This window comes from Brugia malayi, assembly GCF_000002995.4.
Source record: "Brugia malayi strain FR3 genome assembly, contig: Bm_v4_Chr3_scaffold_001, whole genome shotgun sequence".
NCBI lineage: Eukaryota > Metazoa > Nematoda > Chromadorea > Rhabditida > Onchocercidae > Brugia > Brugia malayi.
The window spans coordinates 6,606,428-6,876,127 of record NW_025062477.1 but is presented as its reverse complement, the minus strand read 5'-3'; the positions used below and the strand labels follow the sequence as shown (position 1 = coordinate 6,876,127).

General features: G+C 32.6%; 39 protein-coding genes across 47 annotated transcripts in view; 16 read left to right on the top strand and 23 right to left on the bottom strand.

Annotated features, from left to right (window-relative positions):
* The window catches only part of Bm1017 (Uncharacterized protein), a gene marked incomplete at both ends in the record, with an annotated part of 2,377 nt that extends 759 nt beyond the window's left edge, over positions 1-1,618 (bottom strand). Inside the window, 2 exons of the mRNA XM_043080228.1 lie at positions 471-620; positions 1,605-1,618. Coding sequence (XP_042936162.1) covers positions 471-620; positions 1,605-1,618 — 164 coding nt within the window. The remainder of the gene's footprint in view (positions 1-470; positions 621-1,604) is intronic.
* Positions 1,619-5,895: 4,277 nt separating this feature from the next.
* Bm17643 (Uncharacterized protein) lies at positions 5,896-6,466 on the top strand (the record flags this gene model as incomplete). The annotated part of the gene is made up of 2 exons (XM_043080227.1): positions 5,896-5,937; positions 6,347-6,466. The coding sequence occupies 2 exons, from the start codon at positions 5,896-5,898 to the stop codon at positions 6,464-6,466; spliced, it is 162 nt and encodes a 53-aa protein (XP_042936161.1).
* A 2,791-nt stretch (positions 6,467-9,257) lies between these two features.
* Positions 9,258-18,203, bottom strand: Bma-ptr-12 (Uncharacterized protein; the record flags this gene model as incomplete). The annotated part of the gene is made up of 19 exons (XM_043080226.1): positions 9,258-9,413; positions 9,681-9,823; positions 10,011-10,136; positions 10,329-10,513; positions 10,822-10,935; positions 11,349-11,454; positions 11,776-12,001; positions 12,276-12,344; positions 12,519-12,656; positions 12,920-13,051; positions 13,485-13,631; positions 13,750-13,853; positions 14,035-14,164; positions 14,421-14,604; positions 15,952-16,166; positions 16,484-16,594; positions 17,146-17,265; positions 17,489-17,663; positions 18,025-18,203. 19 exons carry the CDS (start codon positions 18,201-18,203, stop codon positions 9,258-9,260), a joined length of 2,760 nt encoding a protein of 919 aa, XP_042936160.1.
* Positions 18,204-26,674: 8,471 nt separating this feature from the next.
* Bm12830 (Uncharacterized protein) lies at positions 26,675-32,544 on the top strand (the record flags this gene model as incomplete). Its single annotated transcript, XM_001900995.2, has 12 exons — positions 26,675-26,773; positions 26,857-27,034; positions 27,640-27,768; positions 27,947-28,008; positions 28,361-28,591; positions 29,111-29,758; positions 30,821-30,943; positions 31,229-31,372; positions 31,776-31,865; positions 31,993-32,116; positions 32,303-32,370; positions 32,470-32,544. The coding sequence occupies 12 exons, from the start codon at positions 26,675-26,677 to the stop codon at positions 32,542-32,544; spliced, it is 1,971 nt and encodes a 656-aa protein (XP_001901030.2).
* A 1,961-nt stretch (positions 32,545-34,505) lies between these two features.
* Bm12829 (Uncharacterized protein) lies at positions 34,506-39,007 on the top strand (the record flags this gene model as incomplete). Its single annotated transcript, XM_043080225.1, has 12 exons — positions 34,506-34,594; positions 34,692-34,782; positions 34,863-34,913; positions 35,041-35,250; positions 35,771-35,894; positions 36,189-36,268; positions 36,403-36,602; positions 36,928-37,096; positions 37,399-37,592; positions 37,794-37,877; positions 38,223-38,340; positions 38,804-39,007. 12 exons carry the CDS (start codon positions 34,506-34,508, stop codon positions 39,005-39,007), a joined length of 1,614 nt encoding a protein of 537 aa, XP_042936159.1.
* Positions 39,008-39,024: 17 nt separating this feature from the next.
* Positions 39,025-45,152, bottom strand: Bm7053 (Uncharacterized protein; the record flags this gene model as incomplete). The annotated part of the gene is made up of 12 exons (XM_043080224.1): positions 39,025-39,033; positions 39,535-39,592; positions 39,661-39,854; positions 40,129-40,175; positions 40,419-40,610; positions 40,720-40,900; positions 41,046-41,180; positions 41,417-41,517; positions 41,583-41,724; positions 41,988-42,113; positions 42,310-42,434; positions 44,987-45,152. 12 exons carry the CDS (start codon positions 45,150-45,152, stop codon positions 39,025-39,027), a joined length of 1,476 nt encoding a protein of 491 aa, XP_042936158.1.
* A 177-nt stretch (positions 45,153-45,329) lies between these two features.
* On the top strand, positions 45,330-48,957 carry Bm7062 (Uncharacterized protein; the record flags this gene model as incomplete). Its single annotated transcript, XM_043080223.1, has 8 exons — positions 45,330-45,443; positions 46,071-46,151; positions 46,334-46,447; positions 46,855-46,962; positions 47,191-47,370; positions 47,668-47,796; positions 48,154-48,404; positions 48,723-48,957. The coding sequence occupies 8 exons, from the start codon at positions 45,330-45,332 to the stop codon at positions 48,955-48,957; spliced, it is 1,212 nt and encodes a 403-aa protein (XP_042936157.1).
* A 295-nt stretch (positions 48,958-49,252) lies between these two features.
* Positions 49,253-51,673, bottom strand: Bma-ddx-27 (Uncharacterized protein; the record flags this gene model as incomplete). The annotated part of the gene is made up of 6 exons (XM_001900990.2): positions 49,253-49,336; positions 49,582-49,800; positions 50,045-50,187; positions 50,413-50,565; positions 51,036-51,126; positions 51,599-51,673. The coding sequence occupies 6 exons, from the start codon at positions 51,671-51,673 to the stop codon at positions 49,253-49,255; spliced, it is 765 nt and encodes a 254-aa protein (XP_001901025.2).
* Positions 51,674-52,407: 734 nt separating this feature from the next.
* On the bottom strand, positions 52,408-92,433 carry Bma-dys-1 (Uncharacterized protein; the record flags this gene model as incomplete). Its single annotated transcript, XM_043080222.1, has 64 exons — positions 52,408-52,647; positions 52,932-53,045; positions 53,117-53,291; positions 53,394-53,570; positions 53,784-53,977; positions 54,093-54,248; positions 54,617-54,817; positions 55,069-55,145; positions 55,336-55,421; positions 56,084-56,288; positions 56,433-56,569; positions 56,684-56,842; positions 58,325-58,721; positions 59,072-59,207; positions 59,526-59,682; positions 60,152-60,324; positions 60,650-60,839; positions 61,217-61,441; positions 61,624-61,853; positions 62,162-62,433; positions 62,641-62,743; positions 63,152-63,308; positions 63,624-63,748; positions 64,074-64,223; positions 64,469-64,553; positions 65,296-65,477; positions 66,075-66,282; positions 66,721-66,851; positions 68,646-68,855; positions 69,023-69,343; positions 70,165-70,308; positions 70,530-70,676; positions 70,849-71,067; positions 71,276-71,395; positions 71,672-71,773; positions 72,204-72,351; positions 72,422-72,612; positions 72,891-73,028; positions 73,231-73,422; positions 74,256-74,378; positions 74,693-74,722; positions 75,826-76,029; positions 76,219-76,305; positions 76,380-76,480; positions 77,017-77,245; positions 77,654-77,881; positions 78,071-78,229; positions 78,747-78,943; positions 79,225-79,432; positions 79,613-79,816; positions 80,032-80,160; positions 80,436-80,696; positions 82,388-82,511; positions 82,827-82,927; positions 85,019-85,145; positions 85,695-85,865; positions 86,214-86,305; positions 86,528-86,704; positions 88,154-88,500; positions 88,847-88,962; positions 89,316-89,468; positions 89,871-90,028; positions 90,357-90,496; positions 92,364-92,433. 64 exons carry the CDS (start codon positions 92,431-92,433, stop codon positions 52,408-52,410), a joined length of 10,710 nt encoding a protein of 3,569 aa, XP_042936156.1.
* A 3,550-nt stretch (positions 92,434-95,983) lies between these two features.
* On the bottom strand, positions 95,984-97,815 carry Bm6247 (Uncharacterized protein; the record flags this gene model as incomplete). Its single annotated transcript, XM_001900985.2, has 4 exons — positions 95,984-96,328; positions 96,686-96,829; positions 97,149-97,286; positions 97,558-97,815. The coding sequence occupies 4 exons, from the start codon at positions 97,813-97,815 to the stop codon at positions 95,984-95,986; spliced, it is 885 nt and encodes a 294-aa protein (XP_001901020.2).
* Positions 97,816-100,181: 2,366 nt separating this feature from the next.
* On the bottom strand, positions 100,182-107,715 carry Bm12828 (Uncharacterized protein; the record flags this gene model as incomplete). Its single annotated transcript, XM_043080220.1, has 12 exons — positions 100,182-100,388; positions 102,754-102,958; positions 103,851-104,012; positions 104,294-104,412; positions 104,538-104,651; positions 104,938-105,230; positions 105,533-105,632; positions 105,915-106,045; positions 106,440-106,581; positions 106,869-107,106; positions 107,371-107,521; positions 107,670-107,715. 12 exons carry the CDS (start codon positions 107,713-107,715, stop codon positions 100,182-100,184), a joined length of 1,908 nt encoding a protein of 635 aa, XP_042936154.1.
* Positions 100,582-102,757, top strand: Bm14359 (Uncharacterized protein; the record flags this gene model as incomplete). Its single annotated transcript, XM_043080221.1, has 3 exons — positions 100,582-100,606; positions 101,983-102,058; positions 102,667-102,757. The coding sequence occupies 3 exons, from the start codon at positions 100,582-100,584 to the stop codon at positions 102,755-102,757; spliced, it is 192 nt and encodes a 63-aa protein (XP_042936155.1).
* A 477-nt stretch (positions 107,716-108,192) lies between the features above and the next one.
* Bma-rpl-13 (Uncharacterized protein) lies at positions 108,193-109,099 on the top strand (the record flags this gene model as incomplete). The annotated part of the gene is made up of 3 exons (XM_001900981.2): positions 108,193-108,525; positions 108,708-108,794; positions 108,881-109,099. The coding sequence occupies 3 exons, from the start codon at positions 108,193-108,195 to the stop codon at positions 109,097-109,099; spliced, it is 639 nt and encodes a 212-aa protein (XP_001901016.1).
* A 1,214-nt stretch (positions 109,100-110,313) lies between these two features.
* Positions 110,314-112,194, bottom strand: Bma-tppp-1 (Uncharacterized protein; the record flags this gene model as incomplete). The annotated part of the gene is made up of 4 exons (XM_001900980.1): positions 110,314-110,574; positions 110,905-110,995; positions 111,444-111,590; positions 112,139-112,194. 4 exons carry the CDS (start codon positions 112,192-112,194, stop codon positions 110,314-110,316), a joined length of 555 nt encoding a protein of 184 aa, XP_001901015.1.
* Positions 112,195-119,239: 7,045 nt separating this feature from the next.
* On the bottom strand, positions 119,240-121,708 carry Bm2513 (Uncharacterized protein; the record flags this gene model as incomplete). Of its 2 annotated transcripts, XM_001900979.2 has the most annotated exons (7): positions 119,240-119,372; positions 119,548-119,795; positions 120,066-120,273; positions 120,436-120,520; positions 121,061-121,177; positions 121,334-121,472; positions 121,640-121,708. In XM_001900979.2, the coding sequence occupies 7 exons, from the start codon at positions 121,706-121,708 to the stop codon at positions 119,240-119,242; spliced, it is 999 nt and encodes a 332-aa protein (XP_001901014.2). The 2 variants fall into 2 exon arrangements, with proteins under 2 accessions (XP_001901014.2, XP_042936153.1); XM_043080219.1 differs by lacking the exon at positions 121,061-121,177.
* A 1,206-nt stretch (positions 121,709-122,914) lies between these two features.
* Positions 122,915-127,033, top strand: Bma-ric-19 (Uncharacterized protein; the record flags this gene model as incomplete). Its single annotated transcript, XM_001900978.2, has 11 exons — positions 122,915-122,949; positions 123,141-123,252; positions 123,352-123,475; positions 123,694-123,817; positions 124,092-124,248; positions 124,503-124,652; positions 125,608-125,724; positions 125,880-125,956; positions 126,035-126,300; positions 126,592-126,839; positions 126,962-127,033. 11 exons carry the CDS (start codon positions 122,915-122,917, stop codon positions 127,031-127,033), a joined length of 1,482 nt encoding a protein of 493 aa, XP_001901013.2.
* A 294-nt stretch (positions 127,034-127,327) lies between these two features.
* Bm1016 (Uncharacterized protein) lies at positions 127,328-128,211 on the bottom strand (the record flags this gene model as incomplete). Of its 2 annotated transcripts, XM_043080217.1 has the most annotated exons (3): positions 127,328-127,417; positions 127,810-127,890; positions 128,155-128,211. In XM_043080217.1, the coding sequence occupies 3 exons, from the start codon at positions 128,209-128,211 to the stop codon at positions 127,328-127,330; spliced, it is 228 nt and encodes a 75-aa protein (XP_042936151.1). The 2 variants fall into 2 exon arrangements, with proteins under 2 accessions (XP_042936151.1, XP_042936152.1); XM_043080218.1 differs by lacking the exon at positions 128,155-128,211 and having other exon boundaries at positions 127,810-127,842.
* A 1,970-nt stretch (positions 128,212-130,181) lies between these two features.
* Bm1015 (Uncharacterized protein) lies at positions 130,182-130,903 on the top strand (the record flags this gene model as incomplete). Its single annotated transcript, XM_043080216.1, has 2 exons — positions 130,182-130,330; positions 130,876-130,903. 2 exons carry the CDS (start codon positions 130,182-130,184, stop codon positions 130,901-130,903), a joined length of 177 nt encoding a protein of 58 aa, XP_042936150.1.
* Positions 130,904-136,118: 5,215 nt separating this feature from the next.
* Bm5097 (Uncharacterized protein) lies at positions 136,119-140,278 on the top strand (the record flags this gene model as incomplete). Its single annotated transcript, XM_043080215.1, has 9 exons — positions 136,119-136,184; positions 136,464-136,599; positions 137,062-137,261; positions 137,909-138,034; positions 138,272-138,533; positions 138,875-139,101; positions 139,382-139,547; positions 139,859-139,996; positions 140,094-140,278. 9 exons carry the CDS (start codon positions 136,119-136,121, stop codon positions 140,276-140,278), a joined length of 1,506 nt encoding a protein of 501 aa, XP_042936149.1.
* A 1,251-nt stretch (positions 140,279-141,529) lies between these two features.
* Bma-slc-25A10 (Uncharacterized protein) lies at positions 141,530-143,815 on the bottom strand (the record flags this gene model as incomplete). Its single annotated transcript, XM_001900975.2, has 8 exons — positions 141,530-141,643; positions 141,716-141,772; positions 141,965-142,045; positions 142,150-142,380; positions 142,734-142,852; positions 143,155-143,215; positions 143,502-143,621; positions 143,681-143,815. The coding sequence occupies 8 exons, from the start codon at positions 143,813-143,815 to the stop codon at positions 141,530-141,532; spliced, it is 918 nt and encodes a 305-aa protein (XP_001901010.1).
* Positions 143,816-145,299: 1,484 nt separating this feature from the next.
* On the top strand, positions 145,300-147,064 carry Bm2345 (Uncharacterized protein; the record flags this gene model as incomplete). Its single annotated transcript, XM_043080214.1, has 8 exons — positions 145,300-145,305; positions 145,345-145,372; positions 145,741-145,748; positions 145,886-145,891; positions 145,988-146,186; positions 146,276-146,407; positions 146,561-146,652; positions 146,876-147,064. 8 exons carry the CDS (start codon positions 145,300-145,302, stop codon positions 147,062-147,064), a joined length of 660 nt encoding a protein of 219 aa, XP_042936148.1.
* A 455-nt stretch (positions 147,065-147,519) lies between these two features.
* On the bottom strand, positions 147,520-149,054 carry Bm3683 (Uncharacterized protein; the record flags this gene model as incomplete). Of its 2 annotated transcripts, XM_001900973.1 has the most annotated exons (5): positions 147,520-147,640; positions 147,729-147,901; positions 148,172-148,393; positions 148,510-148,731; positions 148,842-149,054. In XM_001900973.1, the coding sequence occupies 5 exons, from the start codon at positions 149,052-149,054 to the stop codon at positions 147,520-147,522; spliced, it is 951 nt and encodes a 316-aa protein (XP_001901008.1). The 2 variants fall into 2 exon arrangements, with proteins under 2 accessions (XP_001901008.1, XP_042936147.1); XM_043080213.1 differs by lacking the exons at positions 147,520-147,640; positions 147,729-147,901 and adding an exon at positions 147,723-147,728.
* A 12,284-nt stretch (positions 149,055-161,338) lies between these two features.
* Positions 161,339-163,145, top strand: Bm2806 (Uncharacterized protein; the record flags this gene model as incomplete). Its single annotated transcript, XM_001900971.2, has 5 exons — positions 161,339-161,463; positions 161,635-161,847; positions 162,347-162,456; positions 162,799-162,897; positions 163,039-163,145. The coding sequence occupies 5 exons, from the start codon at positions 161,339-161,341 to the stop codon at positions 163,143-163,145; spliced, it is 654 nt and encodes a 217-aa protein (XP_001901006.2).
* Positions 163,146-164,060: 915 nt separating this feature from the next.
* Bm7229 (Uncharacterized protein) lies at positions 164,061-169,434 on the bottom strand (the record flags this gene model as incomplete). Its single annotated transcript, XM_043080212.1, has 4 exons — positions 164,061-164,414; positions 165,471-165,545; positions 165,762-165,947; positions 169,390-169,434. 4 exons carry the CDS (start codon positions 169,432-169,434, stop codon positions 164,061-164,063), a joined length of 660 nt encoding a protein of 219 aa, XP_042936146.1.
* Positions 169,435-171,146: 1,712 nt separating this feature from the next.
* On the bottom strand, positions 171,147-173,883 carry Bma-mrpl-38 (Uncharacterized protein; the record flags this gene model as incomplete). Of its 2 annotated transcripts, XM_001900969.1 has the most annotated exons (8): positions 171,147-171,369; positions 171,449-171,539; positions 171,805-171,938; positions 172,140-172,410; positions 172,604-172,777; positions 173,073-173,180; positions 173,335-173,450; positions 173,744-173,883. In XM_001900969.1, the coding sequence occupies 8 exons, from the start codon at positions 173,881-173,883 to the stop codon at positions 171,147-171,149; spliced, it is 1,257 nt and encodes a 418-aa protein (XP_001901004.1). The 2 variants fall into 2 exon arrangements, with proteins under 2 accessions (XP_001901004.1, XP_042936145.1); XM_043080211.1 differs by lacking the exon at positions 173,744-173,883 and having other exon boundaries at positions 173,335-173,389.
* Positions 173,884-174,499: 616 nt separating this feature from the next.
* Positions 174,500-176,036, top strand: Bm3712 (Uncharacterized protein; the record flags this gene model as incomplete). Of its 2 annotated transcripts, none has more annotated exons than XM_001900968.2 (3): positions 174,500-174,793; positions 174,995-175,227; positions 175,868-176,036. In XM_001900968.2, 3 exons carry the CDS (start codon positions 174,500-174,502, stop codon positions 176,034-176,036), a joined length of 696 nt encoding a protein of 231 aa, XP_001901003.2. The 2 variants fall into 2 exon arrangements, with proteins under 2 accessions (XP_001901003.2, XP_042936144.1); XM_043080210.1 differs by lacking the exon at positions 175,868-176,036 and adding an exon at positions 175,790-175,847.
* Positions 176,037-178,810: 2,774 nt separating this feature from the next.
* On the top strand, positions 178,811-183,432 carry Bma-taf-5 (Uncharacterized protein; the record flags this gene model as incomplete). Its single annotated transcript, XM_001900967.1, has 13 exons — positions 178,811-178,894; positions 179,094-179,173; positions 179,418-179,563; positions 179,683-179,806; positions 179,959-180,071; positions 180,368-180,442; positions 180,686-180,839; positions 180,954-181,125; positions 181,456-181,590; positions 181,865-182,011; positions 182,129-182,386; positions 182,848-183,095; positions 183,318-183,432. 13 exons carry the CDS (start codon positions 178,811-178,813, stop codon positions 183,430-183,432), a joined length of 1,851 nt encoding a protein of 616 aa, XP_001901002.1.
* Positions 183,433-184,299: 867 nt separating this feature from the next.
* Positions 184,300-186,326, bottom strand: Bma-timm-23.3 (Uncharacterized protein; the record flags this gene model as incomplete). Its single annotated transcript, XM_043080209.1, has 7 exons — positions 184,300-184,478; positions 184,571-184,721; positions 184,919-185,023; positions 185,318-185,352; positions 185,462-185,614; positions 186,122-186,183; positions 186,271-186,326. 7 exons carry the CDS (start codon positions 186,324-186,326, stop codon positions 184,300-184,302), a joined length of 741 nt encoding a protein of 246 aa, XP_042936143.1.
* Positions 186,327-187,656: 1,330 nt separating this feature from the next.
* Positions 187,657-189,517, bottom strand: Bma-cids-2.1 (Uncharacterized protein; the record flags this gene model as incomplete). Its single annotated transcript, XM_043080208.1, has 3 exons — positions 187,657-188,874; positions 189,179-189,255; positions 189,433-189,517. 3 exons carry the CDS (start codon positions 189,515-189,517, stop codon positions 187,657-187,659), a joined length of 1,380 nt encoding a protein of 459 aa, XP_042936142.1.
* Positions 189,518-195,900: 6,383 nt separating this feature from the next.
* Bm5180 (Uncharacterized protein) lies at positions 195,901-197,848 on the bottom strand (the record flags this gene model as incomplete). The annotated part of the gene is made up of 7 exons (XM_001900961.2): positions 195,901-195,934; positions 196,144-196,364; positions 196,522-196,680; positions 196,826-196,942; positions 197,018-197,104; positions 197,381-197,459; positions 197,700-197,848. The coding sequence occupies 7 exons, from the start codon at positions 197,846-197,848 to the stop codon at positions 195,901-195,903; spliced, it is 846 nt and encodes a 281-aa protein (XP_001900996.2).
* Positions 197,849-198,851: 1,003 nt separating this feature from the next.
* Bm2905 (Uncharacterized protein) lies at positions 198,852-202,110 on the bottom strand (the record flags this gene model as incomplete). The annotated part of the gene is made up of 10 exons (XM_001900960.1): positions 198,852-199,131; positions 199,349-199,466; positions 199,570-199,674; positions 199,814-199,928; positions 200,154-200,354; positions 200,502-200,634; positions 200,833-200,940; positions 201,053-201,264; positions 201,436-201,547; positions 202,025-202,110. The coding sequence occupies 10 exons, from the start codon at positions 202,108-202,110 to the stop codon at positions 198,852-198,854; spliced, it is 1,470 nt and encodes a 489-aa protein (XP_001900995.1).
* A 610-nt stretch (positions 202,111-202,720) lies between these two features.
* On the bottom strand, positions 202,721-205,583 carry Bma-pars-2 (Uncharacterized protein; the record flags this gene model as incomplete). Its single annotated transcript, XM_043080207.1, has 7 exons — positions 202,721-202,878; positions 203,181-203,426; positions 203,524-203,706; positions 204,032-204,185; positions 204,413-204,588; positions 205,112-205,334; positions 205,548-205,583. 7 exons carry the CDS (start codon positions 205,581-205,583, stop codon positions 202,721-202,723), a joined length of 1,176 nt encoding a protein of 391 aa, XP_042936141.1.
* A 1,312-nt stretch (positions 205,584-206,895) lies between these two features.
* Bma-ace-2 (Uncharacterized protein) lies at positions 206,896-212,100 on the bottom strand (the record flags this gene model as incomplete). Its single annotated transcript, XM_043080206.1, has 13 exons — positions 206,896-207,017; positions 207,393-207,547; positions 207,716-207,889; positions 208,137-208,288; positions 208,405-208,495; positions 208,706-208,887; positions 209,206-209,292; positions 209,638-209,802; positions 209,881-209,976; positions 210,078-210,210; positions 210,490-210,665; positions 211,130-211,333; positions 211,966-212,100. The coding sequence occupies 13 exons, from the start codon at positions 212,098-212,100 to the stop codon at positions 206,896-206,898; spliced, it is 1,872 nt and encodes a 623-aa protein (XP_042936140.1).
* A 12,648-nt stretch (positions 212,101-224,748) lies between these two features.
* On the top strand, positions 224,749-229,510 carry Bma-unc-122 (Uncharacterized protein; the record flags this gene model as incomplete). The annotated part of the gene is made up of 12 exons (XM_043080205.1): positions 224,749-224,850; positions 225,154-225,315; positions 225,433-225,556; positions 225,751-225,831; positions 226,086-226,207; positions 226,460-226,655; positions 226,918-227,010; positions 227,289-227,487; positions 227,883-228,066; positions 228,451-228,591; positions 228,933-229,078; positions 229,336-229,510. The coding sequence occupies 12 exons, from the start codon at positions 224,749-224,751 to the stop codon at positions 229,508-229,510; spliced, it is 1,725 nt and encodes a 574-aa protein (XP_042936139.1).
* Positions 229,511-233,031: 3,521 nt separating this feature from the next.
* Positions 233,032-237,000, top strand: Bma-sqv-4 (Uncharacterized protein; the record flags this gene model as incomplete). Of its 2 annotated transcripts, XM_043080203.1 has the most annotated exons (11): positions 233,032-233,040; positions 233,487-233,639; positions 233,784-233,921; positions 234,175-234,345; positions 234,561-234,762; positions 235,049-235,192; positions 235,278-235,372; positions 235,586-235,716; positions 235,991-236,118; positions 236,402-236,493; positions 236,842-237,000. In XM_043080203.1, the coding sequence occupies 11 exons, from the start codon at positions 233,032-233,034 to the stop codon at positions 236,998-237,000; spliced, it is 1,422 nt and encodes a 473-aa protein (XP_042936137.1). The 2 variants fall into 2 exon arrangements, with proteins under 2 accessions (XP_042936137.1, XP_042936138.1); XM_043080204.1 differs by lacking the exon at positions 233,032-233,040 and having other exon boundaries at positions 233,541-233,639.
* Positions 237,001-239,288: 2,288 nt separating this feature from the next.
* Positions 239,289-241,320, bottom strand: Bm12822 (Uncharacterized protein; the record flags this gene model as incomplete). Its single annotated transcript, XM_043080202.1, has 7 exons — positions 239,289-239,455; positions 239,628-239,784; positions 239,924-240,049; positions 240,167-240,250; positions 240,558-240,632; positions 240,761-240,871; positions 241,204-241,320. 7 exons carry the CDS (start codon positions 241,318-241,320, stop codon positions 239,289-239,291), a joined length of 837 nt encoding a protein of 278 aa, XP_042936136.1.
* Positions 241,321-242,129: 809 nt separating this feature from the next.
* Bma-ubc-14 (Uncharacterized protein) lies at positions 242,130-243,344 on the bottom strand (the record flags this gene model as incomplete). Its single annotated transcript, XM_001900952.2, has 4 exons — positions 242,130-242,260; positions 242,400-242,598; positions 242,968-243,110; positions 243,302-243,344. 4 exons carry the CDS (start codon positions 243,342-243,344, stop codon positions 242,130-242,132), a joined length of 516 nt encoding a protein of 171 aa, XP_001900987.1.
* A 1,326-nt stretch (positions 243,345-244,670) lies between these two features.
* Positions 244,671-252,096, bottom strand: Bma-gpi-1 (Uncharacterized protein; the record flags this gene model as incomplete). The annotated part of the gene is made up of 20 exons (XM_043080201.1): positions 244,671-244,803; positions 245,027-245,169; positions 245,572-245,700; positions 245,891-245,967; positions 246,130-246,224; positions 246,316-246,467; positions 246,688-246,930; positions 247,118-247,237; positions 247,312-247,404; positions 247,478-247,612; positions 248,002-248,139; positions 248,326-248,416; positions 248,496-248,637; positions 249,551-249,705; positions 249,856-249,975; positions 250,490-250,617; positions 250,723-250,826; positions 250,950-251,014; positions 251,293-251,392; positions 251,838-252,096. 20 exons carry the CDS (start codon positions 252,094-252,096, stop codon positions 244,671-244,673), a joined length of 2,622 nt encoding a protein of 873 aa, XP_042936135.1.
* Positions 252,097-259,814: 7,718 nt separating this feature from the next.
* Bma-pop-1 (Uncharacterized protein) lies at positions 259,815-268,316 on the top strand (the record flags this gene model as incomplete). Of its 3 annotated transcripts, none has more annotated exons than XM_043080199.1 (10): positions 259,815-259,864; positions 261,214-261,329; positions 263,610-263,722; positions 266,078-266,257; positions 266,593-266,712; positions 266,930-267,043; positions 267,137-267,302; positions 267,408-267,511; positions 267,931-268,110; positions 268,275-268,316. In XM_043080199.1, the coding sequence occupies 10 exons, from the start codon at positions 259,815-259,817 to the stop codon at positions 268,314-268,316; spliced, it is 1,185 nt and encodes a 394-aa protein (XP_042936133.1). The 3 variants fall into 3 exon arrangements, with proteins under 3 accessions (XP_042936133.1, XP_042936132.1, XP_042936134.1); XM_043080198.1 differs by having other exon boundaries at positions 266,452-266,712; XM_043080200.1 differs by lacking the exons at positions 259,815-259,864; positions 261,214-261,329; positions 263,610-263,722 and having other exon boundaries at positions 266,111-266,257.
* Between the last annotated feature and the right edge of the window lie 1,384 nt (positions 268,317-269,700).

Genomic DNA, 269,700 nt, shown 5'->3' with positions numbered 1-269,700 from the left:
GTCTGAAAATCTGCAAATTAAGAATGTGAGAGACATTACTATCAGACACTGGCATGATTACCTAAAAACAATTAGACAAAGCACTAATTTGACCTTAATTGGACTTCGATACTCCAGATCCGGGATCTATGTCATATATATGGTTCAGATTTACACTTTGATATTAATAACTGAGTAGCTTCAAACAAACCTAGAAGCCCTATATATTTGTTAATTTCTTTTCAGTTCTCATAGAGTTCCAAAAATATATTCCACTGTACTCCGATATTATCTAGTTGAATGCACACCCATTCCATAACCACATACTACACTTAATGCCGAATTTTTGTGTAAGATTCCATTCTTTCCATAACAACTATTACTTATTGAAAGTTAACTTTTGGTGACAAAATTAAGAGCTAAATTTTGGTGCAACAAAATTTTAGAACTTATAAAATAAAATGAAGTGGTTCGAAATTTAACACCCGCACTTTTTTCTTTTCTTCACCAATGAAATAACATAGGAGTCTGACAGCAGCAAAAGATGTAAGCACGGCAATCGGTATCGACAACTGCTTCTTGGTCGGGTCTTTCTTCCGTCCAAATCAGCAAGCTTCTCGTTAATGCTTTGTTCCTGTTTCCTGTAAACATAATTGCTTTCTTTTAAATCAGAGAAATCAAATTTCCGGTGACTTTCATACGTTAGAATATTTCAGACAAAATATAATAATCAACGGAAAAACTTTATAGGTATTTTATTTCTTGTCATATGTTTCTTGCCACAAAAGTAAAATTCTAAACATGGTTAATGAATGAATGAACAGAGTGATGGAAAACATTGTGAGTCCAGAAAAAATAAGGACAAAGAATCCTTAATATGCATCATCAAGTGAACAAAAATCATAAACTGAAACGTAATATATTTCAACCAACTAAAAATACCTGCACCAAATGGTTATGTAAAACTAAAAAATTCACACACAATCCGTTCCAAACCGTTAAAACTATACAAATGCATGACTTATCAACAATATGGTCAGGGCCATGCACCAAAAGTATTAATAAATTAAAGGTAATTTCATAATAGTAAGACGCTTTACATTTTAGAAAAGATGAGAAAACAGATTAGTCTTAATAAATAAAACGATCGCTACACGCCCCTTCTTCCACTTATTTAGCATCGTCAGATAGAGATAAATATGAGTGATGAAAACGAAAGTATAATGTTCTAAGAGCAAAGCGTATCTGGAGCAAAATCTGGCACAATTTTTTCCTTCGTTAATAAAGTTGAAATGTCTTATTAATTACTTATATAAAAAGTGCCATCGATCAACGAAAAAGTAGCTACATGATCTTCTATATTCTACTATATAGTCAATTGCATGAATGAAATGTCCTCCTTTATCGAATATAAGTTAGAAGATTTTAGAATTAAATCATTAGAACAACTTTTTTTTTTTGTCCGGTGAAATTGCCAAAAAACGTTTTGAAAGAATTTCACCAGAGTTGAACTGCTTCGTTAGCTTCTTGGTAGTAGCAACAGAATGCAACGTTAAAGAAAATTACGTAGAATAGAAGTTAAGGGTATGGAAAAAATAACTGGAAATTTATAAAAGTAAATAAACCTTGGTGGAGGCATAAAGTGAGAAATCCGCTTGTTCAGTAACCAAGAATGATACTAATCGTTTCTAAAAATACACTGTCTTAATAAAATGAAAGCAGAAGAAGGACATTTAACATGCGAAGATAATGGAGCAATTTGAAAAACACTAAAACGAGATATGAGATAGGAGATTTATTTTAAGCAATATGTAACCACTCTTAAAATACATCAACGGTGAAATCAAACAGTGATAAAAATTATTGAGAAATGATAGGATTTAAACGAATGCAACCTCAATTAATAGTATATAAAAACAAAGTGCAGGATAACAAATTCTGATTCTAATGAAATACCATTCGATATGAAAGGAAAGAAAACTACATGGAACGATGGAGTCTCGTTATTCGATCTATACACACTGATCAGTGATGTTATCAATATCAGCTTTGAAATTTGTTTTATATATGGATTGAAAGGAAGTTAGAATTCATACAGGGAATATAAATTATACCCATAAGAAAATATGATGAAGTAATGATTTGTTTATAAGTCGCTTGTAATTTATATCATATAAAATTGAAAAATCATGGTGCATGCAGTGAAAAAAACAAATTTCGTCGTAGTTGATAATGCCTAAGTCACCGATGTTCAACCCCAAATATTAAAAGTTTCACCAAATTTGGAAAACTCATATGGTAATTATTGCTAAGAAATGATCTGTATAAATTAACCTAATAAAAACTCATATGAAAAGAAACCATAGCTTAAGTATAACTAAATTCAAGAAAAATTTTTTTGAATTTGTAAGAACAGAAATTTTCAAACGTCTGAACTGAAGTGCTTAGTTCAGTAATTAATCAGTATGAAATGTTTTATATATGTTGACTGGAAAATGCGATCAACCTTTACTCCCACTACACTCCCTTTTACTCCTAAAAAAATTTATTACATCCCTCCAAGAAAGTTTTGGCCACTCATATTAAGTAGCATTAAAATGAGGTATGACATGTTCACTTAAAAAGCATTATCAAAACACATCATTATTCATCAGGTGATAATCAGCAATGCTAAAATAATTAATAACTAAAGATTATTACCCAAAACATGCTATGCAAAGTATAAAATGTATTATATATGTTTTTTTTCGATAGTCGAAATACCTAAATTAATACTGATGTTTGAAAGCGTTAGCTAATTTGAGTATTTGGTGTAAACCGCTGCATAAGACTGAATACGCGAAAGAAATGACCTTGTCTTACATACTAACTCATTAGTCTATCTTTCAATTTAAAACCCGTAAAAAACTACACAAACGCTTATCTGTGCCAGAAACAGCATCATCAAACACATGAACGCAATTAACAGACAACATCTCATATTATCCATTCAAATAATTTATTAGAAATACTCTGAAATCCAGCACAAACCCAGCAGAACTATCCTTCCCTACAAACAAATAGAAGATGGATCTCCCTTAAAACTAACAGCGTTGCGATCTACTTAGCTGACTCTGTCTTGTCAAAGATTATTACGTAAATTGTTATGACTAGGTTGAAGACATAATTTTAAATCATTTGTATCATGAACAGATAATATAAAAGTACTTTTAAAAAATTAATCCGAAAGCAAGACTTCATCTGCCGTATCGTAATCAGTTCATCATTTTTAATAAATTAGAAAAGATATCAGAAAAAAACAAAACAAAATTCAGGCATCTATCTAATAATAAATGACAAGTGGCACTTATCAACACTTACGCTTCCGGCGCACTCCATTTCAGGAAAACAATCCATTATTGCAAACAATCATGAGCAAGAAAACTGTTACTCATGATCAGCTTAGTGCAGGACCAATGGACAAGCCTTTCGCACAGTTCCGTTGCCTACTGATTAATATTTGCGTTTCCAATTAGTTTGGGCGAGAAAACTTATTCGATAAGTTTTCGAGTTTCTTCAAGAATAATGTGAACGATTTTCGTGCTGTAGTAGATATATACTTCTGATGACCGTTATTATTAAATTATAAATCGACGAACTACTGTGAGATTAAATTATAAATGAATATTCCAACAACTCCCTTATATAAGCCATGAAAATCGTGGTGCTCCGAGGATAATTTGATTGGTTTATAAACGCCCAAAATCAATGACCATCCGAGCAGCTAGCTGATAAAAATAATGATTTAAACAGCGCTAAAGCATCCTTAAAAGATTTGCAAAAAAAAAGAAAAAAGAAAAGAAAAAAAAACGAAACTTTGTTAAAAGGAATTTCTAGAGACATAGTAAAGGAAATTTTTCTTATGTTCCTAGAAAAAATACTGCAAATCCTATTATTAATATTTAGTTTTGAAGTTACATCTTGAAACTGCTATACCAATCTCCAAACCAATCATATTCAGTTTTTTCTTCTATATTATTCTCGCGCTTTCCAGCCAGAAACTAAAGAATAAAAATCTAGCCTAGTATTTTGACAGTGTGGCTCAAGCTAAATCAGCTGATAATTTCATGAGACAGCCTATCTCGTTGATTATGATCGTAATCCAGTTCGCTACAATGTCTTCTCAACCTCTTGGAATTCCTAAGGATACTTGCTTCGCTCTGCTCGAACACTCTTTATTGCCAGTTCTTTTATGCGGAATTGAATGTTTCTAGCAGAAATGAACGTCGAGAGTCGGGAAAATGTAATATATAATACGATGAAAGAAACGGTCGGAAGAAACCGCAAAATAGTTCCTTCTGTTGATGAAGTTTATTTCAAATACAACCACTTTTGAATACCTATCTGGTACATTGAAGCAGTTCAATATGATCATGATTCAGAGCTTCAAAAATTGCAATTTGATCCGGAGCTGCGATATCTACAACAACAAAAATGAAAATGGGAATAACTGCGGCCAAATACTATTTCCCCCTCTACCTCTGAGCACTCATTTGTAGCTTGCAAGGGAAAGAAATTAAAGTAAAAGCTACTGCGAACTTATAAAAAGCATTTAATTTTAAAAGATAATTGCAATAAATCAAATTTTTTAATTTTTCAGATACCGCAGAGAAGGAATGAGGTAGTTGCTTTGAAAGATGTTTTAGTGGGTTGAAGTTCACATGCCAATAAAGCTATTATAAGTTTTCAATTCCTTATCAACTTAATGCATTTAAAATAAATAAAAAAAAAAAAAAACAGAAGTCAAAGTCCATCAGTTCTCAGAAAATAAAACAAGTACTTGAAAAAAGGAAAAACAGTTTTTGGAAGTAAGTTTTTTGCTTAAAAAACATCAAAATGCATAACTTATGTAAAATTGGTTGAACCAGTGATGACATTTAGAAAATTATGATTTCACCGCTAAAACGATTTATCTTGGTATTAGTAGTTACCCGATGTGCTCTGAAATTCCAAAATTTATTTTTCTCTGTCGTCAAGGAGACTCGATTGCGGCTATAGGAATCAGTAATTAGTAACATATCAAAAAGTACGTAACAAGCGAGTACAAGTTCGAGACGGAAAGAGGAAGTGTGAGTTTGACAATCGAAAATTTGACCGAAAATTTCAATATATTCACATTTCAAATAAACATGAGAAGTGTTAATGACAGTAAAAACATTCCTTAGGTTAAATTAAGACAAACCGAAACAACTAATATTCACTTAATTGAAGGTAAATAAAAAGATGTTGAAGTACAGTGGTATTGAAGTGAGAGACCTGAAGTCAATACATATCAAAAATGAAAATAATGGTTTTTCCAATGTAAAATTTTGAGTACTAGCAGAAAAGAGAGGAATGAGCAATGATTGACAGTTAATAATTTCTATTCTAACTCGCAGTATGATAAGTGAACAATTAACAACTGTTCATTGTTGACATTTCCAAGAATAACGATAACCAGAAACAAAAAATGTAAAATTTGAAGAAATTGCGACATGGTATGAACATCTGGAAAAAAGTGCATGTCTGCATGCAAACTTCTCCTCAACTTGTCTTGTTCACCTGAGAAGGGATGAACACAAACAAAAAACTGCACATCTAAGAGGGATAATTGCCAAAACAACCAACACTAACGCACTGCGCTACTATCTACAGGCAAACGTTCGGGTCGTCATTGTGCAAAAATCAGTATCTCACATTGAGGAGATGTGCTCGGAAATTTCGTGAGACGTTGGGGGGGATGGTTTTTTTGTTTTCGTTTATATTAAGAATAGGTGGTTTAATTGTTTTTAGAAGTAGTATTATTTTAATTCTGAAGCACTAAATGTTTTTGTTTTGAGAGTTGGATAACTTGGTAGAAAAAAATATGTAAGTGGACTTTTTAGATTTTATCAAAACATGAACTTGTACAAACAATCTGATGTAACCGGACACTGGTATGTTTCAACGGGATAAACAGAAGAATTAGCCTTTGCTTTTGCACCGTTTCTATCCTTTGTTTAAAAGGAAAAAAAAAGATTTTAATAATGTTCTTACCGACCAAACACTACATGTTTTAGTTTAGTTATTGACAAGAACTGCATTTTCTTTTAACCTGATCAGTAGAGCTACTTAATGTTCAAGGGACATGCTATCATCTAAAATATCCTTGACATTCTGGAAAACTTCAATACCAACTGAATATGTCTAGCATCTTCTAAGCTTGAAGCTTCTCAAATCGACTTGTCATCAATTCAGGCCATTTTTTATTGCTCGCTCAATTTATGATTTATAGTAATTTAAAATTTAAATTTAAGTGGTGTGCTTTACTAAAATCTGATCTGTCAACATTTCATGTAACGTCTTTCAGACATGTTTGAAGCTTTTTGTTCGTCCATTCCTTCGAGATCTGATATCCGGTTGGTTTGCTGCAGTAATACATGTTGCTCGAATTTTCCATTTGATGTGCATTCATAAGTTTGTCTACTAAACATAAGGAAACATAAGGGAAACGTTCATTAAAAAAACTATGAAAAGGTAATAGTACTATGACAAAAAAGAAATTCTCGCAATATTCTTTCATTAAACTGTAAAATAATGAGATGGAGGATTGTTTTCAAAATTTGTTTGCAGACTTTTGCTACTTTTTACATCAGTTTTCATTCAGATGCTACCTGATTTTATGTCACAGTTTAGCCACAGGGAATCAGTGAATAATCTGAACACTAACATCAACAACTATCAGCAGATAAAAGAGGTTTTTAGATCTTTTGATGCAGATTTGTGACGAATTTAAATATCAAGTCTGTGTGAACTATTACATGCAAGTATTTTAACATCTAATTAGCTTAATTATATACTAAAGAAGTGAAAGTTGTGCATTACTTATTGCATTACTTTATTATTATTTAAAAAAGAATTTTCTATTGCAAAGTAATTATATATGTATATGTATTAGCAAATATGCAAATTAATCTTAACTTTAATTTTTAATGATACCAATAGGCTAAGCTATTTTCCAAAGATTTTCATAAAAAAATTTCTTTGTTTCCTTGTTGATTGAGACATTAATAAGAAGAAAATGAGTTTTTGTGACAGATAAGAGTTGCAAATCTTTCAAGCAAATCAGTAGTACACATAAGGGAGTAGTTTTGATAAACTGGTGATGCTACTTATGAATGATCTAGAATGTAATGCTTGCTTACGAATCCCAATCAATTGGTTAAATCGAATCTTATCTCTGAATTAATGGTTATGGTCAGCTCAGCAATGATTCGCTGTCTCCTTTCTTTGCGATAATTAATTATGTGTGAAGATTTGGTGATATTAGGAAAATGGTGAGTAATTATTGTCAATGAAAAAAGAAAGTGAAATTGTTCCTGAAGGATTCACCGTGCACTTCCATTTTTATCTAACGCATAAGTTAACTACCGACTTATTTGATCTAGTATCACTAAAATAAGTAATATTTTTTCATCCGAATGTTTTCAAGCCTACATAAAAGAAATCTAAATCTGACCATTTTAACAAGAATAAGCAAATATCAGACAAAGTTATATTGCTGTACTCGCACTCATCCAGTCTTGCAATATTTCCATCAGTGATTTAAAGCCCTCTCAATTCAAAAAATCCTTTAAAAAAGTAATCTAATGAATGAAGCCAGCAAGTCTTTCACTCAAATGAATTACCGTAGGAAAAACACTCCAACATTTCATCTTATTATACTGTAACAGGTAGTTCAAAACAAATTGGTGCCATCACAAGCTTTGATTTAAGTAAGAATTGATATAACAACTGAATGCTGAAGTGTCCATGACATTTATCTATATAATAATACAAACAAATTACAGCAAAAGCATGATTTCATCAAAATTTCAACAGGCAATGTTAATGTTCCCGACGCCGAAATGATTTTGACAGTAGTTGTCTTGATGTTAAAGCAGATTATTATTAATTTTCTGCCTAGTATCGGCCTAGTATCGTCCTTCTAACACACAACAAAAAAGATTTAAAGTTATTCTTAAACGATAATCATCTAGTACTCTTCACATAAATAACTAACAATAACAAGAACGCCACTCATATTTGCGATTCAAGTTTAATAAAATACTCGTTTATATAAATTTGCATGATGGTAGATCTATTTATCTGGAATTACAGCAAATTCATCTTTCAGCCAATGTATAAAGCTTTTTTGAAGTAGCAGTAATTATACATAGTGATGATTTTTATCTCATTTGTTTCAAATAAATAACTTTTCAATCATTTATTATAAATTAACTTTAAGAAATTTGTAGAACTTCGAAATCATTAGAAATAATGTATAAAACTAGATAATCATTCCCCTGATAGAAAAGCACATTTCACCCTTCAACCACATGTCATATTTCACCATTTAGAAGAAATCGCAATAACAGAGAATCCATCTTCCTGAGGATCGCTACTACATATTTTTTATTAAAATCGCTCTGCATAAGAAAAATTTCCCATTACTCATATATTCATTTGCTTTCCAAACTAACAACACCACAAAGATTACGTGTAAGCATTTTATTTCTACAAAGAAAAGACAAAATTTTGAAAAATCTAATAATTTATATCGTATTTTTATTCTAATACTAGCAGTCATTTCACGTATCTCATAAAAAATATACATTTATGTGCCCTTCGTTGCAACATTTGTTTTTTAAATCAGTGATTTCTAATTGAAATTAAATTGATTTTAGGTTTCCTGAATAGAAAAGTCTATGCCATTAAGACAAATATAACTTCTGCCAATCAACATTTAAAAAACTATTAAATTTTATGGAATGCTGTAACAACATACTCGGCACTTTTGCCGAAGAAATATTACAACTAGCTAGTTCAGTTAAGTTTAATCTGATTAAATCCAGTAGAACTTCTGGATCTATTCCACAGAACATCATGTGAAAATAAATGTTTCCCATTATTTTTTTTTGGATTTCTTTTTATATACGATTCAGAAAATTAACTGAACAAATCTTATTAATTTAAAAAAGAAAAAAACAACTGAAATATTTTTTATATAATTTGGTATGATGATGGTTGTAAAATCTCTCTTTCATGATTATCTTGATTGATAAACATTTATACTTGAAATATTTGTAGTATTATTTATAACACTATAAATATTCAGAGTTTAAGGTTTTTTGCAATCTATAGATCCTGTAAGTTAATTAAAAAAACATTTAATTTCAAACTCATTAGAGAAGCAAATGTTTATCTCAAGTAATTTTCTTTTAAATATTTAAAATTTGATATTATGAGGAGAAAACAGCAGGGGAGATTATTTCATGTCTTCGCAACCTTCTACAAAACTGCATTACTAGATCAGTAAGTACAAGCATACATGGAATGATAAGCAAACCGTGAAAAACGCATAGAAAAATGCACAGCAACATCGTTTTCACAAACACCTGAAATTAGAACAATATTACATTTCAAGTGTATTAGGCGACTTTTAAGGGTTAAACTGTAAAAAGTTTTCAGTATCGGCTTGTACGATACATTGACTGAAAAATTAAATCAAGAGAAATATTGATATTTTGTTTCTAAAGAATAATTATCAGAACTATCTGTTCATTTTTTTAAAAAAAAAAGTATCTCAATAAATTGAAATGTCATTGTCCACTTAAATCAAAAACTCATGAAGAAAAAAAAAAAGAAAGAAAGAGAAAACACACCTGTGCTATATACAGCTCTTTAAAGAAAAGACCAAACAAGCACAAACTTGTGCTTATCGATGCTTGCAATGCAGGAAGTGCAACTGATGCAAAACATATCCGCAACTTGTCCTTTACTGCTAGTTGTCGATTGGTGGTTATTCCTGAGAAAAGTTTACTATCAACACTCTAAATAAAATTAAAACTCCCGAGAAATTAAGAAATTTTGGTCTTCCTTCGTTTTGCTAATCCCATTCATTTATTGTCTAAGCCTTAGTCCATCTTGCGTCCAATCATGCAATATTTTATGCGATAGAGTGAAGCTATCGTAATAACATAGCAAAGTCTTACCGTTGCTGTTATAGTGATAAGCCACATGAGCTGGTATATCAACACTAAAACCCATTGAAATTAACATCGCAGCCATCATGATTGGTTCCAGATTAAGACCCATTAGAGTTAGTATTCCAACTATGCCTTTAAAAGAAAACTTTTCTGCTAATTTGACAACTGCGCAAAACTTACTGACAAATATCGCATATATAACCTACTCAATTAAGTAAAATAACGAGTTGTTTTGAAGTTTTTAAAAGTCAAATAAGAAAAAGTGGAATTTTTGTTAAGTTTTAAATTTATATAAATTTAGAAACTTTTCGATTAATAACAGACCAGTCATAATGGAAACGATAGCAACAGATACAACAGCCACTGTGAATATATCGTATAAAAAGATGAAAGAAATGAATGCCATACAAAGTAATATGCCAAGCGCTGATTGCCATGCATCTGTTGTCATATTATCAATCAAATCTAAGAATATTGCATCGTCCATGAAAACAGTTACGTTGAATTCCCTGGAAGATGAAACTTCTTCATTCATTGCATTGTTTTATTTCATTATCATAGTATTCTTATTATTACTATCACTTCTTGTTACCACATAGTTTTATCATTATAAAGATAATCAATTGTCAGTTGTCTTTTAAGCTGGTCACCAAATAGCCTTATCAAGATCAAGAAATCGTCAAGAATATTTTAACCATACAATTTTAATCAGGAATTGCTCCATTTCTTCATAACTTGGATTAAATACGACAGATTTCAAATCTCATCAAGTATAGGAACGACATCTGTTCCTCAGTTTTTGAGTATCGCTACAAACCTGTACTTATCTATAATATCGCGCCATTTATTCAGCAGGACACCCCTTTGCGGCCAGTCCTTCAAATTTTCGCCATAATACGCGGTTGTAAAGAAGAATCTTAACAGGTGACCACTGTAAATAAGTTTCAAATTAAGCATAATAGCTTGAAATTCATTCTATTTTAGAAAAACCAATGCTGAATTTGGCCAATTTCATTTTTTTGCCATGACTCAGGCATAGAACGTATTTTGTTTTTGAAAGTGAAGTACGCTGAGGTACAATGAAAGGAACACAATAAACAACAGTCTGACTTCGGAATAAGGTCATCTTCGCAACTAATGTCCAACAAGACTTTTCATACATTATGTAATGAAATGATTAACAAATTATGTAAAAAGTTTTGAATACATAAAAAATTTTGGAAATTCTACATTAGATTCGGGTTTGTCTGAAAACCAACTAAAAAATTAAAGAAACAGTTACAAACTATGCCTAAATAAAATAAGCTTATTAAAAATTAAAAGTGAAATTTAAAGAGAAATTACGTTGTTTCGTCGAGAATCAAAAAACCGCGCCATCTCTGATATTCGGGCCAGTCTAAAAATATCGGCAAATCATCTTCTCTCAGTAAAATGGAACCATTTAATGAATCTGAAATCTTATGTCCAAATGAATAAAGCTTAAAATTTAAGATTATACACCAAAAAACGATTCTGTTGTTGAAAATGAAATATGCTAATGTACACTAAAAATCACAGTACATAAGAGTCTGATAATAATGTGCGGATGCTGCAGAAATTTCACTCACTGTTCGCATGTGGACAACTGCGCGGCATGGAAATGGTGCGCACTCACACGTACACACTGCACACACACATACATGCAGGATTGCATCTCGTTTGCTGTTACAGGAGAGAATCAATCCTGACATAATATAACTGCACCTCATTGATCATTGATGATGGAACAAACCATTGTTGTAATCTGCTTCATTCCATTGTTTCTCGAAATCAATGAAATCGCGAATGAAATAATTGGTACTCTGTGCGCCCCACGAACCATTCATGTGTTCCAATTCATAAATCATCTGATTAAGACGTTGAAAACGATACATATTTGATAGATTTCCAGGGTTGTTTACATAAAATTGTGGCATAGTATGCTCAGGTATCTGATACCATTGCAAAAGATCGTTCAACTGAACAAAAAGCGTTGAATTTTTCAAATTAACGCAGTCACTTGCCATTTCAACAGACGTGCATGCATGCAGTGACACAAATCTACGTTTTGCGTGAGCAGTCAATATGATGCACTGCTGGTTGCGGAACAGTTTTCCAAGTGTAATTAACTTGACTACTGGCGGTCACCATGTAATTTATTTGTATTAGAACTGAAGCTGCTATTTTACGATTGATAAATTCATAGTCTTTTGAATGCTCAGTCTTTTTACAAATTTCGGATTGAAAAGAAACCTCAATAAGTGGTGAATCCAATGGAAATAGTTTTTCAGATGTTAATTCAATTTTTATTTGAGTTATTCCCTGAAAAATAAAAAATTAAAAAGTATTTTATAAATTGAACAATGTTTCGTTACATATTTGTGCGGTAAAAGTTTAATTAAATTTCGCTAGCAGAAAAGGAAAACAAAAAGATTCAAAGCAAAATTGTTCATCTTTGTCGAAAAAGGTCCTCATAACTGAATATTTAAAACATACAAAAATTGAGATTATGATGAGAAGAACCCATGAACAAAATACACCGACAGCAAAAACTTTGTTAGTGACCAATGTGACGTAATCATCAAGTATAAAAGTACAAATGTTCTTTGCGCGTTCACGGAAATCTTGTGAGTTCTAAAAAAACACTTTCAACATACAGTGAACGGTCATTTTTTCAAAAGAGTAAGTTTGGAAGTGTTTTTCCAATGTTTCTATTTTGTGACAGGAAAAAGAAGTAGAAAAAGTAAGTGGATAGGTTAAGCGGTGCAAAAGTTGTTAAAGTTAACACAACATATTATGCTAATTCTAATCAACCTCTGACCTCCTTGTGACCTTTACCTCCACTCTTCTTATTCCGTATTCAAATAGATGTATGTGATCGATGGCGAAAACTTCACCTTTGTGTCATAATTTATTATTGTGCCTTTTTTCTCGTTGTCAATTTTGATTAAATGAGTATTTTGTTGTTCCGCTGCCATTTTCATTTCAAAATGTCCCGCAACACACATTATTGCCGAATAAAATGTTAACTGGAAAAATCAGAGAATACTCACTGCAGAAAATTTTGGTTATTTATCAAATATATTATGAGCTATTGTTAAATGAGTTTTGCTCGGCAAATTCCAACCTAAATTGTTTACAATTTAAGGAAGGGTGCGGTAATGTATATTGAATAAAAGATTTTATAGAATTAATTAGAAGTCCTCAATAGTTTCCAATTTTTCCTTTGTCACAAATAATCTTTTCCCTGTATTCCTTACACAAACAAAATTATTACCACTTTGAAAGCAATATATAAATTCAAAGAATAAACAAACAAATGAGCGGTTAGCTTTCATAAATAAAAAGAAGCTGTGGAAACGAAAATAAAATCAAAAATACCATAGTAAAATGAAATTCTTGGAGATTTCTTTAATATGTGCTATCTCTGATAAATCACAGTGAAAAGCAAAGTGAACTGACCTGATAAACATAATCCATGAAAATGGATGACATATTGCCAAAGCATAATACCGTAATGGAAGGTGAACCACTAACAGAACCAACTACATCAGCCAGAATATTCGTCAAGGCTGATATTAAGATAGCAGGCCCCGTTTCTTCTAATACCTGAAATATTTGATATATTTACCTAGAATTAATGAACAGGTAATCTTCTTTGCATTTCATGATATTTCCTCTATTCAAAAAAGGTCAGCCAACTGCTCTATAAAAGATTGTTGGTAACCAGTGCAAGACGATATGGAACGCAATCGTCCTTGACAGGATGTAAAATACATTCTCTCGTGACACGTTGCCATGCGTGTATCATCAAATAGGCATCGTCAACACCTGCAAAATAAACTTCCGGCAAAAGAATTCAATCATTGCATTTGAATTTTTAAATTTAAAAAAAATGTAAATAAATAAATGAAACAGAATTACACAGATGATATACTCTATGGAATAACTGCGCTGAATTAAGACATTTCCGCTACTTCAGAACAATAAATATTCGAAAGCGTGATCTTACCAATAGCAAGCGTAAGAAGTGGTGTTACAGATAGGATAGCATCATACCGTACTCCGACGGTTAATAGTAATCCGATTGCTGTTGCATTGGCCATCAGAGGACAAATACAGGCAAAGAGAGCTAAATAGATCTAAAAAACTAAACAAGTGGTAAGCATGCCTTCCAGTACTATATGGAAAATCCTGATTCTTGTTCACACTGGGTTCTTTTAATATATTGGAGTCATTTCCTCAATCAAATCGCTGTATTAAAGTGCTTTTCCTTAAAATCCCTTATCTTTTACTCATGATTGATAAGTTCTATCAAGACTGATAAGGATTTTATTACTATATTCACTACACCTACTATATATCCATACATTTGGAAAATTTCTTCTATTACCAAACCTTATAAATGCTCATTTGTTGCATATATATGGCGCTGACTGTTGTTGATATTGCTGAGCAAATGAACATAATACAAAAACCAACAACCAAATACGGTAATATACTTAGACCAGCACGAGATATCTCATAATCAATGTAATCAAACGATACCATCAATACACGAATGTGCTTTGGCTTATAATCACTAAAATTAAATAACTTTTTTTATATCATAACTTTCAAAAAGTTATTCCTTCCCATTAATTCAAATGATATTTCTTTGCCTCTTAATATATTGTGGCAACAACTTTGTTTCAATGTCAATTTAATAATGATTTACATGTTTTTTTTACAGTCTCTAGAAGATGACAATTTGCAGTGGATGTTAAATGAAGGAACTCTGAATGACATCTTTTGAAAAAATGACATTAGTATTGTGACCTTTGACTTTTCTATTGCTACTAGGATCTTTAAAATATTGAGGCCAATTCAATGAAGGCCACTAAAAATTAAGCCAAGTGTCTTGCTTCAGTAAAATGAGCAGCGGAAATTGCAAATCGAAATATTTGTAGTTTTTTAGTTGAAATGAAATCTGTTGCTGGATATATCCAATTGAAAAAAATTTTTTATTCAGCAAATTTGATTCGTAATGCATAAAGCACGCGTGCTGCTTTGACCAACATAAAATCTGTGTTCAGTTTTGCACGAAAGATGCGCAAGCCAATTTCAAATTTGTTAACATCTCTGTTTACTATGAAAACTTACTTTGACATTGCTGCCAATGGTATTAGCTTGACATTCAATGCTTCTTCGTCTTTTTGAAGAAAAAAGCTGCATGTATTTCGTATATCGCTAATAAGTTTTTCGCTTAATGAAAGGCTTTGCAGTAGTATGTAGTGTAGATGGCAATATTTCAATTAAACTTTTCAGCAGTTATTATGCGTGTAACTCAGACTAAAAAAAGTGATAAATATAGCTTAGCTTATTTGGACTACTTGAGAATGATATTATTATCACTATTGATATTTTTTCATAGTTCAACTTGTTGTAGAAGTTCAAGTTCAAATAATTATTTTAATCAGTTTCACTTTTTCTAATTTTTTCTGTCAAGAAGCAGAGTTATATTTACGTTTTTTGTTTAGGTCTTTTTTTTTGGTATAAGTCTGGAGAAAATATTACGGGGCCAACAATATAATTCGAAAAAAAAGTTTGTGTAGACAAATGTATAGGAATTGATAAGGTGACACGAGATCAAAACTTGAAAAAGACACATTTCTAGGACTTCAAATGTCTGTCAGATGTTCTGAATACATAAAATATTGTGGTGCACATCAGTCGGTTGATTGCCGTGGAATGAAACACAATCAGCTTGGTCACTCTATAATGATTATATAGCTGTCCAGGTGAAAGAAATTGAAGTAGCTAAGGTTGACGCAATAGATACGGTCTTTGTATTTACTTACTACTTCGTCTCCATATTTCCTGAGCATCTCATCCGCTGTGATTTTTCTACAATAGTGTTAGACAGGGATGATCAAAGGAGCAAACTTACTGTTGGAAGTAACGAACGATGCCCAATTCATACTGTCGGGTTTGCTTTACTGTCCAATCACCCACTCGTTCCCCGCGATACACAAGTTTGATCATCTTTGCCGATACCATATTTGTGATGAAAGGAGCATAATTCGTAGTTTCCGTAACTGAACTATTTATCTTATTATCCATTATTAGCGTGTCGTTTTTTAATTCTATTCCATTAAAATTCATCTGGAATGGTAATCATCTGAAAAGATCCAAAATTCTAAAATGTTGGTTTATAATCAAAATCATCCGCTTATTCACTGATATTACATAAACTCTTTTAAATAACCTAGTGGTGCAATCTTCCCAATGAATTTATTAAATAATCAGATTTTCGAATCGTATAATTTCAATGGTTAAAAAATAATAACGTTTTCCTGATTTGAAATACATTTTCTGTGTATTCCAACATAACCCAGTAGTTACCACTTCTACACTATAATCAGATATCTAATTCAGAATTAAAGGTTATATATATATATATATATATATATATTCAGTACCTGTATGTTAAAAGCATGCCCGTACATTTTGGAAATGGGATAATTCAAAGAAATTCGGTCGTTTAATGGTTGATGAGCTCGGAATCGTTCCAGCTGTACTTCAAAACCATTCTATAAAGCATCACTGTTTTTTTCTAGAACTTTATTTCAGTAGCTATATCGAGTATATCGAGTAAGCTATATCGAGTTTCATTCCGATATAGTTAAACTGGTATAATTTAAAAAAGTCCACTCACTGGATTTAAAGCCTCAGATTTTATAATATTTCTTATCATCGTCTTTCACATTAGTTCCATTCAAAATCCAAAGATTAATTATCTTTCAAAATTTGATGTAGTGGCTTAGCTAAAAATCAGGAAAAAGCTATAATCAGTCCAGTATTATCAAACTGGAATAAAGATAAAAGAGATCTAGCGACAAGGATTGTCATATTTTTCCATTAAACAGTTCAAATCCAACATATAGATTAAATGGTTTTTAAATGCATGAAAACAAAAAACTCTAATTTAGGGATGTCGATTGCTAGTTCAATTATTATTGTTATAGGAATGCTTAATAGATATAAATTTAATCTTCTATCCTAGCGGAAAAAAAAAACAGAAATATTGTTTTGGATCAGTAATTTCCAAAATTATATTCACAATTTAAAAAAAAAATGTTACATAAAATTGTTGCAGCGGAAGATTGAACAAACAGAAATTACGACAAAATTCATTGAAAGACTCTGCTCTACCAAGAATATGATTGTATATTGTAAAATTATTCGAAATCAATTCATCCACCTGAAAATGACATTTCCAACGACTGACTAGTTTCTTCGATGATGTAAAGGAAAAGTGCCAAAGTCTTCTTCTAGAAGTACAGTAATTTAATACAATCCGATGAAAATAAAAAAAGCATTGGCAGGTGTCTGAAATTCAAAATTCTATGATGGTAGGAAGGTCTCCTGTCGTTATTGCGATTTTGCGTAATTTGATTTACGTTCATAACTTTCTTTGCTCTTACTTCAACAGCTTCTTTCAGTATTTCCGCTTTCAGCGTTGAGCCACTATCTTTGGCAACGATAAGAGCCATCAAAAGGATTCCTTTACCGCTATGATTAGTGAATTCTTCTTGTACTGCGTATTCTTCACGTGAGCGTGCCCCGTATGGTATGAAACCCATTAGATCATTTTTAAAACTGCAATTTTGAGGAATACCTTCAAAAATTTATTTTATGATCTTAGTGAATTGCAAACTATTGAGCAAAATATCATTCTCTTTCAATTGAAATACTTCAAAATATACTCAAATTTTAATGTAACATTCTTGAATATAGCAAAACTAATTATCCTTAAGACTTTTCTTTTTTCTTAAGATATTTATATTCAAAATGCATTAACGTTGTTTCAACTTTTTGTTATCTATCACTATCGAAGAATAAAACAGAAGCAGAATAAGCTAAATTTAACTGAACACTTAAAAGTAATTATTAATTAATAAGAGATTTAAATTTAAGACTCAATTATTTGTATCCGAAATTAACAAAGAAAAAAACTAACGGCGTAGTGACAACTTTGGTGGCACATACAATAGATACCAAAACTGAAATAATAATTGCGCCACTGACATGATCTGCTATGAAGTACGACCAACGTCTATGTAGAAGATTAACAAATTGAACAAGACGTGTTTGACTTCCAGGTTCAGTAGAAAATGAATAAAAAGAGGATAAATGCATTGGTTAATTATAAAAGTAAGCAAGTGCTAATTTTGTCTCCAATCTGAAGGATGGATCAAATAAATTGATCAGTATTCCTCTGTTGCTCTTTTAATGAATTTCTTATTGGTCCAAAATTTTTTTCAATCTGGAATAAGAAAAAAGGAAAATCTTCAGAAAATGTGATTCTTCTCCATATGTGAATGAAGACAAAGGATGAAAGAAATGAAATCTATGATTGCTCTACAGCATCAAACATTTTACTTATCCATTGTTTTGTTCGACGACAGTAATCTTTCTATTGTTGTAACAAAAAAAGATAAGAAACGATTATATAAGTGAAAGAGGAAGAAAAGTTATTAATTAATTGTACCGTTCAAATTATAAAATAACAATCTACTTATAAATGATAACACAATTGTACGATATGATCGTTTAGGATATCTACTTGACAGTGAGTGTTTTAAAACCCTGAAGAAATGCTTTAAAAAAATTAAATATGGTAATTTTCCAAGAAGTTATCTATATGTAAAGAAGTGGATTACACATTCGTATTATTCATTCTAGAATAAATTGTGCTTATGAAAGACTAAAGAAGAATTGTAGTTTGGAAATCTATTTTCAAGAACCAATAATTATTCTTTTATCTCATTTCTTTCCGTCCATGAACTTTTTAATAATAATAATAAAAAATAAGAAAAAAAAGCAAAAAAACCAAAAAGAAAAAGGAAAAATTAAGAGTTGATTAATGGATAATAATTTCAAGATGAAGCATATTCAAAATAAAAAAAAATGAAGAAATAATGTAGCGTGTGATTTTTAACAGAACGACATTGATTCATAGTGACTAATTGCACTTTATAGATGGGATGGTAATACTGTCAACATTAGTCAACGTTAAACTTTTATATAACAAATTAAAGGTTTTACATAATTTACTAAGGTTATTTTCATTTTTCATGGTCATCCTTTGAACATTTATTAACATATTTTCTTTCTCTCACTTCGACAACTTTCAACAAATTCCACGCCACATAACATCAATCTTACGATCAAGAAATGATGCTGAGTAGTGTTGAATATTAAGCTATTACTGTTTACTATTTTCTTTTTCAAGCACTAAGGTTTCTCAGGTATAGTGCAGATGTCAAAGAACGAAGATGTGTAAAAGTGGTTGAAAACATGAGAAATAGAACATTCTTTTTCAATGTTAAACCGACCATGGCTAGTTCAGAACTGAACCGTTAGAATATATTTTCTGTTCATCGCTTCAAATCATTATTTCACCAATAGAAATATCGCATTTTGCAATACTGGGTTTATCAAATTTCTTCAAGGACAGGTTTGTTTACATATTTTTAAGTGACTCTGCCTTCTTTTTGTGGATTTTATTACAAAATATAGAAGTGATTAGAAAAGATAAAAGTCTATAAAGTATGTTTCCTTTCCTTTTTTAAAAACTATCTCCATTTCTATCGTTTGCATTATATTATAAATTCATGCGTTTTTCGAGAACAGAATTAAATAAAACGCTAGCATTTTGATGAGGCGAAATTCGTAATATTTTCAATGATCTTTGCTGATAACACGTATTGAAATATAAAGTGATAATTGGTGTAGCATTATTCATTGTTAAAGGTGACTAATGATGAAATAAAGAAAACAAATATATTTCGCACTTTCAAAATTAGTAACTCATGCATATTAACTATTTCGAATGTCTATGACATTTGAAATTTTTGACAGAACTGACAGGGCGGTTGTGGTGCACCGAACAGGAGGAAATGACGCATAATTCTACACCTCATTGATTTTACTATTCAGCAGAGAAAAACATTGAAGTATGGGATAGGAATAAAAAAAAAATTCAAAGGTCTAACATTTAAGACTTCGAAAAAAGTGAAAATGTCATAGTTTCGGTTCGAAATTAAAAAAGCGAAAAGAACAGTGACACGTTTTCGATATTCTGAAGACATATCACATTAAGATTGATTTTATAAATGTATTGAAACATCAAACCACCGGTGGCGCAAACCATTCTTTAATGATGGGAACAAATCTTATTCGCTTTGTTGGCTGCTAACCTTAACTTTTGAATACTATTAAATTAAAAAAAAAAAATTTCATTAGCTTACAAAAGTATCGTCCCTAATAAACAAGATTATATGAGTTAATGAATATCTCCTCAGATTAAAGCTCATTTTTTCCTTTTACAATCACAATTTTGTCATACAAATTATTCGTCTTAAAATTCACTGCACAAAATAGAAAAAAAAATTGAAAAATTTGATAATTTCTTCTGTTCTTAATTACATCTTCTCCTTTAATTTTGAAATACACAACAAAGTAATTTTCTCTTAAAAATAGCAATTCGAAAACAAAGCAAAAGTTTTCTTTTTTGATGAGCACAATTTTTAAAATGAGTCATTTCATATTTGAAGTAACCATTTCTTTCCTTTATGAGTGTTTGTCTATTCGAAACAAGTTTTTATTTAAGCTCACAGTAAACTCGATTGTTGGTGTTTCTAGAAGAAAAAGGAGACAAAAAGTGATGGAAAATAATTGTGAAAGGATTAATTTAATGGATTTTATATTAATTACTTCTAAAATCATTAAGCGTTAGAAAATATTAGCAATACTATTTCATCATCATTCAGAAATTTCTTATCGTACCAAAAAGTTTTCCTCCTCATTCACTGTGTGTAAGTATTAATGAATTTGAGCGAAGTGAACAATAAGACAAGGAAAATGTAACAAGCTTCAAAACTTGTTTTAGAAGCGCCTGGAAAGAAAAATGCCTAAATAAGCATTGTAATAGGTTAAAATTGATTATAATTGCGAAAACACAACTTAAATAACAAATTAAGATTCCACTATAAAAAAGTATTCCAGTGTTTTCTGATTTGGAAGGAAAACATTTGAAAATGAAGTCGTACATTTGAAATACATTTGAAATTTGCAGGATTAATTTCAAACAAAGGCTAATTTGAAAAAAATAAAAAAAAAAAAAAAAACTAGGAAAAACAAGAGAAAAACAAAAAATTGACCTAAAAAAATAAGGAATATACGTATTCTTTCAAAAAAAAAATTATTCTTCCATTGTTATAGATTAGCAGGTTAGTCAAATGCAGTTTAATTATTTAATTTTCATCTTTCCTAGTGATAACATAGCATTTTGAATTTTTACGATAACTGATCAATTGATAAAATCACTCATTTATAGTGTATGTAAATGATTGCAGTTCGACAACAAAACGACTTAATAAATGACCGATTCAAGGAATAATAATGTGCAAAATAGCATAATTATTGGTTTATTTGATAGGTGGCTGCTAAAAATGCAAGAAATAAAGCCACTAAGCATGTTAGATATAGGAAAAGAAAAGAAAAGGAAAATGAACTTAGTGAAATTTTTTCTCCTAAAGTGGGGAACAATGGAAAGAAAAAACGATGTGCTATTCCTAATTTTCGTGTTCATATGATTAACAAGCAATCAAGAGAATTAAAATATTTCATATTTTAATAAAAGAAACGAACTGTGAGGAAAAATTGCAAATAATAGCAAAAAAATAGGTGTTGATGTTAGGAAATATAGCAGAAATATAAATAATAGAAATAGTTACAGAAGACAGATTCAGTCAGATATAAAATTACGAGAAAATATTAAGAAATAAGCAATAAAAACATAAACGAACAATAAAATCAACTGTTATCTTTCCACCTCTCCAATTTTTTTTTATTTCACTTTTTTATTTCGCTAATTCCTGCAATCATTACCACTTACTTGTGTGTTTACAGCTTAATCAAGGTCAGAAGTAAACTGGTAGTATCGAATCCTATGGAAAAACTCATCTAAATCAAAAAATCTTAAGATGCTACTAAGGCAGATTACAATCTGATAGACGGCGCTCAAGATCTAAGATTCATATCACAGAGGTCATTTCTCATCCTTTGTTGTTTTTTTTTTTTTTTTTTTTTTTTTTTCATTGTAAAGAAAATAACTAGGAGTCGGTTAAGTTTAAATTAATTTACGATTTAAAATAATGAATAGAAGTTCTTGATCATTTACAACAAATCCTGTAGAAATATTGCAGAAGTTGTTTTAAAAGTGACGAAAATACTTTTTTGTTTATGCAGCTTTTAGGAAGGAAGTTTTGAAGTGATCAATATTATTCAGAACTAAAACGATCATCCTCATGTTACAGCAGTGTCAAGCCTATGTATCATTTTCATTTTCAGTTGGAATAGATCGTTAATTTCTTAATGCGGCTCACCTGAAAACTAGTTTTTCTCTCTCTTTTCTTTTCTGTTCGGTGTTATTTCATCACATCTGATAACATACATAATCAATGACAACGCCATGTTTACTCAATTATCACAATGATAATGCGTGGCCAGCAGGGAAAATCAATGTGTTTCCGTTTGCAATTATTGCTTACTGCAATCATTTGGAATATATTGTAATTTTAAAACAGTCAATCAATAACTTCTGGTGAATTCATTTAATGAATCAAAATTTATATCGCAGTGCGCATAAACTATTCCAGCAAACAAAATATGTTTAATCATTCGATCTCTCATTGAGACTGTTCGGAATGGTTCACATTGCTGTAACATGAAATATCTTCTCCATGGGTTAATTAATGTGCCAAATATGTATCAGGTAGTGATAGTTTAGTCATTGGCTGATAAATAAATGGTCGAAAAGAATGGGTCCCTTTGATGGCTGAACGCTATTTTGTGGAATTTGATTGCAAATAATTCATTTATCGGTACTCCTTTACAAATTGGAATTGTTCAACAATAGGACTTTATATTGGCAAATAACTGAATGATTCCTTAAATTAGTTTCAAATTCAACTTGTCAGGTACAATAGGAGGTAGGAATTGAAATAGGAACTTAACTGAATCAAATCGATTATTTCGTTACTTGGGAAAATCTCATTATGAAGAAGTTATAAACAGAATGCCTTGAACCGTTTCTAGGGAATATCAATGTGTTTCCGTTTGCAACCAGTGCTTACTGCAATAGTTGCATTTATTCACATTCTTAGAAGATAAGTTATTCAATTTTAACTGTGTTCATTATCGTTTTATTGTGTATGTGTGTGTGTGTATATATGCGTTATACGTGTATGTATGCGTATGTGTGCGTGTGTCACTTAAGGATTTAACCGCTCGCTTAATTTTACAATTGGTTTTGCAGTTAGATGTAATTTGCGCTTTCTTCGCTCTCAATTATTCATTAACTACTGAAATTGAAACAAGTTGATTAGAAATTACAGGAAGTGATAACAAGTCGAGAATGGTTTCCCTTTTCTCTTTCTCTCTCTTTTTAGTCAAAAGAGAACCAAAAGTTTACTTTTCCCAATCAAACTGTGTTTTAGAATCTACCGGGTAAGTTCAAGACTATTTATTCACGTCAAATGAAACCTCAATGAAACATCGGATGAAATATAGCAACGCAGGGAGAATTAACGAAGACATATGTTGATCGATGTAGCAGCAGTAGCAGAGTTATCGTCAACAAGAGGAAAGGAAAGGGATTGTCAGACAAGGGAATCAATCGAGCGCATTCCTTCACGGTTATGGCTTCACCACACATCTTGCAAACGATTCATCTTGCTCGTGTATGGCGGCTTTAGACTGTACCATTTACGCCTGCCTCAGCACAACCAGGATAATACTACAAATAGTCATGTGATAACCATCGATTTTGTCGTATTTTTTATTCTCCTTCTCTTCCTTTCTCTCTCTTTCATGCTCTTTCTCCCTGTTTCTCTTTCTGCTACACTCTTTTATCACAATTTTGACGAAGGAAAGTTCATCAAAACAAGTATGTATATGAGATGATAGGTGAACTAACCAGTACTGTACAGTATCGTTAGATAAAGGAAGAGCTGGAAGGTCAAAGGTCAAATGAAGGTGAGAGTTCCAATGCTTTTGAATGACCCAACTTGCCATATGTTTCATCTAGTATTTCCCTTTCTGGTCTGTCTCTCTTCTTCCTTCTCTCTGTCCGTTTCTCTGCTTCTTACTGGCATAACTGATCAAGTCAGGTTCATTAGAAAATTCGTAACATTAAACAAATATATTTCCATAAAAGAGGTTTCCAAATCTCTCTACTCTCTCATCACTTCCCATTTGTTGTTTTGTTCTTCAGAGAATCATTTTATGATATTCAAATTGTAAATGCATCTTTAATTTTTATCATAGCTTGTTCTTATTTCAGTGGAAGATTTTCAGTTATAGTTTAATGATTACTTCGACACAATAATTTTTTTAATGAAAATTTAAAGAAGCCAAAATTAGGTTATTTAGACTTCCCTTCGTTTAATTCTTGAGTAATTAACATTCACTAATATCTTTTTTATAGTGCCTGTGATGCAGATGTTACGCTGCGGAAGAATTGCTGGTTGAATGCTTTAACTGAATTTTTATTTCCAAAATCTCCTGATCATTCGCTTACTTCGTTGATATGTATACTAACAGAAATGTGGAATTGTACTCGAGACAAACTTGTCTGCAGTACATAAACCAAACAGTTGCCTTGGTTATAAGCAGAAAAAATAAAAGTCCAATAAGTACTGATGGCATTACCAAATAATCAGAGAAAGAGTACAGTTCCATAGGTAACGAGATAGACAGCTAGATAACGATTACGAGTCGGAATTAAAAGCGGAATATCGTTATCACAATAACGTCATCTGTGTTGAAATCCTTTGTAAAATTTATCATTCCTAATTGTACAGTGTTCTCTAATGTTTTTTATAATTTGTTTTACAGTACGTAGGTATATATTTTCGATTCAGATTATATGGTGCAAATTGTGATGTCAATCCACAATGTGTTTTAAAACAGTTCACTGTTTTAGAGTTTTTGGTTGTGAAACGAAATCACCTAAGGTAGTTTAGTGTGTTGTCATTTCTTTCTATTGAAACTCTATTCTGCACTCTTATAACCTTTCTTTGGCTTAAATATTAACTAAAGAGCTTGGAGTGTCTTCAAGAAGTGTTTTTTTTTTTTTTTAATTTAAGAGAAGAGATTGATTTTATTGTTTTCATTAGAACTTTTGTTCACTTTTTCTTGTGTACATGGAGGATTGTCAGCTGTCTTCCTGATATTGAACCAGTTAACTAAATGAATAACAGATATGCAGGAAATTCCGGAAAATCATTTATAGTTGCAAGCATTCTTGCATCATAGTTTTTTTTTTTTTTTTTTCAATGTGCAGGAAAAAAGGGAAAGGCATTGTTATTTCCGTGCCGTGGATTGATTTTATAGCTATAAAATTTGCAGGTTGATTTTGTTCGGCGGGTTACATATATTCGTTAACAAAGAGCATCTGTCATCTCTTGTTCTAACTTATCTAAATAAATTTTCCTTTACCAAAATTTTTAAATTCCATATCATGATCATATCGTTATTGAAATCTTAATTTACTGTTAAGTGGGGATGTGATGCTTAATGAAATCAAAGGTTTTCATTCGTCAGAGGTCCATTCCTATCACTTTTAAAACTATTCTATTGTTACTGATAAAGTATGAATCAGTGTTTATGGGAAGTTAGCAATGTGTTTGAATATAAATATAAGGATGATACATTAGAACGTAAAAGTAAAGTAAGCCAACCATATGAGCCATACAATCTCCGATTTGAATTCTCCAATCGGTTAGTGGTGATGAGAGATGTCTTCTATGAAACAGTCATTATTTTCATTCATATTTATCGCAGTTATTACTTTATTTGCATTGCTTACTGCTTTAGCCATTTCATTACATTCTTCTCCAAATTATTTGTCATCAACCAATCCTACATACAGTCGTCTAATAAACGTTTTTTCCCTCTCTCTCTCTCTTCCTCCGTCTCTCGTTATTTGTTCACTTGACTTACTCTTCTTTCCTATCGTATCATCATTTTTTTGCAACACAAGTGCAAAAAAGCAGTTTTTTAGCGGAACTAAGGGAAGCGTTGTTATTATGTGTGAAGAAGAGGCTGTGGTTAAGGATCGGACCGATGCTATGGAACCCTGCAGTCGGTCGTTCTTCTTGTTTTCGATATGTGTAGCACCGAGAAATATTTGCTGTCACATGAGTTATTGAGAGAATGAATTTGATTTGCTTGTGTAGATATATAGTTTAATTACCTTTTTTTATATGATTTAATAACACAAAGGTTACAAAAAACATTTGATAGTCTTGCTTAGAATTAAAGTGGAAGTATAGACAAAGGAAGGAAAAAGAGAAAGAGGAGGTGAAACTCTCTCTGGAAATTATAAACTGATATTCAACTTGTGTTTTTAAGGATGGTTGAATTTCTGTTAAACGATTGTCATCTCTTATCATTGCTATCATCTAATGGATAACCTTTTATTATGTATTAAACGATTTATTCGCTTTCTTTAATATCAAAGTTTTATTCAAAAGGGAACATTTAAAAGGCATTCGTTAAATGTTATTCGTCATTTGTCATTAACTACTTTTGTTTATAGGATGGATGATCGTTTGACACGTTCACCATCTATTTCGAGCTTCGATACCAATCATTCATCATGGAGTTTTGTTGGGGAGGATGATTTCGATCTATTAGATGTAAGTTTCTTCTTTTATTGAGTAAGCTGTTTGAAATTTTATCCATATTATAGTTGTTACTGTGATAATATCCGAAATTCCAGCAAGATGAAGATGACTCGGCATCGGAAGTCGGGGTGAGTGAGGTGGAAGAAGAGGATGAGCAGATCGAAGAAGAGGATGATGGCGATATTTCTATGATTACTGAAGACATGCTGAATGATTCTTATGCGCTTACGTGCACTGACTTTGTCAAAGTGTCCGAACAACTGGACGAGCTATGTAAACTTATTTCTGACTACTACTTATAGCAAATTTCAATGCTTTTTAAGATAGTGGATCTAGACTAATTCAGTGTGTTTATTATATTTTAGGAAATACACATGTCTTTCTTCGTTACGTCCTCTTTCTAGTTGCTGTAATGCTTTATATCTCATTAAACTGATTAGGTTCCCATTTCGACACTAGCTTATTTTCTTATCGTCAAATAAAAAAAAATCATTCCTTCAACTTTAAAATTTCAGATCAGTGAAAACCTACTGATACAATCGTTTGAAAGGGACTTGCTTTTAGATATCACTGTTTTTTATTTGGATTCATTTTTTAACTTTGTTTTACCATTACCCTGGCTGTAATGGAAAGGCAATAAACTTTAAAATAACAGAGTTAAGATGTGTAAACGTAGCGTGCAGGGCAGTTTCCATGCCGTTCACTTCAATTAAAATATGTACATAATGATATTATTGGTATATATGCACATTGAATGATTTTGAACAGTTTTAACTTTCACAATGGATCGGAATTTTTAACATTTTATCACGCAAATAAGGAAATGTGTTTAATGGTTGAAAAAAAAAAGAAGTTGAAATATTGCTTTTTTTTTTCAGCGAAATGCTTTGATTCACCATTTGCCCATATCTTGGAGGACTTTGCTTTGGGACGAAATTTGAAGTTTACAGCAGCTTACGGCATTTCAGCTACTGCTGTCGCTATCATCATATTCTACTATGCATTCGGTATCTTCTTTTACAAACTGGAACGACTTATCACTGTTCCTTCTTATCACTGGCACTTGGTTTAAATTTCAGTTTTATGCTGCTAAATTTATCCCTATTTTCTGAATTTTTTTTCCATATAAATTCAGACTATTTGTAGTGGTCCGCTAAATTTATTGTTTTTCTCAAAAATTTCCAGGCATTGGGAAGCCAGAGTCTTTGTCATTTACGTCAGCGGAAAATGTTTGTTTCGTTAATGAGGTTGGTTTTATGACGCTTATATATTTTTTTAATAGATTCGAGTGTTTTGCATAGTATTCCGACATTATCCACCTAGTCGAGAAATGTCACAGCTTAAACAGTGGGGTCATTCATTAATGGAAGACATATCTAAGTAACACAAAAGATAAAGTGAGCACTGGTTCTACATCACTTCTTTACTTTTTGGAATATATGATTAGTCAGAAGTTAAGAGAAGGCAAACTCAATAAATTACGTTGAGACATATTGATTTTTTTGTACAGAGTTAATGAATTATGAATTTCTTTCTGTTTTCTGTGTAATATCTGAGTGATTAACGTGCTTTCCTACAAAAAATTTTCATCATTTTCAGGACCACCTTTTCGGTCTGCAGTACCGAATCGCTGCTCCCTTCTTTTTACGTCCATTTTTTGAAATTCTTTTGAAGTTATCGATTCCGGCTTGGTCTTTTTTTCCATTCAGTATCCCTAAACCACATGCGATTGAACCGTTTCCTTGGATACTTAATTCCGAAAGCATTAGTGCATCACAAGACGAGCATGGATATTTCGCTACAAATCAATGCGAATATGTTTCAGTTGAAGTAAGTCGGTATAATGCTATTTTTACAGTTATTTTCGAGATGGCTAGTTATATCTCTTGATGAATCAATTCGAGAGTGCTCGGGAATGTAGTCAGATATTTCAGGTTTCAAAAAAAAAAAAAAATTAAGATTTATTTCAGCTTTCAAAAAAGACAGTTATCACACAGAGACGGAGGACATTAGTAATCCATGGTTAAATATAATTGCATTTCTTAAAAAATTTTATAATGACATATATGTTACTATTTCTTAGTCTTTCAGAGTTAGGGAGTCCAGTCGAATCAATGTAGGTATATATTATAAAGTAGTAATAGCTTGCATCACGGTCAGTAGCAGAAGGCTTTTTTTTTCCAAAATCCATTTGTAGCGATGTTAATCTTGCATTCATATCACTATTGAAGGCGGATAGTCTATGAAAGCTAAACAGCCAAGGTCTGTCTGATATTTTTCCTTCTTTAGGTGTTTAGTGTTAGTTTTTTAGTCTTGCTTTAGGTGTTAAAGTTAGATGTTTTTTTCTAGTATCGGCTCAATGCAGTGAGTGAGACCGTTCGACGATATTTAAGACATACGAAGAAACTGAAGGAACCATACAGATATGAGTCACCAGTTTTTGGTAAAACAAAACATTGGTTGAAAAAAAGAAACACGAACAAAATACTGGTTGAAAAAAAAAGCAATCACGATGGAAGACTGCAGATGGATTTGCATTTGGTATTAAGTAATTCTTCGGAGAATTGGAATTCAACAAAAACTGAATCGTCAGGACATTTAGAATCCATAAAAATGGAAGTTGCAAAATTCCAGAATTCTCCATCAATCCCGAAACTAATCCTACCTTTCCTTCGATTTTCGGCCCATCGTTTTTTGATTGAACCGAAACTTGGATTACTAGCACCAGTTCCATTACCAGAATTGTCAATGCAAAGGGAAATAACATCTATTTCGAGAAGTATTGCGGATTTGGTGCATACTGAGAAAAAGTGCTTTAAAGCTATATCAGATATAAAAAGCATTAAGTCGTTGGGAAAGAAAAGAAATAAACTACCATATAGTGCAGACTTAAGTTCATCATTCGTGGCTGTGAAGTTACGAGAATCGGAAAAGCTGCGGAGAAGTAATTCGAAAAAAGAAGTACGCCAACCAAAGAGAGTCACGAGTGAAGTTTTGGTGGGTCTTTTTTTTTTCTTGTAGAATTTAACATTAGCTGAAGATTTTTTTTTTTTTTTCAAATTTAATATGATTATTTTTTTTTTCATTTATATGAATAGTTTTAAGTTTATTATTTTTCATGTGTAGTTTTCGACTTCGATGAATCTTAAGCGTAATATTATCTTCCATTTTACTGTAGTGTAAATGAACTGTGCATTAGAATACGTTTACTGCAGCATTAATTGATTTTTTCCTGGAAAAGATATATTACAAAAGTACATTAAATAGAGCTTCGATTTCCGGCTAATCTTCAAGTCTGTTTTTTCTTAAAATTTCTAAAAATTTTTCAAAGCAATTTCTTACGACTTTATGAAAATTTCCTATAAAAAACATTTCATAAGAATATGTCCATCATGTCTCTTTACCAGAGCAACTCTCATTTCTTGAATGTTCGTTGCATTTCCGAATAAAAGCAACTACTGATATTGAAACTACTGCATTGATTTTTCTAATGATATTCTAATGATTTTTCAAATCAAATTTCAGCACGCAGTCAAATTATAAGACCGACTGTTGAGATCTTGATGAATAAGGATTTGTTCGTAGATTGTGGTTTGAAAAATTACATTCACTACAGATTGCAAGAAGTGAAAAAATATGATAAAATTTATCACAGAGTTTTGGTAATAAGAAATTTAACCCTAGTAGAAAACTGGAACAGTAAAATCAAGTATTTTTTTATGATTTCTCGCGTTTACCGTTTTCATGGTTTTAATCGGTTTTAAATGATACATTACAAAAATATACTGTACTGATAATATGCATGAATGAAGTAAATCTGAATAAATTTTGTCGATGAATCAATTTCTTTTTTTGAAAAGCGGGTGCAAAAAAGTTGTAAAATATCTTCTGTAAAATATATAAAAAAAAGAGATAATATGTGTCTTTCATGCTATCATATTTGATTCAACCTTCATGTTCATATCAAGTTGGCTATTTGAAGAGTAGATATAAAGATTGAATTAGTAAAGTTAATCAATTTTGTCGATGAAACGATAGCAAATATACTTAATTTTACAGCTAATTTCTTCGATGAAGAAAGTGATTTCAAGAACTGTTGAACGAGCCAAGGTGCATCGTGATAAACTTTTGAAACAGTTCAAAAGAGTTGCAGACAACATCGTGCGAAAGAATCGACCGAAAGTTTGAATTTATTTTAATTTCAGTAAATATTATTTTCTTTTTTACTTCAAAACTAAAGCGCACAAGTTTTAGCCTGTAAAACTTTTGCGAGCTAAAACAGTAATGAGAACCAGTTCAAACATGTTAAATTTTGCATCCTTCAATTCTTTCACTCTTGTTATTCAGGATTTTTCATCAGCTCTTAAATGGATACGAGAAATTGATTGGAATGAGTTAGCATGATAGTGTGAAAAAAGTTTGAAATTTTTCAGTTAAAATTTTGATTTTTTCATATGTTTGTTCCAGACTTTTCGGATGGGTGAGAAAACAAGTATTAGCAAGGAGCGATGCATGGTAAATTCTACTTGTAACGTTTTAGCTAGTCTTGCACGGACTTTGGCGGGTATCACTCTTTTCCCTGCAATCGTTGGTCAAATAAATGCTGCTAAGGTTTCTTTTTTTTTTTTTCGCTGCCATGTTTAAATGCATTCTGATTTTTGAACTCTGATGTTCTAAATGAATATATGTATGGTTGCGAACGGCATTACTAAACTGGTGGGTTTAATGGTTTGCTAATGTTTTTCATATTGAAATTCAATCTGCGAATTGGTGTGTTGGCTTTTTTAAAAATGTGATTGAATTTCAAACAAGATCTTTTAACCATCTTTGTGATTGTGGATTTAATGATCGAGTTTATTTTTGTCCTTATTTTGTTGTTTTTCATCGGATTTTATCATTACTACTGAACATCATTTGACCGTTGTAGTTTTAATTCCTTAAATGTTGGAGAAAATGTTGCTTCATTAAAATACTAATTTTTAATATTTTCATCTTTAACGAGTTTCATTTTCAGTACATTAATTCTCTGTTGGATCTCTCAACTTGTAACGGTCTACGTTTAGTTTGTGAAAAGTGTTGGTGGACTAGAGAATGCTGTCCAAAGGTTTTTTTTTTTTTTTTCCATTACAATTATCTCGAGATGGCTGAGCTTTGTATTGTTACATTTTCAATCTTTTATGAAAAAACTGAAGGAATGCTTTAAAATACGAAGACGATCGTTACAGTTATAGGAGATATGTGCTTTTCTTCCATGGCAGCGACATTTTAATACGAAACGTTTTTTGGCCTCGCAAGGTCACAAAATGTTTGAAGCGTTTGAAGAACTCGGTTGGTCAATGTCTCGAAAGCGTAAAGGTATGAATTAATATTTGCGTTAAGTGTGTGAGTGGGAATTTTGGGGAGCACGAGAATAAAAGGTTTTCATAAAACTGTGTGGGGTTTTAAAACTGTATGCTGTTCGAATTTTGCGAAAGTGACTATTTGAAGTAGCCATTAAGAATTTTGAATTGAAATAGTTCATAAGGATTTTGAAATTTTCAGATGGTGACGCTAAACCAAATTTCAAACTCAACCATCCGAATTGTTTCGCTTGTTCGGAAAAAGAATTGGTACATGCTTTAGATTTCTATCTCACTGATTTTTTTAAATATATTTGAATCCGAAATTCAAGAAAGTGTCGATGTTGTAAAGTATTCCTAATTTTGCAGCGTTTCGGATATGACAAGAAAAACTCGATGGAACGTCATTCCAGGAAAAGTGATATCCAAGATCGCATACATTGAATACATTGATAAAAGCTAGCGAGAAAGATCTTTTTCATTTTTTCAGCAAAACTTGACAACTACCTCCTCTGCCAGAAGCAACAGTACAGTAGGATTCTTTAGTTGTAAGACGATTGTATGGATTTTTTTTAGTTTCTTTTATAGAATTATTTCATTTAATCCTTCTAGTAAATCTTTGCAAATCAATTTGAAAGAAAATTCTGATAACTGAATTGCTGGAAAGCTGAGGAGGCGAATATGATCATCAGCTAAAGCATGACCCGAAGTTCAGTTTCAGAATATCGAAGCACACTGGATGTCATTGTGAACTTAATCTGTAAATGTTTCAGTATAACTTTTGTATGTATGAAATCATTGCTGTTAAAACTTGCTTTGTGTATATTCAAAACTCTTCGAGATTTTTATTTTATATTTTAGAAATTGCTTACTCAGTTTTTTTTCTTCGTTCTCCCTGTTTTTCAATGGAAAGAGAATTAAAAGATTCTTATTTTCTTCTTGGAGATAGTTCTTAAAGGAACAAACTGTTTATTTGAAAAAATATCTTCTAAAATTTGTCCATATCAGATAGTCATTAAATGCAGTTAAAAATTCCCGCTTCTGCTCGCTTGACAACACAACAATTCCCAACGCAACCTCGACAATACAACCATTTCTAATACAACTTTTTTTCATCGTTTATCTATTCTAACATTGTACATTTATCTTTCCTGCTATTGAAAAATAGTTTCATAAATGCATATGCAAATAAAAGGAATTTCTGAATTTGAACCAATATGAAAATCATAAGAATTCGGTTTGAACGTAAATGTGAGAGTAAAAACTGCAATAAACTGCGAACACTTTCCGTCGTCCATTGAAAAGTTTGCTTGCACAGGAGAGGAAATATACACTTTCTGAGAAAACCTGGTATAGTAGTACAGCAGTACCTCACTGCACTTTCTCTGAAAGGAATTCTTCCGGTTGGCATGGTGAAATTGTGGTTCACTTTGCTGTACTCCGCCACTCGCTTGTGAAGTGTAATTGCCACCAGGCACTATAGCAAGATTCATCTTCGGTACTTGTCTCATACGAGTCGAAATTTTCATTCAACGTTACTTTTACCACATTCTCAATCTGAGGACACATCGATACAGTAATTGTCACTTGCCGAACTTAGGAGATGTGCTGTTGAAGAACGCGAAATGCACAACAGTAACTGAAATTCCTCTCTGCACCTTTCCTTCCGGCGTAGCACCGGGAGTACAGTACCCGCATTTCGTCTCAGGAACCAATTCATTTAAAATTCGTGAGCTGACAGGAAGAATCAGAGAGGGATGGAATATTTTGGATAGTGCGGGGGCGTATGAGTGCATTGTTCAGCTACTCCTGTCACCTGTCATCCTGATGTGCTACTTCCAGTTCTCGTTTTAGGTACCACAATTGAGTTCATTTGTGAGAGCAAATAGGCATATCGCTAATGTTTAGCTAAGCAACAAGCAGATTAATTCATTTAAGTTTTAATCAGTCTTCTTTGCTCAGTCTTCTATACACATACCTTCCTCTTTAGATACGCTAAACAGGAAGGAACGGTATGATGATGGTACTTAGTAGTAATTTAGTATTTGTTAATATTGCGATAGTCATGTATGCTTCTGACTCACTAATTTTTACTAAAAAATTCTATCTCTTCCATCGTGGATTTAAATCTTTTCCTTTTAGGGTTACACAGCTGTTTCCGTCTTAGCACATTGCTTTGTGTGGGTTCTTGAGCGGTTCGTTTTTTTCACTCATATCTTCGTTATAATTTATTCAACTGCGAAGTAAGTGAAAAAAAGAAACTGAAGTGTATATTGGGATATACATATAATTCGTTTTTACCGTGGCTCTTCAGTGGTTGCCCTAAGGTAACAAAGATGTTTGAAAGTGACATACAAAATGATCTGTCGTTCTTGAGAATGTTTTAATTAGGTATCATTTGCAGAATGGATGCATTCACAGAATCGCCAGGGCAATATCGGCCACTGTCGCGTAAATACGACAGAATTGACAGAAGATATAAATTTTTCAAAGCGTAATTTTCCATTTTATTACAAAAACAACATGTGGAATCTAGACCATAAGATTGACTCTGTTAATACCATATATCCTTTCGAAGTTTTTGATTTCAGGAAAAGTGCTGCCTGCTTACAGATGCATTATCCACTGCTGAAAGATGAAATGGGAAGACACATTTGTCAAGTAGTCTCTTTTCACCGCCAGGTAATTCCATATGATTGATTTAACTTTCTCTGTGGTATTGTAATGCTGATCCAAAGAAAAATAATTCTCGTTTTTTTTAGATTTCAAAAGGAAGAAAAAAAGAATATCTTCAAAATTTTGGAAACGAGCAGGTACTTTTAATTCTGAACATATATTTTATGAAAAAAAATGTGTACTAATTATTTGAGAGCTCATTTATCTTTTGGAAAAATTTCTTAAAAAACTCTTTCGAGAAACAAGCGCCAATAACTCATTCAGGGAGTACTTACTACAATAAACGATTTGCCGGATGATATACTGCTGATGATATTTGGTTACTGTCATCCGATCGATTTGATTAATTGTTTTTCCTTGGTATCTCGCCGTTGGAATAATTTAGCAAATAGCTCTACTCTCTTGAACGAAGTTAGAGTTCTGGTTACCTACCGTACACTGGCATACAAAAGTGTCAAAGAATTTTTTGCTAAGGTTGATGTTGTTTAATTCTGTCAAATTTTTAGCAATTTATTAAAATAATGTAGAAGTTGCTTGGGAATGTTTGTACTTTTCGGACTTTATAGATTACTAATACATCTCTCTACAGCTATAAACGTCTGAGTATAGAATGGAACAAAAATTGAGTGTTTTTCAATTCAGTGACTTTTCAAAACAGAATTAAGTTTTTCAGAATAGAATTTAGGTTTTCGTATCATTTATGACATCCAGATGCTTGTTTTCTGATCAGCACCTCTATTCGGGGTGATAAATAGAAATAATGAGCGAAAGCACAGTTAGGAAGAAGTGTGAAGCTGCTAGAAAGTTATTTTAAAAAGTTTCGATTAGCAATCGTCAGCATGTTGTATTCAAGACATGATATGAAATCCTGAATTCTAAAAATTCCAACAGGATGCTTAAGCGTAGACAAGAATTGGGACTAGATTTACATTTAATTTCACTTTCCTCGTCAATATTTGTGTTTTTGGAATTATGCTTGTGAATATATTCATAGAATTCTCACCATCTTCGCAAACTCTGCATCGATTGTACAGTGGTATTGCCATCCACTCAAGTTAGCAACTTATTCGATATATACATGCCCAACGTCACCCATCTCGATATCAGTTCTTTTGACGGTTATCGTTTACTTTCCTTTAGGACATTTGAATTAAAATTGCTTAAAAACTTCTTCCTTCTTAAACAACTTCTCTTAAAATTAATTCATATAGTGTAGTGACAATTGTTGTTTTGTAAAATTTTTAAGCATTCCTGTGCACTGAAAGATAAGTCTTTAAAGCGAGACACCTTTAGGAATAGAATCCATGTAAATTTGAAACACCTTGTATGGGTTTTGTAATATTTACTTCTTTTAATATTTTTCTTTAGCTTATGATATTTAATGTGTTAGAATTTCAGTTAGGCTTTTACAGAAATGAATGCAGCATTGCTGAAGAAATTATCTGATTGTTTTCCCAATCTTGATACGTTACATATGGAAGGTGTCAAGCGTGTATGATTTATATTGAAAATTATCTGGAAACCCCTTGCTATTCTTGTTCAATTTTTTCTCTTTAGTGTCCTGCAAAGTTTGAAAAAGCCACTGGTTTATAAGGATTTTGGTGATTTCAAATACCAACATTGCAGTGTTCCTCTCGTGTTCAGTGTTCAGGAGAGTGGAATGAAATGTTGAGGCTGTTATTTGAGAATGAGAATACCTTCCCGAAAATCGAAAATTTTTTTATTGGTGATATGAATGAATATTGGGATGGGGCTGACATGAAACTATTGTCTTGGAAACGACAACTGAAAGTATTGCATATTGAAAATGGGGCAGCCAAAATTAAGTAAATTTTTTTCCAAAAATTATTTTGTCCGTTGCTGTTAACTTGATACGTCTTAAATAACCGAAAATTTCGAAAATTGAAACGACCCATTAGTATTATTCATAGTAGAAACGACTTAAGCGATTCGCTTTTTCCCGAAAACTTCTAGACTATTTAAATCCTCCTTTGAGATGTATGTGATTCATAACCTTTATTACTGAACAAAATTTCCATTAAGATTTGTACCCAATATAGTTGTTAGAAAGCTAAGAAGGTGAAGCGGTTTTCTCAATGGTCTCAATCGACTTATAAAAATGTAAGGCAACCTGTAATTGTTATTTATTAGCTTCTATGGGATCAGGATTTCTCCATGGCGATTAACACTTACCGAACTTTATCTTGGGTATTTCATTACAAATCACGATTTTCGCTACATTGGTCTTTTGCATAATTTGAAACTTTTGTCTTTGGATATGTGTCTTTACACCGATGATGAGGATATTTTGCATTTGAAGGTAAGTGAAATTTGTCCATAAAATTCTATTTAATCAATTTGATTGCTATACTGAGTGACAATAATTGAAAGAGGATAATGGATTTTTTCATACGCTTCAAATTAAGATTGCGATGTTGCGTGTTGATTACTAATTACTGTATTTCGCAGAATGTCCTTTTTTTTTTTTTTTTTTTTTTTTTTTAAAGTTTAAATTTCTCACTTCTAACCGGTTTTTAATGTGGGAAAATTTATTGACCACAAGTTTTATTACACTAAAATATAGCTACACTGTTATCAAATTTGTTGCATTCTGATTTGCAGAATTTATGCAATCTGGAGGAGTTTCGTTTAGCGTGTGGTGATCAATACTGTAACCTTACTACAGAAGGAATGATTAATTTATTTACTTTACCAGATAAAGAACCGGAAAAATCATTCCCGTATAGACTTAGAAATTTAGCTCTTACCGAATTCCAGATGTGCAGTGCGGAACTTGTAAAGGTCATTGCTAAAAAGTATGTTATGTCACTGTTATTCAAGAGTCTCAGCAGTTTTGGTAGAGTTGAAAAGAGATCTTGTAAAACTGCAATAAACTAGTAACAATATTTGGAAAAAAAGATTATATTTGATTTGTTCAAATTGGTGATATTTGCTAATAAATTTACAACATAATCATTCAAAAATTCCCTAGCTTATGTAATAAATACCAAATTTAGTTGCCCAAAACTGCGAACGCTCAATTTGCAACGCAATGAGTTTATGGGCAACAATATCGTTCAGTTCGTTACCAAAAATTTCAAGTAATTTCTTAGCTTTCTCTATTTCATATCCAATTTTTATACTTGCTACGCCCTGTTATTTATTAATGTACCCGAATATCTTATTTTACTTAGTACAAACTTTATCTCTTGCTTCACTTAGTTGTCTTTAAAAAAATTTAAAAATGGAGTTTTCGCGTTCAGAGCGATTGCTAACGGATTTCCACAAAATTCGGTGTAATAATAAATGTAGAGTTCGGGAACCTAATGATTTTTATTTACTTCAATACATTTGTTAGTTTTGAACGGCTTTGAAGAGAAACATTACCATTACTTGTACAGCTATTCTTTAGGGTAAATGTCTTTTTTTGAAGGGTCTCATTTTAGTGATCTGGTCTTGCTAGATTTAAGTAAAATCGGTAATTCCTATGAAAATAAAGCTTGGGACAATCTGTGTGATGAAAATTTGCCGAAATTACGATTCCTGAGACTTCATGACAATAAGGTATAGCTTTATTACTAATGAAAAAATTCTGTGGAATCGTTATCCAAATGAAATAAATAAATAAATAACCCTACATTTAACAGTTACTGAACTTCAAATTTTCACTTTTTATTACATGAAATTGTTGAAAACCTACAAATTTGAAATCTCATAGCGGGAACTGCTAGTTCAAAATCAATATCTGAACTGTCGGAAGAAACTGTTAGTAGGGTCACTGGATGGGTAGAAAGAGACTAGTGTTTGGATTGCATTGCTTGGCTGCACTCATATTCATTATCCAAAGTAAACAAGCACAGACACAAAAAAATTTTAAAAGTTTCTGGATAACGAGATATGAACGTGACTCCTTGTCGTGTTATAGGGATAAAACTGCGATGACTCGTGAAAATTATTGTATAAATTTTCTGTAAGCTTTTGCAACTGAAAAAATCCTTTTTTTTAGGCGGATATTAACATATTGCAGCGTCTGAACCTGAAACGCCCTAAACTGATGATTACAGTTAGAATGAATCACTTTATTAATTGGACAGAAACAGAAAGTGGTTGCGTTTTTCATGACACATACGATGGCGATATCAACGCGGTTGTGAATGATTTATCTCAAATAGATGGGTTCGGTTGTTGTGGCACAGTAATTCATTTTCCATCAGCATTCATTTCGGCTTGAATTTCCGGTTTGTTTTTTTAAGTGACCTATAGCAAATGCTCTTAAATAAAGCACTTTAATGTTATGTTTGTTTTTTCATTCTTTACCATGTTTATCCATTTTTTTCTTTATGTGTTGATGGCAGCCTTTTTTATTGGAAATATCACTGTTATCATCCGTTAAATTTTACTCGAAGATATCAACAATGTTTGAAACTATTCCAGACTATCCACTACAGCTTAGAACGATGATTAAAATAGTATGAATTTGCTTTAGAAACACAGCATATTTCTTGGTCAAATTATTTTATAAAAGTTTGCGTCATCTGAATTCCAACCAAATAGTGATACGATTTAAAATATATAAGTTTTTTTTTTTTTTTTTTACCAATGAATGAGTCATTCTTTGGTAGGCATAATTCAATGAATTATTGAGACCTACTCTGACTTATAATGTAAAAACTAAATGTTACAAATTCAACTTTTATTGAAAAAGCAAAAAACTTTAAAACATTTTTAAATTTTAAAATTCGATAGTCTTCAACTTACGGTTCTTCGTGCTTTTTTCTTTTTCATCTTTACTGCTTTGAAATCTGAATCTTCAGGCCTGCAACCAGGAAATCAAGAGAGTTCCAACGATTAGTAATAGTTGCTCACAATTTCAAGTTTGCTTACCCATATCTAAATCGTTTTACGGCCTTCTTTCTCACATCTGTTAATTCGCTTGTGAACGATCTCAATTTTCGCTTCTTCCCCTCATTCGAACGGCGATCATTGTTTTCGCAAAATGCTTGTAATTTTTTCCCTTTCCTTGCCCGTTTCGCTGAACGCACTTGAAATTCAGCTAATCGTCGAGCTCGTAATTCTTCCTACACAGGAATAATCCCAAAGAATTAAATTATTTGGCAACTAGGAACAGGTAAGCTTCAATAATAAAGTAGGCTGCACAACAGCAAGAAACAGAGGTACAGAGGCTGAGCATATTGCATTACTAACATTGAAAGGCCATAATGGATCATTGTCAAAGTAACGGAAGATACTACCCATATGAAACATTTCAACTTCGTAAGTTGAAAATACTAAAGCTTGTATAAAATCTAGCCGCTACTGTAATACTTCACAGCTTTAAAGAAAAAACTCTACCTCACTTCCATCATCGCTAGTGTTATGATTCTTACTTTTCTTCGCATCTTGAAATGAGAAAGAGGTTATACAGAATATCGTGAAAACTTTCATTATCCATACCCAATGTATATCTATTCCCATTTTTTTAACTCTGTGAACACATTTGATCTCAAGTAGACTAACATTTAGATTGCAGAATTGAAAGTTTCTATATCAGCTCTGTTAGACGATACAAATATTTCGTTTTAGAATATTATTATGAAGCTGACAGGCATATTTTGCAAGAGCTCAAATGTAATATATTTTACCTTTCTCATTAAGCAATGGTTTCTGCATCTTCATCCAGTGTCTTTTCTCCGTACTTCCTTCCAGTCTTGTCTTACCTCTTTGTAACTCCTCCTGCGCAAGTCGCAGAGTTCTTTCTACTTCTTCCTCTTCTTTAATCTTTTCAATACTCTCTTTTAAACTTTCAATTCTATTCTTATAAGCATCGATCACATCTGTAATGAGGAAAAGTTTTATCTCTTACTTACGAATTAAAATAAGAACTATATTATTATAAAATTCAACGGACCAATTCTGTATAAAGCAAAAGACTGAAAAACTGACTAGCACTTATGAGTCGCTGCTTCAAGGAACCTTCTTTATTTGAAGCTACAATTTCCTTTAGAATTTTTCGTTCACTTTCACCCACCAAAGAAATAGATCGTCCTACACGTCCTGCCCGAGCAGTTCGACCAACACGATGAATGTATTGCTTCAGCGTAGTAGGCATATCCATATTAATGACCTATTTGCAAAAACACTGTATGAATATTAGCGGCTCAATCAATAACGAAATAATCAATGGGTTCCTTTCTTCCAAATCTTCGATCTTATTGAACTTCGAAAGAACGTATAGTTACCTACCTTCCGATTTTGTAAACAGAACTTACTGTCTTGACTCCTTCCACGTCAAGTCCTCTAGCTGCGAGATCCGTCGAAACTAGCACATCAAGTTCAGCTTTTTTAAATCGAAACAGCGCCTCAACACGTTGTCTTTGTGTTAAACCGCTGTGGAGTTGACCAACCTTAAAAAATTAATATGATGAATCATCTTACGTTTTGAACATTGTAGTTTCATCCAACTAGTAATAGTTTAGTTAAGCATTCAGAATAAAAAGCAGTATTCAAAACGGATTGCGTACAAATTCAAATGACCGGACTTCTTTTAGACTTTCAGTTAATACTTGCCATTACAAAACATTCAGCTGAATTTGAATAAAAAAAAAAATTTACTTAAACGAAAAAATTCCAAACAACTTACCTTAGCTCCCAAAAGACCCAATACAATATGGAGTCGCCGACAAGTTTTCTTCGTCTTCACGAATATTATTGTGTGGTCAGGAAAATTCCGTGTAACTAGACCTAAAAAAATGACAAAATGACATGATAAAGAATTTCTGGAATAATCAAAAAAAAAACTGTGTTACCTGCTACAATACATTCCCGGTCGGCTTCATGATTCTCCCGTATACGTACAAATTCCTGCCGAAGATTTAAAGCTGTTTCCGTATTACCACTGATGAATAATTTTACCGGATTTTTTAAAGAAACAGCTGCTAACTCTTCGATCTCAAAATATTGCTCAGTTGACACCAATGAATTAAACTGTACATCAGAATTGTAATATTAAAGAAAACTTTTACATTGTAATGGTAAAGACTTCTGAGTTATCTGCCAAGAGCTGGATTTCACATCCTCACCATTATTTGCCTTAGTATACTTATCACCCTTAAGTGCTTATATTATATAATGCATATTAATGCAGTTGAGCACAAGATAATTTGTTATAAACTAAATAAATAGAAAAAATAAGGAATTCGAAACATATATACCTGATCTGTCATAGTAGCCGAAAATAGCATCGTCTGCCTATTTCGCGCACATAAATGCATAATTTCTTTCATTTGAATGGAGAAAGCTTCATCTAACATTCGATCTGCCTCATCCAGAACCAAAATCTTAAAAAAGTAAAGATTTCCAAGATACAAGGTCTAAGAAATCAAACAGTCGAAAATCCACCATACTTCCATCCGTTTCACACATTACTCCACAAAGTGATACAGAAATAAACGAAACTATCCTATAATAACTATCTCAAAACTATTCTCACATTTTGGAAATTAAATTAATTAAAAAACAGTACTGAAAAAATACCTCAACATCAGCAAGTGAGAAATTAGGCGCATTATGCAGATGATCAATCAGCCTTCCCGGTGTAGCGATTACAATGTCGGGTCGTTGTCGCAATGCCGCTTCCTGGGTTTTCAAATCCAAACCACCTTTAATGTATATATTTTAAATGAAAGTTTCTCCAATTCATTATTAATCATATTGATAATCCGATATGCTTTCCAAAAACAAGTATTTTATAATTCAAAATATGACAATATATGATTATGATTAGTCCAGTCCCTCCTTCTTTTTTCCAGCTGAGTTTATTTGTTTTGTAAAAGAAGGACGGAAAATATTTTCATCATTCCCACTGTTAGAATGCAACCATTAGCTAGTAACATTGGTCTTTTACTAGCAATGGGATTTATTTCCTCTAAATCACACATATTATTCGCTATGAACAAAACATCTCAAATTATGAAGGATGCTACAATAAGGTCTAGAAAGAATTATCTACGGAACAGTGATGAAATGCTGAGCCTAAACCTGATTATCAACGTACTGTTAAAAGTGGGGAAGCATTTCATGCAAACATTAGTAGGAAGACCGTATTAAATTAGCGGTATTAAAAGAGTCTGATATCATGAAGAATTGATATCTCAATAATCAGAGATCGTAAATTCAAATAGTGTTAATTAGCAATAACTCAACTCTTTCATCTGAGTTCATTATATTCACTTTACCATTCCAATTGAGTGGAAAAACAAGAAAGTTTGTTGATAATTTTTTGAAATTCAATTGAAAACTGTTAAACTTATAGACAGCTTTACCTCTCCATAGCTTGCCTTAGATGTTTCGTATATACTGAATGGGAGGATGACATATTTAAGTCAAGCTATATAAAAGGCATTCCAGTAAGCAAGGAAATTTTTGGTATACAGTTGGTTTGTTGTAGAATCCTTAAAAAAGGAATTTTTTTTTACATATTATTAAATCAGTATCTAAAAATAACCACAATTCATACTATCTACTAATCTACTATTATTTCTACTTAATCGCTCACTTCCGAAATACAACTAGGATTGATTCTATCGAATGTAAAACACTGCAAAAAAGAAATTTTGTGCCGACATTCTAACAAATTCCATTATATAACTTTGAAAAAAAAAAAAGCAGAGAAAACGACTAATCAGACACAATTTCCTGACTTAAGTTTTGTGAAATCACTAGCGCGATAGTAATTACCATCATAATTTACTAAAAAGAATCTTTAAAAATGGAGACAAACTAATCCAACTTGTAATATTTGTTCACATGACAGTACCGATGGATATGATGATATTATTGATGAAAATGGAAATAATTGAATAATCAGAGCTGAATACATTTATAGACATCGAATTAAGCCATGAAAGATTGATGAATTGCTTAGGATATTAAGGCTTATTTCATAATCGGGTGCACTTTGATTGCTAAAGATAAAAGTTTTTATTTTTTTATTTTGCGTATAAGCTAAATAAGATATATATGTTCTTTTCCTTCAAATTATTTACGAAAACTTTGATAGCAATTGAATTACTATTTCTAAAAATTTTTGAACAAACACCTAAAACTGAAAGAAATAAACATGGGTGACTAACCCATTAAATCGTCAGTCGAAACTAAAACTTGTGTGGAATATTTCTAATGGGCTCTTTGTAAAAAACAGAAATTTTCGCAATGTATGTAAAAGATCAAGGCGCGGAGAATTGTGAAATGAGCTTCAGTACCTCAAGCATTCAACAAAAGAACTTGGAAGAGTAAAGAAAACTTTGGAAATTGAAAATCATTTATGCTACAACAGTTTAATAATAGTTAGTAATAATAATCAATAATAATAACAATAATTAATAATAATAATAGGTAGTAATAATAAATAATGATTGATAATAATCAATAATAATAAATGGTGATAATAATGATTAATAATAATAATAACAATGATTAATAATAATAGTAATAATAATAATAATTAGTAACAATAATAGCAATAATTTAATAATAATAATGATACCACTCATCATTTTATTAGATACAACGAAAGTGTAAGTACCAAAAAGTAAAAAAAAATTGACAAAAATTAAATAGTGCACTACATTAACTATGTCTTATTTGTAGGGATATCTTCCATTAAAATAACTGTAGGGCTGATAAGAATCGAAATTTTCAAATAAAATACAGGATAAAGATATACAAATTGTTTTCGAACATAAAAAAAAAAAGAATTCGGGGAGGAAACATAATTAAAATATGATATGAGACGATTTAAAGATATGACTAAAACTCATATAATTCCTTGTAATTTCATTAAAGCCTTCAAACAGTATCTGCAATTTGTTGAATTCTAACGGACTTTAGATCTTCTCTATCCACCTTAAGTAGTCTTCTTCTCAACTTATAGCGGAAAAACTCCTGTTTTCTTCATCTTCTAATCGATGCCAAATTAGTTGAACGCCCACACTTCCCAACTGCCCCAATTTGAATAAAAACCTGTTTCATTACACTCCTCGCCACTCGACCCGTATTCCCTATCATTGCTTTGATGGCATTCTTTTCATAACTCTTGTTCCTGCTTCATCTCAGACCCTTTCTCCAGTACTTTGTAAACTTCTCTTCGATACTTACTCATCCGTACCTGTCACTACAACAAAATTTCATTCTTGAACACAATCAACGCCACCTTCTTGCCCACCCATTTCAACAATACTACCGCACCATTTCAGTGAAATACAGCTGCACAGCAGGCCAGAAAAACGGTCTATTCCGCACATCATTACAATCTTTTTGTTCCGGTCATCCCGAATATCTTGTCCAATCCGGTCTGTGACCCTTTTCTTACCAAACATCGAAAACACCTATATAATTTCACCCGAACGATCGTCTATCTCATCTCATTTCAGTAGCCCAACCATCCCTCCCTCTTTATGCGTCTCCATTCTTCTCTTCTATAGAATAAAATTTACTCCAAAGAAAAGAGAAATTTTGCATCTGATCTCATAAAGGACTCGTCAGTGACAACTGTAATGAAAAGAAACCAACGAATTTTGCTGGTACTCTGTATTATTTATGGATTATGGAATATTGGTACTCAGTGGACAACAACATTACTTTCATTTCTGCAATGGGATACTATTTACGTTAGTTTGATAAACTGCAGAATATTACTTTTTCAAAATTTTATTACAGAAATCAGTATAAGCTTGGGAAGACATAATTACATTCCAAGAATTGTCAAAAATAAATAGATGTTGGCAATTATTTCCCAAAAATTATGCTGACAAAAGATAAAAGACACTGAAAGATTACTCAATCGGTACAATGTAAACTATTATAAAACAGTACTAACTGTTTCTGCTATGCAAGAAAATCGTTAAATTTGATTTAATTTTCGTTTCATTTTTCCAAGACAAAAACGCTTTTCCTTGTTACGAAAGGATCATTTTCGAAGTGATTAAAACGAAAACTGTTCGACCAAAAATCAGTCCCCAACTAATTTCTTGCTTAATTTGAAAGTATGAATAACAAAATTTGGTAGCTTTTAATTAAAAACTACCTACTTTTCCCTACAAAAAAAATTTTTTTTTGGAAACCTATGTGAAATTTCGGAATTAAATGTAACTCAAATACAGAATTTAGATATTTTCGTAAAATTCTGAACTAGAAAAGTTCTTCTCCCTTGCTGAATAAAGGAAAAGTTTTTGAAGTTTGAAAAAGATAAAAAAGTTTATGATATTTGATAAATTACGTGAAAAAACAAATTTCAGGTGATGACAATTGTGGACATTGGTTATATCCAATCATTTGGAAGTTTTTGTAATGCTATCGGTGCCCTTATAGTCGGGCAGGTAAATATTCATATTTTAATAAAAAGTTCATCAAAACTTATTTTTTGATGAACTTTTTAATAAAAAAAAAACTTCCTTTTCTTTTAATAAAAAGAAAACTTATTTTTTGATGAATTTTTGATATTTAAAAACTGATAAAAGCAACCGCTGAAAAAAAATATGCTATTAAAGAAGTTGTTTAGATTGCTGACTCAACTGGACCAAAAACGATGTTTCTGTTTTCATCGGTCATTATATCGATCTACTACTCAGCACTAGCCTTTGCCAAGTGTTGGTATTCATTCTTTTTTCTGCAGGTAATTTAAAAAGCAAAAAGCATATCTGTTCTGACTTGAATGACAATTTTTGAAACCAATTCACTACACCCCTCCTAATTATCCATTCGGATGGTCCTAACGTGGTTTTTCTCCACGACAGCGAGAGATTGTTCCATGATGTATAAAGTAGTGTTTAAAAATTAGTTTTCCTATTTCAATAATCCTGTGAGAAAACTCTTTTTAATGATTATAATAAAAAAGAAGCATTCAACCCTACCTACTTAGCAGAAAATATAAAAAATGAAAAATATATAGGTCAAAATATGTCCAAAAGACTATTAATAGTAAAGCGTTGTCGTTCGTTAACGCAAGAACGAATAAAGTTAACCAATTCGAATGCAAATTGTGAGAATGAGAACTATATTAAAAACTTACTTTCTATTAAGTTGCTAAGAATGGGTTATCAACTGGATGCAACTGCTGAAATGTATTTAGCAACTATTACAACGGAACGTGAAAGAACAAGTGCTCTAATGCGACTCACTGTACCACAGGTAGCTCAAAAAACTCTTTTTGTCACCTAAATTAAGATATAACTTAGTGATTAAATTAGACTGGCAGATACAAATTCGAAAACTTGAGATAATCACGAAAGGTAGAATAGAAACGGCTCGAAATATTTTGTACCTATGAATAGCTCAGTAATAAATTCATTTCATTCCTATATTTTTGCTTTCCTTAAATTCTACCTCAGCACTTCATATATACATATATATATGCAGGCCTTGGCAATGTTACTGGGTCCAATGTTTGCATCACAACTGGCGATTAAGACCAGCCTTCGTGCATCACAGTTCATTTGTGGTATTGCCTTAACTGTAACATTAACTCCATTTATCTACTATGTTCTACCACAAACACACAATGTACCAAAGCTTGCTACTGCCCGACTACGTCCGCAGGTAGCAGTTACGTTAATAACAAAGATCAACTGAACAAGATAAATTTGAATTAAATCGGTTGCATGATTTTACATTTAATAAGTAAATGTACTGATTTCATTAAAATTATTTTCTTCCAAAATTCTCATGTGCATTAACTTTGCTTATCCTTTAATGTGAGACTGAGAGCTCCTTAAATCTGTAGCGTGAACAAAATTCTATGAAACAAATATGGTCGAAGTTTTTATCTTTAACAATTACCTTCCCTTGAATGAGCAAAAATAAATCTAGAATATTACACATAATAATCATATTCAGGATTATCTGCCAATGATAAAGCATAACGTTGCTCTTCGAGAAGGTATTTTTTTGCGAGGACTGCTTATAGCTGCCTATATTTGCTACGAATTAATATCCAGGAATTTCCTTCTGCGTTCCTTTATGCAGGTTATTTTTGTCACCATTTTAAAATTGTGAAGACATGATTCCTTCAAAAGCTAATTTTCATATGAACTATAGAACTTATAATTAAGAGAAATATGTTACTGAACTATATTAGCCCACAGTAAAGAAGATTCACCTGTCAAGATATTACCAAAACGGTGGTCGAAAGGAAAGCATCATCTATAACACACTGAACAAAAACAAATAAATGAAGACAGATTAATAAGAAATCAGAAAGAAACTTTTCAAGAGTCGGTATTAAACATAAACTAATTCAAAAATAAAATTCAGACTTAATCTTCGAAATTTGTAAACCATGGAATTAATGCGATGAAAGAGTTTGATTCTTAAAGACTTCAGGGCCCAAATGACTCGGCTAAAGTACTTACTGTAATGGGAGCATCATTACTAGTGGTACAGTTCCTCCTACTACCCTACCTGCAACGACGTTTCTATCCGCGAACAGTACTAATTATTTCACTGATTGGTCTTTCCTGTGCTTATTCACTAATCAATTTCACCACAGATTTCAATCAGCTACTTGTTGTCATTGCCCTTCAGACAGCATGCTACGCTATTGCATATGCCGAAAGCTATACGCAGATCACGAGGTATGTTGTTGCATTTAAAATCAGAAGCAACAAGACATCAGTCTATAAGGAAAATCACTAAAAAATCGTGATTAGTACAGTAACCAAAAGAAAAATTTTGTGCTAAATGAGTCTCCAATTCCATTTCCCCATAATTGCAAAAAGGTAAAAACTGTATTTAAAACATTATACTGATACTAAGTCGGAAATCTGAAGCTGAATGGTAGCATATGTTCTCGCTTTTTCCTTAGTAATCATATAATCATGTAGTTTTTTCAACCATATTTTAAAATAGCCCCGTAAATCAGTATTTTTTTTCTTTCATATTTTTGGTTACAGTGCAGTAGACATTACCGATCTGGGAAAAGCAACAGGACTAGCGTCGGCCGCTCAATGGATAACACATTTCATAGTTCCAATTTATACATCACATGTAGTACAGTCATGGCACTACACCTATGCATTCTACACCAGTGCTCTGCTCTCTGTTGGAGCTCTCTGTTATGTTATTCTACTCGCCAAACATTCAAATGCCCGTGTACGCTCCCTATTACCATCGATTAGTCTAGCATAATTTATTCTATAATCTTCTAAGATGAATTATGGTTATTGTTTTTATGCAGTGTTACAGCAAAAAAAAAGTTTCTCCACGTCCACTACGAAAAAAAAAAAAAACTAGTCTTGAATTTTAAATAAGGAAGCCTCACTGAATCTTCGCCTTTAATATTTAACACTGAAAACCGGCAGACCCATTTTGCAGTTCTTCTGAATCAATTACTAGTACTACTACTTTTTAGTATTTATTATTTAGAAAACATTTCTTCACTTAAATAAATGCAAGGAAAAGTTTGTAAACTAACATACTCTTCCTATGTTTGTGAAAAAGACGAACCTGCACACAAACATATATCGATGCTCATAAACTTCGATAGCTGATGACTAACTTGAAATGTCTGCAAATAATTAAATTAAAATAAAGAAATGCAGATAGTGTTTGATTTTCACTCCAGTTCTGGGAAAACATTCAAAAAAAAAAACACTCCAGAAACATCATGCAAGATTAAAGATTTCTGTACTCCGTGTAGATAAGCTATCAATATGTAGCAAGTGTTAGCTGAATATACTCGGTAACACATCAATTCTTTTGATCGTCAGGTTTTTCAATAAAAAGTTTGTTCAACCACAAGAACAGTCAAACCTGTATGGCTAATTCTCTTGTTGGCGTTAGTACAATCACTCTAGTCACTGATTTTTGCTGCGGTCGATACAATAAACGCTCTAAAATTGGTAACATGAAAGCGACTGTTTTACCAGTTCCTGTTGCAGAACATGCACACAGATCACGCCCTGCAAGTGCAAGGGGTATGCATGTACTTTGTATTCGAGTAGGTTCAGCAAAACCGCATGCTGTTATGGCCTAAAAAAGAGGATAAGTAAATTCCCAAATGATGAAAAATTTCGAAAACCAAATATTATAACTTAAATGTGATAAATTTATATTTTAGAAGATGTAGTTGAAGAAAAAAAAAAAAAACGAAGAAAAAACGAAGCAAAAAAACTCTAATTTCAAGAAAAAACGAGGCAAAAAATGAATTGCACTTAATACGAAAGAATGAAGCATTCAATGAGATTCGACAAAACCCATTCAATATGCAAGTTACCTTTAGAAGCGCCCTGGAGAGATTCATTTGATCAAAACCAATAGCTATTTCTGCGTTTAGCGCTTTACTACTTGTGACATCATCAAAAAAACTATCTGTTGCATAACATCGCTTTTTCTTTCGCTGCTTTACACGAACATTATCTGAGAATTCAAGCAACTGATAGATATTTAAATGAGGAATTAACAGTTTTCTTTCTGAATGTTCGTCGATTATTAAACGCATGTTACTAGTAGAACTATTTCTCAGAAAGTGTTTTTAAAAATTTTTAAGCTTGTTTTTTAATACTTCTTGCTTACTTCATTGTTTCCAAAAGAATGTTAAAATGCTGCTAGGAACTTTTCGCAAAACCAAAGATCCAAAAGTACCGGAAATGTTTTCCATTTCCTGCACAAGTTCAGGAATCTTCTCCAGTGATTCGGAGCCAAGAAGTTTTGCGCGTTCTCGTTCAATTTTTTCTTCCAACGTACTGCTGGTTCCTTTTTTCACATACGACTGCAGGCATTTCAATATATCAACTTCTGTAAAAGCACAAAGTACTCAAAAGTTTTAGATTCAAAACTCCAAAGCCACCATATTCTGTAAGACCTGGAACAAAGAAATTATTATCTACATTATTTTTGTTTCTGTGGATATAATAAGAGAATGCATCATCAAAAACAAGTTAAAACAATTCCTTACAAAGCTTATCCAACAAATAATAGGGTTTCAAACCCTTCAAACCATCCGAATAATTTCGTATTTATTTTGATCGTTTTCGAAATATTATTAGAGCTCCTTTCTATTACTTTCATAAAGGAGTCGTTTGTTGGTATGAGGTGATGTTTTTTGCGTACAATTACAAATTGATGGCTTCACGATTAAGTGGGGAATTGGCAACAGTTCGTTCTTATGACCCCTCTGGCCAGGAGGGATGACTTTAGAAGAGAGAGATGATATCACTTAACGAAGAAACTAAGCTAAAATGAAACTTCGAATCAGCCTCAGCAACCTTTGTCTTCTCCACTGACACAATCGAATACGAATCCATCAGTAAAATGTTCGCTTATCCCTTTCTGCCACTTTTTCTTCACTTCTAATCCCTGCAACGAGCATTTCCTTGTTTTCTCAGCAAAAGGAGAATAAAGAAAAATTAAGACTTCACCTACATGAAAAGAAAGTGTTTAAAAGTGAGAGAAAATCTGGTACGGAAATGAGAAAATAATAAAGAATTTTTTACGAAAATAATGCTTCAAGTATAAAGATTTTTTTAAGATGCATTTCTTGTACTATTGGGAAGGTACTGACAGGAAGTCTTCTGATTATTCCTAAGCACTCTGAGAAAGCTCAGCTTTTTTATTGTATGAAAATGAAAAATAAATTGTTCCAAATAACCGATGCTACTGTCAAAGATTAGATCAATGGAACTGTTATCGGAACCGATTTTATAAACTTTTTGGAACATCACGTGGAAATTAAATGAGAGTACTGTACAACAATTCAGCAAAATGAACAATAGCTCAGAAGAGGGTGATATGTTGCAAGGATCTAATGGAAAATGAAAAAAGCACTAGCCTCATCAACTTCATCATCTGTTGATTCTAGCACATCTACAACCTCATCGTCCGCAATAGTTGGAGGATACAACATTGTCTGCAAATTCTTCCTGATATGATAATGATGGTAACTTATTCTGTAGCACTTTATCTACGTAGACAAACATCATCACACTCGGTACTTAAACAACGCTATATGCCAAAATGCAAGACGACACAACACCCCTAACTGAGCAATACAATATCATCTGAACTCCATCCTAACATGCCTAAATTATACGGTTTCTTTATGCACGAAGTCATCCCAACTGATTCACTTAGTCACAACATAAATTTTCCCACGCACAACATTTCTCTGTCGCTTTCATCCGCGAACATGCTCAGATTCCCAACGATAGCGATGCAAGGAAATAAGAATAATGACGTTTCACTAGTAATATTCCACTTTGCTACTTTTTTTCTTGGAGCACTAATAGATACAAATAACAAATTTATGCATTTATCATTATGTTCAGTATAACTTCCATACATACTCTACTAGTGAATAGTCTATATATATATATATATATATATATATATATATATAATCGATTTGTGCAACAGTGATACTTAAATGTATTATATTAGTAACAGCAGAAAAATGACATCATTTACTGTACATAACAGCAATTACATTCAGAAATATTTTAATCAGAAAAACTTCCTCGGATTTTGATTTCTAAATAACAGTGAAATCTGGAATTATCTTTAAATTTCAAATTCTTCAAGTATTGGATAAGATTTGAGCTTGAGGAAAAAATAGCATATATAATTGCTTAAGAAGTTAATTCAGTAAATTCCAGTGATAGTCACTTCATCTTCATCTTCGTTTGTTTCATCACCGTCGTTGACAACCGAAACGACAAATGATTGCATTGCACGACCGAGCTGATCCACGGAAGCGATGAGAGAATTCATGCGATTCGGTCTTGTATCGTACTCAATACCTTCATCTTCTTCAGCCGAAGCCTCACTAGATTCAGGTTCTTCCGGACCACTTTCCTTATTTTCGCTTCCAGCATTTTGTTGCTGAAATTGCATTTGTAAATATAATTTCTCGAAAGTTCTACTGAAAATTACTCGGTACTTTTAATAAAATGAATGAAACATCGGTTTTTCTTGAGATTCACAAAAATTTTACAATAGTTGAACTATCCGTTACCTCATAGGCCTTTTGAAAATGAATGCCATGTCAATCGAATCTTATGATTGACTGAATAACACTGCGATTTGCTGAACCTATTTTGAGAGTAGAGACATCTTAGCTCCTATATATCACAAAAAAAAAAAAAAAAAAAAACTGGGTGACTCACTTGAGCAATAACTGTTCGTAACCTTGCAAGTTGTGTTTCAAGTTGACGATTTTGTTCTTCTAATATCCGGCTTCGTTGTTCCAGCCGTTCCTTATGCTGTCGCAACAGGTACGCCTAAACAGGCGATGGATGGTAGAAAGACTGATGGAAGAAAGCAACGGAATGACAAAAGTGTAGAAGTTAACCTCTCTCAATAGCTGATCGTCGCCAGAACTAGAAAGTGAGGGAACAGATCGTCCAGTTCCCATGTTATCAGTAACACTTCGAGACATTGCTGCATTACTTCCTCGCGTTAGATTCGGCGTTGAGCCCACAGCATTACCAAGCTTCCTCCGTCTTTCAATTTCTTTCTTTAGTTCTCTGAATTTATGTATTCGTCTAATAGCTAGGCTTTAGTGCTTACCATTTTCATTAAAACTAATTAGTTTATTTCAAAAATTCAAGAAATTGAATTCTAAATACCTATTTTCGTGCTGCAACTTGTGCAGTACTTGATCCAACTCCTCCTTGTGCATTTGTTCAACCTGGGACAAAAGCTGTAAAGGTGACTTCAACTCTGTCATGCTCATTCTCATTTCCTCTCCAGTGTCGTTTGAAGCAGGGATCGGTGTACCATTTTCACCTTGCGCCCTCCATAATCTAAAATGACTGGTACTTGTAATCAAAATTTAAACTTTTATGTTTGCTAGAACTGGACAGCTGTTGAATATATCAACTGGAAAAATGATGATATATGTCAATATCGGAAAAGAAAATCGGCTTTTCGAATTTAAGAAACATTTGGGGAAAAAGAAGTTAGAAACATTAATAACTATCATACGGAAAAGCATGAGTAAATTAAGCTACAGTGACCTTCGAGCACAAAGCTGTATTCGATTGTGGACTGGTTCGGTGAATGGATTAGCAGGAGTAACATTACCGGTTTCCAACGGAGGTCCCTCATCTACCGTTTGTACTGGTAGATAACCGATTCGTGTCTTACTCTTTGATCGCAATTTGTTTCTTACTATTAGGCCAAAATCACGCACATCTTCACCTGATGTCGTCTAAAACTATGCTTTGATTTTGAAAAAGTTTTAAATAAAAATAAAAGGCAAAGAGGATAGAATGAGAAAATAAATAATTTTAGAAATTAGCCGGAAAGAACGATATCAAACCTACTGGTAAGCAATATTCCTGTATCGGATGTGATAATTTATGATTTTTAGCAAGTCTTTGACTAAAGAAACAGTTTTGACAAACATCAACATTGAAACATCGTAAACAGCGGTAACGTAATCCAATAATTGGAAACATCTTGCAGACATTACATTTCGCCTATAAATTTTTGAATAAGTGATTTCATGAAATAGTAAGGAAAAAGCAGAAAATGAAGTTCTGAAAATGAAATTATTACTTCATACAGTTGTATAAGTTTTCTTCACTGTAGCATCTGTCAAGAATCTAGACTGGACTATGTATTAGTAATTCATTATAATGTAAGATAGATTATCACAAAACTTAAATTATAAATTATTGTTAAAAAAATGCCTCATGAATGGTCTCTAAAGGAAATAACCTATCTTACATTATAATAAATTACTGATGCAGAAATTTTCATCAAGAAAAATTTTTTTTAATTTTTATCGGCACATTAGGAAGTGAAGTAGGGTACTGGAATTTGCCTTCTTTGATTTAAACTTTACCTGATGTTTAGCAAATTCGGCACTAGCTAGTCGATGCATAACGGGTAACCAAACAATACTTTGTGGTTCCTTTTTTAACCAATTCAAAAATTCATCAACTGAAATCAATCGTGGGTATTTTGCTGTTTCGAAACATGATCGCACCGATGGTTCCACATTCGAGCCACCAAATGCTGCTGCTTCGCCAAAAAATCTTGGAATCTGAAAAAAAAATTAGGTTTTTGAAGAAAGAAAAACTTTTCGCATCATTACTGGTAGGAGTACTTCGGAGAAGTATTTTGGAGTACTTTTTATCCTATACTGCTAGCAATTAGTTGTTGAGATTCAATTCTTTAATTTCGAGTACAATTATTAGTTTAGAGATTCGTCAGTCAAATCTGAACTGTTTTTCAATATAGTTCAGTTAAAACAAAAGTAAAATTTTTGACAAAAATTGGAAACGTCAAAGTTACATGGATGATATCATATAAGAGAAGGGCAAGTTTCTTCTGATCAACACCTTCGTTGTTTGCAATAAGTTGATACAAGTCTGAAATGACTACTTGTGAAGATTTCTAAGACTAAGTTTTATCTCCATCACAAGTTTATTAAATCATCAAAACTGAATAAAACTGCTCGATACAAAAGGATACCAAAAAGAGGGAGTGCCGAGGCACTTGATTAGTCATATTAATATTTAAGTTAACCAGAAGGAGATATTTGAAACTGTAACTGTTTACATCTATATTTATCTTCCAGATTTGAATTGCATAATGTTGCGAGAAGCACACGAAACGAAAATATCCGCATGATACAATCACGTGCCCTGAAAAAATCCGTTGCAGTTTGGAGGTTGCTTCTAAATTAAAAGCAGTGTAGTTAGAGCAGTATTCGAAGTCAGACTTTGTCAATTTTTTGTAATTGGTGATGGATCGGCAGATGCAATTATGCATATCAGTTTCTTAATAATGCTAGTGATGCTATCCGATGCATTTCAAAAGATAATCTACTCAGAAGTAGGAGAAGGAAACAATAGTTTCCATGTACAGCTTACCCGAAGTAGTCTCTTGTAAAGTTGTAAGTATTGCTACTGACAATTAAGGAGTACCTATGGAAAGGAAGTGAAAGTTAACTCTGCTCATCAACCCATCAAGAAGTAAGCATAGTTTATATAAATTTTCTATTACTGACTAATCTAACCTCTATTTGACCAAAACTAACTCTTTTTTACAAAACAAAAATGTTCCACTTCCACTTCAGTATATGAAAGGCTTCCCTAAAAAGAAAATACAATTTGTAAAAGTCTTTGGTAAAGGGTGATTAGGGTTACTGTACAATCGGACCTAATTATTCTACTAATAGATAAGAAGAATGATTTATGCTCCTTGTTATAATGTAAAATGATGCTGGAATGAGAGGAATAGGCATGCATATCTTCTGCATCTAACTGAATTCAATTTCCTTATTTAAAAAATGTTTAGAACTCACGGGTCGTACACATTCAAAACAAAATTGAGCAGTAAATCAACAGCCAGTGGTATGGAGTGTATCAATTTGGGATACTTTTCTTGTGCTGTCTCAAACAAAGGCACCAAACACATTACTGCATCTTTCATCGATAAGCACTGCTCACCTAGCATTGAATTGAGAGCTTGCAGACTCAAGTCTATATCTTCCAGAGTTAGTAAATCCACTAAAATACATCACTTTAAGATATGAAAAAAGTTTTCTGTAAGAAATATAACACATTTTTCAAATTCAACACAGTAAGCATACATTTTCACGAAGCGCAAACATCATTAGTATTGCAGCAATAATTGCAGTCTAGTGAACTTACAACACAGACGCTTCTGGATTGCTCGCAATTTCATCGCTGTTCGATAAGCACTAAATTTGACCTGATTGAAAGTGGTGAGTTCCTCCATAATCTCAACCATTGCTGGATGATCCCACTGAGTCACTTCCGTTTCGTGACTACAATTTACAACGATCATGTGTAGACTCAAATGTAGTGATGACTGTTTTCTATAAAATTTCAGTATGTTTTACCGCAGTAAACACTACGCTTCAAAAAAATTAGCGATTTACTTGATATAATAAGGTAATTGATTAGAAGTAGAAACAGCTCGTTGCCAGGGTGCCTGAACACTGTCTCTTAAGAAATGTTGACTCGATGGACCAAAATCGGTCATAGCTCGTTCCAAAGCCGCGGTACGAATTCGTAAATCTGATTTCAACTTTGTTATCCTAAAAAACAGAACAATTGGGAATGAATGGGGATGAACAAACTTAACAAATAACTCAACATTAATGTGTCCTCAATGTAGAGCCAAGTTCGGGAAAAGATTTAACAATTACTATCAATATTTAGAAACATCTTGACAAGATTATGTATACTTTGACGAAGTAATGAGATATACTCTTTAGCTTTCTATTTTGTTCAGAAATCAAATCTTAAAAACACTATCAGATGACACGTTATCTTCTAAAATTCATTAATTAATAATAGTGAAAAGTGTTCATTAAATTTTCTTACTTAAAGAGATCTTAATAAAGAGAGAAGTTATTCCTGAGATTTTCCTACAGTAAAGTTAAGATCCACTCCTAAATGCAAAAGAAAAGGAGCTTGTCACTAAAAGTATTGACTTTCATTGGACTAGATCGAATCAATTTAAGAGCAATAATTTATAAATTTTAGAGTAAATAAAAAGTGAAAGCAGTTAAAATAATTTTCCATAAAAAATGAATGACCACAGAGGAAACAAATCAATTATTTTCCCCGAATTTCCTTTTCATATTATTCTATTATCCTTTTTTACTTTCTATACAAGATCATAAATTTAAATTTCCTGATGACAACATGAAACTTCTATCTACTTCTCAATATAATATATTGCAAAATGTATAACAAGCTCATTCAATTAATCCCCCCGCAAAGAAAAATACTATCATTGTTGGAGATCACTAAGACACATTCTTTTTACTAAAATTTTCAGAAAAAAGAAATCAATGATTGAAACATATTCCTCCATGAAAAATGTTTTTACATGAATTTTTTTTAAAATTAACATCATACCCGGCAAACCACTGAGAGAAAAAACGATTAAAGCACAATAACATATTTCAGCTCGATTGAAAAAAATTCAGTGACGAAGGCAATTTTTTTAATCTTAACTAAGCTTCAGCAATTTCACTAATTCAGGACAATTCCACTTATTAATTAAAAATGAGAGATTATTGGATGAAAAAATTAAACCGTCAAAAAATCTTTCCTTGTTGAAGAGAAGGAACTTACCATTATTATTTAAAATTGTTACCACATAAAAAGCTAGAGTAATAAAAAAAAGTGCTGCTCAAGTCACACATCAAATGCAAAAGTTAGTACATCATTTTCGGCAAACAGAAGTTTTGCAAAATTATCTCTGATAGTAATCAAATTAATCTACAGTATATATATCTGTAGTAATCAGATTAATCTACAGTATACATATAACCTATAGTATGTGTTTGCTTTTCTTCCAGAAGATTACTTATTATTAATGAAAATACTTGACAAAAGATCTTTTGCTAAGAAATGTTTCTGTAAGCACCAATGACAGCAGTTATTAATGGACTGCGCAAATGTCAATATGGCTATTCCAAGCTTTGCGATGAAAAATACATTAAGCATAAACAGTGATTATTATAGTGATGCATTATATAACTTTTAATTCAAAGTATAAAACAGACCTATCATTGATTGACTTCAATTGCGCACTTGGCTCAGATGACAGTTCGATATCCGATGCTAACAGCTGCCCACTCCAGTCATTTGCATCATCGACATATATTCGTGTTCGAGCTAAATACTCCTTCAATTGTTCACTTTCATCAACTGCTGCTGTTAACTCTTCTAATCTTAATTCTTCTATGGGTCGAAGTTGTTCCATTCGTTCTTCCATATTTGAAAGTGCCAACTGACATTCTGCTATAGCTGATGCTAATTTTTCCATCTTTGCATTTGCATCATGAATGATATATGCCCAGGCATTCAGCTGTTCTCGCAATTCATTCCATTCCTGTACCAAACGGTCACTATCAGATTTAATTTGAATACCGACACGTCTTAGTTCCGCATTCTCATCATCTGAAACGATAAAATGCTTGGCTTAAATAAATATCAGTCATTTCAAAATAAACCATCCGTACAGTTGCTAATATTCTAAGTTAAATAAATATTTGCATTTTTCTATTCAAATATCTATCAGAAGATACATGAGTCACTAAGTGTTTCCACTTTTCTACTTTCAAACTATTCTAAAATTTTAATGATTGCTTATAGAAGGAAAAATTATTTCTGACATATGCTCCTTTATTATTTCGAAGATTGCGGTAAACAGGCACTTTTTACAAGATGTGTTTATGTGAAGTCTGGCGTTACAATATGCCACTGCAAAGTCTTTCAAATTTATTTCATGAACGGACAAAAATACTGGCCATTTTCTTTATCTGGCGACAAAACGCTGGTACTTCTCGTTCGGGGTCGTAGGTCATGCTGCATAAGATAACTATGGGCCAATGTTATACATTCGTCAACATCACGCTGACGAAGCTTCATTTCATGTTCAAGTTTCTAAAAAAAGACTTCTTCCACTTTTCAAAACTAAAATAAAAAACGATTGAAAACGTTTTCGGTGATATGCGAAAATAAAATTTGAAATTAATTCCTACGAAGAATAGATTACACTCTTCAAAATAAATTTACTTACTATTAAAAGCGCATCAAACCAGAGCCTATGAAAGTTATTTAATTAATTCAAAATAACTAGTTCTACTAAAGGCAAAGCATCATATGCCCAATTTCCTGGACATGGAAGAATAATGATTCCTAATTTATGTGTTTTTTTTTGTTTATAAAGTCATGAATGAAAACAGATAAGTGAAATAATACCTGGACGAAACTGGTTTGTTCTTGTACCCGAGCCAGCGAACCACCCACTGGTTGTTCTTCAAGTAATGCTTTACTTTGTGCTTCAGCCCAAAACAAATTTTCAGCCAACTGCGTGAATAATTTTTCCCATTCTTCCTGAGCATTCATTAGACGGGTTCTGGAAGCGAACTATTAGGAAGGAATAAAAGTGGGGGATGGATTTATTGATGTAACTTCTTGTCAGAAGAAAAAAATGCTACTGACTTTCTTCATCTTATTAATATTTTAAAGGTTAAACAACATTCACTCACTTTGTGTCCTATAAATGTGATTATTACAAGCATTCTGGATGAGTTAATACTTTCGAATACTAGGAAGGCAAGTATAAGTACTATATGGGTCAGAAATGAAGATTAATGTCGATAATATATGCAATCAAAATTACTTGCGCACAAAACAAAATTTACGAATAATTTGGGATCAAAACGAATAATAAATAATTTCATCACAGCAAAGTAGCATCAATTTATATATTAACAATGACATTGTTATGGAAAAGAGATTTTGAATTTTGCACATATTACTAAAGCGCTTTTATAAATTTTTTTGGATCATATAAAATAAAATTATGAACGAAAAAAAACCACCTGATAGCATCAGCTAATCCGACCAGATGTCGCCATCTGATATCGATATGACTTAACCGCTCTTTGAGATGTTCACGTTCTTTAAGATCTTCCACTCGACATGTCAGTTGAGCACCCATATCTTCCACTGATCCGATAACATCCTTATGAGCATTCATATCAGCTCGTATACTCTGTAATTTTATTAACTTATTACTGCTTTTCCTGACTGTAGTTAACAAATATTTTCCATTGCATCTCAATATCCCGACATACCGGCACTGACAACTGAAGAGTCTCTTCTCTATAATCTATAACAGAGAAACAACGCAGTTCAAATTAAAAAAAAAAATTCCTTTTTATCATTGCTTAACTTTGCAAATCAATGAAGTTTTAACTTAACTTCTTTACTGCTTTCAAAAAGAATTTCTTCTTGCTTAAAATTCTTCCTATAAATCAAAAAAACTGAAAGAATACTCAGTGTAGTTAATAATTTTTAAAAGTAGTATGAACTTTCACCTTCTCATCTTCGATCCATTTCTTTCTTTTAACAGAATCTTTAAGCATTTGTGTATTTATTGTCATTTCATTGAGCTCTACCAAAGACATCTCAACACTATTCATCCATTCTTCCAGTTGTTCTAGAGAGGAATAGAAATCACTTCTAGCTCGAAGAGCTGCCTCTAGCACCGCCCGACGAATACGAACACTGCAATTAACTTATCATCCATCAATTCATTTCCTTTCATTTTTCAACTACCTGAACTATGGGATAAATTAGCAATCTCCTTACCACTTTGGTCGCCCTTATGTATCCAAATTCAGGAAATTCCAAGAGTCAACTTAGCAAATTAAAAAACCATAAGGAAATTTATAGAAAAAATTTAGTGCTTCCTTTTTGCTTGTTACATTCGTGAACAAAGACTTATGTTTGACTTTCATAAGATAGACAAAAAATTAACTTTCAAATTAAATCCTTTATCCACTAGTTGGATAGTTTCAAACAAAAGCATTTAAATTTCATATGTAGTATAGGTCAAAAGGATGTAATATAAGAGTCTAAACTTGAAAATAGCAAATTCTTACTTATCGTTAAATTTACTCCATAAAGCATTCAGCCTTGAGATTGTGTGAGATAAGTTATGTCCTTCATCAGCGCGGTAATTATCCAGTAAAGCGTTGCTACACTCATTCAGTTCATCCATCTTGAATTTCATTTCTCCCGCTATTTCAGCTATTCCTTGAATCTCGCTAAGCTCTTGCTTGAGTGTTTGTAGGTCAGCTGCATCCACCTTACTGCCATCAGCTACTCTGTAAAAACACTCTTCTTATTTCCAATTATTTATTGCTTTATTAGAAGCAACAAAATTAAGAAAAATGATGAATTCTAAAGTTATCAAAGCAATGGCAAGAGAATAACGTAAAGTCAAATTTCGTGATTGGAAATTTGTCCCCTAATTTCTCACTTTCTTAAACATTTCCGGAAAACAAACCTTTCTTGAACATTAGCAAGCCATGTACTCAAAGATTTTCTTAATTTATCCCAAGCTCGACTTTCTTCCAGCATTTTAGTTAATGTCATTTTTCGCCTCTGACATTCACCCAATATCCTATTACACTCCACAGTCATTACCTCACTCCTTTCCCGTACTACCTTATTTTGACTTTCATCCAAAATTCGGATTAAATCCAGATAGCGCATTTTTAACTGATCAATAAAAGCCTAAAAAGAAAAGCACTTTTTTGAAACACTAGCCAATTGTAGTGATTTCTTTTAATTCATATAATTTTTTTCCAATGAAAATATTAATTTCAGTAAAGTCTTAAATTATATAAGAAGCATGATAAAACAATTAACATTGCTTTACATTAAGCTTCGTACTTATTAAGTAGAATCTTTTAGTTTTTTTCAGGCCAAGAAATATTATCTGAATCCTGTTCTGTTATAAAAATGAACAATCATTCATATTTCGTGTTTATAAATTAGTTTTCTTAAAAAAAAAAAGAACAATAACTATTCAAAAAACAAACCTGCATTTGAATGACTGCATTTCTTATGCTTTCCGAATCGGCCAAATCGACGGTCAAAGATGCGTCACGTTCCGTTTCCGTTAACCAGTGTCCCATATGTACTATGGTGTCCATTAGAAGCCGCTCTTTGGGTGACAGATTTGATGCAATAGATTCAAGCGCCACAGATTCATTTAAAGTTCCATACTCACTTGTGTGAGATTCTTTTTCTTCAGCAATACTCGATAAAGTAGTTCGTACTTCATTGGTCAGTTCCTCTTCGCCAACGGCTTCTGAAATAAATTTGTTTGTTAAATAAATTTCCTTTAGAATTCAGATACGAAGAATAAATACAAACCTTTTCTAAACTCTTTCTTAAATCATTAAAATTAAAAAAGAAACAAAATTTCTTATACAGGCCTTGTTGGTATGCCCGATATTTCATGAATTCAAAACATTATAAAACATTCTGTTTAAATGAGATGAAACCGAAAACTTACCTGAGGTTACTGAGGATGAATCGTGTTCTAAAGTTGGCAAGCAAGCAGTGACAGCCAGTTTTTCCTTATCACTTATCCATTTACGTAAGGTATCTTGTACGACCTGCAAATACTTCCAAAAGGATGTAAAATTTCAATATACAATCTTAGCATATAAAGTTACGCTTAGATCAAAAAACTCTCTAACTTCTTTTAATGTTTCTTTTCACAAGCGAATTCACAACAAAAGTATAAAGCATTCAATTAAAATATGAAACTCTTTTTAAAGTTCGAGTGTCTTTCCACATATTCAGATTGGAAATCCAATTATTTTCGTAGACCGGTCGTTATCAATATATTATAATAAGTTGTGATAAGCCTAGACTACATACGCCTCTGTTTTTTTGGTTGGTAACATCATTACCTCTTTTTTAATTTGATATTATGAGTGATATCTCAAAATTGAGTGAAGGTATTCATTAATTACTTTCCATTATACTGTCAAATTTTCTAAAATATTATCAAAACTAACAATTCCAAACTGTTCATCGATCACTGCTTCACCTAATGAAGAAACATCTTTCCATTGCTTTTCCAGTCTGATAGCAATTTCGTCAGTTTCACGCTCGTGCGAACGGACGTAATCCAAATCAGTACCGGATGGTACGAAAATTGTCGCACTTTCTACTCTAAAACATTTCTTAAAATAAAAATGAATACTTTTTTTCGATTTGTTGATAGAATTTGATTTGTTTTGTCTACCATCTAATTTTGTAGGCTTATGAACTGAAATAAAATATTTCCAAAATGTTTAAGTGATATGTTTTCAACTTTTCCAGCAAAATGAGCTATTTAAGCGAAGAATAAATGGTACATAAGACATTTCTAAATGCAAAAACTAGAAATAAAAGCGAACAAGCAAAAAAAAAAAAAAAATCGATTGACCATGATAACGATTATTCTAGCACTAATCTTTTGATAATGATCTTTTTAAATAGACTTACAACTGAATCGCTTTTTCCGTTCGCTCACAAAAGTTCTGCAATTTTTTCAGATCATCTTGGAAATTTTCCGCAGCATTCACGGCATTGTCAAGTTCTGATTTTCGGTCACGCAGAAGATTTCGAATCTGAAAGCACTACTTTTTTTCTAGTAAAAAACAAGAAAACATGTTTAGATTTAAAAGAAAATGCCCACTGCCTTTCAGCATATTAGCATTGTTGTCTTTACTATGAGAAATTTTTACTTGACAAATTTGAAGGAAAAAATCAAAAATATTTGGAAGAGTTTAAAAAAAGAGCGAACAATTTAGAAACGATTTCAGCATAAAAAGAAGATTTGGACAGATGGGAAATTTGCTGCAGATGAAATTTCACCAACGTTATTAATTATTATGAAGCTTTTTCTATAAAATAATGTTTCTATCATAAAATACCATATGGAAAATAATGTACCGAGCTAAGACGCTTCCCAATTTCTGATACGGCTCGCCGTATTCGATGTTTGCTGCTTGGATCCGTCAATTGCGCACTAATTAGATGATCTTTCAAACGCTCAATGGCTTGCAAATTTGCACGCTTCATTTCGTAGCTGTGTAAGCGTTCCTGTAACTAATTTATAGAGGAAAAGAGAAATATTTTGATTTTTTAGCCGAATGTTTTATTGTTGATATTATCACCAACTTTTTTTAAAATTCTATTTTTCTCTTGGGAATTGCAAATAGCCTAATTAGAAAGCAGACTAAATGCTAACTGACACTCGGTCTTTGCTATTACGATAAGACGTTAATGGGAAATTCTAAAAAGCATAACTTTGAGATAAAGTAACATGTGACAAAAAGAAATTTTACCTCCAATTTCAATACGAGTTCTTTTAAAGCAGGCAAATTCAATGGACTAATAATGATGGCACATTCCGTTTCTGTTTCATCACACCTTCAATCATAGTCGGAAGTAATTTGATAGTTCAAATACTTTTTGGCAATATGAAAAAATTAAAATGAAACTATTTAAAAGAAAAAGAATCGGGTTCAAATCTTTCTGTATTTCTCTCTTTACCAATTAGAAATAACCCATTTATAGCTTATAATTGATAAGTTCTGATCATTTCAAAAAGTCTACTCAATTAACAGAAAAATATTTCAAATATTCGACTAATTACAGTACCCAGTAGAGTAATTGGGTCTTCAACCAAAGCTTGTCAACTTTTCGCAAGTCATGCTTTTCAGTATCCTGGTGTTTTATTTTACTTTGCTTAATGGATGTTCCTGTTTATTTATTACGTTCAGGTATTTTTGAAACTATTCAAAAGAAAAAGAATCGAGTTTAAATCTTTTTATGTTTATTATTTAGGATGGCAGTTATGTTTTTGTTGGGTTTTTGTGCTAGGAGTTATTTTTATGCCTATTTATTTGCATTTTTGTTATTCAATAAGGGTTTCTTTTAGTTTTTTTTTATTCTAGTAGAAACTGCCGTTAAAGCAAATTAAACCAATCAAAAGAAAGAATATCAAATAGTATCATCATAATTAATTGACTTTTAAGAAAATTTGCATATCACTAATTAAATATTCAGAAATCTAAGTTGTTAATTTCATTCAAAACTTTGAAACAGCATTCGACACATTATACCTAAATCATATTTAACTGACTATTTTTAAAATATTCTACTTACACACCAAAACTGGAGTAATTCCACTTCGTTGTTCAGTTCCGATTCATCCGCAAAACGTTCATCCAATCTACGTCTCTTTTCCCGAATGAGATTTTCATACTCTTTCCACTGTTCACCGATTCTTTGTAACCTATCACGAAGTTGACTGGCTTCTTCTTCATTTACATGTGTTAGTATTGGTTCTGCCTAAACATTCATCTGTTTATTTCAAAGTAAAGATACCAAATTTCAAATTATTTAGGACTTTATCTAATTTCTATGAGATATCGCTTTCACTAAATCATTGACAGCTTAGCCAAAAGATGAGTAGTCGAACTTAATTCTGCTTCTCATTGACTTCTTTTCGGCACATTTCAACTGCACCTGTTTGTATCATATGTAGCAGAGGAAAAGTGTTACTTTTCGCTAAATCAAGATTCGTTTCAATCAAAGGCATGAGTATAATACATCTAAAATTATTTACAATGTTTACTGGGTAGAGGTTGCTAAATTGGAATTGGGAGAAGTACCATTTGATTCACGGTACAATTTAAAGTATGCACTGCACTAAATAAAATCGGTAGCATAGATGAAAGAACGATTTGTTGAAAGCTTCTTCATGTCAAATATCATCTTCTAACTGACACTATCACAGTTTTAAATTTCTGTTTACAGTAATTCCTGGCAGTAGACTACTAGGAAAGAGATTATCATAAGAATATGATATTTAAGAAATGAATAACTGATTTCCTTCTTTTCTCTTTTTGCACCTTAATTTTTACTGGAAAAATTGAGAAAGATAACCTTTAGTGAAGTGTGTTGTATTTGTGCTAAGACCCGTTGTAATCGATCCTCTAAAGAAAATGCAAAATGCTCTAGTTCTTCCAACTCCGGTGATTTTTCGCGGTTATCTATTTCAGCTAGTGCTTTACCAATTTCATCTAGTAGTTTCTGGCTGATTCTCATGTTTTCCTCCAGGCTACTTTCGGCTTTAATCAGTTTATTTATTTCACTAAAAAAATTATAGGATTAGACGTGACATCGCTAGAATTTATTCACATAGAAGATGGTCGAAGCATGAATCATTTTACCATTTTCAGTAAATTAAATCCATGCATCAAAAGACATTTCTCTCCCTTTTTTCCAACAACAATACATGCATATTTACTCCTATTTTGATTGGATTTCTGAAATTGTTGAAGTTGGCTAAATTAAACAAAGATATTAACAATCAAAAGAGCTTCAGCAACAAGTAAGCTACTCACACAATTATCCATCCTATTCTTCCAGCAGTCTGTGACCTTTCCGATGCTCACAAAATTAAGTTAGGATCAATGCTTATGATGAAGATGCCGAAAAAGTCGAAACCGAATTCAAGAAATTTTACTTTTAAATTAATGAACATGGGAATACCTAAAATGTCAGAAAAGCATGTATGAAGATTGCTTACTTCGTGCGGCGATCCTTCCAATCTCGAAGTGACTTAAGTCGCTCATGTGCCGCTTCATTTTCTACCAAATCCATTGTCATCTGTGAATCATCAATTGCACGTTCAACCTTTTTGAAACTTTCATTCATTTCCTAAAAACTGGGTAATAAATTGGTTCAAATAGAGTAAAGCTTTACCTGCCTGCCCCTAGGGAAGTTAGGACGAAAGAGTTGAAAAAACTTTAAAATTATCGAATTTTTTACTTTACTAAAACAAAAACAAATTCTGCATTGAAAAACAAGAAGCTAAAGATAAAGATCAAAGGAACGAGAAATGGAAGTTTAATGAAATGAATTGCAAATTATTCCAGATAAGTAAAGACTGGTATGAACAAAGACGAATCAACTTAGACAGTGATTCTGACCGGAAGAATGAAGTTAAAATAAAAATGTATTGATGCTGACATAGAAATTTATGCAAGAAAAAAAAAATGTCTGAATTTCGAATTTCCAGGTTAAATTTATGCCTGGTTATGTAAATCATATAAATTCAAATTATTGCAATTTTACTAATTTTGATTAATTTTTGACCACTCATTCCGATCGACAACTGGTACCAATAAGGAAATTGGAATAAGCGATTTCAGAAATGACTTATTAGTATAAATAAAGTAATTAAATAGGAAATAAATAGTAGCTGAGGCATTCATAACTGCATAACTGCATTGATAAATGAAATGACAACGATACAATAGACTAATTAATTGTTGGAGCTTACTGAAGAATAGCTGTTAGTTTAGTACAAATGCGAACCAACTAGTGTCTTCCCTTCCTACAAACAAAGAAACAAAATTTTCAACATTTCCTTCGAAAAGACACCCTTTCTTCTCTTCTCTCTTCAGCTGAACAAAGAAATCTTTCAAATAGAATTAAAGATTCTCTTTTGGTATAAAAAAAAAAATTCGCTATGAATCACTATGAATCTTTTTGAATATTGCGAGATTTCCAATAAGAAATAAAGTTAAATCAGAATAGTAACTATTAAGAACGAATAGAATGGTCTTTTTTGAATGGATGAAAATTGAATGGTTGCTAAAACAATCTAAAATCCAATCAAAAAAAAAAAATGTCATAAAAGCCAGAACGAAACAAATTTCATAGTTATTTTTTAATTGTAAAGTTTCTTCCTTTTATCAGATGCAATGAATCCATCTTAAAAGTTCTAATCTTAAAGGGACATATCAGAAAAATTTAAACATCTTTTGGCAGATTAATTTTCAACCAATCTTCAAGCACTTATAGTTAAACCGAATAAATATGTTTTATATACAATTATCCAGGTTTAAATCTTTTATAGTGAATCAAACTGAACTAAATATCGCTTCAATGACTTGTTTGATGAAATCCGTTTAAAGAAATATAATTTAAAAATAAGCAAGTGGTATTTAGTAACGACATAATTCCCCGTTATTCTTTCTTCTTATGAAACTATTGAATGATGGATAAAGTGAAATAATTAACCTGAATAGAGGGAAACTCACCTAAGAGAAAGACAGAGAAGAGTAGTGGGTATGATATGTCAATAAGAAGCACTGTTGCCAGCTAACAAAACTGAAGAAAGAGTGGAAAATGAATCATATCACTGCATGATATATGCAAATGCAAAAGGTTAGTGTTCTAATCACACTATTATTAGTTATCCTAGGAAAAGTGGTGCACAACAGGAAGACTAACAAAAACAGGAATTTCAATAACGAATCGTACAGAAAGCAAGAATCCAGCCAAAAATATTGATGAATTGCTTCGAAGGTTATGCTGGGGTCATTCATTCAAACGAGAGCGGAAAAGGATTGCGATGACTATGGTCACACGTATAGCACAATCTGTTATTATGAAAAGAAGTAGGAAATGAATGACTAGAATCAGAATGTTCCTTCATTCACAAACCTCCAGTTTCTGCATCTTCAGATGTAAATCTTTGAAAGGTAATGGATCATCTCGACTTAATTCTTTCTCAATTTCATCCATTTCGATGAACAAAGACATGAGCGATTCAGATGCTTCGATAACGTTAACTTTCATTGCCATTACCAAAGGTTCAGAACTATTTGATTCCGTTTTCTTTAATTCCGCTCTTGATTGGTCATCTTCTGCTTCCTGAGATATCGACGTAGCAAAAATATATTTTTCCAGAATTGGAATTTTTTGGAAAGTTAAAGATAATTTATACGAGCAATTTGAACATAGAAGTTCACTATAAAGATTAGTGCTCTATTTCTTCCATTAAAATTAATGTGTAGCAAAATAAGCGAATACAATCCTACCTGTACTTCAAGGGTAAGTGATTGTCCACCTGTACTAGTAGTTGAAATTATATCCACTTCTTGTTGCTCCGTAAGTGATTGTCCACCTGTACTAGTTATTACTTCTGATGGCTTATCTGTTTGTACTTTTATATTCTGCTTACTTTTCCTGATTGATGCATTTATTTTCTCTTCTATATCATGAATTTTATCATGAACTTTATCCATTATTGTATTTGGTTGATTTCCGGAAGTTCCAGGTAGACAACTGTGCAAATCATCACTTCGTCGTTGCAAGTAATCTAGCTGCGTTTGTTGATCCAGTAAATCACGTTGAGTAGTCTAGAATTTCAAAAAATTATTTGATTTTCAAGTTAGAGAAAGAGATTTGTATTATCAGCAACTGAATGCAACCCCGACTTCCTTAACATTTCATTCTTCTCTGAAGTTTAGCTCTAGCAAGATTCTCGTTTTAGAATCCTCTTTATGCTTTGGTGGACATCAAGAGTTTTCGATTATATGCTGACACCCGAGAATGCTTATCCTTCAAAGCATTGGCGTTGATTAAATCGTTAACGATGGGGGACTCTATCCTTGCAAACTGATAACCGATAATGTCATCTGAGCACAGTCACTATTTTGAAGGTATTCTTTCCTAACTGAAAGTCTCTTCCGTAACGACCTCATGTCGAGACAAATGGAATAAAGCATTATCAAAAAAAAAAAAAAAAAAAAATGAAAATACAATATTCAGTATTCAAAACTTAATAAATGAACAAATATTTTTTGTTGATCTGTTCAAAAGTTTCAAGTTTCAAGAATTTTGACTGAGAATGAAAATCATTCCCACTGGATGGAAGTTTGAATTCATATTCATATAGTATGACTGGCTTGATAGAATAACTCGGAATGTTACTTCTGAGGAAAACTAAAAAACAATTGAAATAGCTCAAAGCTGCTGCAGCACTTTCTTGATTTTTGCCCTCAGTTGAATTTTTTCGCTTCTATTGTAACTTTTTACAGATACGTGTGCTAATTTTTTGGAGATTACAATTTTCAATTTCAAAATTTATGTCTTGAAAAACTAAATGTTAAAAATTTAGCCAAAATGTTCGCTTTCTTCCTCCACCTATTTCTAAATTTACACAAATTAATTGTCTGACATTTGCAACAGCCGATTCCGATAAATCGCGGGATGAAAACTTGTCCAGTATATCCCATATTGCGCTGATGTCTCGTTCTAAAGTTTCCGCTTTAGTTCGTATAGGAAATAAATTTGTTTTGTTTTCCTTCAAGGCTCCTTCTATCTAAATTGGTTAGGACATTAAATGAAACAAAATTCAGAAAAAAAAGCCTTTCTTAAGATATTTATATACGATAGTGCAAATTTTAAAGAATTTTTAATATTATTTTTGATAAGGATTTTCGTGACAACTAAAATAAAACTCAATTTCGAGAGCTTTGAAAAATCTCTTTACTTAAAAATTTTAAATTCGAATTTTCATCAAGAAAAAAGTAGTTACAGCACCTGATTTGCTAAATCAACAACTCCATCCAGACTGCCTAGGGCATCGTGAACATCAAGCTCCATACGACCGCCACTCGCCAAACGACGCCCTTCCTCAACCACTTCCTTCAATCTTTCCGTGTAATCAAGAAGCCACTCGTCAACATCCTAAAGTAACAACTGCGCCATAACGTTTACTGTTTATTTAAGCGAGAAAAAGAAGATTAAAGTGGCATCATTTAATGCAGCACAATATTCATTGCTGACTGAAGTATTTTCAAAGTAAACAGGTCATGTTATGAACATTATTCGGAAGTTTCTTAAGAGTATTTTCCCAAACCTGAACACGTTTCGACCATTCATTTACGGAGGAAACCGGAAAGCGTTCAAAATCCAGATAATCATTAGCAACTTTGTATAAATCATGTAATAAATTGATCTGATCCCGAAAATCTCCTTGGATAGTATCACGACGCAGTTGGGGAGGTGCTGATCCAGTAGGTGAACTGCTTCGCGCTTTTTGACATTTCTTCTCCATCTCATTCCAGCGCTTTTCGATCTGTGAAATAAATCTACTCAGTTTTTGATTTACATTTCATTGATTGAGATATCCGCTCCACGCTGAATATAAAATGCAAAGCAATCATAAATAAAAAAAATATAAACGACCCTTCATTTTATAATCTTCAAATCGATTTAGGTTCACTCTAATGATATTTTGCTTCCAGATATATCCTAAACACTTAAATGTTTTGGCAAAAACTAACTTCCGAAAGGACCACTGAAAATTTTGTTTCTGCTTCCGGATCTGATCTTAATAATCGACGATACCGTCCTATGAAAACATTCTTATCCGATCTGCACCTGTCTAGTGCAGCTAGCAACACCTAGAAGAAAAGTAAATTACAATAGAAAAATAATAGATATAATAAATAAGAAAAAGAAAAATAAATAAAACCTGGTAACTTACAATGTTTTTTTTTCTTTTTTTTTTTTGATTTTTAGATAAAAATAAAGGAGTTTACAAAGTGAAATTTTTAACTGACAACCAAGCTAAGGTGTTAAACGCTCGTTCAGCAAACTTCCTCAAAAAAATTGATCGAAGTGAGAATAGACTGCTGATGGAAATACGGTAAATAAACAAATAAATTAAAAACTCTAACCTCGGTATTTTCAATTTGTTCCATTTCTGCCAAAGATTCTTTCAGTTGACTATGCAAAGTTTCGAACTTTTGTAACAGTGCTGTCTTGTCCTCACTGACACACTGAAAATAACAAGAAACTGTGATATCAGCGTATCGTGAAATCGTGAAGTGCGGTGCAGATTGCGTCTGCTTCATATATGTCCCAAAATACATTGGAAATTTCATCAGTAAACGTTTTGATTAAAAAAATTTGTTGAAAGTTGGAGACATTAATCAAAGGACTAATTATTGTTTAGATAAGCCTGAGACAATGGAAATCAGAAGCAAAATAAATCATAGGTAAAATTTCATAACGATCAACCAAAATTTTTGAATTTATAAATTCTTATTTTCGTTTTATTACAGTTTTTTTTTTTTTTTTTTTTTCTATTATAAAGTGACAATAAATAGTAGTAGAACTTCTAACCCTCGACCTTATATTTTAACTTTATAAATTCAAAAAAATTAATGATGAAATTAATGACACATGAGGAAAGATTGAAAATTTTACTTTAATAGCATCAATCCAGGATCGTAAATCGCCTTGCAAGCGTACAGCTCGACGTTTCCGCTGCTCTATTATGCTTTCATCAACTTTGAATGAGTCCATTGTCAATCGTTGCATGACATTTTCAGCTTTCGACAACAGTAACGTACCTCTACATTTAGAGAATAAATAAGATGACTTGAGCACAAAGATTAGGTAATTCTTTTGTCAAAATTCCTTACTTATTGAGGTCTTCCACTAATTCTTCCAAGGTTGCTCGATCCGCATCTACCGTTTCTATGTTTTCTGACCGAACGAAAGCATTCAGTCTCGATTCTACACTCTCGAATACGGCATCTAATTTTTTCATGTCATTGTTTAGAACGTCCAATGATATTACACAGTTTTCCATACGTTCTGCCATTTCGGTATTCTTTAAAAGTTTCAAATCTAATGAAAAAAATAAATGCATAATTTTTGCTTCTTTTAAATTTTTTTCTCTGAAATTTAAAGAAACGAGAGAATATGCAAAATTAAGGATGATATTTCACCTTTTAATAAGAATTACCGATCGATTAGAATGTTAATATCATGAAATGGCCGTATTGCAGGATATAACAAAATAATAATCGGGGACATATTCGGGACCGAGATACGGGAAGAATACTAATTGTTCAGGCAAAAACGTTTCAGTCCATCATTAAAACAAACCCTTGCACTTAAATTCTTCAGCTTCTCATCCAATTTGCTAATTTTCTTGTCTAAAATTTGCGCAGCAGTTGCAGTTAAAATCTGTTCTTTGGCAAACATTTTTCCGGATTCAGTTAGTTCATCCAAATGTATTCTTGCCTGAACAAAATATATTCAAACAATGTTTGTAGAGATATTTGTCATTTTCTCAGAATCATAACGAAACAAAATTTTATAAATGAAAAAATATGTTATATGGTAATTGCCTTCTTAAAAATCAATTTCTCACTAGTGATTATAAATGATAATAAGCAATCACTTAGTTCCGTTCTTACATAGTTCATTTAGGGAAAAACTAAACCATAGCAAGTCTTCTAGTGATTTCACTGGTGTGATCCAGAGCTTGTTTACAACTCTCCGCTTGCACACCCGTCAATTCGTCAACACTATTTTCCATATCTGATATTTCTCGTGATAATCTTTCTGCTCGTTCTTCTAAACCAATTGGTTGCTTGAACTCAGCAAATCTCGCCATCAAATCTTCGAATTGATTCTATGAAAGAAAAATCATTTTTCAAGAACTTGTGAACAAAATTGTGTAAGTAGAATAAACCTTAGTAAAAAATGATACAATTAGATATAATAAGGCTTAACACGAAGTTATTTTTAAAATACGAACGATTTATTTTGTCATATTTGGAAGAAATGAATAACTGCAATTTCGTAAAAGTTACTGACAATCCAACGCTGAACTGACAGTACAAATGATAGTAAAGAATAAATACTAAAATTAGATTTGAACATACAATAATCTCATGAATTATCCAATGAATAACATAGCATTCCATCGGGCTAATTCGGATCTAATCGGTTTTGATACAAAAAGCATAAGTAAAATGAAATTAGAGAACTTATCAGCAGTGCCGGCTAGAAGAAAGCAAAAGAGAAAGAGGAGTAAACAAGCAGTGATTTGTGGTTGAATAAAAAATAAAACAAGTGTCTTTTGGAATTTTCACTTGTTTTTAATAAATTATCGTAATAGGTCTTATTTATGCCACTTTTTGATCACTCAAATTAAAATAGGGTGCGCTTCATTCCACATTTCAGGTTACTCTTCAGGTTTTTTTCTGCCCTTGTAAGTGCGGAAATAGTCTGAGTTAAAAGAAACAAACTGCAAGAAGTGGAAATATCTAATCCATTATTTAGTGTTAATATGCTTTCACTTGATTTTGTGATAATAGCACTGAAAAGTTACTGGGAAGTAGCAGATAAAGATTAATTGGTAATTAGCAAAGTGCTAAAACGTATGACTAAACATATTTCAAACGTGGAAATTGTGTCATGAGGCCAGAATCATTTTAAAAAAATATTAATTCTAGAACTTACAGTAATATGATCCAGCTGTAATTGCAAACGATTTGGTGTACCCCAGTCACTGGTATTTTTAACAACGAATTCTCGTAAATCACTAATGCAGTATTCGAAATCATTGAATTCCTTTTGGAGTTGCTGAAATTTGGGAAGGATAAAAATGTTTGCATAAAATGAATTGCACTTTTTTTAAATAAGAGAAAAAATCATTGGCCAGAATGAATAATTTTGTTGAACTTTTCTTTCCTCATTCCTCAAAGTCCATCCCTTGACAATAGCGCATTTCTCCTTCCTTTTAACAATATGCATGCAAATAAATTCGCGATATTTTTTAATTTTAGAATTAGGACGAACACAAATATGCAATAAAGCAAAAAGAAAAATGACCCAACAGACCGTTGAAAAAAGCGAGAAAGAATGAAATTCCTAAAGAGAAGTGCTTTTGAACTCACCGCAATAAGCGTTCCGTCGGAAAAAGCATTCTGAAATGAGAACTTTTAACTAGTGCTGAAAGGTTGATGATAGTGTGGCAGAAAAATTGGAATAAAATTCTTACAACGATAAAAGAAACAAATAGAAGCAAAGATCATCATAAAAAGTGACAGTAGCAAAGCAATCAGGAATTTTTCAAGCATTTTTGAATTTTTTTCTTTAAATTTTAATATCATGCCACTGTTTGGCGCTTCATTTTGTTTAGCATTTATACTAGTTGTAATGGAATAGTTCGGGCTATCGATAACATCACATAAAACGATTTGATTATTGAAACTGTGTCAGCTAAGATGAGGCCAAGTATGGATGATTACACTAATCATCGAGGACTGCTGATGAAATGATTTCAAAAATTTGAAGAAATTAAAGAAATATTTTTTAATCTCGAAATCTAAAATATTAATCTGATGCAATATATAAGTGACATCAACATTATTTCGCGCATTGTGATCAAAAAAGTGAAAGTTAAAACGACAAGACAAGGAAACATTATATTAAGCATAAGCTTAAGTTTTTAAAGCACAACTAAAATGCGATAGATGATAACTGTTGAAAATAAACTGCAAACGAAGAATCAATCGATTCTGTCAACCATTTGAAGTCAGTTTCAGAATAAGTACATTCTCCCCGCCCGCTATATCATGCTCACTATATCCATAGAAATATTCAGTGCTATGCCATAGCTTCTTAATCATCCTCAGTTCATCTACTTATTCTCATCTCAAATCGTTAATAGTCTAAACATCATTTTCAGTTATTTGTATGCTATTTGGCGCGCAATTCATCATATTCTTTAGTATTTAAAAAAAAAAAATCATATTTAAGTTTTATGGTTAGTTCAAATCCACGTATAAAAATTTATTTCAATCAACAGTTAGTAATTGTTGATTACTTATTTGAAGTTAATTTTAAAGCGTCACGTAATACATTCAAAATAAATGATAAAATTTTTGGTATTTCTATAACAAATACGTAAACAGATCCGTGTATTACGTAAAGCATTTCGTATAAATTGCGACGAAAAGAATGAGTGTGACTAGCCTCTCATACCTTCACCAGCAGTAATCAGCCAAGCAGCTAAATTAATATTTACCTTGTATTCATGAGGTACGTCCAATGCAGAAATGTCATTTGCAACTCGGCATGATAAGATCAGCTGCACATGATTACACCAGGCTTGGCATTCGGTTAAGGAACTGTCAAACTGTTCACAGTTATGAATAGCTGCCTCAAGTTGTTCGATACGTTCCTTTGCCTGCACCAATACTTCATGACGCTGTTCACGTACATGATTAAGCTACAAACAGACTTTCATCAGTTTGAATAAACTCTACAACTTTATAATATTTCATTTTAATAGCTATGAGAATCAATCCTTTCTCTTCATATCTTTTTGCATCTGATCGTTAGCTAAATTTAAGTAAGATTTGTCTCTTCAATTTGCTCCTCCTTTCAGTTTTTTAAAAATGAATTAGAAGAAACTAACATCTTTCGCCATTCGTTCATTTATTCCAGATAAATTCTCTAATTCTTTGTCGGCCGTTTCCATTGTTTCACATAAATGTTCCAAATTCTAAAATGAGAAAATAAAAGAATCTCATAACAAAGAACATTTTTCTTCATTACAGTAAAATTGGTAATAATGACATATAAATATTCGCTGAATTCTTCTGCATCTGTTGCATCACGACTTGCATGGATGGCACGTCGAAGCTCATCCATATTTCGTTGAAATTCTCGTACCGCACCTATAAATAAAAGAATTTAATTTATAGTTATAATTAAAATTAATTAATCAGAAAAATCATTCAATTATCCCTCCCGAAATGTAAACTTCTTCAGGAAAAAGTTTTAATTCAAATCTGACGTTGGTTATTCGTTTATTAGTATTAGCGCTTTATTTAGAAATGTGATTCCACGAAGCACACTTCGTGAATTAAAGATGAAGCACGTGAGACATACACTTGTAAGTAATTGTTGACACTGTTTAAAACCAAACAAATCGAGAATGTAATCGAAAGACTAGATTGAAACAAACTATTTATTGCCCCAAAAATTATGGATTGTTAATGTAAGATACGGTGATAATTACTAGCGAGAGCAAAACCGCACCTCTGGCTATTCATATCTTGTTTTCTAATTTTTTTTTCTATCACAGTGATTTCATTTTATACCGCTAAATGATTTGTTAACAAGGTAGAAGTCATTATAACTCAAATATCTAACTCAGGCATTCTTTCAAATTGTTCCAACTTTATTTTGGACAGACAAATTTGGAGCATACTTTGCTGAAAACGCTTATTTTCCTTTTCCAATAATGCTATATTTTCATCGATATCATCTTCTAAGGTACTCCAACCAGCAACAGTTAGCTGCATCCGATTTTTCAACTTTTGGAAGATTCGATCACGACTGGTCGATGAGCTACTCAATGTTATCAACATTATTTCTTCATTTAGAATTACCGATTCCTTCTGAATTGCCAAGCCTTTTTGAATATCTTTTTGTAGTTCCTAAAAAATATATTGTGCAAAAACCAGAAATTTTTGAAATAATCGATACTGGAAAATAAAAAAAGACACAAGACAAAATGACCCATCGTCATTCAGTTTTGACCTATCATTAGCAAAATGACCCATCATTACTCAATTTTAGTCTTAACAATTTCAATAAATATAACTTCTGAAGAACCAGAATGCAGTTTTTATTTAATAATTAATCGCTACTACACAAAATAAATTTTTTAATTTTCTTAGATAAGGTAAGAGTGAATATTGGAAAATTTTAATTCTATTTATTTAAATGAGGAACATGAGCACCTTTTATTTATTACAGTAATTGATTAAAGACTAACTTGTTTTATACTCACTCACTACTTCTATCATTTATGTCTTTAGAAATTGAAGGCATAAGCGACAAACCATGAACTGTTTATACAGCTCAGGTACTTCTAGTTTTGCACTTTTTAAAGCTGCAAAACGATCCGTCAACAAAGAAAGCATATTTTCAGATGCCGATGTCTTTTCATCATTTCGCTGACTCCTTGCTAAGTAATCCGCCAGGCTATCACGTTTTGCCTTTCCTAATTTCTCCAGCTGCTCCACTTTTGGATCCTTTAGCTTTAAATGTTTCAAGTCTTTCAGTAAATCCTAAACAAATCAACTTTGTCACTTTTAAATATTTTATATTGAAAATTTAACAATTATATTCGGTTGATCTTTGGATTAGATTAAGAAAAAACAATTACTATTATTTGGATCAGTTTAAAATTAAAAATAACTCTTAAAATAGAAAAGAGAAAAATGAGGTGACTAAAAACAATTTCAAACAGTACTCACGTCACAACGTTCAAGTTCAATGCTTAGCGTATTGATGTCGCCAGCACATGGAAAAGTAGAACGTAAGTAATTTTCGAAACGTTCAATAATTGGATCTTTTTCTATCAATTTATCTACCGATTGTTTCAATTCCACCAGATGTTTCTTCAAGTCTCCAATCTCAAATAGAAAGAATGCACTGCCTTCTTAATGGATATTGTAATAATCCTTAAAAATAAACGCTATAAGTTTAATTAAAAACAATCGTATATCCATTCAAAATTTTATTCTTTAAAGAATAGTCTCAACAAACTTTTCGATTTTTTTAAGAATTAAAAATAAGCAGGCTTTTTGAGACACCTGCATATTAAAACTTCAAAAAGTATAAACATTGGAAGGTAATCACCTAAAAAAAAAAAAAACAAAAACGTCACTTTTAAAGGTGAATTAATAGTGAATCAAATAAGATGATTTGAGAGTTGCCATAAGAAGGCTTTCTGAGTGCCTCAGAATTAAAACAGGTATATGCAACCGTTATTCAATAAAACTTAATTCGTGCTGCAGCTCTTCTCATAGACCCAAATGAACTTTGTTTTTTTTTTCGGTAAAATTGAAAAAGTTTTCATTATACGTCCAATTCTCATTAGTTTGATAAAACAGACTGGAAAGAAATAGGAAAAATTAAAAAACTACTCACTTGTTCTTTGTTAGGATAGTTAACTTCTAGAAATCTAATATGTTTATCTTGTTCTTGCAATTGCTTCTGTAATTTAATTACACGTTCTTCCCGTTCACTTAGTGGTATTTGAGCGCAATTCGAAACTACATTCTTGGATTTTTCAAAAAATTCATTTAATTGACTTGCTATTCGTTCCAATTCTTCATCGTTTTCAGCTGGAGAAAAAGAAAAATGAAAAAAAAAAAAAAAAATCAATTTTATTTCAAAAGTTTCAATCTGCCAACTTGTAGGAAAGTGACTTCTTCGAGTTTAAGATTTCTTTCTTCTGACTTCAGATTGCTTTATATTTATCTATATCTACACACTACTTTCCTCTATTTGGAACACATCAGACTAGCTGCTCTTCAATAAATGCCTTGTTGATTCAATAATCTGATAGACTGCTACGAATGAAGAAGTCAGAATTATGTAAAGCATCACGAATAATGTTCACTACCTCCAATCAAGGTACCATGCGCTGACAAGGAATTCAGTGCATCAGATATTCTGGTAACAATATCAGACCATATCTGAGTAAAGTTCTGGAATGAATCATTTGCAAGTTGTAGTTGAGGAGTAGAAATATCGAGATTGTGAATTCGATCCAATTCTGCATGCAGTCCACTTACTTCTACTTCCTTTTCTTTAATTTCCTTCAGCTTGTCCTATAAAAAAAGCTTGCTATGCATTTAAGACTTTATTTACAAATGATGTCACATTTACTGCAGATTGTAGGAGAAGTTATTTTCATCTTAAGATTCTTTATTTAAAATGAGAAATTGTGGTCATAAACGCAGCATAAGTTTATTTTTTGCTACATACAAGTTTTCAAAAAGCTGAGATACTTGTACGATATTTTGGAATTCATCCGGATTTCGAGTAATTTTAAATTGATGTGTCCATTCACGTAATGGTTGCAATTCATCAGTAACACGGCTCACATTCGCAATGAAAACATCTACTGGTGAAATTACTGTGCTAACAGAAAGAGTTGATGAGGAAGAAATCATCGGATCAGTTGTTTCATGTGAAGTAAACTGAATTGTAGACTGAAAAAAGGATATTTCAAGGAAAGGATGCAATCAATAACCTAATCTACACTTGGCTCAATTATCGCGTTCATTCAACACCCATTTTATTAAACTTAAAACTTGTCGCGATGATCTGATAGATGTAACTTTTCTCATAACATTGATAGTTAATAATCAGTTTCACATTTCTCATTTCATTCCATAGCAGCTCAGTCTGCACCGATTTAACTTACCAAAGGCTCACTTTCCAACTGACTGTCCACTTCCAAACAGTGATGTTCACTCGTCTTCTTGGTGATATAATCTTCTTCACTACTATCAGGTCGAAGTTGTCGTGCTTCTGCTTTTCCACTCCTTACTAACTAAATGAAATGGTACTTCTCAAACATAAATTTTTCTTTTCTAATGGATTTTCACATTTCTGAGAAATTAAAATTGAAAATTTTTTTGGGAAATGATTCGAGAATTTTCTGGAAAAATCGGAAATTTTCAGGAGAAATACATTACTTCTAATTTAAATACTTGAAAATGGCATAGTTTTAGCAATAATAATAATAACTTAAGGATTAGAATTTAAATTTAACTAAAGTAAATTTGGGTTTTCTACCTTTCTTGGAAAAGTTGAGAAGAAACGAACCATACGGGAATGGTCATCAATTCGAGCAACAATGTTATCCCAACGTTGGGTAACTGTTTCAATTTGTCGCCGAATTTGATTGGTATCTGTTCCATTAGTACTGTCAAGTTTATCGATTAATTCAACGGCAAGTTGTGAAAGGTGAACAAAATCAGGATGACCCTGCTGTAGAGCAGATTCGAATTTCTGTATTAGATACACCTGATCAACTATTTCATTTTCCTCCTTCAATTCATCCACAGCCCGTAAACTTCCCATATCCTATAGCATATGTTATGACCATGAAAAGCAATGAATAATGCGAATTATTTAATAAGAAATCAATTTCGGTTATGCTAAAAATGCTAACGTATAAAGCATGATTAACAGGATTGACTAAAACTGGAATGAGAATCAGAAAGATGAAGATGATGTAGAAACTAGACTTTGGAGGTGGGATATTTCAGAATAATCAATAAAACGATATTTGTAACAAATTATTAGTTTAGGATTACCATATATTCAATTATGGAGATGCCAACTGTGCCTCTGAGTTATCAAAACGATAATTTTTGATTGGTCAAGAATGAAGAAAAATGCTAACATATATATTTTTGTAACATTCCGAATCTCTAAATTAGTTTTAAACACAATGAACATTTTAAGAGAAAACAATTGAATACTCTAATTTTATTCTTAAATGAAGAGAAACAAGATGTTTACAAAGTTTAAATGAATGAATATCTTTTTCTTGGAAGTATCCATCTGTGTAACTGCATGGATTTCTAGATATTTTTTTCATGCTCAGATTATTCACAGCTGATCTTATCAAATGGACCTTAAGTATGCGATATTTTCCAAATAACAGAACCTTAGCGCATTTTCTCTTCATCTCAACTTATTTCTTGGTGGTAATAAGTGCATTTTCTAAGAGGATGTCTTATGTAAATTAAATGGTAGAGACAGCTATTTACGTAATGTTTATGTAACGAAGAATGGATAAGATATAAATGAAACTGCTGGAAAATAGTGTAACTGTTGTTAGTGGAAATTAAATGTATATTGTGGGATATTATAATAAGAAATGAAAATGCAAATTATGAATAAAACAGACGGAAAGACTTTGAAAAAAAGTAAAGGAAATTAAAAAGAAAATAGTTGGAAATTTCAAGGGGAATATTCAGAAATTGTAAAATGATGATTTATTCTTTTTATCAATGCTCTGATTCGGTAGTAATTTTACAAAAGCAGTAATTCCACCAATCCTGGTTAACATTCTTGTATGTTCTCATTTTCGGGTTCATATTATTTAACGGTTTGTTTGAGTAAGAGATAGATAAACGTAAACCAAAATGTTTATGTACGCATTAACCAACTATCATGACAAAATAAAACTTAATTTGCAAAAACCAGATACTTTCAGTTGTTTGCTTTATTATTGCTCAGTCCTTAAAATGTCACCGATAGAACACACAAGGTGTAATACCTGCGAAATAACACGTAGTTTAGGAGAGCCGATGAACTTTAAATGTTTAAAAAGAAGAATGAAACATTAAATGAAAAAGATATGCAAAGATGCAACAAGTCATTAAACACATCAATCATTGAAATATGTTTTTTGAAACTATTTAACTTCCATTCTTCCTCCAAATTAATTTCATTTATTTAATGTCAATTGAATAGTGAACGATGACTTGTTGAGATAAAAATAAAAAATGAAAGAAACGTTTTTTCTGGATGTTAATGGCAGAAGATTCTAGCACGGACGCGGAAAGACTGAAGAGTTGATAAGTTTATAATGAAATGAAAAATATCTTTAAATTATCAGAATTGAAATTCTTCCATCCCTCATTTTACTTTACCAACAATTTCATTAGGATATCATGCTTGCCTCCTTGACCTCTTATTCGAAAAAATTTGCTAATGTTGGCTTTGTTAGAAAACGTAGAAAAATAGAATTCGTTCAAGCTTACTTCTTCCCAATTATTAAGCCATTCTAAAATCTTTCCATAAGCCGAGTTGTATTGAGCGATCAGTTCCGATAAACCATTTAATTGTTGCGCGCGCATTTCAGCCCACTCACAGACACTCATCCACCTACAAAATTTATTTGAGAAAGTGAAAATTTGCTAAACATAATGTCCCAAATCTGCAAAGACGCAAAAATTCATTAGGATATCATGCTTGCTCTTATAATTTAAGAAAAGAATTTCAAAAATTTCAACTGTGAAGACTTCTTCCCAAAAAAACATTTCTAACTTTAATAATTTCTTGTCCCATTACTTCAATTCCTAAAACTTCAAGAAATGGAAAGTTCATTTATCGAAATGGATATTTGAAATACTAAGAAAGCTTCACTGGACGAATTAAAAACGAAAAAAGCAATCTGAAGAAAGATAAGAGAAAAATAACCTTTGTCCAACGGACTGCAACAATTTTTCCAAATTTTCGTATGAGAAATGACAGTCTGATTCGTCTATCACAGCTACAAATGTTGATAAGCCTCGTACGATCTGTAATTATTTTTTATTTCAAACAATTAATTTAAAAAAAGAAAAAATGGGACAATATAGTAACCTATCTTTCACATCTCTTGTTTCGAGTAAGTTAATTTATCTGGAATTCTCGATATTGAACAATTAATTTAGTGAATTTGGGGAAAACTATGAAAAAAAAAAGAAGCTTATAACAGGCATACTAGGTTGCATTGATGGCTTTTCCTGATTTTTTCAGAAAATATTCTTTGGTAAAATTATACAGTTTTAGGATACATTTACAGTTATAATAAAATTCCGGTAAATGAAAGAGTTTAACTACGAGCAAAGTAGAGAAAGACTATCTCATATTTGTATTTGAAGATAATGAAAGAAAATAATCAGAAAAATTTAAATCCTCCAAGATAGTTTGAGAAAAAATTTAGACTAAAATCAGAATTCAATATCAAATGAAAAATTAAATTACTAAACAAAGAAGGAAATCAAAAATTTCGAATTGAAGACATTTGTTGAAGAGAAATTTCAATCATAGAAATATGAGGGTAATAAATGGTATGATAAATATTGTTATTTAACAGTGGCTGAGAAGCTCCGATTTAATTTCTCATTTTTTCCTTTTAATTTTTCCAGCAATAATTAAATGAAAATAAAAATTCCAAAATAAATGGAAATTTCTCTAAATCAAACAGAGCAACGGAAAATAATTCAACCAAACTAAGTTGTTCATAAGAAAAAAATCACTCAAAAGTGTTTCTTGTTATCGATTTTTTTTTCTCTTGATGAAAAGAGCATACACTAATAGGCCAAGATATATGAGTTAGGATTTTCTAGGCTATCATTACTAGCAAGCTATAAAGTTCATCAATAGTGCGAAATGTTAAGTTTAAAACATTTTAAAAAGTCGCTAATTGATTGCATTCAATATTTTTTCAAAAGTAAATTAAGTGCAGCAGAAGAATTACACTTATTAGGATTGAAGTGTTACTAAAACACTATTTCCCGATATTTAAGGGAGAGAACAGTAGACAAAACACTGCCACACAGTTACATTTCAGTCAAAATCTCAGAAAACTATATGATTCGTTTTTCACTCAAAAATCTGATTTGTCGAAGAATGCTCAATCAGCTCAATCAAAACACAAAATGAATTTTCCTTTTGTACAGAATTTCATTTCAAATCTGACACTGCCTGTGCTCAGTTCCATTTCGACTGTTTAAATGTAAGATAGTCAAAATTCTATTTAACAACGTTATATTGGAATACAGGCGCTTGAAATAATTGGAAACTAATCATACAATATTTGAAATAATACTGCTCAGGAAAGAGAGAAAACAAATTATTACTTAGGAAAGAATAAATTATATAAAAAACGATACAATATGTGACATAAAGGAAATTAGGCCTCTAACGTGTATCGCCAAAGAATTTTTTGCAGTGCTACCATAAACAAGTTACTTTGAAAAGAGTTGAAAGGAGCATAGAAGTATGGCAGAACACGTTTCACGTTTTAACCAGTACACATATTTAGACACACATTACAACTACACTCGTTCTGAAATCTCGTCCGCTAACACCATCCAATTAATTACTCTTTCCAAACTTTCCAAATTCAAAAATTTCCCTCTCTTACTCTTTGCATATTGAAAATCATTTCACAAACTATTTACTTCAATGACCTATTCATCGCTTTGTATTAGTTAGCAAGCAATTAATAATATTATTATATGAAATGTGCTAAGTACAAATATTCAACAATTATTTTTCATACATTTTTTGCTTTTAATTTTCTTACTAGCGTTAAGTAATTGGTACGGATACAGGAATGTATATATATATATATATTATTTACACACTTTAAATTATGCATAAAGCATAACAATCAAACAGCAAGCCTTACTTATGCTATGCTTGCATCTCTTGTAACAATTTAAAGAAAGTGCTTGATGCGCTTGAGGTGACAACTGGGACAATCAGTTTAAAATTACTAGAGCTGTTCAACCATTGAGAGAATGACTTACTGTAATTTTTCACTCCTAAAGAGATGAGATTATTGTGCAAGACTGATGCACAATAAAGTTAGTAAATTTAGTTGGAATCATCTAACTAGCCTTTTGTTCATTCTCGATGCGCTCTTGAATTGCTGCATGGGCATTGATTAATTGCTCAATTTCACTTCGATTCATTGTCAGAGGTGGCGCATTTTGGATTTCTTCTTCCATACTATCCAGCCATTTCCTGAAAAACAAACAAGATGGAATATCGGAAATAACCGGAAAATCATCAGATTATTTAGAACCGAATAATAAATTACACTAAGGAAAATTATAGTGCAATCTTATTACAATTTATGCAAAGGGAAAAGTAAGTTAATGAAAAATTAAATGAAATAAATTTTAAAAAATTTTCATTTACATTCCATACTATTTCAATGAATAGATAAAATTTTACTCTCTCACAACAGACTCACATTACTCTCACATTACTTAAAACAATTCCAAATGTTAGATCACTAAGATTGACAAACTTTTCAAGATTGTTTCATCTGGAAAAAACAAAATACAATATATGAACAAAGCATTAGAAGAGAGATTGGTTACGTGATAGTTGCGTCAACTTCGAAATATGGTATGAATTTCCAGAGACATATTTTTAATTCTTTTATTTAAGAGTGAAATTAAAAATCAATTATAAAGTAATGAAAAACTTTTTCAGAAGAAAATTGCATATCAGATATGAAGTACTGTTAAAATATTTGAAAGACAAAAACGAAAAATCAATAATAACCTGATTGATTCGAGCTGCTTGATTTGAGCTGTATTCAAACAATGCTGAAGCTGATTTTGTCGTGACATTGCAACTTCCCTAATCCGCTCCCACTTCGCATTTACCATCAGCAATTGCGATACAATTGCGCCTGCTCCTTCTTCTTCCATTCTTTGCACTAGTTGTTGGCCTCTTAAGATTGGAAATAAATAATTTTCGAGACATGTAATACTTCTAAAAATTCATCTTAATAAGATAAAAGTTGAAATTTTTTCGAAAATGTTAAAGTAGAATAAATAAATGCTTAATACTTATACATGCATTGTTTAACATGTTATGATAGATTAATCAGTGAATAGATAGATTAGACATCATACGATCTTTCAAAACCTCCGTTTAAACTGACTGAAAATTGACTACAAATTTTTGTGATCTTAACATATTTATCACACTTGCGTGCTCAATTATTGAATTATTTTATGAAATTTTCCTTGAAAAAATTTCCAAATTCCAATAATAGCATAGTTATCAACAGCAGACCTATGCAGTACTCGACCAACGCCATCTTGACTTTCGGTTAGTGACTGCATGAACATTTCATGCTCCTTGAATTGGCTCTTTACTAGCTCAACCTATAATGAGATTCTACAGTTCGCGAATTTTTTTTGAAATAATCATCGCTTTCCTATACTTACTTTGCTTTCTCTATTTACAAATCTTAGTGAAAAATGAAGAAATGAATGAAAAGAGATTAATGAAAATAGAGATCGGATCATCAGACACTGTTTCAAATAATGAGATTATGAAATTAAACCAAATTCAATTAAATCCTAAAAACATAAGTCAAAACTTGCATCATCTTTTTCAATAGATTTCATACAGTTAATCTGCTCTTCAGCATCGAGTAACCATGCCAGTACATGTTCCAGGCAATCTTCAAATTCGACAACCGTCTCTTCCATCGCTTTACCTCGTCGTCGGGCCGATTTCTGACTTGATGTGGAAGATTTACGTGATCCAGTATCGATATTCTCAAAAAAATATTTAATTTATTAAGCCCTCTTCTCATTCGTGACTAAACTTTTTAGACACCACTGTCTGGATGTCAAGATGACGACACAACATTCATCATTTTCTTCCAGCAAACAAACTGTAGCATTTTTATTGCTACCGACACTACATTTCTGTCAGTATCCTTAATTTGCATTGTCAAAACTGTTATTAATTAATGGCAGTATGAAAATTTATAGAAGAGAAAATTGGAAGTGCAATACAGCAAAAGAAATGGCTAAAATCTCGAATCGAATTAGGATAACATGCTATGTAACATATTAAATTTTGAGGGAGAAGAATGAAGAGCACAAAAGGGAGTGTATGTGAGAGTTGGAGATAGACTGGAGTTGATAATTCAACAAAAGCTTAGCGCAATTATCTCAAGAGCATTAGAAACTCAAATCATCTTGTTCTGCCTTGCTTTATTCTCTCCGGTGATATTTTATAATAAACAATCAACTTTGAAGCATGTACATGAAATTTCCTAAATCTTGCATTACAGCTGGAATTCATGAATTTTTGAAACTGCAAAAAACTGTAATAGTTTGATGTAAATCCCTTCTTAAATGTCTTGCGCTCAAAATTATCAATTTAAAAGCATACTAAAAACATTGCATAAAACATATTTCAGTTTTTGTTGGCATTACAAACAAAAAATTTATGAAAAGGAATAATTTTTCAATAACAAAGAGTTTGAGTTTAAATTAGTTGAACGTTTCAAATGTTGCTCCAAATATTTCGATTTGTGGCCATAAGTGAATTTCTGTGCATTGTTTCATTCTAATTTGTAATTCAGCTTTAGACAGAAGATTGTTAATTGTAAAAATATAAAATTTTGAATCTTTCAAGTCTTTTTGAGGAAAATCTTGTCGTGACAATTTTTTCCATAAAGATTTATTTCTTAAAGTTTTTCCCGACAAATTGGAATCATAAATTTTTTTAATGATTATTACTACAAAAAAATTTCAGAGTAGCAAGTGAATGAATGAGTGAACTGAAATGACAGCTGATCAAAGATGTCAGATTAGAGTTCTCGAGTAATATTTGCAGAATTATACATGCAAGTTTTTTTTTTTTTTCATTTTTGTTGAGAAAAAATCTTTTTAGTTCGAAATCGAGACTTTCATTTTTTAAATCTAACTTTTTTCAAATGACCACTAAAAGACAATGAATGGTGTATTGGTAGTCGAACTATTAATGTAGGATTGGCTTGTCTGATGAACAAAATTAGATTAGATCTATTCAATTATTGGCTCATCAAGCATCTTGCATAATACCTAACGTTCAGTTGCACTTAAATCTGAGCTTGAAGTATGCAAGGCAGAATGTGAAGACATTTGCATCGATGTCATAGCTCTGCCCGGAATTCTTGGTTTAATGAGTTTTTTACTGAAGTGTGCATAGATTTCAGGATTAGTTAAACTAACTTCGTTGGTTAGTTGTGAGTGCCTTCTGGATGATGGGGCAGAAGAAGATTGTTCGGGACTTCTTCGCACCGGATATTCCGTCTCAGCATGAGCAATCTCTACCGGTTGCATTACTGAATCTATCATGGATTGAAAATTGCTTTTTATATCATCCTTTTGGTTAGTTATCTCAGGGCTTTGTGTGCTTTTAGAAGATTCCGATGATTCTGCAGCTTGTTCAGATGATTGTAGTTCAGGATGAGACTGAGGTTCCGGTTCCGGTGATGGAACTCCAGTTGTGAGTGAGAGATAAAGTACCATGAGATAACATACAACACTTTTCATATCCAAACGTTCGCTGGAAAAATCTGAAAAATAATTGGCTATCTCATAAAATACCACATTACATTCCTCTTCTCCTTTCTTAATTCCATTTCATTCTAAGTACTGTTTAACTTGATATTTGATCATTCGCATAAAATATGAAATAATGGGAAAAAGGAAATAGAAAGAATGAAAAAGCTTTCTACCGAGAGACAGCTAAAATTGAAAGAGTGTTGGAAAGTAGAGGTCAAGGCCAGAACTACTGCTTCCCCATACTTAGTAATTATATAAGAAATAATTCATGAGAAATATTTTGCCTTGTTATTCGAGAAGGCTAGAGGCTATAACTTTAACAGATTGTAAATTTCTTGTAGGTGAAGGAGGAGAAACCTTTCGGATGAAGAAGACGTGGAGTATTGACATAACGTTCGGCTAGGCTCATTGCATGTTCAATGCGATCAACCGCCCGCATGTCACGTATCTGATTCATACTGAATAGTTCTGGGCTAAAAATAAGATTAAGCAAGCTGAAGATTGAATGCGTACATCTTACGAAAGGTCTCCTAGGTGGTTGGAAATCTTTATTCTACTCCATAAGTTACTTCTCCTGTCCCAAGAATAATTCAAATTTGCCTTATATCCTTGAGTTAACAACTATCAATTTCCTTTTTGTCGTTTTTACACATTGACTTAAGTTCCATACTAAACGCGCCTCAAATTCTACCATCAAGAATTCTGACATTACAATGAAATCTTGAACTATTAGAATCCAACCCTCAGTCCTTTTACTGAATGTTTCAACTGGGCTTAGTCCAAATTGCATTATATTTTATGATGAACTGTGTGTAGAAAGATTAACTTATATGATAGTAAAATAGCATTTAAAGCATAGCCATCTCTCCATGATGAGATGAAATCATTAATTTGCACTTCAAAGCGTTGCGCTCGTTCAACACACCAATCTTTCAGTGCCTCAGCCATTTTCTGATCACGAACATCAGCTGGAGCGAATCTGAAATTCGATAAGATTGAGCAATTTAGTTTTTTACAAATCAGTCATTTGAACCAAAAATTTATTTTATATTGAAGCTATCAAAGTTTTAGTAATAGAAGAAAAATCCCAATATTTAAAATTATTTATAAAACTTTGTCAGTACGATGAATAAATTAAGATATAGGATTTTTACTACAACAATAAGTATTTTGTGACAAAAATTAAGAGTGATTTATTTAAGCTAACTCATCATATTAATTAGAGGGGAAGGAATAAAATTCAAATTGTGAAGTTGGAAACAAATTAGTAAAACATAATGTGTTCAGTACTGCTTATCATATCATTCCTTCTTGATAGAAGATAAACTTTAAATCATAAAATCTGCTAAAGTTCAAACTTTTATATAATTCAAGCATTGACCTTTTCCAAAAAACCTGTACAAGCTGCCAAACAGCGGAACATACAGCTCGAGGATTTCCATCAACAAGTTCGTTGACGCTTATCTGGCTGAAACGTTCATCATTATCGACAAGGCGAAACGCATTTGATATATCCTGTACTCGAGAACCCGAGCTTATCTGAATATATATATATGAATGATATCAGGATGCAAACTACCAATTCATCTAGTGTAGCAAGCAATCGATATTAACTCAATGTTAAGTGTCGGACATGTTTATCGAGCACGTCACAAAGTAACCATGGGTTTTCTAAAATTGATCTATCCATTCAATACTGACTTTTTGTCTCTAGCTTTTTTTTTTAGTTTCGAATCAAGAAAGACGGAAATAGATTAAATTTGGAAATTTCTGAATCAAATTGAATTAACTGAATTCACAAATTTCATCAAAAAATTTGTGCTCCGATGCAATCAAATTTTTAAATAAGAGCATTTATAAAACTTACAAATAAATCGCCCGTAATAAGTCGCGTAAAAATAGATAGAAATTTTGTATCAAAAATATCGTTTAGTTCTTTCACTACTCCATCAGCCAATGAATTTGCCCAGCGCATAAATACAGCTTCCTGAATATCGTATCGATCATCTGGAAATCATTTTCTTTAATTAATTCCATGTCCTTTTGTAAAAAAGTTCAAGTAATTCTTGTGTGAAATTTAAAAATGATTTTGGAATTATTCTGACTTAAATTCCATTCAGTGACAATGAAAGATATTAATAACCATAATTCATAGTTCCTAAAAACCCTTCTAACCCAATCAGAAAATGGACCAAAAGAATGAATCATTAGTGCTTTTAGACGACGAGTTATTCCTAAAAAATTTGATATCGATGTCATGATATACTTATCTCAAATTCTAAGCTCATAATCTTTGATTGGGTCATTCGATAAGTTTCATGAGACAAAAATTAATTAATCTTGGAATTTAATCAGGTGAAATAATTAGAATGATTTTTTAAGATGGAAAAAGCTAATTTGTAAGCCGCAAAACATATACGGCATTTTATGTTTGCTTTTCGATTAGGCCAAAATTTAACTTAAATTGATAAGATGAAGTTTATAACAGCGATGCATTAATTTTTAGACTATAGACTACCAAAAATAATCAAGTCTATAATGTCAATAAAATTAAACAATTTTAGTCCACTCAATAAATTTAGAAAATTTTTTTCTTATTAAAACTTATATTCTGTTTCACACAATAAGTCTGAAATTTTTAATGATTGAAATTAATTCTTGAAAAAAAAAGTTGAGTTTCTAGAAAAATAAAACAGCTGTCTGTTGACCCATTAAACATAAGTTTTTTTCTGGCTTAATGAACAAGTCGCATCGTTGCATAATCTATAACTCTCAATTTTTGTTTTCATCAACATTTGTATTGATCTCCCAAATAATAGAAAGTAAAATGATTGCATAAGAGTGTAATAAGACGGAATACTCTCGGAAACTTTAAACAAACTAAGACAGAAGGTCGGTTAAGGCTAGAATGATTCTTTAAGCCGTCGTTTTATAAACATTTGATCGGCAAATGACAATTCTGGTGATTGTAATCAGCACAGAATCGGTAGCTTTTCACTTTACACAGTTGACGGTACTAAATTTAATTAACTCACAGAACTGTAAAAAAGGCACAATGATGGAAAAATGGCTTATCTTGATATCTTAGAATTGCTAAAGAATAACTATTCATTCAGCTCGGTTATTAGTGATTTTGCCAAATGAAAGGGTGAGAAAAGGATTTAATTTTCAAATATCAATATTTTTGCATATATATAACAGCTAATCTTAAACTCTGCAAAATGCCTACTGATAAATATCATTTCATTAGCAGCATCTCAGGTAATTAAATCACTTGAGATGCTGAAGTTTATTTCAAAATTTAATATCTAACTATGTGCGCTATTGAACCTAAAAATATTGCTTTCGCAGAAGGAAGTAGGATCACTTTTGATAAGATCATCTAATCAAATAGATTAACAAGTTTTCAACACATGTACTCTTTCTCATTTAAATAATCGCATTTCATAAATTTATATGATGGAGCAGTGCTTACCACTTCATGATGAAGATAAATTAGCTAAAGTTATTTTACTTGGAAGAAGCATTCTACTATAACAAATTTTTCCATCTAATGCTTCCAAAAAACTAAGGTTCCCATTATTTTCAAGGAAAAAGTAGTGCAATGTGTTGAGTGAACAACGACATTAACAAAATATAATGATTTTTAATTGATGAAATCTTAATTGATTATCAGTTAATCGTTCCTGCGTATCGCTTTAAGATTTTTAATGCGAAGTAAGCTTTAAGTGAAGAAAGATAGAGGATAAGAAATAGACAAATGACAAATGATATGTGATACCTGAAGATATAATTACTTTATAATTAATAGCGATAATCGGTGGATTGTTTAATTAGAGAAAGCTTCGACTAAACGGAAGCAAATTTAACAAACCTTTCTCCAATTTCTTCTCCTTTTTCTCATCCTTTTTGACTTTTGCGGAAGAACTTCCCGAGAAGAGCATTTATATGATAAGTGTGTGTGCGCACAACTAATAACGGCAACCACACAACTGACGGGGAGTGCACACACCTACACGGACAGACAGACTGGGCGATCACGCACTAATTGACCGCAATATTGTTGGTGGGAAGAATCCGATGATGATGATATTGGAGGTCGTGGTGACAGTGACGATGACGATAAAGGTGATGGTAGCGGGATGAGGTGGTGGTGTTGTTGATGACAATGATATGAGATGGTGATGGCGATCGGGTACGGTTGGTTAGTGGTGATAGTAGTGGTGGACGAGTGGAAATACCAGGGAAATTGAGAGGACAATAAGATGAAAGCGAGGAGGGAAGCAAACTGCCACCTTGCCAATCTCCATTTCCTTCCCTACCATCCCTTTATTTCACTCTCCACCTATGCTCTCTTCAATATCTCAGGCTTTGAGTTCGAGATTCTCGTGCTGTCGTTGCTCGGCTTTCCTGTTTCTTTCATATTCTATATTCTGTTTCACAATTACTCTTCTCTACCAGCACTACTCTTTGTTCTATACCCTCTTTAAAGCAAGATCTCGAGACTGTCGAATTCAAGCTTCCCAGTGTTAGTCGACTATACTGCATTCATCTTACCAACTAATGATTGTAATAATCAGCCGCTGGAAGTATATCATCATCTGACCAGTTTGATGCCCAATTTCTAAACTTTCGTTCTTTTGCAATAAAACATTAACTTGCTATTCATTACTTTTCAATTACTCTGAAACATTTCACTAATCACTCATTTATTTTATATCTCAGAGAAAAAAAAAAAGAAAGAACTCATTTTCGAATGTTTTTTACTTTTCAACGATTACTTTTTATTTCACTTCTTCTTGACCGGATTTGTCCTTCAGATTTTCTATTCGTTTCATATTCGGCTTATTCCTACGAACGACAGAATTAATTCTAATTTTCATCCTTCTTCACTACCATCACTGTTTCATGGACTTTTGATAACCATACTGCATTTTAGATTCCTTGCACTGCAAGTAGGAATCAAAACACAATTACAGTTGCATTTTCAATTTTTATAGAAATTATCTTTAAAGACTAAAATACAAAATTGAATACAACACTAAAAGTAATCAGTCGGTGAGATACTCCCAAGCTTACCGATCAATTCGGATTCAAAAAAAATCTCTCATATCAGTCATTCATCTTCCCTACTTTATGGTCTCACTGAATACTGCTTACTTTGGAAGTATCATTTTCCACAGCTATTACAGTCATCAGTATACTAGAACATATGATCTCTTAGCTGAATAGGAGCATTTCTTATCGATGACACATTTAACGGAACTGAAAGATAATCTAAAAATCTGAAATCACATGTTTTATCGTTGCCGCCGAAGTATCATTCCCTTTATCGTGAACATTTACGATAGTGACAGTAACTTACTGCAAAAAGTTTAATAAAATTTTAACTTTATTTCTTGTATAAGGTAACCCACTACCAATTCCTCGAGCTTTTACATCATTTTCAATCCACACATAATTTAATTTTGAAAATAAAATCAAAATATTTCAGAGATACGTAATAAAAGTCAGATTAAATTCTCGAGCACGTTCTTAAAATGCCGTATTTATCCTGGAAGAAAAGATATATGCTTATTAGCGATGGAATAATAAAGCCGATACTGCTCATTAGTAATAAATATGCTTTCAGTGAAGCGCTTTTTGCAAACAGAGCTATACCAGTATGATATATTTTCAATTTCGAATGAAAATGCCCTTTCATTTCAAAATCTCGGCCTTAATATTCATAATTATCAACTCCCATGCAATATGAATCATTAAATTTCATTGAAAATTGAACAGACCTTCAAGATCCTTATATTCGTTATAATATAAAATTCTTTCTTCTGTTTCACCTTTCTCTAAGTCTCTTGTGAGCTAGCTTTAATCTCAAAACTAAACTGATGAAAGAAGTTATTTTTTGGGCAATAATTAGTTGCAACTATCTTATTAAAAAGCTAAACTTATTAAATCCAATAAATGAGATTTGAAATATACAAATGGAACTATGAAATATAAAAATTTTGATCTTTTCGAAGAACCTCTTGTAATTTATTGGATTTTAATCAGCCATAATACATATCATTTGTGTATTATGCGAATTAGATTAATAGCTAACTTGTATTAAATGCTTGATTACATTGAAACTACATCAAAATGAAAGGATTCATTCCACTTCAGTTATCAGTATGATCTCAGGGAATATTAAATTGTAGTTCAATTTTTTATTTTTTGATTCAAATCTGACTTAATTGAAATGGAATTTGAATTCACGCTTTAGCATTTATTTTCTTTTCAAGAGCATAATCGTCACAGTAATGAAGATGGAACTGATCTATTCCTCGGGTGCTATACTTGAAATAGCCTCAAAATTTATTACTTTAATAAAGATAATGCACAAATTTCAGAAAAATAAGCAAAATTTAAGTGAAATGCATTTTTGTTTGGAATCCCTTTACTTATTTTTTTTTCTGTGATTTGTACGTAAAATATATAAAAATCGAGATCAAGAAGAAAGAAATTCCAATTCATGTAAGTTAAGTGTTTGATTTATAAAATTCGAAATCTCACTAACAGCAAAATGAGTACTCAATGTTTTTAAAATAACGACTTTACTTTAAAAATATTGAAATGCATCTTATTCTCACAAGTATGGGCAGTGACAAATAAGCTAATTTGATGCTAACTTCACTCATTCCTTTTTCAACCTTTCATAATAGTAATTGGATAATTTTCACTTTATAACTGGAAGGAAATACATCCTCAATTTTCTAAACTGTATAAGCAAGCAGAGAGAAATGTTTGACCAATACTTGAAAGTTTTTCTTAATTTGTGGGGGAGAAATTCTTAGCAAATTGGGGTAACGATTAAGCATCAGATGAGATGAGAACTGGGTGTTTGTCGTCAACTGGAGTTTGGACTGGTATTGTAATTTGAATTGACAATTTTGATTTCGAAAACTCTGCCGTAAAAATAGATGAAATCAGTAGAGGCAAAACAAGAATGTCCAACTGGTCAATTATGCTTGCTCAGTCAGTCCAGTTTTGAAATGATTTCATGGATTTTTTATCACCATACACTTCCTCCCGAGAAACACATAAATTTTACTATTCATGAGATGTTTTCTTGTTTCAATGAAAAACTGTTTATTTGAAATGAAGTTTTTTTTTTTGCTAATTCATTTCTACCCAAAATGGAAAAATATTTCCATAGTATTATCAGTGGAAGCACAGTTTTATGGAGAACGATTAAGAAGGATTAGTAGGAAACGAAGAAAAACCGAACTATATATTCGAACTTTTCAGTTGTGAAGGATCAGAAAAATTCTAAAAGTACAAAAGAAGTGAAAAGTTTATTTTTCATTGTATAACAAATGCATAGCAAAAACAGTAATCCAAGAAACGCAAAATAATCTTCGCTACCATGATATCATAAATATTCTGCATTGATTTAAGATAGAACGACTCCGACGATTTCCATACAAAATAACCTGCATAATTTGATATATCCGATTACCAGCCTAACCAAGTGACAAAATATTCACAATTCTGCGGTGATATGATATGACCTGGTTTACAATCAGCCTGAATGGGGCAATGAATACAAGGGCAAAGAGATGGAGCACAGCGAGTCATCTTAGCTGTCAGGGCCCGATACATGCCATCTGCACGTCGTTCGATGAAACCATCCAACAGTGCTACTGACAGGATACTCTCAATATCCACAACACTGAGTTGCACACGACAAACACCCTTTTCACGAATGAATTGTGCTACTTCGGTGGAACGAACGAATGCAAACTCTCGAGCAGCTGAAGGGTCATTTTTGTGGTTATCTTCAGATAACTTCCGCTTGCTCTGTAATGCTTTTTCTATTATCTTAAACATCAAGGGGGAAACATTGACAAGTATAAAATTTAATCAACTCGTACTGCACCACACAAAGAGTTGATAAATCCAAAATAAAAATAAGACACGCCTTTTATATTAATGATATTCCGTTGTAACAAGTAATATGTAATTAAGCAACATAACTTTCCGGAAGAACCAGAAGTCTTCGGAAATAATTTTCAAAAACTCAAACTGTTTGAAAGTGTATTCAAAAATTTGAGGTAGGACAAATATCGAACTGACTGCGCTGTAAGCAACCTACTAGGAGTGCTTGTATCAGTTCGAATTTAAGCAGCTATTTCAAAACCTATAACAAAAAATCACCTGCAACATCGCAACACAAATATGTGCCAGAGTTTCGACAAACTGTGAATCCAACTGTTGATCGGAATAAAATGTTCCACCTGTTAAAGACTCATCTGCCACCATATCGTATAACATATAGCATTTTTTTGTTGTACCTACCGCCTGTAAAAAGATGCATCTTTTTTTACTAAAATTAAATTGGTGTTTCATTTACGAATGATGCTTTCACGTTTCTTCTTTCCCTTTTTTGTTTGTTTGCATAGATAGCACATCGAAAATGATGTAAATAAAGTGCATCGTACTGTTCGAAACGATGAAAAACAAGAAAATGATAAAATATTAACTCCCTTCCTTTGAAAGGAGGAAGCTTATTAAAACATCAGTAAAAAAAAAAGACCTACTAAAATGGGTCAAATCTACGAATCGACATGAAATAAGAGATTTCTATTCAAATATATAAAATCAAAAAATAAAAAGAAACTTTTATGGACTTGACAAGTTTGCGTTGTTCCAATACTTTCAGAACTTTACGCATTTGCGTTTGCGACAAACCAGTCCGATCACGAATATCTCGTATCCAAATACCTTTTCTACCCGACTCTTCAATTAGTGAATAAATCTGCAACACAAGTGATTTTAAATTCAAACTGAACAGGACACGAAAAATCGATAAAAGCAATGAGTAACGAGTAACTTCCAATATTTAAATAGTTGTAGGAAAATATGATCAGAAATGTCCCGCAGAATAAAGTGGAGAAGAAAACGAAAGTGCCAAAAGCCATTATAAACTATCTGGTAGTCAATTCGGCATAATTTTAATGTCATCTCATCAATTGCTTAATGACAACAATATGTAAAAAAAAAATGATCAAAAATGAAGAACTGCTTACTAACTGTTCCTCATGCGTAGCATCTGCAATTTGCGTGCCCTTCCTTAAACGTAAGATAAATGCACCAGATGTATGACCAGGTAACATTTCGATTTTACCCGATGATAACAAGACATTGACTGCTTCGCCACGTGCCTTGACATCCATTCCCGTTGTTCGCTTCATCAGATCTTCGTTACTTAAACCATTCTCATTACTTGCTAAAACAGCAAGGACGCTCGCCTGTGATGCAGAAGCTTCTTCTTCTTCTTTAACCATATTGATAAGAATGAGATGATTTGTTACGGATTCAGTACAAAGTGCATTACCTTAAAAATCTGCAGTAGTACGACGTATCAGATTACCACATACAAAAAAAAAAAACCACCCAAAATAAATGAACAATAGAATTTTGGTTTAATTTAGATAATAGTGAAACCTGTATAAAGTTTCAACCGTTTTCACTTCATTATCAACCAATTTATTTTAACAATGACTACCTACAAATGAAAGGCTACCCTGTAGCAAATAACTTTGAAATGCCCTCTAAATGAAATGAGCTCAATCTCTCTTCCAAGGAACAATTTACCAGAGCTCCACTCTGGCCGAGTATAGACGGATTTGATTGTTTTAATGAACATAATAATGGTAAAATATTTAATAACAATTTCCAAACTAATTCGTCATCGAAGAAAAAACAGAACACATAGGAGAATAATACGAATATCATATACGAATTATATAACAAGGATAGGAAGCAAGTAAACAAATCAGGAGCAATCAGCTAGTAAACAGCATCAAACTATAGGCGAATAAGGAAATGAAGAAGAGAAACAACTGTACAAGTTATTTGAGGGAAGACATTACAGTAAGAATAAAAGCTAATGTAAGGAATACTTACGATCAGTTATATACCGCCATTTGATGAAAAATCATGCGGTACTGAAGTTCTTCATAATTCCGCATATTACTGAACTATACCAGGAGGAGTATTATGTTCCGGAAATCGCCGCATTTCGCACATTTTTATCCATAAACTTATCCGAAATTCTCTCTCATACCTCTTTGTAAAGCATCTATAAATTTATTGCAATATCACATCCCTGCTTGTAGATAATTTATTACTAAAATATATCCATGTCTTTCTCTTCAATATTTGCATTTTCCTAACACAAAATATTAATTACCTTCAAAATGATTTTTTTGAAACAAATGATCCCGACTGATAACCATTCAACACACTAAGATCCTCGTTTACCTCACCTCAATTCACGTTTTTGTAAATAAAAAGACTTGTCGTTAAAATACGCAAACTTATTCCGATTTATAATGCTTCTATTTCTTAGTGATGAAATAATTTCTTATATCGCCAATGAAAGATGAAACTCCTTGTTAAGAAAAAGATTACCTGTTTTCTTCTTTTGCTGCGTAGAAATTTTACAAAAAAAATGACACTGTAGACAAGACTCAAAATCATGGTAAAAGTTCAACCTAGACCGAAAGAAAAACCATTCGTACTACTTCTCAAACGTTAGATTTTTTTTTCGCCAGTAATGCAACCACCGCCAGATAACTTAATGAAACAGTACAGATAATAAGACTTGAACTCTCGTAATGCATTGTGATACCTAACGATCCTTTAATCAAACATCTTTTGTTATATGAACTCATTACTTTTATATAAACTTATTGAGTCTATGAATGTACTGATTGATTTAAATCCTAATTCAAGATAAAGTGCATCATTATTAGACTATTGCAGCTCGTAGAAAATAGCTAGCATAAAAAACGATTTTTGCAATATTGAGATAGCAAGAGGAAAAAAGGAAATCAGAGGAAGAGAGCCTTGAGTCTGTTTTCTATCACCACTCATTAGCTTTCTCTTTTCGTTTCCTTCTCGATAAACAAAAGGTAAATGAATAGTTTTAGTTTCGCGTTTTCAACAAAATAAAAAATGGGAACAAACTACTTTGAGAAATTATACTTTCTTTTATCAACCTTTCTTTTCGCTGCACTTAATCCTATAATTTCTAGTTTTTGTTTTGTCCAGCTGTCTGTTTTAAACACAAAAATTGGCTTTATCGATTAAATAATTCCATAAATTTATGTCTTCATCTCTCTAGCCGCCCACTTTGGGTTTACTGTTATACAAATAGGCCTAATATTTGTTTACGCCCGAAAAAACTTGTCAGCTTTTTTCAACACACGAAGGAATTCCCAGTTTGTTCAAAATTTTGATTTCTTTCTGCATGACAATAATTACTGAAAAAAAGAAAACCGGAAACTCATTAGTAAAAAACAATGAATCTTACGATTATTACGGTACGAAATCTTCCTACTAGAGCTGTTAAAAATAATCCATTAGTACTATAAGTAAATCGGTGCTTCCTCTTCCTCTCCTCTCTGCCTTCTCTTTTTCCGTCCCCAACGTTTTTTCTCTAGATTTCGCAGCTTGGCTCAATGTCTACCACGATTAAAATATATATATTTAAAAAATATATACATATGGATACATAGATACACCAGCAAACGGATGAATAAATATTATTTCGTCATAAGAAGCATAACAAAGAGGGCGTAAAAGTACTAACACAGTTTTAGCTCATTGCATAAAATCTTCCCTTCGCTCCTTATTCCTCAGGCTTTTATCTCACTCCAGCTGGACCGGCTTCGGCATCATCATCATCGCCAGCTACGCCGCACTCCTCTCTTGACTCTACCTCCTCATCTTCCACTTCATCAACTGCCTCCCTACTACGTTCTTCCCGGTTATTAACGTCAGTTGCTTCATTAACGAACATCCCGCGTAAAACATTTAGTACCTCTTCAATGCTAGTATTCAAGTGTTGAGCCTGAAAAGGATAAAACTCATCAGCAAATATACATACAGTTATGTACTTCCCATATCAAACACGATTAAATGACCCCTCCCAAGATATCTTCATTTGCAACTAATTAACTTATTATTACAGTTACCACTGTGAGTGAGACAAAGCAACAACATAGTACACTATTAGAACCGCACAAATCCAGCAGCTCCGGCAAATGTTCATTTCGCGACGTGTTGTTGGTAAGATTATTATTTTCTATTCTTTTGGAATTTGACCATCCTTCATCTAAAGATTTCTTATTAACTTTCTTTGCCCAAAAATACAATTCATCTACTGCTTGCCAGAAAGAGCTATCGCGCATTATAACAATGTCTGATAAAAGCTGGTAAGCTTTTAGTTAAAAAAAGCTAATAAAAAAACCCCACTTAATCTGATTACTTTAAACCATATCCATCCATTTTTTTTAGATTTTTTTTTTTCACGCTGCATATTGGCATTACATCATCGATCTTACAAATCGTTACTCTTGTTTCAACAAATTATCAATGTCCGTTAGTGGACTCTTTCGCCCAGTGTCAGTACTATGCAAAAGATTGTTTTCTGTGCTCAACACATATCGCATAGCTGTTAAAATATGAAGAGCTACTATTATAAAATAAATGTAGCGAATTCTATTTTTTTTCCAAACTCTGTTAAGGTACAAGAAATACACGAAGCGTTTTTAAATCGGATATAACATTACAATCGGATATAAATTATTTCCTATCACTCATAATCTCAATATCTTTATGCCGCACTTCCAAATATATTAAAAGATAATGACTCAGATCTCATCTAGACAGGGCCATGTTAAGTTCAGCTTTGTAAAATCGATCAAAGATCAATTTCAACAAAGTTTAATTAAAAAATAAGCTTCCATCTTTTTGTCTCTTTAGAACGTCATTTTAATGTCTGGAAAAATATGACCAGATAATTTTGTATTGAAATAAACAGTAATGCATAATAACACATGTTTGAAACACAAAGCAGTGATGAGGGCAGACTGGTTTTATAAGAAAACAAGAATTTATCTTTCCCTCTCCACATCTCACAAGAGCTATCCCAGCTCCTACAACTGGTATTTTGTGAAAATGTTGAAAGATGGTATGAGTACAAGTCCTTGTTTTTAGGATGCCTATTGATATCAGTTTTATTCAAGGATTTTGATCCAATAAAAGCATATAAGTAAGCAAAAAGTTTCTGATTATTCAAAGCGTGAAAGAAGGTCATGATCTTCTTTATTCCTTTTGCTGTTGCTGATTAAGATGAATAATTAAACTTTCTTAAATTTTGTTGGGGAATTAGTCGTAACTTTAGCTAACCTTAAAAGAGATGGTTTTTTTTTTTCTTAAAAACGGTAATTTCTTTTTTAAACTAAGTAACTTAAATTTTTCATTCTGTTGGTAAAATCGTGAATTGTTTCAGCTGTTTTGTCGTTTTTATAACGTCTTATTTTAAAAATTCAAGTTAGACATTTTTTGTCCAAATGGCTGATTTAACCACGAAATTGATTTTAACAAAGTGAAGAAATATTTGGCAATAAGATCCTAACATCGCTTTCTGCTTACTTTTCTAGATGAAAAAAAAGAGTCAGATGATACGGATGCTGATGCTATAATTTTTAACGATCCACAAGGAGTTACATTATCAAAGTATGTTTTGTTTCTACAGTGTATTCTTATGGCATTTATATTATTCAAATTATTTGTGACACAAAAATTTTATGAATACACTATAATCGTGTAAAGAGCTCCAATATAAAGCCCTGCACACTATAGTCAAATGAGACAGTCCACTAAGAATCCGGAAGTTTTGAAACTAACAGGATACAGCAGACATTTTCTAGAAATAAAATTGAAAGACTATCTTGTTGTTGTCTCAGCTGATCACTAAATTTTAATGAATAGGATGACTTTTTACTTAATGAAATAGTAAAGATCCAGAAGAGGAATTAAAATACGTCAAAATCAAAAATTGATATCCTAAGCTTTACTCCTTCGCTTTTAGATATTTGATTTTCATTTTCCATTTCTCTAAGTGCCTACACCATCCCTGATTGGATTACTTAATCAGCAAATTAGTTAATCTAATAGATCTTAGGGTTATTACTAATGCAACTTCCCAAAGTATCTCAACTAAGTCTACCAACTGAATATTCTAGCAATACAAAGGAAATGTTCTTTTTAAAGTTAGTATCATTAATTGTAAGCAAATTGTTAATAAAACAGACTTCTGCAGGCTAAAAAAAATTTTTTTTTAGATTTGCTCTCGGTGTCTCTGTGATACTCTATCTATGTGCAATGTCATCACTATTATTTCTGTATGAGTTAATCAAGCCAACATTTACCTGATCGTAATTGGGCCACACGGAATGTAGTAGTCCTGAGAAAAAGGAATCAGGCCGCGGTGTACTCGCTATTCTTTCATACATCATTCGACTATTATACGGTGGTGCGGGATCTGATAGAATCCATTCCGCATTTCTTGTTACTTCCCATAAGTATGCATGTCGTTCGATGTTCCGCGGTATTCCAATATAACATGTTTTTCTCCTGCAATAAGTTTCAAAATTTCCAGTCTAATTTTGCTCTTTGGTTGTTTCATTTCTCCCTTATTATCGTCAGTATAGGAAGGAATTATATATCATGCATAACTTCGACTCCACGGGATCCAGAATTCTGATTGCCTTCTTCCTTTTACTCTATTACTGAAACCAATTACTTCAAGTATCATTTTTATATCTGCTCAACTTACAAGTGCCTCCTCTGCTTTAGCCTGCCATTATCTCCATAATATGTAAAAACATTTAATATTGAAACTGACTATTCCCATTAACACTACATAGTCTATTCAAAACTAAGAATAGTGATATTTATTCCTTCCATAAAATCGGAAAACTTTTCCTGGATAATTCAAGCCTAAAGAATTTAGGTTAAAAAAAGGATGATGTTTGAAAGCAACTGAAATTTCCCCATAAAATATTCCTATATATAACATATAGACTACTTTTACTCTGTGCAAAATTCATACAACAATGAAATTTTCCTCCTTTTTAACAAATAAATAAATAAATAAACCTTGAAGTTACGTTCTTAAATTATTGTATTATGAAACTTATAAACAATGTATTTCTGTTCGTTTTAAATGTTCACTATTATTATGGTGCTAGATATGGACAGAACACAGCACATCATGTAAACTAAAATTAGACGATCTAATTTATTGACAATTTAACCAACGCAATGAACGAAACAGCTTGAAAATCGCCATGGTTACTTCACTCAAAAATGAACTGACAAAGCAGTCCAGAAGATTTTTCTACTACTACGAGGAAAACTAAAATACAAAAAACAATATTTCCGAAATACCACTTTTTTCGATTTAGCTGGATGATTCCAATTTAAACAATGATACTAGGAGTCTAAAAATATTACAAAAACTTGCAATCTCTCCCAATCGGCAAGTTCTTCTTTGAAATTATTGAATGATGACATGGTTGCTAATGTGATTCCTTCCAGCCATGAAAGTATCGACGGATCTTTTAACCAAATAGACGATGCTAGCTTCACATATATTGCTGTGAGCAATTTTATTCCTTCACTTTCTCTGAAAAAAACTTTTAAATCCAAGCTGAAATAATTTCTAATAAATTTTCATGGTGCTTTTTATATATGTAGTGAAAAAATGCTAAGAGAAATACGAAGAGCTATTTGTAATATGTATAAGCTCCCTAAAATTTCCGAAGATTTATTATTACTCATGATGATTTTAATGTGGATACACCAAAAAGTAGAAATTAAAATTAAAAAAGGTTGACTATTCGTCAATTACTTCAGTTCAAACAAAGATTCCAACTAGAAATTGCTTCCCAGAAATTCGGAATTAACCTTTCATGAGCTAATGCGCTCATATATTTATTATTTTCTACCGTCAGGTCAGGCTGCACATTCATTGCATCTAAAAGTTTCAGTAGCACTGTTGGAAAATGTCGAATAGCCGAAGCAATCTAAAATTTACAATATAAGTGAAGAATTTTTCTTTGGAAGTTTGACATTGCTGTAAAATATTGTCGAATTAGTTTTCTAACTTCCTCAGTTCTTATATCAGTAATCCTAAAAAGCACAATCATACCATAAAATCAGCAACTTCCTTATCTCCAGCATTTCCACTTTCGCAGAAGAGAAAAAAATAGGCAAGGGAGACGGAATATGCGAAATTTGGAAGTCTATCCAAGTTTTTTGAAGCCTGAAAGTTAATGTGATCTCTAAAAAAATTTCAAAAGTAATAATATTTTTTGTACTAATATTACCTGTAGCCAGGTGCAGATTATATCAGAGCGTTTAATCAAACCTCAAGTGACTGTAAGATATTTCATTTTTCGAGGTAATTCTTCACTGTGCTACATAACACCTACGAAAATCTAATGTAGTACCACAGCGTAATGAATTGCTAAAATGGATCTAATGCCCTGATTTACAGCATTTTTCATCAAATGTGAGTCAGGTCACAGAAATTTAATGAAATCCATTACCTGCAATGTATTGTATAGACGAATTAGATAATTGTACTCCCGTGCTTTCAAAGCAATCGTATCGATGGTAAGCATTATGGCAAGTGGATCCGATACAGGATCCAAGCGATAAATAAGTCTGGCAACATGAAGGGCCGTTTTGAAGCAATGACGGTCTACAAGGTTTCGCAAATGTCGATGGAGCAACAAGTAAAACGCTCGATTTTCGAAATTAACATAGTCAATGCGATGATCAAAGTTGCTCAGTTGAAATCGAGGAGCAAATACGCTTTCACAGCAAAATAGTCCACGTTCTAAATATATATAATATAAAATATTACACATAAAATCTTAGAATTCTATAAGGTGAAAAATCTCTGTCTATAATGCTTGAAGGTTTCTAAACAGTAATAAGTTTAGTGATAAGTGTAAAATTTGGATGAATTATAAAAGATTACGGAAGGACCAATTCTGAGAGTTATGGTTATCGTACATTAATTATGAGATTACGCCACAATGAAGATGAGATACAATAAAGAATCAAAATTAATAAATTATAATTAGTAAAATCAAAAACTATCGTTACTTTTGATAATAATAATTTTTTAAAACTTACCAATTAAATCACGTGAGAACTGATAGTCTTCTTGTTGTCTTAATAATTCGGCCATAATAAGCAGGCTATCTAAGTGGTACGGGCATTGTGTCAAAATATTCTAAATCCATATTGGTTAAAATCATTGTGTGTCTAATTGACACATGCACTTAAGGACATAAGAAAACAATTCGGCTATTAATATCGAAACCTATCGAAATTTCAAGATTGTATGTTCTACTTTGGTTACTGTGTTCATATAAGAAAGTTCAATGTTCAATAACAATACTTTAAATAGCAAATACTGATGTTTTTAGTAATAACAAAAGCAAAAATTTTAAGCAGCAACATTTTTGTTTGATATGCTTCTAAAAGTTTTGGACAATGTAAGTTGAAAGCAGACCGATATAAAATTATGATTCAGTGATTCTGATGCAATCCAAAAATTTTGTTGTAATTCACGGTAATAAGTGTGATGCGAAAACCTGAACCACAATATATTATCTTCGATGCGATCTAATTCCATTGATAAACCTTAACAATAGATGGATAATAAAATTCTGTCCTGAAGTGGGAAAGAGGACACAAATACAAATAAATCTTACATGTGATAACTCAAGTTCTAATACCAGCTTTATGTATTTACGCTATCCATGTATAAAAATAAATCATTAACTATGATCGAAAATCCGCTGCATCCCAGAAAAATTTAGCATAAATGAAAAATTTCTCCACGCATTAATTTTTAAATGCCAGTGAAATATTTTTGACCTTTTCAATCTGCACGCATTATTATGTAATACAATTATTATGAATATGGAAGAAGACATTGAATCTAAAAGAATTTGTATATTAAAACACAACCGAAACACAAAGTTAAGCAGAGAGAAAAAAAAATCATACCCACTGTTAAATTAAAATGTCTTACCAACATTTTTAACTTCTGGCCAAGTTGGTTTTTTTTTCACTATTTTACCAAAAATCACTCGTCCGCGTTGAAGTGCATCTGTGCTTCTTCGACCCAGGATTGAACGTAATTCATTCTCCACGTTCAGCATTCTACTGTCTACCTGGAACAATCACATCCGTTCGTTACATCAATTAATGGGGTTCCATTAATTTTCCAAATTTCATGTCAAATTTAAAATTCCTTTCGCTTACATGAATTACTACTTCTTTTGATTATAAATCCTTCAGTGAATATTTAGCTTACAAGTATAAGCATTTTACAAGCATTACAAGCAGACTTTTACTGGGGAAAAAATTTCATTATAGCATTACCTATTGAACATTTCAGTTATATTATTTTACAAGAAAAGTAGTATGACTAACTCATTAAGGATGCATAAATATAGACCTTAAATAAATCTCTCTCAAAGACCATATCACTGTTTTTGGGAAGTTGAGTTTCCAGCGAAAGAATATCCAACATGTCTAAATCATCTGTTATAGTACAGTGTACTTTTTTTTTTTCCTTTCTTTTCTTCTTTATCATTTTTTTTTCCTTTTTTTCCGGAATGTTCTCTACTGGTACTTCCTCAATTAGCCCAGAACTTTCGTCTCCTCCTTCGCCGGATTCCTCGAGGAATTTATATCTGGAAAATACAAGAATGACAAAAAACAACTAAGCTAGACCTAGACTTTCTGAATCTTCACTCGAGAAAGCGAGGTGCGTATAAAGACATGAAACAGACTATATAAAGTTCGTTCTACTAACGGGAATTAAAAATCATACTTATACAAGGCAAATCAAAAACTCAAAACTTTGCCGCAATTTTGCTTAGAAAAATGCAAAACCGGCCCTTATTCAATGCATTTACCATTTGAATCTTTTCAAATATATGAAATAAAAAAGTAACCTATTGCACACAAATGCTTCCGACTTTCCTTCTTCATTTGCCGATTCGGAGCTCTCCTCCTTTTGTTGGACTAATAAGTTCTCCTCTCCAGTTGCCTTTTTTCCTTGTAAATATCGTCGCAAATGTTTCGTTGACATAATAATACTAATGCCTACAATTGTAACAAAAATTTCCCTGAATACCTGAACGTCCAATTTCTTACAACTACTTGGCGTTCCATTCCGTCTCCGTCATCCCTGCCACTGGTAAAACTGTTAAGAAATCTGAAAGATACCTCTTGAGCACATAGAAATTCTCACCAGTGTTTCTTCTCCGCTCACTGAGATACATCTCCCCTGCAGGCATCCCCCTCACCACACCTCACTGTCATCCTTCTTCAGCAAATCCTGATAAGCACACACAACCCGAACCCACTGAACAGAGTCTGTTGTGCGAAGTTTATCATTTAAAGTTGACTATTACAGCTCTGTTGCAACTTGGTTTTGGGGTTGTCGAGAAGGAGTTATTTCTATTAGAGACCTGAGCGACACATACTTTCTAGGATGGCTTTATAGATTGCCATATTCACTGAGTAAATTGCTTTAGCTTCTAATCCATATAGTAATAAATTCACGGATAATTCCTATTTCGAAATGAACTTTAATTTTATTAATCTTTGTTCACATGAATTTAATTTGCCTCTGAAATGCAGAGTAGATATGTGTTTTGAACTTCTGGAGAGCATTCTAGTCTTCTTATCCTTGAAACTTTTGCAAATAGACTTTGCGTAAGTATTTTACTACTCCAAGTTTTCTGATCAAAATTTTTTTTGTAGGCAAGAAAATGGCTCCAAAGGGGAATAATATGATACCAAATGCACACTTTCATAAGGACTGGCAGCGTCGCGTCCGCACTTGGTTTAACCAACCAGCACGGAAAGAGCGTAGACGACGTAATCGATACAAGAAAGGTCGACTGATTGCACCTCGTCCCGTAGCCGGTTTGTTGAGACCAGCAGTGCGTTGTCCTAGTATTCGATATAACAAAAAGGTGAGACTGGGACGAGGATTTACCTTGGAAGAGCTGAAAGGAGCTGGCGTTGGAAAACGAGAAGCGCGTACTATTGGCATCGCAGTGGATTACAGGCGTACAAACCGGTCGCTGGAATCCTTGCAGGTATTTTTCCGCGGATTTTTCTTGGGGTTATAGTGTTGATTTAGATCAACGTCACATTTTTTATTTTTATGTGACGCATTGTGAAGAATTTGGAATTTATCTTAAACGACACTTAAATAGAGAATCTTGTTGTAACACATAGATAAGTTACGCGTTCCCAGTCAAGATTTCATCATTTTCAGCAAAATGTCAAACGTTTAAAGGAATACCGGTCAAAACTAATATTATTTCCGAAGAAATTAAACGCGCCCAAGAAAGGAGATAGTACAGTGAGTATTTCACATACTCATGTCTTTTTTTTTCTTGCACTAGATATATGTTTGGTAGATTTGGAATTCACAGAGCTGTTTTGCAGGCTGACGAACTCAAGTTAGCTGCGCAATTGCGTGGAGCCCTTTTACCTGTCAGGCAGGTTATTCGTCGTGATAAGGCCCGCAAAATAACTGAGGAAGAGAAGCAATTCAAAGTGTACTGTCATTTACGTCGACTCCGCGCCGACAAACGTCTAAAAGGTGCTCGTGATAAGAAGGCTCGTGAAGTAGCGGAAGAAGGTGTTGGTGGTGGTAGACGATAAATATTTCTGAGGACAACAATTTGGTTGTATTTTGAATTGTTTTTTGATAAAAATTGTTACTTTTTCTGTTATATTTTTGAAAACCTGCATATTCAACTTTCCTTTCTTTTTTTCTGAAGACTTTTAAAAGAACTTTCATTTAAACTTTATATGATGCGGAGAAGCGCACTGCTCAACAGATATCATACGATTATCTTGCGCTTTTATGGAAGGTAAATGGTATGAGTGCATGGTTAATATGTGTACTTTAAAGATGTGAATACTGCAAGTTTCTGATTACTCAATTTATTCCACTCACAGAGTATGATACGCAGTTTTCGAAGTTTTCCATTTTAATGAAATTGCTTGACAGGAGTAGGAATGCCGATCATGACGTAAACAACGTCTCTCGTAAACAATTTTCAAGGCATAGAGTTATAAATACACAGAAATGCTGGCGGCATCATTCACGAAAACGTTTATATGAAAATTCACGAAGACGTGAATTATTGATTAGGTTTCGTTCTTTGTTTTGATTGGAAAAGTTCGGTTTTGACAAAAAGGTCAGGAATACACAGTACATAGCATATGAATAATCACAAGAAATATGTAGCAAACGAAGAGCTACAATATTTTGGCACAAATTTTCTTAGGCAAGAGCAAACATGTGATGGGAAGGAAGGATATAACTAGAAAATCCGGGAATTTACAAAAAATTTGGGAAGTTATTGTTTGCTCATGCTAAGTATAATATGGATCAAATCGAAATTGATGAGACCTGTAGATGTATTTTCTGGTTAGAACTATCGCAATGAATTTTGCTCACTTTACAGCCTTAGCGTTGTGATTCTACCAAAATTGCAATCAAATCGTAAAAGTCTACGTTTTGTTTTAGTGTCTTGTTCTAACAAATTGTACAAAACGTCTTTCCTGAAATGTCCGTATACGAGCAAATTATACACATTAGTTGTTGAGTTGCTAAATGAAATACGTCTTGATATTGCAAATATTAGTGTAAACTCTTCCATGAAGTGTGAGGACAGCCAAATATTACGATCAGTTCCACAAGGCATTTTTTGTGCAACACAAAAAAATAAAGACTGCCTTAATGTTCAGGCTTCTCTAAATTTAACACAGTTTTTGTATGCAATTTCAAAACTACTTCCTCCAGTAGATGTTATCATATGCTGGTGGCTGATAAAAGACCTAGAAATGTTCTCATGAATAGTATGAGATCATTGAATGTTTTTATGGAGTTTATCATAGGTGTCCTTATTCTTATAAGCTGCTACATAACCGGTTTGCTCGACGATATCCTCCCTGCCAAGTTTTCCACGTCCTTTGCCCTCAGCATCGAAACGTTCCTTATGTGAACCGGTATATTTGGTATGGTCCGTTAAGCGATTGTACACACCATCAGCAGATGCTTTAGCGACACCTTTAAGTGATGGAGCTTCTAATTTTGACAGTTTTTCAATGATGAAATCCAGTTCCTCCTGAAATTAAGAAATTTTAAAAGGAAGTCGGAAGAAAGAATGAATCAGGAATACTTGTTATCAAATATTTCGAAACGTCGAAAATGTCAGTGAAATTTTCATTCTTCATTTACAATATAACTGTTTAACTAGAAAACAGAAAATCTAGTTTTTAAATGAGAAGTTTTTTAGAAAATTTTGAAGAATTGAATCTCATTTCCCACTCAATTCATCCAATAATTTCAAATTCACAATTTTTGGATTTGGAAATTAAACTTGGGAATTAGAAAGAGAGCTAAAAGAAGCAATTGGGAAAAAAAAAAAAAAAAAAAACTATGCGGATTTTAATACTTGTGGATCCTTTTTGGTTGTTCGTGCTCGATCTTCCGCAACTGCTACTAATACATCTTTCGTCTCGTTGAAATTTGCTTTTTTTTTAGATCTGAAAACCACGGGACAATTGAAAAAAGAGGACAGAAAATTTGGTTTTTAAAAAGAAAATCTTTTTTTATTTTTAAAATGCATGCACTTGTTTGTGTTCCATGAACTGTTTTGTGTATTTGATGCAAAACAAGGACTAAACCAGATGTTTTTGGTAACTTCAGCCAGCAATTAATTTCTACTTCCTACTCAGACATATTTCTCATATTTCTTCCAATATCTTTAGCTGATTCTTGATTTTACACATATAGATAGATACCTTGCTTTCCTTTGGTGATAAAAGGAGGCGTATTTATACCTGAAGATATTTTCCGCTTACGATGTCGTGGACTTCACTTTTTTGGCATTGAAATTAACTTTAAAAAGTAGAGAAAAAACGAAACTGAAGGGAACATTGTAGTCAAAGTCAGGCATTCGTACGAATTTAAGAATCAACGAAGAAGCTTCACCCAGTAATTTTCGAGAAGGCGATTCCAGTCATTGTTGTAGTGATATTTTTGTTATCAATCACTCCCCCATCTTTCAACCACTTATCGAAATTCTTCCCCGTCATTTCTACCGCTGACGCATTGCCAAATTTTACGAAACCTTCCCACCTGTAATTTAGTCGCTAATGAAATCGCTAATTAATTGTTCTTAACTGGAATGAAGCAACTTTACTATTATTACCTACGAAAAGTATGTAATAATAGTAATCGAATAGTACATAATTTTCTTTATTTGTCAAACACAAATTAGATATAAATATGTGAGGATTCTTTTATAAAAAATCTAAAACTCTTCCATTAAAAAAAAATTTCTATAAATAAAATATTAAACCTTCGATAAAAAAAAAAAGTAATTTTATACTCTCAAAAGCAATAAATAGTTTGATTATCAGCAGGCAAAAATGCGGAAGAACTAAAGAAAATAGTTTCAAAAGGTTAAAAAAGTGGTTGCAAAAATTCTTAATTTGAAGTGTACAATAGACAGCACTGAAAATTAAAATTCTATAGTAAAAATGGCACCATTTTTCAAACTTTTTGCTAGTTCCTTTTTAAGCTACTGGATTCATGCATCAGTCTTATTGCTATGTGCAAAACATAATTGTGAATGAAGTCAATTCTTATAGTAAGGAAAAAAAAGAAAAAAAAAAAACACTTACCGATGTTTTATTTCTTTCCCGTCCCATTTGAATTTGTATTCCTGTTTTTCAGACATACTTTTTTCTGGTGAAAACCCTGGAAAACCCAGATATCTTAGGAAAATTTAAACTACTGCAAAATGAAACGGCGCAACGACATAACTGAAATAAAATTCATAATGCGTGTTTTTGAAAAGTTCAACAAAAAAATAATAATAATAATTGAAATTTGATGGTATAAAATAAGTTGGATTCGTAAAGAACGATAATTGCATCGTCGTAAGAACTGTGACAACTGACAATAAAATGAGAGATGAATTTAGACAAACGAATTATTCAACTCTTATGCCTTTTTTTCTTCTGCCAGTCAGAAATTACAAAGTTCCATTCCAAATTGTAACTTTCTTAATATCCAGTGCATCGTAATGTTTAATGTTTTCCAGAAATCACTTCATCATTTCTACATTTAAGAAGTGGCAGATCATTCTCCACTAAGTTGCTTTTATTTCCTTTATATTATAAACATCTTTTATGCAAATTGTGAAAGCTATAGATTATAATAGCAATCGCAGTTAATGATTTCCGCTTTTTCCAATAAATGGCTCATGTTTCATTTTGTTTCGTTTATCTATACTATTCGAAGGGTAAAGCCTTAAAATATGAGTATGCGGAAGATCTAATATTGCGTCCGAATAATAGAAAAATGACTTTTGACTATTAATGTAAACAGAATAAATATTCGCCTAGGTCAAAAAAAATGCAACATATAAATTTTATTGAAAACAGAAATGAAGTCTGTCCTCGTCACAATACCCATTATGTAAATTTGAATACAGTGTAAGTAAATCAACGAAGTGCAGGCTTTACACGTAAGATACACTAATCAGCAAAATGAAAGCTTTACACGTAAGATACACTAATCAGCAAAGTGAAAGCTTTACACGTAAGATACACTAATCAGCAAAGTGAAAGCTTTACACGTAAGATACACTAATCAGCAAAGTGAAAGCTTTACACGTAAGATACACTAATCAGCAAAGTGAAAGCTTTACACGTAAGATACACTAATCAGCAAAGTGAAAGCTTTACACGTAAGATACACTAATCAGCAAAGTGAAAGCTTTACACGTAAGATACACTAATGAGCGAAGTAAAGGCTCAAATTTACCTTCACGTGAAAAATAATAAGCTCCTACTTCGAAAAAGAGGAGAAAATACTTTTTTAACTTGAAGGAAAAATGAAATTGTACTTTTGTGAATTAATGAGCGAACTTATTATCATCATCACAAATGAAGAAAGTTTCATTGCCTAAGTACAAAGAAATACCACTTCCTACGAATTAAAGTGTAGAAGGAAAAAAAGTTGTGTTGCCTGGAATAAGTGGAAAGCACTGATTGCATTCTTCGTCCTACATTTATATGGAAGCTTGAGAATAAAAATTATCGATTTTTTTGTCAAAATTTCAGAATAACTAATACTATTCATGTATATCTTGCATGCATATATAGAGTTTCAGTTTAAGAAAAGGAACAAAACGCAAAAGTCAGAAAACAAAATAAATAGATTTGAAAAACGGAAAAAAGTCATATATATATATATATATATATATATATGATTTTTCTTTCTTTCATAACAGTATTAATTTCTTCTCTCAGAAAATTCTTCTCTAAACTGACCACATCCTTTTCACTTTCTTCTTCTTTATCTAGTTATTGATATTCTATTACCTTACTGTTCGATGTGATGGGATATGAATCCTCGAGGATATCAAAGAGCTCTCCCAAAGATCAATTCAAAAGAGTTCACGGATCTCTTTTCTAAGAGATGTCGTTTCTAAAATCCATCCGAAAAATGTAATAAAGTAAAAACCTGCAAAGATACTAAACTTTCAGTTCTGAATTATCTGTGGCGCATATCTAGTTATTGATATGCTATATTACCTTACTATTCGATGTGATTTCGACGGCATATATAACCAGATATTCCGGAAATCCAAATGGGATTTTTGTCAAAAGTCTATGATATGATGTATACGGCATCTAACTATGTCGCATTTTCACGGAAAAATATATGTTCACAGCATCAGCTCGCTGAGAGGCAAATTTTCAGCGACCAAATCACAACGTACAACATTTACGTAATTATGGATGTTCCACCTTGAATTTCGAAATGATGTTTTTATAAAAATTTTATCTTATTGCAATGGCAGAGTGACAAAGAATATGACAAAGAATAGATCAATACAGAACGAAGATGACTAATAACTTGGAAGGATATCATATGAGTTTCTTCAGATGTCAAATATCCTAATAATGAATTTATAATGAACTTAAAACCTTCCTAGAAAAGTTTAAACTACCTTTTATAATTGAGACATGAGTTTAAATAGTTACAGAAACGGATAATTATTTAAAGAGTAAGGACATAATCGACGGAGAAAATATGGCATAAAAATGAAGTATTACCTTTACAAATTAAGCATCAGAAACCGCGTGAAGTAGCTTCCGTGATTCAAAATAATTGATTGATCATGAGGGATTCAATTTATATGTATTCCCATCGAGTAACTTGTTGACAGCAAGAAACTGTGGTTCAGAATTACTCATTCAGTTCAGTTATTACTTATTTTTTATTTCTTCAGGCTGAATAAATTTAGAGTACCTTCTAAATTAATAAGACTGCTTTTGCCTCAAATCGTATGAAATGAATACAGGAATAGTCATAGTTAGATTTACAGTTGACGTTTCGAAGTCATTACAGTTATAATTTTCAAACGTTGCAACTGAAACTATGTTGCAAAAAAGCATCCTGTTCCATAGTAGGTTTTAGAGCGATTTATCAGTTACAAATAATTTCACTGCTGTTTGCTACGGTAAAAAGTACTTAATGGAGTAGAAAAAGGAGGTAAAAGGAGGATCGAAGGAAGCACAAACAAAAGCGCCAAGTTATTAACGCTTCCACTTAAATCTTGATGTAGAAGAAACAAATAAAAGAAAAATGAAGGATTAGAAACATCATGTTTCATTTCAGTTTTTAATCACTGAAATTCCTTAAAATTGCAACGTATGTGTGTGCACGCAAACATATATATATATATATATATGTATATACTTTGCTCTGGCTATCCAGATAAGAGTAAGAGTAAGAGACTAGTAAGACTACGATTATCGACTAGTGACAAATGAAAATTTGAATAAGCCTTAGCTTAAAACAGTTAACTATGGATTAATAAGAACGTTTTAAATTGAGAAAATAAATACCGCAAGACGATGGTATATCCCAAATTTCTCTCGTTATCCATTAATAGCAGGAATGAAATTTAACTTACACCTTTCGAATCAGTCGTTTCATCCAAACTCTATCCTCTTATTTGAAAGTTGCCAAGAAGTGCCATATCACAATAACCTCGTTCACAATCGACTGAAGAGTCAAAACAGTATGAATTTTACTTTCTGCTTAATCCAACATTTAATAAGAGTATCATCATTACAAGTCAGTGCTCATAACATTTATAAGAAGATTTACAAATACATTGAAAAAATAATTCTAAGCAATTTAAGAAATACAGCTGATTTTTTAGAAATAACGATGAAGTGAGCGAGGGCAAGCAAAGAAGCAACAATTCATAATAAATACGATTAATATATTTGCGAACTGGGAGCACAGATTCGTTGTTAGTAATCTCTGATCACTACCAGTTGCAAGTATTAACAACAAAGAAGATATTCCAGATATTTAAATACCAGTCAAATATCAAGACATGCAACTTAAAGTTGACGGATTAGCAGAATTAAATTATTAACCAATTAATTTCAGTTGTTGAAAGTTTGAGGCACTAAGAAATTACAAATAAAAAACAACTGTAATAGATGAAAAAAAACAAAACAAAACAGTTAACAGGAGTGACCGTTTAAGAATATGTGTGATTGCGCTTAACGACGATTTCCGGAATATTAATCAGTAAATGGATAGAAAACTGCCAAATGAATTCAATGATCTGATGAAATGGAAAGCTGGTCCTGTCACTCCTTGTCCTCATCCTCTATCTGCCTGTTTGCACTTTTCCTCCTGCCCTTGAAATCACTCATTAGTGCTACCTTTGAAGAGTGAGGGATGCCAGTAATGGATAATAGAAAAAAGACTTGCTTGGAAAAGGAAAGTCTTTGAGAATTCAGGCTTGGACAGCAGGAGTGCAGCTGCGAAATGCATATAGCGTGCATTTCTCAGCTGCCATTTGAGTCACTTCACTTCACTGGGCGTGCAACGTTTGAGTTCCGCCCTGTCGAAGCATAGCCTCAATATCGGAAATCCACAAATACATGGCTACTGAATTGCTTGGCCATAGACGACAAGCTATTGCTAATCATGTTTCTCACGCATACAGCACAACTTCATACTCACTTCTATGGAAGAAATCATTTAAGAAGTTATCTTCACGGACACTCAAAATTTATTATGCAGCAAACCAGATTGCTCCTCAAAGAATTATGATGTTCTCCAAGCAAATGAATTACCACTATCGCTTGTCTTACCTCAGGACTTGTGATAAAAAATTGTTACACCAACATTCTTGATGCGTCGTATGGTTGGTGACAAACAAAATTCTCTGAATATTGTCGACATAGATGCGAGCAAAGAGAAAATCCGGCATTAGTCATGCTGGTCACAGTGACAAATGAGTGATATTTTGAGGTCAGTCAGCTGCAGTTGCGAGTGAAACAGATAAATAAATCCCTTTTCCATAAAGCCTGAATTTATTAGGACTGGGAAATGCAATATTCGTACGTAATCGGTGCAAGTCAGGGGACCACAAGAAACCTACAATTAAGCAAGGATGGGATGTTTCCTTTTACGTTAGTTTTACCATATCAAGATGTCCTAAAGAGAAAATTAAAATAAAATGAATTGCATCTTCCCGGAAAATCGCCAAATGCCTTAATTTCTTACCACAATCCAAAATATCTCTAATTTCATTTGTAACCTCGTCTGCACCTCCCTTTCTATCATAATGGTGTAAATGAAATCAATAATTACAAATAACAAATCGATCTAACAATATCAAGTCTCATTTATCCCGAAAGAATTACAGAAAATGAACAACGAAATAACAAATATCGGAAAAGTATGTGATTAATTCAATGACTGTATGATTAAATTAAGTGAACCATTAAATATATAACTAATAAAAGTAATCAATAAAATTCTGAAATAGCGATTAATTTGCACAATTTTGCCACTAATTCTGCTGTTGTTGTTGCTAAGGCGGGCTGACAACTCTATTTTCATCAACTGCACTAAATGATACATCGACCACACATCAGCATACCAAACAAAAAAACAGGTCGGTAGGTTTCTTTCTTCCATTGATATCTAAATAAAACGGCGGAATAAATTCCTCCCTCCCCAAGCGATAATGTTTCATAAAGTGTATTCAAAGGCTGAGAACAGAAACACTTATCTGCTGCAATTTTTCCAAGAAGTACTACTTATCATAGGTAAATTGAATAGAATAATGATACATGTGAAATGAAAGGCGAAGAGAAAATAACTAAAAAAGTGCAAAGTGTGTTGTAAAATTTGAAAATTTAGTGAGTATTGAAGACACGTTTTGTTAAACCAAAACAAATGGAGCACTGAAGCTAAAATGAGAAATTAGCGCTTCGCCTCGTATTTTATGTATTTTTGAAAATCGGACACGACTAATTATTACTACTTCTTTGTCTTGAGCATTTTTCAATAGCATTTGTTTTAACGAATTTAACTTTGATTTTTTAATCCAAGCTAATTTCATTTTGTCATGATGCACATTACATTAATAATACTATACATCCGCAATTACTCGAATTATCAGTTATCATAATTGATGTAATCATTCACATAGGATTGCATTCTGTCAAAAATTCAGAACATTTACAAAATGTTAATAATTAAGGTATATCTGAAACATTTGATAGTGAGAGATTCAAGTGAGTCATTATTGTAAAACATCGCTGCAGTACTCTATTCATTCAATTTCCATCCGATCGATCATTAATGTTTTTCATTTTGCAAAGCATCTCTATCTCCAGAGGAGTAACCCTGAAGAGCATGTAGATTTCATTATTGGTTCGCTTGTAAATGAGCGTATTTTCACCTAAAATTGCAATTCAAAAAAAGAACTGAAGTTTGTTTACGCTCAGTGATAAGCCAAAACCAATAAACCTCACAAAACAAATCGTCTAACATTCAAAGTGATCACTAGTGATAACTTGCTATCACTTCAATAAAGTAAATATTACTTCCCTTGATTTTCGACGCAAAAATGCCTGACTATAAACCTTACATGAGGTGACAATTGAACGTAATATAGTACCAAAACTTAGTACCAAAACTAAAATCACCAACTGCTGCAACCAAATGAACCTGAGTCATCTCATAACCTGTGTAGGAACTTTTCTCCCATATCCCAGTGGCCATATTATACGCGTAATCTACAATGTTCTCAAATAGTCCAGTCTTACTCCAAAATAAAATTTTCCACTCCTTCGTATGAATTCCTGAAAAACTGATAGAACCTATTAAAAAATTAAAAACGCAGCCTTTTCACGTGACTAGCGATTCACAGATACGTTGATAGGTAAACCGCTTTACCGCATTACCCAAATAATGGTAATTTCACGAAAAGTTTTTTGTTTACTTATTTTTCCATACCAAAACTGTAGTAAAACTGAATTCTTATTCTTTTCGGTTTTATGGAAGAAAAAAGTAAAAACGATTTAGTTTTGTCTGTAACTCTGTTTATTTATTCAATTTTTATTCAAAAGCAAAAAAAAAAAACAGCTGAAAGTTAGAAAAAGACAAAGAAAAGACATAGAGAACAAGCAAAACAATAAAAATCAGAAAGTTTTGATCACAACATAAAGTTCGTGAAAAAAATTCCTTACAAAGACGAAAAACACATAAGAAACACATTTCTTACTATTTATCCATAATAACGTTTGTCTCCGCATATTTTAAGCCTAAATAATATAAAACAAAAGCTTGAATTTCTAGAATTTGTAAACTCTTATAATTTTTGACCTGAGAAAATTCAATCAGAATAAAACACAATTTAAACATTAAATGAATCCCGAATAACTATATCAGGAAGATGATAGCTCTACCTTCTTTACCGTCTCCACGTCCTCCTCATCATGTGATTTCTCATTAAGTAATACAAATTCTCGTGTGCTGAATCCAAATTTCAATACATCCTTCTCTCGCAACTCTATGAATCTGTACAAAGATAGAATAATATGAGATAAAAGATGACTGAATTTGCTCATAACTCTCAAAGCTCAAGACAACCAAAATTGAGAACAGATGTTGTATTGCTTGTTATCCAAAGAATCTTTAAAATTATTTTATTAGACTCAGAACATCGTAATGAAGTCAAAAAAAAAAAACTCACCGCTGTGATTCAATGCGTTCATTATTAAGATATGTACCATTCGCTGAACCAAGATCTATTATGTAAGGTCGTATACGCTTTACAGTTGTTCCATCAGGCAAATCTTTTGGAGTAAGACGATACTGGAAGACAGCATGCTGCTTGGAACAACTGGGATGATCCACTGGAAGATCAGCGATTTTACGATCACGTCCAATAAGATATGCTGATTGTCGATGAATATACAGCACAGGTAATGCTTCATCGCCCTGTCCCATTCATAACAGTAAGGCATAAAAAAAAGTAGTAAATGTAAATATTCGAGGTGATATCATTCTGCATTCTACTTTGCTTAATGCTAATAATGCGATAAAAATGGGAAAATCTTAAAATCTCAAATGAAGCATAAAAGATTTAGTGCGTTAACTAACAGTGAAGAACTAGTTCCATAATAAAACTTAATGAAAACTGGATGATGAATGTAATAATTTCTACATTTTGCTTAAAACCAGAAAAATTTTTAAATGTCAACGTACAACCTTAAAAGGATAAAGACGCCAACGTAATTTTGGTATATGTGCATCGGATGGTTCATTGTATTTGATAAGAACACCTCGATAAGTATTGGTATCTTCAGCTAATTTTCCGCTTGGTTCAAAATTAGGCTTCTCTTTTTCAACCTTCGGTTCTTCTTTGCTATCATGATCACCACGAAGGTATTCACCAAATGAATCTTGTAGCTGAGCACTGGAAAATAATGTATGAAGTTAAGAAACTGGAAAGTGCACAACGATACATTTTGAGTGCTTCATCACATATGTCGGTTGAATGTATAAATACGTGCGTCTAGACAGATTTAAGGCCATTTACGAAGAAATTTTCAAACATCAGCAAATCCAAAAAACTTACGAATGATTTCTTTTGAATCTTTCTTCCTTTGTATTACTAGTTGATAATTTCCTATCGATTCCTTCGTTTAACTCTTTCCCCATCCCTGCAATGTAAAAGACAAATAATCACTTGAAAAAGTAATGTCTTTGCCAACAACTATCAACTACTATCTGGTTACCAGTAAGGAAACCAAATGATGCAACTGTTTCAAAGAGGATTTGTCACGTCACTGTTTCTCATAAAGTAAATCTTTTCTCTAATAACCCCTAAGAAAAGAATAATCACTGGATCAATAAAAACGAACGGCAGTACAATAAGGACAAAACCAAGCAAGAGACTTTTAGGAGAAGGCTATACCATACATTTTCGTTAAACTTAAAGTAATTGAAAATAAAAAGAACTGCATCGAGAAATCCTCGAACCATTTACTTCTTGCTCTTGGATATGTGACCGTTTACAGCAATCTTGTATGAATTTTGATTTCAGTCATTGATTTTAATCATCATACAAATAATCTTGTATAAAATTTGAATCATTCATTACCAGTATTTCTCAAATGTCATGCAAATGAGATTAAGTCAACTAGTAGGAAATTACATGACTGACAATCGGAACATGCTCAATTTCTGAAGGAAAGCCTTACTTTTCTGCAAACTACGTCTGCTGCATGAATTTCGACTTTCTTCTGTTTTCTCCTTTGTATGACTTCTCTTCAAAGTTGACACGAAGTGTTTTTTTTTCAGATGGTTATTTACAACACCTGTAAGATGCAGATCAAATCCCAAGCCATCTCATTTGGATAAAGTTTGAAAAGCCTAATGAACGACTCAATTTCAGACAAGATTACTGTAAACGATCACATCCAAGAACAAGATTAAGTCAACTACTCAGTCAAAAAAAAGAAAAAAAAAGGAACCATAAGAAGTGGAGAAATGCGTGGGATGAAAACGTGAAGAATGAGTACGCGAAGTTGAGGGTGAAGTGGATCGACGACTACCTAAAGAGCGTGACTTCTCTGAACTACCTGAATTATCATTCCTGCGCTTACGCGTCATCTGAAATTTCCAAATTAGAATTTTATGAATCCATTATTTTTATGCGTTAATAGAACGACAAGCATAGTTGTACTAGATGAGAAACCAGCTCCCAAAGAAGTTCTGTATCTCACCCAATAATCCCCTCGTCGTCCTCAACAAGTTATCGGACTCCGATTTTAACGCACCCCACCACGTTCCTCCGTGAAAAAATGCATCACGGTAGACTCGCTCTGATGTCCTAACCCGTTCACCATAATATGCAACTACAGAGGTACGGTGGCAGGATTGTCACCATCTAGTAGCACATATTCTTCTCTATACTGTACATTATTCCGTACTACACTGCAAATATCTCTTCCGTTAGATGACAACTGAGGATGACGTCACTTCACAAATTAGTTTGTTGTTAGACAGGGGATAATTCGAGGGGAAGGGAGGGGAAACAAATAAATGAAGAAGTGGGAAAGGAAGATACTAGAAACAGCCTACCTTAGCCATATTTAGCTAATGCTTACAACCAACACTGCTTATGCCATCATTGTCATCAATGAGTCAGTCATTCTACTGCTTCTTTGCTCTTCACTTTGCCATGGTCGTTCCGTCGTCATTTTTGCATGTTATTATAATCGATATATATCTAGCTATTAGTGCTCCACCAGTGTGGACATTTTCGGATTCATAAACATTTGCACTGATTTGTGTTAATTCCACAACCTCAACTCTTAATTTTATTACGGAGATATGAAGCTTGATATCAAACTGATTTTGAAATCCAATTGACAGTTCGATCTTCTCACCGTCTCTAAGAAAGCTATTGAATGTCACTAATATTCTTTATGTATCATTGAATAACACTGTGATGTTTTCTTTTTACGCGGACTTTTTACTTAAACTAATATTTCATTACTGAAACGTTTCAACTCTGCCATTTTACCATTTTTGTACTTCCATATTTGTCTGCTTGGATCGTTGTGACTAATCAAAACTTATAATGCTCATAGAGGAATAAGTTTCATGAGAAAGTGAAGATATTTATTGCACAACTAAAATATGCTTCACTCGATTGCAAGAGACTGCTAATAGAAATGAAGTGTGTTTAAGGACATCGGAAAATTATGTGATTAGAAGTTAAATACATAAACGAAAAATGTAAACCCAAAAATGTGAAGTAGAGTTGGGAGGAGAATTTGGTACAAATAAAAGTCATCGACTGAAGAGTATTAGAGGGAGTTTCATTTTGTAAATAATTGTTAACAAATGGATAGTCATAAAGTAGTAAAGTATAGTTCCATTGAAATGTAAAAATGGTATTATCATTGTTATCAATGTTTTAATAATTTAATTTACATCATCGTCGATTAAAACACTCGTAATGCAAATTTAGGGGCTTCCGAAAAAATTCATTGGATAATGTAAATTCGAAATTTCATGCAAGAACTGAAAGTTGTATGGTAGCAACAATGGCTTATACACGTCATTACGAATCGACTACCAAGCAATTTTTTGCTTTTTTAATATTAATAATAACAGCAATAATTATTATTAGTAGTAACAATAATGATAATTAGCAATAGTAATAATAATAATAATAAATCAATAAATAACAACAATAAATAGATAAATAAATAATAATAATAGTAATAATAATGATAATAACAAATAAATAATATTGGCGCTTAATTTTAGCGGTTTAAATTTCGATCGCTTTGTGGATCGATTTGATGAGCCAGCATTGGATAAAATGCGCCAGCAGTATTGGACAGCTAAACAATTAATCAGGAAGAAACTGGGGAAAAAGGTTAGTGATGGTTTACTTGACTGCAAATAGTAATGCTCAAGGAGCATTTTAAAATTTGGCCATAAATTTAAATGAAACTTTAAAATATTTCAATTTCAGGAAGATGAGCATTTATTAGCTTCAGATGCGGAATTTGATACAAAAATATCTCTCTTTCAGTTCGTTCAAGAAACATCTGACCAACTGCTTTGCTGTGTCGATGACTATCAGCATTATCTAAGCGGTATTTTTTCCACAACCAAATCAATCAGTCATAATTTATTCAACATTTTTGTGTTTTATGATTTCAGCATTAGAATTTTTATCAGAAATTTAAAAACTTGTTGATACTACTACGTTTGTTTCTAGACTTTATTTGCAGTATGCCTTTTTCATATGTGTGACTTATATTTTGAAATCCCTTAAAAAGCGCTACCATTAAAAAGTGGAACTTGTCTTCAGAATTAGTGCAAGTGGAATTTAAACTGAGTAAAATGTTGAAAGAAAATGGTGGTGCGGAAGCGACTGCTGCTGGCCGTATTATGATAGCTGTTGCAAGAGTTTTGGCGCTTTCAGTTCATCACAGGTTATTTCTAAAACATATCTTCTCAAATCTAAATTTATAACCATTGAATTGTTGAACAAAATCGTTTTTTCCTGATTATGATTGGGTTTTAGGAGACTTAAGGAACTGTCATTTCTCTGCTTCTTCTAAAACTGGGTAACTTTTTATGAGCTGAATTAGCAATAGATCCTTTTTAGTGTTATATTTTTTAAAAAAGATTATTGACATACCAATCTGATAATTTCTGCTGTTATGAACCAGTTTAAAAAAAAAAAAAAGAAAAACTGATTGCTAGATTGCAAATCCGGAATCCTCTATTACGATTCTTTGGTGAGCTTCATGTTTTCACGGAAAGAGCCATCTTGGATTGTTCGGATACAGTGGATGCTGCGGAAAAAGCTAGGACTGGATACAGAGGATCATTATTATGGATGAAGAAAACGAGTAAAGAGGTAATAGCTCTTGAGATGTTTCTAGAGTGAACTCCTTAAGTGTTAATCAATTTTTATTTTACTTCCACTCAATATTATGGATTCAAAGGACTGCTTTGTCTTGCGAAGTTCTCAGTCGTGCGTGATTTCGGTAAAGCCTTATTTATTTTCCTGGCAGCTTATCGACTAGTTTCCTAAGATCGGACTGGATATCAAACGTTTATGCTGCTAATGCATCTATGTTTTCTCCTCTTCCTGATTTTCTCATATTACAGCTTGACCCAGACGCAGAAAATATTTTGGAAAAATTTCGTACAGCGCAAAATGTTGTTAGGCGAAATAAAGAGAAACTGGATAGTTTGAAATTGGATACTCTTCAGAAAGTTGATTTATTGGTCGCTAGTCGCTATAATTTATTTTCGCAGGTATTGTATAACTAAAACTATTTTTCAAATTGAAAAAAAAAAAAACATTATTCGAAACTCATTTTCTCCAAAGGTTGTTATTTGATGTAACTTTGGAGATAGTAGCTGGTCGTCAAACTATTTTATTCAGTTACGATTCAATCTGCAGCCATTTCATATCATACATAAAATATGGCAAATGTAGAGAAGAGAGAAGCGACTAATTTCAAAATACTTAAATGAAGCAATTCCATACATGCTTGTAACATTCTGCCTTGAAACTTATGGCATCTGTTGTAGCTTAGAGTCAAATTTGACTTTCGTATGCTCAAGAGTATGCTTCCTTGTTTGTTATTGTAGTTGTTATAGATGAATGCATTGAGTAGAAGGTGTGTTGTAACGATTTTATTCGCTAGTAACGCGATAGACAAGTGCAACAATACACTGATAATTTCATAGAGTATCTACGAATGCGATCAAGATGAATAAATTGATGGAGAACTTAAGAGATTTAAATGAATGTGGGAGAGCAGCCGAATCATAACTTATTGGTACAAAAAACTGACCAAGGCAAAAGAAATAAATCCTTATATAGGGTAACAAGCTCATAATTATATTGAGTAAAGATGATCTTTACACTTTATATGGAAGGAGATGGGTTCCAAAGCCTAGGCCCTGGAGATTCGCGAGACTTATTCCGAGTTCAGCAATTCTTATTTGAAAATAAATTTCCTGTTCAAATCCTTATTGAAATCCATTTTTTAAAAATAGCTGAGCTTATTCCCTTCTGATTGCAAAAAAAAAACATGAATATAATTAAATCCTATTATTTTAAACTAATTGTTGCTCTGCAGATAGATTAATATTCAGTGTTAATGATTTTTGATGATACCGAATAACTCAGAAAATTGCACATCCCATTTTAATTCGACTTATAATTCAGATTAATAATTTAATCTGTTACATACTTTGACAGCTGTTGGAATCGTATCAGAAATTATTATACAATTATTATGAACAAACAACGCTGGCATATGAGAAGATTTATGATTTTGTGTCTAGTCGTAAACATTACGAATTTGAAGTACTAACGGTAATTATAACCTAAATTGTGAATACTTTTACTCATCATATTTTTATCATTGTAGGAAACGAAGGATTTTTTCAAATGTTGCTTCCAATCAGAAGATTCAATAAGTAAATTAATGATGAATAAATTCTCCAACAAATAAGTTGATAAGTTTGCAGGATCTGCTTGAACCTTTAAAAGAGTTTGCTTGTGAGAATGACGACCAAATTACAACTATGGAAAGGGGACGCAAAAGGTTTTTCTATTCTATTTTTAACCAAACCTTAAAAAATTTTGCAGATAAAAGTGGTAATCATGTTTCGATATCTTTCAGCTTAATTGAGCTCGATCACTGTGAACAGGAAATGGAGCAAGTGCTACAAGATTTGGAGAATTTAAACGGACACGATTTATTAAGCAATAGAACAGAAAGTCCACTGGGCTTACCAAAAGGAAGTCAAAATGGAGATATCATTGAACCAACAAGTGATACACCAATGCAAACATTAATATCAGTTAAAGCAGAACCAGGGAATGTAATATCAAGCACTGCATTCCCATCCATAGCTCCTCCACCAGGATGGAAGTTAAATAGAAATAGTAAATCTCATATTTTAGTCTCATAACATTTTAAAATGAAAGATCTCAGGATTAAGAATGTTGAGATTTAACAATGATATTGGAATTTTGGCTTGAAATACGTTACATATTAAATTAAATTTACGACAGTTTGATGCTGTAAATCCTAATTTAATGCCGTAAAATCTAATTTAAGAGATTAACATTCTTAATCCTTTGGACATCACAGATCCATCGTGACCACTTTTATTAAGAGAACAATGTCAGAAAAAATGAATTGATTTTGTCGCTTATTGTTCTACTTATTTCTAGTGGATCGCTGTTCAACCGATCTGATGGATTTACTGTCTTTGGATGATGATGCTTCTGGAGTAAACTCATTCGCATCTGACTGGTCAAAGCTAACGACAAGCACAACTGCACCTGTTTCAGTAAATTCCTCATCTTCCGTTCCGCCATCTTCGTCATTGTTAGCTCTACCGTCGCAGCTGCTGCAGTTTCCTTCAATGGAAAGCGATTTCCCAAATCCGTTCGCAGATTCAACAGATCAGAATTTCGATGTAAGTTTAATATTGGAAAATAATGGAATAATTATATTTCCACACTGGGACTTCAAGTCTGAATTGAATTTTGAATGTAACTCTAGATTTGTTCAATAAAACCTCAGCGTTCCAATTTACAGGTTTGGAAAGGATTTTTGAAAGAACTTGAAACAGCTGAAGTCAATAGTAGTGAAGTGTTTAAAAATTGTTGACTTGGCAATGGTCCAACTTCCCACTTCTTGCGGAATCTCAAATGTTTCATTTATGTTTATAAAAAGAATAAGCTTAAATGGTCTCTCAAGTTTTATATACACATATAGAGCAATGAAATACAGAGTATTCCAAAATACGATAAACTTTTCATTTCATCTGTTGAATGCTCCATGTATTTGTCCCACACATTATGGGAATCAAATGCACATTTAAATCAAAAGAAACATTTTTTTTTTCTGAAATTCTATTTTTGAAATGAGATGAAACAATTTATTACGATTGGGAATATCAAGTTAGAAGTACTTCGGTTTTCGTTCCGATATTTTCAATAATGACTTCAGTAGGCGCTCGTTTTCTGCTTGGATCCTTCTTTCTTCATCACGCTATAAAAGTGTTAGATTGTTATGGTGCTACAGTGGTTTGAAATGATCATTTCAAAGGAAACTTACCGAAAGTGTAATTGAAAGCTAAAAAATTCCGATTAGTGGAATCGTTCCAGTAATCAAGCTTAACGTTTCAGGGAACGATTTCGTTCGTGACAAAACTGAGGAATCAATAAAATAGTTTTGATTCCTGAAGTTTACTGTATCGTACTGATAGACAAGCGAAGAGAGTCTAGATAGGTAATAAAATTTGCAGGAGGAATAATTCAAGTTTCCGACAATATCAGAGAGGTTCAAAAATTAAAAAATTTATTATCTAAGGTTCCTTACTGTTTAAAAAACTTCAATAAAATATTTTGAAAATTTGAGGAATGAATTATGCAAAAAATAACCTTTTGTGATGACATTTTTAGGCGTGCTGGCATTGATTTGGATCGAGGTCTGCTTTCGACAACAGGCTTCGCTTTGAGAATCTTGAAAATAGCTAAAGACTTAGTAAACTGAGTAAATTAATTTTGAATTATCAAAAAAAAAGTTAAAGATTTGACAAAGAAAAAGATGCATTCGTCTTTAAATGATCAATATAAGCACAGGCGGTATAGATAAAGATCAGAGAAATTCAAATAGTATTATTTTGCAATTCATCATGAGATAATAAGTTATAACGCGTAAAATCTGTAAATTGCGTAATGCAAATTGGAATTTAAATTTAGTGTGAGATTTTAAGTTTTACGTACTCTTTCTTTATGCTTGATAAATTGATATAACCTCTCATGACGAGCCAAATTACTCATTGCTCGTGTCGTAGATGTCGAAATATCTGAAATCACAATTGCCCGGATGAAAATTTGTATTATAACGAGAGTGCCATCTGTGAGGGATTCAAATAGATTAAGTGAGTTTTTGAAATAAATTTGTTAAAAAAAAATAAAAGTTAATAATTTTCTTGAATTGATTTAGAAATATATACAACTGAAAGCATTAATAATATCTGAATAGTTGTCAGCTCTGATATAATATTTCAGCATCACTATGGAAACAGCAAATAATTGAAATGAAAGTCATATATATCTTAAATAATCTTGCCCACTTTTTTTTACTTCCTTTGTGGAGGAGAAAAAGTGCGGTCTTATCGTCTAATTCTTAGACTCATAAACTAATTAATTTTTCAAACTTACTTTCTACTTCTCAATGAATCAACATTGCTTGTCACTATCATTATCAGTAAATCATTATCATTGTTATTTAGGAAATAATCAAACATGCTGTGATGTAGAAATATATTATTTAAAACTAATAAATGCTTTTCTTAACACCAAATAACGGACAGTATTGATGACAAATACACTGTTTAGAAATCGTTGCGATATTATGAATTATGAATACTACGCTCATTCAATTGAATTTTACTCATTTCGTTTCACAAATTTTGTCATAATGATTGATTCAATGAAAGAATGTTTCTACAGTAATTGTCGAACAATTTGTTTCTATTCTGAACTCAGTTTCTTGCACAATCACATCATTGTATTCCATTCATTACACAAAATTAAATTGAATCAAAATTTAGTGAGGCATTGGAGAAGTGCTGGAAGATGCTCTAATTTAATCGCAATCTAGTCCTGTCTTCGATATTTTTCCTGTTTCACTTAATGATAACTATGTAATTTAGTTTGGTGGACATTTCACAAATTTGATTGGAACTTATTTCGAGAGAGGGAGAGAAAGAAAAGGAGGACAGACAGAGAGAATGTCTTAGAGAAAATGCTCACTTTCTCTTTTATCAAGTGCCAGTCGATGACAAATTTAAATGGATACATGCGATGTGGTCTTGTTAAAGTATCTGTATGTGCGTGTCACCGATATGTGTCACCAGCTGTGCTGGTCAATAATTCCCTTTGCTTGATATAAAACTTACAGAGGTTGCACTTTCTTCTCTGCGCTGCGCCACCAATATCACACAAATGCATTGTCAGGCGTCAACAGTCAATCAGTTTTTTATTTCTAAGACCAATATGGCTTGATATATTTTTAATTTCTTTTTTTAAATGATTATATAAATTGAAAAGGCACTTCAGCTCATGAATCATTCATTGTGGCAGTATTAATCAGTGACAGCTAATTAATCATTCGGTATTGAAAATTAAATTTTCCTGATAAATTTGATTTATGAATATTGCAGAAACCAATTTTAGTTTGATTTAAAACGTATGTTTCCCATTTAGTTTTTTTCCCTTATTGTTTTTGTTTTGAAAATAACAAAATGAAAACTGAATCAATGTATGCATTAATTTATTCTCAATTTCTTTACTGATTTTCAGTGACGATTTCATGACTGCAATGCTATTAAATTCGTCTTCAAATTGTAATCATTCATTTTTGAAAAGACTTGTAAAATCGCAGAAGAAAAAAGTATAGTAGCAGTTTGGTGTTCATGAAAAGGAATGAATAATACATGGATCATCAAAAAGGAATGAATATTTGCGACATTAAAATCCAAAAAGTTTTTCTTGATTAAACGAAATATTTGCTTATTTTCCCTAACAATAATTTCATCGCTCTCCATCTTCAACTTATCATATACAGCCATGTATGAATTAAAAAAACTCGCCTTCTTCACTTGCGCAACGTCCATTTCTTGCTTTGTAAATCGACCGAAGACCAAATTACTCTTCCTTCTCTTAGCCTTGGCTATCTTTCTAATAAAAAATACTCGAAAGTTATGTCAGTGTAATTTATTTTTCACTTCAAAACAAAGAAAAACATGTACATCTTCCCTAATAAAAATATAGACAAACATTGGAAAAGTGATCATTACCATGCTTTGAAACTTCATTTTCAGACAAAGTATAGTCCTAAAAAACGTGACATTCCATACTTTCTATTCGTGTGGCGTAGTCAGAAGGAACCTACGTGAGTTTAAAATATTCAAAATATCCATTTTCAAAATATCACAGTTACTATACGAAGTTCAGTCATTTAAAACTTCATCGAAATATATGGATGGATTATCCTAAATTCACATCTAAATTCTGTTTCATCTAAATTTGTTTTTTCATAAATCTCAAGAAGTTTAAGAATACGGTTTTAAAAGTTAACATTTGAAATTAGTTGTAAGAAAACTGAAGCAGTTTTCAAGACGACAATAAATAAAAATTTTGTCACAAAATGTATGTCCACTACATTCCCCTGCTTTCCATACTTCTCATTTGTAATCCATCTGAATACCTGTATGATTCATTGATTATAACCTTGAAACAATACTTCTACGGTGTTAATGTCAAATGAAGTAGAGTAACTAATTTCTAATTTCCTAGCAAATTTCCGAAATTTTCAAATATCACATAGCTAATTGCCTTTTATGGTTTATGCGTTTCAATTTTTGGATAGATTCAATCGGATGCTCTTCTGTTTTAATCAAAGGTACTCAGTAAAATCTTCAACACTTTTCCTTTCAGAACACAACCATCCACTGATTCACATTAAACGGCCAAGAATGGCATGTCGAGCACCAACAGAGCAGTCCATCGAACCGCAAATCACTTATCGCTTACTTTAATTAATTAATGTTCAACAATCATAATTGAACTAATAGAAACTGTTCTACCATTTTCCCAAGAAAACATGCTGTGGAATGCTAAAAATTTACAGTTTCGCTTTATACAATGGATTCAGACAAACAATAGAAACTTTTTAAAAGTTGAAAGCTAAATGCTGAAAAAGTTTACATTCAATTTCTAAGAGTTTAGAAGTTTTAGATGAATACAGTTTAATATTAACACAAAACGAAGTGAGATAGCACTTCGAGCTGGAGGTTGTGAGTTGGTAAGTATGGTACGGATGAGTAGAGGAGAAAAGAGTGCCCAGAAAAAAGACAAACGCAATAGGCTTTTTCTGAGTATATTAAAAAACAATGTTCAGTTCAACTTTTACATAAGTCAGAAGTATCCAAAAAATATTTAGGCCATTAATAACGGCGATAATATTCAACCATTAAATGCTGCACTTTATGCTTTACCGTTAAATGACTATTTCTCTTGATGAAGGGGGGAATATTTCGGACTCAAAAGTTCTTAAATGCAGCTCTCTTACAATTTCACTCTAAACAGCGGTATATATCTGCTTCCTTCATTTATTCAGCGTTTCGGCATGCAGTTCATCCTTCAACTTCTAGTAAAGTATTGCAGATAATTTAAGTATTCCAAAACGCAAAATTTATAACAAGCATAATTTGCATAGTAAATCTGCAAATCCACTTTGCTTGAAGAAGCCTACAATTTAACTAAAACTTGGGAATTCCATAAATGACAAATGCGATTCATCGACTACTCTGCATCACTCTTCTCATCTTTGTTTCGTTTCATTCCATTCATCCTTTAGCCGCGTCACAGAATGATTGACAAGTGAAACACAATTATATCTTCATTTTGCTTTCTTTTGTGCGGAATTTCACATTCTTTTCTCAAATTGTCAAATTTTGTATCTGTGCAATGCTTGAAAACCGATGATGTTGCTTTTGTTTATCGGCTATCAATAAATAAATAGCACTGATAACAAGAACGTTAACAATGAGTACACAGTGATAATTATGATTACGATTGCGAGATAGTGATAGCAGTGATGACATGGTGATAAAATGGAGTGGGAATGACGGGAGATATTCTGTTCAATTCCATATGATTGATAAGAAGTGATGTATTGAGATAACGAGAAAGTTGCACAGACCATCCTAATGAGTTCCGAAATATTATTTTCTTTGGTAGATTAGCTCTCCGAGATTTATAATAACACTGATATGCTAGAATAGAATCGGTCGCGTTGACAATGTTCCGAAATTTAACTAGACAAAATATGACCGACAATCTCAAATATTCAAGCGCTACGTAAATAAGCACCAACTCATTTATATAGACGATGTTGAATTATATGTCATATTACGTATCTCAAAAGCTTTGTAGCTTTAATTAGGCTAAGTTTGACATTAAAAAAATTGACTGCAAACTTTCCGTGTACACATCTGCAAAATTAATGATGTGAGTTGTGTTTAAATTTTAGCAAGCAACTGAAAAATGAAATTATACACCGAAAATGGTCAGTTATCACATTTACAAAAGGGAAAATGTTAGGAAAATTAGACCGTTAAGGTATGGAGACAGAGTCCGCAGCATATGAGTCGAGTATCTGATCACAAGATGAGCAAACAGCAAACATGACTTATGTCAGAGTACAGCAAAGTAATAAAGTAAAAAGACAACGGCAATCTTTGACTTATGTGTACTTTGGTCTCTACTTATTACTTCATTTATTTACTAATTACGCGTTTCGCATCTCATGTCATATTGAAGACTACTATCACCAATGATCGGGTCATCATGCGGGTTTCTTAACCAATGAATAAAACAATGATACGTGATGGCTCTTCTACACGTGTCATCTCTATATCGTCGGTTGGTGACACAGGGAAGTGATCAGAAAGGACGTCTGATAAATGGGGAGCATAGAAAACAGTACCTACAACTGTATGGGATGGGATGAAATCAGATCAGATCGAGTGCAGCGACATATCAAGCAGTCCTCCCAGTGTCGCCATCGATCAGAAAGGTTCCTCAGGCGATGGAGAAGGGCAGAGGGCACACTGCCCTCCATTATGTGTGCTCTCCTGCGGGATAAAGCCTTGCAAATCGTTCAATACGCTTTTAAACTCCCTTAATAACGACATGTGTGTGTGTGTCTATGTCTCTGTCTATATATATATATGTATGTGTGTGGTGTACAGACTGGTCTGGGACATGCACCACGGGTATTAGGGCAGTGCACTACCATGCAATCGAGGAGTTGTTGAGAGGGAAAGCGAGGGCTGCAGCAGGCGCTTTTCCTGTCTTCATTTCCCTTTGGGTAGTAGCTTCGTCTGCAGGTGTTGCTGATTTTCCTTTGGATGGCTGACCTCTCACCCTTGTTTCTCATGATTACTTCCTTGGTGGCACATTATTTCTGCTCCTTCTCCCGCTCCATTATTCCTTCTCAATTTTAAGTGACTCTTTTCTTTTAAAATGTAACATTTATCAAACTACCGCTAAACTTTTCTCACTTTATTGCTTTCAAAGTTACACTATACAACGATACTGTGACAGAACGGCTTTTTCAGTACGAAAAATACGTAATAGGCGATAGGTATTAGAACTGTTTCCACGCTCATTTGATTTCGATTTCACATTTTAGGTGGAAAGCTTCCACTATCCTTTCTATCAGTTATTTTGTCAAATAATGTCCATCCATCACTTCCATTCGTTTTGCACATTCAACAGTTAATTAGCAATGAAATTTAGCTAATACTTAGTTGCTCACATTTTTGTCCTTCCACTTTTCATATCTAATGATGCCTTTGCTGTATGCTTTGCAGTTGGCTTTCCCACTCGAATATTTTTGAGTTGACTGATTTTTTGATTAGATAGAGGTTTCGCTTGATATTGGGAGTTGTTAGTGTAATAGTGATGATATCTTTCATATCTCTCATTATAGTCATGGAGATGTCGTGATTAATTTAGGTTATTTGAATGTGAAACCTTCAAATTAACGAATTCTCTCTTTCGTCAGAAATAGTTTTAAGTAAATGACCACTTTCTTTTGAGGAAACAAAATTATGAGAGTGCGCCTTTTTCATCCATTTAAAAAACTTGCTTGATTTCAGTGAAATCTACCTGAACATACACATACATACAGACAAAGTATATGAATATCCTACATTTGCCTTCAAATGTTTCTGCTTCTTTTAGTATATAATATTTGTTATAAAGGATTTGTTTCTTTTCACCATCAGTTAAAGGCTTATAAAGGTATAATTTGTCCAGCAGAAAGAAGCTTAACATCCATATAACTTAAGTCTACTTGAAAGAATCGGCTGAATGACAATTGGTCAGTGGATGATCAAAAACCATGAAACCACTCTCGGTGTTGATGATAATGAAGCTGATTTACAGTTTCTCTTACAATACCAACTTCTTTATAAAAATTTAAAATTACATTTCATACTGTTAATACTTATTGGAAATAAGTGTCACAAATCAATTCTGTAAGCAAGTGGAAAACAAAGAATCAATACAGGACGAGAGAAAAAGATAAATTAGAGCAATTCCGTAATTCCGTACTTTTCCATTTTTTTCATCAAATTTCGACTTCATTCCGTCCATCTCGAAAAAATAAATAGTTACAATTTCTATTTTTATTTTTTTTCGAATTTCCCTATGACAGCCTTATTAAATCCTTCTGAGAGATTTGCCACAAAGTCTGCGCTAAGATATTTGCTGTAAGGATACATGTTCTTGATATTTCATTAGTCTTGTAGTTAAGACAAATTAAATTTATAATTAATAAGTATTGTCCTTCAATTTATTGCTTAATAAGGTATCGAATAAATTGATTACTATTAGGAGTTGCCCTGAAACTTGTGGCATCTGTTGTAGCTTAGAGTCAAATTTGACTTTCGTATGCTCAAGAGTATGCTTCCTTGTTTGTTATTGTAGTTGTTATAGATGAATGCATTGAGTAGAAGGTGTGTTGTAACGATTTTATTCGCTAGTAACGCGATAGACAAGTGCAACAATACACTGATAATTTCATAGAGTATCTACGAATGCGATCAAGATGAATAAATTGATGGAGAACTTAAGAGATTTAAATGAATGTGGGAGAGCAGCCGAATCATAACTTATTGGTACAAAAAACTGACCAAGGCAAAAGAAATAAATCCTTATATAGGGTAACAAGCTCATAATTACATTGAGTAAAGATGATCTTTACACTTTATATGGAAAGAGATAGATTGTAATGTTGTCAGTTTTTGATGACTATTGAATTAGCTAACCTTTACAATATTTCGATTTTGCAAACAAATTTAGAAAGGAGTAGTTTTTAACATATTAAGCTATGCGCATACTCTTTGTTAACAGTTGGAAAATTCTAGATAAGCAGGTAAGCTCGGTTACAATGGGAAGATGAGTGTTGGATAAATGATTGCTTGCATAAGATGCAATTTGAAACAGTTTTATATTTCTTTAAAGAGTGTTACAAGTTTTGGTATTATGAATTAATACAATTTTGTTTGATATATTTTGTAAGTTATTTGGAGGCTCGCGAGACTTATTCCGAGTTTCGCGACAGGAGTGAACCGAACCGAACCGAATTGAATTGTCTTATCACTTCATAAGACGTCACTGTTGCAATCTAGTCCAGCCATTTCATTTTTGAGGAACATAAATTGTTTGTAGAAATATTCCACGGGATACCGATGCTTTGGTATGTAGCAACGCAATCCCACACCACTATGAGCTGTTATACGGGGAGTTTATTAATCTTCGTGTCATTCGTCCACCACTTATGATACTTACCGCTGTTACACATTACTATTGTTATTTCTTCTCATACTTCTCATTAAAATCAATTTAGTGAATTGTATATAAATATTATTCCAAATTATTGTTAACTTTCATTCCAGGTGTCATCGCGGGTACGGGAAGATGTGCATATAGTGTATAGTTGATTACCAGAGTTGTTGATTCCTTGCATTCTGTCTTAAATTTTCTTGTTATCATCCTCTACTCTTCCATACTTCCCCGTTCTCTTGCACACTTTTTTCTTCCTTCAATTTCGGGTTATTTGAACGGCACAGAGCTGAATAAGTTAACTACAACAAAAAGCACACAAAATGGATTGTGATGCTGAATTCAATGCACTGGTTTCCATGTATCAAAGTGTTGTACATGACATGAAGGTGTGTTTATATTCTTTTTCTCAACGTTCTCACGACGGTTTATGTCGAATGTTTATTAGGATGAGGAATAGGTGCAGGACATTTCTAAGTATGGAAAATGGAATGTGTAGTCGTATTTAGGATGGAAATTTATAAATTTTATTCATTAAGAATATTCTTGATATGGAATTTTGTTTTAACATGTTGTGTATCATATAGAGTCAAATATTGAAGTTACATTTCGGTCATCCACTGGTTACAATTTTCGCATTATGCAACGCCATTTTTTCTTTTTTGTAGTTGACATATCCAGCATGGGAAAATGTCGCTCAGAAAGCTCTTAAACTTGCGTCGCAAATGAAGTCGACTTTGACTTGTATGAATGCTTTCATAGATGCTGTGCAAGCTGTTGGTGATGTCGCTAATAATTTAAAAGGTATGTTTAATAGTTTTTCATCATTTGTCCGCTATAAATGTTCAATTAACTCAAATTGATGCGTCATTATATAATTTGATAACCAAATAGGTACCATATTTAAAATCCAAACGCAATATTTTTTCTAATAGCGTTTATATTTTTTTTTTCAAAGTTTAATCTCGGAAATGAAATTTTTCGTAAAGGAAAAGATACTTGGGAAATAATTTGCTGCATGTTTCCGATTCGTCAAAAAATCTTGAATGTTAATTCACTTATTCTTAATAATAGTTATTGTGAATGCTTATTTGCTCATAATATTATTTTGAGAATTTTTCTTTCAGATATTTATTTTATATTTCCACAAACTTCTATTTATTCAAGAATAATTACTTTGATTCATCTGGACTTGTTCCTCAACTTATGTAGTTCAGTTTTGGTGATTCGAGTAATGAAGATTGAGAGATTGGATTCATGATTCAGGTGCCACTCGAGATATTGGTGCATGTCTTACACGTGTTTGCATGCGACAGCGATCCATTGAAAATCGTTTGCGTGGTTTTGTGGACTCATTAACCGATGAACTGGCCATGAGCTTGCAAAACAAAGGTACTTATTGGAAACAACGAACCACGGAAATGGATCGACATGCGAATAAATTTTGTCGAAAGGTGAATTGCAAGGTACTGCTGTACATTTTAGATATCGTGTAATCTGTTGATCATCCATTCATACATATATATATATATATATATTTCAGTTGAACAAAAATTTCAAAATCGAATGCGAATTTTGAATTAACAACTTCAAAATTAATTCGGTTGCATGTTTTGACTCATCAATGAACAGGACTGACTTAGTTTTTGATTATTCAGTTCTAATCTTAAAGACTAATATTTCGAAGGCGCTGAAATTTCTATGGATATTTTCCCGACAAAGCAGTTTAAATTTATGTTTTCTGGAGTTAGCAGGCGAGACATATTATGAGCACAGTCATCATTTGTCTGGCCAGTGAGTTAAATGATAGAAAATAAGCGAAAGGACACAGAATATTCATTATAGCTGTAATAACTTCTACTAAGTTCTGTCTGGGCCACACAATGGTCCTTTTCTCTCAAAATAAGCCAATGGTTTTACCCTCTTTGAAAGACAGTTGGCTCGGGAAATAATCCTTTACTATTGATAGTTTTTGAGTTGCTCCTAGAATTTATGGTTACAGTTACAGTGCATAGAATTTATGGTTAATCATTATTGTTTATTTATTATGCGTAACAAATGGAATTTTTTTTCTTCTTGAAAGTGAATAATATGTATTTTGTTTTTATCACAGATCCGTTCACGTAAAGGCGGTATAGATTTAAGCGCTGTTGATGAACAACGTCGCATCTCTCAAACTTTGCTTACTGAACAGAGGAATCAAATGTCATTTTTTGTCACAGCTCTACTTCCTGTTCTTGTAAGTACTGTATCGAAACATACTTGAACTCATCACTTTATCCCCCAAACTCTTTTTCTCAGATCCAGTGAGTTAATTGATATGTGTAGGAGGATTTTATCATTCCTAGTTTTTTGAAGAATGATATTGTTTGAAATATTGAGATTTCTTTAATCCTAATCTCTCAAAATTAAATTCGGTATTATTGATGGTCATAAAAAATTTTGACTTTTTCTATTTCAGAAAATATTATTTCAGAACAGTCAGTTGGGGCTTTTAGATGAAAGCAGTCATCTTCGACAGGTGACAGATCATTTGCATGTCACGATCCGATCTGGCAAGGCTGCAACAGTCATTGATACTATTTTAAATGACATACATCAAGGATCAGATAATTCGTGGCGTAGCTGTTTATCTAAGAATGCTAGTCGATCCTTTTGCATATACAGTGGCGATGATATCTCAAGGAGAACACCATCGCCAACACCCAGCACATGTACATGGCCAACTGCAGTGGTTGGTAAGATCTTTTTCGATATGAAGTTAAAGAATACTTTCCATCAAACCAGTTTGTTTGATTCAGCCACGACTTTAATGATCAATTCGTATTTTATGATTTAAGTGGACAAATTTTTTGACTTGTATGAAGATCTAAATATTTGTATCACTGTGTAGTGGAATTATGTCTGTGGACCACTTTCATTTATTTTAATAGCTTTGAGTTTCAATCTCATATTTACGCTTGATATCTCAAAAATGTCAAGGATCATGTAGTAAAATCCCAGTTATAAGTCTGAATGAATTTTTTTAATCACTAATGGATGGATGAATGAATGAATTATTCTTTCTCTTGAATTTCAGGTTTTTCATCCAATTCGACTTCATCGGTACGGGCTCATACAATATCAGTAGTAGAACAGCCACGACGTACAGCCGTTAATCCTCGAACTTACGCACCTCCATCTCCATCACAGCCATTGGAATTTGCATTAAAAAAACCACCTTTACCCAAAAAAATCATTTCTTTCTCCAATTCCACTGTTTCTGCTGCTCCTGATTTTCACGGGTCGTCTGTTGAAGTTACTATGGTAATGTAAATTCTTGAAGTCATAAACGATTTTAACTAATCATTTGTATGACTGATATCAGGATTATTGAAGAGTTATACCAATTAAAATTTATGGGTTATATCAAAATGCGACTTTGATTAATGCTAAAATTATATTGAACCGTTATTGTATAGCTGCATTTAGTTTCTTTTTAGTCACTGTTTTTTTTTTTTTTTTTTCATAAAACTTATGTTGCTGTTTTTCATACTTTTATTGCAAAACAGACATGGAATTTGGATAATTTGATAACCTTTTCCAGACTCCTCATCATAAAGGAACCCTGCTATCATCGTCATCGGCAAATGTATCAGATGAATCAGTTTTAAGGCGACCAGCAAGGCCATTAAGTTTTGCATATGAAGATATAACAACACATCCAAACGGGACATCTCTTATAACTCGTAATGGCCATGTGAATAATGGCTGTTTTACAGGAAAAGATGGCTAGTTTTCACATATTAGAAGTTCAGTTTTTAATAAAAAAAACCAATCCATAAAACTATGAGTATCGCTGTTATTGCGGCAGCAGGATTGAAGTTAGAATTATCTTACAGATTTTACTGTTCCAGTGATATCTGTTTTGCAAAACGCCTTACCTATAGTGATGGATTCAAAACATTTCCATTTCGAAATAATTTATAAAATGCATGAAAATATAAATGTTCACCACTGCAACTTTTTTAAATAGTGACTTAGACCTGGTTGCTTGCAGATAGTGTTTGTTTTGTTTTTCCAGCAAATGATCAAACAAAGGCGAGTGCTTCACTGATTGCTGAAACTATTGAACAGATCGATAAACTGGGTTCGGAACTTGATTCTTACTGTAACACGGCAGCTGTTTCTGTGACGCATCAAACAATTCGTATTCGTTCGGGTAATTCCCAATGATTGTGATAAGATCAAATTATATATTCTTTCCCGATTTTGTCACCTTCTGATAAGCAAGATTTGTCGAAAAAAGTTAATTTTAGGTAGTTGTAAACCCCCACCACCACCAGAACGTCGGAATTCAACAATCACTGCGGCAACACCGACAGCCCCATCAGTCGCCGAGATACGAGCCGCTGGTGGAACAGCAGGTTCATCCGATTATGCATCATCAATTGCTTCATCTGGTGAATTTACTCGTGAACAGTTCTCGATGCGATACGTTTAATTGGTGTGTTGTTGTAATTTCATGTTTTGATAGCTTTTCCATTTTGTATATGGTATGACTTAATTTCTTTCATTCCAAAAATTTACATGAAAAATAAGAGACTTAAATCATATCAAAAAGGGGAATGGTTCTTGGAATCTGAGTGGGTATACTCTCGATCCTGTACTAAAAGAATAGGCAAGTCTTTGGTTTTCAGATTTAATCACGGCTTTTTTTTTTCACATAGTGTAAATAGGCCGCTTTTAACTCCAAATTCGTAACGCTTTTAACGCACTTTCATAAACAGAAATTGCACCGATGAGGAGCACATAGAAAATGTTCATTTCAAAATGCGTGATGAAATGAAAATCTTAGTTCAATAAAATTTCATGTTGGGTGAGAAACGCAAACTGTTGTAAATAATGGATTGGCAGTTTCTTAATAAAAGAAATATAAACTTTTGCATGATTTGAAATAAAATGATGCTATTTAATTAATGACTAAGTTTGTGAAGCATTCCGAAACTCGTCATAACCAACCATAATTTGTCTTATACAGAGTGCTCGTATTATTTGCATAATATTTCGACTTCCCAGATTATTCAATCATTTTTGCATGTATTGTGCTACTTTTTCTATAGAAAAAAAAATATTTCTCAATGCTTTTCTGTCCCAAAGTTTGCTTCTTTTCAGGTAATAGGTTTTCTTTCTTGTGATGTATCCGCACATTCACAAGACTATTCCATTCTTGTTATCTCTTTCTCATATATTCATATATAATGAGATCGTATTTCCTTCACTTCGTCCCAACCATCTTCGTTTTATCATTGACGTAGAACTTGATGCTAGTAATTGTGTTATTTGATGTACTAAATGACTGTAAGTTTCTCATAATCCTTGTTTAAAGCGTAGTGATATAAGGATACCAGTAAGGAAATATCGATATCGAATAGAGTAATAATTACAGTTAGCTCAAATACTCGAAACAATAAGCATAGCGGTAAATTTAAAAAAGCAAACAACTGCAGGAACTGAGGCGTTGTTTAAAATTCTTATCTTTGCTTTTTAAAGTTGAAGATATCTACAAATACTAATGGAATCAAAACTATGAGCTTCACTAAAAAGTGACATCAGTTAGTGACTGGTTAAATATTCGAAAAAGCACCTATGCACTTCGTACTCAATAAAATTCTCATATTTTTGCTAGTAGGATTGAATTCAGTTTGCAAAACTGACACCGCAGAATAAATAAAAATAATTTTTGCATGTTGGGTCATTGTTTCGCTGAAGGGGCTCGAATATAGCCAAAATTCAAGCGAAGCTGTTCCAAGAAAATGAAAGTAAGGATCGTTTGTGGCGCCAATCGAACCCATGCTGGTATGAAACCCTGCAAATTACGTATTAAATTTTTACAGATTCGAGAACCTAAAGATGAGGTAAGAAAAAAAAAATGATTTACCTTGAAAAAGCCAGTTGGTCCAAGTTTTGCAGTATATAAGAAGCAGGACAGGATACTCTGCAAATGTTCACTCAATCTTCACTTTAAATTTAGATATTTTTTTTTAAAGAAGTACACTAAAGGGATGAAACACAAATATTACTATTACCAAGCTTAGTTCGATGTTGCGCACCGACAGACAAATCAGATTTCTTTGCTCACTCTATATACACCATATAAATGAAGTATAAAGTAGTAAAAAAAATTTACAGTGAACTGGCCGGGTTTTGCGTTCATCATACGTGTTTTCATAACATCTAGCGGTTGAGTTAGAACTGTCGCAATCGATGCCTTAAAAATTTTTCATTGGTTTTGTTGCAAACTATACTAAGTGCAAATCAAATTACGTAAAAAAAAAAGTGATTAAAGTTATATAAGGAAATAGTATATGATACCGCAGCAAATGAAGATCCGAAATGAGTTGTTGGAGTATCCTTGAAATAACCCGATGCGATGGCGACTTGCTTGATTTGGTCATAAAACGATAGCTGACCTATGGTCATAAAAACAGCTCTAGATGTTGCCATTGCAGCCCCATTAAAAAGTTTAGTGATGCCTTCTTCACGCATTACTCGGAACAACCCATCAAAGGCATGCTTGTAATTCCGCCGTTCCGCTGGCGGTAACTAGAAAGAGTTGTAAATAAATTTTGGAACAATACCTGACCAATGAGTTAATTAATTAATTATTAACTCATTAGTTAGATAATGCCGACTAACTAGCTATATCATGGTCTGATAACTGCAAAAGATTTAATATGTCGCATTCAGCATTAAATCAGCATCAAATATAAAACTGACACCCAAGTTTTCCCTATACTTCCATTTCAGAATAAAGTTATATGCATCATATCTGTTATTCATCAAGACATGGGAACGATCACTTGTTTGAAAATTTCTACACACTTAGCGTTTTGCTGGAGATAAAAGATATTCTAATCTTATGACACTCTAATGCATTTAAAAAGAGTACTACGAACCTTCACATCATTTTGCATGCGCACATTAATCATGTCTCCAGGTGTGCCAATGAAACCACCACATGCTCCGCTCATCCCCGCCATCGCAGCTTTCTGATAGAAAGGAATAGTAGTTGAATCTACAATGCATTTAAATAACACACAGAAGATGAAGGCGTCTACTGTATCCCACAAATTTTTTTCCCATGTTACACTCTGTAATTGGAATATTAGCATAGTTTTATAATAAATAATAAAGTATAAATTACCCAACCATTATAACTTAGTCTAGCTACTCGTATCACATATTTTCTAATCTAGGAGCAAAATCCACAATAGCATCAAGAAACCGTTTCCAAACCATTCTGCATAAACGTATCTCACAAACAGGTTCATCTATTTTTACCTATTTTTAACCGATAGGAATAAATAAGAAACAAACCACCCGGGAACTGCTTCTTCAACTGCTCATACATGCCAAAACGTGTTAAAGAATAGGTCATCTGAAAAGCATAAATATAGCAGCAATCTGCTAAGAGTACGTATCCTACTGTTATAATCACTAGATGCACCTTATCTTTATTACTGAAGTAAGACTAATACAAAATCCCTTGGAAAAGAAGCACTACTTTTAAAATATTTTGAAAATCTTTACTGATTCATTATATGCAAATTCTTAAAAAACCGCACATTTCTCTAATAGTTATCGGCTACTCTTTTGTTAGTTATTTAACATCCAAGTAAAATCACCACAAATAATTAACAAAATGAAAATGTTTCGTATATTACCTGTCTTAACAGAGAGGCTGAAATGCCATTATAGAGACCTCGAATGCCATCGCTTCGAATAATTTTCATCGTCATTTCAAAAATACCAACCTGACCATGTTGTTGAGTTTGCAGATGTACCTAAAAGACCTTATGGATCATGATAAGAGCCTTCACGAGTACAATACTGCTTGGCTAACCTTAAGTAAATCAAGTGGATGCGTGCACATTGCTGCACCAGCAGACGCTGTACCACCAAAGTACCATCGACTGAGACGCTGTTCCCTAGACTGCACTGACATTGTTTCTGCACCTGCAACGTTCGTCGAAATCATGAACGGTCAACCCTACAACAGTAATGGTCACTTCCTGCACCGCTAATAGCAACCCTCTCCCACCTTTCACTTCAACTAGTTAGCACTCACTTCTGCTCCAGCTATTCCGTCCGAAAGGCCTCACCGACCTCAGAAAGACCGGAAGAGTAAGGAACAAGGATAATTGCTGCTCTTTCCGCTATTTCTCTGCTGCCTCTGCGCTGTATGACTGCACAAGGGAAGAGAAGAATATGCGTTCACTCAGTCGATTATCGCAACTTCTCAGCCTACTCGCGAGTGACCTTTCCTGAAGCGCTTCCTGCTTTCTCATCCCTCTTGCACTTCTCCACTACCTTATCTCCTGACTATACACCTGTACTGCACATACTTAACAGTCTATCACATCCAATTAACTGTCTAGTCATTGTCACTGAAAATTTTCTAAAGGAAGGGTTGTTACATGCTCAAATTTGAGTTAACTTTTCTGTAATTTATCTATAAATTTCGGAAGAGAAAAAGAAGAAAGAGGACGATCGACTTGACTTTTGCACTTTCAATGACTGATTAAATGATTCCTGCCATCACTAACATATTCATTATTTAAACAACTCATCGACGTACTTTCAGAGTTATTCTTAGCGGTGTCGTGTTCGATGCAGGCTGATGGACTACTTCATATTAAATGTGAACACATCGATCAATGACTTCTTTATTCTACATCTTCAAATGCTGTTAAGGTTAACTGTTACCTGTCAGTTACCGTCAGTAATAAAAGTTGATTGGAAGTCTGCGACTGTGGTTTGATCTTCTAAGCAATAATGTGGTAAGATTTTACATTACACTTTCATTCATGAAGTCACTTACTTGCTAGGATTAATTTGGATTTTTAAATTAATACTTACCCAGTCTCTATGACTTGTGGATTTTCTTTTTTTTTTGTCCGAATCGTTCATATTCCAAAAGTTTTCAATGATTACGGCACTTTATCTATGTTGTCCAAATGGTCATTTGTATCGTTTTTGTTTGCGCTCTCGCACCTCCTCCCTTTCGTGGAAGGTGCGAATATTCCAAATGGCTCATACATGCCTTGTAAAATTTTCTGTGACAAACTTTGTGTGTGTATGTATGTACGTATGCATATATGATGTGCGTGTATGTGTCTGTATATGTGTATGCGCATTCATGTGCGTGTAGTGTGTGCAACCTGTTTGTATCCTTGACGATAACATTACTCTTCTCTCGGAACTTCAACCAATCCCAGCACTGTCCTTACTAATATCAGCGCTCATATTCTGCTACAATTTTGGAAATTAAATCAATAGTACTTAATTTCCGAATTAGCTGTTGAAGAGCCTTTACCATTAAATCTTGTAAAAGCATGTATAAAAAATTCGGTAATGTCTGCTGCTAATGTCTATTTCAAGAAAGAAGGCCGTATAATTTAAGTAAACCCGTTTTGTGTCAGGTCATGAAATAAAGATATTATCTATAAATTTTATTCCTAAATGACAGTCCGTGGATGATCAAGAACAAATAGTGGTCGAATTCAGATTTTCCTTCAAACAACTTTGTGTGAAGGTAATGATATCTTTTAATGAGTAATTTCAAACTGTTTATTTCATTCTCTTCATGTTGTAGAGTACAGTTCTTTATTTCATTATAGAAGATATTATTAGATGAAGTTAAATACACATTTTAGGTGGGAAGCAAAAGACCTATATATTCATTTGGGACTTAGTTGGGTTTCCGCAGATTGGTTGACATTGTTTCTCACTAAGCTATTTGTTATGTTGTCTGTAATTAGTTTTGATGAGTGCTTTCAAATACCATAACCATACAGTAAATGAAGAACAGTTCAAAGTAGTTAAGAAAAATCTGTGTTTGATGAGTGTTTATATCGTTAAATAGGGTTAAGAATTTACTGTTTCTATTTTTATTAATTTTAGGAATATGGGTAATACTGGATACAGGGCACAAAAGGCAGTACTGATTGGCTGTTTGGTCCTACTTCTTATTGCATTGGGTACATCTATCATTGCTGTTCTCTCGCCTTCATGGCAAGTGGTCGATATACGCGAATTCCGTGCACAGCATCATGTAAAAGATAAATGCATATTTAACTGCTTGATTTATCTTCGCTTACTTTTTCTTCCCTTTTTTCATCTCTTCCCTCACTGATCATAGGATTTGCAGCACGGTTTATGGCAAGATTGCACTCGCCCGCGTCATCATTCACACCCAGTAAACAGTGAAGAGTACAAGGAAATGCAGCAAACTACTTTATTCTGCACATATAAGTTTGATCATAATGCTCGAGAGATTATTGATGAGAATCTACTGGATGTAAATCAAAATAGTGCTGCTGGTGAAGCTGAGTATCATCAGTTTTTTGGTGATTCCATTTTTTACTTTGCACTTCTTTAATTTAGGATGAGACGTTAATAACTATTGTCAGTAACTCTAGAATCATAGTGTTTGTAGGTTGGCAAAAGGCTGTGTTAATATGCTTCATTGTGGTCTTTGCATTTAATGGACTGGCGCTGTTGTGTGGCATTTGTGCTCCATGTAGTAATCCTGTTGCTGTTTTCTTTACTATCCTCATCTTCATCTCACGTTCGTTATTTTACTGTTTTTCAGCTTATTTAATTGCTAATCATTGAATAAGATCGGAGTTAAAGAACAGTCAAAACTGAATATTTAGATTATTCCGGCTATCTTGTTTGATTTATTCAGCATTTTATTGGATCGTAACACCTATTATTGCAGTATTTTTTTCGACTGTTGCAAATGCGATATTCTTCTTTGCTGCACATCGAGTTGACAGTCGATTTGTGCATGGACTTGTTGGGACTTACGAGGTCAGTTGCTGTTTACTGCTTTAGCTTAGGATTAGAAATGGTCGAAGAGGCTCAAGCGTGTCATTTTCGAATTTTAGGGCCGATTATGTATTTATCACGTTCAACTATATTCCGTACATTACATTAGCTTTTTCAATTACCGATAAAATCATAGTTGAGTTTTTTATGTTCGAACTCAGATTCTATAAGGCCGAGTGAATTTTGAAATGATTTTAATTTCTAGCAAGAAATTGGTTCTGCTTTCTATTTGTCGTTGGCGTCGACGTCTTTGCTATTATTTTCATTCCTTCTGTCATTGGTATCAACATACTATTTAATTCAAGATGCAAACAAATCGCATGATGGATTAATCTCACCAGTGATGCGCGAATTGGTACCATTATACAACTCTACCAGGCACACTGCTATTTAATTTTGTTGTTTTGTTTAATTATTGGATTTTTTTATAATTGAATATGGCTTTATTGACTTCATTTTGAATTTGAAAGGTGGAATGTTTGATAAATTTATCAAACAAACTCGAAACTGAAAAACTCTCTGTATTGCCTTATGTCCGCCATGCGACTATATCACGTTAAAGGGAAGCGGATGTGTTTGAATGACTTATAGTGATTTTATGGGCAATATTTAACTATGAATATCCTCAGATTTTCAATATAATGGTTTACTAGCTTATGAATATGTAGAAGGGTGAATTGCGATAATTAGAATATTCAACTATAAATATTACTGCAAGAAGTTGTTTCTAGTACTATATGTAATGTTTTCATTTTTTTTCGGGAATGCCCTGCAATTTCATTGAAACCTTAAAACAATAAGCAATAAAACTGCGACAACAAAGACTTGATTCGATGAGTTCTTCCCTCACTATAAATTTGTTTTGGCAATAGTTCCGCTTGTCTTGCATCCTGATATACCATAATTACTGACATGTTCACCAAAATAGAATAAGTGATCATTGATAGTGTAGTGCCGATAATAACCATCGCTGCGAAAACAGAATTTTCAACAAGGTTCCTCATGAGAAGTCGGAAAATGGAATTTTTGTTCTTTTCAAAACGCAAAACAAATCAGACCTGCAAGTTTTATCCTCATTCAGCGGTTGACCCAAACAAACCCTATGTGGAGGGGTTCCGGTCATATTTTCAGGATACCAGACTTCAAGTCCGTGATGATATGGTCCAAAGCCAAATCGTGAACTACATTCAAACGTTCGTAGGTTGATTAAACAATTTGGAAGATGAGGTACCTTAAATAGATGCAGTATCTTAAATCGTTCCTAAATTTCTTAAAAATTTTCCTTTTTCGAACTTTTTAAATCGATTCTGATGATTTTGTCGACTCGATTTGCCTATTTCATGGCTTTATTTGCTGTTTTCTTCCTGTATCAGATTTGTGATGACATAAAAATGAAAAGTGGAATACAAACCTTAATAATTATAACTTATAGAGTTTAGCATTTTAGGACGTATCATTTTTCATTCAATGTCATAACACAGCATTATAATTGATAACTTACCAGATCTCCTCGATGTACAATGCGGAAACTGGCAGGTACCAATGTATCATGAACGAATGCATAGTCTCGATTACCTGTCCTAGGTTCACCAAATGTTATAAGTCGAATATCTATGTTAAGCTTCCTGTTAGCATAAAAATATGCAAGATGAGCACTGGCTAAGGATGCAAGCGAACCTCCAAGTGAATGTCCGGTAAATATTATCGGCCGAGTGCTATTTGTCTGCAAAACGTGCAAATGAATATACCGATAATAAGATCATTCGTAATGCCCTGATTTGAATACTAGATTTATAAAATAAATCCGATCCCAGAATTTTCGAATAAGTTAGAACAGACCAACAAATCTGCCTTCACTGTTCTTCTCAGCATGTGCCATATATCTTTCCAGACAGATCTGAACGCCGCATTGAAATAACGTTGCACCGATCCGCCTGCAATGAACTTTGCTTTTGGTTCTGCCATAGCTGCCAGAACTTCAGCAGCGAGTTGAAGTTTGGAGTGTGTACCGCCAAATCCGACAATGACGTGAGTGGGGGACTGTGATATGTAATATAGGCACTGAAATTATATAAGTTTCACACAATTCTTTCAAAAAAAAATAATCGGACAATTTGTTATGACTATTGGTCATTTGAAACTTGAATGCGCTGGGAATTTGGCGAAAATACCTCATCATGTAAGTGGTCACACGATACATTGCCTTGTTGTAGAATATAAGTACCGTAATATTTTGCCAGACAATTCAATGGATTTCTCGAGTACGCTGCAGCTGCATGCTCAAATACAAAACGAGCAAATTGCGGATCATATTCTTGAAAAGTGATAGCAAATTGTATTTGTAACAGTGTTAAGAGAAAGTTTATTAGTAAATTAGAACACATCACATTCCACAAAATGTTTTTTTTTTTTTTTTTTGATCCTACTACTGCAACTGCAATATTCCTGAAAGTTAAAGTTTTTTCAGCGTAATTAACAAGACACTGTCTTCAGCCACCGAATATAGTTGTGAGATGATACATTACATATGGATGGATATACAACAGTATATAAAATCTTCTGTTGCGCAGCATCGAACCAAACTGCTTAAACTTCAGATCGTCTTACATTCTATTGACTCGTCCGATGACTATGTAACTGATGATCATGATCTGACTTATGAGTTATCTGAATCTAACAATCTTATAAGATAGTTGTGAAAAAAATCTAGTAATAGTTGCAGACATTTTTGCCACTTGATCATATCAGTCGTTATCAATTCTACTGAAGATGAATGGCAAAAAGCGTTCAGAGAATGCTGCCAACTATTATTGTGTCAGAGACGATTTAACATCCAGCAGTTGTAAGGTGGTCCACCCATCATTCATTTACTATGTTTGCAAGGTGTTGTTATCAGTTCCGATAAAGCAGCAGCAATCGAAATGAATGAGTGGACTTGATAACCAGAGTAATTATTCATTCTGAACTATCGTTTCATTCAAAGATGCTTCCGATGCTTATTCCCAAAAACTCATTTATTAAATTTTAATGAGCAAATATAATAAATATTATCTTGCAGGCCAGTAAACATGCAAACCCCATTCACCTATTCCAAACTTGAATGAGATATTGTTATCAAGTATATCACCTAAACTCACATGTTCTGATATCGCGAGGGCAAAAGACACAGAACATATTCACTTTAATATGAAGAAAAGAAAGCTCAAGGCCTTCAGACTAGTAGGATACGTACCGATCAATAATATAATGGTAGGGTGCCATGAGAGATGGCCTTGTGACTCATTTTTTTTTTAATAAATGATCAAATGTCAGCGAATCTCAATAAAGTTTGTCCTTTAGAAGTTTGTGAAATGAAGAAGTCTGACTCTCGTTGATGTGTGTACACGAGAGAAAAATTGAATAAACAAATGATAACTGTTGAAGGAGTTACACAGCTTAAAGTTTTCATTAAAAGTGTGAAATATAGGCAAATCGTAATTTTTCAATTCCAGATGTCTATTAATAAGTGAATAATATATGTAGAATGTGCAGGAAATTAACGAATCATATGAGACATACGGTATTCAGAAAATTTGGCAAGGAACTAAATACTTCATCTTGAAAGTGACCTCGTATTCTGATTTTCTATCTTGTGAATTTCAATTCTTTCACATTTCTTCCTTCTATCAGTATGGGTTACAGTGAAGAAGTTGGAAGTGAAATAAAAAATAGCTAAAGAAAAATTGTCACTGATCAAAAACGTTCTAGTTAAATTCATAGATCCTTTGCCAACTTTATCATCGATAAAGAAAGTTGGTTCAAAAGCTGTACTTTACTTTCTAAGCCAACCTAGATGATTTACACTGATATCATGTTAAAAATTGCCGTGTTTTTTCCTACATATTCAACTATTAGATAACAATAAGCAGAAATAAGCATGAAATTTTAAATCAAGTTAGTGAAATGTTGGACTGATAAACAATTCTTTTAGATTAAGCAGACATCTACCAGCTTGATGGAGAATAAAAAGAAATAAAATCTTATTAGAATTAGAAGGAAGAAAGAAATAAAATTAAGATCAATAGAATCCTATAAAATCTTATAATTGCAAACAGAATTGTTTGAATTTCAACTTCAAAACATTCATAATGATTAAATCAAAAGGTACTATATCATCATTCAGTGATTTGATATTTTGCTATTATTTAATAAAACTTGTTTTATTTTTTTTGGTTATCCTATACAACTTTATTATTGCCATCTTTTCAAAAAAAAAAAACACTGGATCGTTGTTCATGAATATCAAATTAGTGAAATGAAACAACGACATTTGCGAATTATTGCTTCTGACTTGTATTCATCAATAAGTTAGCATTTTTGACCTCAAAATCAAATTCTTCAACTTCCTCACATCGAAATGTATGAATCTTCCTGATGTTTCCAAAAAATTTTTGAAAAGAAGAAAATTAGCTGCGAAAGTATAGGATATTTTCTGGCAAACAACGTTCAAGCAAAGAAGTGTTCAATCTTCACTGCTGTAGTTAACAGCAAAGATATTTCCAATTTTTGAGGTAAGAATTTCGTCCTGAAAGATATTCAGCAGATCTCCAATTTTCAGAATAATCTGTTTCCGCAACATTTGCATTGCATTTTATCGTTTCTCATTTATTTCAACTTACCTGCTGGACCAGGTAAGATTAAGGTCATTAAAACATAGAACAGAGAATCTTTCGATGAATTCTAAGAAGTGTTTTTGTAGCCAAATTCAAAGTCACTGTGCTGTCGCTCTCATCTGAAAAAAAAAAAAGAAAAGAGCCTGATCGTAGTCAAAAAGCGTGTAGCCCACACAGTAATCTTCTATGGAAAATTAATGTTTTTCTAGCAACACAAAATATTACTCTTAAATGACGATTTTAAGATATTCTGATGAGACGAAATTTCAAAACAACCACCTGTATCCGTGCAAGATATCTACTATATATTCATTTTTCAAAAAATGTTTTCCTTCATTAATTAGATTTTACAAAATAATAAGGAGTTTCGTGTGAAGCTAGACTGATTTTGAAAAATAAAAATGGTAATATGATGCATTTTAATGAGCAAGATGATCCTTTCTCACCTTCCGTCTCTGTCCTCCAAATACAAGTTCTTCTTCTATAACCAAAAGTTGGACAATATAAGGATTGCTGCAAAATTCATGATTCTCTAGTTACATCTGATCATATCTTCCTCGATCCTGACAGTAAGTGATGTATGCTTTCAGAAGGTCAAGACGACTAATTTTAGTAGTACTAAGCTTACGCTTAGCTTAGTTTAGCTTAAGATTGAAAAAACAGGCCAAGACATGAACAATTGGATATTTGAATTATCAAAGCTAATTTGATGAATTTGATGTTTCTCACCACAAAATAATGTCAAAGATTAAGGAATTATAAGGACTCGTAATAGTAATTTATATTTCCAATCAACAATTGTATGGGAATTGTGATAAGCGGAAAATAACCGAATATCATACTAAATTAAAACTTTCCAAAGAAAAGAACCAAGTAGTAATTCATTATTTCGTTTTCACGTAAGCAGTATGTACTTCTCGGAAAACAATTCATCCAGTGCTACTAGTCTAAATTTTACTTCAATATGAGCGTCGTGATGAAGTCAGGTGCATTTTCACTAAAATTTGATATAGCACACTTTAAATTTAAAATTTTTCATAGTAAAAGCTTCCAATTATGAAAGATGCAAAACTATCTTTAGCTAGAAATGTTAAATGTGTGCCAATACGAAAGTGCTAGATTCATTAATTCTGCAGTATGTTCTACTGAGGATTCAGATATCCAATTGTAAACTAAACCATAATTGTAGGGAAGTAGCACACAACTGACATCCGGATTGTTACAGAGCTGTTAATAGCCACGCAGGTGGTAGTGTTGAAATACAACATTTTGGCAAAAATGTATTTGAAAAGAAAAGAATCATTCAAGGTCTTGCATTGAAAGTCAATTCTTATAGCAGTTTTACAAATAAACTTGATTCAATGACTAACTTGGAGTTCGGTGCGCTAACTTTCGAATTCAAAGCACATCAAGTTTGAAGAGTCACTACTACATCGGAGAAGATAGTTGGAAATAAATCTGCCTAAATACCGTGATGGAGTATGAGTACAAAAAGCATGAAACAAACACCGCAAAAATGTAAGCTATATTTCTAACAACAAACAGATTCACTAACTCATAAAAGTAAGATCAAACCATTTGCGAATGCCTCAGCGTATTCCTTCAAGATTCTATAAGCAGTCAATAATTGTCTTTTACAGTTAAAAAGAATTTTTTAAAAGAATGTCATGTTATACTGTTCAAATTTTCTCGATAAAAAAAAAACCTATAAAGTGCAATGACAGTACTAAATTTCGTAGATGCTTCTGAAAAATAAATGAAATTTATTCTATTTTGTATAAAACAACTTTTTTTTTCATTTAAAAAAAAAAAAAAAAAAAAACTAAAATTTGAGAAACAGGATGAATCATTGAAAGCAATATCTCAGTTAACAAAAAATTTTTCAGAATATGTGAATAAATATTGTTACATATAAACGACATGCTACACTACAACTATTTTTTTATTAAAAAATTTTTGATCGTAAAAAACGCGACAGTCAATAAAACATAGCATTTTAAATATAAATCGCATCCGTTTTCTGTTTTTTCTGAAAAAAATATTTCTGAATTGGGTAAAGAACTGGACAAAATCTAATGAATCCACATTTTCATTAAGATAAGGTTTGCGACGCGATTCAATGCACTCGTAACGTACACGTTGTTGATTGTCGGACAGCTATATTAGAAAAGATCTTTCACTCATAAAATTTATTGGGATTGATATTTAATATTTGGGATGGAGAGTCCACTATTGCTACAGTTTAATCTACAGAATTTCCTAATCAGTCCTGAAATTCCCAAGTTATATGTCAACTTGCTAATTCAGCTTATATAACTCATTTAAGTTCTCTTATACAATATATTTCCGAAAAGCCATTAGAATCGTCTTAAACTATTCTTACTTTGATAGCACAGAATTATCTTCTTATCTGCTCAGGAAATAGCTGAAAATGAGCAGGAACTTGAAGAAAATAAGGAAATGATTGCTTCTTCAACAACAAATCAAAGTTTTTTTTATACAACTTTCAAAACTCGCAATCTTTCAAAATGCTACCTCTCCGTGAAAATTTAAACTTTTTAAAAACAAAATCGACTTCATAACTATAAGTTAAGTTGGTCTGAGTTCAAAAATGAATATAATGGGAAAATACCACTAGAAATATATTAAAGCGGACCTAAAATCATTTACTTAGTCAACTATTAATTCTAACAATTCTACTCCTTGCAAATTATTATCTGCCATTTATTTTTTTACATTTGAAATGAAAGAGAATTTAATGATGTTATTTGAATTTATGACTGAGTAAGGGTTGTAATGACAAAATGATTACAAAATAAAAAGCAAGGATGACTGAAACGAGAATAATATAAAGAGAATCTTTTACATTAGGAGATTTCAATACAAAAGACAACGATGAATCGTAGAACATTTGTATTTCGCCGAAAAGGTTAAGTGTCAACATCTTGAAAATTAAAAAAGTGTAGAATATACGCTTCAAAGAGTAACGCATGTATATCACTATTATATAGATGAGCTAACAACCAAAGACTAGAAATAAGGAAGGGACAATGATCTTACAGATCATTAAAATCTACAAACGAATTATGACATGTTGGAAATGATATGCACTATCTTTAAATATATCACCGATTTGATTAAACCGTCGTAGTCATTCTAAAATCTGCTTGTAAAGTAACGTAAAAGATTGATTTAGACATTTCATTCAGCTCTGTCTCCAGTTTATTAAGCGATAAACAGAAAAGAGATTCGGCTCAACATAATGTTACCAGAGTTAGAGAGTTACATCAGCAATACATTTATTTGACTTCATTTTTTTGGCCAATACCTTCATAAATCCTATTAACCTTATTAACAAAAAAAGAAAAATTAGAATAAAATAAAGACTATCGGAATGTTCTAGATCTGTACTGTTTATTTCTTTGCCAAATTTCATAATAAAAGTTATGCCCCGTTTCATAAATCACACACCCGATATGAGAAAAAAAGTTCGAAGAGTTTTCGGATTCCTCTCTTCATCGCCTTGAAACTTTTCTGATCAATTGACAAAAAAAAAATCGTGTCCTCTGAAAATTAGATGTTTAGAACAGGGCTTTAAGAGGAAACGAAGTTGATTTTTCTTGTAGCGTCTTCCTGCAAATCATATTTTCCGAAAGAGTAAATGAGAACCAAGTGATTTTATTGTGAATTCAAATTCGTCTACTACCTAATAAAAATTGTACCTGGATCATACCGTATATTAAAAATTTTAGGTCTATACCTAAGATCAAATTATTGCATTTGCTCACTCAGATGACGAAGCAATTAAATGTGAAATTGCTGTCGCGAATGATGAATTCGCGAAACTCTAACCAAAATAATAAAATAAATTTAAAGGAATCAATAAATAATTTGTCGTGAAAAGTTAGTCGTTGGTTAAGGATACACAAGAATTTTGAAGATTTACTTCAATGTAGAACAAACCGTCCGTAAAGTTAAAGGTAATTGTCGTAGATGCGCGAATATTCATAATACAGCAGCGAAATTATCGTAAGTTTATTCTTATAAAACGTAATATCAATAATCTGAGCAGTAAAAATAGATTTAGAAATTGGAGAAAGGTCAGTTGTTTTGGAAGAAAAGGAAATTGAGTTTGGTTATGATCAGTGAAGTTGACAATATTAATCTTGTTTATTACTATTGTATTGTAAAAATTGGCGTTTAAAGATAAGACTATAGGAACGAAGTATGATAAAATCATATGTGTGAGGAATGGAAGATGTTTAAAAAAAATCATATACTGAATTTAAAAGAAGAGATTATGACGAGAGTTAATTTTACAATAAACAAATTCCACATGAGTAATAAATCTTAAGGAGTTAAATTTATGGCGAGATAATTTATGATACTGAAAGGTTGTTTAAAGTTAAAAATGATTTTGTTAATTATTCCTTTAAATTTATTTTATTATTTTGATTAGAGTTTCGCGAAATTATCATTCGCGACACTCCAAAATGGGGAGAAGGGGATTTAATGTGAATTTTCAATTGAGTAAATTTCAGGTATGTGGCGAAAAATATAAAGTTTAATAGCTGGGATTTCTTTTTTAGTTATAAATTGAGTTTGTGGTGATTCCACAGGGAGGGTAAGGATAATAGTTTCATTTGAATTTCTTTTAGAAGAAGTACAGAACAAGGATTGGAGTAATTTGAGCAATTTGAACTTTAAGAATATCTGAAACAATTAATACCGTTATAACAATAACAACTAATAATCAGTTTCCAATGCATTATCATATCTTCAAATTCTTTTCAAATTCAGAATTTAACGGAAGCATTCTACCTATCAATAAAACGATTCCGTTAAACTCATTTCCCAATTGTTTTATAATTTGTTATCCTTCTCCAGAAACTTTTTGCCAAAAAGATTCATCCCTCACTTGAATTGATTGTTTCATAATTATGAGCTAGGATTTCTAATTCTGCGTTAATTTTTTTCAATTTCAAACTTACTTAGTAAACTCCTTTTGAATTCGATATTTTTGATTGCTAGTCGCCTAGACAAGTCTAGGCGACTAGCAAGATACTACCATCAAATTTCCATCAACTCTTTTAGCTATCACATCGTTTCTTTGAAACATTAATCTCGCTGCAAGGATAGAATTGCTAATTGATAACCATTCGACCAATAATAATAGTTATTTCTGTTTTGGCAACTTCTTTGATATGTTTCTTTAAGTTGCTGAAGAAATTCTTGTCTTAGTGAATCGAAAAGATATTGAAATTTTATGTTCTCGGGATCAAATGCTTTAACAGGAGAATTTTCCATCAAGACTAGTTTCCTCGCTTGATTTTTGTAACAAAGTTCACGTCATTTTCAACATCTGTATCAAGAATATATCACCTTGCATTAGGAATGGAAAGGTAAATCTACAATTTTTCGTGTTTATTATATTGGATTTTTCACTAATTATAAGTAGTTCATCATTGACAAAATGATTGCTATACCTTGCAGCATTGATTCTCCCAATTCTTCGATATAGACAGTGGTTGATTGTATCGTACTATTCCATAGAATAATGGTAATATTTGTTATACATTTTCTCTTTTGTGCATATAATTTTTTATATCATCAAGGTTAGAGACTAACCCTCTTCTATCATACAAGAGAATTTCTCCTTGGATCAATACGAAATTTTGATATATATGCATTTGACTCCTAACCATCCATAGGTGTATTGTTAACCATTTGTTGGAAGAAGATTGAATTAATCCAATTACATCCATTTGTTTTCGAACATTTAAATATTTGTAAAATTGTGAGAATGTTGCAATAGCAGATATGATCTGATACTACCGATAGTTCTCAAACTATTACCGATAGTGATAGTTTGAGAAAAGTTTTCGTACATAGTGTTCGTGTACATTTTATAGCTGGTATTCGTATGTGAAAAGATAACTGAAATCCAATTGCAGTTGTTGATAGCTATCACCTGTTTTGATATTAAAGACATTAGTGTTATTAACAATAAAGTCTTCATCGAAAAATTGGACTTATCCTTTGATTCAGCAGATGTTTGCAGCCTTTCGCACTTCTGGTTCGACTGGCGAAAGGTTCTTCTGTCATCTTCCACTTTATCTTCTATGTCTTCGGAAGCATCTATTTCCATAGAATAAAGTATATTTATTAATCGATCAATTTGTTTTCCAATTGGCAGTTGTATTGCTGCACTTCTTCCGTCCCACACCACGAGGTATTTCTGGTTCGTTTAATAATACTATCTCATTCTCATGTGGTATTCTTTTTTCTACCCTTCTAGGAGATACTAATTCCTTTTGGGTACGTTCTCTAAGACTTATAAGGCATTCATCTTTCCACAACTTCCAAAAGACATCTAATATGGTTAGAGTATGAATGTATTTGATCCATTAATATTTATTAGTATAAATGGAGAATTGAATTATGTTATAGACGGTTGATTCAATTCTTCAATCGTTCAACGCATAATCATAATTATTGCTTAATTTTTGTTTGGAGTCTTTCCAAGGTCAACATACTTGATATCTTCCCTACTGCTTGATAATAGTTCGTTTGAAATGCTTTAAAGCTTGATCATCATCGTCAGCTTAAGGTGATTCATGTATACCAATCATTTCTAACTTCAAAAATTTGCTAATTCTGAATTAATATTGGCATTTGCAGATTATATTACCTCCTTAGGATAAAATTGTTCTTACAAAGCATATTAATGTCGCCACTTTCAACAGTCATAGGACCAACTTTTCATTGTAATAATACATGTCCTCATTTTAATTCCTTGATTTCTTGTAGATTAATAAGTTTGACGAAAAAATCAATCCCAATCAATACATCGAGTTTTTCCAATAATCTGCTAAATTTGAAATTTGCAGTTCACTTGATGTCTCCACTAATTGCAGTTAGTTTTTTAAATAATCAACTATATTTGGATGTAATGGTATGAGCACGTTTAGTTGTATACGATCAGCGGGACGCATTTCGGTTCCTTCATACCAAATGGAGCTATCTTCATAATTAATTTTTTTTTTCTAATGTGATTATTTTTTTAGTTTCTGACTTAGTTAATTTTAATTGATGTGATTATTTTTTGGAAATGAAAGATAGTTGTGAGTCTATGTCAAATAATGCCAAGGCATTTTGTTGTCATTGAGGTTGTGATGGATTAAAGACTTTTATCTCCTTACATAAAAGTAAAGTTTCCTTTTTCCTTTTGGATAGAGTTGTGTATGTTGATCGCTCTTCTTTTCTTTGATACAGTATATTGTTCAAAGAAAGTGAATTTCTTTTATCGTATAAAGCACTATTATGTAAGGCTCTGCAATAAAAGCATTTTTTCTTGACTTTACAAATTTCTCCTTTGTGACACACAGTAGATTTCTTTAGTGTCTTAAAAGCGATTCATCGAGTGTTGAGAGTAGTGCAGATTTTGCAATCACTATCCCAATGATGTTGTGCGCAGAATACACATCGTCTTATTTTCTTTGTTGTAGTTTTTAAGAAATTTTGATTACTATTTATTATCGACAATGTTGGAATTCTAGGTTTGTATCGTGCCCAGATTTGGTAATTGTAGGTTTAATATTGGTCTGAGTGAATGAATGTTGACAGTTTCTAATCTGTTCATTCGCATTAACTGAGTTTATTAAAAAGTTTCTTAATTTTAGAACTGACCAATATACTTCTTCTTTTGCTTATATATTTTATTTAATATCCATGATGGTAATTCACTCTCGATCAAAATTTCGATATTTGAATGTTCTAGGCTTTCTCCTAACCTTTAACTGGCGTATCACTCGTTTTATGTTTTCAATAGTTCCACCCATTCTTTTTCATTTCTTTTAATGTATTGGAGTTCATTATATAATAATGTCGTTACCATTGAATGATCGCCATCTTTTTCATTGAGCAGTCGTCTTATAACTTCATAATTCTCCAGTGCTATATCGTATCCAGATATTACTTTTAAGGCTTTCCTTTGAGGCATGAGTACAAATAATTCAATTCTTGAATTTCTGGAATTGCTTGTGAATGGACTGCTGAAACTGTTCCAGAATTGTTGCTATTGTTTAGGGTCTCCATCGAAAGTAGATAGCGACAAATGAGGAAGATTCACATTAAGATTCGAAAAAGAGATGATTTTCACTTCTTCTCTTGCCAGCTCCTTTGAGAGTCGAATTAAATTTTGGTCAGCTTCGTCCTTATACATTATTAGCATTATTATCGCTTCCTTTCCTACATGCAATAATTGGAATATTCTTTGGTTATCTTCTGTAACTCCTTTATATTTTTCTTCTCTTTTTATTGTGACGATTTGTTGAGTGTATGTGAATCATTTATTATAGATTCGAAAATACTGATATTGATAGATTTGAGTGTAGTGACACATAATTGAATTCTTTGGAGTTTATCCTCGAATAATCTTTTTCTTATTATATAGAAATTTTGCTTTCCTTCTAGTGTCATACTCGATTCCAGAGACTTAATCTCCATTAAATTTATTTCTTTAAAAGGATTGACTAACCTTTCTTTTGCCGGTTAGACGGTTGCAATAATGTTGTTAGATATGATTCCCGGCTCATGACATCAATTGTTTCCAAAAGCTAAAGTGAAAAATAATTGGAGAATAAAACTAAGGAACTTCTATCCCAGGATTTCCTGGTTATAAAAGTCTTGAGTTATTAACGTTGGACTCACATTCATTTTCTCGTATTCCAAAAAGCTTTCATTGACATAAAAAGCAAAAATTTGCGCATTGCAAGTTTCGTGGTAGAAGTTATCACTATGAATCTTTTTAACGAGTATGTTTGTTAGGCATTTCCCACAGGTTTCATTTTATTGAGCTAGACTGTTGCTGAAACTTCGGGAAAAATGACGTGATGAGTCAGATTTTATCTTATTACTTACAGATGTTATGCGTCATCTGCTATACTAAGTTTTCAACTTAAAATATGTCACTTTTCTTATCATTACTTTTTTTCTGTTGTTATTTCCTATTATTATTTTTTTCTGTTTTTATAGTATACTGCTTAAATAGAGACTATCAATTTTTTTAAATTCAAAGATCACATTTCAACTTTTTTAAATAGTTAAAATTCTCAGTTACGACATAATTTTTCATTTCTTAAAATCCTCAAAATAAGCAAAAGACCTTCTGCACAGTGTAGTTGGGGTACTAAAGTGGTTTGCACGACAACATAATGTGCAATGTTAAGGGAGACATTCTAACTTCAGTCATAAGTCAATACGAATAATACGAACCTAAAAAATTTTCCAGTTCTCATAGCTTGTTTAACATTGCAGTCCTCTGAGTTTTTTTTTTTTTTTTTTTGCATATTTTCCATGCACTGATGTGCTTCACGTCCATAAAAACAAGAGACATACTTCCCACCGCTTCGTCACCATATTCCGAACTGTCAACTTGAACAAATCTTTTCCATTCTCTTCGACATAAATCTAAAGTTGATATTCCTCTCTCTGACTCAGTAATATTGAAACCGTCATTGTTATTTCGTCAAGATAACTGCTTTGATAATACTAACAAAACTGTTGAAGAATCATCTATGATTGCGTGGTTCAAGTCAGTGCCAAAATTTCTTGCTGAAGAAATAAGAACACTTTGTTATGGGTGGTTTCAACAGTATCACATAATATAAGCTTCCAGTACTCTGTACATATAGGTAATACTGAACAACCACCCTTCACGACCACATTCAAACACTCTATCATCAGACTAGCAATGAGACGAAATTTACATCTTGAAACACATCCATTTGTAAGATGAAATTTACATTCTAAAATTCATTCATACGTAATCTGAATTTCTATCTTGAAATTCGAAAGTTTCTAGCTAGTTCTGAATTAACTGGCTGTGTAATGGTTTACGTGGTAATGGCGTATTGTATGGTTTCTGAGTGTAGAATTCTCTTGTGCAAATAAATCAGTTAAAATTTTCAGGTCTATAACGAGTCAATATGGGAGAGAGTTTTATTCATGCCAAAATGCTTAAGGATGCAGCGGAAGGCGATATTTATGAAAAACAGAATAATGCCGCCTATATGGAAAATATTTATGTATTGGAACGTACCGACCAAATCACAGAATTGCAAACCATCATAATGGACAGGTTGTATCAATAATATCAACAAGTGATCATTTATACCGTTTTCATATTCAGAATATCGGAGAAATAACTCATAAAAGCCGGATCTGAGTTGTGAATTTCCGTACAGATTTTCTTTCGAATTAAATTACTATTCAGGAGGAAAACAAAATTTTTTTATGCAGAAAATTTTAGGGAAACGAGTCATTCAGATTTCGTATTCTATGTCGATCGTTTGATTAGGCTGGTAGTTGAGGAGGGTCTGAACCGACTGCCTTACACAAACATTGAAATAGAAACTCCAGCACGTGTGAAATATAAAGGTATTGCCTTTAGTCGAGGGAATTGTGGTGTTTCGATATGTCGAGGAGGTGAGGCGATGGAACAAGCTTTGCGGCAATGTTGCAGGTTCTAAATAAGTTTTTAATAATTCGAATGTTCATGCGATTATTCAGATTGCTATTGTTTTCTTGTCGAATAATTCAATCTGGATTGGTCTGTGTGAAATTAATCTCATAGTGAGAAAATTTTTCACATGGGATTAGATTTCCTAGGAATGATGTTTGTTTACCAAAAGCCAAAATGTTAGTAGCTTATCCAGGAATGTGAGGGATGGATTAATAACCAGGTTTGGAAGGTTTCGAATAGCCGTGTTAGAAATATAGGTCGGTAATGTATCATTGACGATACAATTGCGATGTTTAAAAATTCAATAAAATAACCAAATCTCAACTTATAAAAATACACTTTTCTGATTTTATACACTTTTATGCACTTTTTCAGCATCTCTGAAGAGTAAAGAAAAAAAAAAAATTAATAGCAGAGAGCGAAAGCACGCCATTCCAAACATAGTTTTTTCTGCTAATATTTCTCATGTTATAGTAATTCCATATCAGTTTTGTCTCAGATCGGTTCGGATTGGTAAGATGTTGGTAGGTGACGACACAAGATTGTTATATGCTCGATTGATGCCAGATATCAAGCATCGAAGAGTACTACTTCTGTATCCATTACTCAGTTAGTTGTATGAACATCTTGTTATTTCAGATGCATCGAACACGAACTCATTCACATAAGATTGAAACGAAACACCTTCGTATTTTGTAGATTTTCGTGAAAACATAAGTTGTAGATTCTCATATACATCCGATTCAGTTGTTGATCGCTGCATGAACCTAAACTAATTTGAGAAATAACTTTCTTTCGGAGATGGAAGACCAAAATGAAACTTACACAATGGAAACCTTACTTAAAATTTCATCTTTTAAAGCTAAAATCCATGGTATAATACTTCATTCCTGATGTAGAGGCTCATCACTAGTCATCTTCTTTCGATGTTCTCCAGGTCTTTTATTTCAGGCACAGGTGCCACGGTGATCAAGGCAGTGTCAGTATTAGTAGAAAATGGTGTAGTTGAAGGGAACATTTTACTGTTGACTTTATTTGCAACACCTGCCGGTGAGTTTTGCAAATGTTGAAATTCGAAAGCCATGTTTATGATGTAAACGTTTGACTTTAATTCCTTTGAAAGAACTCTCAATGTCAATCTTTCTTGTTTTCTCGTTGAATATCTGAAGAAAACATAACTTCAATTTGCAGGCATTAAGCAAGTCATGAGTCACTTCCCGAAAATATCCATACTCACGAGTGATATCAGCCCATTAATACCGTTCTGGTTTACAACCAAATATTTTGGTACTGATTAAACGAATCTTTACAATTCATTTAAATGCAAAGTGTAAATATGATACGCCCTCTGCGTCTTTCCAAATTCAGAAGTTATCGTGAGCTAGTGTTACCTGCTTCCGAAGTTTCTCAGGAATGAAATGGCAATGTTCAAAGTGTCATTTTCCCCACTATATTTTTTTGTTCTATCTCCTTTATAATAAATTTTAAATGGTTGAAGTATATTTTCTTTGATAATTCATTACTCTTACTTGAATGCACTGCTGTAGTATTATTAGTAGTCACTATCAGTTATTTAAAGTTTGCAATATCTTTTATCCAAAATAAAACTGAATAAAGTGCATAAATATAAGTATTACAAAAGGATAACAAGGAGATGAGTACTAGTATACCGGTTCCCAAAATCACTTATAATTACCCTATAATATAATTGTTTTTTTAAAAATATTTCTCCACATAAAATATATTCAGTAAAAGAAAACCTCCGCGACAAGCACTGATAAAAATGAAGGTAGGAGAGACAGGCGAGAGGGTTTAATACTAACTGAAATGATGTATTTTTGAAAGAGCGAAGAGGTAGGCTGAAAGACTAATTTAATCCTTCAATAAGTTGAAAGACGTACGTCGGCCATTTCAAGAAACGGTCTTCCGCCAAAAGAACAATTCTAAAGAGTACTGGAATTTATCACGTTATGTTTAATTTTGACGAAGTTGAGAGATCAATGAGAAGAAGAGATCAAACTTACTGTCTCCTCTTGAAAGACTTATGATGCTCGAAATTTATGGATGGGCTGCTTACTTTTTTACCTTTTCTCATTCTGATGAATTGATTTATAACTTGTAAATTGTAGATCAGAAAACAGCCAAAATAGTCAGCAATGTAAGAAAGATTTCAAGAAAACAAATTATCTAAATTCACCACACTATGGCCAGTGTCATTCAACCTGATCTTCGTCTTCGAAATCTTCATCTTCCAGCTCTACTTCATCATCCTTATCTTCTTCTGTCTCTTCTTCATTATTCACCTCATCCTCTACATTACTACCTATTGTCTTATCATTTCTTGAAACTTTCTGGGGATCATCTTCATTACTTGAACTGCCTAAACCACTTGATACATCTCCTTTATCATTCTCCGACTGCTCATCAACCTGTCCCTCCTCATCCCCTTCTTGCTCATCCTCTTCATCTTCATCATTATTAGCGTCGTATTTCTCAGACATTTCACCTTCGCTCGTACCCTCTTCTTCATCTTCCTCATCTTCCCCTTCATCATCGTCCACATCCTCCTAAAATCAATTTTTTATTTTGCAAATAATGGGAAAACCGAATCGATAGCACTACTACAAGCAAAAATATCTTCCTTGCAACAGTAAAATATTATGCAACTGGAACGTGGCTCTCATTCAAAGAAAAGTTTTTTGTTTAAATGAAGCAAATTTTCTTAACCCATTGCGACTGAAATGCACTGGAAACCTAATCTAATTCAACTTATTGCAAGCATAAAACTCTTTCGTTTGGCTGAAAAAGTTCGCAACCTACGACATTCTCCCCTTGTTTCCGGTCTATTTGGCAATTGCATTTACTGAATCTTCAATCCGGCAGTCTCAAATCGTCTCTCAACCACTGATTATTAAAATAAATGCAGTGAACGCTCAACTGCATATGAGAAAAAAGAAATCTGAATTTCGAATTTTTTGAAGCATGTCATGAAGCGTCCGGAATAAAAAAAAAAAACTAATATAAGCGGAAGTTTGGTGGCATGCTTGGTATTTTGAAACAAGGGAAGGTCACTTTCACAAAATTTCATGCCTGAAACAAAGCGGCCCTGATTTGCTTCAAGCTCTTATATTTCTATGTGCTGCGGAATAGTCATGAAAGCGGATATTGTTACGTGAGGTGCACAGGACAGAGACAAAGGGTAATTATACTTACCTTATAAATGATTCACTTTTTTTGCTAAAAAAATATTTCACAATTTTAAATCTTTTGACTATTACAAATACCTTGTTCTATCATAAAATATCACTCATATTTCAAATGATGATATAAAGCCTTTTCGTCCCTTTTTTACACTTCTCTAATTTTCACCTCATCATTTTGCATGAAATATGAAAAATAACTAACTGATATAACATGTTATGCACAACAGATTTCGAAACTGCACAACTTTAGTTTTTTTTTTTTTCATTATTTTGGCTTACTGAGTAAAACTGTGAGAAAGAAAAAAGATGCAGAGATAGATAGCAATACCCTTTTATATCAATATCACTTTTTATATCAAAACTTCGAAAAAAAGTTTTGAAAATCAAGAAAAGTTTTAATTGTTTAGCAGTAGAACTTACCGCTGATGAAGGTATCAAACGAAGAAATTCTGGTAACTGATTATCTTCGACTGCTTCTTCAAAATCCATATAATTCTGCAAATTTTAATAGCTGGATCAGCACAAATAAATTTCTCTCAATGAAAGATGTCACTTGCTAGCAATGAGTAATTTTACTTCATAATAGGGTTATGCTGTATCAATCACTAAGATACTGTCCAAGCAATATCTTCTTGCTCAATTGTTCTCTTTTTCATCCTCTTTTCCTTTTCCTTTTAGTACATCTCTAAATTCTTTAATGTTAAGACTTACTCCCAAATATTCGTCATCAGCGAAAAACTGAGGCGGCAAAGGAACTCCATCGCAGCGCTCATTTAGAGCGTTTTGGCGCATGAAATCTCGATATTGTTCGTTACCCCGTAATGTTATATCAATCGCTTTAAAAGGAACACCTAATCCATCAAGTACCATTAAAACTTTCTGCACCTGTTTGCGCACCTGAAAATGTTTGAGCAAGTCAGTTCTCATCTTAATCACATTGTAACTTCGAGATTAATGTCGCTTATAATAAATTTAATAATTAATATCACTTAAGCATTGAAAAAACCAATCTGGAGAAATTTGTTAAACCACACCTACTGATAAAATTTAAAACAGATAGGGAAGTTTGGATCCAAACAACCTGTAACATGAAACCTAACCTACTTCAAGCATGACTCATCTCATTTATTTTATGCTAAGAAATTGTAAAGAGTGGAAGTAGTCCTTTTTATTAATTTTTTTATCTAATCTCTGTTCAACGTCTCATTAAGAATCATCTAGCAATTACTGTCACAACAGTTTATTTAACAATTATTTAACATCCTTCATGTTATATTATCCAATACTTTCCTTGATTTCATACCAATTTATGTCTAACAATTTTTATGTTCTCATTGTTCTATCCAAGCATTTGCGAAAAAAGTGGAATGAAAGAAATTTCTTCCTCTCTGTGACTATGACAAAAACATTGAAACTATATTTTAGATGACGAGAACTGTCACACTTTCTTAAATTTAGGACAGCAATAACGATAATTTCTAAAAAAGATTAGAAACACTTGTTAATAGCCCAGCAAATGCCATGTAATATAATAAGACATTTTTTTTTAAAAAATGAAACTTCACATAGAAACAGAATTTGCAGATGACTTGAAGATCTCACATTGTTATTGCTCCTTCATTAATATTGTTCAAAAAATATTCGAAAAACCGGTAGGTTGTAACTAATAAATTATTCGCATTTTTTTCTCTTATTCAAAAAACTTCGTTCTCTTCGCTATACGAATGTCAGAACGAAACAAAAGCACTATAAAGGCTAGAAAAGCTGCTCAACAACTTAATCAACAAAAGTGCAGAAGAAGAGGAACTAGAAACATTAACTGAAAAAATCATATCATTGGTGACGAGAAGAATAATGCAATCTGTTTTAAATGAATGAATTTACAAGAAATTATTTTGATTTGGATCAAAACTAGTTTGAAATATTGCGACATTATCTTTGCAATATTATTGGTAATAAATGATGCAATTTGGACGGAATCTTTGAACTGACTGTACATTAGGCAGTTTGAAATTAACAATTTTTACATGTTCATTCTATGGAGAATAAAATCTGAGAAACTAGATTGAATTCGAAATTTTGATCAGCTAAAATGCTTGAAGGAAATTTGTGTCTTTAGTAATTTCGATAATTGTCATAATTCATTTTCAAATAGCATATCCATAATTGAATTTCAAAACTGTAAATTCCCAAAAAAAAAAAAAAAACTCTCGGATTTCAAGTGGTGTTCCAAAATAAACATATAGTCTAAAACCAGTTTTTAGCTATGATCAGTTAAAGTTCATTATAAATTCTCTCACCATCAAATTCAAGAAGTTGCTCGAGGAACTCATTTTTTCAGCTGATCATTCCATACTTCGTCAGAGAAAGTATGTTTTTGAAGATTAACACTGTGAAGTGTTAATCTTCAAAAAAAAAATTAACACCGTAAAAATCCGATATTTCTTCTTCTAGTAAAAACAATTTTTTGTAAATTTATCTTAGTGAAGCAATGTAATTTGATTGAAATATTAGAAATAAGTCAGCAAAATCAAATTTTAGTAAGTTTCCCAAACTACAGAATACTTTCCAACCGCATCCATCACCTCGCAGCAATAATTTTTACTTTGCATGACTTCTTCTTATCAGATAATTTTATCTTTTCAAAACAATTACGCTGAATCCAGGCTTCTTGAAGAAAAGAAAGAAGAGAAGGAATATCCAATTCTAACTCGTACCTATCACCTAACCCAATTTTTTATGAGAAAATTTGAATTAAAATGCAACGTAATATGATGGATAAATACATTGGAAATACTTCAATCATTAGTTTTCAGAATTTATCATTCTTGTCACCAAAATATTGAATAATTCCTTTATATTAAGTGCTCAAAATGATCGAATAAATTTCATTTTATTATCTATAAATAATAACCTTTTATATGTTAACTCAAATTGAAATAAAAATAAGATCAAATTGCTAAATAAATCGGACTAAAATTCTCCTCTTCGTGTATTTAACTTTTTCATAGCATATAATAAAAACTCTCCTCACCATTATGATAGATCCTTCCACCATTGCGATTACTTACAACTTCAACGAATATATCCTTGATTTTGACAAAGACACAAGAATTTATCTCATAGATTATCGTCATATTTCGACTAAAAATTCTAATTTGGTCAAAAAACAGTCACACTTTATTTTGCCTAATTTTTATGGAACTTCCAGAAAAAAATGCAAAAATTTGACAAAGATAACGGAACGAAACAAAGCGAAACTCTGAGATTATATTTAGGAAAAAGTGCAGCAGTCCCATAATGGGGAAGTAATGTTTACTTTCTTGTTGTTCGATCACGGTTATTTTTCATTAGACAAAATTGAAGAGATTTATAAAGAATATAAAATTACAGATCTGTAGTACATGATAACAGTACTCGACATTTTCAAGCACACACATAAGGATTCAAGCATTGTCTTCTAAGTTTTTACGTAAGCATTTTAGTTAGCTAATAAAACTAGCATTATATAAAAATTTAAACTGGTTCATCTACAACATGAAATAAAAAAATCACCCTAACAAAATTGCATATGAATGTATTTATAATTAAGCGCTGAAATGACAATTATTAATACTGAATGCCTAAATTTCACGAATTCATTCACTAAATTAAGATCCACAACTCTAACTTGTAAATTTAAGCTCTCAAAAGATTTTCTTAATCTTTTGCCTTGTTCATATAAGAAACATTTTTTTTTGATTAACCAATACATGCTTTTTCAAAAAATTCTGTAGTTAAAAAAATAAATAATAGAAATCACAATTTAGTTATAAGTGATCAAAGATGATTGTTCGTTTATATAGGTCACTTCGATAAAACAGAAAATTTCAATCCTGACAAACTAATCCCTAAAAACTTAGAAGATAAGATCTCATGAGCAACTAGAAAATCTTACTTGTTATTAATTAAGGCTGAATAGGCAGGACATGAGAATTGCACCACTGCCTTGAAATCTTTGTTGGAATTTTGAATAAACATAAATACTCTGTCTATCTAGATGGTGGGGAAATTATTCATAGCTTTACAGTATTAAATTATAATGACAGTTTAATTTTAAAATTTGTGAATCCATAATACCTGGAATTTTTTCATTATCTATTAGAAAATATTACGTGGAACGCGTTTTTTGAGTAACGATCAGTTCAAGATCTTTTCAGTGTTAGTTATTGCATTTGAGCTCATTTCATAGTAGTACCAAACAAAATTAAAATATCTGAGCTAGTACCTTTCTGAGGTATGACCAGTGAACTTCGGTACCATCGCAGAGACCTCTCAAAAAAAAAAAAAAGAAGCTTACCTCGGTATTAGCCGTGATAGAAGCGATGTAAACGTTAAGCGTCATGCCGAGAACATCGAGGATATTGAGATTTTGTGTCCAGTTAGAGAATGATGACAGATGGATGGGTCCTTGCAAAAACTCTTCTAGGCGATGCCTATCTTCTTTCCCGCTAGCAATTTTACTTGTCCACAAGCTGAATGAGAGTGTCTGTTATAGTTTCTTCTGAAGCTTCTCTCAGAAAGTGTCGAGACAAACAGACGAACTTATTTATAATAGAAAATTCACTAATAAACGGACATAGACACACTCATAAATCAAGAAACGTACGGACGGACTGGCAAAAAGGCATAGATAAAATGAGAAACATGCGGACAGACATGAATTAATGGGAGAAATTTAAAGTCGTATAAACTCTGAATGACACTTTTGTTTGTATAACAAAACGATGGAATAATGCGAACAAGCGGTACTCTCATCGCACACAAATTCAACTACAACTGAAAAACTTTTATTCCTCTTCGCATGTATGTATGTATGTGCGTGTGTGTATGTATGTATAAACGTGAGTGTATGCATCTATATGTACACTGATTATTGAATAACTTAGTCTCAGTAAGCTCCTCCACAAACTACTAAGTAAGCATCACACCTAACGATACTGTACAGAATTGAAAATCTTGAAGTGATACCAGACAGGACTCTGACTCTACAGACCGACATGCGTCCCACGATGATGGATGATGGGCCATCGTCCATCCCTACCTCTATTTTGCCCTCATATGGACAGTTTTGTATCAACCGCATTTCTTCCCTATCCTCACATTTCATTTCATTAACCTGAATTAACATAATAGTTGAACTCTTTCAGTTTCAGACAGAAATAGACTGATAAAAACGATTCAAGAAATCCAGGACAAATAAGAAAATTTACTAAGTATGCTGTTTTTTTTGTTATATTTGTGCACAGTGGCTAAACATGCGGAACAATATTATCACCAGTAATTCATTTGCAGCAATAACAGCTTTCTCCCTATAAAATGTTTGCTCAGATTACTTCAGCATATGTTATCAAAAATCAGTATATTTTTTTATCACATCCTCACTTCAATCTGAGTTAATATGATCTTCATTCAGCACAAAGGATAAGATTTAAAAATATTGCTCGGAAACAGGAAATGAATTTGACAATGTGTTCCAAACTCAAATGGTTCCCACTTAAAATTATTTCAAGATAATCCTATATTTTTTTTGGATAGCTATTTTTGAAATGCACAGCAATTAATAACACTCCCACCAAAAAATCGGAAATATTTCTAATAATATTCTGCATAACGTTCAACTTTTGAACCTTACTTTCTTACTTTTATCAATACAGGCATAACTATCATCAGTTATCATAGTGATCATAATAACAAACACCATTATTTGTGAATAGTAATTCATCCAGCAAACAACAACAATAACTATAAATAAATTGCAAAAACCATTCGCACAAAACATATTTTTGAAGATGAGTAGCTCTACAGTTGTTGTTGATAAGTAAAAGCATAAAAAGAATAGCGCCCCACTAACAGTTCTAACCGATGTGAATGGTAAAGTGAAAATAATTGTATAAAAAGACATTATATTACTACAAATCATAGCATCAGCTACCATTTATTTCCTTTCGTAAATATGCCTATTCCATAATACTGTCGGTACTTAGCTTTATTTATAACTATTCCACGTTCAAAAGCTCACAAATTAAATATTACAAATCACCAGCATTCAACGAATCAGCTGATTGGATTGCTCCATAGAACTCTATATCGACTGAATCCGGAATTCTCCTTTATCAAATTATCATGCTGCCAAAACGGCATATATCTCTTATGCTCAACGTAGTCAATGTCAGGGTATTTAGGTTGTTCCGGACTTTTATCTGCCTTCCGCATTTGCAAACGCTTTTTCAATAAATCCGCATGGATCTCCTTTGGATTTCGAAACTGATCCAAATATCTGTAATCCAAAATATTCATGCTTACAAATAGAAACTTCCAAGTTAAAGAAATAGTAAGTTAATCTATGTAAAACATACAAATTAAATGGCTGCGGCTTTAGCGGGAATTCTTTCTGATCCATTTTCACTGGAGGATAATATTGGTATTCATAAATTGGCGACTTCATCCCTAAAAGATATTGGCAGAATACAATCACCTGACATAACCTATCCTTTCCGTAGGGCAGTACTTACCGGTAAGTATACGTATGAAACGCGAAGTTGCAAACTACATTACCAGTCACTTAGCGATGATCGCGAGGGGATGCAAAAAATTGAAAATCAGGACAGGAACACCACTAAATAATGTTTGACAATAAATATCAGTGATTGCAAATTCTAAATTATAGAAGTATTCCTAAACGTCGCAAAGAAAGTTTGAAACTGTAATAAACCAATTCTGTGAAGCGCTTCGTTAACAGAAGCATCCCATGAAGCTTGAGCAAATGAAAGACTGGAAGGGGTCCACTGTTTCTCGAATTCTTTATAGAGCTGACCAACATTGAAAATTCGATCTATCAGTGCTGGACTAAAAGTCAAAACAAAAAACAAACTATCGCAATAACATCCAAAAGTCAATATTACCAAACTAAAATTATGCTTATCTTATTATTTTATTCACTTTGTTACTGCAAGTCTTGCTTCAACTTAGTTATGATTGACTATAGAAAGTTCGTTTTCTTATTATTAAAATAATATGTGGTTGCTGGAAATTTTTTAAATCTACTACCTGCTTGGTTTTCTCGAAGTTAAATTAATAATTTCATTATGTCGCAATAACAAACAAGCAATTCTGTGATAACCAGTTCCTCTGAATGGCACCACTTGAAAATATGGAACTATTTCTGTTCCATCACCTACAGATTTGCCATCTGGAATATTAGCTACCAACCAGTGGACAATTTCGCCACCACAACTATATGGGTTTCCATCAAGATTCAATAATACGAATGAACTGAATCCGCCATTTAATGATTGAATCCATATATCTGGTTTATTACCTAAATAATAATAATGAAACATGAAGCACAAAACAGAAATAGACCAATCGACTGCACAAACTTATATTAAATACGAATTAAAGCTTAAAAATTTAGTTTCAACATTTCCAGATAATCAAAAAGTTTATATCGGTTAAATTATCCAAAACAGTATTTATGAACATTTATTCAATTTTGAAATATAGGTAAGCACTTGTATCAGCGGCATCGATCAAATTTCCTTGATATAGACCAGTACTACCCCATTTAAGCTGCATATTTTGCGTATTGTGGAAAAAGACGTTTGTGTGAAAAATATCATCAAATATGCGATAGTGATGAAAAATACTCAACTGCCAATGCTCAACCTTCTTTAAATTTATTGTTACTGCAATGAAAAGAATTATTACTGATGAATTAATTATGCTCAGTTATTAATTATAAATAGTAACTTCAGTAAACAATCAACTGCCGATGATTTAGTATGGATTTCTGTGCTACATCCATCATTTCTAATATAAAAAAATTGTGCAACGTCAATTTTACCAATCTCATGAAAAATACTCAAACTAAAAGAAAAAAATCATGAAAACACGGAATGTCTGTCAAAATTGCCCGAAAAAGAACATGAGAAATTAGTTTTTTATTTTCTACAACATTGAAAACACAAAAGTGGGACTTACAATGCATTTTCCTGGATAACTTTGGAACATTTTTCGACTCCGATGGTTGCAGTGATATTGGTAACACACTCTTTTTGAAACCAATATCGTATCTTTCTGTTTCTGGTACTGTAACAACAAAGTTATTAGAATTCTGACACTAATACAATTCAAATTCCAAGTTTTTTCAGAGAAGTTTTATCTTTATCAAAGAGATGTTCAAAAAAAAGAAAGGACCTTAGTCGAACTCCAAAAACTAGACGAACAAAAAAAAGGAAATAACCTGCTAAACGTTCTTTCAGCGATAATAAATGATTATCTACATCAATGACATGCATTTTCGGATAAAGTACTGGCTTTGTTATTCGTGCTTTATACCAAGCATTCGGTTCATAAAATCTAAAAGGAAAATTTTGAGAAATATCACCCACATATCTCATAGAATAACTGAATAATCAATTCATATCCTTAATTTTCGTATAGTGAAAAACTCAGATGTACATGTAATAAGATAAATCCCACAGAATAAAATAAAACAACTTTCATCGGCGAAAAGCTTTCACATTCTCCGAGAGATTGCATCTTGATCCATCTGTCGGAAGATTCCGCAACATATGACAGTTTCGCGGAACAAATTTCTGTCTAATTAAAAAGTCAAAATTCGTAGATATAAGTTGTTCTAAAATACAAACCTATTACGATAAAATGCAGCCGGACCAGCCCACGCAATAACTTTAGGTCTCCATGGTCGAGCAACACGCGGTGTACCCCTAATGCGATGAGCATCTTTCACATAAATGTCTGCATAAACAGAACGGAATGCTCGCTTCATTGAACTAGAATTCTATACGTCCCTAAAAAAAAATCTTTTTAGCCTAATGAACTCCAAAAATCCAAGTAATCCCTCCACTTCACATGCAATCTCGAAACATAGTAAACAGACACTAGTTCAGTCTATGGCCGCATTAAATTCGTCCGTCCTCCTCACAGCACTCATTTCGAGTGTCGTACAATTAGAGAGTTCTTTTGTGGCTAGTTTGTTTGCATATAAGCTGACTTCAGGTTTGCGGAAGAGTTCAGCACTGGGATGCAAGAGTTGAAGTCATTTGATAACATAGAGTTATGGCAAGGAGCTTTTGGAGAAACGTTGTCTTTTTGCTTGCAGATATATTTTATGTTCGTATGGCTATCTATTATTCATTTTGTGCGTTGAAGTTCAAGTGTTATTCCGGTCGCCTTGATATTACGGCGTGGTTCAGATTGCTGTCGAACATTAGGTAATATTTGTCGGATTGTTTGACGCTTTATTTATAGTCGTTGTCCAAAAGTGATTATAACAGATAAACTTTGCAGGCAGTCATTTGTCACACTTTTATGCAAGTAATGTCAAAGTGCCCTATTATGGATAAAGTAAGCGATGTACAGCGATTTGGCGGACATCGAAAGAGATGAAGAATTGGCGAGAAACGCTGAATGATAGAGAAGCTGTTAAGTGTCTGATTAATGGACCTGGAAGCAGTAATATGCGCCAGGATAAAAACTGTAGCATACGATCGTTATGCATGCATGATATGGATACTGTGAAAACAATTTGCCTCGAATCTTTTCCCATACAGTATCCGGACTGCTGGTTTGAAGAAGTGCTAAATGGTAAATTGATTAGTTTTGGAATCACCTATGAAGGTGCACTTGCTGCTATTCTTGTCGCTGAGCTCAAAATCTTGTCTCAGTGCAATGCTGAGGTTCCTTTTTTTTTTACTCTCTCTTTACAAATTTGATGAATGTATACATTATACTCGCATGGCCGGATGAAGTAGAAAATATTCGAGAAAACTTTAAACCAGCAAGAAACGTTTATAAGGACAGGTCTTCAGAATGTAGCGTCAGAGAATCCAATAGTATGGAATGTGTGAGTGGATAACAAGTAATTTAAGTATTTTTAGGACCGTGATCTTTTATCGGGTAACTGTTTACCAGTGGTGTATATATTAAGCGTAGCTGTACGCCCACCTTATCGCCGACGTGGTTTCGCTTCACGTCTGCTTGATCATCTTATGTTTATGGTAGTGCAGCGGCCACCATATCCAAAAGCTGTTTATTTACATGTATTAGCAACAAATTATGGTGCCATAAATTTCTACAAAAAACGTGGTTTTTGTCATCACACTACACTCTTGTAAGTTTCGTTTTTTTTCTCATTTTATAAAACAGTGATCCAATAATCTTATTAGTAAATTAAAAGATAACTGACAAGTTTTTTATTAACTGCTATAGACATTATTTATAAAGCATTATGTACTTACGATTACATAAACATGATGGTTTGCACCACAAACTTTTCTATTTTTTAAAGGCTGCCAATATCTCAGGATAATTCGATTACTCAAATAATCTTGTTATATAGTACTTGATGTGATTGTACACTTAACGCATTTTTTAAGAGGAAGGAGTAATGATTTAGTCATATTCATCTTATTTGTACAGTCACTATTTTTAAAAACAATATTACTGGTACTGAACTCTACTGACTCAATTTGGCTCTCTCAGCAATTATACGGTAATGTAATCTACATCATTGCTTTTCTGATATCAGAATTTCTAATCAGTCGCTACAACGCTTACGCGTGTGTGATTAGAGTCAAACTGTGTTTCCATTAGCCTTACGAGAAAACTTCATGAGGTCGTCCATCAATTCATTTCATTTAATCCTACGATTAGCTAAACGCGGTCATTTTCAGATTGTTTACATGCCGATTAGGATGTGATGATTTTGTTTGTAATATCGGAAAAAAGTAATAGCTGGGAATTCATTACAGGAACTACTACCGCATTAATGATACATTCGGTGATGGCCTAACATTTGTGCTTTATGCCAATGGCGCATGCGCACCATGGTCCGTTTATGAACTCTGTTCATTATTTTCTACAGTTCTTTGCTTCCCACTAAGGATTATTCTCAAAATGAAGTACATCTTGCGTCTGTAACAAAAAATTATTGCGTAACAAATCTTAATTTACGCATTTGTAGTTTGTGGACATATTACTGTCTATATAAAATTTATGGCTTTTAAGAGAATTGATCATTTGTTTAGAAATTTTAGAAATTTTCATTTGTCATGATTTTTGGAAAAAATGCTAAAATAGCTTTGCCTGCTAAAATTTTGTAAATACCCTACTTATTTTTTCCTTATTATAAAATTTACATGAAATAATTTATAACAATTATACATTTACAATTAGATACATTCACTGATTCTGGTCTTTGCATCATTATTCTTTGTTCTTCACCAAAGTTGCTTTACACAAAACAAAACAAAATACCATACCAATTCTGATGATGTAGGTAGACAAATGTTTTAGGCAAATGTTTACATGTTCCATTCGAAGTTGTCGAATTTGCTTGCAGTGCAACATTTATTTTTCACATAATTGTGTATTTATGTAATTTATCTAGTTGTTAAAAGGGTTCAAAATTTAGCGAAATTTGAGCATGTCGATACTCCAGGTTGAAATTTTTCTTTTTATATGTATGGTGTTATATGTCTGCTGATGGTGACGAGGACTGCATAATTAACAGGTTCACACATTCGCCTTCGAGAATAGTGAACTAAGTGTCGCATCATGTTTGATGTATTCATCATTTGAAGTTTCATTGGCGTGTTATGAATTCACGAATTTTTTGAATTATTTTAAAATGTACTGAATGTGAAGAGTTATTTACTAGAGGTTTATCCTTTATAAAATTTGCTCGTGTTCGTTATTCTTATATGTTTTTGAAGGTTGTGTTGAGGAATTGAGGATGCACATTTTTCTTTCTTTTTCTCAAATTCAAAGAAGAAAGATGATATTTTAAGCTTCTTTTCTTTATCATCAACAAACATTAAGAAATGGAATCTTTCTTAATTTTGTCAAATTATTTCACGTAAACTTATTCAACTTAAAAAAAGTATCTTGATTTTTAAATTCGGAAAATTCGAGCATTTGCTTAGGGTAGGTCGTGGTGATATTATTAAATTCATTGTATGGAAGATGGCCATGACGCTTTTAATACATTGCTTCATTCTGATTACTTAGCTTTAGGATTTTAGTACTGTGGTATAGTACTTGTTTCCCAAGCGTACTTCATTTTCAACGTTTTTCCGTTTATATTTAAGTGAGTGTGAAGTAAATGGTCTTAAGGAAAAGATTTTATTTGGAAATTGATTTAACAATGTCATTCACTTTTCAGTAAACTATTTGACGGTATTCAAATCAAAACTCTTTCTTTACTGTGTTCCGTGTTGGCAGTAGGCACGGTGGTGAGTTTTTAATTGTTGGTAAATAGAATAAAAAATATGTTTGAGCGCGAAGTACTTGCAAACTGAAATAACAAAAGTAAATGGTCTTAAGGAAAAGATTTTATTTGGAAATTGATTTAACAATGTCATTCACTTTTCAGTAAACTATTTGACGGTATTCAAATCAAAACTCTTTCTTTTTTTATTCTAAGGTCTTTTGAGGAGTAAGCTCACCTGAAATAACAAAAGTAAGGTAGGTGTTCTTCGAACGAATAACTAGTAACTACTGGCATACATTGCAAAAAAACAAGGTCTTTTGAGGAGTAAGCTCACCTCAATTCGCGATTTATAGGACTGCTCTTTTGAGAGAAATTATATCGGTTCTAAAGATCTAGCAGATACTGCTGATCAGGCGCATGAACAGCACTTCCTAGATAGAAGCGGTGATAACAGTATTGATGTTACTTATTATTGGTCAAGTCTGATTATGACAGTTTTAGCAGTCCACCATGATGATGTATTCTTTGTGTATTTTAGTAGGACATTTTGATTTCTTGTTCCTTATGGTATCGGATTCAAAATGATGACAATTTCATTTGGTTATCTTTATTCATTTCTAATAACGGCAGATATCTCGAATTTATTTTCTATCAACATCGTCTTTGTGACTGCTATTATTGTCAATCCTACTGTCGTTGTTTTCTTTCTGCTTTTGTGGTCTTCAGAAAAGTTTGGGGTGCGAGTTCCTTATTTTTTCTCATGGATGTGTTCCGTCCCGCATCCACTTATTCCATTCTTCAATTTATTTTACAGATTTCCTTTCTGTATTACAATGCATTTTGCAGTTTCCTGCTTCGAAGATTATTTATGTGTATCTACATATAATTGTATGTTAACTAGCATATATATAGCTCGTCAGCAAGAAGTCGGATGGTATAAATGTAGTAATAAAATCGTCCTCTTGCATGTAGGACTGAGTTAGGTTTCGAAAGATAGTACTTGTGCAAATGGCACTGTATAGGAAGGAAATGTGTAGAATAAATTGAAGAATGGAATAAGTGTATACGGGACGGATCACATTCATGAAAAAAGTAAGAAACTCGCACTCCAAACTTAATTGTGTGTGATAATTGTGTTGTTGATAAAATGGTTGAAACGATGAAGTTGAAAGCAAATGATGATATTATTATAATAACTAAATAGTGATCATTTAACAGGCACTTGATCTCATGGTTCATTGCTGTTTTTTTTTTTTTTTTTTTAATTTCCAGTCAGTAGTTAAGCATAGCTCTACTAAATATGCATTTCCCGCTGTGTAAAGAACTAATTATTTGCAAATAAAATCTGTCAGTTGTTGCGTGTTTTAAAAGAGTATTGATTTGTTCCGGATACATATATTTCACCAATGCCTTACTCAGGTCCGTATTAAATTTTAAAAATGCCTATTGAATTTTAAAAATTTCTAAAATTTAAGTTACAGATATGGACGGAAATATATTTGAACAACCATTGACAGCCGAGTCATTGCAACAAATTTTAACCTTTTTCAAGAAAAATGGTTTAACGGTACATTTTTTTTCTTGTGTGATAATTTGGTGTTGATAAGAGCATTGGAACAAAATTATAATGACGTAGTAATAACTAAGTAGTGGTGATTTGAAAATATTAGAAATGTTGTGCTACAAAGCAGATGTACAAAGTAGCGGCGTCAAAAGAATTGCTAATAGCTTATCCTTATTTGTGCATAACCATAAATTATTTTAAGGAATCCGAAGAAGCATTGTCGAGAGAAGCTGCAACCGTTTTGCGTCTTTCGAAAGATGGTGTCGATGGCGATACTAACAAGTATGTTTTGTTTTTTTCTATTGATCAGATTTTCATTGACCATTAATTAGGATAAAATTCGCCGTTGTTCTGTGAAACTCTAAAAATGCATTTGAACATTATCGAAACACTGCTGACTATCGTATATCGCTTCGGAAAGATCAAGCGAGCTTAGAGCACATTGTTGTTTATCAGCAAACATGTTGTTATACTGCATTAGAACAGTGAACGTTTTTTTTTTTGGTTAAAGTTAACGGATTTTTAGTGACTCTATCATGCGCGAATTTTCGACGCTTCTCAGTCATATTGATTCTTCTTTTGATAATTTCCGAGCAGAACTATCCGCTTTAATATTTCCGGTATTTGCGCATTTATATATACAGCTTATTGCCGAGGGTCGTAGTTTACAAGGTTTGCATCGTCTTACTATTATTTCGCAACTGTACCTTTTTCTTTTCAAATTTCATGTATCTTTTTCTATGTTTATATTTTTATCAAGCTGAAAATCTACAACAGTTTTATTGTTTCAGCGGCTTTATTCGGAGAAAAATTTTCTCGATATGTACCTTCAATGTATGAGGAACAGACAAAATTGCTTACCCGCATTTCTACTCATAGCCAAGCTGTTAATCATGCATTGGTTCAAGCTCTCACGTAATTATAATTTTTCTCAATATAGATAAATGATTATATTTTTTGAAAAATTTTAAAATTTGAAAGTGAAACTTTGCTTCCGGAAGGCAGTAATTTTCTAATTTAACTTGCTCGCTTTCATAAACTTGAACCACTCATCACTCATTTTGAAGGAAGAATCAGTTTGTTGTTCGCATATCAAAATCAGCAATCAAACAGCTGGAACCTTTTTTAACTCGAAATAGTACTGTTCGAGATGTGATGCGAGATCATTTGCATATTGAAGGTAGGTTTTCATTGTTCAACATTCTATGGATTTCAATTTTTCATTAATATTCTGCATTCTCTTTTAGTCCGTTTTAGACATGAGAATCCTGACAGCTATGATATATTTAGACGAAGATGAAAAGGTGGCGTTTTTGCTTCATTTAGCAATTAAAATTTACTTTGTTTAACAATTAAATATTCTACAGTTCTTGAATAAAACGACTTCACTGAAAAAGTGTCTGTTTGGTATTCATTAGTGGGGATAAAGGAATCTGAAGATTTTCCTGAATTTAGAATTATACTGAATATATTTAGCAATTGATGGTTCGCGAACAAAATCTGCTACTGAAGCTAGCCTGGGAGGTATTCTTGGTCAAGTCAGCAAGCAAGGTAGTTTCAAATTACCATCTAAATTTCCATCTGCTTGCAAAAAATTAGAAATTTTAGCATATGGAAACACTCACTTTGTCTTCCTATTTCCAAGAATTCCATTTCACACGAGTAACTTCCTCATTAAGTGACCTACTAGTCATTTTTTTTTCCTTTTTGCTAAAATCTGTTCTTTCACTTTGCAAATATTTTGAACAATTCATTTGATTTGATTTTGATCCATATGAACCAATTAATTTTTAGAAAGACGACACAAAATGTTTTATGGAACAATAAAAGAAGATTTCTCAACACAACTGGGCCTCGAAAAGAAACGACCGAAAATTAAAGAAAGAAATGATAACAAAAAAAAGGACGCAAATGGACCTTCACCTGATCGAATACCTCTGCCAATAGCGTTAATCTTTTTGCTTTTCTTCCTTTTCAAAATATTCTTTTATTGATAAAGTTGGTTTTTGTTAAAACATTTTTTTCTTTTTATATAAGTTTTGGGAATCCAAATCGTTTACAGCAGTGAAAAGAGATATATGAAAGAATCGGGTAAAAAAATGCGCATTTCTGTTGACACACCGCCATCTGTATGCCTTTACACTGTGCTCAACTCTCCTGGTGGTCTTACAGCATCTGATGTTGCTGAAGACAGTGAAGCTTTGGCATTGGGTTTTGGAAATTCCAGAATACAGGTATACTCATATTGATCTTCAGTAAATTTTAACGATAGTTTCTCAATATGTTTCTTTTACAAAATGTTTTCATTCCTGTCTTTATGTAGGCTTATTGCTTCAAATTTGTTTTTCAGTAATTCTTTCAGTTGTAATACAGTTGTTGCAGATGAAAAAATATAGCATGAGCTGACCATTTTAAATTTGTGAAGGAATAGACTTCAAGCAGGAAATGACAGGGTAACCATATGTAGATATATCATTTCTGTGATTAATCTTTTGCAAAATTTTCATCTACGTTATATAGTGTACAGGTTTTCAGTATTATCAAAGAACCTTATATTATTTAAGGTTCATGCATTAAATGAAGAAAAGTTTCGGCCATACAAAAAAATCGACCAGTTGGAATTGATAGAGCAAGAATCTGAAGATGCACTGGATCAGGTTTACGATGACTCAGAAGCATCAACATCGCTTATTTTTCAAGTTAGTTTTATTTTTGGGTCTTTGAACTACATTTTTTAACTTTTAGGGGATATATGATTTGTTGTTAATATATTAGATCCTTCATCCAACTCATGAGGAAATTGAACATGTGAAAGCTACACATCTATATATTATTTCTTTTATATTTTAGTGCATCAGCGTGTCTTCCACAGGCTTCTAACTCTTTCGTTCGTGTTTGCACCTTGTCAAGACTTTGGTTTTCGGATAGCAAATGCACAAATATACTTTCCCCACGTAAATCTTTCTTTTCCAGGGTCATAACGGACCAGTTTACTCGTTATCATTTTCTCCTGATAAACGCCTATTGCTTTCATCCTCACGAGATGGAACAGTTCGTTTATGGAGTCTCGCTGTCCGTAGTAATGTTGTAGTATACAAGCATGCTGCACCAATTTGGGAGGTTGGTTTTTCTTTCATTTTGAAGTCACATTTTTGCAAACTGATGTAAGCAAACTGATGCAAACAAACTGATATACTGATATAAGCTGTGAAAGAATTAGACAAAAATATGTTTCAGGTGCAATTCAGTCCACGTTCCTATTACTTCGCGACTGGTAGTGCCGATGGTGCTGCGATGCTCTGGACAACTGATCGATTGCAACCGTTGCGCATTTTTTCAGATGCATTGTCAGATGTCACCTGCATCGATTTTCATCCAAATTGTAATTATTTCGCAGGTGGTAGTGATGATCGTTATGTGCGTGTTTGGGATGTATTATCTGGGACATGTGTACGATGTTTTGCAGGTCACAAAGGATCTATTCGAGGACTAAAGGTTGGTTCAAAAAAAAAAAAATAACTATTCAAAATTGTTCCTTATTAAAACTTTTGAGTCTTAAAGGTTAGATGAAATTTAGAGGTAAGAGTCTCTTAGAAGTTTCTGAAATAATTTTGTTATATGTAATTACTCACCGAATCAAACAACACCATTAATTTCATAAAGTGTCCGCCAATTTAGACTGTTTAGTTTTAGCTCAGATTTTATAGTTTTTAGAAATACTTTTATCGCTGGAATAGTTTATGTAGCCCATAAACCTTGGCTGTCTTTTAGTCAAATTTATTCGATGTAGATTTATTCAGTAATCTGATGTTGTCGTTATCCTAACTAATACGTTTTGGCAAGTTTCCTCTTCCAGGAAGTCTAAGTGCAGCATTGCACTACTGATGGGAGCATCACTATTGCAAATGATCATCCACTCGTGTTAGCAACTCAATATTCTCCCTACTTTGTTGCAGATTTCGCCCTGTGGTCGATATCTGGCATCATTGGGAAGCGAAGGATCTCTCGTTCTCTGGGATATGGCATTACAAAAAATGGTTTGCATGCAGGATGTCCCTGCACTTCCATACCAGGTACCAGTAGAGTTCTCACGTGATGGAGCAGCACTAACTGTTGCACGAGCCGATTCAGCGTTGTCATTTTATTCTGTGGATACGGTTACAGCTCATTCAGGTTCACAGGATCATTTAAATAATGATCCAAAGTAAGTTAATGTGATTCATAATCCTTTAGATAATCTTTACAGAAATTTGTAGTGAAGTCGAAATTTTATTCATAAAACATATTAAAAAACTGTTATTAGTAAATGAAGCAAGTATTTTCTGTTGACTTACGGAGCAACGGCAGAAATAGTGAAACACAGCATCGACCTTGCTAGGTTTTATTCAAGATCACTCTGCATTTCCTATCGCCACTTTCATTGCAGGATAAATCCCAGCGGATTTCATCTGTATTCATACGCTACCAAAAACACATCGATCGTCGACTTGCATTTCACGCGACGCAATTTAGTTCTAGCTGTGGGCGCTTATAGACAATAAATTATGTCAGTAGTGTTGAAGAACTAGTAAGCATCCATAGGTTTAACTGCAAAAACTTATTTGTTTACATTCCCAACAATTAAATATTTATAAAATGATGTCGTTAGTAATCAGGCAAGAAAAACCGGATGTTTCTACACTTCCAAATAACCTGTAACTTGATCAATGTCGAAATATTGTAAAGGTTTTCTTATCTAATAGTCATTCTTGTAAGGAAATGACAATATCAAAACCCATCTTTTACTATACAAAGAGTAAAGATTATCTGATAGTTTTTTACTCAATGTAATCATGCGCTTGTTATAAGTCAATGTCCACTACATAAGGTTTTAAAATCTTTGTCTTAGTTTTTTGTACGAGCAAGTTATGGTCTGGTTGCTCTCTCGCACTCATTTAATTCGGTTCACCGAAATTTTTTAAGTTCTCCATCAATTTATTCATATATATTAGTCAAGATAAAAAAAGCCTCCTATATACTAGTCAAGATAAAAAAAGTTTCTTTTGAGCATACGAAAGTCCAATTTGACTTTAAGCTACAAGATTCAAACACCCCACGTATCATGACACATCTTTCTCATTCAGTACGACATATGAAACCTCTCAATCACATCATACCCTATGAAAACATTATATCCTACCATTCTAATACGAAAGAAGAATGACTGACTACTCGTCCTACCAAAAACTTCATTTATGGAAAAAACTGACCATGCACAAAACAATTTATTTCATTTCAAAAAATAAAACTACTTTACAAAAAAAACTGGAGTAATAATCGAAAACTTTTAACTATCCACATACTAAAGAAATTTTAGGTCCGGGAGAATATCAAACTTTGATCAACACTTCACTAAATTGGAATTCAAATCAATAACTATAATCTTGTTTGCCGGTCAAGTGCTTTCGCATTTCCCATAATCTATTTCGGCTATCTTGATCACTCAGCAACCAAATAAAAGCAGCAAATACCCCAATACCCGCTCCAACCATTGAAGCGTGTAAACCACGTGCACATCGAAACAGCCCTCCAGTAACTGCACCAGCAGCTAAAAAGAGCACAATTCAAATTTCATTGTAAGCAAGAATATTCATACTAGTGTTACCAACATTTCGCACTTACTGATTAATAAAGTCTTACCAACAGCATTAAGGTCATCTTTCGCACGTAATTTTCCAAAAATCATATCAGCAAGAGAGAATATGAATACGATAGAACCAGCAGGAGGAGCAAAACCACTGCCGTGTTTCATTGAGGAATTCATCAAACGCGTCATAAACGTTTTAAGAGGCTAAAACATGAAATATAAAATTTTGAGCGAATATTTGTAATTCAAAAGATTCTGGAAGATCAACCGTTAAGATGATCTTTCGCACTTTAGTTAAAAAAAAAAAAAAGGAAAAAAGAAAGAGAAAATTAGAGATTATATGGATCAACCCAAAATTCCGAGTGTACCTACTACAAAAAAAAAGCGAAATCAGTCCTCACCAACTGCCTCGTATTACAATTCCGCAATTCTGGCAGAATACCGCGCACACTACCCAATGCATAGCCGCCCAAAACAGCCCATTCCAATCCGTCCCATTGCAAATTCTAATTCTCCTTTCGATTCACCAGGAACAATATACATGAAAATACATCTGTTATAGCACTTAAGTAGCGTTTTGTTAATAAAAGAGTTTCACATCATTTTCTTACAGTTTTTCCACTTAAATGAAAGTTAAGTTTAAGGATTTGATATCGAAATAAAATTATTAGAGAGAAATTTATCGAAATAAAACTGTTGAATCTTTTAGATCTTAACAACTAAAATTCACTTTCGAAAACGAAAATAAATAAATAAAAAGAAAAATGGAAACAAAGCGTATTTAACGTCTTACAACTTACTGAGGAGTAGAATCCTGGAAAACGGTAGGATCCATCTGTAAGTATGGCGATAGCTGTTTCTCAAATGGTACGCCAGCTTGCTTCAACTGATCTAAGCAAATATAGGAGATCTATCTAAACTGATCATATTTGTATTATCTCTACCAGAACCCAAAGCGTCACTTAAGTCAGATACTGCTGAATCAATCACTGCTAAATCAGGCAATGAAGTTGACTGCGTCTCTGAATGCGAAGAGTTAGGCGATGAAGAAAGCGGAGGCTTTGTTGAATTAAACGCCAAACCATTTTGACACTCTGCTATAAATGAAAAAATCAGATTCTTAATCGTTTAGTCTCTTTAGAACCTTTACATCTACATAAACAAAAATAAACTTTGCTAACTAATATCACGAAGGGTTGTACCAATCACGACTATTAAGAACAAAAGTTTTTTAAGATAACATGAACCAACTTCGAAGTCCCTACATCTGTGAGCACTTTGAAGTTAGATCATATTATTGGTATGAAATGAATAATAAAGACTAACAGGGTAATAAAAAGTGATCTCTCCAAATACCTCATCAGTTACGTGAATATGTTGCTTTCTCTTTCTTAACTATGTCAACAATTTATGTTTTCATTTTTTCACAATAACACACTAAATGAAAAGAGACACTCTCCTCCAAATGGATGTATTAGGCATTTCTCCCAATAAAAATACTTCCACCTATCTCTAGAATGTACAAAACAGGCCAAATGCAGAGGCTAAAGATTGTCCTCATTTCATCCCTTACTTTTCCGCCTTCAACAAGTATTTAGTCTTACCGATGTGAAGGATGTATTTATGTGAATACGGATTCGTGTGATAGACTTCCCCAAATCGGAACCTGAAATAAAACTCTTGCAAAACCTGCAAAGAAAACCGGAACCATCCACAAAGCAACGAAGTATTAGCTTCAAGAAATGAGAGTAACCTCGTTCCTGGCATAGCGCCAACTTGGCGAAGCTCATCCCAATTTAAAATTCTCATTTTTTATAGCACGAAACCCACCGAACAGTGCAATTTGTGCAATTTGCCAGCAATCAAATTTTAGATCTCTGTAAGCAAACTTCGGGAGCTCTCCATTTCCTGTTCATGTTTTGTAGTCCTTATTAATTTTTCCATCGAACCAATCCTCAAAAAGTTGAATTTCTGTCAGTGAAAGGTGAACCTTGAAAAAAAAAAAAAAAATTGATTATGAAAGCGTTTGTTGCAAACTGACAGAATATCTTTCTCCCCCATACCCGAGTGAGGTTTTTTCTGAAGCTGCATGTGCTCTACCCTCTCACTGACTTCAACTTCTCCCTAACAAGCCAGAAAAGTAGTTAAAATAGAACGAATGAGATTTAATGACGACAAAACACTCTATAAACAATAGCAGCAGCCACTAACAACCCATCCAGTATAAGAAGACATCAGGAATGGAAAGTGAATAAAGACATTTTCAGCATGTAAAGAAGAGCGAGAAAAATGATTGTTCTTACAATATTTCTAAATAACACGAATTATTTCACATTAATAACGTTACAAGAAACGTAGATATGAACAGAAAAATGAGCATAATGCTGCAGCTTTCTTTCTACCAATTACTGAATCTTGAATTCATCTGTCATCCATGATTAGAATGAGATACAAAATATTCATGTGCTTATATACGTGATACATCGGTTCAACTCCTTTAAACGATAAGAGGCAGATCAATCTAATCCCAAATGCGAGAAAAAAAAAATGAAAACTATGCATGCTGTTTTTATTATCAGTTATCAACAAATTCTGACCTACACCTCACACGTATTATATCTTATAATAAATGCTTTTATGTACAATATTCCGCCATACAAATTCCGCTTTCTTGTAATTTGATCCATTTGTGCTAAAGTATTTACCAACAGCATAGCCTTACCTCATGACAGCAAATTCCTGTGTTGCCATGAAAAGATTCGAATACAACATAAGAATGGAACAAGAAAAAGCGATTAATATCTTGAAAGAGGAAATGGATTCTCAGATTAAATAATGCAGTGGCTTACACACTATTCAAAGTTAAAGTAACAAATCAAAATAACGTAAATTCCACTAGACGAATTAAGAAAAGCACAGACACCGAAAAATTAAAAATATACAGATAACTAATAATGCTCTAGAATTCTCTGGAATCAAGAACCGAATAACTTCTACATTCAAACAAATACAAAACGATGAACTCATCTGAAATTGCTCAAAACATATCAGGAAGAATAAATGCACTGCAAAATTACAACCGCTTTAAATCAGTTAAAGATTCCAATTATTGGCCGAAGTTCTCACATTTTTAAATGTTTCAAAATATAAAAAAAAATAAAACACGTTTATCTCCCATTACGATTATCGCTACAATAACGCCTACCACCATTATTATGAAGCTGTTGTTGCTGTAATCCTCGATTACCATTGCGTTCACAATCTCGATTACGTCCACGTGGATCCCGCAAACCTCCACGACCAATGCTAATGCACGACCAACGCTTCCACAAAATCCACCAAATGACCGGCGATATCCACGGCTATCCAACGTGCCACCATAATTTTCGAACTGCTTTCTGGGTTCATGGCGTAAATCACCATTAACTTTTGCTGGATCAACAATACTGTTGCTGTTGCCACCATTTGTTAACGGTTTTCTGGAAACTAAACCAGTAGCTGAAGCTACTGTAGTAGAATTAGAGCTTGATGCAGACGGTGAAGAAAATGTACATGAAACTAAAGGAGTAGCCGAAGCGAAACTGCTTGTGGTTAGAGAAAAATTGCCAGGCGGTGGACAGTCCATAACATTAGGTGGAGGTATATTTAAGGAATTTGGTGGTGGCACAATTAAGGATCTTGGAGGTGGTACAGTAAAAGAGCCAGGAGGAAATGGAATTTTTGCTGGTGAAGGGGTGGAAGTTGTGGACATCACAGTATAAGGTGACACTGCAGCAGGCACATAATTGTTTAATGGTAATACTCCCAGCGATGGACGCACATTCGGTGGAGGTGGCGGCAACATTACAGGATGTGTGGTATGCGGATTGGTATTTTGTGATGATGGTTGGCTTCCAAGAATGGAGGAAGGAATTGCCACTGTGTTTGCTATCTGGTTACCATGTAATTGACTAGAAATAATTGGTGTTTGGAGAGAATTTGTTGTACCAGAAATAGATGCAACATCTACCACACTACCTGGTGCAGCGGTGGGTAATGAAGCAGAAAAATTCGACGATAAATCATGCATCCATTGTGGAAGATTGCCATTAGATAGTGTCGTCTGTATGTCTTGAATCGACGCTACTCCGGAAAGTGATGGAGAACTAACGAATTGTAACGATGGTATCTGGGATACCTGAGGTTGATTTGGAGGTCCAGATGACAGTAACAAGTTAGATGAAGAAGCCTGCGATAACAGTGCAAAGGATGAAGTAGAAACTGTAGTAGTAGACTCGGCTGATGATAAGCATCCAACAATTGAAGACACAAGTCGTGGATCGGATACAACTGATGATGGTGAATTTGTTCTTGATGTCTAAAAACGAGCTTCTATTTGATATTTGATCATACAATGGGTATTCAGTTAGAAAAAGTATAAATGATAGTGAATACAGAAGAAATGCATCAACGCACTACTAAGACTTTTTTGATATAATACATAAGAAGTAAAATTTCCTGTTAGCTACAATGGTAACGACCTTGTTTTGAACTAGCTCCAACGTTATGGGAGTATGATAACTTTTAATCACATCACAGTTCGACACCTAGCATTTTTTGATTTAATTAAATGAACATAAAAGTAAAATAAAAGAAAAATATAAACACGGAGGAAACATTACCTCATTTGCTCGGATTCCTTCTATCATTTTCAACATATGCGTCGAACCTCTGAATGACTGATCGGTTTGAAATGAATCTAAAGTTTCTCTTATCACCGAATATTGAAAATCTTGAATTAATTATCAGTTATCTTTATAAAATTCTCAAAACAAAAACTAGAACATTTGACTGAAAGGAAGACAAATGATATATTATTTTGATCTGAAGTAACTGAGATTTCAAGTTCGATATGCAGAGAAAGATTAATATTTACCGGGTGTAACAACAGGTTCCTCTTTGGACGGTACCAGCTTTGGTAGTGACAGTAATGAGCTAGAACCGCACTGTGGTCCTCTCATTTCTGCAACTGTTTTGTTGTGTGAGGAAAAGGAATTAGATAAGAGGAATTTGTTAGTTTTGGATATAATAATTTAAATATTTCGTCTTTCACGACACTCCCGACCAGAAAAGGTAGGTAATGCGTGGGGTTCATAAGAAAGTGGGGCTTGTTTATTTCCATTGATCTGTCCTTGATCGTGTAAATCTCTACAGGTTTCTGATGATGGTGCGGTGGTAGTTGTTTGGTTCTCCTTTAATCGAGATTGTCGTTTTGTATTGCTCCTAGTTCGCATCGCAATAGGTTCCTGGAGCTCCTCAGTGTTCTGTTCGGTTTCCGGAATTTTCATATTTTCTTTCTTATTAGGTTCAAGATGAATTTCTTCATCATTAACTTCGAGAGGATATAAGACATTTATTGGACGATCGAGAAGTTTCCCAGTGGGAGTTTCCACCTGAACGTTCCTAACTTTACCGTCTTTATCGATTTTGATGTCCTTGATCCGTAATAATTTCCACATTCCTCTTGGAATTCCCGATTCATTTAAGAGTACAATCTCTCCCTTTCTTGGAGTTCTTTTTTGTGCTCCTTTGGATGAGGTAATTTCCCTTTGCGTGCGTTCTCTGAGGCTAGTTAAATATTCGGTTCTCCAGATTTCCCAAAAAACATTGAGAGTTTTAAGGGTACTTTCCCAGTGTCTCACGAGTTTTTCTCTGGTATCTAGTCTATAAGGGGTGAATTCTTCCTGCCTGCTATAAACTTCATTTATAGGTAGATGGAGCGAAGCGTTAGGCAAAATAAAATCAATTGGACGTATAATGACGCAATCGTCAAAATTGGCGTAAGTTAGTGGTCGGGTATTAAGTATACCTTCAACTTCTGCAATTAATGTTACCAATTCCCTTTCCGCTAGGAATTTTTTGCCAATGGCTCTTCTTAGCGCATTTTTCGTTAACCCAATTAATCTCTCGTAGATTCCTCCTTGCCACGGAGCCTTTGGTATAATATTTTTCCAAGTCATTCCTCCCTTTGCTAAGAAGTTGGAGACTTTGACTTGTATCATAAGAGATCTGAAAGCCTGGAATTGAGTGGCATTGTCACTCAGTATTAGCTCAGGACACCCTCGTCTCGCAACAAATCTTCGGATAGCATGCAAAAAGGTTTCTGCGGATTGGTCTTCTGCTAATTCGAGATGCATGGCTCTTGTTGTAAAGCATGTAAATAATATTACCCACCTTTTTGTTGACACGCTATTGCCCTTGATTAAAAGAGGGCCAAAATAATCCACGCCAACACGTGCGAAGGCTCTAGATCGATTGACACGAGTTTCCGGGAGACTTGCCATTGGTGGTAATTTAAACGATCTGGAGTTCCAACGTTTACGGATTCGACATCTGTTTATTATTCGCTTTACTTCAGTCATGCCTTTGGGAATCCAAAATCTACTCCTTAATTCTGAAAGTGTATGGGCGATACCTGAATGACATAGATTTTCATGTTGGTATAGTATAAGGAGTTCTGTTATTGGGTTGTGTCGAGGGAGATAGATAGGATATTTGCTAGTTTCAGGCAGTTCCGAGTTCACGAGTCGGCTAGTAGATCTCCATAGTTTATCATCTTCGGTGTGGAATAAATTCCACTTGTTTATTTCGTCGTCACTGATTCCTTCAGATTGTGCTTGTCTAATTAATAGCCATTCTGACACTTTGTAATCTTCAGCTGTAAATCGATTTCTTTCGATTGAAACAGACTGTAGCCATGATAATCTGCCTTTAGTTGTTAATCGAATGAATTTAAGGATCCACCTGTTGTTCGTAACAGTCTTAGCCATTTGCTAAAACGTTTGCTATCAATAAATTGAAAGTTATGATCCTTGCATATTCGTGAGACTTCTGATATAGTGATTTCTTCTGGTTCGTCATTGTTGGCAAATTCCTATTCCCATTGTGGCCAACTGATTTCTCCTTTTACTAGCCACGACCGTCCATGCCACCATGGTGTAAAACTTCTAAGTTGTTTTGGATTAAGACCTCTAGTTGCCACGTCTACAGGGTTATCTTCTGATGGAATATAACGAAAAATAAATTTCGCTTTACGTATTTCCTCGACTCGATTTTGAACAAATCTTGGTAATAGGTTAGAATGGTTTTTTTCCAATATAAAGCACATTTAGAATCCGACCATAAAATTATCCTTGTATTGACGATATCCAGCTGTGTCATGACAAATTGCGCTGCTCGCGTTCCGATTAGTATGGCCATTAGCTCTAGACGCGGTATTGTCATACCTTTAATAGGAGCAATGCGAGATTTTGCAAAAATGAGCGATGACTTTGTTTCTTGCATATCCTGACTCACTAAATACACTGCTGCTGAATATGCTACGCTTGAAGCATCAGAAAATACATGTATTCCAATTAAATCTGTAGAAGTTGTTACAAATCGCGGTAAGTCTTTTACGACCGTTGCCCATTCAGCAATAAGAAATTTCCATTGCTTATGGTCTTGCTCATCTAATATCTGATCCCACGAATTATTCTTTTTCCATAAATTTTGCAAAAATATTTTAAATCTTACCATTATTGGAACTAAAAATCCTAGTGGGTCATATTGTGATGCAACAAACTGTAAGATCGTTCTTTTTGTTAGTTCTCGGTCAGTCCATGGATTTAATTTTATCTGAATGACGTCTTGACAGGGATTCCATGAGATGCCGAGGATTTTCGTATTTTTTCTTATTGCTCGATCTTGCTGCGGCAGTTCTGCATAAAATTCTTCGTCGTTAGATAAGAACTCCCTTAGATTCATTGAGGCTTCATTGAAGATGGATTTCATTTCTGCATATTTTTCTAATGCGTCCTGCGTTCCGTTTGATGACACAATAACGTTGTCCACATAAAGATTTTTCTTTATTCCTGCGGCTAATTCACTAACGTGGTTTTCCAAATGATAATTCAAGGTAGCAGATAGTAAAAAGGGGGATGATATTACTCCAAACGGGATTCTTCTAAAACGGTAACATTTTATATTCTCGTTGGATACACTTCCTTCTACTTCCTTTAGCCAAAGGAAGCGAGTACAATTTCTCTCTGAAGGGTGTAACTGTATTTGTAAGAATGCCTTTTCAATGTCAGCTGTGATTACCCCTTTCATCATTCTAAAGCGTAATAGATACTCCCACAAGATCTGGGAGGTTAATTGATCCACGTTATAATACTTCATTTAAACTTTTCATTCCCTTTATGTGCGCTGAAGCATCATAAACAATCCTTAACTTAGTGGTAGTTTTACCTGGATTACGAACATCATGATGTGGCAGGTAATGAATAATTCCATCTTGATTCATTTGTGATTGTACTTCTTCGATTATGCCGGATTGTAGTTGATCTTGCATTGCTTTATCATATTCTTGTAATTCCTCTTTATGGGACTGAAGTCGTGCTATTAGCATTCGCAAACGGCTGACGCATAATCCATAATTATCGCTCAATTTGCCTTTGCATGGTTTCCATGGCCAACGTACTTCGTATCTTCCATTTTGTTTAGTGATACTCTTCTTAAATTGTTCCAGTGCTTGTTCATCATCTTGTGTATCAGATCGATCTTGGATGCCAATACAGTCCAACTTCCAAAATTGATCTATATCTGGGGCACGGTTTTCTTGAGATGTCTTCGTTGCAAAGATCTGGTGATGGCACAATTCATTTCTATAACCGCTTCCTACTATGATAGGTCCAACTTTGCTGTTCAGTAAAGTGAATCCTGACTTTAGTTGCTGAGCGTTTTCCATATGAATAAAGTTGAAGAAACAGTCAGCTTCTATAACTATGTCAGGTTGTTTCTTGTAACTTTTAAGATGGTAATTCTCACCTTTGTCTACCACTTCCATCACTTGAAGATCGTTTGTCAAATAGTCCATTATAGTGGCTTGGATAGTCACTTGATCGAAGTTTTCCGTTTTCACTCCAATTTGTGTTTGAGTTGTGCGGCATACTCGAGGAGTCCTATTGCCAAAGAAAGAGATCTTATATTCTTCTCCATCAGTTTCTAGGAGATTTAGTTGATGAGCTAGTCTTTGTGAGATAAAGGTCACATCTGCGCCGACATCAAACAGTACTAAAGCTTGTACTTGATGTTCAGGTTTATCAGGATTAAAGACATTAATTTCTCTACATAAAAGCAGTACTCGTTTCTTTTCAACTTTCTTAGTTGAATTAACAGATATGTTTGCATTTTTGGCAACAATCTTCCCAGAATCACGAGTCTTAGTGGTACAAAGGGCGCTATTGTGGGATTTTTGGCAATAAAAACAACTTGCTCTTTTTATGCAGTTGAGTTCGTTGTGTCCAGATTTAAAACAATTAGAGCAAACATTGATTTCCTTCAATCGATCAATTCGCTGCTCCACTGTAGAATATATGTGACACTTGCTATCCCAGTGATTGTTATTGCAGAAGATACAGGGTCTCCTTTTCTTATTTGTTGACCAATTTGGATTCTCTTGATTTAGCTGGTTCCTTTCGGCTGAAGCCATTCCTCTTGTTTGCTTTGATTGTTTTATTGCAATCAATGCTGAATTTTCTGGAATGCTTGCGTTAGGATGACGTTTAATTAAATTTTTACGACTGACGTTATCCAAGTATTGCCATTCCATTACCTGGTCGTTTCTATTAATTGTCTTCCTGAGAAGCTGTCGAAGTTTTGTTACGGACCACTGGCCATCTTCTTCTTTTTGTTGATAAACCTGGTTTAATATCCAGTTTGGCAATTTGGATTCTACTATCGTTTCGATGGTAGGTTGCTCTACGTTTTCGCCAATTGCTTCTAACTGCCTTAGAACTCTCTCCATTTCTTCGATTATTGTTTTCCAGTCTCGGTTGTTTCGTTTTGTAGATATGAGTTCATTGTAAAGTAATTTTCTTATAGTGGAAACACGACCAAATTTCTCCACTAATAATTCTCTTATAATTCCATAGTTTTCAGGTGCCCTATCGTAACCTCTTACTAGCTGTAGGGCGTTTCCTCTTAAGCAAGAAACCAAGTAATTTAATTTTTGGATATCTGGTATGTTTTGAGAGTGTACGGAGGCTTCGGAACTACTCCAGAATTCTCTCCATGTTTTAGGGTCTCCACTAAACGTTGGTAACGACAATTGTGGTAAATTTACTACTGGACGACATTCAGTTAAGCTAGGTTCTTTAATTTGTGCTAGACGTTTAAGGGCTAACTCTGTATCATCCTTGTACATAGATAAGGTTATAATGGTATCCGTACCTATGTTAATTAATTTTAAAATACCTCTATCGTCGTTTGCCATTTGTTCGTATTTTTCTTCTTCTTTTTTCTTTTGCGACATTGGGGCTAGTTGAATGTGTTCCAACCATTTGTCCTTGATCTTCTCAAGAGTGCCAACGTATTTTTCGAGGCGCATCAACTTTTCTTTGATGATCCTTGCCCTTGCTTCATATTGCTGGCACAATACTTCTACTGTCGCTTTTCGGTCTAACGGAGTTAGATCCATTTGTTGTATTTCATCGAGGAGTCCCTCGAGATTCGCTTTTACTGGTGTAGCTTGAACAATTATACTGGCCGACATACCTTACCTCACCTCGGGCACCAAAAATTATTCTTTGTCGTGAAACCTCAAACTTGGGTAATTAAACCTTTATTTAACATGAAGCAAATAATAGCGCTTTATACATATCGTACGGATGCTACACCGTTTAACAAACGCGTAAACTATATAAATGCAATAATATAAAAATGGTGAAATAACACAAAATTATAAAGTATTAGACGCATCCCAATACCACCCAAAACATAAAGCAAATGATGGTTATGGAAGGATTGGTTGGGTTATATATAAGACTGATTTAACGAATGGAGATTAGATGGGAGGATTTCTCATGGATGAACAAAGAAGATTGTTAACAAGATTAGTTTATATACAGAACTGAACTGACCAGATATTCGGCAGAGGAGGACATTTAAATGATATGAAACAGACTGCTAATAAAGGGTTTTGCTAACAAAGGGTTTGCTAACAAAGGGTTTTTGTTGTGTGAGGAAAAGGAATTAAATAAGAGGAATTTGTTAGTTTTGGATATAATAATTTAAATATTTCGTCTTTCACGACAATATCTGAGGAAAATTTTTAAATCTTCAATAAGATTTCAAGCCAAATGATTAACTGAGAGCATATTTTTATACTTTATAACGAATATAAGTAGTTATTTTTATGTGTTCAGAAAATGATTTTTATTAAGGAAGTTTTTTATTTCTTCATTTAATAGGTTTCGGTAAAATTGCTGTAAGTAATGAACTGATAAAACTGATAAACTGATAAAAATTCATCTGTAATAAAAATTTAAGCCTATTTGAAGGTATTGTCTTCCTCCTTCTTCTTCTATCTCGTCTCCGTTTTATGGCTTTTAGGAATGCTGAAACCATACAAATTTTACCAAAGAGAAATAATGATTTGTATTATATGTTAGCTTCGGATAGCTTCATTATTTGCTTATAAAGTGAACGGGAAAAATGTGGCATATTGGAACTGAGAAGAGGTATCATATATTTTTGCATAATGCAACATACAACTAATTTTCCAAGTGGAATATAATTAAACAAGTCACAGGAAGCTATTACTTACCATATATTATTGTCCTCAGCATTATAACCATATCCATAACCGACTTCTTTTATTTCCGGGAAACTAACTCTACAACATGGCAAAGAAGCTTTCAAACTTTGTAATGCGTCTGTTTGTTGTGCTACGCATGGTAAAAAGTAAAAATGCGCTCGCTGTAATCCACGTATTCGTTTAATCCCTTTCATGAAATAATCACTGATGTAAGGATTTGCAACAATTTCCTAAAACAAAATGACAACTCTTAAAAAAAAAAAAAAAAACTATTCATTAACTGAACGGTGCATATTTTGCATTACAGCTCGGCTATCTCTTTGATTAAATTAAATATTAGAAATTTTAGGAAACTTTTGTATTGAAGAAACAAGATCAAAAACAAACAATGTTCCGTAAAGTTCGTGAAGGTCGTCCCGAGACAAGATGTTCAATTGCTTTGTCGGTGAAGAAGTCACAAAAATTCAATTTCAACACTTCTATTTGTCGGCATTCTTTGAAGTACTGAAAACCAGAATCACTAATAGCTGAATCAGTCCCATCGACCTGAATGAAAATTCCACGTAATTGTAAAATTACATTTCAATAGAAAACATTACAGGCTTCAATTTCATGAATTCGCTTGGGAGTTAAAACAAACAGATGAACTTTAAACTCAAAAATTATATATACGTATACATTAATAACTGACCTTAACAATATATACATTCGGTTTTTTAGCCCACCGCATATCATAAATGGCATTAAGCTTTTTCATACTAATTGTTGGCAGCACTGGACTCCATTTGAAGGAAGTCGTGGCGATTGGCTAAAGATTTGTAAAATTTTAAAAATGTAATTTTGATTCGACGAAAATTGATATGAATTACATTTTAAATCTTACGATATTTTTCAAATTGAAACCAAAATCACTAATATAGCGCCGCATGTTTGATCTACATGTGATCGATGTTCCATCACTCATTACAACCTGTAAGATAACGTTAATTTCTAAATCGAAACAAAGATATTCCACACAGTTTACTAATGCCAACTTTTCGGTTCTTTTTGCCTCAAATAAAGTCAAAAAAAAGTAGGGGAGAATGACATAAATAATATGAACTAAAAATTACAAAACTAAAAGATATAATGTGACGTAAACGAACATATTTATTGTCATATTATCATATATTTGGGGAAATATTGCATATTATACCATGTCCCATTATTATTTCAAAAAGATGCAGTAAAAATAAATGAGTGATACCTCAGTAGAGCCACATTCCATTAACCATTCTAAGCAAGCTAATTCGGGACCAAAATACATCACACGATCAGTCTGGAACCTACAACAAATTCAAACGATTTGATTTAATTACATCTAAATTTTAGTTTGTAGCCGAATAGCTGACTTATCTTCAAATTTAAAAACAATTGAACTTTGAATTATTTCAATGACATTAATATACTACATTTTAATCCATTAATATATTACTTTTAACGTACATCAAATTCTTTTCCTGCATGGAAAGTCTCAACTAATCACTATCATATATGATGAAACTGGTTAAGGTTGATTAAATCACCTGTTGGAAAACTTATCGGCGATAGATTTCTTGATGTGAAGACTTTTGATTAGTGAACCTTGTGTGGTACGGGACCTCAGTGACCGCAATGAAATAGTCACTCGGAATATGGATGAAAATTTGTATGATGATGCAATATAATCCACCATAATTATGCAAACAGTTACCTGGAGGAAGTAAACAAATGATTAGCAAACAGAACAAAAGGATAAGTAATAAATCAACTGCAAATATAACAAGCATGCATATACAACTACCAAGTAAGCTTTGAAAAGAACCAGTGGGCTCCATTCAATTTCAATACCTTACTTGATTTGAACATACCACTCCCATCCATTTCATTGAATGTTGTCATGATGCATGCAAAGGAACATAAGTAAAATGAAATGCTTCAAACTAGGCAAATAGCTGTTTCTTACTCTCATTCTGGGTTCATGAATTTAATGTAATCTTGACCATCTACAATCAAATCAGGATTTGAATTCTATCAATTGCGAATACATTACATTGCAAAAAGGACCCTAATAAATGGACAAGTTAGGATAGTCCCGCTGATGATTTTATTGGTTAACCAACCTTTCTCAAATTTCTTGAATACCTCATTTCTTAATTGTTATTGCTCATCAACAGCATATAAGCGCATTTTCTAATTTGCATACAGTTCTGGCAACATTAAATCACTAATACCAAAATAAACAATTAAATCTATTTTCAAAAATTAACACAATAATAAGTGATGAGTATCATAAAAAAAAAAAAAAAAAATCAAATCAAAACCAAAGAGTACGACATCAGCTGAGAAATTAGACTTAATCTCATAATCTCCTTATCCAACTCAAATTTTCATTTCCCATATCAAGATAAAGCTCTGTCAGAAGTAAGGAATTAAAAACAAGCTAATTTCTCAATTTTAATATAATCTTTTTTTTTTTTTTTTTTAAGTACAAAAGAAGAGAATAACTCAACAGAGAATAATTAGGTGTACACACTGTAGTAATGGAAAAGTGGTAAACTTTAAGACGCCTATAAAGCTAACTGTTTGAAAAATTAAACTTGGTGAGTTGTAACAAGAAAAAAGAAAATTAAGGCCTGAAAATATATTTTGCTTCATCACTGGCAATAGCTATCAAAAACACTATTGATAAAATTCCATTAACTGGATTTGTTTTTCTTTAGCTCAGGCTCTAACTGATCAATCCGTATTTCGCAAACTATTTGCTGAGGATGGTTTCGTTGTTCATCATTGCTGATGTCACCACTGAATCTTTTTGCTTCCGCCAGTTCTTCACTGTTGGCTCCATCGACTTTACGTTTTTGGTTATCAGAGGAGAACAGAAATTCATCAGGAAGTCGAAATGTAACACAAAACATATTCTTACGTCCAGCAACTTTTCGAACAAAACGTACTTCAGTGAAATTCAACTCCGAGATACTGAAAACTAAACAGTTAACACAATGATCTAAATTCATTCCTGAGGATTAATATAAAATTTGAGAGGCAATTATCTAAAAATGTGAAAAAGAAGCTCTTGTTTATAAATTTTGTTAGCATCTCAAATAAATAGATAAATAAAAATACTGATTTTGGAAAGCGAAATTCAACTAATTCGAGTAAACCTAACAAATTTTTTACTGCTAACAAAGCTTACCCAATACTTTTGCGTATCAAATTTTGTGCTTCATTGAAGTACCAGTTATCCTCCAAATCACCCGGTGCTTTTACAAAGAAATGACAATGCACAAACAACGGAAATGGAAGGGTAGTGCCTACAACAAAATTGTAGTAAAACATAATAACACGATAAAAGATCACTTCCTTTCTAGAAAATTCAAAAAATCCCTCATACAGTCACATGAACTGTTCACTAACCTGACAAATTGAGTTTATCATGTAGACAACCCCGAAAATGAGGAAGAAAGTCTAATGACATGCCTGGTAAGTTCATTACTACATGTGCATCTGTGGGAATGTTATCTGAAAATAGAGAAAATAGAAAAAAAAAAAAACAATTAGAAATCTGAGAACAGAAATAAATCAAAATTTCTTGCTGGAAAAATTTGACTTCCACAACAAAATTTAAAAAAAAAAATAGGAATAATAACTGATATAAAACCTGTAGAACTACAGATATTGTAATTTTTTGCTTCATTTGTCAAATCATCTGCGATAACATTCTTGATAAATATGGCTCCATCCATGTTATACAATTTCAGCCGCTCGAATGATAACTAAAACTTAGATTGAATAATTTTGGAAAAAGAAATACTCACAAAAAGATGGACTGTACGTATTATGAAAGAACAAAAGTGAAAAATTTGGAATGGAGACAAGATGGATTTCAAAGTTTTAAAAAATATAGCAAAACAGAAATTTTTAATTTGATAATATTTCCTGTAAAAAAACTACGACTGGAATAGAAATCATGATTTATAATGAAGATGAGTAAAACCTACACGATTCAGTTCCATATTTCGCTTGAGATAATCAATACAATTCGGATTTAGGTCATTTGCTAAAACATGATGAACACCATTCCTTATTACCGGTAAAACGAAAGGTCCAATACCAGCACAGCAATCATAAAAAATTGACCGCTTACCAATTTTTCGCACTATCCTCTTATGTTCTGTGCTTAATCTTGGGTTATAAAACACCTATAATTGATTTGAAAAAAAATTTATTCTAGTCATTTTTGATGCAAATACTTGTATGAAATGATTAACAAAAAAGAAATAAAAGCAGTAACAAAAATTTTAACTTTCATTATGTAAGAAAAAAAAAAAAAAAAACTGGAAAATAACCTCACTAAAATCCAGCTGATAACGTAGTTTTTCTTCATGCACCTCAGTCTTATAATTTTCCTCACCAGCAAGCAAATCAAGTTCAAATGTACGATATTTATGTCCGATTGCATCCAACTTATTAACAACTGTCCTGCAAAGGCGAGAATATTTGAGAGAAAAATTGCTTTTTCAAGTTAGAAAACAAATATGGAAAATCCAGGGATATGTATGATATCTTAATTTTGAAAATCTCATAATTTGAATATATCAAAGCCATCCAGTTATCTATCTGTCATGATACAAACTGATATTCTGGACTTCCAGCGTTGAATAAAATGAAAATACGTACTTACAACTGCTGATTTTGTCGAGAAGTATTTTCCCAATAGCTTTTTTATAAAAAAGTAGCTCTTCTCGCAAATTCACATGGACAATATGACCAATCTGAGAGAAACCGCTGAAGATTACAGCAATTATTTTCTAGATTTTAAGGATGATTTAATTTTAGGAAGTTTTTAAAAAAATATGAAATTTCAATTAAACAAATTGCTACTAAATAATCAGCATACCCGAATTCGAGTCCTTCCGGTAAAATTGCAGTAATACACGATTTTACAGACCAGTCGTCATAATTCAAGGTTATATTGTAAGAATCAAACTTGGCTGTAAGACCCGTCAAGTTTTCTATAGTGTTCAAAACAACATTTCTTGTATTTCCATCCATCTTTTCGGGATTAAATACAATAGCTTTTTCGCTTTGTCTTGGAATATTTATGACAGGCTGAAATTCTAAAGAATTCAGACCAAATTCCTGACAATCACAGAATATGTAATGAATTACCACATAATCCAAATTGACTGACTTAAACGAGATCCACTTTTATAGTCATGGATGTCAAGTGTTGCGAATTTCAAATGTCACCAATCTCGAAACAAATTATTATACAAGTACCTTAATTTTATTACAAAATCGTTCTACCGTTCTATCTGCTATTTCCTTACACCCAATTAGACGACTGATAACCTTCGGCGGTACAATTACGACCGGTAGAGTGATTTCTTTGCTGAAACAGACAAGAAACTGTAATAAACAGAACTGGCCTTTATTAAATATTTTAATCCGCAGTGAGAAAATCAGCAAGAAATTCCATATCCATAATTCTTAATAATATAAGTCTTATAAAAAACTGACCAAACTTACTTCTGAACTTGTTATTTTAAATACTTGCTTTTTCAAACTTCTAGTAAATTAAATACTTCAGTACTTTTTTTACAATTGCAGAAAATATACTTTATAAATCTGACAAGAATTTGGTGGATCTTGATACTACTACGAAGCTTTCTCATTAGACTATCAAAATAATAGAATAATTTTCAACACGTGACATGTAAGATGATTAAACCAATTCGAGTTTCAGCAGTGATAGGTAATACCTTATCTGTTACTATAAATACAAAGAAATCATCTCGTAACGCACTTCACAAAATATTTAAGAATGAAATGAACCTCAAATTACATTCATTATAAAACTTTCACCAACTTGAATAACTTTTTTTCATTGTCCGTAAGAACAGTAATTCCTCGAACTTCACTGGAAATAGTAAACATCGAAGATAATTTCTTCATATGGAATCTTTCCCAAAGAAATCTTGATTATGGACGGGAAATATGCTTCAGTTAATGATAGTAATTCAAGGACATAATATATCCAAGCCAGTACATAAAATAAATCTGCAAATTTATTTGTATTTGTATTTTTGCACCCACAAAATCGATGATCTCTCACGCAACCCACCACCCTTCCAATCGATCGTTTTTTTCTTGTTTTCAAATGACGATCCTTTTGACAAAATTGATTGTGAATTTTCAATTACAAAGAACAAAACTTGAAGTACTGCTTAGGTATTAAACATATGACCCTTAACTTTTTCGTTGTTATCAGTAATGCCAAATAAGCTAACAATGATAAATAAATATTGCTAAAGTTGACACAAATATTGGAAGTGCAAAAAAAAAAAAACGAGAAGAAAAAAGTTTGCACTGTGTGACGCAGAATAAATATTTGGTTGGATGAAAGAAAAAAAGAAGCTTTATTGTAGTGAAACAATAAATTAAACATAGCAAAAATGCAATAACTACCTTCAGTTGTCAATTCCTCACCGATTTCGAGACGGAAATACAATGTTAGTTACAACTTCAAGAAGAAAAATGCATAACTACAAAAATGGAAACAATTTTATAGCTTTGCAATAAATCTTGATATTTCATCATATTCAAGATCCCCAACACTGATCGGTTCATCACTATAAGCTTCTGTTCTATAATACTCCACGACTGGATTGTTATTCAACGTCCGAGCAGTCCGATTTCCAACTACGAATATGTGAGGAATTCCTGAATTTAACAGCAAAATGATGCATAGAAATATAAGAAAAAGTGTCCAATAAAATATACAAAGAAATGTTATTAGCATCACTGAAGATTTATTTAGCAGTAGATTTTAATTAGGGAGAAATTACTAGATTATCACCGAGTTCGTTCCAACATTGTGCAACGTCACTAAAATATGACCGTAGACTGAATGTATGAATTCCACGCTAAGACACCCTGTAGTGCTAACCTCAAATGGGTCACTCACTTTATCTCACTCCTCGGGAATTTTTTAAAAGCTTTTTTAGGATTTCATAATATATAACCTAGATTTGCAGCCGTAAGCAGTCGCCTTCCAATTGAATTATCTAGTCGATCATCAACAAAAATATCATTTTGTACAGATGATATTTGACTGAGATGGCCGATAATATTTTCAGCAAATTCCATCGTTTCGGACTGAGTTTTGTTTGGCAGAATAACGGCCACTTTAAAAGGGACCAATGCATACGGCAAACGAAGAGCTTTTGTACTGGGTGACATTGAGTCAATTATAGCTGCTATCAAACGACCTGAAAATATCAATGTTTATTGACTATGTTATTCATCAGAGTTCCACAATTACGCCAGTAGAAAGCAAAAACAGTTGTTTCAAATACTGTAAATTACCAATGCCGATTCCGAAACAGTTCATTATCAGTGGTTGATTATCATGTTTGGCCCCAAATTTTTTAGTGAACAAATCCCCCAACTGAAATGTATGAGCTATTTCAATCGTTTCAACAATCGAAATATATTCCTTGCTACAACAACAAGGCTTTTCACCACGTTTCAAGAGATCATGATTCATACCTGAAATAGAAGAAGAAAGGAAAATAATCTTTCACATCGAAAATGGTAAAGTTCAAGAAGCTATGCTACCCTGACTTCTGAAGAAAAGTTGTGAGAAGTACCACATACTTTTAAAAAGTTTCAAAGACCTGTAAGTTACATTCCAGACCAATAAAAAGCTTTTCTTTTTTTGCAGCCAAGCGCAGAAAAACCGAATGAAATTTTGAGAAATCCAAGTGATCTCATGCAGCTTTTTCAAGTGAAAATTTATTTATCTTTTTCAAAGAAGATAAATTTTAGCACTAATTTAAATTTTAATGAAACTAAAGATATAACAAAAAGTTACCTAAATTACATTTTGAACAGTAAGCAATACTATCGCGGCCTGTCTTACACGGTAAATGATATTCGTGTGACATGTCACCACCGATGTTTCCAGCATCGGCTCGAACAATATAAAAATTAATGCCGAGGCGATCATGAAATATTCGTTGATACGTCTGTAAAAAATACATCCGACTTGCATAGTAATTTGGAAGAAATGATACAAGAAATGCTTCAAATGAAGAAGACATCCAAATATAAAATTAAAACATAATTTGTGAGATTGAAAAAACTGACACGGATTACTGATCACCTTGATAATAATTTACTCTTAATCCATTCTACAAAGCTGCTATAACATTCATTTATAAGCCTCAAATTTCATATAATAATAAATGCTTACTTTACTAACGAGACTGTAAGTATCTGAAGCATTTTGCTCCGTCAGATCAAAAGAATATAAATCGTTCATCAAAAATTCTCTACTGCGAAGAAATCCATGTCCAACAACTGTCTCATCACGAAATTTTGGCCCCATTTGATAAAGCATTAACGGATAAACAGCTTGTCTTAATTCACCTGGAATAAGAAATTTCATTAAGATTTTTATGTTTGTAAGGAAACTCCTTTACAAACAAAAAATGAAAGACAAAAAAGAGAATGTCATGGTCTACTGTTGTAAAGCACTTTGGCCGAACAATGTTCCGCCCACTTAATTTCACCTTAAATCAATCTTAATGAAATCCGCTCTTCATAGAATTCGACAAACAGTATGCCAATACTCTAATTAATAAGGAAAACCTATCGTAGCAGTCCCGTTATTAAGAAGATAGAAGTACACAACAAAATGTTTCTTAGTCACCAATACACTTTTAATTTGATTCCGACTATGCAATATGTAATTGTCAAAGTTCCCATAAAAATGATTAGCTGTCTTAACAACACCAATTTGCGTTGGACGTATATATATTTGATCACTATTATGAGCTATATTATGTGCTATATTATGTGAGTAAAAATTAACGTTTTAAAGTACAAAAGTACTAAAATAAAAACTCAATGTCTTTGAAACCTGACATTTTGCAATATCTGACCATATTACCTTGTTCGGCAACCAACTTTGTTACCATTTCTTCATGAGTTGGCTGAAGACAATAAATCTGATTCGTTTTGTCACTCAAATGAAACATTTCCGATTCGAAAGCGCTCCATCGACCAGCTTTTTGCCACATTTCTTTCGCACCCAGTATCGGCATACTAATTTTATAAGCACCGATAGCATTCAGTTCCGTTTCAATCACTTTTATTAATTTATCGATGATGCGCTGACCAAAAAAAAAAAAAAATCGATGATACGCTGACCAAAGTGGAAAGTTAAAGACTGTTAAATCCAATGAGTTTTTCAATTCCTATAAAAGTTTTGCCATAGAACATATAGATTCAAGCTAATCATCCTGACTTTGTTTTCCCTTGAAAAAAAACTGTAGACGACCAGCAGCAAGTCCCTCGAATCATTGAAAGGGAAGTTTAGAAGATACCAATAGGAAGTATCGAATATATTCCTTTGTGCTCATGGGCAATCAGCGCTTTGGAAAGCATAAGCTGATGGAAAATTTGGGTTGTTTTCACCTTGACATCCAGTGAGCCAAGCAACATCGTAGATGCTCGATGCACTCTCATTCCTGCAAATCTTTAAATCATTGAAATAAGATAATATAAGACTTAAAAGTAGCGTAAACAAGATGGCCATTTCTTCTCGTACATATATGTTCGATTATACTCAAAGTACAGCTCTGAACTGGTCCTGATAAACATTTTCTAGTTCAGTCATTTTATTGCATATATCTAATCCCATGCTGAATTTAACAAGGAAGTAAAGATCAAACGTAGTCGTTAATTAAAATAATATAACTCAAGTAAAAAGAATGGAATGGATGCTGACATTCTAGCCAAGGAAATGGTATAGGAAAGGTCACGCGTGTTTGCGATCATTATGACATGACCTATAACTGATTAGAAATTTACAATCTCCTGTTTTTTTACCAAGATCAACTCTTATCGCTCAACTTTACACCCCTATAACTCAGAACCATGGATATTACATGGTAACATCCACAAATCATTGGCTACGCAAGACCTTGCGGCCCGTGAATTATAGTGGTAACAACTCTGAGTGACTCCAACAGTTTTATGATGTTTGACGTAACTTCTTTGATCATTGTTTCGTGCTTGCGTTGTCTCCTTCATATTCACATTGTCTTCTATATAAACGTGTGCTCGCGTTGTGACCCCATCAATGCTATTTAGGGATAATAGCTAATAGGGTAATACCTCAACTTTCCTCATTATCAGTTATATAAAAATCATTCCGTTCTTCTTTCCCACTTCATTCGAAATTTTTTTGCTTAATTTTTTCAAATTCTCAGTTATATAGCATGTCAAGACAGTAATATAAAAACTGAAATCACTAAAATAAAAATATTTACATCTATGTAAAAGGAGAAATTCAAACTTTATGTGATTTCCGATTCATGCTGTGAAGGTTTTTTTTTTTCATTTAAACGACGCGACATTCATATTTATACATCAAATAGAGATGAATTAGGGAAGAATGACTAATTTTATTTAAAAGAGAAAGAAATTTCAATCAATCAATATCTGAAACATAAATCATTAAATCTTGTCCCAGTAAAGTTATCATTGACTGATAAGAATCATTTATTATATCATTACCTTTTTTTACCCTGTCGCTATGAATGAAAGTTCCAAGTAAATAACTGTTTTTTTTTTTTTTTTCTAAAAACTGCTTTGATTTTGATTTACTTGTTATGAAATTCTTCACTTTTCAGAGTCAATTAATTTGAAACTTTATTGAGTAAAATTTCTTTATTGAGACAAAACAAGGCAACGATTTATTATTATGATCAAAATATAAAATGAAACGCCAATAGTCCATGAAGAAACGCCACTATGAAGCCACTTATATGCATTCCCTTTTGTATTACACTCTGAAATTTTATAAATTTTACTTTTGGTGATATCGGTAACCATTGGTGAAAATATTTCGAGATACTACGACTCTTTTCAGAGGCACTTCTATGTTTCCTGAGTAAGCTCTTTTGCAACCAGACGATAGGAAAGCGTTTAAGTAGGTAGGTGGGTTAAATTTTGCTTTTTCTATTCCTTTTTTTTCTAATAAAATTTAAATATTTCAATTGTAGAATTATTCTGAATTGCTTATTCATCAAAGCGATCTTTTTATTCCAGCAAGAATAGTACCTTACATTGATAAAATTGTTCTAGATCCTATATCAATGATCTATTTTATAAAGGTAACAACGACATGTTCCAAAATTTTACAAAAAAAGGTAGTAAAAACTTACTGTAATTTACAACAGCTTGGGCTTCAGAGAGTAAACTACAAGATTTTCCGTGTACATCAACATCAATCTGATGGTTAGAACCTGTTATTTTATCATTAAGTACGAATGCTTTACGTGTCACTTTATTGTACTTTGGCCATTGTGGTCTGGGAACACTGCAAAAAAAGTTTGTGTTACGCTTGCAGATCCATGGATGGTTTTTGACTTAAAGATTTGGAACTAGACCTTTATAATTAACTATATCACAGATTGTGGCCAATATACGAATGATTAATGAGTATCATAATTGGCTTAAGAGCCTTTCAAAGCTCTAAAGAACTAACCCTTCGGCAGCAAAGGTAGCCCAGTATTTCATGATTGTTTCTGAGAAACGTTTCTCAGAATCAAGCTGTGATTGTGCGTACAAATGACTATGCCTGAAAGGTTGTCCAAATACATATTCAATTTCATAACCATGCATTACTCCCATCCATTTTGGCCATGGATTTGCTGAAGACCTGAAATAGGAAAATAACAAAATGAACTGAAATTGGAATGAAATCGAATAGTTAGCCAGAGAAGAATAAATAGTGATATAGAACACTAGAAATAATTATGAGATAAATTAAGTTTAACATATTTCTCTCTAATCTAGTTTCGGACATCGTCTTATTTTAATTTCTCGCCAAATAAAGGGGGTCAAAGGTGACTCATGCTTATATTTTTACCGCACGAAGGAAAAATGTACAAAAAGATTTGAAATACCTCTTTGTAAAATAGTACATATAGACGGAGCCATAAATGTTGTCCGCTAGAATATCAGCAAATTCGATTAAGCTGCACGTAAAAAAGAAATCTCCAATAAAACGTGCAACGCCATCTCGTAATCTTTCTTGTGGATCTTTACTTTCCGATATCTAGCAAAAGCAGGGAAAAATAATTATAAAAACAAAGAAGAATTAAAATAATCAAAAAATTAACTTAAATAACACAATCATTATTAATTCAATAAAAATTGTGCAATTAAAGTAACCTCCTCATACGCGTGTAGCAATGCATGTTTCACTAATTGGGAATCATCAAAATAAGGAATAAATGATTGGATTGAACATGTGTATTGTGCTCTAAAATGAAATTATCACTAAATTAAAAGATTTCCAAATGTCTAAAAAAATGATCCAAATGATCAATAAATGAACTCAAAGCTGAGAAAAATAAATAAATGACGAAAGATGGTACTTCAAAGTTTTTCCAATTCTATCCTTGAAAAAATAAAATAAACAGAACAGCTTAAAGAGGGTTAATTGATTGAAAGGGGAAGAAATAGAATAAACCTATTGATTAAAGCCCGATTGCTGGGATCATCAGCTGATATAGTATGATTGAACTGGAAACCCATTTTAGGATTTAGAAAGTAATAGGGCAACCAGTATGTGCCTTCATCTTTCATCGAACCGATCAATACGCTTATATCTTTAGTAAAATCGCGCATCTTCAATTTCGTAAATAAATTACCCTGAAAAGAAAAACTAAGAATTAAGCGTAACCTTTCATATAGAGTTTTATCAGAATCTCACTGCAAGCATTTGTTTGGCGCAATTAAAGCTTAAATTATAAGTTTATATTTCAGCACTTCAAAATTATTCTAAATTATGGACGCAACGTTAACCAGACGAAATGGCATGTCCCAAGGAATAAGATAAACACTACTTCATCATATTTAGAATTTTGCAAAAAAAAATTTACTGCTGTAAGGCATCATGCAACAGAAAAGGTAGTTGCGCCTTTAGCGAAGCACAAAGCTAACCGAATGAATGATTCGTTAGTTTCGAACCTTGAAAAAATGTTCATCTTCTTCGACAGGCACAAATGGGAAAGTCATCGGTAGCACTTGATCCACGCCAACAGCATCTGCTGCTTTCTACAAATGTAATTTCATTCAGATCATCTTTTTAAACTTCTCCACAAACATATTTGATGAAATTTCGAAACACATTGTAAAACGATGTTTATCAGTTCAAGCTGGACTATTTGTCACTAAACAATAATTGTATTTGTATGGCTAAAGTTACAGACTCAATTAATTCAAGTACTGATAAATTTATTAAATGTACTGACTATTAGGTTAGCAGTGTTAGCCAGGAAATAAAATAGTCTATAAAATTTGTATATGCATAGTTTGGCTTTTTACCTATGAATTCCTTAATCTGAAAACACTGCATTTTAAAACTAGACCGAGAAAGTTTCAAATTAATTTATCAGATACCTGTATATTTGCAGCAGATGCTTGTCTGATGCATTTTTCAATCAAATGAACATCTGAATGTTTGTTACGTCCAGAAGTACAATTCAATTTCTCAGCCAAAAACATAGATGTTTGCAGTGCCATATTCTTCTCTTTTATGGCCCATGAATTTGCTATCGTACCGCTCTACAATAGTGAAATCAGCAAATTAACAAATTTTTAAAAACTTTAAAACTGACTTGAAATTTAATGAAATCAACTCACCATGAGCACTGCTCTCTGGAAATAACGGGAGCTTCCGGGTGCGAAAAAATGAGCTGTCACGGATGCTGCACCTGCGCTTTCCCCGAACAATGTTATCTGTAAAATTTGCTCTCTTGTGATTTTCATTATAATTTTACAGCTTAGTATCTATTAAGCTAGTCAGCATTAGCAAAAAAATCAAACATTTTAAAAAATACCTTATTTGGATCACCACCAAATGAGGCAATATTTTCATAAATCCATCGCAAAGCAAGTTGCTGATCCATTAGGCCCATGTTACCGGGTATTGATGATCTGCTTCCAAAGTACAAGAAACCAAACGGTCCTAGCCTATATAATAGGTAAGAAATCAAGTATTATAACACATGAGCACCAATATTTCTAAACAACTTGCCTTAAAAAAATCGCTTTCTTAAAAGTTATTCTCATTAAATGTGAGAGAATGATTTGATGAATTCACTTCATATTTGAGATAAACTTATTAAATTCATTTTACATTGTTCATAGAAAAAAAAGAAAAAATGGCGATTTTTTTCCACTTCATCTCAACCAAATTTTATTACAAAAAGAATTAGCAGCTTTGCAATTTAGATTAAAAGGTTAGCACACCTGTAATTAATGTTAACGACGATTGTCTTTTGACGACTTGCAAGCACTCGCCCATCATAAAGATCCAACGATGGTGAGCCAGAATAGAAGCCACCGCCATAAATCCAAACCATTACTTTCCCGTCATGTTTCTCTGGTACCCACATATTCAGCGCCAAGCAATCCTCATCAAATACCTGCTCATTCAAATATATTTACAAATATTAAAGGAAGTGCTTGTGAAATTTTTCAATATTGCTAGAACTAATCGAACAATTACACTCGCAACGATCTATCAAGCCAGCGGCCCAATAGTCCAGTAGCCCAGTAACCCAGAGCTTAAGTACCTTAGTACAATAGTGCATCATTCTAACTCTCAATATCGTCTCAGTTTGTTTGAAGTTCCGTAACGAATAAACGAATAATTTGTACTAAAGTACTTAAATTTGAAGAGTACTTAAATACTCTAATTAATTTCACTAGTAACTATTCCTTCCCTCCCGTATTAGTGGTTCCCTTATTTATTTTCATTAAAAGTGTGTGCTTCCTTTTAACTTCTGATAGGCGGAAAATATCAATTAGACTGATGTGGCATAAGAAAACTTCCATTCCTTTTTTTGCAAGATAAATTATAATAAACATGCATCAAAAAAGTATTTACATTTGGTGGATTCCACATTTCGGCTCCAGGAAACTGCGGGAACTGACTATCTGGAGTGATATAACATGTTCGGGCAGGTTTTTGGGCTTCCAATTCGCCTTGCCATGGTTCAATCATTTCGGGTAATGCAAATCTTCGATTGCCGATAGGTGGTTGGGCAAATGGAATCCCGAGGTAGGCATTTACAAATGTATCATCGAATTGCTGTAATTAAATTAAATTCAATTTGACTGAACACAAAACAAACAAAATCTACTTTTCTTCAAGACTTCATTCATCCATTCCAATGTTTATGTATGAAGACTTACATGAATCTATCGGAATATTCAATCTTTCTCATATTTTCTGGAACATAATTATCAAAATAAATAAATTATTTCCAATTCATTTTTTTACAGTATACTTTATTTCCCGGTTACATAATTTTTTTTTTTGCTTAACATAAGATGCACTTTTCCATCTTGTCACATAAATCTTGTTTGGCAACATTTGACTATTGGAGATGCTTGCTTACTGTGTGTCCTTTAGCATTTCCATTGGGACCATCAAAAATTCTTCTCTGTCAGTAAAAAATTTCGTGAATATCATGTCATCCTACATTGTCTCCATTCATTGTTATTCCAAAAAAATCCTTAATCTCTTATGGTTACAATGAACAATAAAATTAAGGTACCAAGGTATGCCTCAATGTTATTATTTATTCTAATCAGTGTTTAATTACACCGACTATTATGATCATTATCTTATCATTTTTAATGATTGCACTAAACTAACTCAACTGGATAACTTTTTAAAAGTTTACACTTCGAAATATTTAGAATGTAAAATGAGTTTACCTGCTGTATACCTCGAATAATGCCTAATTTGGTGCGGACAGTGGTTTCATCTTTGGATGATAACCTGCTGGCATAAATTATCTCTATTGCTGTGAACAAGAACAGATAAAAAGTAGCAAAGTACGGGTGCATCATCGTTCGTCCACATCCTAATAAATCATCCTTATCTGTGTGTCCTAAAAATTAACAAACTTCTGAAACATATTCCTTTCCCAATTTTGTAGTTTCTAACTGGAATGGTTTTTTAAATTAATTTATCATTGGCCATTGTAATTACAACACCACCATTCTGAAAATGTGTACGCACAAATGTTGCCTTTTATCAGGCAATAATCAGCAACAAAAAATAAATAAAAAAATAAAAGTAAAACAAGATGCACCGATAAAATATTGAAGTATAAAAGGTAAAATCCACTTGCTGAGAACCTATTCGAACTATTTTATTTATCAAATATTTGAATAAAAATGAATAGTGCTGCAAATTAGTGTACTTTCAGATTAACCGCAAACAAAATTTAACGAAATCGAAATTTTAAATATAACTTCTCTACCCTTCTTCCATCATTAAACTTAAACTATTTGCTTATCTTGTCTCGTTTTTCTTTCCTTTTCAACTATTTCTCTCTTCTGATTCTAAGGGATGTGCAAAATAAAATATTTTGGAATGATTTCAAATGAAAATGAAATATCAAAAAAATTTCTCCAACTAAATGCATCTGCAAGCCTATTCAATTTAAAATTCCTTTTCTTGCAACATCAGTTGTGGATAAAAAAGAAACAGGTAATTAGTGTTACTTATTCTTAGAAATGTGTAAGCTTTCCTATACAATGATGGTCAATAAAGTTGACACTTTTCCTCTCTTCTATTTCCAATTTTACTTATTTTGTTAAAAAATAAACTTATTTTCCATATATTATTTCTTTCGCCATAAACGACCAAACCATTTCATTTTTCAACAAATATACTGTCAAAATTTTTTTCTGCTTATAGTTCTAAATTTAGCTTTAAAAAAAGAAGCACCGACACCAATTAATTTGTTTATAAGCTAAAAATACGCGCAGTTCTGCTCAGAAGTAAGAGATAATCGTTTTTGTCACAGAAACATCAATGCCCACACATGAAATGACTTTCTGAAGACTTCCTTGACAATATCATACATCCTTAACTCGCTGACATCAGTGTTTTGGCCAAAATATTGAGAAATATAGAGCCTGGAGAAAAAAATATGCCTTAGAAAAAAATGTTTCGCTTAAACTAATTCTTCTTCCTTTCTTACTTACCTAAAACTTTTGCTGCAATGTAATTTTAATGCAGTCTATCTTCAACCTATCCTTTGATGTTCAAAAGTTATTGGAAGGTTTGAAATTAGTATTATGCAGTAAAATGGAACAATAGCGCAGAATTTGAAAAAAAAAAACTGTAAAATCATTTACTACATGTGAATAATTTAAGGGATAATGCATATAACTAATAAAAATTTCAAAAATTCGAATAAATTTATTCAGTCAAAACTTTCTCGATCAATATATTAGGTCTAAAAATTTTCACAACCCTTTTTATAAATTATATTAATAATGAAGTAATAATGAAAATTAACAAAATAGAAATTGTAATGAGGGAAAAAAAGATATTGTGGCGTTTATATCTAACAACAATTTTTTATTTCAGCATGTTAAGTTAATTAAGAGCATTTATGCTTCATCAGCTCATTATTATCTCAGTTAATGTATGGGTGCAGAAATTTTATCCCCTATTGTCAGGGAATCTCAACTAAGTGTGATTTGATGACGAATATTGTAATTTGAGATCATTTGCACCTCATTCCGCTTCATTTTCCAAGTCTTATCTTTCAGTGGCTTGACAGATACATTTCGTTGCATTCAGATAGATCAGTGTGACAATTCTAGTATTACTGCTATTATTATCATTACTACTACCATTGTTACTAATATTATTTATATTTTAAAATTAATCCAAAGACAGACAGAAAACTACCAAAAAGCTGATCAAACTGCACTGCAATTTTTTAATTTAAAAAAGGAAAACAACATTGTTGATATTTATAGAGGATTTTTTTCTTTGATAGTGGAAGAAAAAAGAGTTAAAGAACTTTTAGATGCAAAAAAAGATGATAAATTATAATGACAATTCCGCTCTCCTTTGTAAAAGACGCAACTTTTTCTTTTGATTATACTCAAAAAAGTTCACTTAAACAAGTTTGCTGAAAAAAATTTTAAAGATTCAAAAACAGTAAACAAATTTGTCTTCAAATAAACTTTTATTTGCTTCTATAAAGTGTTATTTCGATATCTACCAACAATTCAGGCTTTATTTTTCCGCAGTTGCAACAACAACAGATCATTTCTGATTATTTGCGCCTCAGTTCAACAATTATTGTAATTTTTGGTTTTTGCTGAAATTGTTGTCCATATAAGGATTTATAGATCTTACCAAGAAGCAAATCAGTGGGTATTATAAGAACAAATATACCAATCAATATTTAAAGTGCTGACAACAAACACAGTTGAAGGATTACGGAATAAAATCTCAAAATGCAATGAAAATCCATTAGACGTCTACCGTTAAATTCTGCGATAAATACACCGAATCCAACAAATTTTAGAAGTTTTGTAAATAAAGGTAATATAACACTTCATATTTTCAAGAATAATTATATCTGGACGGAGAAGCAAGTTTGTAACTTAATCCTTTTTGCAAAAAAAAAAGTCATTTTAAAGTTGAAATTTCTTGACATCTGTGAAGAGAATTAAACAGTTACCAAGTGGATTCTAATATTCCTTGCATGTTACAGATATCAACAAAATCACTGATATTGCTGAATTGAATAAATTACAACAGTTGGTAATACTGAAGCTATGGAATATGCCTATAGAAGACGAATTCTGGTAGCACATTAGTTTCTCAATGCTTCCGGTTTAAAATTGAAATTCAAACATCTTCCAATATATGAGCTTCGTCGCATTATTCGGTTCTCAACAATGCTTCCTTTCATCTTTGTGCCTCGTCAAAACCTTTTCTTTCCGCATAAAGCTTTATGGAAATGGAATGAATCAACAATATTTCTTGCTTTCCTATTAGCAATAATACAAAAAAACTTTGGAAGAAGATGCTAAAATTGCATCGAAGTGCTTATTTGCGATTATATATTTACGATTGTTTTGTGATTTTGTAAACAAAAAAAAGACATTTTTATTAGACTTTATTAAAGTGTACAAGGTCATGTGAAAAGCACGAGTAAATTTTTTATCCTTAAGACGTATGAATTCTGGTGGCGTTAGAAATCGATCGGTGATAGCTTTTTGCTTTTGGCTATTGTTTGATTGTAAGTTGAAAAATATGGATTATCAGAACTTTAAACCAGAGTGAAATTAGCGCCCTTCCAAGTCCAAACCAAAAAACTAAATCTTTGAAATATTGATTCCTGGGTTCCGCAAATTACTTCTCCGGTATGTTGCACCAAATCTTCCTATCTTCTGCATAGTAATGTCAAGTTTAATTTCGCATTATCTATAACGAATTTTTGCTAAATTGTTCAACTGAAATCTAAAAAAAGAAATCAAGAAATTGGAGACTGAGTGGTAACATTAAAAAAAAGTTGAAAGTATTGTGTGATTGAAAGAAAACGCATATATTTAAAAAAAAAGCAAATATTTAATTTCCATTCAAGAAGTGTAAGAGCTCAATCATTCTGAAGATAATCAAGACTGATATAAAATTTATAATAGGATGTTCCCCATTAGTTGCCTTTGAAGTTCCATTTTAATTTCCGCATGAAAGGTCCAGTTAAATAGTGTTTTTCACTTCCCTTTAAAAGTTTTGAAAATATTTGATTTCGTCTAAAAATATCATTTTAAAAATTAGATCAGAGATAAGCGAAGCGAAAAGAGAGAACAGAAAAATGTAATGATGGGTCTTGTAATTCTTCCATAGCGTCCTATCATAGATTGTCAAGAAATTGATTAACTAAGCATATTCTATCGATAATTTTCAAATAGGCTAAATCAATAAATTTAAATTCTTCTTTGCTGTGTTCTTTCATAAAAAGATCACAACAGTAACTGTCTACACTTTTAAATGATTACTTCTTTCCATTGTGCAACCAGATAACATCGGAATTATCTTAAGTATAGCTTCAAGGGCGATGACAATTCCCGCAAAAGTAGCTGTTATTGTTCACTTTTCAAAACTTGATATCAGAGATTGCTAGTACTAAAGACTAGTAGGAATGTGTATCTCATCCATAAATGAAATTGGTGGACAGACAAAACAAGTTTCTTTTTGGTAGATTGATAAAATTCATTTTTATCGTTTTTCAAAAAATTTCTGGCAAGTCTCGCTCTCTCCTTTCTTGGTTTTGCATACTTTATCTTTCCTATCTCTCTCCTATCCATTAATTGAAAATTTTTGAAAAAATGAATTTAACATTGCAATTTTCATGCTCACAAAAAATTTCAATAATTTGGAATTTGTAACTCTGGAAACCTTCCGTAAACGATATCTATAGACCCATCATCTTGCAGCAGTGATTACGAGATTTCAAAGTTTCTCAAAATGACAACTCCAAAATCATCTCTGAAATTTATTTTCGGAATATATTGTCGAAGCAGATTGTCAAAAAAAAAGCATTAGTATCACCGCACTTGTCGTAAGAGCTAATTTATATGAAAGCTTCAACAACAATAAAAGTATCGTTTCCAGTAAACAAACGAATTTAAGTCGATTAGAAATTAGTAAGTAGATTATGTAGGCTTGATTACCTTAACTTTAACTCTCAATTTAACAGATTAAGCAGTAAGCATCATCTATAAGTTAATGCTAGATAGTTATACATTCGCTCAAATTACTTAGCGCATAAAGTGATAGTACACAATTTGGAATACCGTAGTTCGATAAACGGAGGTAATAAAAAATGTAGCTAAACTGATACACGCATATATGGTTCGCAGGATAGAGAGAGGGAAAATTTTAAAAAAATGGAATTTCAGTCTGTCAGCTTTTGCAATTGCCAGTTTTTTTTTTTTTTTTTTTTTTTTTTTCACTCATTATTGGTTTTTTTAGGATTTTTAATTTATTCAAATTCATGTTTTTGGAAAAAAGAACAATTGTCAAAAGCATTTCATTCAATTGAATCAGTGAAATTTGACAAATTTTAGTTAATCCATAATAAAATAACTGATAAAAGAATGAGTAAAAGGAACGATGAATTCGTAGTGCGGCAAATGTTAAAAAGTTTTAACATGATAGGGCGGTGTTAGAAATAGTTACTTGAGAAGCCGTTTCATTGATAATAGTCGGAACCCCTCATTATTCCTCAGCTACGTTCCCTTATGTACATTCAATTTCAAAAAATTCTCAAATAGCAATATATTTAGTTCCTCCTTATTAATTCTAAATTCCAAATTTTCTTTATACAAGTTGAACTATTTGTGAATAGTGGGAGAAGTGATTTCTATTCTGGACAAATGTCAACTTTTTTCATAATCTATGCAGCAACAGAATATATTGATCGAGCAAGACACCTGGAAAGCCTAAACTATTACTTTAATTCTTGAATTTGAGACACTAGTCTTCCTGTTTTGCAACACAGACAAATTAAATCAGTGTATTACATCCTAAAAAAAGGGTTAGTGATACATGCCTAAATGGAAAGAGATGACGTTGGTGATTAAATGTGTATTATCGGATATGATGCAGATAAATGAGCAACGATGCTATCCTAAACCTGATATTGATAATCTCAATAAAATTGAAATTGCCCAAACAGACATAATTAAATGATTATCAACGTTATATATTTACTGTCCTAATTTTAGGATTTAATCGAACTTGATGAATTCATAAAGAGAAAGAAGAAATAGACAAATCCACAAATCAAAAATATATTAAAGGGGATGATAATGAGGAAAAGGTAAGCGCAGAAGTTAATTAAAGATTGAGAATTGAAATTAAACTACTTATGTTAGATGACGCATATCCAATTAGTTTAATGGATTAGTTGGGAAGCAGACAATGGTGATTAATTAGCCTACCTTTATTAAGAGATGCAAAGCATGAGAATAATAATAACAAGAAGTGTATTTATGAAAAGTTGCTGAACTAAAATACTTATGCAGTAGTAATTCAAGAACTAGTACAGGAACAGAAGAAAAAATAATAGTGATAGGAGTTGAAGTAGGAGCAGAGTTCGGCCTGCAAAAAGTAGAATTTTGATTTCTCAAATTGACAGCTGTCAACCATCTCGTGCACTTGTCAGGTGAGGCATTCAGGTTCATACACAAAACTTCATCCGAAGATAGGTCTCTTGAATTGTCTTTCCACTTTTACCTTTATCCAATATTACTACCCATCAAATATTTAAAATGATTACCAATGCTGGAAATTTGGAAAGCAATTACTATTTTTGAATTATTCTAGGCCATTAATATGAAATCATTCTCTAAAACATGTATGAAAGCTTATCAATCTTACCAATTTATTTACAAAAATGGTCAGATAGGGTTCTTAATGCTTCTTTCATAGTAGCGAATTTCCAAAGATTTCTCAAAATGAATTGATAGCAAATTTAAAACTCAAAATTCAGTATTTTTGAAGTTTTAATGGTACTTACATCTGCCAAGCAAATGATTTCAAGACGAAAATGACATACGTCCAAAAATTATTACACTATTGTCGCAGCTTGCATCAACGTGGCGACTTTTATCATAGAAGAAGAACCGTCAAACCATCGCGACTGTTTTTCGTCATTTATCGGTCTATAAATCAACAATATCAGAAGTCAGTTTTTTTAAGCCTATCGTTTCATTGATAGCATCATAATTTGTTGCTTAATTTTTAGCTTGTTTGGCTTATAACTCATTTTCTTCACTTATTCCAAATAATTCTTTTATCTCATTAACAAATGATCATTAGCGTAATTTAATTAATGAAGATAATAAAGAAAAAGAAACGACATTACGGGGAATAATTTACCAATTAGTAAAAATACAAAACTATATTGATGTAGCAACTCATTCTTTTAAAATTTCATTTTATGCAAGTCCAAATGAACTTAGCTGATTTACCATTTAAGGTAGACATATTTTAGACAATTATTCTAATCTACCACTGATTCTAATTCTTTGCTAAACAGAAAATTTAATTTATCATTCAAGATTGATTTCAGTGGAATTGATTATCTCACATGTCCTTGCTAGCCTGCAAAACGAATGCATACAAACAGTTGGTAACAAGTTCATGAGATGACTGATCACTTTTAACCTTATATTTCGCTCACTTCTCAATTACATTTCTAAATTAAAATTCCAATCACAGAATCCCAGAAATAACAGAAACTTTTAACAAATTGAAGAAATTTATTGAAGGGCACCGCAAACTACTTTCTCTTGTTCATCAAATGTCTAAATAATTGAGCCATAGTTTTTCTCTCCGCTTGGAGCAGAATAACTACAAGAATTATCCAGAAACTTTTTTCGTAAGATTTCGAATAAATCATACAAACTTATTCCTAAAATATATTAAGCTTTTATATTTCATCATGAATTAAATTAAGATATCACTTCTCCATCCCTATACAATTATACTTTTTCGCGTAAATACGTAAATGATAGCTTTGTATGTTTAACTAAAAATAAATTTTTTTTTCTAAAGCAAATCAATATCCTAGTTCCCACTAAGCTTAGATTGAATAAACAATAGAAGATAAATCGCCGTTCACTTGCAATGATTCAATTCCTCATGTCAAATACCCTCTTCAATGATTTATCACAACAGCTATGTCCACAAAAATATGAAAATACGAGAGAGGGAGAGAGAGATAGAGAGAAAGGAAAAAGCATTTCTCTCCTAAAAAATCAGTCAATATTGTCGTTCCTTAACATTATATTACAGCGGGATTGTATCACTCATATTCCAATTTATCAAAATTTTGTTCAATGAAATAAAACAACTCTACATTGTTAGGCGGTAATGACACAAATATAATGGCGCATAAATGTGAAAGTACTTACATTTGAAGCACAGATCTAAAAGTACTAACATAGCAAAATGTCATCGTATATAGCGTCCGTTCTAGTTTTTTTTTTTTTTTTTTTTTTTTTTGAGTGGAGTGCTTTTTGATATAAAGGATTATGCAAATAACGCTTTGTGAATATGAGAATGACTTTTATTCTTTTGTAAGCTCTCTCTGTCTTTTGGAAAAAAGAACAAGAAAAACTTTCAGCAATTAGCAAATGTTATTTATATTACATTTTACCCGTTAAAATATTTATTTTTTTCGTTTTTACATACTTTCGAATCGCCTGATTCATTTAAACCGATCACAAAAAATGATTCGTAATAATTGGAAGTCTAGAAAATGTAATGAGAATATTTAAGGGATCAATGTTTTGTTTTAATTTTCAATAGTATGGAAGCAGGGTGATATCTGGGACCGATAGAGGAGAAATTACTTCGACCAGATAACTTTAGGAATAGTCATTTCATAAAGAATGTTAATTCTAAATAATACATGTGAAGAAAAATTAAGGTTTTTCCTCTGCTTTTTTTTTTTTTTTGTTTTTTTTTTTCAGCGATTTAAAAATTTCTAAATCATTTCATTAAGAAGAGCTCTATCAAATAGAAAAATAGATTTTTTAGAAGCAAAATTGTAGATCAAGAAATGGAGAATTGCATATGAAGCATTTAATTTTGAAAAATAATCCTTTGTTAGTCTTGGCTGCAAATATATCCTATAGAAAGCCTGATATTAATACAAGTCTCATCGACCTATCACAGACGAAATTAAGTGAGAATAATTGTACATCTTATATGTTATCTCGTCTTGCTACTGTAAGTATTACAAGCAAAAATAATCGGAGGAAAAGTTGGTAATCTTAACAGGCTATGAAACAAGAATTTTTGAACCGAAAATTTACAAATAAAAGTTAAAGTTGCAAACGAAAAGTCAAAGTTACGAACAAAAAATTTCTTCTATATTATGCTCAAATTAGATTCTAAACTCATTATGGTGGTTTGAAAACAATAAATTTGTTGAATGTAACATTGCATTCGGAATAAAGTGAAAAACTTGAGAAGGACATTAAAATGAAAAATGCTCATTTTAGAAGAAAATAAGCCCATAACACAAAATAAATTGGACAATCAACAAATTAAATAATGCATCTTTCCGAATAAATTTATTGAAGATAGGAAGCAAACTGATATTTAAACGCTGAAATTCAAATAATTTGAAAGGATAGAAATCATGTTATTAGTTCAGTACGAGCGATGCAAATTTTTTTATCTCTTCTTATCACTCAATTTTCCACTTTTCTTCTTTTTTGATCAACATCAATACAAAACACTAATCACTATGATCGTTACACTATTCACTATTAACACCATAATTGAAATCAACAATCAGTCGTTATCATCACTGTCAAAATGATGATAATAATTAATATAGAACGAGTTCAAAGGGCAATAAAGTTCATTTTATACTTTTTCATTAATCAACTGACTCATCTACTTTCTCAACAATTTCATTTTCTTAGAACTTCACACAATGTGACAAATTTTTTTTTTAATGTTGATTTTTAAAAATTTTTTTATGATGTTCTGCACTATTTTTCTTTTTTTCCATTAGTGATATTGGGAGGAGGAGACACTGAGCGACATTGTCCAATGGTGACTGCCGCCCCAACAGAGCAGGACTTTTATTTAATTTGTGTTACATCCGTTAAAAGCTTAAAAATTGATCCTATTTTGAAGGACTCTTTAAAATTCTCAGTCTCAAAATTTTTGGTTTAGTTTTTCTTTCTCAAAAAAAGAAAATGTCTTCCTAACTCGGTATATACTTATTTTTATAGCAAACTTACTACATATACGAGATACTTTAATAACGTAAATGCAGTTACTTTGAAAATAAAGTAATTTCAGGTTATACTGTGTTAGTGTTAAACAGCGAGCGCATATGACTATTAACAGTACCGTTGCTTTTTCTATTTTTTCTATTCGTTTTTCTACACATCGAAATGAAAGATATAAACATCATCAAATAAGTAAATTATAATAAATTGTAAAAAATGTCGAGAAGACTTTTTCTGAATAAGAATGTCTTAAATAAGCTAAGGATATTAGTCAGTGTAATGATCTGAGCCAGATACTTTCTAGGGCAACAATAATCCAAGAATGCCAAAGATGTACTAAGGAAGTTGCATTTGCTAGAAAAGACTTCGCTTGGTTCATTTGATTCTCAAATAAATCTTCTGGAAATAAATAAAATGAGGAATTTCAAAGTATGCTGAAATTGCTTAATCGATCAAGCAAAAGCGGTGATGTACATGGCTGTAGTAAATTTTAATAAAATACAATAAAGTTGGCATGAGTAGAAAGCAAAGAGAAAACAAAAAATGATTTCTGGAGCGAGAACCATTTGCACAAAATTTTGAACTAAAAAAAAAGAAATATTGCACACTAACTGTTCTCGAAGGCTTTTACTTAAGTAAAAGAAGAAAGGAATAAGCCAAGTGATATATAAACTACTAGTAACTTAAATTGGGAATAATTATTTTGGTGGAAAAGTCAGTATGATGAGTTCTTTGCTAACTTTATCAAAATTTCCCGAATGAATGAGAGTATGTCTTTTTTTTTTTTCTGAAAATTTCAAGCTTCTGTGTTAAAAATTGCTGCACTGCAAGTGTAGGCAATGACTTCATATTTTGTTGAGGGAAAACTACATGCAATAATTTTATATCACATAAGTGCAAGGATGATGTTGACAATATTTATCGGTGGCTTTAGCTTTAACTTCAGTTCAAAATATAAAGAGAGAATTGCAAATGGCTAGCTAAGCAAACAAACAAACAAATAAACAACTTATCTAATTTCTTCTATTACTGTTGAAATGAAATTTCTGAATAAAAAAAAAGTCCATAAAAAAGAATTATAACAGGATCGGAACAATTTGAATTATATCGAGCAATTTGCTGCTTCATTTATTGCAGCATGAATAAAACATAAAGCTTTCCGAAGGGTTTACTGAATAATATATTCAAAATCGATGAAATGCTCATCTCAAACAAATGTTTGGGATAGAAAAGAAGAATTTAATTTAAATTAAAAATTAATTCTACTTAAAATAATACAGACACAATGTTTCCTTCAAAGACAAGCACCTAAAGTAATTCTCAATCAGTGGTGTTATTTTAATATGAAATATTAATTTCGAAGAAGCTTTGAAATTTAAATATTAGGTTTTTTTTAAAGAATTTATTTTATATCAAAAGGCTTAAAAAAGAGATAGCACACAAGTTTTGTTAGCAACAATTTATGTTAGAAATTAACTCTTTGCATTAGAACTTCTTCCTGTATGGAAAGCAATAAAGTATCGAAAGCTTAGCTACTTCAAGTAAAAAAATTATTTCATCAGATAATAAAAATCTCGTAAAAAAGATAGAAATTACAAATAACACTTTTCAACATGACTCTATCTTTTCTGGTAAAACTATTTGTAATTAGCAATTTATACGTTCATTTGCAGGTTAGCACCAATGACTTCAGGAAATTACGAACAAATTTATCACAAATGTTTAAAAGAATGGAAGTTTTCTTGTTTCAATCAAAATAAAAATTGCTGAAAATGTGTTTTGTTTTGAAAAAAACTTGAAACAAATCCAAATAAGTCTGAAACTCTCATCATAAAGGAATGCTATTATATGACAATGAGAAATGAAAAATATAACTATTTTAAATTTATTTTCCAAAACAAACAAATTCTTAGGTTTAATAAAAGTAGGCATAGCAGGAGGAAAAGTTCAGTACTTCTCTCGTAATTTCACTTGCATTTGTTTATGTTTCTTCGTCGCAATGAAGTAAATTATCTGAATCTCTGGAGATATTCTATTTCGGAATGCGGCTTTTCCGGATGACAATACCAGATGTGGAGCAGTAACGGTGACAATGAAGAAAACTAAGAAAATTTTATGAGAAATTAAAAAGAAAACTAAAATTAAAATAATCAGAAATACTGATCACATCGGGCAAATGGATGAAATTTAGCAAAGGAAAAGAAGAAATGATTAATCGTACTTGGGAGTGCATAAATGTGTAATGGATAAAGTAGAATTTCTGGAAGACACTCTTAGAAAATCTCATCTGGGAAAACGAAAATTAGGAAAAGTCCTGTGAGACGTTTTAATGAGTTCGTATATATACGTCAAATAATTTTAGATCCTACAAGATGCATTAGCAATAAGCAATAAGCAAACAGTGCGAACACTTTCAATTACATTTTCTTTAATCCTGAACTCCTCCTGCTTTATTTCTTACTGAATAATATTTCAAATTAAACATACCTTACTCCATTTTATCCAGTACAGGATTAATGACTACTTTTATAGTATCCCGAAGTTATCTGCTAATGGATTCTTCAATGATGAGTGTGTCATTTATGATTTTACAGTGATTATAGTAACCTATGAAATTTACGAATTAAATTTTATTCAGTAAATAATAACTTAGCTCCTCACAGAATGTTATTGTGATATATTTTCAAGCTTTTCTTGATGTTGCCGTGATCTGAAATGTAAACAAAAATTTGATAGAAGCATCAAATATTTGGAACGAACAAATCGTTTTCTGTTATAAACGAATTGTTTATAAATTTTTAATACTCGATGAGATGATATGGAGTGACATCTTCTCTTATTTCATTCTGTCAATCAACATTTTTCTGGAATATCAAACTGAACTAAGTGAGGAAGAATCTCCTGCATGCCTGCTACATGATTGTCTCCCATCGACGACTTCAATGCCTTTACACTGTACATTTTGCAAATTTATTTCTCCTTGTACTACTTTACTCCGATACTACTATACGTATGCAGGTAGGTAATCACTCACTTCCATTTCATCACTTCATCTTTTCTCAATTTCATTTTATTCATATAAGTTTCTTCTTGCTTTATCACTACATATTAGAATTTTTATTTACAATATTAGTACGCCCAATTATAGTACCAATAATTTTCCTAATTTTAACATCAAAATAAACAGCTTTAGTTCACTAGCAATAATGTTTATCAGCTGATTTATCATTTCATCTCTGCAAATTTTTAAAATTGTGCATTAAAATACCAATAATAATATACAAAAATTGTACTGTTGGAAAATGTCACATTTTTTTAAAGACGCTGAAATGCGACAAAAGTAAAGTGGCACATACTCGGATACGACGACGATCTGTGGAAGTGAAACGACCGATAACTGAACAATCGCCACTGTCATTATCACCATCCGCTGGAAATCACGACCAGTGGACTGTGCATATTGGACAGGATACCATTATTCCTGTAATTAATTTTCTTCTTACAAGTTGAAAACCAATGCTCAAAACACATAAAAATCGGAATTTAAAGTTCTGAGAACCTAAAGTTTCAATTCAAAAGATTAGATTATTCAAATTTCAGAAGATTGTTTTCGAAACATCTTGTAAGCGTATTCATCGTCATTGTGCTGAAACAGGCCGCAAATTAATGGGTTTCCAAGGACCACGTGGTCCACCAGGACCACAAGGCATTACTGGACTTCCCGGTGTCGTTCTTTTTAAATTTTTGATTAAGAGAAGACTTCATAAAGTTAAAATGATGCTATTATTTTTTATGAATAAAACTTATTAATTCAGTCATCAAACATCAAAATACTGTACGTAACCAATCTTTTGTTTAAGGACTTTTGATAATTTTAAAGAAGCAACAAAGAAAATTAATCATCTGTACGTTTTACAGGGAAAAGTGGTCAACAGGGTAAGACTGGTCCAATTGGACGGATCGGCAATGTTGGTGAAGAAGGAGAGCCAGGCATTAATGGTTTTAATTCCAAAAATTAAAAAAATCCTTGCAATTAAATATTTGAATACGTTGAAACTTTCAAAAATTTATATTTAATAGCTATAAGCTATTAACTAATCGACTAACTTCTGCTTAAAAGCCAAGTATGCTTTAGATATTATCGAACACTATCGATTTTTTCTCAAATCACTTCCAGAAATAAATTATGAGTCTTCATTACCTGAAAGATGGGCAGTATGATATTAGATGAAGGTTAACTGCTGACATTTTAGGTCGATGTAATTGTTCATTTCCGGATCCATACCTGCAACAGATCATTGTACCCGGGTCACCCATTATTCAGATTGAAGAAAAAACCATGCCGGTACCGGTATTTGTCATTAAAGAAATAGAAGTATGTTTTGAGAAATTCTTTACTGCTAGCATCATATAGCTAATAGAATGTATTTTACTACAAAAAATTCTTGTCATCCAAAGAACCTATGAAGAGAAATTGAAATGAATATGCAATTAAAAACTAAAAGTAGAACTTAATATGCAGTTACAATTAGAAATCTTCAATTAGGAAAGTTGAAACCATGAATTGAGCATGAATTAAACAAATGCTGCCTGAAGTATATTAATTTAAATGACAGCATTTTGACAGGTGACAAAGTTGGTACCTTTTAAGCCCACCACAACTCGTCTTCATCCATTCAAAAGCAGTTTACCACCTATAAGAGTAACAGATTTATCACAGACACACCTTCTGTCAAAGTTAACAACAGTGAAGAAAACTACATTAAAAATGTTGAAGAAACCAACAGCGCCATCTGAATCTACTTTATCGTTAAGTTTGCCAGGTTGATAATATGTACAAAATGTAATATATCAAAATATTTTGCAATGTCAAGGTATTTTTTTTTTAATGACTTAAAATGCTTTTTATTAAAAATTAAAAATTGTCACTTCTTTTCCATCATTTTTTTTAATTTGCTGGTCCTTCATTTCAATCATAAGCCTTCTTAAAATCGTGTGATCCAGAATTGTTGAATAGAAAATATTCATTAGTTATGCGAATTAAAATAAGTCCATTTAAAAAAAAAAAAAAAAAAAAACTTTTAGAGAATTATGTAACGATAAGAGGAAATTTCACTGAAGATTCCACAACAATTGAGCCATATATTGGCCCACCAACACTTGGCTACAACAAAAGAGGTTTAAAAGACAATTTCTTATGATACGAAAGTACTATCATTTCTTAACAAAGAACTTGTTAAAATTGATTAAATCAAGAAATATTATTTTACTTTCTATAATGCTGAAACATGACAACAGTCATTTTTTTGCAAAGTTTGTAAAGAGAATAATGTCTTTCTCCATTAAATCAATTGATGATTACATCCTTCAACGCTACTTTCTATATTGGGTTCATATTATCAAAAATATTAATCTTTCTTTTTGTTTTTAAAGCAACTTCATTTTTTAAATTCTAGTTTGTCTTCTGAATGCTGTCGGTATTCCTGTACTTCATGCTGAGTCACAGTATAGTACTGTTGGCTCGTGGATGCGCGATAATTTACCTTACAATCAAGAAATGGCTGAACGACGATGGGTAACTGATGATTATGCTTCACCGGTGCTCTATGAATATGAAAATGAAAGACAGCTAATGAATAAAAAGCAGAAAATCAAGTATCGATGTTGACTTCTATTCTATTTGAATTCATTCCATAAACAAAATTCATTACTTTTATTAGTACTCATTTGTTTGTTGTAAATCATAATTTGTGGACTCTCCTACCGTACTTACTTTTGGATGCATTAAGCAGATCATTAGATAACTGCAATTCATTAGTGGAAACTCATATATAATTCTGCTAACTTAACAATTGTATGCTGAAATCGAATGAAGGGATTCTACAGTATCGTAATTTGTTATTAGAAATAAATTTCGATTTTCTATGTAATATTTTCAAGTCCGCCATAATTTGGATTCGTTTATGGATTCGAAAGTTTCAATCTTTTATTTCTTTTCTTTTTTTTTTTTTTTTTAATTTAATTTTGACATCAAAATTTTCAACATTTAGGTATTACATAGACTATTTGGCATCTGGTACAGGCAATATTATCTATAATGGTTCTTATTATTATCATCGACATAGCTCAAGCATGTTAGTGAAATATGACTTAGAATCAACTGATGAAGCACAAATGGATCTGGGTGATATGTCATATCTAGATTGTTCGAGAAAGCCAGATCATACATTTGAGGTGGTAAACTTTTCTCAAACTAGCAAATTATATTAATTCGGTGTTTGTGTTAATTTTTAGTATTTATAAAAAATATGAGCGAATGCTTCCTTTTCTTAAAATTTGTCTCCAAATATTGATTAAATGTCCAAATAGATTTGCAGAAATATTCTTAACTCATTAAAATCAACTTGCTTGATAAAAAAAAACGACATCAAGTATAATGTATTTGATAACATTAATCAGTTGATAGTTTCTATTCATTTCTTCCTTCAAACTGAATCATTTGTTTTTGCCAAGATTTTTCTGGATTTTCCGGACTTCATTTTTATCATTCACCAACTATTGAACAGCAATTATTTATGCTGATATTATTATTTATTTATTTATGGCATTAAATTGAAGGACTGCAACGAAACGGAACGTGACATATGGCTGTATAACCGTCCTCATAATTATGTTGATTATTCTGCTGATGAGAATGGACTTTGGGCAGCTTATGTACGATCTGGCATGCAACATATTACTGTCAGTAAAATTGAGCCAGTAAGTATATCTCATTAAATTTCTAGATTATTTGCTATGGCCACTTTTCAGCCCATAGATATTTCTCTTAAACCTTATTTTTGTTCTCTTTATACATAATTCATTTAATTTAATAACCAATAATAGCCTAGTGTTTAATTTTTTTATTTCTTAAGATTATGGATTATAAACAATTTATAATATTTACGTTGAGCTTTTTTTGCCATTAATTTATTGCTACACAAAAAAGAAAATCACACTTACGTTTTTCGACAACGTTCAAATTATCCGTTGCTGTTTTCTTTTTTCAGATATATTACAGTTGATACTTAATTCAGATTTCATTAAGATTACAATTACAGGATATGCATGTAGTTCAAACATGGGATATTTATGAATTGAATGCAACAAGTGTAGCTGAGACATTTATTATGTGTGGAATATTGTATGGATTAAAAAGTGTTACAGATCGGGACACTGTTGTTAACTTTGCTTATGATTTATTTAGGTAAGTCAATTTGCACTTCTACTTTTACGAAAACGAATGAAGAAAGAAACATTGGCGCATTTTGTTTTAACTTATCGATTAACTTGATAAGCTATTTATAACGAAAAATCAACTACCAATTAAGTGCAGAAATGATGAATTATTTCTCTTAAGAGGTTTATTTTTCAGGTAAGATGGAGATAGAATGTTCTACCGTAACTTTGATTTTTGTAAAATAAGAATACTAAGGTGCCAATTTCAAAGGAAAGTCTTTTCAGGAATGAAACAATAGATGTAAATGTGAAATGGTATAATCCATACGGTGGCATGACCATGTTACATTACAATCCAGTAGATGGACGCTTATATTTCTTTGATTCGAAACGATTATTGAGTGTAAATGTCCGTGTAGAAGGTCAAACCGATCAGTTCACATTTTCAGATTCTGATTAATTATTCTTTGTACATTATATAAGACAATGACTCATAATGTACGAATTTCTCTTATTTAATTTTAAGCCAAAATTATCGCCGAATGTATGGAAGTAGTATTAGTGATTATCGTGCTAGGAGACTGAGAATAGGAAATGAACTAAAGATAATGAACTAGGATGTAACAGATATTTCTTTATTGTGTAGGTTTCTAGTATGAAGTCGATGGTATGAACCTTGTTCGGTATTAGATTTTTAATTGATAAATTACTGAGAAGTGATTATATTTTAGGATAAATTTGACAGATTAGCTGATGAATAATTATATTTTAGAACAATTTGATAAATTAGATGAAAAGTGATTCTATTTTAATCTTTTGAAATGATCTTTAATTACAATCAGCCGCCTTTATCTAATCAGCTAATAATGACACTCAAAATTTTTTGTAATAAGCAAATCATAAACTGCTTCACTGTTTTAATGAAGTGATATTGCCTTTCTTATTCTTTATTGAAATTTGAAAGTCTTAAAAAAAGTGTTATGAAACAAGCGTACTACAATTTGCATTTTGCAAAAAAAAAAAAGATTTTGATTAATAGTTATATCTAAAAGTTTAAAGGTAAAAGTTAATGATTCATATTTATTCTTTATTTGGATCCAATATCGACCTTAACTGTTTCAATGAAGAATGTTATTCCAAATGGAAATAACGAACAAAATGGTTAAGTATTTCGTGAATAATTAATTTGGAAATGAATAATTCGATATATGATACATTTCTTCCAACTACTGCTCTGTTCGAAAACACGACATTGTGCAGATTGTTTGAAAAGCTGAGGTCAGTAAGAAGCTATCTGACCAAAGGATATGGTTTGGTAGAAAGTTATCTGACTAAAGACGCCGAAATTTTGCCTTCAGATGCCAATATTTTTTCTTGTTAAGAAATTTTAGTTTCTTTTTTAAATTAACAATGAAGGCTTTATAATTGGTTGCTTAATGCAAACGAATTAAAATATAATTAATTGATCGATGTTGTAGGGATTATTAGATAATTTCAAAATATATCACAGATGGTTGACTGTAGGAGATATCTGGTTGGGATTTGTATCATTGAGTAGAGACTGTGGTACTGAGACAAACCAAAGTAAAGCTTACTGTCACTAAAGGTCAACTCTCGATGGTTTATAACATTATGCAGGTTGGAAAACCTCACAGTAAAGAGTTTTGTAATTATCTAAAGTATATTGAATAATAAATCTTTAGTTTACAAATTTTTATCTTTAGAATTTAACGTACAATTAATTATTCGATATGTTATAAATCTCAATTTTCCGTCATTTCTGACTTTTCACTGTTTGCCTTCTATCGTTAATTTTGTATATTTTATTTCAAACTCAGGTTCTAGAGAATGATTCTCAAACAATTTTTACTTCCCACTATTTCTTCCTGTTGTTCAGTTTCTCTGATAACTTTTGTAAAAATGAAAATGGTGGGTTATAATTTTTATCGAAACCGTGGCCTATGTTATAAAAATTTGAAGTGAACAGGTCTGGAATTTAATTTTAGCTTATTTATTTATTTTATCAAATAAATAATTTAATAAAAACACTATGATTATCTTTGCTATTATTCCTGCTGAAAAAAAGGAAGGGAATTTATTTAGGAATGATATCTATTTATCTCTCATGAAGTAATATAAGAGTAAGAAATTATCAAGTTATATCTTATCATATCACACAGAAATAATGTAACTTAGAAATATCTTTGTTCTTGATGGCATAGAGTAATAACAAAAGATTTTAATTTCTGGATAAGTCGCTGGATTTATCTAATAATTCAAATATTTCATTGTTGATGATCGATGAATCATATGCAACAATATTTTGATGCATTCTGTTGCATCAGTTTCCTCTTTTAAATTTGATATTTGCAATGCATTTTCTATTTTCAAATTTAATGTTCGTTGAAGAATAAAGTAAATTTTCCCGTAAGTTTTCTTTTTTATTAATGAAAGTAAAATCTAAAAGGTTATAATTTCCATTTAATATATTGTGGCATAGAATTTTTCCATGAGCGAAATTATTTTGATGGAAGAAGAGCAAAGTGAAAATTTCTAACATCAGATTGCTCATTTGAAAGTGAAAATTAGGGTCAGTGCACAAGGGTTATCGAGAGATCAATCAATTAACACCAACCCGCCCCGTACCTGTATCGGATAGGGAACATTCAATGTGGGCAATTCTTTTCTCTCCTTGTTTTCAATAGCTTTCCATGGCATTATTTACATTTTCCTACATATTTTCAAACATTCCACTTCTGTTTATTCAATTTTGGGTTGTTGAAGTTTTTTTCTGGTGAAGTTACATCTCAATAATTAAGTGTGCTACATTTTGGAATTCATTTTAGATGTAGCCAATTGCATGTCAGCTTAATAAGATCATTTATACACTATTTTAATCGCTAATCTTTAATCGTAATACATTATACTTCTCTTTTAAGTTTTTAAATCCATTTTAATTCCAACTCATTGTCAGTTCGAAAGGAAAAATAAATTGTAATTTCTTCCTTTTTTGATTTTGCTCATTCTAACTTTCAAAGGTATTTTTCCTTTATTTAATATAAGAACTTCTAAGGCCTTAAAGAAAGTAAGGCTATCGAAGAGATCACAGTACAATTAGCTCTTGCTTTTGTTATTTTGTTAATGTTACTATGAAAATTAGAGGGATTTTCTCAGAACTTCTTTTTTAATAATTGGATTTCAAATTTAAATATTTGATTTCATTGTTCTACTGATCTTCCAACAATTATTAGTAAAACTATCCTTCGTATTTTTCATTTTTCACCTCGTTCCAAAATTTGTTTATGAATGAACGACTTAGTAAATATCATTCATTCATCATTTTATTCTAATTTTATTTCATTAATAAAGAATACTAATATCTGGAATCAGTTTATAAAATTGTGGATGTCTAATATTCCTTGTTATATCATTAATAATGCATTCTTTTCCCTTCCAGATTTCCTCATATTCTATATATTTCATTCGAATTTATTTCCTATTTCGTTTAAAAGTTCATTCTATCCAATTCTCATAGACACATTATCTCTCTAACGACGAATTTCAGAAGGACGACATAATGAGGCGTGGGCGGGAGAAAAAGGAGACAGAAGTTGGATGAGAATACATACCCATCACACTCCTTCTCTTACATTTAATTTAAAAACTGAAATGTCCGAGTCACGTTTCTGTCTTTGGGCTGTGGTTGGATGGGAAATGTGTGGATGTGTGGGTAAAGTTGCAGGACAATTCAATGTTTGATTACTTCCTGATGAGGCCAGGGTATAGAGACATTTCAAAGGAATCGCTTAAAAGTTTAGAAACTGAAAATATCTTAAGATCGTGCTGATATTCTTCTGCAGTACAAGTCATTGCAAATGTTTTGTTGGTACTATTCTGAGTTGGAGTACCGTTATTACAGAGCTGTAGGTGGTGTTAGTGCTCAAGTGTCAAGGTTATTGCCTTATCAGAAAGATGGCTTTCATGCAACAGGTTAGTTGTTTACTTGCTGTAATTTATCTTTTATATACAGATTACCTGACTATATGTACAGATATTGTTATACTGTTCGAGATTAGCACAAAATTTCTTGCATTTTAGATATTCAAAAAGCTAAATTCGAAAGGATTTGAGATATTACTTGTGAAATGATGCCTAACATGAAAATATACATGGAATTAAGAAACTGTAAAGCAAACCTCTTACAATTGTCAGTTAGATCTAAAGTTTTTTATCAGTAATAATCGTAATCCTTGCTATCGGCGTTGTCATTAATGTACAGAACTTGACCGTACGGTCTAATATAGTTGTTAAGTATACTGAGGTAACATCTTACACATCTTTTGATTCTTTAACAATCTTCTAGGCTTGAGATTACTGGTAGTTTTCTTTACTCAAAAAATTTATCTTATTAAATCTTAATAAATGTGGTACTTAAGATTCAACACATAGCGTGCGTGGGTGCTGGATATGTTGGTGGGCCAACATGTGCTATGATCGCTTACAAATGTCCAGAGATACGAGTCACTGTTGTGGATATGAACGCGGAAAAGATCAAACAATGGAATTCAGATCATTTGCCTATTTTTGAGGTTCTTAATCTTTTCATTAATAATTTCATCATTTCCTAGAACACTTTTCAAATAATTATAAGTTATTTTCTGCTTTCTAACTTTCGGAGTTGAAATTCTATTTCAAGATTTGTCCAATATGTAATTTACAAATGTTCTTTTTAGCCAGATCTTGATGAAATTGTGAAATCATGTCGTGGAAAGAATCTCTTTTTCTCCGACGATATACCGTCAGCAATACGAAATGCCCAACTTATTTTCATGTCCGTTAATACACCAACAAAAACATATGGAAAAGGAAAAGTCAGCATCAAATTTGTGGAAAAATTTAGATTCCATTTTAAAAATGTCATTTTTTAGCAAATAGTGAAATTCTTAACAATGTTGACAGTCATAAGTACATGAAAGGTTTTTTATTGTACCCAAAGAGAAATAAGATAATAGTTATATCGAAAGTATTACATCGATACAGGTCGTATAATTAGGAGTAAAATATAGAAGAATAATTTCAACTTTTAATATTTAATATATGTATTTAAAAAACGGTCAATTCCAGGGTATGGCACCCGACCTAAAATACGTGGAATCTGTTTCACGTGCCATAGCAGAATATTCTTGTGGTCCGAAAATTATTGTTGAAAAAAGTACGGTGCCTGTAAAAGCTGCTGAAAGTATCAGTGCCATATTGAATGAAGCACAGAAGAAAAATCCTCAACTTTCCTTTCAGGTAGCGATAAATTTTCATTGTTTTTATTGAAAGGTATTACTATAAGATGAGGAACAAACGAATAAGCATATTCAGATCTTTTCTTAGAATCTTTTGCTCTCATTCACTGAAAATAACTATGTGTTACTCTTCTCATAGCACCATATAGATTTCGTAATGTAAAAAACGTGATACTTTTGTGTGCTCGTGTTAATCTTTCCACCTTAAAATTTCAGGTATTATCGAATCCAGAGTTTTTATCAGAAGGAACAGCAATAAACAATTTAGCAAATCCAGATCGTGTTTTAATAGGCGGAGAGAGTTCTCCAGATGGTTTGGCAGCTATGGCTCAACTGATACAAATTTACGAGCATTGGGTACCACGGGAGAGAATTATAACTACTAATACTTGGTCTTCAGAGCTATCGAAATTGGCAAGTACTTTCTGTCGCATTCTTTGAACAAAGGATTAATAAATTTCTCAATATGACCAATAATATATTTCTTTTACGAGGTTTTTAAAGCATTAATTGCAAAGTCTTTCACTTTCATTAGATAATTTTGGCTCAGGAAAACAATATATTGCAATCAAGGTACATTCTTATTAGCAAAATACATTAGTTTTAAGTCATCATTCCAATAGTTCAACAAAAGAAAGTGATGTTTAGGTCAACAGCTAAGATTTGAAGTCATTTCAATGTCATCCGTTTCTATTTTTAGGCAGCGAATGCATTCCTTGCACAGCGAATTTCAAGCATAAATGCAATATCTGCGATCTGTGAAGCAACTGGTGCTGATATACGGGAAGTTTCTTATGCAATTGGTCGAGATACTCGTATTGGGAATCAATTTCTTCAGGCTAGTGTTGGTTAGTTAACTAAAATTTTTACCTTTTGATAGCTGGAAAAAAAAAATTTGTTGATTTCTTCTAGTTGTGCAAAATAATTTTCTAGGCTTTGGAGGTAGCTGTTTTCAGAAAGATGTTTTAAGCCTTGTTTATCTCGCCGGATCCTTGAATCTTCACAAAGTGGCTGATTATTGGTTGCAAGTAAGTCGAATGGAAAAGTTTTTTTCTGAATATCTGAAAAGTGGAAACATAAAGTAGTTAAAGTGACAAGTATGTGGTTTTATATGATCATTTAATTAAAACTTCAAGTTTGGTCCAAGATTTGAAATCTCAAATTCTTTTTTTACTCATATTAAAAAAAAACCAATGAGTTGCAGAGGTAAAAATAAAGCCTAAAATTGGAGTGGTTTGTAGGTTGTCGAAATCAATAATTGGCAAAGGAGACGTTTTGCTGATAAAATCATTTCTGAAATGTTTAATACAGTATCAAATAAGAGAATCGCCATATTTGGTTTTGCTTTCAAGAAAAATACTGCTGACACGAGGTTTTCACATTTATTTACACATAAAATGGGGATAATTACGGGAATAATTGTGTAAATTCTGTGGACATTGTTTACAGCTCAAAGAAAAGAGTTATAATGTAAGATGCAAATCTCATCTTACATTTTATTAAGCATCGGCCTACTTTTTTAAATGTTGGAAAATTTTTTGTCCGTAAGATACCGACCACAGCACAAGGTTTAAATTTAAAGTTCGATTATTTCATTCACTTACATAATTTAATTCTCTTACTGTATTTAAATCTAACTTTCTTAGAGAATCCTCAGCTATTCACATAGTAAAGTATTTGCTTGATGAGGATGCTAAACTGGTTGTATACGATCCGAAGGTACCAGAATCACAAATGCGTTATGAACTAAATCAGATTTCCTCTAAAGAAACTGGTATACATCACATCTTTACTTTTTATTGTTTTTGTTTATTTCATATGTTTGAATTCATTTTATTACAAGTGTGTTATTTTACATTTACAAATGATCTTTATTTTTCTTTTCTTTTTGATAAGAAAAGTAAATAACTGGAAAAGCTGGCACAGTTACCATGAATATTATTTAATATTTTACAATAATTTTCGGAAAAAATCTATTCTTGATATGTAGGATGGCGAAGAATTTATTATGAAGAAGATGAACTTACAAAGGAAGTCATTTCGTGATTTTTTTTCAGTTGAGAGACTGTTCACATTCTCGAAGAATCCATACGAAGCAGCGATGAATTCACATGCTATAGTTGTGCTTACTGAATGGGACGAGTTCAAAGTATGTTCTTTTCTTTGCAAGGCGATAGTGATTCTTTTTAACATTTTTATAATTTTTCTTTTTTTTTTGGGTTATCTTTCATTGTCTATTATTTGTACCGCTATGTATCCCTTACTTTTGTTGACATTATGGGTATGCTTATTAAGCAATATTTGCTTATGTTCACCAACTTGCATGGTTTTTGAAAGGAAAATTTTCTGTGCAAACCATATAGCCTTATTGGATTAAGAATTAATAAAATAATTATTAAACTCCTGAGAGTTTTTGGTACTGATTTCTATTTAAAATAATACAAGAAAGTGAGGCTAGTTTTAAAAGTCGGGAGTTATTAAGACATGGAATTTCCAGAGTTATGACTATCGATATATTTTCAACTCGATGGCGCAGCCGGCATCAATATTTGATGGCCGGCTCATTCTGGATCACAACAAATTGCGCGAGATTGGTTTTAATGTATCCGCAATTGGGATCGCTTCATCACAGTCATGCAAGAATTGCTACAAATAAGCTTTTCTGATTGTTGTCATCATCTCTATCATAGCAGACATATCATAAATGATTCTTATCGCTAGCATGATACAACGAGCAATTTTCTCTCATTTATTAATTTTTTAAAGCTTTGAAACCTCTAAATTTATTACTTGATTATGTTATTTAATTTAATTTAATTCACTTCACTCCGTTTCTATTTATCAGATCTGATAGATTGCTTATAGCATTATTAAAAGTAGAGGTGATTCAAAATTTAAGAGCAATGAAGGAGCTAAAAAAAATCTCAAAAAGGAAAGTATGAGAGTAAGTTTAAATTAGGAGAGAGAAAATAAAAACGAATGAATGGATGCTTTCGTTACAGGTGATCAAACGCTATAAATGATGGTTAATTTATAATTTTTCACTCCTGCTTAACATTGTATTTCAAGCTTTTATATTCATTTTTCATTCTCATTCCTACATTATTCAATGATTATGCTTTGTTTTGGATGTTGCAAACTTAGAAATTTTCAAGCAATTAAAGTCAGATTTTCTACCAACCTGTGTTGATGAATTTTCATAAATTATTTGTATCAGGACATATAAAAATAGTATTTGTGCAGGAGGCGAACTCTAAGGATTTTGTCATTTCATTTGCTATCTGACAAAATAGTAAAAAGAAAGCAAAAGACTCAAATGAACTTTTCTGGTAACAAATTCCCACCAAACAAATTTAATACTTATTACTAGCCAAGAAAATCAGGTCATTGCGCCTAAATTTGTGAAGTACTCATTGAGGAGAATGCTGCTAGACTGATTGAGGGATTCTCTCATGACTTAAACAGTTCGTTAATTGAACGGATCTTCAGAAGGAAAAATATGCTTAGCAAATGAAACAATTGTAACTAAAAGAAATTGAAATCAATTTAATTTAAATCATTATTTAAATTAATTTAGCGAGGAATGTTCATGTGCATACGATTTTAATGCCACACAAAAGCAAGTTCGATTTCCATTCAAGTTTAGGAGACATACACCATCTTTTCCGCTGGAAGAAAAGTCTTGACTTCAAGTTTGGTTTCTTTTTATGTTTATTTTGAGAATTCACCCTTTGTACTCCTTACCAGAAAATGTATTCCATAATAATTTGTTACAACATTCATAACAGAAGGTATGTCGTTTCCTCCTCCTCTTCCTCCTTCCAAAAAAAAGTCATGCTTTCTTCCCTTCTGATTAATCCCACCTTTCTAATTTTAGAAAACTTCAGTACTTTACTTCAACATTTCCTGAATATTTCCGATCACTTCAAGGTAAGTTGCAACTATTGCTTTTTATAGGTTTTGTCGCAGATAAGATCTATCAGTGTCATTAACCTTCATGTTCTTGAACATGAAACTCTGCTATACATTGTTAATTTTCCCTTAAAACTCATTTCTTCCAGATCTGTCTAGACTGTTTTAGCTCCTTAATAAATGAGACACAGCTGGAATCAAAATCAACATTAAATTCCGAATCTAAATCCTAAATTTTAAGAAATTTGGGACATATGGGATTTTCCTGACTTCAAAGATATATTTCCTTTTTTCCCTCCAAAAATATAAATTCACAGTGTATCAATAAACGTGCCCATTCAACTGATCAGTCTATAAATGAAGAAATGAAAGTTATAAGGCGAAAGAAAGTTTTCCCTATACACATACATAGAGTTAAGCCTTTATTTGAATCAATTAATTAACAGCTCCAAAAATATCATTATTTAAAAATTATTTTGGGAAGCAAAATAAACAATCGGAAAGACTAAAAATACATTGAAAAATCAGCGAAGACATTACTGATGGTTTGAACTGCACCAAAATATAGAAATCGAGTGCAAGCACATTACGAACCACAGAGTCTGCCATGTTCCTACTTAAACAACAGCGAACATTAATTATGGGATATCCCAAAAGCAGTTAAAGAATTATATACTGAATTAGACCCTACCCTATAACACTATCACCAATTTACGCAAGCAAATATTTTAATTATCAACCTAAGATAATTGCACTGTTACCTCCATTACCAAAATATATGGTTGAACAAAACACGAAATGTTTCATGTGGACATATGGAGTGTTAAAGAACATAAATGATGTTTTCCCTAGTTTTGTGTCTATCTCACCGTGCTGAAAAGAATAACCGAAACCGTTGGAAAATGGATCAGATAAGCAAATACTGAACAGCTCAAACACAACAGCATCTTCTTTTTTTGATTGTGTATACCTCGAAAATAAGTCATGTGTAATCAGCTTTGTATCCATATGTCAGTGAAATTTAACTACGAACTAGTGTTGCTGCTTTGAGACCAGTTCTTTATATTTCATTTCAAGTTCTCGAATTTTGCTCCGCGCTTGCATCAATTCTCCACGTAGTTCACCAATCTGACAGCTTAACTCTTTCTCCACTGTTCTTGCTTTCTCAAGATCTGCTGCCATATGCGTTTTCTCATTAACTGTGAGCACTATTGTAAATATTTTCAACTCACTTTGTAACAAAAACATATATGAAACTTTGATTGCTTTTCAAATCTTTGTGAAATTTACTGCACCACTTTCAAAAATTATGATATTCTGAATTAAAAAATGCGACTGAAGATGCAGCAAGAATGAATATATGAAACATGCCTTCAGCATCCTTCAGTAACTCGCACAATTTCTTATAACGGCTTTTGTACTTCGTTAATTCTGACTCTGTTTTCAGTTTTACTTCTTTATCCAACATCATTTGCCTAAGTGTTTCCACCAGTTTTGATCGATATAATGCAACCAAATGCTGTTCCTTCTAAATATTTCATTTAAAAATTTCTGCATGTATAAATAACAATTGAAGTCAACAAATTTCGTAACCATAGCAAAATGTGCATGTCAAAAAATTTGGAAAACTTCAAACTCATAAAAAAAGTAAAATCCCTAAAACGTACAGTCTTCTGAAGTCCATCATCTTTTGTCGACAAAGCAGAAGCTTGTAAATCAATTTCTGATATGAGTGCTTCAACCGCATCTTTTGTTCTCACTGTTTCCTGCTCCATCCAAGATTCTGTATGAACCTGAAAATAAATCTGAATATAACTCCTGGAGCTAAGCCCACCGTTTTTTTATTAATATTCTTTCGAATAATAAATCAACTGGAAGTTAAACTGTCTACTGCTATTCAAATATCAAACATCGGATGATGCTATCTCTTGCACAGGATCCGCAGATGCCGTAGAAGCCACTTCGCGACTGTTTTCCATTGCTTGTTGCAAATCCTATAAGAAACATTTATGGCAAGGACGAAGAAATTATCTAACAAAATCGTGGGTAATGGAAGACAAATAACGATGTTTGTGGCTTTAGATGGAAAGATAGAATTATTTAAATTAAAAAAAAAAAAATGCTCTACATATATTAGCCTCAGCAGTGCTTTTATTTCTTTTATAGTATTCCTCACATAGAAATAATAAAACACTGGACAAGAAAAAAGAAATTACCTTAAATTGCACAAAAACAAATATGGAGAGAGATTTCAAAAAAGTAATATTTTTTGTTGAGTAATAACAAAAGGGAGATAAATACCTCGTGGTATTTCTTTTCCATATAATCCCCATCTCCATCTTGCACTTTGAAGCCATCTTCCATGACAATAGGTATCTTGAAATTAAGTTAAATTGCTTTTTTGCAAAATCTTAATCATTTTAAAACAACTTAACAAATTTACATTGTATATGACAGAGCTAAATTAAAGAATATGTCATTTATTTATTAAAAATTACACTTGCTTTTTTAGTTTTTTTCCCCTTATTCTTTCGCTTTTGTGGTATGGAATGCACAATGAAACCGCTACTATTCTTGCATGTAGCTGATTTTTTCTGATTCTCATGTTTTTTATTCTGGAAATAAGTCTTGATTTCAAGGAAATCTTCCACAAATCAATCAAACAAATTTTTCCAATTCCATTTTCTGGAAAAATCTGTATGCAATCAAAAAAAAAAGCTAATAAAATTGTCAAAAGTTTTGTGCCATTTACAGAATCGGCTAACCGTGTAATTTAAAGAAAGCAATCAATAGATAAGATATGGACTAAGCAACGAATCAGACCATACGAAAGCTGATTTTTTGACTGAAGACCTGCCACTCACAATCATCTTTAAAGCTCCTGTTTTGTATTTAAAAATTATAAATCTGTTTCTACCATTTCAATCCTAACAAATAGGTGAATGACCTGGCTAGGTGTCACTTTACTCATCAATTTCGTGCCATTATCACCATCACTTGACGAACTCGTATCGTCGTAAATTTTCAAGCATGAGAACTTCGAGCGTTCACCAACAATAGGCATTTCATACAAAACCAATGTTCAAAACTTGTCACGGAACAACCGAACTACAAAAATGTTGCATTAACAATGCTTACAACCGCCTTTCAAAATATTATACAAAGGATCTCATGAACATTTCATTGGTAATTGGGGAAATTATAATTAATAATGATAATATATATGAATCATATGACTTTAATTTACTTCAGTTTACTGTTCTGGATTTGAGTGAGAAACATGGAGCAAAGTAAACTGATTGATAGGTCTAAGACAAGTGCGAATAGCAAGATTCCAACCCAACATCCTTCATTAGCATTATTCAGTGACCAGTCCGATGAAACGACTCGTTTCACACTACCCACTAGGAAACAACTCTTTCTCTCCCTACCCTTAAGTGAAGTGAGGAGGAATGTGACGTGATACGACGTGATGGTATAGTGCTATGTCACTAAACGAGAGGTGTGGAGATGATGAGTTCGATATCTGAACAGTTGTGATGCGTATCATAGACAATAGTGTCCTCTAAGAAGTTCCGATCCATCACCTCCGTTCATTATCAGTGCTGCAAGAAATTGGGTCGGCTTTCTGTTCAGGCGATCTCACACTAAAGGTAGGAATAGGTAAGCTATACCGCTAGCCTCTTTGATTGATTATATTATATATCGAGAGTTCAGCATGAAATTTTATACATCGCTATATTGACAAAACATATAGATAAAAGATAGAAATAACAGGAGTACTGTAGTCGGGAATGATTCCGTGTATACAAAAATAGTGACATGATACATATAGAAATAGATGGAAACTGGAACTGCGTCTATGGGGCATAATTATAATGAGGTATTCGGAGGCAAGCATAACGTTTTACGCACAAGACTATCCGCAATACGTTCAAATTGTAAACGATCTTCACGCCACATTTTTGCTGCATTTACGTTGGCAGCACTTTCATCATTCGGTTCTAAAGACACACTTTTCGTTGTAAATGATAATTTTAATTTAACTAAACACAAATTGGTATATTGTTCATATCAATAGTAATTAAATAATTTTTCCTGCGAAAAATCTATAAATCAGTAATATAGTTAAAAGATACTCACCAGCAAGCATAGATACAACAGAAAGCAGGATTTTTTCGATGGACTGTACAGGAGACCATCGTTCTGCGCTTGACTCATAGCCAGTCGGATCATCACCTGGAGAATGGAGAATACTAATACAAACGCGTCCGTCCGGATAGATGTTTGGATGAAAAATGTCGCAAGTAAATTGCATTTTTGGCGGAGAAAGAGGATAATCCTGAAATAAACCAATTTTAAATTTAAATTAATTCAGTTAAATTCGCATTAGCCAAATGCAAGATGAAAGATGAAAAATTGATAGCATATGAAATCATGAAAACAGGAAAAGATTAAAACGAGGATTAGGTGAAGTCACTTGATCACATGAAAATCACAATTTGCTGCAATCCTTCTTTATCGAAAATATATTTTATTATAAAAGCATGGACATACTCTGTTAAGCATTAACACACTAAACTCATTCATCTGTTAACAACTGAAATCAATTAATTGAAATAGTCAGTATTAAATTATTTACTTTAAATCATTCTAGGAATGGAATGTAAAAGATAAGATACATATAAAACTGAATAATGAGACTAAATACCTGCGGGAAAATAATCCTTGCTGGAAAGACGCCATTCTCAAAACATGTCTCATCCGGTCCTGTGATTAGACACTCCCACTCGAAAAAATTATCTTCACTGATTGGTCCAGCAATAATCCCTTCAGGTGGGTTTAGCGTCAATTCTGCAACAGACTGCCTTCCCAGAAGCATAAATGTTGTGCGCACACGCATGTTCATTACCTATCTACTTTAGTTACTAACAACAATAATAGGATTATAAAACCTGCTACAGTTGCCAATCTCCTTTCTATAATAATGCACGCGAGTGCTTTATACTTCATACGGGATTATCATTATTTGAGACATAACTTACGCTTGTACTCAGCCATTAATCGCTTCAGCGCATAACCTGCCATTTCGTACTATCTGAAACGTCTTTATAACGCTTAACTTATTAATCATATATATATATAAATCATCACAACGAATCTTCCAACTAATGAAATAAGCGATCTGGTTGTGCTATATAATGTCTGCAGCAAAAAATGGCGATGCATGGATTAAAACAATAAGTGGTAAAGAACACTCCCCTAGCTAAAGTAGTGCTTTTATATTACAAAATCTAAAAGAGGCAGCAGAGGCTTATCTTTGGATAACAGTACTAGTAGCATACTTCAACAGTTCTCAACATTAGGCAACAAAAGATGCAGATTAGAATAGTTGATGAACTAACTGCCGCGATGATTGCTTATAGTCTTGATAAGCACGGGCGCACAATAGTTGGTGGTAGTATATTTGATGTTCAATACTCGAAATAACTGATGGAGTTTTTGATATAAAAGCTGTGAATGCCGAAACCCACCTTGGAAGTGAAAGTGGTTATTGTTGGATTATAAGCCTTTTTTAATTAGTTAAGAGATCCGTATGTGTAAAATACTTTTATGAATAATCTTCTATCAACAAGATACATGTTAATCAATCTAAAAAAGAAAACCATTACCTAGCAAAACCAAAAATTTTTTCCTAGCTGCAGAAATAACTAAATGAATTGCACCTGAATATAAAATTTTCTTCCAAAATTCCTTCCACTACATTTATGAATTTATACAGATAACCCTTTTTTGTCATCTATTGTTTACATTCCATGTATGAACGTAGGACATTTTCCTTACAAATAAATTGTTCGCTCCCTAGATAAGCTCATGAAAAAGCACGACGAAATCATTGGGTATGCATGAAGAATTTCATAATAGCTTTTAACTACATATTTATTTATCAGAATGCAATTCTACAATTATTAAACACAATAAGATGAAAATTTGATAATATGCTCTTAGCATTTCTAGAACTTGCAGTGTGCTATAAATTCCGTCCAGTGCAATGTATATCTACAAAAAAAAAAAAAAAAAAAAGAAAAAGAGTTATAAAAATACAAATAGTTCATGAAATTTAAATCACAAATGATAAAATGCATAAATTATTGTTATTGCTTCAGAAGTTCCGAGAAAAACCAAAAAAATTCTGGAACTGGTTATTAATGAAGGATAATCTCTTTATCTGTACTAGAAATTGTTAAAAATTATATCCCGAATTCCAAAAATAAAAACTTTCATTTTCTTTTAACAATATTCTATGTCTCCATAAAACACCAACTGAGAGGATCTAAATACTAGTAAGTATGGAGATAAAATGAAAATAACTAATGAGTTGAAGAATGATGCTGTTAAGTTAGATAGCAAAGCTCATCTATTGGTTCGCTTCTCCTTCTTAATAAAATTAATAATGCCATTTGTGCTAGAGTCATGAGAACTGCATTCCACACTCATTTCAAATTCTTTCTGGATAACTTTTGCCAGCTGCTTACCGAGCTCAACTCTAAAAGAAACAAAATTAAATACCAATTTAAAATATGAATCTACAACTTCGAACCTTATTCCACTTAATAAAATAAAGAACTAATCACGAAGAATAAACTGTACTACGAATACTTGCAAAAATAAATTGACATATTTCTCTTTAATGCAAGTGAAGATTTTGGAATGAAATAAACATAGAAATACGCTCATGCAAACAAATAAATAAAGCATAGAAAACAAACCCCCACTGATCGTAGCTATTGATATTCCAAATAATACCCTGAACAAAAATCTTATGCTCATATAGAGCAATCAAAGTGCCAAGAGTGAATGGAGATACTTTGGGTAGTACGATTGAATTTGTGGGTCTGTTTCCTTCAAATACCTGTAAAGGTGAATATCATTTGTTATGAGCATAATATGTTTCCAATGTTAGGCTATAATTTTTTTGCAACAAATGAGATGGATCAACAGTCTCATACTCTTGATGAACTACAAATGAAATTAATCTTAGCAATGAGTAGCAGCATTAAAGACAAAGATTAATATGTTCCACACATTAATTGTAGCTTGTACTGGACATCAGAAAAGATTAATAATTGCGCTACATGCAGTAAGGAACAAATAAAGTATAATTATGCATGACGATTGTTGATGCTGCTACTAAATGAAAAATTGAGGAATATTTCAGTTATATTGTAGTTGAAGCGATACTATATTTTTCAAAAGTTTAGTTGCAGCAAGAAATTTAGAATTTCGAATCATCGAATTATAGTTTAAAGCTAACTTTGTGCGGTAGTATCTCAGGAATTTTGTCAGCGCTCATTCCTGAATCTTTTAATTCCTTCTCAGCTTCTTCCTGTGTCTTGCCTTTCATTAGTGCTTCTGTCTGGGCTACGAAATTAGACAGCAAGATCTGAATCACACAGTGACTTAAAAAAGCAAAAAAACCGTTGTGTTCCCATATATCAAAATAAGACGAATCAGTACTAGCACAGCATGGAACAGTTTTGAAACATTCAGTTAATTATAGATTTTCGTTACATAAATAAAGAAATAGAGCATTTAACAAAATTATCACAACAATGAAATGTATAAGTACGTACATCATGATGGAGATTTTGCCTTATCGGATTTAGTGATTTTACCGGTGCAATGAAGTCACAAGGAACAAGTCGAGTGCCTAAAATATACAATTATATGGACTGGTTGGAAATTCAAGCCGTAGACGATAAAAAATTCAGACAACCAAACAGAGTACATGGAACCAGAAGTTTATTTTAACCCATCAGAGCTTTGCCTTTCACAGTAATGGCAATAAAGACAAAAACAAAACAAAACATACCTTGATGTAGGAGTTGGTAAAAAGCATGCTGGCCATTAGTTCCAGGTTCACCCCAGACAATTGGCCCAGTGGGAAAATCGACACGATTACCATCCCTGGAAAATTGAACAAACTATGAGGCATTTTAAATTATTGGAAACCTTAATGCTATTATAAATGACAAAGAAAGATAAGGATAAAACTGACCGCATCATAAATTTTCCATTACTCTCCATATCACCCTGTTGAAAGTAGGCTGCGAATCGATGTAAGTATTGATCATATGGAAGGAGGGCATGTGTTTCAGCTTTAAAGCAATTGATGTAAAGGACACCGAGTAAAGCCATAATTATTGGTATCTGCAAGAGAATGCTTGTTTTATATATTTAACAAAGTAGTTTTCGAACATTTTTGATTTCTGATTATCAGGAGAAGTGGACAAAGCATTCTTGAGTAATACACCCTTGCAAGATAGATGATGTCATTATCAAAAGTTTCTTAAGTACTTTCATATTTCATTGTATATATAAAACAAGCATCCTCTTGCAGATACCAAGCAAAAGGAAAAAATAAACAAACATTTTTTTCAATTGGTTCATTAAGAAAATGCTCGTCAGCAGCACTTGCGCCTTTCAACAACTGACTAAAATTATCGAAACCAATATGTACGGCAATAGAAAGTCCAATAGCAGACCACAACGAATAACGGCCTCCGACCCAATCCCAGAATCCGAACATGTTATTTTCATCAATACCAAACTCACGAACTTTTGGACCATTCGTTGACAATGCTACGAAATGTTTGGCGACTGCTGCAGGATTCTGTAAATACAACCAAAACATTTCTTGGGGTAATTTCAACAGCTTCCTCCAAAACATCGGCATCATCTGTTACAAAGCTTTACATACCGTATATGACTGCAGTTGATAGTTGAGACCGATCGCTTAAGTTCACCAGACATATGTAAGAAAGAATTTTAAATATAAATTTTTTAGTAATATGAAGTACCACTGCTTTGCTCAAGAACCACTCTTTAGCCGAAGTAGCGTTGGTTATTGTTTCTTGTGTTGTAAATGTTTTCGATGCAATGATAAATATTGTTGTTTCGGGCTTAATTTTCTTCAGCACCTAAAAAAGCCAAAAGGAAAAGATATTCAGAAACAAAAAACTTTTTTGTGCAAGAATTTGTATTATGAGTATACCTCTGCTAAATGTGTACCGTCGATGTTGGAAACGAAATGAACGTTTGGTCCAACCTGATAGTGCTTCAGTGCTTCTGTTACCATTAATGGTCCCTGGAAGTAATGTTGCAGATATTTCAGTAGAATTAAATCGAAAATTTCAAATTTATATGGAGTGAAAACAAACCAAATCTGAACCTCCGATGCCAATATTGACAACATCAGTAATTGCTTCACCTGTATATCCCTTCCAAGTTCCACGGATCACTTGGTCGCAAAACGTTCTCATATGCTCCAGTACGTTATTAACGTCATCTGTCACCTACAAAACTATTCAGTAGGATCTTTTATTTTCCCATTAACATGGTCAATTCCATCCAAATGATTTACAGATAATAAAAGGACATTTATGGATAATGATCTAAAAATAATCACATATAAGAGAGCTAAAAGGTCCACGTTATCAATTTTAATTAATAGGTGGAATAGTTCGACACAAGAATAAGCTATTAGATCTTCAGAAATGGGATGCCTGTAAGATTCACTCAAAGAATTAGGCAATTGTGATGATTTGCAATAAGCCTAACTGGAGGAACTACAATAAATATTTCGATGGCAATAAATTACAACAAACATATTGGTAATATTTGACTAAAGGGCTTACAAAAAATTCCGAAAAATAGTGCTCAAAATAGAAAGAGATGGTTTTACATTTTGTCCATCCAATGTCAGAGGTTTATTGTTAACGTTCCTTAATGCGGTGTGCAGAACAGCACGTCCTTCAGTGAAGTTGATTTTTTTCCCGCTGAACATATCTTGCCTCATATTCAGAACGTTCCTTGAATTCGCCTATAATAATCTTTTCAATCCCATTCTTCCTTTAAACTCTAAAATTGTATTAATTATAAACATCAATTATTGATTGCTCTCAACAACGAATATTATCAATATACAACTTCATATATAACTGCATCCCAATTCGTTTCTTCTAGAAATTAATGCAATGACAGATTAACTGCCAAAACAAATGCTCACTAAATTGAACAATCTCTTCATCGTTTCTTCATTGATAATATTTTTTGAATAATCGAATAGAATCGGTCCATCTGGTGTATCCATTTTCAAACTGCAAAATCTTTTCGATAAAAGCAGTAAAGGGAAAGTTCTTTCCAATTCTATGCTCTTAATATTTCCAGGCAACTAACCTGTATTTTTGAAATCGTTGTGGATCTTGCTTGAACAAATCAACCATCTTCAGAAACTTACATTCCGATTCAAAGTGTTGCTGGAGTTGTATGAATGCGGAATCCTTATGTAGCGACATTTCGTTTGCAATATGACGATTGGCTGCAATCTACTTCGTATATTTCCTTAAAATTGTCCTATTAAACGACAAATGGATAATAAGTATCAATGAAACTAACCTTAACATAAATTTTAAGGAAAAAAGACCACTATATGCAATTCAATTTTTATAATCTGTGAAGTTTATTCACGAAAGTTTAGTTTCATTAGTATGACTCAAACATATTGCTATGCTAATTACAAAGAGGTATTCTTTCTCTTTATCGAGTTAGTATCTCTCGAATCTGCCCTATCACTTATCAGCTCGGTGCTTTATCTCCTCCTCTCTCTTCACTACAAATGAAGTTTTAACAGAAAGTTTGACAAATTCTTCGGGTTTGGTGGTCTGTAAAATGATATGTGAAAGTCAGTTTTAAAGTTAGATTTAAATGATCTCAACAATTTTGAGTCATGAAAGATAAATAATTATGTTAGTTTAGTAATCAAGCCGACCTCCTGCTCCCATCCCTAAAACCCATGCAAAATACGCATGTGTACATTCAACACGAAAATCAATGCGCTGTGTCGGACTTCCACTGACTGATGTAATGTGTAACAGAACAATACTGCTAGAGTAGAGTTTGCTTTCACAACTACAATTTCATCTTTTTCTTGTATTAGTTTAGTTATATTATTCAGGTGTACTGCAAACATTCCATATTCACATTATCGTTTTTAATCTACATAAAGTCTTTCAAGTGGGTGATACATTAATGACCGATGTTAGAGAAATTCACCCGAATTCGCACAATATTCAGCAGCAGCTATTGCAAATTCAAATGGATTATGAAAGAAAAATTAGTTCTCCCCCATAGATATTACAAAATATGCTACATATGAAAGCAAGAACATTTATTGCATTTCATATTACAAAGGGGCACTAATTTTATCAGCAAAGTTAAATCTGACATACTACCTATTCCCTTGATTGTTTGCGATGCTAAAGATAACAGCGTAATCATCGGTGGTATCTTCTTTAAAGCTCGAAGCTGAAGTATAGCTACAGTTCGTAGTTCTGTTCGTCGTCTTATCACCCAGATATATGCAACCGTTTCCACCTGCAACTGTAACCTAACCCCTCTTAGTTTTCTATGCAATGAACGTTAGACAGCAACAAATAGTGAAATTTGCATAAGATCAGTATGTCAACCCCACGTCATTTTGTTATCGAATTAAATGCTTCAACATATCTAGCATACTAAGAAGAAAGTGTTTAAATACCAACCCTGATGGGACAAAACGATATCAGTCAATTGATCGCTAAAGCCTAGATTCAATTTTGGAACAAATTTACAATCCGAATAATCTTGTCGAACATAGATGTATTGTCTTAATATTAAACTGAATTCAATTCAGTCAGCAAAATCAAAAGGGTAAGATATTTGAAAATGCGCGTACTATAACTTATCAAATTCACTTGGTGTCCCTTTTTAGGTAAGTTCGATTTATCAGTGCAATTTAAAATTATATTTCATTACATAACAGCATTTAAAAAACAACGAAAAACAAGGGACAGAACAATGAACTTCAGATTATATTTATCACAGATTACTAACAAATGCACAAACATTCACTCAGGAACTTCATATTACTAGCTCATTTTACGTAATTTCCCAACTGGGAACATTATTCACTTTGGAAACATTTATAAAATTAAATGATATATTTGAAACAATTACCTTTACCCTGTCACGTATATGTTACGCAACTTAGATTTAAAGATACTTTACAACCTAAAGATCAGACGAAAAGAATTCATTGCTTTAACGCAAAACATTCTTTCTCCGCAGTATCCACAAAATCTGTCTATAACTGTTGTTGTTGGAAGAGTCAAAGCTCAGTTTGTCTTGCAAACATAAGGGAATTATCAAAATCAGTGCAGTATTTACATCGTGCCGTTGTTGAACCGTATGGAAGACACGTATGTCCGATACATTCGCAACAACCAGTATGAAACCACCGAAGCATCGATGCACCAAGAATCTATAATTATATCACTTGAATTATCGATTTATAGGAACTAAGTAGAACCGCTTTAAACTTATACAGATAGATGAAGATCAGAAAAACACAAAAAGATAAACATACCAAACACTGTCGACTGCATTGCTTATGCGACATACACTTGTCAAGATAAACTACTGTGCAATTCGTCTCTTGGTGAGTTCTTCGCAAAGCCTTCATATTTTGACCTATAATTTCTTTACAGCTTTTTCTTCGAAGAGTTTTTCTGATGACCAAGAGTTCAACTGTGCAATAAATACAAAGCAAAAAGTACTGTCATAACACATAATTACAACAGTGCAAGAATATACCTCTGCGGTCAAACGAGTACTCACGCAAAGCTGGAAATGTATATGTTGTGCCGACCTTATTCACTCTAAAGTAGATTCATTTCAAACTGGAATATTATTTATGCATAAGATGTAGTTACTTAATCATAGAAGATAAGCAGCTAAAGCTGACATGCAAAGTGATAACACTAAAAATACAACACATAACTATAATTTATGCTGAATACAAACTGAAATTTTGATTCTCCAAATTTATTTCGAGATTTTCTCATAAATAGGAACATGAAACAACCAGATAAAAAAGCAAATGAGCTATTTCATCCATAGTAAAATTCCAAAATACATACTTAAGAAAAAAACATACAGCGCAACTTTGTCGAAAACAATGATATCTTCATCGTCTTGATCGAATCGATCAACATAACTGTTTAGATGCACAGCTTCTTTGTGTGGATTACATAGTCCTATAATACAAATTGGATAAAGCTGAATTTCAGCTGAGCAAATACCAAACTATACCACTGTACATTTTCGGTAACAAACATGGCATGACGCTTTGAAGATTTCAACTGCTCTTCTACTGACTCTATTATATATTACTAACAATAAAAAAAATGCAGAACAAAATAAAATGAGTCGTAGCGTTTCTGAAAATATAAGCATCACTTAGGCTGTTGTTAATACTGTTTTGTTAATAGTGAGCAGAATTAAATTTGTGTAACATTACCCTTCAATGCGCGATAATACTTTTTCAATTTTGACTTTAAACTGCAGCTGAATCCAGCTTTGGATTTTGGCGCAATAAAAATTCTATTAGGGATCCTTCCAGCAATATTTATCTCGTGCGACACAGTTAAACAACATTCATTCACTAATATCATTTAATAAATGACAAAAAAGATGACATACCAACACAAGCGCAACATTGCATATATTGCTTATCAAGGCACTGAATGCATTCATTGCAACAAGAGCAGTTGTTATGCAAAATACTGTCACGATTGATGGAACAGTTGCAAGCTTTCAGCAGCATACACTTACTCACTCGAGGGCCACATTCTGTCTCGTTACAATCCAATGCTGCTTGCAAAAGATCCTGTAGAAGTGTACATAACACCAGCAACGGCACCCATCCGATAATATTTGCTACCATTTCATTCTGAATCATATCAGTCTGATCAGTGAAATATGTCTTTAAGTTGCTCATAATCGTACTTACACTTAAACGACAAGAATTATTTTCGACAAGATTGTTCTCGATTCGAATATTATGAAGGCTATATCAGCAATAACTAGTAACCTTATCGATCAAAGAGAATAACAGCAATCCTGATGAGTAATTCAGTTGACATCGGTGTTGCAGGTATTTCAATCCAAATCTGAATGGTACTACATATTCAGTTCTAAACTATTTCTGTCTATCGCCCATGTTCTTCCCCTCTCCGTTTATTGAAAAATAAAAAAAAAAAACAATAATTTAATGCTCTCAAAAAGAAAGACAGTGCTAATATCAGTAAAAAGTAGAAGACAAACGTAGCATGACAACTTAATTTTTGCAGCCTACTTTTGTTTAACTTTTTAAAAATTTTTTACAAAAGAGTTATAAGACGTGAAAGTAGCCATGAGAAAAGAATATTTTGGACAATAAAACTCTAACTACAGGAAGAGGAGGCAAATAGAACTGTCATCACTAAACCATGAAAATAGCGCTGGTGTTAAAGCAGAATGTGATAACAGGAAAAATGTCAAATTTTGGGAGAATAGGATGAAAATGGCTTGAGAGAATTTTGGACAAAATACTATTCTATTAATTATTTTTAGAGCTCTACATGGCTAACTCTATATTTCAGATAAGTTTATGTCCACATTTCAGTCTTTCTACATTTACATATGCCTAAGCATTTTCACTAGGCTTAACAAAATGTGCGTGCCAACACTTACTGTAACTTATCTAACCTACTTAATTCTCTCTCTCTCTCTAATTCACAACTTACCCATCCTCTCTAATCTCATCCCACTCATTTTAACTTTACCTTTCATAGAAATTGAATGAACAAAGAAAGGAAAAGAAAATGATACGAAGCACTGCATCTGTCAATAGTTATCGTTGTGAATGAGAGTGTTCAGAACATGAGAGTACAAAGATGTCGACATGCCACAAACAACATATTGCCAGAGAGGGAGAGTTGCGAATTAAACAGATGACAATTCTGTGTTGTCTGTATCGCTCACTTGAGTACGTGTGTACACGTACGCTTATGTTATTTGTAAGTGTATGGGGTGTGGTAGGTAAAGCTGGGAGTAGAACTAAATAGTTGGCAGTTCGGGTCATCCCAATGACTGTAGTCATTGTGATATTATGCATCGAGCCATTTACTTAGATTTGAATTGATGTACCAGAGATTGATCCATTATTTAAACAAATTCTTGTGTTTATTTCGGCCAGATTCATTCATTCATCGTTTAAATCTACTTATTCCTTCGATTTTATTAAGAGGAGGGAAAATCTAATTATTTGCGTCAGAGATATCATACCAATAGTATGTTATAGAAACAATATTCGACCACTTGCTGATTACGAAACTGAAAACTTAGTTGGGAAAGTATTTGAGAAACGATAAAAGCGTATCAATGACAGAGTTTCATTATAATAGTAATGCTGCAATTGAATAGTTCAAAATTTCGTCATCTTTCTTTTTAATTAGACTGAAATTGTAAGCATGAGGAGAGATGACAGTAAATTTCAAAAATTTTCCTCGCTACGTTCTTTGAATGGTTACTCTCTTTCGTCTAGATTTCTCAGTCAAACTGCCCTATTTAAATGTGTTTTGAATTTTGTGACCATACTATCTTACTAGAACATATATTTTGCAATTGAATTTACTTTTATTTTTTAAGTATCACAATTATAAAATATATCTTAACACTGATTAGCCAATGCACACGTAGTTCATCATGTGTTTGCTACTCGAAATGAAGCAAAGTTTAGCAAAGGAGAGTAGATGTAAAGAAATAGGAAAGACAAGACTAGATTATAAGATGGTTCCATTAAAAAATAGCTGTGAATATCTTTTCAAGTAAACATTTTTCACTGTGATTTTTGAAATAATAAAGATAATTTTCTATTTTCTAATTTCTTATTAAGAGACCTGACCGTTTCGTATCAGCCTTTGTAGCAATTTGAGAGATATTTAATATATAGTAATGAATTCGGCTTGAATATGAGGGATCTGTTGGGCATACTTAATCTTCATTAGAATTAGGACATTAGTTTGTTGTGCTGCATAGATAGTCTATTTCACAGTTGCTATAGGCGCCATCATCGGAGACAAGGACCCTCACTCCTTGTGATGGCCAACAGGACAGAAGGGTAAAATGAGATTACGATCTGACGGAAAATGAAAAGAGAATGGATATCATTTAACCACCGAGCAGCTGTCTTTTCTTCCTCGATTTCATATATTCAAATTTGTATTGCATTGTTCGAACTCTTTCAACAGTCGAACATTTTCATTAAACGGAATCTTAACTTCATGAAGCATTAAAACCGCAATGCTGCCAAGTGACCTCAAGAATTGTTTCAGTATTTTAGAAAAAGACATAAAACTGTTTGTTTTGAAAAGTTTATAACAATCGATCAGATTAGCAATCGTCGACTGATCAGGTAAGTGATGTGATATGATTGGGTGATTACTTGACCGTGCGGATTCCATAACAAAAAGTAGCTCATATCTAGAAATAGATCATGTTCCCAGAATTCTGTTGGCAGATGGACCGAGCATCAGACTGCAAAAACTCGATGCTCTATTTGTCTTTATGCATGTGTAGAACTCGTCTAGATTATTTATTCGTTTTCATATGCTTAAAATTGATTCAAAATCGGAAATAGAGACTGGAAAGTCGCTATTCTCTGCCTTCAAGAAAATTCAAAATTTAATTCCTTTATGATGGCTGTGTCTCCTACCTTACTTCTTTTTTAAATGGTTCTACTGCTTACCTGTTAATTTTTCCATCCTCTTTGGCTTCTGTCTCCACTTTGCTAAAGCACTATAGATTTAACAAAGACGAGACTCACCGCAATGGCAAACTCATTTCTGCTATTTGATGTATTCATTCTTTGCCTGAAAGGAAAGCAAATTTTTTTATAAAGTCAAGCTCAATGATTTCTGCAAAATTTTCAACCAGTAAACCAATCTACCTATCTGTGCACTTTTAATCCCTTGATATTACTATTTGAAATCCATTCCATCTTCATAACTGAAATTTCTTGTTAAATATCTCTGCTGATTATTTCTTCACTTTTTATTATTCAAAAAAGATTTGATGACAGCGTTTCGAGATTTGATCTGTCCAAATATAAACAAATTTTGTTCAGTAGTTTTGGCGAGAGAAAATACGAGTGGATAACAAAAGGAGAATATATGTAATGTAGATAGTTAGATAAAGTATTTTGTCGACCACTGTTCCAGTTCTTGGCTCATTACTTTATGATGCGAGGGACGCAGGTGCAATATCGCTCTTATAGCATCGATTTGTCGTTTCTTTGATCATTTAAATTGTTATTTTCTAGTGCTACGAAAAAAGTTAGTGAAGAACACACACACTTGCTAATACGCCTAATTTTGGGAAATAATATCTTGGAATAGAAGGGATATATGAAGAACTGAATTTTTTTTATTTTTATTTTTCTCATTTCAAAATCTATTCTGGAAAAGATTGAAACATTTGGATGACAGAATGTTTGTAACCTGTCTAGGCCTGGTGCTGGGATTAAGAGGTGAGAAGGATTCGTTTCTTATAGGAAAGCTATCATTTGAATGCAAATCATCCTAACAGCATCTGGAGTTATATGATAGAAAGGTATATTATTAATAATAATCCGTGCTTTAAAGCATTTAAAATAAGGAGAAAAGGAAGTGATATGCTAGTTTAGACAAAATAGCTTTTCGAAAAGAAGTAGTAATGGACTCATCCAGTTGCCAGTTATTGCTACAGAAGTCATTGAAAAAAAAGAAGCTACCACTTTTCATTTCCAAGAAAACAATCCATTTTTATTGCTGTTGCAAGTTTGAGTTTAAATCCATTCACTATCCTGGCGACAACCTATTTATTTTTCTTTTTTTTTCATCTATATTTCTGTCTGTTTCTTCTTATTCATTTTTCTGTTACGATTATAACGAATAATTATTCAAAAGAGTAATGTATTGGAGATGGGATGTTTTTTTTTTTTTTTTTTTTTGAGAGAGAGAAGATTCGAGTAACAATTCTTCATAATATAGAATAATTTGTTTTTAAGAAAACTTGGTTATCTCAGCTGAGCTGCCTTTTTAAATTTTAATAACCAACTTAAAGGTTGGATTTGTAACCATTTCCTTTATAAATCAGAATTGTGTTTGTCATTTAGTTAATATTTCGGATCATTCTACCTTATCTGTTTTTCTTATTTGTTCAAATTTGAAATTATCTGTTGTTTCATAGTATTTCGATTGTAGTGTTTCTTCTCTCGGCACTCTTTCTCTACTACCAGTTAGTAACACCAACTGAAGCGCTTAGTTCACATCAGTATTCACTTATGAGCTTGAGTGCGCAAATGCTCAAAACAGTTTATCATCTTAATGACTGCTCATCACTGTTAAATGTGATCTCATTCCCGCCAGCTCCTTTTCTTGTGTAATATAATTTCTTCATTTGCATAAAAATGAATTTCAGTTTTGAAAACTGGAAGGGAAAGAAAAGGGAATAGGAATAAGGGAAAGGAAATTGGTGATAAGCATACTACATCCTTCAAAACTATCCGGCAGCAATGTTTTAATATCTTAAACAATAGATTGCTTTTGAGACCCGATGTCTAGATATGCGCAGTTGTAGCTATAATGCCATGTGCTGTAATTTGCTGATAAACTTTGTGTACAATGCCAGCTGATTGAGATGAAACTGTATGAAACTGGTTCTATTCTCAGAAAAACAGAACATAGCAACAAAAAACTCAGTTATTCATTGCAGTTGTTTTGATGGACAGTATCAGTTAATAAAATTATCGTTGTTTGTACAATGAATGTCATACATGGGAGATGATGAGACGACTCTTTCTGGAATACTGCTGAAGAAGAGGAAGAAGGAATGTTTCTTTCAAGGTCTTCGGGAAATGATTCCTAATGGAAAATTCAAATTTCCAAGAAAAAGAGGTCTGTCATTTGTAGTAGCAAATTTAGAAATTTAGTGGGCTATCTCTCATATCTTTAAAAGTACTGAATTAAGTAATTTAAGTGCCTGTCCATATATGAAGGGAGAGGAGCAGGGAAGAGGAAGAGTGAGTAACGGGGATGATAGTTGAAGGGGTGAGCTCTTTTTCACAGAATAATTGTTATATTTGATTTACCACATATGCTTCCATTGGTCAAATGATTAGTTGCTTCTAATTATTAATTAGCTTGGGTTTCCCCGATCTCTCTGCATAACAATTCTTTTCTCATTACTATCTTTGCATAAAAGATTGTCACAATGAGTGAGAAACGGAATCTTAGTAATATCAATTGCCTAAACACTCTATGAAATGTCAGGGTAGTAGAATTTGCAGAAGCGTTTATATCCGGAGCACTGCAATATTTATCTTCAGAAGTTTCGAATTCAAAAAGGTAGCACTCTTCTTGTAACTGACATGGTCAATTCTGACAATTTATCAGTCCATGAGGGGGAAAGCTCGAAAATTGGTTAAATGAAATGTTATCAATCAGGACAGTTGTACAAAATAGTGATAGTATAATGCATAGGTAGCAGCAAGCTGTCCGAGATGATACATTTAATGACAAAACTAAAAATTCGATTTTGACAGTGAAGAGTTGAAGTGCCTGTTCCTGCAACACTTGGAGGTGAATGAGACCCGCACTAATTAGGTTGATGGATTGCATATTTGCATTATTTAATCGGTTACTATGTTCCCTCTTTTTTCTTATCCATTTCTTTTCTTTTAGTGTAGCGCAAGCAAACCGATCATTATATATCGTAGCTTAGTTTTTATATTTTTGAATTTTAAAATTAAGTTGGGAGGGAAGGAGGAGATATAGGATGGGGTGGGTAATAGGGAAATGAGAGGGTCTGCAAAAGATCCAAAAGGAAAGAGGTTGATGGTGACGAGTCGGCAAGGGGTGTCCATTTGGGGTCCATTGAGGTTCCCGCCAAGCAGAACTCTCCCTAGCCTTCGCCACTATATATATATATTGAAAGAGGGTGACAGGTCGGAGCTTTTGGAGGGCCCTGTAAACGACCCCTCCACCTCACGGTTTGTTTGAATGAACACCACAGCTGTTTCTCTTCCCGCCCGCCTTTCTCCCTCCATCATGCTGACATTTCATTCCCCTCTGGTAACTTATTTCATCCTTTTCATTTACCCATTCTTACCGCAGACTTACCTTCCAACATGCGATCTTTTTATTCATCGGGACATATCTCTAAGGTCCTTTCTTAAGCAATACATGCAATCTAGAGGTCATCAGTGAGTTGTGAGCCAACAGCTCTCCATCATAGCACATGTCTCTTTAACTGAGGAAGATGTATCAGACTGGAAAGATTAAGAATGGGATAAAGCTTTCAAAGTGCACAAATTTACTAAATGACAAAGTATCGGATAAGCAGTAAGGAGCTATCGAGAGGTAAGGTTTCTCATGGGAATGGTAACAAAAGAACATTTGCATAACTATAACATATCATAAATAAAACTAAGGTAAATTAGTGAAGAGATGACCGTGGTAGATGCTCTAGTACACAACTTCACACATAATAGGATAGTTCTTAAGGAAGCTTTTTCTGCATATGTGCTTTCCTGATTTCACTCATCACTCCGGCTATTCAGTTATGCTTCAATTTGAAGAGGACGGTGTACGTGAAACTGACGAAGAATGTGAGAGGTGGTGGATTGTCCCCTTCTTCCACAGGATGGAATGTAGTAGTGAAAAGATGCGGGAAATCTCTGGGGAGATAATCATCATCCAATGCCACTCCCGAGTTTTAGCCTCTTCTCGAAAGCACACGTAACATTTCAGGACGGATACCCCTCCTACTAATCATCCGCAACATATGTGTTGTCTGTCTGTCAGTCTGTCACGACGGGCGCATCCTTTCTCTCGATGTGCAAAGAACAGAGCACATCTCTTCCTCCTTTCCCTCCTCTCTTTTTCTCCTTTCTGATCATTTATTCAGCTGGCTGCTATGGACTAGTTCATGGACTGTTTATCTCATGTTCTCTCTCTCTCCATTTGTAGACTCTCTCCTGTGCATTTTGTTATCTGTGCTTCCTCTTGAATATAATAGTGAAGGAGTACATTTTTCTCTTTTCTCACCACATGTGGAAGAAGAGAGCGAGAGACGGGCGGGTTTAAAGGGCTGTTTGTCTATAGGTGTCTGCTCTGTTGCTAGTAGCAGTTGTGACTGACTGGAAGAACCGATCCGATCCGAACTTAACTGAACGGAATGGACCGGACTGACCGACTGAAGAGACAGTTTTATGGGATGGGAGGGGTGAATTGTGAGGAGAATGTTTATATGAAAGGTAATTATGTTGTTGCAGGTGTCTCTCAGGAGAAAGAAGGAACAGTGTAGGCCACACAGACATCATTCTGGGAGTTATCCTGGCTTGACCGCGATTATCACCGTCACCACCTATCACTTGTAGTATCACGGATCGAATGAGCCAGAAGGGTCGGTTGGCTGCCGGCCCTGGTTATTCTTATTGCCCCTCATTATTGTTATTCCTTTCGTGCAGTTATCGCCATTTGGCTTTTCTTACTGCTGTCATTATTAATACTGTTGCTCATATATTCGTCGGTGTTATTGTTGGCCGTATACCGTCCGACAGTCTCTCCAGTGGATATCCCGCGGAGAGTCACCGCTATGAGTAGCGCTGCTGACGATGGCGCCGATGAAGTGAAAGTCTTCCGCAGGTTTGTCCAGTTTGATTCCCAAATTCCTCTAGCAAAAGGTAGATATTAGGGTATATTGTACTATTGGCGTCTTGTAAATTTCTTTCTTTTCTGTTGCTTTTTTCTTGTCATGTCGTCCAGTGCTTCCGAAAAATCATAAAATTTAAATAAGCAATATTTGACAGGTGAGTGAAAGAAAGGATAGGAGGAGGGGGAAAAAGTGAGGAGAATGCTGTGTCAACCAGCAAACAAACTTTATGAGAAGGACCGTTTTGTCGGCTTCCGATATTGCTTCTTTATTTACTTTCTCTTTTCTTCCGTATTTGCTTTTTCACTTTTTGAGAGTTTGTAAAATTAGATATGGAAACCAACTTCAATCGTTTTATAGAACTTTTTTTACCGCTGTTATTCAGGATCATTTCTGGGAGAGGTCTTGAAATAGTTAAACTAGGACTGTTCATGAACTAGAGTGTATCATTTTGATGTATTTGTTATCGTTTTCCAAATCTGTATAAATAAACAGTTATAACTTCATTATATTTCTATGAAACACTACAAAGATGATTGTTAAAATCACATTTTTCCCAAAAATTTATTTCGGACTCTGTGGCTGTCGTTACTGCTTATCTTTGTGGTGCGTCCGGAAGAATTTTTGCTAGATGCATTTTAGTGGTTCCCAAAAAATTTTTATGAGGCATACCCTTATAGCTGTGAATGTTTATCACAGTTCTTATATAATACTTTATAGCTAACAGACTTAAGCAACTGTAATGTGCTTTTTATGATGTTCATATCTTTTTATATTCGAATGAAAACACGTTCTTTGATTGTTTTACAAATAAAGTTTTCATGCATTTGAAGTAGCAAAAAGTGCACCTTTTATCTTTTATCACTTAGTTTTTTTTTTTAGTTAGAACTGTTTTGTGGAACTTTTTTGTAATAAAAATAATCTATGTAGCTTTCTAAGACAATGTGACACATTTCTTCTCTTTTTTCTTGTTTTCATTTTATCTGTTAAAAAATAGCCTTATACCTTTTATAATAGAGAAGAAAAGCCTATTTAAACTCTGCGTTAACAATCTAAAATACATCTCTGTTTGATATATATTTTGTTCGTCATTATTTCCATATCAGACCTTTAACATTGAATCCTTAAATAGGTATATAATATTGAGTGAAATATGAATTAACCACTGGCCATTTGCAAATGTGAAAACTATGGATATAAATATATTAATACGTTATCATACGTAGTAAAAAGATGTTAGGAATGTTTTTTGTTACCTTTAGGAATTAATCGAATTCAAGGTAAGTTTTCTTACCAGAAGCAGTGACTAATTAAAAATTTTACAGATAACTGTATTTTACAGAAATGATGCGGATGATGTAGAAACGGCGCAGTCATCACATCAGTTAACAGAGGACAAAAAAGATGTGGCCCTGGAGACAGAACTGGAAACAAGGACGCCATCTTCTTCTATTATCGGTTTGACTTTTGTTAGAGCAATAATTATTGATTCAACGGGATATCCGAAAACTTCATCTTGTTTATGAACAGTCAAATTGCTCCACAGAAAGTCTATCTTGTTATAGAACTTTTTAAGTACAATTAAAAAAAATTACTGACACTGGCGTAGATCTTAATGGAAAACATTTTGAATTCTGTTTTTGATTCATTAACCAGACATCAGCGGTGGACTATACTACCTCTTGCATTTTCCACTTGTCCTTCTATAGTTTAATTTAATCTGATTATGGTACTCGGTTTTCGACCGCTGAGCTTAATTCAAACTTTATTCCAAGTCAAAATATAGTTTGAAATTAGGGGAGCTAAATAAAAAGGATACGCGATGAAAGTTAATGCTGTAAATTAAGATTATCCATAAATAAAAGGTTTGGTTCTGTCTACTCAGTTTTTCTTGTTACATAGACGCTATATTAGAAAACTTTCAGTTTGGTTGAAATTTTGATTTCTAAATTCGATTTGTTTCTCCATGTTTTTTCCTCATATAATATCACTTGTTATTCTGCGTTTTAATTGTTTCTTACCTCTTTCTGCTTTTTAAGTATAGTTTGCTGCTGTATATGTACATGTGGCCAATCAGCTATCTCCACTATCATCAGTACGTTCATAGTTACTGTTACTAACCATGGCAGCATTCGTCCAAACAAGATAAAGTTGCTTCATAATTTAGAGAAGAGGCAGTTTCTGTAATAACTATGTGTAAATTCACACCGTAGCTCATCTCCGTTTTTGTGCTCCATCATCCGTTTGGTTCTTATATGTTCAGGAGTTGTTAGCATCACAGCTGCTAGTCTTTTCCATTACATTTTATCTGTCATTTCCCTTTCGTGCATATATTAACAACGGTATGTTTTGAGCTGTATTATATAAGCATTTCGCTGCTCCGTCTTTAAGTGAAAAGGTAGACATCATATGGAAAGCGGTATGATGGCTGTGGAGTGATAACGAGTAGTAGTAATGATACCACAAAAAATGATAGATTATAATACTAGAAGATAGGGATGCATTAGGAATTTGTCTAAATTCATGACAAAAGCTAGAATATTCTTGATGGTACAACGACTCAAACGTTCTTTTTCTCATGCGAGAGTCGACATAACATTCAAAACAAATCTTTTATAAAGGTATGTGATGAGGAGTTAAAATTTAACCATAAGTTCAATGAAAGATAAAATAAACTGCGAACTAGGGTATTTATATCCTGTTTTGCAAACAATTTATACTAGTAAAAATCGGTAACTTTTTCAGTGGCAGATTCTCTTATCTACAGTCATTTGTTCTGATAGTATATAGTATATCGTTATGAAAACTTCGCACATAATAATAATTATTTTTTTTTTTTTTTTTTGTGAAATCTTCAAAGCTATGAAAACGGAAGAGTGGTAGATTAGAGAAAAGTCAGCAAAGGCGATGAGACGGACGACAATTGAGAGATTAAAATGAAGATAATGTTTTATATTTTTTCATATATCTCGATTTATTGTTGAAGGATTTTATTCTTGGTTTTTTATCCTTTTTAGTAACACATTTTTAGGAAAAGGGATATTCCTTTTTGCTTTTTTTGTGCCTCCCACATCTGGCTTTTTTATATTCACTTCATCTTGTTATAATAATTTATATGAATATATCTTTGAATTGTAGAATGACTTCAAATATGAAATAAACCATAATATGTAGAAAATTATCATTTCTGCTTGGAATGTTAAGGATTTATGTGACGGTATTATTTCCCTACTTGAAAATATCATCATTAACTATTTTTTCCTTGGTTTTTTTATTGACCATTATCTATCAGTTTTAATTAAAAAAAACAATGTAATCTGTAAAAGAAATCAAATTTTCGAACCTGTCATTTCATTTGATTCCTTTGTGGTCGCCTCATCCAATCCGTGCTTGTCCTCCTCAAGTATTTCTTTCTGTTAACTTTCTCATTTGTTTTATTTGGTGGTGACACTTTTATTCACTTTGACTGCTGTTGGTGCAATCTAAAAAGCATTTCAGCAGTGAGATCGCATGAGCTGTCTGTTTTGAAAGAGCATTCTGGATTGTTGATAACCTCAGGTGCAAATAAATTTTAAAAAAGGATCTGCGGGTTAGCATCATGAGAGGTCACAATGGCACATTAGCCTGAACTGGCGCAGTTATGTTCATTAAATAACGCATTTTATTAGAATCTCGAGATATTCTTATTGTGCTTTATATCATGCCCTGCATAATTTATAAAGCTAGTGCTCCTTTCAGGTTCGAAGCCTGGTGCTTTCGTGAAGCCATCGCCGACTTTTCCAACTTTTTCAGCCGCCACTCTCTCTCCAACTTATGGGCCATTGCCATTGTTTTATCCATTCTTCCTACCGGTGAGCTTTTTTAACTCTATAATGTCTGCTTTGATATTTTTATAAATAGGATTTGATTTCTCTTCTATGGAAATGGAACGTTTCTGAAGAATAAAGCGGTGTATTCAGATTTTGTAGAACGTTAAGATATAAAGAAAGGAAAGGAACTGAAGAATTTAGTACCATGTTATCCCTTATCCAGAGAATGTCATTTCCAAAAAAAACCGGTGGTATTGGCACTACATTGCTTTTAGACTGTTCTAAACTGGCTTAATATTTAGTTTAGATAAGAAGGGATTAGAGGATGCTTGTTGTGTTTAAAAAAGTACAAATTGTTTCGTAGCATATTTTCATGGATGAGTTTGCCTGAACAAGCTAGAAATAAGCCAAAGAAAAGGGGTAAGCTAGAATTTCTGAAGAATTGGCAATTAATAATCGGAATGCTGCTCAGATGAGCACCAGAAACGCTTTCAAAAAAATGTGTGAAAAGAATGAAATGTGCGGTGTGGTCCCACTTTGGAATGAGCCAAAAAGAGCTCCTCTGGATGATTGATGCACGTCGATTATGTATAGTCTTGGGCTATTGGAGGACTGAGTTATGAGTTAAGATTTGCTTAGAAGCAGCAAAATGATTGATTCCACGGCAACAAGGACTGAAAGCATATGAGAATGAAGATGAAAACGAGAAGTGTCTGAAGGCTTGCTTTGCTCTGTTTCTCTTGATTGAATGCATCAATTTTCAAAATTTACTGTTGTTCTGACTAACCTCTGCTGGACACATAATATGCTTGATTGATATACTGGATATAGGCTTTACTTTGTTAGAGTATCAAAGCAGGTCAAAATCTCTGTCTTCCTTCTCTCCACCTCTTCTAGTTTTACTTCTCCCATATATGAAATTGTTCCCTTACACATCGAGTTTAGAAAATAAAGTATCTTTGAGTAAGATCAAGTAAAAGGATTAAGGATTGGTTAAATATGTGACTACGTGTCATAAATGATTTACATACAAACTTTCAAAATATTTTCCAACACCAGATACAATCGAGAAACAAGAGTCATTATGATGTTAGTAGCCTCTCTTCACAAGTTCTGTATTACCAAGCATGGATAGCTTGTATGTAATAAAATGTTTTTTGATGTAAATCTCGAATCGAATGAAACATAAAATTTATGGAGATTCAAACGAAGACAACTTTTGTCGCCTGAAAGAGAATATAATTATTGCCAGAAAATTCTACTCTTGTATATTCTAGTAGGACAGAATGAAGAGAAGAACGCATGAGAAAATCAAGCTCCCCAATTGGAAGAGGAAATTTACGAAATGAAAAAAGAGAAATTATGAAATAGTAGTAGTGATGCATGAAATAGATTTCTTTCCTGAGCCTTTTATTTTGAAATGTCATGTGCTAAATAGATTGCATAGTTAGAGATGCACAGAGGAAATTTGAGAACAAATGAAAATACCGCTGAAGTGGAAGAATAGTATTAAAAGGTTAATTTTCTATGGTAGGTAATTTTCGGAATAGAGCAACATGGAGAAGAGAAGGAGAGAGCTTGGAGAAAAAAAGTAAACAATATGATTATGAAGTTGATACATAAATGAACAATGGCGTTGACTGACTCAATTCGTTTCGAATAGTTAATCAACTACAGTCTCTGATTTTCTCTAAAAAAGATGTTGGCATGTATTATAATTATGCAGTAGATGAGTAGTTCTGTTAGATAAACTGTTGTTTATTCATTTGCTTGAGGAATATTGTTATGATTCTTCCAGCACCTTTTGTTTTTGTTCAAGATTTTGCTTAAAATACAGTTAAAAGTTTCAGCATTTACATCAGTATTAATGTATCCATATTAAATATATAAAAATAGTATACATTACAAATTTAGTGGTAAAATTATTCAAACTTAGGATAGGAAATAATAGGCTACTAAATAAAAAAAGAAGAGGCATCTAAGACAAGCACAGATAAATAAACAATTAAATTTATTAATCTGATTCATAAAGGAAAGCATTTCTTCGATCCAAAGGATTCGAAGTTGCGCAACAGTAAATATCAAATTATACAATTGGTCATAGCTGAGCAATGTAGTTGGTTTTTCATTCGTACTTGCTCATGGTCATTTAAATTACATTGATTTAAGTCTCAATATCTTGAGATTGAGGATTATTGGACAGGAAAGGATGGACATTATTGAGATAAAATGGTGCAAATTTTCATATATGACTTCCCAGTAGCCTATGATTTGATATTAATAGGTATCACATAGTTTCAGGGATAGAAGGAAATGTACTACGTGTTGAAGCTCGTAATTGCTAATTAAACTTAAAAATAGTCATTATTGATTTGGAAACAGATTGCTGAATTTTAGAACCAGGCTCCTTATGGTTTGCCTTTCGGTAGGATGCCGAGTGGACCGATGGATGCACGTTCAATGTCGCCAACTTATGCAGCATTCGTTATGCAGCAGGCGGCACAAACTATGTCACCAACCTTCGAAATGTATAGAAATTTCCCTTTTGGACCTGCTTCTCCGAGCTCCCTCTTCCAGGTTTTTGTATTTTCTTTTCCATAGTTAACATTTTTTAGTACTTTTCAATCCTTTCACAGTTGCGGGTTCAATGAACTGGATATGTTAGGGAGTTGAGTAGAGTTGTTACTGAGGTCTTAATAGTTGGGCGAAGGTGTTCCGGAGGAGATGCGAAATAGAGAATATATTGCCATATTGGCATGAGTCTATTGAAGGGTAGTGGAGTGGGTGCGGCTACCCCCAAGGGTAATCCGTTGGCGGCAGCTACAATGATGCGCAGTATGCAGAATGCGGCTGCAGCGGCCGCAACATCTCCGCATCCACTGAATTCAATAAACCAAATGCGATTACCTCAGATGGGTTCACCGATCACCTCCATGGCCAGTAACTTAGCCCAGCAGCCGAGCAACAATTCACGTGGCAGTGCTAACAACAGCAAGATTACGAAGAGCGAAATCAAGCCGCCCAAAGTTAAGGTAGGTATTATTTCAACTTGTTCTCAGTCTTTTCATAACTACCTCCTTCATTTTCTGTTGCGATGAAACTAACTTCACATTCATACTCGCTCTTCATGCGATATTGACAAGCCAGGTGACGCTCGTTCATTTTGCTTTTGGTTTTATAGCAATTATGGAAAATCACGCACTAAAACTTTTAATTTGCTTCTAACAGTCTATAAATTCTGATTTATAGGAACAGCACATTAAGAAACCTTTGAATGCATTTATGTGGTTTATGAAGGAAAATAGGCCGAAACTGATGGAAGAACTAGACTATAAAGAAAGACAAAGTGCGGAATTGAACAAGGTTACCCAGTTTAGTCTGAATACTTTTTGTGATCTAAAGCAAAATCCAAGCATTTGCATTTTTTTTTTTTGAAAGTATTTGAAAATACTATAGGAACTCGGAAGGAGATGGCATGATTTACCAAAAGAAGAACAGCAAAGGTATTATGAGCTTGCTAAAACAGATCGTGAGCAACATATGCAGAAATATCCTGGATGGTCGGCTCGTGAAAATTATGCAATCAATAAGAAGAAAAAACGGAAACGCGATAAATCTGCTGGTGGGTGAGATTACATTACAACATGATAGATCTTATGGATTTTCACGCATCATTCTGCAGATACTTGTAATCAAATTTATTCATTATATTGGTAATAATTTACAGATAATGGTGAACAAAAGAAATGCCGGGCTCGATTTGGTGTTGTAAATCAAGATCAGTGGTGTAAACACTGTAAAAGGAAAAAAAGATGTCTTTGGTATCGCGAGGTAAGCTGATCTTTAATTCTTCATTCATTTTTGATGCTCTTGTGTTTAGATTAGTTGAGTGTGGATGAAATGAATTTGTGGATGCCATAAGTATATTTATTTTAATATGCAGATGGGAACACATAAAGCGTTTGTTATTGTTTCTTTCTTAGCATTACTTTTATTCGTATATTATTATTAGTTATTAGTGAAAAGATGAAGGATAATTTTGGAGCCTAGATATTCACTCTTTGTGTCTTTTCACGATAGTAAGCTGGTATATCGAAGGCTGGCAGTAATATGCATTTGCTTTTTTTCATTGAAATTGTAATAAAATCCCTCCAAAGGACAGAAGAGGGAAGAATTCCGGATTAGCAGGGGGTGCCATCGGGAAAGTTAGGCTGCCACCACTACCCATTTGTTTTCGCGTACATATTTAGGCATCTTCACCAGTCGGAGTGGTTTCCTCGACGACACCAGGAACCCCTGGTACTCCGTCTTCACTGTCTGGACCAGCTGCGGGTGGTGCATTGAGCGGTCGTGATACTGATTCAGAGAATGATATGGATGCTACTGCTGCTGCTGCTGCTGCTGAAAGATCTCGGTCAATGTTAAATCAGGTACCGAAGGAGCAGCAGACCACTCCTCTTATTTGCCAGTAGCCCCTTTTTGTATATTTACCACTCTAGGCTGTCGGCATCTATTTTTCGTTAGTTCGGGATCTAAAAAATTTCCTTTGCAAGATAAACCACACTCTTACTGAATAGTCATTCGCTCTTTGTAGCGCTATACCTTCACATCGCAAAAGCGTCGCGAAACGAAATAGGTCAGATTGTTACGTGATGAAGATCGGACATACACGTTTTCTAATCCATAAGGAACGACACGAAGGAATATAAGTGAAACAACAGGATGAAATAACCAATATTAGCGTTGGAGCGACCAGAAACATTTGAGAGTTGAAAAAATGCTGTTGCTTTGTTCTTAGCCTTAGTTATACGCTTTTCCTCGTTCTAATCGTCGTTGGTACACGGTCTTCAAAGTTTGCCTTAAACTTTTTTCTGATGCAATCATCATTCAGTGCGCTAATTGCTCTTTATTTTCTAATAACGTATTGTGTATAGTTAGTACCGCCTTTTGTCGTGAGACTTAGCATGTCCATATGATCTTCGTTTAGCATTCTAATAGGATTATATGGGGGCCATGTAAGCCTATTTCGGAGGAAGAATGTGCTTCATGTCAATTTGACAAATATAGATAAGATAATTTCGTTGTTTCATAGTCCTCTACTATTTATAAAACAAATCAAAACATATTTTAATCGGTAGGACACAGTTATTTTGCATGATATCCAGTTCTAATGAACGGAAAGCATAGTTGTATTTCACGACGGAAATGGCAGTGGCTTTTTTCTCCGCTATAAAAACAGGGTTCCTATTGCATATGAATTCATTGTTCTTGTTGTTATTATTATCTATTATTATTATATTACTTATTATTACTATCATTATTATGATTATTGTGGTTATGTTTACAATTACGACTTTGATTGCTATTCTTACGTTATTTATGTACAATTCTCATCTTTCCGCCCCTGTATTGCATTTCAGACTAGTAATGCGTTATCGACCGTCGAAGCCCTACCTTTATGACATGGCCGACAACTCCATGCATCGCATTACACAGGAATCTCAGGGGAAAACCCGATTGTATTTACCTTTGAAAGGTCGAGTTTTACCTGTTGTAGGGTAATCAGAAGTGGACTTTGACAGGTCTGATTGCAGTAATTCTCACTTGCGGGAAGCTTTGATTTGTATTATATTTCTAACCACTGATATTTCCTTTTGGTAGTTTGATATTTTACGCATTTAGCACTATTGTGGACAGCACGTCGGGAATAGCTAATTTTGTTTACATTTAACCGACATGCTGTTGGGGCGTTGTTAAATCTCCGTAATGACAGAATTAAAGGTTTATAATAGGAAGGCAGATTGCAGTTTGAAACTTCCTGTCAGCTACTTTAGGATATCATTTCCTCAAATGCAAATGATACTTTGTACTTTTATCGAACACAATAAATTATACGTCATTTAGAGTTGACCACATTAGCTTATGCTTGGAGCAGATAGATGGAAAGCTTGGAGAAAGGGATTTCTTCGCGAAGATGGGAAATACAAACATGTATCCAGTTTAGACACTAAGAAGTTCGA